This window comes from Mirounga leonina, unplaced genomic scaffold, assembly GCF_011800145.1.
Source record: "Mirounga leonina isolate KUSES-001 unplaced genomic scaffold, KU_Mleo_1.0 Mir_418, whole genome shotgun sequence".
NCBI lineage: Eukaryota > Metazoa > Chordata > Mammalia > Carnivora > Phocidae > Mirounga > Mirounga leonina.
In genome coordinates, this window is record NW_023270739.1 from 729820 (window position 1) to 964647 (window position 234828).

General features: G+C 45.5%; 1 protein-coding gene and 2 long non-coding RNA genes across 3 annotated transcripts; all 3 read right to left on the bottom strand.

The window, feature by feature from the left end:
- Positions 1–28688: 28688 nt before the first annotated feature.
- ATXN10 (ataxin 10) lies at positions 28689–187912 on the bottom strand. Its single transcript, XM_034987309.1, has 12 exons — positions 187770–187912; positions 167227–167418; positions 162413–162495; positions 150531–150627; positions 147706–147864; positions 134802–134882; positions 127854–128019; positions 119172–119280; positions 117117–117286; positions 56568–56631; positions 30536–30723; positions 28689–30094 (listed from the first exon to the last, which is right to left on the bottom strand). Exons 1-12 carry the CDS (start codon positions 187883–187885, stop codon positions 30092–30094), a joined length of 1428 nt encoding a protein of 475 aa, XP_034843200.1. The 5' UTR covers positions 187886–187912; the 3' UTR covers positions 28689–30091.
- On the bottom strand, positions 32519–41687 carry LOC117998570. The gene is made up of 2 exons (XR_004676020.1): positions 35442–41687; positions 32519–35096 (listed from the first exon to the last, which is right to left on the bottom strand). It is a non-coding gene; the product is annotated as an uncharacterized LOC117998570 (long non-coding RNA).
- LOC117998569 lies at positions 42424–56560 on the bottom strand. Its single transcript, XR_004676019.1, has 3 exons — positions 54890–56560; positions 49976–50146; positions 42424–42685 (listed from the first exon to the last, which is right to left on the bottom strand). It is a non-coding gene; the product is annotated as an uncharacterized LOC117998569 (long non-coding RNA).
- Positions 187913–234828: the final 46916 nt, after the last annotated feature.

Genomic DNA, 234828 nt, shown 5'->3' on the forward strand with positions numbered 1-234828 from the left:
AGAGGCTGGCTCTCTTTAGGGTCTTGGAGTCCAATGCCCGCCTCCATTTGACAGGTGGGGGCTTGAGGGCGAGGAAGGGAGGGGACTTGTCCATGGCTAAAACCCAGATCGAGCAATGCCCTGCCCTTGTGCTGCCTGCCTCTCTGTTGTGGTCGAGCCCAAGCATTTAGATTCCGGTATTTTTGTAGAAAACACCCATGTGCACACGTGTCCCGCTTTTCTCCACTGACAGGTGGGTGAGCACCTTGGCCACGGGCACAGAGCCCCAAGACTGCAGGTCCAGTGTAAAGGAGGAGCATCCATGTCATGGAGCAGAAGCTCAAGGGGTCCCAGGGCGCATCTGTTCATGGGGTCTGTGGGCACGCAGGTTGGCAGAAGCGCAGGTCCTGAGACGCTTAACATGCTCTAGCCTCTCTCCCTGGACCTTGGTGCTCCGTGTGCGTCCGTGGGGTGGGGGTGTGGGGTCCTATTGTGCTGCCCTTGCCAGTCACAGGCAGACCCTCCTGAGGTCTAACCGAGGCCAATTTGCAGGAGGAGGAGAGTAAAAGTTCAGAGCCTCTGGATTTCTGATGATCCCCAGGACGGCTATTCAGATTCTGGGTCAGCTCTCTGTTCCCCAGTACCTTTGTGGTGAGGCTGTGGGCCGGAAGGAGCCTCACTTCTAGAACATTCCTCTTGCCCTTTTCCAAAAGCAGCTTTATTGAGGTATAATTCTCAATTAACGACATGTTTAAAGGGTGCCATTTGATAAGTTCTGACATATGTATGCATCTGTGTAACGACCACCAGAAAATCAAGATAATGAACGAGTCCATTATCCCCCAAAGTGCCCCTTTGCAATCAATCCCTCCCTCCTGCCCCTCCTTGCCCTACCTTTTCCCAGACATCCACTGGTCTGCTTTCTGCCACAATAAATTAGTTTGTATTTCCCAGAATTTTAGATGAATGGACTCATACAGTTTGTTCTCTGCCTGGGTGCTCACCCTCAGTAGAATGGTTCTGAGATTCACCAATGTCGTAGGGCATATCAATAGCCCATTCCTCTTTATTGCTCAGTGTATAGATCCTGCAGCTTGTTTTTTTTTTTTAATTCTCTTGCTGATAGACATATTGAGGTTGTGTCCAATTTGGGGCTACAAATAAAGCTGCTATGAATATTTTTTTACAAAGCTCTGTATGGACATATGTTTTCAGTGTATGTTTAACTTTTTAAGAAATTGCCAAAGTGTTTTCTGAAAGTGCTTGTGACATTTTATAGACATTCCGCCAGCAGTGGGTGGGTTCTTCCACATCCTTGACAATACTTGGTATTGGCAGCTTTTCTCACTTTAGTCATTCAAATGGATGTAGAGATTATCTTGCTGGGATTGTACTGTGCATTTCCCTAATGAAGAAAGATATTGAGCATCTTTCCATGTGCTTATTTGCTCTGCATGTATCTTCTTTGGCAAATGTTGTTCAAATCTTTTGTGCATTAAAAAAAAGTGGGTTGTTTGTTCTCTTATGTTGGATTTTGAGAATTTTTTGTATATTCTGGATACAAGTCCCTTATCAAATATATACTTTGAAATTATTTTCCCCAGTCTGTGGCTTGTCTTCTTATTCTCTTGACAATATCTTTCAAAGAGAAAAAGGCTTTAATTTTTTTTTTTTTTTAAGATTTTATTTTGTTATTTATCAGAGAGGGGGGGGAACACAAGCAAGGGGAGTGGCAGGTAGAGGGAGTAGCAGGTTCCCCACTGAGCAAGGAGTCCGATGCGAGACTCGATCCCAGGACCCTGGGATCATGACCTGAGCTAAAGGCAGACACTTAACTGACTGAGACACCCAGGAATCCCAGCTTTAATTTTTATAAAGTCCAATTATCAATCTATCCCTTTATGAATCACGCTTTGGGTGTCATATCTAAGAAATTGGTGTCTAACCCAAGATCGAAAAGTTCTAAAGTTTTTATGGTTTTAGGCTTTCCATTTAGGTCTATGGTCCAATTCTAAGTTAATTTTTGTATATGGGGCCAGATAGGGGTTGAAGTTTGCTCTTCAGGTTTTTTGGTTTTGTTTTTGCATACAAATATTCAAATGTTCTAACACCATTTGTTAAAAGGACTATCATATGATCATTTCTCCCCTAAATTGACTTTGCTCTTTGTCAAAAGTAAGTTGCCTGTCTATGCGTGGGTCTCGATCTTGTTCCATTGATCCATTTATCTTCATACCAATACTACACTCTCTTGATTATAGTAGCTTTATAATAAGTCTTAAAATGATATCATGTGCATTTCCACTTTTATTGTTTTTAAAAGTTGTTCTGGTTTTTCTAGGTTCTATACATTTCCATGTGAGTGCAAGAGTCCGTTTGTCAGTCTGTACAAGAAGCATGCTATAGTCTGAGTGGCATGGCATTAAATCTATATATCGATTTTGGGGGAAAGCGACATTTTCACAATATTGAGTCCGTCTAACCATGAACACAGTCCACTTCTCCATTTATGAAGATCTGTAATTTCTTTTGGCAATATCTTGTTATTTTCAGGGTAATATGTCTTTCATGTCTTTTGTTAGATTTACCCTTAAGTATTCCATACTTTTTTGATATGATTATAAGATGAATTTTTAATAAAAATTTTATTTATTTCACAGAGAGAGCACAAGCAGGGGGAGCAGCAGAGGGAGAGGGAGAAGCAAGCTCCCCACTGAGTAGGGAGCCCGATGTAGGGCTCAATCCCAGGACCCTGGGATCCTGACCTAAGACGAAGGCAGACGCTTAACTGATTGAGCCACCCAGGCGCCCCTATAAAATGAATTTTAAAGTCTTAATTTCTAAAGATTTTATTTATTTATTTGACAGAGAGAGAGATAGCGAGAGCAGGAACACAAGCAGGAGGAGTGGGAGAGGGAGAAGCAGGCTTCCAGCGGAGCAGGGAGCCCCATGTGGGGCTCGATCCCAGGACCCTGGGATCATGACCTGAGCCAAAGGCAGACGCTTAACGACTGAGCCACCCAGGCGCCCCAAAGTCTTAATTTCTGATTATGTGTTGCTAGTATATAGAAATACAAATGATTTATGGATACTAATCTTATTCCTGCAAACTTGTTAAACTCTTTAGTAGATTCATTGTATTTTCCACATAGAAGATCATGTCACCTCTGAATACAGATAGCTTTGCTTCTTCCTTTCCAATCTAGGTATCTTTTATTTATTTTTCCTGCCTGATTTCCCTGGCAAGAACTTCCAGTTCAGTGCTGAATAAAAGTGACAAGAGCAGACATCCTGTCTTATTCCTGATCTTAGGGGAAGAAAATTCAGTCTTCCATCATTAATATGCTGTTAGTTGTAGGTGTTTTGTAGATGCCTTTTCTCAAATGTAGAAAGTTCCCTTCAATTTCCAGTTTACTGAGTTTTTAATCAGGAATGGATGTAGATTTTGTCCAATGATTTTTCTGCATCTATTGAGGTGATCATATGTTTTTTTCAAGTTTGTTAATATGGTGAATTACATTGATTAATTTTCTAATATTAAACCAATCTTACAATCCTTAGATAAAAGCTCACTTGGTCATGCTGTGTTGTCCTTCTTATATAATGTTAATTGGGAAATACAACCCTTTTTTAATATTCTGAGAGTTTGTGTAGAATTCCCCAAATATTTCATAGAATTCACTAGTGAATGCATCAGGACCTGCAGTTTTCTTTGTGTAATGTCATTTTATTTAATAGATATAGGGATAGTCAGGCTATCTATTTTTTTTTTTTTTTGAGTGAGCTTTGGAAATTTGTGTCTTTTAAGAATTTGACCGTTTTAACTAAGTTGTCAAATTTATAGGCATAACATCGTTCATAATATTCTCCTATTATCCTCTTACTATCTGTAGAGTCTGTAGTGATGCCACTTTTCTCTTTTCTAATTTTAGTGATTAATATCTTCCCCCCTTTTTTTTTTCCTGATTAGTCTGCTTGGAATTTTATCAGTTTTATTGATCTTCCTGAAGAGACAGCCTTTGGTTTCATTTTTCCCTGTATTATTTTTCTCTTTTCTATTTCATTGATTTTCACTTTGCTCTTCATTATTTCCTTTCTTTCGCTTGCTTTGGGTTGAATTTGCTCTTTTTCTATTTTCTTAAGGTGGAACTCAGGTCACTGATTTGAGATCTTTCTTCTTTTCTAATATAGGCATTTAAGGTGAAGCTAATCTCTGCTTTAGCATCATCTCGCAAATTCTGATATGTTGTGTTTTCATTTTTATTCAGTTTAAAACACTTTCTAATTATACTTTTGATTTCTTCTTTGGCTCATGGAGTATAATATAATTTGTTTAGTTTCCAAATATTTGAGGATTGCCCAAATATCTTTATATTACTGATTTCAATTATGGTAAGAGAACATAATTTGTCTAACTTGAATCCCTTTAAGTTTCATGAGCCGGAATATGATATATCTTGTTAAATGTTCCATGTGCATTTCAGAAGACTGTTTATTCTGCTGTTGTTGATTACATCATTCTATAAATTAGGTCAAGTTGGCTAATAATTTGGCTCAAATCCTCTATAACCTTGCTGATTTTCTGTCTCTTCTTCTATCAGTAATTGAGAGAGGAATATTGAAATCTCTCTCCATAATTGTGATTTAGTTCCCCTTTCAATTTATCAGCTTTTGCTTCATGTATTCTGAAACTCTAAATATTTAAGATTGTTGTGTCCCCTTGGGGCACATGGGTGGCTCAATCGGTTAAGTGTCTAATTTCGGCTCAGGTCATGATCTTAGGGTCCTGGGATAGGGTCCTGCGTCAGGCTCCCCCACTCAGTAGGAAGTCTGCTTGTCTCTCTCCCTCTGCTCCTCCCCCTACTCATGCTCTGTCTCTCTCTCAAATAAATAAATAAAATATTTTTTGAAAGATTTTATTATTGAAAGAGAGAGTGAGTGAGAGAGAGAGAGAGCACAAGCAGGGGAAGGGAGAGGGAGAAGCAAACTCCTCACTGCGTAGGGAGCCCCAACGTGGGGCTCCATCCCAGTACCCTGAGATCATGACTTGAGCCGAAGGCAGACGTTTAACTGACTGAGCCACACAGGCGCCCCTAAATAAATAAAATCTTTAAAAAAATTGTTAGGTCCTCTTGATTGACACTTTTATAATTATAAACTGACTTTATCTATCTCTGGTAATATTCTTTCCTCTGAAATTTACTTTGATGGTATAGCTACTCCAGCATTCTTTGGACTACGATTATAGTGGTAACTCTTTTTCTATGCTTTTACTTTTAACTTATTTGTGTTTTTATATTTAAGGTGCATTTCTTGTATGCAATATTATAATTGGATCTTGATTTTTTTAAAAGTTTATTTACTTAAGTAATCTCTACACCCAGTGCGGGGCTTGAACTCATGACCCTGAGATCAAGAATCACATGTTCTTCTGACTGAGCCAATCATGTGCCCCACACTTTATTTTATTCAATCTCGTAATCTCTGACCTTTAGTTAGGGTGTTTAGACAATTTACTGTTTCATATGATTATTGATATATTAGGTCTCTTTATTTGCTTGTTTTTTTGGGGGGGGGGGTCCCATCTATTCTTTGTTCTTTTTTCTCTTTTACTGACTTATTTTGGATTGAGTATTTTTTATTATTCCATTTTATCTCCTTAGTTATGTCTCTTTGTTGTATTATTTTAGTGATTGCTTTACGGTTTATAATTATAATCTTGAACTTATCAGAGTCTACGTTCAAGTGATATTATGCCACTTCACCTAGTATAGTATAAGAACCTTATAATAGTATTTCTATTTTCCCCCCATCTTGACCTTTATACTACTGCCATACATTTCACTTATTTTATAAATATATGTGAACAGTGAGTCATCTCTTTAAACATTGAGGTGGAATTCACGTGGCAAAATTAACAATTTTAAGGTGAATAATCCAGTGGCAGTTAGTACATTCACAATGTTGTATAATCACCACCTTTACTGATGTTCCAAAACATTTCCATCCCTCCAAAATAAAACCCCACTCTCATTAAGAAGTTACACCCCAATCCCCCTGGACCCTTGACAACCACTCATCTGCATTCTGTTTCCATGGATTTAACTATTCTGGATGTTTTGTGTAAATGGAATTGTTTAATAGGTGATATTTGTGTCTAGTTTCTTTCACTTAGCATAATGTTGTCAAGATTCATCCACATTGTAGCATATATCAGTGCTTTATTCCTTTTTATGATTGAATAACATTCTTTTTTTTTTTTTTAAAGATTTTATTTATTTATTTGAGACAGAATGAGAGAGAGAGCTCATGAGAGGGGGGAGGGTCAGAGGGAGAAGCAGGCTCCCCGCTGAGCAGGGAGCCCGATGCGGGACTCGATCCCGGGACTCCAGGATCATGACCTGAGCCGAAGGCAGTCGCCTAACCGACTGAGCCACCCAGGAGCCCCGATTGAATAACATTCTATTGTATGGATAAACCACAATTTGTTTATCCACTCATCCATTGATGGACATTTGGGTTGTTTCCACCCTTTGGCTACTGTGAATATTGTTGCTATGAGCACGGGTGTGCAAGGATTTAAGTATTTGTTTTCAATTCTTTGGGAGAATTGCTGGTTTCTATGGTCATTATATGTTTAACTTTTTGAGGAACAGCCAAACTGTTTTCCACAGCAGCTGAACCATTTTTATATTTTCTCTAATGACTAATGATGTTGAGCATCTCTTCATGTGCTTGTTGGCCATTTGTATCTTCTTTGGAGAAGTGTCTATTCAAGTCCTTCGCCCACTTTAAAATTGGGTTGTTTGTTTTTGGTGTCGAGTTGTAAGAGTCTTTTATATCTTCTGGATACTACACGCTTATTAGATATTTGACTTATAAATATTTTCTCCCACTCTGTAGGTTGCCTCTTCACTGTCTTAGGAATGTCTGTTGATGCACAGAAGTTTTTAATTTTGATGAAGTTCAATTTATTTATTTGTTCATCATGGTTTTGGTGTCATATCTAAGAATCCATTGTCAAATCCAAGGCCGTGAAGATTAACTCAGATGTTATCTTTTAAGAGTTTTATAGTAGCTTTGATATTTAGGTTGTTGTTGATCCACTTCAAGTTAATTTTTGTATACGGTGTGAGGTAGGGGTCCAACTTCATTCTTTTGCTTGTGGATATGCAGTTATCTCAGCACTTATTAAAGAGAGTATTCTTTCTCCCATTGAATGGTCTTGGCAACCTTGCTGAAAGTCAATTGGCCATATACTGCAGGTTTATTTCTGGATTCTCAAATTTATTCCACTGGTCTATAGGTCTATCCTCACGCCAGTACCATACTGTTTCGATTACTTTGACTTTATAGAATGTTACGAAAGTGAGAAATATGAGTCCTCTAACTTTGTTCTTCCTTTTCAAGATTGTCTTAGCTATTTGGGACCTCTTGTAATTTCATATGAAATTCTGTGAAAAAGGCCGTTGGAATTTGGATAGGGATTGTACTGAATCTGTAGATTACTATGAATAGTATTTCCATCTTAACAACATTAAGACTTCCAATCCATTAATATGGAATATTGTTCCATTTATTTAGTTCTTCTTTTCAGTTGTCTTTTGAAGAGATTTAAATTTTAGGAAAATGTTATATATTTACCCATGTAGGTATCATTTACAATGTTCTTAATACCTTTGTGTAGATCCAACTGGTATTATTCTTCTTCTGCATGAAGGACTGTAACATTTCTTTTTTCTTTTTTTTAAGATTTTATTTATTTGTCAGAGAGAGAGAGAGAGCAGCAAGCAGAGGGAGAAGCAGTCTCCCCCCTGAGCAAGGAGCCTGATGCAGGGAGCCCAGTGCGGGGCTTGATCCCAGAACCCTGGGATCATGACCTGAGCCAAAGACAGATGCTTAACCAACTGTGCCACCCAGGCATCCCTGGACTGTAACATTTCTTGTAGTGCAGGTGTGCTGCTGATGAATTTTTTTCCTGCTTTTGTGTGTTTGAAAATGTCATTATTCACTTTTCCTTTTCAAAGATATTTCACTGTGCATATATTTGCTGGAATTATATTTTAAAAGATATTCTTCTTTTAAAGATAGTTATAGATGACAGTTTTTCTTCCAGTACTTTAAATGTGGTTGCTTTACTTGCATTATTTCTGACAAGAAATCTGTCATTCTTATTTTCTTCCTTTATGTAATGTCTTTTTCCAGGGCTACTTTTTTTTTTTTTTTAAGATTTTATTTAGTTTTTAGAGAGCGAGCAAGAGAGAAACAGCATGAGAAGGGAGAGGGTCAGAGGGAGAAGCAGGCTCCCCGCTGAGCTGGGAGTCTGATGTGGGACTCGATCCCAGGACCCTGGGATCATGACCTGAGCCGAAGGCAGACGCTTAACCATCTGAGCCACCCAGGCACCCTCCATGGCTACTTTTAAGATGTCCTCTTTCTCACTGTTTTTGAGCAGGTCAGTTATGATGTGCCTTCATGTAATTTTATTCATGCTTCTTGTGCTTGGAGTTTGTTGAGCTCTTGGATCTGTGGGTTTGTAGCTTTTCATCATTTTGGAAAAATCTGATCATTTTTTCTTCAAATATTCTTTCTGTTCCCTGTCTCCTCGCCTTCAGGGACTCCAATTACACATATATTAGGCTGATAGAATTTGGTCCACAGCTCACTGATGTTCTTTTCTTGGGGGGAAGGATTCTTTTTCCTCTGTGTGTTTCATTGTGGATAGTTTCTATCACTGTGTCTTCAAGTTCACTAACCTTCTATTTTGTAATGCTAATTTTTTGTTATTCTGTCCATTATGTTTTTCATCTTGTGTGGTGTAGTTTTCAATGAAGTTTGATTTGGCTCTTCTTTATCCTCCATATCTTTACTTTATCACTTGAACTTGTAGAATACAATCAGGATATCTTGCTCTGCTATTTCTTTTGGTTGTTTCTGGCAGGATTAACACGAGCTGTTATTCATCTTGCTCAGAAGCAGAAAGACTCCCTCTTTTTAATACGAGTATTGGTAACCTCCTCCTCGCTGGGTGTGTGAACCTATACAAAGGTGGACAAAATAAAATGCCAGCCCTCTTCTGACCACAAGTCCTCCCCACGGCCTCCCAAGGGATAACACAGCTGGTGGGAGGTGTGCGTGGTGTAGTTTCAGCAGAAATAGAGATTGAAATGTGACTGGACCCAGGTTGTTAGGTACCTGGGCTGGTCAGGGCAGCGTGCATTACCTGGACAGAGGCAAACCAGCCAGAAACAGCCTCCTGGTAAGCATGCTCAGGGGCTTTGTTCATGCAGACAGAAGAGCCTGGTGTTCATCGTCTTAGTGATGCCAACACAGAGAGGACCTAGGACCCCTTGTTTACAATTCAGGTTGGGGTTCAGAGGGCAATTTCCCCTCAATTGGACAAACAGACTGATGACCCAGCAAGAAAGGTCTGAGATATGAAAGGCCAGGATGAAGGGTGAGAACCAATCTACCCAGGTGGGGGCAAAATAAAATAACAGCTGGCTGAGGTGCTTGTTACAATTCAGGCTGCATCAAAGTGAGCTCCGAATCATGGTAACAATGACTGCACTCATCACCACCCTGGTTCTGGAGAGCCATGATGGTTGGGGCATCGCCTGTTGGTTATCTTCTTTGGCTCACTCAGTGACTGGTGGAGCCAACTGTATTCATGCCCATTTGGGGTTGGGGATCTTTGAGGCCAGCGTGTGTCCAGGGAGGTAGCACTCTCCCTTGCCATGTCCAAGCATGGCATTGTGGGGCGACCCTGCCCTCGGAAGAGGGAGCAAAAGGTGACATAAACCACGACCTGTCTTTGAGCAGGGTCCCGGCCTGTGAAATAAGCTGCTAAACAAGACGGTCTTTCCAGGAAGGCCTGGGCACTGACTTTCTGGGGTCCAGTCTGTGCCAGGGCTGTAATCAATCATTAGCAACCAGTGTTAGTGACAACAAGTGTGTGTGGATGTTCATTATGCCTCTGTGTGTGTGTGTGTGTGTGTGTGTGTGTGTGTGGTAGGGAGGACTCCCAGAGGTCTGAGTCCAAGTCTGAGACGGGGGATACTGAATCTCCCTAGCCCACAATGGTCACAAGAATGGGGCAGCCAGGATTAAGCTGGGAGTTAATCTGGCTTTGATGCTGACCCACTGAGCATCCAGGGCACTAGGGTCACGACCACCCACTCTGGCCCTGGGTGAATCACCAAGTATGAATCCAGCCCACTTAACCTGACTCAAAGCCCCTTAGAGGCTGAAGGGAGAGGGCCAGCGCTGCCCTGGAACTGGGGAGAACTTGCCCCTGCACCTTCCTGTTGAGACTCCTCATTCTGAGCAAGGAGCAAAGGGCCGTCCTTGTGCTATTCGCTTGGTGGGTGTTTACTGGGCACCCATCATGGGCCAGTGCTGTTTGGGGGCATGGGGGATGCAGCGTTGAGCAGAGAAGTCAAAATCCCTGCCCTCGAGAACCAAACAAAACATGAAATAGACACTGGCCTGGCTGGAGACAAGTAAGAAGCAGGGAAGGGAGGACAGGGCAGGGCTGCTGAGAAAGGAGGCGGGAGGCTGCAGGCGCAGTGTCACCGAGGAAGTGATATTTTGGCAAAGACCAGAAGGAGGTGAGGGACTGAGCTGGCAGAGATCTGATGGGAAAGTGTTTAGGCAAAGGGAATGTCATGTGCAAAGGCCCTGGGGCAGGACACAGTCTCGCTTAAGGAGCATCTAGGAGTCTGTGGGGCGAGAGCTGCAGGAAGAGAAGCCCGAGTAGGCGACCCCATCATCTCCGGTAATGCTGGGCAGCATTGTGAGCATGATGAGCCTTTGGAGGGTTTTCGGCAGGGAAATAACCTGAGGAGGCAATTGTAACAACCTCAAAGGGTTCATGGTGGCTTAGACGAGGAGATGGTGGGAGGTTTGGGACATACATGGAGGGTAAAACCACAGGATGTGCTGATGAAAGTGGGGTTAGGTGTCAAGAGTATTCCTGGTGTTAAAGCTTCGACACTGGGTAGATCTCCAAGGATGGGTGTAGACCTGGAGAAACCCCACCAACTATACCCGGGAGCACGCCAGCACGTGAGAATCAGCCAGGGGCAGAGGTGAGGGAAGAGCAAGGGCAGGTCGCAGGGAGCCACGCCTGGGGAGGTGTGAGCACCGCCCCCCAGACTGAGGGACCTCGGTGGCCTTTGGTGCAGTGGAAGGGTGAGGAGCATCTGAGAGGCTCACGGGAGAAGAGGGACAACTGGAGACAGCTAGACGACTCTTTCGAGGGGCTTTGCTTTCGAAAAGAGCAGAGAAATAAATGAGTTTCTGCTGCAGGTTGGGTGGGGTCACCAGCGGGGTTCTTACGACGGGAGAAATCCCAGGGCGCGGGCCGCTCAGCGCAGGGGGCTCGGCGCAGGCCCGGCAGGGGTGGACGGCTGCTTGCTGTTGCTGTTGCTTCCGGAGCTGGGAGGACAGCCCCGCGCGGGCCCCAGGGGCCGAGGAGCCAAGGGCATCCGGGGGCCCGGGTGTCGCCTGCATCGCCCAGCTGCGTGGCCAGTGCCTCCTCCAGGCCAGCTGCAGCCACGGAAGGGGCACGAGGCTGGGTTTCGCCAGACGGGAATTCCACGTGGGCCGGGGGCCGGGGGTGCGCGGGGAGCATGAACGACGACCGCTGAGTCAGGTAGGGACAGAGGGCAGGGAGGCGGGGCGGCCGCGGAAGGTTCCGGGTGGGCTGGAGGCTGCGGGGGCGAGATGGCAGGCGCTGGGCTTCCGGGCATTGGCGCGCTGTGCCCTCGGGAGGGAAAGGCTGAGCGAGCGTCACTGCAGCCACCTCTGCCTCAGTGTCCTTGTCTGCAGCGATGGAAACAATAGCAGCACCAGCCTCGCAGAACCGCGGGGCTCAAAGTCCTCTTTAAGGACTGGGGGCGCCTTAGCTCTCGCTGCCCTCCCCGTCGCAGCTGCGCCACGGCTGCCCTCCCCGTCTCTGGGGCCCGGCTCTGAGGGCGGGAAGAGCTCGAGTGCCCGGGAGCCAGGGCCTGCCGCGCGGAGGGGGGAGGGCAGGCCGGGGTGGGGGTGGCGGAGGGTGCGCGGAGGGCCGGGCGGGTGCGGCAGGCCGCGGCCTCCTCCTTCCTGCGAGGCCATCCCCCAGAGGGCAGTGCAGGATCACCTCTCGGCCACACGCAGTCTCCCCACAGCTGGGAAGCCGGCCCTTTCTGGAATCCTCGCAAACGGGCCAACCTGCGGGATTGGATTTTCCTCTGAATGCTCCTCTGTTTTTCCCCTCTGAACCGAAGGCGGTGGGGGGCCCGGCGCTGCTCTCAGCCGCTCCGTGCCCGCTGTCTCTCCGGGCCTTCCCACCGGCCCCATGCGGTGGTTACTGTGACCTCCATTCTATACAGAAGGAAGCCAAAGACCCGAGAGGTCAAGGCACTTGGCCAAGGCCACACAGCCGGGAAGAGAGGGGCTGAGGTTCAGCTGGAGGAGGACCCAGTGTCCGCTCTGATCCCTTTGCTCAGCTGCAGGGCACACGGGCTGTCCGATGTTGCGGAAAGGGTCCCCACCCTCCCACCCACCGGTTGGTTTCCTTCCCGACCACCCCGTCTGGCGCCTTGTAACTTCGTGGTACTGGTCTCTAGAGCGGCCCCCCTGCGCCTGTCCGTCCGCTCCAGCAGAGCAGGGACCTGGTCTGTCTGTCCGCTCCAGGATCGGGCACTACCGCGCACTCAGTGAGCGCCGCTGACAGGGGTCGGGATTCAGACCCAGGACTGGCGGACTGTCCGTGTTTCCAGGAGGAAAGGCAGGAAGTGGGGAGAGAAGCCCCGTTCTGGGCACATGCAGACCGGCTGTCTCGCCTCCCTGCAGCCACAGGAGGGGTGGGCCGCCCCGCGAGCTGTGTTCTCCCACCTTCTCCAGCCAAACCTTGTGTCCCCAGCGCTCAGTGCTTGACGAATGGTGGGAGGGCTCTGGTGGTTGGGGACTGCACGCGTCCCCGGCCCTGCCTCCCCGATTCCCCAGGACTGGCCCCTGCCCTGAGCGGTGGCTCAGGCCCTCCACCACCCAACTCCCCGCCGGGCACCACCTGCCGCGGGGAGGCCCGGGGAGGGCAGGCAGAGGTAGGGACTTCTCTGCAGACGCAGAAGGAAAGAGAGGGAGAGAGAAGGGGAGGAGCGGGAGGGAGGCAGCGGGAAGGACGGAGAGGGGCAGCAGATACAGGCCAGGAGGAGCAGGGGCCTTCAGGAGTCGGCTCCCCGGCGGATGTATGATTTACAGCCGATATTAATTGCTGGGAACAGATTGCAGCTGGAAGCCTCTAGGTGCCACCTCAGGGCCTCAAAGAAAACCCTATCTGTTAGGACTCTGGGAACAAAGACTCCACGTAAACATCTCCCGAGGTGTGGAATCTCCGGGTGACTCAAGGACCTCACATCTACACACCGGAGTTGTGAAACCTGAATGCCTGAGCGGGCTAGTTAGCCGTCTCCTGAGCTGATGACAGTGGGAGGCGGACTTACACGCCTGAGTCATCCTTAGCAGCACCCAGGAAACTACCCAGGTCACCCCAATTACAGCATTATCGATCGCTGCCATCGCTCGGGAACCCAACCCAGTGAAACTGGAGAGAACATCAGCCGGGCCGGGCCGAGCCAGGAGGAATCCAGCCCTGGGCGCAGTCGGCCTCCCTGGCGGCAGCCTCCGTGGTCATGCCAAGCCACAGCCCTGTGTGGTCCAAGCGTGCTGAGGTACCGGCCCTCTTTCACAGACGTGGGGACCAAGGCCCACCGGGCCAGGGCCACTCCTGCAGCTCAAAGCCAGGGCAGAGAGCCCAGACCGAGAAAGGCTGCGGGGGCGAGACAGTGGGCCCGGGGGGCCAAGGGCAGGCAGGGCTGGGGGCGAGGCGAAGGAGAGAGTGTGGAGCAGCCCCTGGAGTGGTTTCCGCCCACGGAGCCTCCACTGTGCGTGGGCACGTACGTGCCAACCACCGCACCTGCTTTATCTCGACCTCGACCCAGTAGGTGCCCCTGGCCCCGTTTTCCAGAAGCTGAGGCTCAAAGAGCGCGTCGCCTGCCCAGGGCCACTCAGCTAATAAGCGGCTGCACTGGGTTAAACCCAGCCCCACCTGACTCCAAGTCCACACTCTTTCCACGGGGACCTCCTGCCTCCCTCTGTCACCCTCGTGTGCAGGTGGACAGACAGGTGAAGGACCCTGCCTCGTCTTCATGGAGCTGGGGCAGCCCCATGCGTGGGCACCTGGGCACACGCACGCGGCCACGTCCACCAGCAAAGACGTGCTCCACAGTGCGTCACTGTGGGGCCTTCGCGCCGCCCCCTGCCTGGCCCGGCCTCGGCAGAGCGGGGAGGCCAGCTACTGCCGGCCCACCCACGAGCTGGTAGCTCACCATGCTCTTAATCAGTAAGATATGTTTCTGGAATAAAAACCACATCAGCACTTTTATTTTCAAGTTCAGACAAGGTTTTTTGTTTTTTTTTTCTTCCCAATTTTCCCTTCACATGGGTGAGGCTAATCCTCTTGCCTTGACTGACAGGTCTTTAGACTCAGCCGTACATGGAAAGAAGCAAAGAATCAATGACAACAGCAGAGGGGAGACTTTTCTTCGCCGAGCTTTTCAGATTTCAGAAAGTCCACAGCCCGTAATTACCGATGCAAAATATTGAAAAAGTGATACCAGATCGGTGGCTGGGCCGTCCTGGCAAACACGGGGAGTGTGACAGGATGGCTCTTGCCCCCGCTTTATCATACAGATTCTTCCCTTTCTTCGCGGGGATCTGCCATGGGAGGTGGGATGGCCCACAGGTAGACACTCCGGCTGGGGGAGGGGGGAAGCTCTGAGGGAAGGGGACTGGGAAGAGGAGAATAGGGGCGAGGGCCCAGGTAGGAACCAGAGCTCCTAGAAAAACCACTTAAATCCAGGAAAATGAAGAACAGGCGAAAGCCTCCCTGTCAGGAGTGGGGAGGCTTCTCCCTAGCTACAGAGTAAATAGTAGAACTTTCCATGCCCCTTCTTAGTGTTTTCCAGAGCATAGTCAGACCCAGCCTCTGCTCCCGGAATTGAACCGACCTTGATTTAATAAAAGGGATGTGGAGGTGGGGAGCAAATTCAATGCAGTAACTTTGTCAGGTGTGTGTTTGGGAAGGTCTCCAAGAAGTAACATTTAAGCCGAGCCCCAAAGGCCAAGTCAGAATTGGCCCAGTGAGGAAGGGGTGAGAGATGGTTGCAGGGAGAGCTAAGAGCAAGGCTTTTCCCAGGTGAGACTCCATGCGGGTCCTTCTGGCATCCTCAATGGGGTCATTCTTCACTGTGGGGCCTGGTCCAGGCACTGCTGGACATCTGACACCCCGGCTCCTGCCCACTAAATGTCAGTGATGGAGACAGAGTTGGGGATTGTGACAAGTCACACTTCCACACATTCCTAAATGCCCCCTAGTGGGGGCAGGGGGTACTGCCGCCAGAGAAGGACAGGTAGAATCAGGTGTGCGGCCACTCCAGCGTGGGGGGTTGGGGCGCAGAGTGGAGAAGGACTGGGGCTGGAGATGAGGCTGTCAGGGGCGGGTGGCCCCTGGGTCCAGTTGCCTTGAATGTCATACTGGGGAGTCAGCCCTGAAGAAGTTCGGGGAGCGGAAGGACATGACAGATTTTGCTGTACAAAGGTCACTGGCTGCCAGGTGAGGTATGCTTTTGAAGGCTTTAAGATTTGAAGGTAGAGGCCTGGGATTTTCTTTGTGGAAAGATTAATCACAAATTAAATTTCCTTAATAGATATAGGGCTATTTGAATTTTCTATTTCTTTTTGTGTCCATTTTGAAAATTTGTGTCTTTCACAGAAATAATTCAAGTATTTTTTTATTTTTTTGGCATAAGGTTATCATATTCCCCTCATTTTGCTTTAGTGTCTGTAGGATTTGTAGTGATGTCCCATCCTTCATTCCTGATAATTTGTGGGGTTTTTTTCTCTTGAGGAGTCTCACTGGGGACTCAGCAACATTGTTGATCTTTTCAAAGAACCAGCTTTTGATTTGATTGATTTTCCCTACTATTCGCCGATTTTCTATTTCATTGGCTCCCGCTTTTATCAGTACTGTTTACGTCCTTCTAGTTAGTGGTTCATGTGCTCTTCTTTTTCTAGCTTGTGGTGGAAACTTAGAGCATTGATTTTAAATTGCTCTTCTAACAAAGCATTGAAGCCCTACATTTCCCTTAAACATTGCTTTATATGCATTTCAAGAATTTTCATATATTGTGTTTTCCTTATCATTCAGATAAAGCTTTTAAATTTTATAATTTCCTTTTTGACCCACAGGTTGTTTAGAAGTGTGCTTCTTAACTTCCAAATATTCAGATATTTTCCAGATACCTTTTTGTTATAGATTTTAATTTAATTCTCTGATGGCCAGTGCTTAATTCCGTATATAAGAGCATGCATGTTCTGTATGATTTCAACATTAAAATGCTGCATTTGGATAGCATTCTGTGAGTGAAAATGAAAGGAAATGCAGAACAAAAAGTAAGAATAAAATTTCCAAGCATTTTTAAAAACAAGCACATTCATTTTAAGATGGATTATGGTGGGGGCCACATTTTTTGATATTTCAATTCTACTGAAATCATTGAAAGGACTGATATATTTTAAAGTAGCTCTACTACTTATGGCAAATTATATTATATCCAACTATAAAGACCTAAGATGAAAAACTTAGGTATCAACTTGAAATGTTAGTGTAATTTTTTTTTTCAAAGTTCTTTTTGGGAGATGTGAACAAAAAGTTTGAAGACAACTGGGCTAAATAGTGAATAAAAAGGAACCTGGAATTGGAGCTTTTCTTTTTCTTTTTTTTTTTTTTAAGATTTTATTTATTTATTTGAGAGAGAGAGAATGAGAGACAGCACGAGAGGGAAGAGGGTCAGAGGGAGAAGCAGACTCCCTGCCGAGCAGGGAGCCCGATGCGGGACTCGATCCCGGGACTCCAGGATCATGACCTGAGCCGAAGGCAGTCGCTTAACCAACTGAGCCACCCAGGCGCCCCTTTTCTTTTTCTTTAAAATGGGTGAGACTTGAACCCACTAGAAAGGGTGCAGGAGCGAGGAGGCACCTGCGCACGGGGGCGGGGCCAGTCTGGAAATGTAGGTCAGTATCAGCAGAGCACAGGTGTGTGAAAGGCACATGCGCTGCGGTGGCCATTTCAAGACTGCGGTGCCCTGCTGTTTCCTAAAAGTGTCAGGTTCACCTCCCTGCCCCTGTGCCTATTCTGAGTCAGTCCTACTCACGAAACAATCTAGGGCACGGCTGCATAACCCAGGGAATACTGGAAGGTGCAGATTAAGGTGGATCCAAGTCCTTGGAAGACTTCCTGGAGGAGGAGAGAGTTATGGTGGAGCTTGAAGGAATGAGAAGGATTTAGGAGAACAGGGAGAGGAAGGATTGGCACCGATCCTGTGGAAGGAGGCAGGGCGGGGCTGGAGCCAATCCAGAGCCCAGCCCTGGCTCTGCCTTCTGCTGCCAGAGCACCATTCTCTTTGGGTTCTACTCCCCCACCCCCTACAGGGGCCCTAGCAGAACAGCTGCCATTGCTGAGCATCATCGAAGAGCCCCTTCCCGAAACCAGAGAGCTAATCCTCACCTTAATCCTTGCTTGATGGAGAAGAGGTAGACCCTGGTGCTCAGAGATGCCCAGTAGCATGCCAAGCTCACGAAGTTGGGAATGCGACCTGAGTTTGCAACTTTCCACTCTGCCAGTCTGACTCTTGCCTGGCCTCTCTTTTTGCCTCGTCCAACACATCTGCGGCCTCCAGAGTGAGAATCTACCGCTGGGGGCCCCCACCGCCTCAGGCCACGGCCCGAACTCCTTAGGTAGGCAGGTGCCCCCTCAGCAGGGCAGGTTCCCCGACGCGGCTGTTGTCTCTCGGCCCCAGGCTGATGCACACATTGGCTCCTGCGCGGAATGCCCTCCGGCCGTCCCACCCATGTGAACTGCCGCTGGGAAGCCTGATAACCCTCCAGCTCCCAGTGCAGTGGCTTCTTTGCTTACATGTCTTCTTCCCCACATGACACTGGGAGCTGAGGGCAACGGCGAGAGCATTGTATTGAGTCCGCCTTCAGCAAGTACTGAGCACTGTGTGCCCGCATTCGTTTGCGAGGGCTGCCGCAGACTGGTTTAACAACAGAAATCCATCCTCTCGCGGTGCCGGAGGCCAGAAGACAGAAATCGAGGTGCCGGCGGTTGGTTTCCTCTGAGGCCTCTCGCCTTGGCTTGCAAGTGACCACCCTCTTGCTGATTTTCGTGTGAGTGTCCCTCTGTGTGTCTCTCTGTGGCCAAATTTTCTCTTATAGAGACACCAGATTGGATTAGGGGTCACCCTAACAGCCTCATTTTAATCACTTCTTTAAAGACCCCCATCTCCAAATACAGTCACATTCTAAGGTCCTGGGGTTAGCACTTCAATACATGAATATGGCCAGGCGAACATGATTCAGCCTCTAACAGCCTGGGTACACAAGGGACATGAGACAGACACAGTCCCTGCTCTCACTGGCTCGCTAGCATGAGGCCAAAGAAGCTACCAGCTGACAGTCCCCTTCCCTGATGACCTGGCCGCAGCTGCTCCTCTCGTCACCCTCCTCCCGAGTCAGTGCTCTGTCCCCACATGGCCCTTGCATGCCCTCGGACCCCCAGGACCCTAGGTGTGATGGTTCATTTTATGTGTCAACTTGGCTGGGCCGAGGGGACCCCAACATTTGTTCAAACGTGATGCTGGGTGTGGCTGGGGGGTGACTCTGGATGAGACTGACATTTGCATCAGTGGTTCTGAGTGAAGCAGATGGCTCTCCCCAACTGAGTGGCCCCATCCTTTCAGCTAAAGGCCTGAATAGAGCAAAACGGCTGACCTCCCCTGAGAAGCGGGGGGCGGGGGGGGGTCTCCCTCCTGCCTGACTGCCTGGAGCTGGGACATCTGTTTTCTTCCTGCTTTTGGACTCGGACTGGAACGACACCATCAGCTCTCCTGGGTTCCCCCCTTGCTGACTGTGGACCTTGGGACTCGTCAGCTTCCAAAATCACACATGCCAATGCCTGAGAATAAACCTCTTTCTGTATGTGCATATACATGCTGTAGCGTCTGTTCCTCGGGAGAACCCTACTGCAAAGGTCCTGTGCAGTCCTTACCTTTTACAGAGAGGGAAACTGAGGCTCACAGGGACCTACAAACAGGCCTTCCTCTGGAGATGGCGGCTCCTTCGCTCCTTTTTTGAGCTGCAGGGGCATTCACCCGCTGCTTCCCTCTAGTCCCCAGGAGGGTGAGCTGCTGTATGGACCGACCAGCTCACGTGCACACTTGACCCAAGGCCTTCCAAAGCTCCCTTTCCTGCCTGCGGGACTACCGCAGGGAGACTCTGTGATCCCAGCTGCCTAGGATCCTGGTCTGAAATACAGAAAGGCAGCCTAGGCCTCCCCTACGAATGATGTGCTCCTGTGACCTCTCCCAGGCAGGGAGTGGGACATCACAGGGTCTTTGAGAAGGTGCTCTGGGCTTCACACCCCCGTCTCCCCTCTCGGGCTCTATTCCCTGGCTTCTCTTTCATTCCCTACTTGACGGGGCTCCTGCCTGTAGCCTTCACCTCCTGTTCCCGATACACTCAGCTCCAGAATCTGGTGACGGGTCGGCTGCATCGAGCCTGACCCCTGGCACTTTCTCGGCAAAATACTGCATGTGTTGTCGGGTCTTCTCACCCTTTGGACACTCAAGCCACAAAACACCTGCCCAAACAGTCCTGGGCCTGCACGAGGCGGGGGCTGGTAACACTAGAGGGTGAGACTAAGTCCCTGCCCTCCCGGTAACCACGCAAGGCTCGATGACCACTGCTCTGTGGTGGCAGATCCTGCTGTCCCCACGACCCGCTCTCCCTCCTTCCTGTGGTCAGGGACCACTTGCACTCTGAGTGGGCCACATGGCCACCCAACTAGAGACTACACGGTCCAGTCTCACTGAGGAATACGTGTGGCCATGGGGCTAAATTCTTGCCCACAGAACGTAAGAGACGCATGCCAAGTACAGACCACTTCCTTCAAAGGAAACTCTGTCCTTCTTCCCAAAGGCAGGAAAATAGGCCCAATAGGCCACCCAACATCAACTGCGCACAAGGGTGACACCGTAGGAGATGACAGAACGACAGGACAGGGAGGAACCAGGCTCCTGCTGACCCTGAGAGCTCCCAGTACCCAGCCCCGCTTGCCTGTCTACCTGTCCTAACAGCCCGGAGGCTAGGACGCCAAGAGAACTAAGCTTCATTCTTGGTGGGCCACTACATTTAAGGGTCTTTTGAGATAGCAGCTCAACCTGCACCCAGGTGAGAATCTTTGTTAGGTGTGACAGAGGAAACACATAGAGAGAGAGACACAAAATCTAAGTGCACAGCTCAAGGCATTTTCACAAATTGAACACACCCACATAACCACCTCCTCCCTCCTCCCAAAAGAGAACCACTGTCCTTCCTCCTATAGTTTAACCTGTTTGCCAACGTCATGGAAATAAGTCATATGGTCGTCATTTGCGTGTAGCTGCTCCCTGGCGAGTGTGGCCGAGGCTCACTGCCGTGTGACCCTATGCTCTGAATGTACCATGACTTTAGTCCTTGCGCCTGGTGGCTCGGGTCCTTCCCAGGTCCTGGCTCTCACAAATTCGATGCTGCTCTGGACATTGACATCTCATCTGTCTTTGGGTTCACCTATACTCATACTTGTGTTATGTGTGAACCTTGCAGTGGAAATGCTGGGTCACGCAATATGCTAATCTTCCAAGTTTAGCAGAAAATGCCAAATTGTTTCCCAAAGTGGTTATAGGGTTGTGCCAATTTCCACTTCTACCAGCAGTGTTTGAGAGTTCTGTCTGCTCCACATCCTCACCAACAAACACATGGTATTGTTAGCCTTTTTATTTTTAGCTATTCTGGTGGGTAGTGGTGGTATTTCACTGTGGTTTTAATTTGCATTTCCTTGATTACTAATGAGGTTGAGTACCTTTGTGAGTTTGGTGAAATGGGTATCTTCTGTGTGCAGCGCCTATTGAAGTCTTGGGCCCATTTTTGACAACGTTTTGAGATGTAGTTCTTAATCTATTTGGGATATGAACCGTTTGTCGATTATATGCTTCAAGTATCCTCTCCCATTGCCTTTTCACCAATTGTGACTTAATTTTTAATGAAGTCCATTTTAACAGCTTGCACAACGTAGTCAGGAAATCGGACCCTATCTGTTGTGAGACTCGGTTTCCTAGAAGTTTTAGCATTTTGTTTTTCCTATTCAGACTTGCAATCCATCTGGGAATTGATATAGTTATATGGTACAAGGTAAGGGTCAAGTTTCCTTAACCCCCTACAGATACTCAGTGGTCCGTGCACAATTTTTCACCCTGTCCCCATGCTCAGCAATACCACTTAAGAAACAAATATATCAAGTGTCCATAGATGAGAATCTGTTTTTGGACTCTATTCTGCTGCTCTATTTATCTATTATGTGCCAATACAATCTTGTTGTAACTAATCTTGGTTTTCCTAGTTTTGATAACCATTCTTCTTTCAGAGTGTCTTGGCTATTCTTGGCTTTTTGCATTTCCTTGTAGCCTTTAGGATTTATTTAAAAATTTTATTTTCTACATCTTTGTTCCTGGTGTGTAGAAATTCAATGAACCTTTGTATACTAACCTTGTATTCAGTAACCTTGCTATACTCATGAATCATTCTAACATTTTAGGCAATAGTAACCCAAATTAGTGGGATACTAGATTTATTATTTGGATTTATTAATATCATGATTGGTTGTTGAATTTTTACTGTAACTTACTTTTTCTGCATGAATTGATCGTGATTTTCATGTTTATACAGTGATGTTTATTGACATTTAAAAAAAATGTTACACCAATCTTGCATCCCTAAAATACACAGTTTGTTAATATGATTAGGCTCTCTGGATCCATGTTCATGCATGAGATTGGACTTCACTTTTCCTCTCTTCTAATAAACTTTTCAGGTGTTGATATCAGGGTTATGCTGCCCTCACAAAGTGAATTCTGAGGTGTTCCCTCTTTTTCCTGGGAGAGCCTTGTCTGATTGGCAGTTTTTCTTCCTAAAATGTTGGTAGAATTTATTGCTAAAGCTCTCTAAGCCTGGAGTTTTCTCTGTAGAAGTTTTAAGATTAAATATTTAAAATATTATAAGACATTTTTCACTGTTTTGCTTCTTTAAAAAAGGAATTTGTTCATGTCATCTATAAGCTCAAATTTATTAGCATAAAATATTCACAATATCCTTCTATGGACTTTTAATTTCCGTAAGATCTGTTCTGATAATAATCTCCTGGGTGCTCTTTTTTCTTCATTGACACAATTTTATCAATTCAGTGCATTTTTTTTAAAGATTTTATTTATTTATTTGAGAGAGAGAATGAGAGACAGAGAGCATGAGAGGGAGGAAGGTCAGAGGGAGAAGCAGACTCCCTGCCGAGCAGGGAGCCTGATGCAGGACTCGATCCCGGGACTCCGGGATCATGACCTGAGCCGAAGGCAGTCGCTTAACCAACTGAGCCACCCAGGCGCCTCCAGTGCATTTTTTTTTTAAGAACCATTTTTTGGCTTTATCTTTCCTGTTTATTTTTTTAATTTTTAAAATTATTGTGGTTGTTTCCTGTTTAATTATGTTCTGCTCTTATATTTCTCATCTTTTCCCCCTTTAATTGTGTGTTTAAGTTATGCTCATACTACTTAAGGATGTTTAGGTGATTGATTTTCTGCCTTCTTTTCTCACATGTGCATTTAAGGTAATAAATCTCCAACTAAGAGTAGCTTTAGCTGCAGTCTACAAACTTTGTAGGTACTATTTTTTTAAAAGGTTTATTTATTTTAAAAGACAGAGCACGCACGTGCATGAGCAGGGGAGGGGAGGAGAGGGAGAATCTCAAGCAGATTCCAGGTTGAGCACAGAGCCCGACACCATGGCACGATCCCACAACCCCAAGATCAGGACCTGAGCTGAAGCCAAGAGTTGGACGCTCAACTGACTGAGCAGCTCTTATATGTTAGTATTTTCATTAATGTTCACTTAATACTTTCTAATTTTCATTTCTTGGTTTTGACCCTTAGGTATTTGAGAAATATATTGTTTAGTTTCTCAAACTGTGGGAATTTTCTATTATTTGATATGCAGCTTAACTGTTCTAGGGTCAGAGCATACTATGTTATGACTTTAATCCTTTGAAATGTTGGTATGTCTTATGGCACAGCAAAATGACGATTTTGGTAAGTGGTTCCACATATACTTTAAAAGATGTGTGGACTCTGCAGTTGTTGGGTGTGATGTTTTGTGGATATCAAATAGGGTCCACTCTACTAAGTGCATTGAATGAAACTTAGTATTCTTATGGATTCTTTTTGTCTGCTTATTTTATCATTCACTAAGAGAGGACAGACCCCCGCACACTGACCATATGACTCCAACCCCTTCTGCAGACTGGGGCAAGAACATCCGCAAGGGGTCGTCACTAGACACTGGCTGAGAGCAGGTGACGGCCACCGCAAAGGGAGGGGGGAGGAGGGAGAGGCAGGGAGGGGAAGAGAGACGGATGCAGTCACCACTTAGTTGACCAAAGGAAGGAAGCACCGGTCTAAGCAAAGTGGTGTTCATGTTAACTTTCTCTTGCTACTGCCTTCTTAGTGATACTTCAAGCCTAAGGTTTAATATTGACTTTTAAGTGTTATTACCAAAAAGTAAAACACCCGTTATCTTTCTTCTTAAACTGTAAATATGGACATTAGACCTTGGTCACTGTATCCCGTATGTCTCTTACCCCATCTTCTGTATTTTCCATCATTTTGTCTCTTAGTTGTTCATTCTGGCTATTTTCAACTGGTCGGTCCTCCATTTACAATTTCTCTCTTTTGTGGCTAAAATCAACTACTGATTCCTCAATTTTGGTTGTATTTTCTCTGGTTCATGAATTTTCATGATTCCCTTTCATACTCTGTCCTGTCTTCTGCTGACATGTTCGATACCCATCTTCAATCTTCTCTTTTTTCTCTTTAAACATACTGAACAAGGTTGTTTTAAATTTGATAACTCTGTTATCTTGAGCCCTTCTGTGTTCATTTCTATTAGTTATGGTTTCTCTTAATTTTCATATCATGTTGTCTCGTCACCTCATGTTTTTTTTGATTGAGTGCCAGAGAACATATATGGAAAATTATACCAATAATTTGAGACCTAAGGTGGTATCTTTTTCCAGAGAGAATTTTTGCTGGCAGGTACCCGGGACAGCAGTAATCCAGGATGTCTGAAGGCACAGCACACCAGGTTACTGAAACTCAATTTCTGGGGCTGAAATATTTGAAACTGAGTGTCGTCCCGGGTTATTTCTGGTTCATGAATCACTCTTCTGATATAGCCCTTTGGGGGTCCCAACCTAAAGAAACAGAGGTCTACCAGGCAATATTTCCCATCACCTTGGCTCCTCAAGGCTGTGAGAAACACCACTCAGTCACTTAGCCTCTTTGCTTCTCTCTCTGAAATGAAAAATACCTCGAGGAAAGAGCAGCCCAAACACCAGGCTCATCTCCGAGCCCTTGTCTACTCCTGGGTCCTGGCCCTTAATTTCTGTGTCTCGTTAACTCCCTGGTACCTTCAAAGAGTAGTTTACAAATATTTTGGCCTGCTTTTTAGTTATCTTCAGGGAGGTTGGTCAGAACCATCATGGATTTAGAAGTGCTCTCCCTTTTCTAACATAAATCATTCTCCAAGAAAATATCCTTTAGCTCCCCAACCATATCTTCCTTCCTTGACCTCCCATAGTATGCATCCTAAGATGCAAATGAAGCTCTATGCACCAAGACGTTCACGACGATATTTATAATGATGAAAAACAATACAAAATGCCTAATAACAAGAGAATGGTTAAGCCTCCTATGGAATATCTTGATGATGCAGCCACTGAAACTCTTCTTAGGAGGGGCTTTTAGCATATGGAAATATCTTAAGCTATAATGTTAAGTGCAGGCTTATATGCAGGCTTAAAATGTGGGCTACGTGTTGTAGTTGGCCCTCTTCTCTATATACAGCCCTGCATTAGACAATCTCATTTAACTCCATTGCTTCAAATTATCATCTACTGAGCTCCAAACATGTATTTCCAGCACTGACTGGTCTTCTGAGCTCCAGTCTCGCATACGTAATTGCTTTTCAAAGTCATCTCCATTGGGAGGTCTCAAAAGCATCTCAAACTCTAATTTGCCCCAAAGAGAATCTCGATTCTCTCTGCCCCTTCGCATCAAACTTTTCCACTTTGGGGAGCATATAATCATCTACCCAGTTGCTCAACAAAATTTTAGGAGTTATTCTTGTTTACTTCATCTAGCCCATCCTCAACAATCCATCAGCAAGACCTATGAATTCCAACACATAAATCAAATGTAAACCTGTCTCTCCACAGCCACTGACTCACACGTGTCTAAATCACCATCTTCAGTAGCTCCATAAATTATGTCTCTGCTTCTGTTCTTTTTCCGCTGCAATTCATTTTCTACACAGCAGCAAGAGTGGTCACTGAAAAACGTGAAGTGGATCTTCTCATTCCTATGCTGGATGCCACTTAGTACCTTCCCAACACATTTCAAGTAAGACTCAAGTTCCCTTGGCCTCGAGGACCTTGCATGATTGGACTCCTGTTTACCCCTCTGACCAAGTCTCCCTCATGCCACCTCTACCCGGTCACCAGGCATTGGCCTCACTGGCCTGGCCACCATGTGAAGCTTGCCATCCTGGGGCTTTTGTGCTTGGTGCTGTCTCACGGTGAGTGCTCCGCCCCAGCTCTCCGCACAGGTCAGATGCGATCATCTCAGAAAGGGCACCCAGCTTACCATCTGTATCATCACCTTTTCTTCACGGCATTCACTGCAGTATGTGATGCCCTTGTTCTGATCTGTTTACTTGTTAATTTTCTGTCATTCTCATCAGAACTGAAGCTTCACAAGAGCACAGACCGTGTCTGCCTTCTTTACTGCTGGACCCCCAGTGCTGGCCTGGTACACTGCTTGAGGAGATGTAGGCCCTGAGCAGTTAAGCAATTTATGTGGAGTTGAGATTTAAACTCGGGTTTTTCTAACTGCAAAGCTCACGTTCTTCCCATGGAGCTCCCCTTGCTCTACATCCTGAGCCACAGTCCAGGCATTTCTGCTAGATTTACTTTCCATGCTTCTGGGAAAGAAGCCATATTTTCCTCCTCACTCATTCCCTTCTAATTAACTACAGCAATTAATCATTACGCATTACCTGCTGTGTGGCCCTGGGCAGTAACCCCTGCAACTCAACTTCATCCACAAAATGGGATTAACCCTAGAACACACCGTATCATTGCTCTGAAGATTAAATGATGGATATTCTCGAAGTGCTGAGAACACTGGCACACAGAAGGCATCCCACAAGGATCTGCCGACCACATACACTACATCTGGTGAGCACCTCCTGCGTGTCCAACACTGTGGAGACGGGGGCAGCAGGAGGCAAGGTGCAGTTTCCATGTGTTTCTATCAGAAATACTCACGGTGAAGGTGCAAAGGGCCCGAAGATGCACGTCAAGCAAGAAGAGTGCTGGGAGGATTGAATGCTCACCACGTAAAAGATACTGTCAGCGTGTTCGTTAATTTTTACCCTCAGACACTCCTGTGGGTCGGTGGTACCATGAGTGCCATTTTACTGGTTGAGCAAATGGAGACGCAGAGCTTACGGAGTCTGCCCAGTTACACGGGCAAGAGACAGGGACCCATAACCCACACGCACTCACTTGTTTGTGCCTTTTGAGCACCGTGCTTTACACGGCGGCAGCAAAAATTACACCCGTGCAAAAAATACCACGGAAGTTCTCACTGAACTCATGCAAAACGAGCAGGACACACTGTGCATAAATGAACGTATTTGATGTTGTTTAAACAAGAAGAAACATTTAATGTGCTGTTTCTAATTTAAGGTTTTAATTGGAGCAACAATAAACAATGATCAAAACCTTCAAAAAGTCATTTCCACTGACATAACTGGCTGTGATGAGGAAAGTCTGATGAATGAGTTAATACTAACACCACTACATTTACAGAAAAAAACTTACCTTTAAAATTCATGTAGGTTATAAATGGTAAATTAAATTCATATTGTAAAATATCATCTAAACATGATTTGATGTAAAAAAGAAACCAAATAAGTATATAAAAATTTGTATGGAAAAGAAAAATAGATATTATATCATACAAACGCAAGGGGAAAAATGTGAATTTTGAAAACAAGGTTTTTAATTGATTTTCATATACAGGCCACTGGGCCTAGAATTATCAGGACCGTGGACAGCGCCCAAAGTGCCCTTTCTCCCCGCCACCACCTTCCAAAGGACTGGGTTTGTTTCAGACTTTGAGTGGTAGGGTTCTTCCTCAACTTCTCTGCATTTTACAATTCTGTCTCAATTTTATTGACTCTCATGTAAAAACTGGTTCCTATGTGCAGAACTTACTGATGATGGAACATGTACTTTAAAGTCTTCCTCCTGCAGAGACTGGCATTTCTATTACAATGTCTTTGTTTATTCATTCAAGGATGGAAATGAAGGGATAGTGATGACATTTAAATAACATTTCAATTCCAGGTGTTGGTAAAAGAACAGGATATTGATGCCTTCAGTAGGTAATGGGCATGAGATATATTAATGGGCACAAGATATATATATATATCTTGTGCCCATTTGACTTAAAATGTACTAATTGTAGCCCAAATGACCACAATCACTTCTCTGTATTTCATTTTGCAAAATGGGCATTTTTAGTAGTTTCCAAGCTCTGTGGCTAGATTCAGAAGTTACTGAACAAAAACGTATCTTAATATTAGCTTCTAAAAAAACCTCACAAACAACCCTACGAGGTGCATTCATGTGGACATATACATATATAAAAAATACGGACAAATTATAATAGCATATTACTAAAATCGTGCAAGTAGTTTTGAAACATTAACATGCATTGTTAACGCATTAAACAAAATCACTCTGCAAACACTTGGACTCAGTATCAAGCAGAAAAGCCTTCCCCCACTTTCTTTGATAACGGAACAGGCTAAAAAATCGAACAGCTTTGTTAGTTTGCTCTTGGAAGATAATATGGTCACAAAACTTGCTGCGACCATTCTGTCCCTTTACAAATGCTGTAAGGCTAGCCTGCCTGCCTTTCTTCTTCTTCTAAATGCCTGATTGAGATGGTGATTTAATCCTCTGCAGCAAGCATGTAGAACGAGGCTCTCAGAATGGCCAAGTGGTGGAGGGAGGACAGGGAAGCTGTTGGTTGTGCTGGAGGATTAGCCATCCAGGGCGTCCAAGCAGCCACAATGCAGCTGTCAGCCTGTTTTCACTATGCAAGCCCCACATTTCCTAGTTAGAAAACACACAGCCATTACCCCGTTCTGTGTTCCCACACAAGGCTCCCTTTTGTTTATTTGTGTTTGTTATTATATGGCTTATACCGACATGTTTGTTTGATTCCACTGGTGTGCATACATCCATTGAGAGAAGAAGAAAAAGAAGTGTCTATTGCAAACTTGTTAAAAGGAAAAAGGGACTCCCACTGTTTTTTTTTCCTTTGGCGGGCCCTCTATTTAGAGGACAGGATGTTAACTCCTTGTGTCCCAGGAAAGAACGACTTCTTTGTGCATTTTAAATTTTGCAAAGGCTTCTTTACTGATGGAATGTCATAAATGAGAGAGAAAAAAAATGTTATTCACAGATTACCACAATTCTAGAAGCTGAGTTTCTTCGGAGATACAGAGTACATTAGCAAGGGGGACAACTTTCATTTCATTCTGAATATGCTTAAGCTGTTTTTACAAAAGCAATTTAAGTATGGCTACCAAAAAAACTTAAAAGCACTTTACTCTGGAACAATCAGTATTTCTGTAACACTTCTGGCTGAATCTTTGTTGTTTTTATTTTGGAAGATGCAACAAGAACTGTGCAAAATCTCTAGATAGCTTTTAATAACTGGCTGTTCAGGAATGTTCATACATGACCTCCCTTCTAGAGCTTTTTTGGTTACATCAATGATCTGAAATTTCAGTGCTCGTTTTAATGCTCCAGCTCTAATATATGTATATATATATAGGGAGAGAGAGAGAGAGAGAGAGAGAGAGAGAGAGAGAGAAAGATGGAAATAGAAAGATACAGGTCAAATTTGCTCTCGCTCCCCAAAGCTACTTTTGCAATTCCAGAAAGTGGAGCCGTGGCCAGAACTGGGGTGGCGTGCTTTGGGAGACCGTGCCTTTGAAAGTGAACAAGACACGGACGCTCTTTAATCCTGTGGTCCTGTGCACAGAGCCCCCTTCACAGAGGTACGAAAAGTGGGTCAGAGGCAGGCATCCCCCTGGGAGCACAATGGTCCGGGAGGTCTCTTCCCGGGTGATTTGGAAAGAGAAGAGTTAATGGCCTGCAAGCTCTCCCCGCTCCGCTCACTCCCTGCGACGTTCCAAAGGGCGGGCTCAGTGACAGCACAGCCCAGTCCCTAAAATGAAGATGGAGCTTCTCTATTCTTCAGCATCTCTCGAATTAATTAGCTGGAAATGAGTCTTGTCAATGTTTTGGAAAGGCAGAAAGGGTGAAAAGAGATTGCTAGAATTAATCACAGTGAGAAACTACTTCAACTGCCTGGCAGAGTGCAGAAAACCCAACAAGCAGAGAAGAAAAGGAATCAGGCTGATTTGCCATCTGAAGGAACAAATGGAATCCAATCAAATGCTCCAGTCTTTGCCAAATAAGGGATGCACCCTCGAGGAGAAGAATTTATTATCTGTTGCCACAGTAAGTACAATATATTACTTAAATGCACACTGTATCCATGGGGACAAAGGCAAACCAGACAGTTTCTAAAGCAAAGAAACAACAGAATACTCATGTACTTTCACTTTTGAGCTTATCCACATTAAACTCTATTATCTAAAGGATTCATGTGTTCCTGAATTTGCACTTAATAAATCTTCAAACACTTGCAATTTCACATACTGCAGAAGACGAAAATCCAGGAAACAGATTCCAAAAATTCAGATATTTCGATGGAGAGTTCATTCACTAAGGAAAAAGAAACAAAATGGCAGATGTAACAGATCTATTTATAAGAGTCATCCAAGGGGGGGAAAAACACAAGAGAATTTTGGTCAAGAGCTGAGAGAGAAACCTGAAACACTCACTATTATTATATAGGGAGCTTCCTGCTCTTTTCATAGTAGCCAACATTAGCCATCTCTCCACTAGAAAATCTAGAAACTTCAGACCATGTAAAAATTCTGATACGACTTTTATATTTCTCCCCTAAAATGAGTTTGAACTTTTAAGACAATGGCAGCATAAAGCCTGAACAAAAAACCCAAAATTATTGGCAATTAAATTTCGGGCTTTCTTGGCCATTTTAGAAGGCAAAGTGCGCCCAGCCATGTTCTCAGGAAGGAACCCTGTCACAGGCCGAGGGAACGGGGAGGCTGGACCCAGAGGGGCTTGCTCTGGCACACTCACCAGCGGAGGTGGGTCACTAGTAGGTTTCAGAATCAGCTTGTCACCCCTCTTCTCAACTTCAAAGCCCATCTTTTTAAGTAGGGATGCGTCCGCCAGTCCCTGTTCCTCCATCTTCGCAATCAGATCTTGGTTCTGACTATTGTCTTCGGTAAGGTTGCGGATGGCGTACACCACCCACTGGGTCAGAACTGGAGGCCGAGTGAAGGAATCTGCCAACGTACTTCCCCGTTTCGGGAGTTCACATGAGCGTTATTGGAAAGGGAGGGCAGGAACACAGCATCAGCGAACAAGTTCTCACAGAGCATGTTCTATATGAATATGCATCCAAAGAGGGAAGTAACGAGAAAGCTGCAGCACATGCATTGTACATGTATGTCCCACATGTGTGTACGTGTGTGATGTCCAGCACATGGAGGTACTTAATCAAGATTTGATGAACGAATGAGCAGGGAAACATCTGAACTCTATGATCGCACGCACACGCGCGTGCACACACACACACACACACTTAGATAACCATGTTATTGAGCCACCAGAGAAAGAATAAGAGCACAACAGCGTTAGTCACAAAGATGCCCAAGTTAGAAGCAGACAAGAGACTCATCTTGTTTAAAGCCAGCTCAGTTATAAATAAGAACTGTCTCCTAGGAGTCATCATGGAATTTCCCTCATTCGGCCGCATTTTAAAGATGGAGCTAGAAAGCCTTTGAAGGATTTGCTGTCCTTAGTTTGCATACTTGTGCTCTCAAGAAAGCATCTCGTCCTCTGGCCTTGCTGTGCCCCCACCCCCATTCTGCATGTTCAGCATAGCATCCTTCACAGCAGACAGAAGACAGAATCGCTGTATTATTTACTGAGGTCTTTTATTCAGTGACCAAGAACTGTGTAAATCTCAGGAAAGCATTAAACTGCTGCTCTATGTTGTTCTAGAAAAGACCGTAGAGAAACTGCCAGGGGTACCAACCCATGGATCCAGGGACGTATAGGCAATGCCCAGAACAGTGGGCCCGGCACCTTCTGTTAGTCCGGAGGGAATAACGAAACACCTAGGGGGGAGTAAATGCTTTCTCCAATAAAGCAAGGCCTCCCTGCCCACAATCGGATGGAATTTGGCAAGAAAAACAAGCTCTTTCCCCCCAACTGCAGGGTGTTTCTGGTGCAGGCATTTCTGATGTCAGAATGGGGGCATCTGTGTCCCCAGAACGTAACAGCCTCTTCAGCCTGAAGGGTCAACGCTTCTGACCCTGTCCTAGCTCCCAGCACAGCGGGGAGGCCAGCGCTGAGACCTTTCTAGCTCCCTCAGCTGGACGCAGGAGGCCACAGAGAAAGGCTGCAATATGCATAAAGCCTGTGGCTCTTTCTTGTAGAGTCTGAGAAAGAATGTGAATCACACTGCTTCCCTAGTTCAGTAACCTCAGAGCAAGGTAGTAAAAAATGAGCCTGTCCACTGAAGTCAGCCAAGTGAGATGCAGTAAACATGGCCGTTTTACGTTCAGGACAGATCTTCTGGGGTTTTAAAAGGTTACTCCATCCCAGTCCCTCCGACACACCCACGCTGGTTCACAATCCTGACAAGGCCTTCGAGCTCCTCATGGCCCCTGATCACAGACGGTCCACGCTGGCCCTGCCTTTCCCGGCCTCTCCCGGCCCCTGCCGGCTGGGGCCATGGGCCCCAAGAAGAGGATGAGCAGATGTTTGCTGAGTGAATGACCCACTGGTCTCTGGAGGTTTACCATCAAAACCACTTGTGAGTATAAATGACCAACCTGTTCCAGATGGCACAGAATAGGAACGGTTGATGCCCAGCTGATGCTGATTCTATAATTTGGTGGGAGAATGTCCTTCTGCCATTTACCCGTCATCCTTCGATGATAAAGCCCAGTACCTTTATAAGGGCTGTATTTTCTTTCTGGAGATAGAATCCCTACAAATGCTCAAATGCACAAAGCCTAATTGTGACTTTCTCCCCCTTTTCCACAATCACCGAAGCCCCACTCTACGCCAGTATAGAGAATAAAAGTGAGGATCCTAGATGACAAACACTTCTAACGTGTTAGTGAATTTCTGAACCGTGAATCGTATGCTGCAAGTGATTTCTCATCCAGAATGACATCACTCTACAAATGCATTTCCTCGCTCTGTACGAAAAGGGGGAGGCGGTGTCTGGACATCTGACTGAAGGAGCAAACAACTGAAGGGTAAATGTAGGCAAGAAAAGACAGAAGACTGAAGAATTTTAGCTCACGTGTAGAATTCCTGAATGCTAACGACAGGAGCAAAGCACTTCTTTCCAAAGCTTCCTGGTAATTCACTGAAATGTGACTGAAAGCAGGAAACCCGAAACTCCCCTCTATGGCCCATGAGAGCTCCTGGAAACGGGAGGGGGGGTGGGGGGGGCCCAGTAATGGAGGAATCCGGCGTCAGCTTGGTGCTGCCAGACGAAAGGCAGGGTGTCTCTGGAGAGTGAGCCACCTTCCAGAGCTGCACTGATCAAACTGTTACAGGGCAAACAAGACCCCTGCCAAGGGCCGCTGCGTACCTCTCCTGCCAGGCGCCCTTCGCATCTGGGCTCCAGCCACGTCGCCACGCCGGGCCCTGCCTCCGGACGGTGTGGGTCAGGTGCGCCCAGCGCGGGTCTGCCGCGTGCTCTCTAGCAGCCCTCGGCCCAGCCTGCTGCGCCGTACTCACCTGTCTGTGAGCCTCGTGAGGGCGGGAGCCGCCCCGAGTCCATCTGTGCACCCCCAGCAGCCAGTCTGGCCCCTGACACCAAGCGGGCTGTGGACGCTACAGGAGCGCTGACTGTGTCTGTGTGTCCGCCCGAACACCCCGCGAACGGCGCCGGGCGAGGTCCGCTGGACGTCTCACCCTGGCAGCGCTATGTCCCACTCAGCCCGTGGGTGGGGCCGTGGTGACACCGCAGTGAGCCGCACGAGCTCTGCTTTTCCTGCTTGTTCTCGGGGTGGTTTCCTGACTCAGGGCTTGGCAGGGTGGAGGGATGAGATGAAAGGAAACCCGTATAAATGCAAGCCAGGCAAGAAAGCTGCGTGCACCGTGTCCACAAAGGGCCCATGTCAACAGACCCCAGGAGAATTCCCACCGTGTGGGCAGATGAGAGGGCAGACCTCAATCACGCTCATCGTGCCGAGGCAATGGGCGCATTTTGTGAAAATCCTGCCACGGGAGCTCTGCGGCACTTCACCCTCAACGCACTTGGAAACTAAACCCCGACACGCCGCCCAGTTTACATCCAGGGAGAGAGGAGCACAGGGGAGAACGGGAGCGGTGAAGGTTCCCGACAGGTGGCCAGCACCACGCCAGGAACAAAACGCAACAGCTGTGGACTTCTCGAGGGACGGATGCCCGGCACAGCCACCAAATGGACAACCTAACAGAAGACGCAGTAAAGCCCAAAGCAGAAAAGGCATTTTTGTCTTTTTCCAAAACTGGCGTTCACAGGGCCGGAGGGAGTGTGCGGAGGGAGTGGAGGGGTTGGGAGAAGCACGGCCACACACTGGAGCCAGCCCTGTGCACACCCTGAAGATGAGAAATAACTGGACGGCAAGCCCCCCACCCTCTTCCCTTAAATGCATGTTTCACATTCTTATATAAGGGAAATGGTAGTACTTCCTCTTTAAAAGAGGAGGATTTCGTGGAGTCGGAACACGGCGTTCCGCCACACACTTTTTCTGGGCAAATACAAAAGGCGTGCTCTGCGTCTCCACCTCCAGTGAGCTCCCACACTCAGGGCTGTGTTGTCTGGCTATAAATTAAGTGCCACACAGACAAGCTCGACTTTGTCCCCATTTCCAGTGAGAACATTTTTGCATTACCGACTAGGGTCTCTGGCTTAATAATAATTAAAAAACCAAATTCAGTGGTGTTTCTTTCATAAAACTTGGTTTGAAAAGAGAAACACTGAAACACAGCCCTTACAAACGGGGTCTCACGCACGAGCCTGGCTCATGAATATGCATGGCTGTCCTTGTTAGCGGCTGTGAAAGCCCAGAGCCCCGGGCAGCCCCGCGCCAGCCCCGAGTGTCACTAGGGAGATTAAAGCGAGTCCCAGTTAATATTCACATTGCCCTCTTGTTCCCTCTCTAAAGAGACAGACGGAAAGAAAGAGTGGGGGAGAACATTAAACATCTTCTAAAGTCTAATCCTACCAACACGTGAAGTGCTTTATTGTGTGCTTAGCTTTGGAGAGACGGCTTCTGAAGTTTCCATAGCTACCATACACACAAGGCGTGAGCCTGTGGGCTACAAACTACCTTGAAAGAGCCCTGTCATCAGCACTCTGGAGCGGGGACGCCACAGGGCCGGCCGGCTCCTCGGCAGAGCACGCTGGTGTCTGGAAACAGGCAAAGAGGACAGTGGAGACGAACAGCTCAGTACTGCTGTGCCTGGGAAGGTGAAGGCCGCTCCAGGGCCCGCAGCCTCGGCCCTCGCTTCAGAACGACGCAGGCCCAGCACCGAACCCGGTGGCCTGGCACAAGTGAGACGAGGCGGCGTTCGCGGGGCACAAAAACGGGGGCCGGCAGACGACACGATCTAGAAAAAATACCTCACAGCGAGGATGTTACTCGTTAGCACATTTATGTGTCAAATTCACTTTATAGATCATTTGAGAGAGAGAGCGAGAGAGAGCACAAGCCGGGGAGGGGGGAGGGGCAGAGGGAGAGGGAGAAGCAGGCTCCCCACTGAGCAGGGAGCCCAACGTGGGGCTCGATCCCAGGACCCCAAGATCATGACCTTAGCCGAAGGCAGTTAACCGACTGAGCCACCCAGGCTTCCCCCCAAATTCACTTTCAGGTCAGGTGAGTGCAAACACTAAAGCTGGAACTGTCCGATGAGGAAGACTCCTCTAAGAAAGGCAACACCTGTCGGCTACCGGACCCGTGGCACTTACAAAGTCCTGCGCTGTACGGGAACACAGGGCCCGGTGGGGACAGGGACTCTGTTCGGGTCACCGCTGTAGCTCTCTAGCTGGAAGACTGCTGAGAACGGGGGTCGGCAAATCAGGGCCTGTGTTTTTTGTGGACACAAGTTTAGTTTTTGTATCTTTAAATGCTTGGGGAAAAAAAAAAATCAAAAGACTACTACTACCGTGTGACACGTGAAAATTATTTGAAACTCAAACTTCAGTACCCATAATACATGAAGTTTTGCTGGCACGCGGCCATGCCCGTTCATTTATGTACCAACTACAGCTGCTTTCTTGCTCTGACAGCTGAGCTGGGGGCAGAGACAGTATGGCTGGCAAAGCCAAAAACACAAAATTTAAGCCTTTACAGAAAAGGCTGGTCAACCTCCGGCCTAGAACATGGAAAGCATTAGTCAGTATTTGTTGAATTTTATAAACGAGCTTTTAAAAGTCCTGGCATTGAAAAACTTGTATTATTTAAAACAATTTACATATATTAAAAGGTTTCGCTGGTATGTGTGTATACATACTACGTTTGCCATATGTATGCATAATGCTTTAAGTCTACACATGTACGATGTATACATGTGTATCTAATATAATCTATACTCTGGATATAACCAGTAGACGTACTATATTTCAGTATCTACATTTAATTTTTGCTTCCAGGATATATTCTTTAAAATTATTTGTAGGCAACAAATCCATTTACGGCAAGGGATTTACGTACTTCCTAACAAAGTAGACTATTAAACAGGGCAGAGAGTATGAAGAAACCTTTTACGAGGCTGGTCTGAGAAGAGGATGCTCAGCGAGGCCAGCCTACTTTAGCAGGCCTTTACAAAAACCAGTGATAATCTTTGCTAAAGATGAGGATGGTTTTAAATAACTTCCATATCTAAACTAGTATCTTCACAGAATTGGTACAACTGCAGAGTTTTTCAGAGTGCAAGAAAGGAGTTTAGTTTAAAATGGTTCGGGAAATGCTTCACATTGCTAAAAACCAAAATACTTCTACATGTGCCAAGTCTGTCAGCCAAAGAACAAGCATGGGACGCGGCACCGAACGGGTGACTTCTCCTCCTGCTGCAATGACCTACTTCTGCCTTCGTCCCAGCCACTCAAGTCCGAGAAACTGCCCCCGTGGCAGGGGTGGCGTGTTCGGGGTGGGGGCGGCATTCCTGGAGTCCTGACTGACCTCAGCCCTGCCCTCCAAGTATGTGCTTTCTGAGGGAAACCATGGCACTTCCCAAACTGCTGCCCAGGGACCCCCGGGCTCCCCTGAGCCTTGTGCTGGAGGAGGAGGAGTTGTGCAAACCCGGGAGGACTTCCAAGTGGAGGTGGTAAAAGAGAAAGAGCTCAGACAGCCCAGGGGCGTTGGGAGAGTAGGAAGGTGCTGAGCTACGGACGCAGGAGGGATGGCAGCTTAGCTGCAACACTGGGCAGAGGAGGCGGTTGGGCAGGAGAGGTCCTTGTGGAGGGACAGACCTGGAAAACACCACCGCCATTCTTCCCCAAAGCAGCCCTCGCTTCTTCTGCACGGGCTGCCTCCACCTCCAAATGCCGACATACTTCACCTCACTTCCACCTTCGTCTACCATAATTACCTTCCGCTCTTCACTCTCATTATGTCATTCAGCTAACTACATACTCTTCTCTGTTGGAAAATTAAAGCAGGAGTCTTTCTTGTGCGGCTTCTATCTGGGGTCTCCCTACTGGAAACCAGAGTGTGCCCAATAATCACCACAAACCACCCATCTGGCTCCCTCTTCCTTCTCCAAATTGTTGGTCTATCTGGTTTCTAATTTCCCCCCACACTTTTGTATTTTAATACGAGGGAACATCTGTGGGTCAAGTGTCTCAGCGTCGTGCCGATACGTGCTGCCCTGGGCTCTGCGGTGTGTCAGGTCTTAACAGCATTTACACATGGATGGATGCGTCCTCTCTTATTTGCCACTTACTGGCTAATTATGAGTCCTGAGAGTGGTAAAAACAACAAGGCTAACAGAAGAGGGTGGGGGAATCTACAAATCGCCAGCTCTGTAGATTACAGGTCCCCAGCTGAAGAACACAACATAGTACTTGGGGTTAGCAGCTCGTCTTCTCAGAGGGAAAAGTCATCCCAGAAACACCGTCTCTGAGAGCAAGAGTGCCTGCTGGCCTCCACATCCCTAGGGAACTGGGACATCAAAGCAAGTGCCACAAGGCCCAGGAGAACGAACTGTGTCCACGCAAGTGTCAACCAAAGACGTTTTCTCTCCCAGCCTCACCCAACTCGGCACTCTCCTAGTGCTTCTGAAACAAAGGGCACATTCTCTGCGCTTGGTACGCACAATTTACTTTCCATAAGTGGAGCTTTTCCGGGGGAGATCCGACGGTGACCCCCTCACAGGCTTCCTCCCAGCCCGGAACGCGTCTCCACCCCACACGGCCCCGCGTCCTCAGCAGTAGCCACACGTGTGTGCTTACTCCGGGCCCCTGACAAATCCCAGATGTCTAAAGCCCAAGCACCCAAGATGAGCCAAGTAGATGTCGCTGTCACCGTGACCAGCCAGCCTGTCCGTCTGGCGGGGGAGTGACGGGAAGATGATACCCTGCCCTCCGTCACCACACGCACTCCCCACTCCAAAAGCTTCTGTGGCCGAGCGAGGGCCGCGCGGCAGGTATCTCACATCCACGGGGTTTTGGTGGTCGAGGATCCTCCGGCCCTGAAACTAATTTCGTACATTACGTATTTTGAACTCGTCTCCCTAGCCACTTGAAAGCATAGTGTGGTATGAAGAGTCAGAGTCTGGTGTCCATGTCACACACAGGTTTTGGGATCAGAAACAACCAATACCACTTCTAACTTAAACCACACGAGAGGCTTCTGGGGCCATGAAGTGGTTCCATTTGTATTCGGGGCAGCCCTCCAATGTCGCTTCTGAGACGCCAGCGTGCCGTGTGCTCGGCCGGGCCAGAACACGGCTGGCATGTCCCAGACGCTCAACAATTCCTCCAGTGCCCCTCGTGTCCCTCCCCTCCGTGACCCTCCCTCTCGGTGCCCCTTCTCAGGCTGCTGTCACCGGGTAAATCTGAGTCCTTCTACAGAACATGCGCACCTGTGGGCTGGGACTGCTGTCCTCGTCACTGGACCTCCTGGCACACAGAGGAGACACTGTTTAGCTATTTGCTGGACGAAGGCCCCTTGGTGCCTGCCTTCTCTTTACCTGGAAGTTCTTCTGCAGCATCTGGACCGTACGTGAGACGTTACTGAGTAAGTGCATGCAGATGCCCAGCACTATTCACAAAGTCAGCCTTGGGGCTGCAGGGGCGAGCTGGCCCCGGCCGGCGCTGAGCTGGCTGGGCCTCACCGCGGAGACCACGGCAGGAGAGGGCGTGCTGCCCCTGGGGATCGCGGGGCCCTGAGGACCGACATGGTGTGAGCAGAAGCCAGAGGGAGCGCAGCAGAGACAGCCTGGGAGCTCAAGGCCCCGTCTACCAGGCAAGAGGATGGTTGTCAAGCACGCTGGGCTCTCTGGGATAAAGGACTCGTCGGCTCACAAGCTGCCTCAAACGAACTTCTCTTCAGGGACATTATTGTTGCCTTCAATGTACGCAAGGCTTTGCCAGGATCTCATCCCAGAGTCTCTCACAGAAAGAGCGTCAGTTTATCTGCATACAACAGTCTAGAGGTGATAGTAAGAGAGTGGCGGCAGCCTTCCCACGCCCAGAACATGTCAGGGACCATTCCAGGCACTCAGAGAAAGCACTCGATCCTCTACAAACACGCTATGCAATAGGTGCGTACTATCACCCCCATTTTACTGATGAGAACACAAGATACAGGAGGCTCGGGCCTGTCCGCGGTCACACAACCGAAGTGGCCAAGTCAGGGTGGGGTGTGGGCTCCAGCACCCTCCCTCGGAACAACAATGCCACACAGCTCCCAAGCACTCGTCAGTGAGCACACAGGCGAGGAGAGACCTCTGCGGGAGGGGTGGCCGGTTCTGCCTCTGGCTCAGTCTGAATGCAAGCTTCGAAGCTTTGCCTATGCCGCCAGTTAAAGGAATGCTAGGTTTTATGACACTTGAAATAAGGTCCCCGTCTCTTCAAAGAAATCCCAAAGGATAAAATAAGCTTGGAGATACTAGTGAGAATGACCACCTCTGCAAAGTAACTTGGGAAGTAGCTAATGAACAGTTCAAAATGAAATTAATCTTTGGAGTAGAAAAAATAAGTAGTCTCATCTAAATGACCAAGACCAGCGTTGGCCTAGCACTAACGATGTCCTACGTTACTACAGCATATCTGAGGGTCAGAGATACTTCTAAGCCACCACGGCTACATTAAAAACAGTGTGGGGATTCTGGCAGACTTTAGACGAGACAGAGCAGGTACCAAAGAGTCAAGGAGGTTTCTCCTGCTGCGTACGCTAGGCGCCGAGCATCTGTCGTCACTGTCCTTGACCCAGATGTCACCTGGGGATGGTCTGCTCCATGGGTCACCCGTGGCCGTCCTGGCTCGCCTCTCCATCTCTCCCCCTGCTCCTCGCCAAGTCCCAGAAAGTCAGCCATCAAGGGTGGGTGGGCCTGCAGACGCTGGGTCGTCCTGCATCAAAGCAAGCAGGGAAGGGGGTGGCGGTTCCCATTCGTGCTGTCGGCTTCCGTTTCTACCACAGTAACAGGTGAGCTAAGAGCAGAGTGCAGACCTGAACGCTCGATGATCTTGTTACAGGAGGAACTCTGCGTACAACCTCCAGGAGACATTTATAATGTGCAAATATATTCCACAGTGACTGGAAATAACTATCCCTCCAGATGACTTAAAGGCCACAGCTGGTTGTGGTGGGGACACTAAGTTCTAAAGCTCCTCCCGGACACTTGTCTTAAAGCTTCCAGAGTACCAGCTTCCTCACTCTGGGGGGAAAATCTCATCTCATTATAGACACCTCTGATATTCCAACACGTTCTTCCTCCTCTCTATGCTTCTTGAACATGACCCTGGTACAAGAACAGAGTGTAGACACCAATCAAGACTTAAGCTGCTGGTCACACACCCGACTGTCCCAAGAACTGAACCACAATCTAGTCACTCACACAGCTAAAGTGAAGACACTGCGCTCGGTGCTGGGGACATCACAGCTCCCAGGACGGTTGCGTCCCTGCCCTTGCGGCACCTATGTTCCAGAGACCGACTCACCAGACAAGGGTGGTGGGAGGACGCCTCTCTGAGGAGGCACCCCCAAGCTGAGACCCACAGGATGAAAAGAAACCGGTCACCTAGTCACCTAGTGAGCCGGGGCAGACAGCTGTGGGCTGCGTATAAGCCACGGAAGCACCAAGAAACGTCGAGGGGGCACCTCTGTGGCTGGAGCAGGATGTGGGGAGAGTGGAATGAAATGAGGCAGAGGTAGGCAGAATTCTCCTGAATTCTGAGGATTCAGGAGATGGTAAGGACTGTATTTTATTCCAGTAAAATTAGAAGCCATAGCAGGAGTGAAGTAGAAAAATCAAGACACTCTCTTGGGGCAGCTGCATGGACAGCGGTTTGGAGTGAGGCAAGCGTGGGAAGGGGGGGGTCCATGAGGAGCCCACAGTGGCCAGAGGAAGGTCATGGAACAAGACAGACCTGAGTTCAAATTCCAACACTGCCATTTCATAAGATGTGTGATTTGGGGCAGTTTATATAAGCACGCCAGGGTAAAGCTGGTCAGGTCACTGAGGGGACAGCAGGAGGGGACGTCTGCGGTGTGTCTCGCCCCGCACCTGGCACCCACCACCCCTGAGAGACAGCAGGAGCCCCAGGTGGGCTGTGGAAGCCCTGGCTCCTGTCTGGCCTGGGGCTTCATTACCCTCTGCCTCAGCTTCTTCACCCATTCTGTGAGGGGGACAAAGCCATTGCCCCGCATGCCGGAGGACAGCCCAGGACTGAGACAAAGCTCTTGGGTCCTGGAGTCAGAAAGCACAGGTTCTAAATGCCGAGCCTGCTGAGCACCAGCGCAGAGCCGTGGCCAGTTACAAAACCTTTCTACCTCAACTTTCTCTTCTGTAAAATGGGGATCATAACAGTATCTGTCTCAAAGAGTGGTCATGAGATTTAAATAAAATTCGGATGCCTGGCATGGAAGAGGCTAGTTCTGTTAGACTCACAGGCCGGCCACTACTGTACCCCCAGCGGTCAACAAAGCTGGGCCACAGAAAGGGCTAGAGGGGCGCCTGGGTGGCTCAGTCATTAAGCGTCTGCCTTCGGCTCAGGTCATGATCCTAGGGTGCTGGGATCGAGCCCCATATCGGGCTCTCTGCTCTGTGGGAAGCCTGCTTCTCCCTCTCCCTCTCCCCCTGCTTGTGTTCTCTCGCTCGCTGTCTCTGTCAAATAAATTAAAAAAAAAAAAAAAAAAGCTAGATCTCCTGGGTCAGGAAAAACCTCTTGTCTATTCAACTGTCAGCACCACTTAGTTCTCTGGCCGCTGTCCCACCCGCCCCCCAGCACATGTGACTGTTCAATGCATCCCTGAAACCAGTTTCCCCGCCAGCACCCGATGCCACATGGGGGTCTCATTAAACACAGCACCATTCCTGGGTTTCTCCATTCTCCCTTTGTCAATTTTCAGTGCAGGGACAGAGAGTGAAGGTGATCACCATGGAGGGAGGAGGAGCGGAAACAGTCTGTGCATACTCGTCTGTGTGCTCAGGAAGCATCAAGTAAGGGTCCGTGATGGGGACAGCCTGATGCCGCCGTGGCCATGACCTTCGTGGAACATTCATGAAAAGCAGCACGTAATTCCACATGATTATCAGAGCCACAATGTTACGTGACAGCAGAAGATGGAACAATGAAAGGGGGTCTTGCTCGAGCTGGAATCCTGGAAGACTTCTCTCCGGTATTCTCTCCTGTGTATTTCAAACTGGAAGAACCAGTCGGGGTTGGCCAGTGTACACAGGGGAGAAGCCCAAGCGGAGCAGCAGCATGTGCGAGCCTGGGAGAGGAAGGAGCTGGGGACACCAGTGGAGGAGGGAGGTCAGTGCGCCAGGAGGGAGACTAGCAAGGGCTGACAGGTGGGGTCAGGCAGGGAGGCGGAAGGTCTAGGAAGATGCGCCCCCTCCCCACCCCCGCTCCAGCCGGCACTTACTACCAAGCACTCTCTTTGCCAGGGACGTCTGCAAAAGAGGTCAATCGGACGCATTTGCCTTCGGGGAGCTCACAAGCAGGTATAGGCAGCAGGTCCAGTGGGGGCGCGTCACCAGCTCCTGGGGGCAGAGAGGACAAGCTCGGCCAGGGCTCCGTCCCTGAGAAGCCGAGCGCCTGTCCCCACCAGACCGCAGGCCCCACGAGAGCACGGAGGGGCCTCCTCCTTGGCCAGCACTGTATCCCCAGCAGCGAGAACAGTGTCCACCGCATGCCCCAGCAGACAGCAGGAAACGCAGAAGCCACAGATGGAAGCAATGACAAAGACACACACCAGGGACCTGAATCCAGCAACACAGGAAAAGGATCGTGTCTGAAAGGCTGTTTCACATTCTGGCTCTACCTGCTATCAGGATGGTCACGTGCTAGTAATGAAGACGGTATCAGGGAGGGGCCGTGGAAGACCCATCCTCTGAACACAGAACAGAGCCAGGAAAAGAATCATGCCTACGGGACAGTGACTTATGACAAGGTGGCCCCGTGGAGCCAGGGGTAAAAGGAAGGTCTTCTCGTAGTGGGGCAACTGCAGAACCACAGGGGGACAATGAAAAAACTGCACCCTGACTGTACATCCGAGTAAGAACTAGCTTCCGGTAGACGTCAGCTCTGTCAGAAAGGCAAGACTGGAGAGCTGCCAGCGAAAACACAGAAAAAGGCTCTTCCAGACTCAGGGTCTCAGTGAGACACAAAACCCACTAACCGTAGAGGGAAGAAAAAACACCTGAGCACCCCAGAAGTCAGATCAGAGTCAGCTCTGGAAACTGGGCTGGGTAAGAAGGGGCCCAAAGGAGCCCTCCAGGGGATGGGACCAGCCTGAATCTCCATCTGGGTGAGCGCTGCAAGGGTGTGTACATGTGCGGAGACGCCCACACGTTGTACACTCAATATCTCAACGATAAAGATACCGTAAGAAAAATAAAAACAAGAAAATAAAACAAGCCATGAATAGGAGAGGCTCTTTCAATGCACATAAATGAACAAAGAATTCACAGCCTGAATACAGGAACATGAATCAATTTTGGAAAGAGAAAGAAATCGTAAATAGAGACAAAGAAATATCTGACCGCATCTTCGTGACACAGGAAGTCCCGATGGTCGGTAAGTGTCAAAACATGCTTATGACTAACCAGAGGGATTCAAACAGCATCATGGCAGCATGCTGCATTCATCAGAAGGGCAAACATTTTAAAGTCTGTATCACGGGCTGGGGAAGATGTAGGACGGGAGTATAAATTGGTACAGCCGATTCTGAAAAGTTCGGTGTCCTGGAGAAGAGCGTTGAAGATACACAAACTACAAGACAGAAATTCCAGAAATGTTCAAGCACCATTCACTATTAACTGTAATAGCCCCCAAGTGGAAATACCTAAATGTCCACCAACAGCTCAATGAAGTAACTATTACATGTTCTTGGGATGGAACACTCACGATGAACTACTTGCAACGATTTGGAGAACGATTTTGAGTGACAGATGACAAAACAACGCAAGCCATGATTCCATGTAAGCGGATTCAGAAACAGCCAACCACAGCCCCCTGTGCAGGAAGGCATGCATGGGAGCCCACCGGGGAAGCGCGGAGGCTGCTCCAGGCTCTGCAGAGCTGGGCCACGATCCTGTCTGCACCTGGGTGCTGGTTACACGTACGTCTGCTTTACAATCTTTTACAAGCAGCACGTACACACTCTTCCCACTTTTTGGTGGGCACGTTCTGTTTCAAGATAGGAATGGTCTCGAAAACTTAGCATGACAACTGAACTAGGACTGAAGGTGTGCGGGTCTGCCAACTCGCCTGCACTAAGAAATACTGCCCCAACACCCCAAGCTTCCGAATTCTGTGGGTTCTACCACCTCAGTGCACAGATGTTGTGCAGCGCGTGCAGCAGGCTCCCAGGCCACGGCCCAACCAGCTATGCGTCAGCAGCCAGGTGGGAGGAGGCAGCTGGGCACCTTCGCCACCATTTCCTTCTTGAAAACCTATTAGGATTTCCTGGTGCTTCCTAATCTTAACACACAGAAGAAACGCTTGAATAAGAGTGGTGCTAGCTTCTAAAAGTGCTTTAGGAGAGAAAGACAGAAGTCGTTTTGATTCTGACAATCTGATTTCTCTCAGAAAATGTGTTGTCTTTTTCTAGGCTTTTCCTATCCTTACCCAGAAAGCGTAGAGATCTTTATCTGCATCTGACAAAGTCATCATTTTGTGAGCTTCTAGAAGAATGAAAAATTAGGCCATGAACCAAACACGAAGACAAGTATCTCTTGTAAAAGTAAGGCTCGTCGTGGTCATGTGAAAAATGTCAAGTGCAGGGTTGGGTCCTTGTTGTCAAACTGCAATCCACCTCCTATTTTTGCTTTTGCCTGGCTTCCGTCCACCCATGAGGCTTCTTCCCAGCATGGGGCCTGTTTTCAGTTGTACTCAGTTAACCCTGAAGAAAAGGTCTGTCCACTCCTCAAACAGCCTTTCCTGGCAGCTCGCAGAAACCAACGGGCCTTGTTGGGCTGGGAGCAGGCGGATTTCTCGGGGTGGCCAAGGCTCACGACCCACAGCACAACGCCTGCTGCCCCGGGGCCAAAAGCACTTCACCTCTGCCTCAGAGGGGATATGCAGCAGACCAGAGGCCGGTAGAGAGTGGGAAAGGGGATATCTGGAAGTTAGCTTTCTTTTTATGTTTTCCGGATCTGTGCCAGTGTCCAAGTGAAGGGGTGAATGTAGGTCCACAAAACCACGGGACTAAGAAAGCCTGAGCAAAAGGAGGCCTCCCTTTCCCTGTCGCCAGGCCAGCATGCCTCACTCCTGGGAGGCAGTCAACTCCGCGCAGGAAGCAGGCCCTGTATTTCCTACAGGTGGTTTGCAGGAAGACACCAAGAGGCTCGGGATGCAGGGCCCCTGGTGCGGCTCTCTTCCGTCCCACCCGCTGGTACCGCCTGGAAAGTGGCATCTGGACATACATTTCCCGTCAGCCTCCAAGCAGGGGCTCAGCACACAGCTTCCTTCACGGAGTCAACAAGGACTAGCTGCTCACCGAGCTCGTTCCTTCAAACACTCACCCAATAGGCTTTGTTTGGTTTTCATTTTTTTTTTTTTTAATCTGATGGTTCTAGAAAAGTAAGTGGCACAGATAGCACAATACTTCCTGCTAAGACTGAGGCTCTCAAAACAAAAGAGCCAGGGAATTACTACTTAACAGTGCTGGACTGACTGTGGCACACCGATGTTTTGACCAGACCCTTGTCTGTCACTGCTAAATTTGACTGAGGTCATTTTAGGCAAAAATACTGACATTAGTCAGGAATACCTGGAACACGTTTCTCTCTGCCAAGCTTCGGCAACCCAATCTCTCCCCAAGTGTTTTACAAAATACACGGTCTGTGTAGCAATGTTATTTTAAGTCCACCAATTTTAAAAAAATCATTTATTAACATCCTAAACACACTCAAAAGTCATTGCTCTTTTTAATAAAGAAAGGGAATGCAGAAAGAAAAACTGGCAAATAATTAACTTTGTAAGAAAATACATAAAGCTAAATACTACTACTACTTCTTAAGCATAGGTCATGCATCAGGAACTACTAGAGACCCTTTATGTGCCTGTGGTGAGTAGGTTCTCAATTCAGCAGCTCTTCCGAAGGCAGACCCTCATCCTCGGGGACTGCTGCGCCTACCAACTGCCCCTACCAACTGCCCCAGGGCTCTTTGTCACATGAGATCTGCCAGTGACACCTCTTGGTAATGCCATTTGGGGACAGAGGGGAAGTAGATTACAAGGCACCAAAAGAATCTCTTCATGGGGTGCCTCACTGGCTCACTCAGTAGAGCATGAGACTCTTAATCTTGAGTCATAAGTTCAAGTCCCACACTGGGCACAGAGATTACAATCAATCAATCAATGGATCTCTTGGTGACTGGTAAACTTTGCTCTCTGGAATCGGACTGCAGCCCCACAGGAGGCTGCGTTTGAAGGAAAGTGTCGCACATGTGAAGTTTAGGCTGACGTTTCAGACATTTCTTTATGGTCTCGTCTATACGGTAGATGTAAGCATCCTGAAATGCAAAGAATTACTAAAGCTCTACTGTATCCTGTAGAGACACTGGGGACATGTGCAGAATGACCATGGTGCAAAGATACTGTTAGAGAAAGCAATTTTGGAAAACAAGTCTCTGGTCCATCCAGACACTGGAATACTATTCAGCCCTAAAAAAGCAATGAGCTGTCAAACTCTGAGAAGTCATGAAGACTCTTACCGGAGCACTAAGTCAAAGAAGCCAATCTGAAAGGCCTCATACTGTGTAATTCCGACTTTCACAAGACATTCTGAAAGAGCTACAACTATGAAGACAATAAAAAAGATCAGTGTTTGTGGAGAGGGATGAACAGGCAGAGAACAGATGGTTTTGCGGGCAGTGAGAACGCTCTGTATGTTACAACGGTAGACACGCGTCATACACATTTGTCTAGACTCCCAGAATGCACGACCCCAAGAGTGAGTCCTCATGTAAATGGTGGACTGTGGGTGACAGTGATATGTCAGTAGACAGTCACCAACTGTAGCAATGTCCCACCCTGCTGGGGAGCGCTGATGATGAAAGAGGCTGTGCACGTGCAGGGACAGGAACATGGCGGATATCTCTGTACCGCCTTCACAATTTTGTTGCAAACCTAAAACTGCTCTAAGAAAATCTTAAAAAAAAAAAAAACAGGAAAAAAATGATATAAAAAATTATTTCATGTCGTTTCAAAATTAAAAATACCTTCGTAGGCTAGCAAATTCACAACCACCATGGAAGACTAGTAAGGAGGAATTATTGAGGTGAGAATGTCTACTATGTATTCCCAGGGACATTCTTTCCCTAAAGTTACACTCATTGGACAGCACTGTTAAATCAATCAGCCACAAGGTGCAGGATCCCTCAGGGTAAGAATTAATAGTAATAAATATCTGCATAAACTTTTGTTTCTGGTTCCAATGAATTTTATGTGGTGTCACTTAAAACATTAACAGTAACTACTGAGAAGTATAATTAAGAAAACACTGTGTCATCTCAAAGCCAGGTGGCCGATGCGATAGGCCAGGGAGGTGGCTTCCAAGGCCACTGCTTCTCGTGTGGTGGTGGCGGCCCTGCCCGGGTCCTTGCCCAGGGTGAGTGCATGCAAGGGGGAGGGGGCTGCCTGCAGGGAACATGGTCCACACTCGGCACCTCACCACAGGGAAAGACGGACTCCCATTTCCTAACTTCAGTGAGGATAAACCTCAAGTCATCTCGCTCTTAGTGCAAGTCAACGAGGTACAGCAGCCCCTGACGCACCCTGGCCTCAGAGATGGGGGAAGAGCAGAGCAAACCAGGCTTAGCAAGACAAAACCCGAGGACAGGCAGGTGGAACCACCGTGCCGCTCCTTGGCCTGCTCGACGCAGAATCCGTGTGCTGACGATACTCGTCATTTCTAGCCTCTGGTTTTAGAGATGAAAGGAAACTAGAAGCACATAACTAGAAGCTAAGCAGACACGATCTGAGGGAGTTCAATTTGACCTGTTTGAGTCTCATTTTAAAATTGTCTATTTGCCAAGACACCTGAACGAGGAAACGGCCCACTTTTGTGAAAGCCTCATTCATAACCGTGTAGGGACTCCTCCGGTCATCAGCTCCAGGCCCTGGGGAACTGGTTGCTAGGATACCACAGAAGCCACATAAACAGGACTTCTTCCCTCTTTCACTTTGAAGGGTTCCATTTAGATGCATCCGTGTGTGTGGGTGTGTGTGTGTGTGTTAGGGGGCTGTTGGTGGCATGTTACACTCTCAGCAGCCTGGGAGCAGCACCAACACATTGTCCAATCCTGAGCCCCGGGCTCGGCTCACTCCCAGGGCCCCAGGGAGGCCTCTGCTAACCTGCGAGCCTGTATGTGTGCACTTGTTTGCTTTGCTTGGGGAGAAATATTTGGTTTGCACATCTTCAAACACACTAGGTGAGGGGTAAGAGAATCAATCAGGCTTTAAAAAACCAAATTAAATCACTGGGGAAAAAAGTTTACCTTTTTAAACTAAAGCAGCATGAAGAGTTTTTCTAGTGTTTGTCAGCCCAACAACTGAACAAATAATCACTGAATGTTCATCAGCTATTTAATACTGAGGACTCAGAAAAAAGAGAACATAGTTCTTTCCCTCCAGAGGGAGGGAAAGCTTTCCTAGCCGCTCACTGCTCTGAACGTGGGTGCAGTCAGGGTGCAGAAGCAAGACGACACAGATCCCACCCAGGAGAAGTTTTTCTAGAAGGAAAGAATTCACACAATTTTTTTAATCCATTCTACTACTGAGGAGTCTCTGGGACGTTTCCACCTTGGGGCCATTATAAATCATGCCACCATGAACGTTCTTGCACATCTTCTGACAGACACTCGTGCGCACTTCTCTCAGGGATGTGCTGGGAGTGGAAAACCGGCTCACAGGGCAGGTGTGTGGGTCTGGTGTCAGCAGACTCTGCCAGAAAGTCTTCCAAAGGGATTATTCCAATTTCCATCCTCAGCAGCTTGCTCCACATCCTCGCCATCACTCGATACTGTCGGTCCTTTATATGAGCCATTCTGGCAGGTTTCTCATTGTGGGTTAAATTCACATTTCCCTGACGACTGGCAATGTCGACCTCTTTCCACAAGTTTACTGGTCATCTGGATTTCATCTTTCCTGAAATGCCATGAGTCTTCTTTTAAAACCTGAATTACCTTTTATAGAAGCCCTTTACATACTATGGACAGGAGTCCTCTGGGAGATATCCGTAACGCAAATCTCTTTTCCAAGTCTTTCTCTTATAGTACATGGTCCTGGGTTACAATTTTTATGTCTTGTTTAAGAAATCTTTGTCTACCCCAACCTAATAACCACTTTGCTCTCCTACAGATGCCCTCTGGGGACTCCTAAGTTTATCTTTCACACGGAGGTCTGATTCATCTTGAGTTAATGTGTCTGAACAGTGTGAGGTGGGTAGTTGGGTTATTTTTTCCCCATTATGGACACTGAATTAGTCTAACTCCATTTATGGAAAAGACCATCCTTTTCTGGATGAGCTGCAGTGGGCTCTGTTGTGTATGCAGGAACCTGTTTCTGGATTCCCTACTCTGTTCTGTGATAGGACTTTTATTATCATGATTATTTGAGTCCTACCACTGATTCAAGTGCAATCGTACATGAAAATTCACCTTTCTCATAGGAATTAACACCTATAATAGGGTGTTTGTACGAGAACATCTATTTATTGAAAAACTGTATGCTGGGCATTTTACAAACATGATGACCCTGTGGGGGCCGGGCCCATTTTATAAGCAAAGAAGCTAAAACTCACAGAGGGCAAATGAAGTGCTTACAAGGTAGCAAGAGGCAGAACCTAGGTGTGTCAGGCCCCAGGGCCACTGCTCCTTCCACATGCCATGCTTCCTCAACACAGGGTCACTGGGAAAAACACCGTCTGCTTATCATTCCTGTAAACTGCTACATTTCTATACGCAAGTAAAATTTACAAATGAGATGTCTCCATGCTGAAAATAAAAAACATAAAAAAATAAAAAGGAAAAGAGAGAAAGGAGGGGAAGAAAGAAAAGAACAGATTAAAAAAAAATCCTGTTTGGACTCTCATTCTGTGCCTGTCCCCTCCCCCTCCAATAAAAACAAAACAAAACAAAAAAACCCACATCAAGGACAAATGATGAAAACACAGATCAAAAAAGAATGAAAGAAAAACATTTCAAATAAAGCTCAGTGGTTTCTATTTGGAAACAACAACACAAAATCCCACTTGCCACAATGAACGGACAAATAAGAAATTGACTCTGTGGCAGAAGAGCTGGGATTTTCCGACGGCATCTGCCACCGTGTCATTACCGTGGGTGACCCACAAGCGAGCGGGCGAGTGAACAGCTGGACCCCGGCTGGGCTTGTGCCCCCTGGCGCAGCAGCAGTGAGTGGGGGGCAGTCCTTCCCCGCTAAGCACCCTTTCGACATGTTGTCTTTTCCCCGAACCTGGAAATCCCCGCTGGCCTCCAGAATCGACCTCTAAGAAATGGAGCCTCGGTCCTAGGTTCCTAGCCTGTGGGGGTGGGGGTCAGCCCTAGTTTGCTCTGACAGGACAGCCAGCCTGAAGTGCCTAATCCCCAAGGGTGGCCAAGAAAGTGGAGGAGACGTCTCACAGGGTCCCAACCGCAGACTTCCCCTGGGGAACGAGGCCTGTCCCCCACAGGTGTCACACGCCCTCATCCCGACCCCAAGGAGGATGCTTACATAGTACGTGGGCATGACCAGCTGACCCAGAGTGATCGGAGTGTGGGGGGATTTTTATTAACTGACAGTTAACATCAGCATGATTCGTGGTCTAAGCATACTCCAAAAGATACATTGCTTTTTGACACAAAATACTGAAATCAAAGTTCAATTAAAACTTGGCTGGTGTTAATTAGAAGAAGGGGTGAAACCGAACAAATCTGGAATAATATCACTGCTGAACCGAGCTTACTTAATTCACAAAAGAACCACAGAACCCATGGGAGAGATTTCTCTTGGGCTTCAAACCACCCCTACTCCCACCAATAAACCACACACACCCTCCCTGGGCTGCTATCTGTTCACTGTTTTACTCATTTATCTACCCCCCAGGAAGCATTTATTAGATGTTTACTATATGCCAGATGGTGGCATATTATACCGAGGTGAAAAACAAAAATGGTCCCTGCCCTCAGAGAACTTGGCCCAGGGTAACCGAGATGTAAATGCACAAATATTTAACGACAGACTGTGATAAGCTGACAAAGCAGGTTCTAGGAGGGGTGACCTGACCTCCCCGGGCTCCAGGGACACTTGGCTGAGGACGGGACCGAGGGAGCTGGGCAGGCAGCACGAGGAGGACCGGACCAGGGGAGGGTAGTTCAGGTGAGAGGTCAGTGTGGGTGACTGCCTGAGGTGACAATTAGGTTCATCTGAGAAACAAAAAAGGAAAGTGTGTCTAGGGGATGCTGCAGAAGGGAAGGAACAGCTCTGGATAAAAATGGGAGGCAGGCAGGGGCAGGGTCATACGGGGCCTTTCAGGATATGCTGGAGACTCTGGGTTACTCTACGCACAATGGGCAGTCCTGGAGATTCTGTAAATGGGGCATATTTGTGAAAGATGGTGTGGGGGGCAGGGAGAGTCAAGAGAGACAGAGAGGAAGGATCCTGTTCTGGTTTTAAAAGATCGCACTGAATGGATGGGGAATCCTTATCTGCTGAACACCCCAAGGGAAGGAGGGGAATAGGAATTGGGAAGCTACGGCTGACCCAGGCCAGGGTGACGAGAGTATGCACGGGGTGGTGGGAAGGAGATGGATGAAAGTGGATGGACCTGGGACATGTTCCAGAGAGAGAATCAGTAAGATGTGGTGACACCTTAGAGGCAGGAGAATAAAAAGAAACAGCATCACGCATGGCTACCAGATTTCTGACCTGAGCAACTGGATGGATGGAGATATTCCCCCAAGCACTGAGAAAGAGAGGGGATGGTTTTACGGGGATAGTAACAGTTCAGCTTTAGACATGCTAGGTTTGGAGCGTCGGTAAGACATACAAGCAAATGTTAACACAGGGTGTTAGAAACTTGTCTGAGAAGCAGAAGAGAGCTTTGTCTAGAGACTGAATTTGGGAGCCACAGGAAAAGAGATCTTTAAAGCCATGAGATACCCACAATACAAGTCCATGTCACCATCTCCACGGTAACAGACTGGTCCAAGCCACTATCACCTCTTGCCTGGACGACTGCCATAGCCTTCTTACAGGATTCCCTGTCATTCTGTGGGCCCAGAGAGTGTCTGGCACATAAAAGGTATTCAACAAACACGGAATGAACTTAAAGAATAAATGGGTGGGATTCCTTAGGGAGAAGATGCAGAGTGAGGCGAGCACTCCTGAGCTCCACAATGTCCAGGAGTGCTCCGACATTTAAGAGCTGTGCAGAAGAGGAGGCAACAAAGGACTCAGAGAAGAAGGATCCAGAAAGACCCGAAGAAAACCTATAGAAGGTACTATCATGAAAGCCAAGAAAGAAGCAGTTATGTTAAGGAGGAAGTGATTAATTCTTTAGAACTGAGTTTTAACACAACGAGAACAACAAAGTACCACTGATTCTGGCAACACGGTGATGACTGGCGACAGTAAGCAAATGATGAAACTTATGAGCCCCTTCACCTACCTACATGCCCTTTTGAAGACCTACTGGATTTTTTAAAGACACAAACCTTCAACCACAAAAAAAATTTCAGACGCTAAAAGGCAGACAGAAAAGAAGTAACAGGGCCATGGCTTACGGTTGTGTAATTTAGCAAACCCAAGAAAGTTGCCCCTAAACTGGCAATGAGAGAAACATTCTGCCCTGCAGAACCCCCCAAAGCTCAGATGTTGGTGCCCACATGTACCTCTTCAATGGGAGGTAAAAAAGAAGGCCTGTTTGCAAAGTTAAAACGTAGGTGTATCCCTAGATCCCCTTTCTTTACCTCAACAGAAGACTGGAAGATTCATTAATCAATGACAGGATAAAACAGAGATACTCTGGCATGGGAGGATAACAGATACCATGCCAGAAATAATGTAATGAAGTGAAAGTATACACGTTAAAATGTAGAGGTCCTGCAGCTCTCCCAATAAAATGGTGGTATCAGGCATACATTTTCTTTTTTTTTTTTAGATTTTATTTATTTATTTGACAGAGAGAGACACAGCGAGAGAGGAAACACAAGCAGGGGGAGTGGGAGAGGGAGAAGCAGGCTTCCTGCAGAGCAGGGAGCCCAATGCAGGGCTCGATCCCAGGACCCCGGGATCATGACCTAAGCCGAAGGCTCACGACTGAGCCACCCAGGTGCCCCTCAGGCATACATTTTCAAACAAACTCATCTACTTCCTCACCAACAGCCCCACTTTAAAGGAAATTCTAAAGATTTCAGGCAGAAGGAGGATGATCCCAGCTGGACAAACAGAGATACAAGGAGTGAAGGGCAGGGAAAGTAGTAAATATGTGGATAGATCTAAATGAACACTGACATTATGGGGTTTGAAAATGGAATTAAAGTGTGTAACAACAACAGCATGTAAGTTGGGGGCCACTAAATGGTCCTGGGAAGGGGGTAAAGGTTTGAGAAACATCAGACTTTCCTTAGTTAATGATGCATGTTGTAATCTTCCCAGTATTAACAGAACAGAAGAAAGAATAAAGAACATTTAAACTAGAAAAAGATAAAAACTGAATTATACAAAATAATTAATCTAAAAGAAAGAAAGAAAGAGAGAAAAAGAAAATAAAATAGGAAGGACATATAGAGAGGCTTCAATATAAATAGATCAGTAATTGTATTAAATATAAATGGGCCAAACACAACAGCTAAAAGGCAGAGATTGTCAAACTAGATTAAAGAAAAAACCCAACTACATGCTGTTTACAAGAAACAACTCTGATACAGAGAAGTTGAAAATAAAAGGGTTGAAAATGTAATACCACGTAAATACCAACCAAAAGAAGACAGTATTGTTTAGATGTCAATTCTCACCAAATTTATTTTAGTTCAATGCAATTTCAATGAATAATTCAATATGCAAGGATGTATTATTTTGATGAACAGAAAATATAAGAAAGGAAAAAACCTAAGAATGGGTGGGGGAGAGTGAATGGGAGGTCAGGACGAAAAGTCAGGGTAGTTAAGAGAATTCTCTGGCAAACTTGCCTGTGGGTGAGAGCAGAGGAACAGCATGGAAGGCGCCCTGGTGCGGTTTTATTCTGCAATCTGAATCATGTCCCTTTTGCTCTGGCTACTAGGAAGCCAGGTTCTAATTTATGGCTCACATCTAAAGACTGATTCCCTAGGCTCTAGTGCTTCTTCATTTCTTCAAAACCATCATTTTCCCTTTGCTCTGAGATTTTGGTATGTTATCTCGTATCTTATTATGCCTAAAATTTACAGGCCTTTACAATGTGGTAGGCTTTAATAAATAAAACTCCAAAGAATTAATGAATATGCATAATACTAAACTACGTAATATTTTAACTTTTCTTGACAATTTTAAGAATATTCTGGGGTCTTGCAAGTCTTCATTAATTATCACCGTAAAAGCTAGTTATCTATACAGATTATCCATATACATGTTGAATGATTTCTCTTCTACATGAACAGGTTACTGTGGTTTCCCTGGACGTGTTCTATCCCCTCCCTGTGACTCATGAGGAGGCAGGACAGGAACGCGGCTGAGAACCAGGCACACACCAAGCTTACATTCTGGGTCTGATCTTAGGATGAGCCGCTGAGACTCTCCCAGTGTACGTCCTCATCTGCAAGATCGGGGTGACGATGACGACAGTACCTGCTTCGTGAAGCCGGCAGGATTAAATAAGGTGATGTGCAAAAACACACAGGAAGGATTCAGGGAATGTTTCTGGAAAGAAGGAGGGAAGGAACAGATCAAGGCCTGGCAAGGAGGAGGCCAAAGAGCCCGGAAGTGTGAACCACAGGTGGCATGTCTGTTCAGCCACAACATGCTGTGTGCAAGAGACTGTCGCAGCCGAAGATTAGTGACCAAAACCTTCGTTCGCTAGGAGGTCAACTCGGGGTATACGAGACCCTGCGTGAATTTCTTTTTTCATAATAATTCATCTTTTTCATCAGGAAGCGCACCAACTGTAACTGTGCTCGAGCTTTCTTGTACTGCTTTCCTGCGACCGAAAGCTTTACTTTTTTCTTTTTCCTTTCTTTTTCTGGAGCTAAAACAAATTTCAGAGCTCTGTGAGGCGCAGAGCCTGTTGTGCCTGATTATAATGTGATGCAGTGAGCCAACTCCGTTTTACCTCAAAGAAGAGTCTTCTGAGGCTGTTTTGTCTTTTCCTGACTGAGCTTATAAACTGTTGTGCTCTTTAAAATCAGAGTTTCTTCTATTGCTAATCAGACAAATGATGGTATCTTTAGCATAGTAATAGCATGTCTCCATCTACGTACTTCAAATACATGATTTTCATCATCTCCTTTTCTCTTCTTCACAGAAACCACAGTGGGGGTGTTCGTTAAATGCCCCCCTCCCCCATCTTCTCAGTCCTAGGCTGGGCTACTCACTGTCTCTCAGGGTTACACTCTCCATGTCCTTATTCATCCCCCTCCCCAAACATGTGCAACTGACACAAGGGCACGCAGAGGCCAGGGCGAGAGACTGGACTGAGAGACTGGCTCTCACCACGAAGTCCTGAACTTACACAGAATACCTCTCAAACCTAAACAGGCTGAGCTCCTCATCACTGTTCTAGATCTGTTTCCTACAATGTCACTAAGGTGACATGATGGAGTAAGTAGGTTCCCTGTATGCCCTTCATCAAGGGTGGTCACCCAGGCAAAGGCAAGAACCGGAGCCCCCAGCTTCAATAAAGAGGATCACAGGACAGAACCCGTCCAAAATGGGTACTTGGTGCCACTGAAATGTTTCTCCCCATTCCTGGGGCCTCTGAGTGCCCCTCATGTCCCTCTGTCACTAAACCATGGCTAAGATGGTTCTTCCCAAAGGACTGGATACTTAAGACTGTCTAGAGCAGAACAAAAACAAAAAAAAACACAAAAGAACCCCGAAATTCTTCATATTTACCCCAAGGAACACACACAGTTTGGAAAGGTGACATCGGCGCCCTGTCGCACACACGGGGACCGTGGATGAATGCTCTCCCCCCCAGAGTTTTAAAGCACTAGTGAGGAGAAGGCCGGTTTAGAATGCCCCCCACCTTGAACACTCCAGCTCACTACCCCGCACAGACTGCAAGAGTGATATTGCAGCTCCCGAACCTTGAGAAAGTGGCTTAGTTCTGAGGAACGAGCACACAAGAAAGCCAGCGGCCCCACACCCAGTGAACCCCAGGAAAGGGAACTGTGCCGTCCCGACTGCGGACGGACGCTCACGCCTCCCATGCAAGGATACAGGGGTTACTGTCGTCAATGCTGCAGCTGTCCAGGATCAAGGGAATGCCGTCCAGCTCGTTGACCTGCAGAGAAAGGAAAAGGCAAATTTATACGCTGAGAAAAGCTTGGGTCACACTGGAGATATAGAGGATTTGTTTCTCCTTTCTATTTCCTTACTCATTGCTACAACAGAATAGCATTCTGTCGTAGTTCAAGCCTGCCCCATCAACCACAGCAGAGTTCTAAACGTGACCTTCGACAGCGAGGGCAGGCAGACACAGGAGGTTAGACATTAGTGACCGGCCTGCCCCAATGGATTCAGATGATGATGAGACGTCAGTTAACAGGTGACCCTCCTCCTCCCCCTGCTACAGCCCGGTCTCCTGTACCTCCCTCCCATCACCCCAACCTCCGACGACTCAGCCCAACACCCATAGTCACCACCTCAGAGCCTTCCGGGGTGCACGCCGTCCACCTCCTTCTGCTAAGTTACACTCTGCTGTACATACATCATTTCTACTTTACACAGGCTGCGTATTTATTGTATCATTCCTGCTTTTACGACATGTTAGTGTTACTTTAGGTTTTATGTGTTATTTGGTAGGATTTGGTAGGTTATTTTGGGGGACTGAAAATGCTCAAAAATTTTTCCATGTAAATTAAGGGTAATTGTTTCTTTGCCTTCTGCCCTCTCAGCTTATAAGGCTTCAGAGGAACTCTCTGCTTTTGGTTATCGGGGGAAACCTGTATCTAAAACACCTACACCAACCCAGAAATATTTAAAAACAGACATATAAACAAAAAGGGATACATTATTTCTCCTTTCACCCCTCCTCAAAAATGCTGGTGCAACTGGATAGCCATATAAAAAAGGATAAAGTGGATCTCTTCCCAATACTGTTCACCAGGATAAACTCCAAATGGAGCTGAGTTTATTATAGTTTAGTAGTACTAGTCAGTAGATTGTTTTTCTATGTTAAGAGTAGGAAAAGCTTTTCAAACCGATTCGCAATCCTGAAGCAATAGGAGAAAGGTTTTAAAAGTTGGACTACATTTTTTAAAAAGGCAAACAGAAACTGGGAAAATTATTTGTAAGATATCACAGGCAAAAGGTTCATATTTTAAATATAAAGAACTTTTAAAAACTGAGAAAAGGCCAGCAATCCAGTAGAAGACAATGGATCCAATATATGAACAGAAATGGCACCGAAACAAAGAAATGCAGATGGGCCACGGACATCGGAATGTGTTCAACCCTGCAAACGGCTTGCACACTGAGACACCCTTCCCACCCAACAGTGTGGCAAAGGAGCAGGCGACGGGGAGCCAGGCGTCCTCACGCACTGCTGGAGAGCGCAGACGGCCCAGCCCCCGCGGAGGGGCTGCTTGGGGTGAAGCGGACTCACATGGGGTATTACTCTCTGACCCAGTCATCCCAGTCCCAGGACAGCACCTCAAACCGCACAGTCACACGAAGTTATGTTTGCACACGTTATTCACTGCAACACACGATGATGCTCACCCTCTTAAAGCATACAATTCAGTGGATTTTAGTTTATTCACACAGCTGTGCGACCATTACCACTACCTAGTTTTAGGACACATTTATTATCCCCAGAAAGAAACTCCATACCTATCAGTCATTTCTCATTTCTTCCTCGGCCCACGCCTTGGCAACCACTGATCTGTCTATGGATTTGCCTATTCTGGACGTTTCGTATAAATGGGACCTTTCGGTATGTGGCCTCTTCTTTCAGTTAGCGTAACACTTTCAGGTCCATCCACACTCCAGCATGTAACAGCACCTCATTCCTTTTTACGGCTAAATAATGTTCCACCGTCCAGACAGACCACATTTTATTTATCCGTTCATCCACTGACAGACATTTGAGTTGAAACGTTTCAACTTTCTGGCTATTATGACAAAGCCGCTGTGATCATTGTGTATGTGTTTCTGAGTGGATATGCATACTCAGTTCTCTCGGCTGTACATCTGGAGGGGAAATTGCTTGGTCTTGGTGACTCTTTAACATTTTGGGGAACCGCCGGAGCATTTTTCAAAGTGCTGCACCATTTTCTATTCATGCACGAGGGTTCCAATGGCTCCACATCCTTCTCAATACTTGTTTGACCATCCTCGTGGGTGTGAAGTGCTGTGTCATTGTGGTTTTGACCTGCATTTCTCTGATAACTAATCATGTTGCGTACAGCACAATTTACAACCACAAAGACCCCAGAAACGACTCAGATGTTTAGCAACGCAGGCTGGTCGAATAAACTATGGCACAGACACCAAGGTAGGAAGCTGTGAAAGGGAGTGGGGGCGACCTAACGCACTACTCTGCAGGCATCGCCAGGACAGAATGGTCAGTGAAAAAACCCAAGTGCAGCACGGGCTTATCTGTGAACCTTTTGGGTCATGCATCGGGAGAAATACACAAATTTGCTTCTATTTCCCAGAAGACACAATGAAGCGTTAAACAAAAAGCTAGTAACGGTTATCCATAGGGGGTGAGGAGAGAATGAGGCACGAGAAACAGGAACGGAGGCAAGGCCTCTGTTAATGTACCTGCTTATGTAATTCTGACTTTGGAATCCTGAATATGTTTTATATAATTTTCTAAAATTAAATTTATAATGGATGTTAACTAGACTTACAGTGATTATTTCGCAATATGCACAAATATTGAGTCATTATATTGTACACCGAAGGTAATATGTTGTATGTCAATTATGCCTCAAAAAAAAGTTAAATTTACTAAAGTTATAAAAATAGAAAACAGAAGCAGATTAATCTGATGACATGTAAAACAAAGAAAAACTATTTCACAGAACTGAAACAGTATTTGACTTTAGGTCCCTGATGAGAGGGTGGCCGGTTAGCTCAGTTGGTTAGAGCGTGGTGCTGATAGGTCCCTGATGAGATGTATCCTAAGCTCAGAGAGAAATCTTCAAATGGCATTCAGCTTAATTTATTCTGAACTTTCATATATTTAAAGCAAAGGGTAATTAATGTTATTAGGAACTAAGATTTTCAGCATAAAAAAGAAGTATCAAATCCAAAGATAATTTTACACTTAAAAATTAGAAATATTAGCAAGATTTCCTGATCTATTTTTCAATCTCTAAAAAAAACTTCCTAGCTGCTTACTGTAAAGGCCTTAGCGAAGACAAGCAGAGGTGAGCATTCCCAGTACTGGATGAATTACAGATCTTCCTCGACTCACAATGGGGTTATGTCCCAATGAACCCACCGTTACTACACCCAACCTACCGAGCATGGCAGCTTAGCCTGGCTGACCTTAAGCGTGCTTGGAACGCTCACATTATTAGCCTACAGTGAGACAAAATCATCTGCCACAAAGCCGATTATCAAATGATAATAAAGTGTTAAATATCTCATGCAATTTGCTGTCCAGAGTGAGAAACAGAAAGGCTGAAGAGTACAACACGGCTGTCAGCATATCAGCTGCTGCTGACCCTCATGATGGGGTGGCCGATGGGAAGCTGTACCGCGCGTATTGCTAGCCCGAGAAAAGATCCACACTCAAAATTCCAAGTGCAATTTCTATGGAACGAGTTATCCCTTTCACACCATCGTCAGGTTGAAAACTCCTAAGTCGAGCCACCGTCGGTGGGGGACCTGTCCCAGTGGAGGACGGCGGACCTCCCACTGCATGCGACGCACACACCCGCAGCAGGGTCACTGCTGCCGACCATCGTCAGTTTCACAAAGGCAGACAGGAAGAGAATCAATCTAAGAGAAATGAATGTAACAGACATCTAGTACACACGAGGCGATGACAAACACTTTCATCATGTTTCCTTTCCTTCTGGTGAGGCCAGGGTGAGCATTATTGGCTCCATTTTACTGATAAAGGAAGTGGCTCATGAGTCTAAGTACCCTCCCCAGGATCGCTTAACTAACAAGTGCTATTCCAAGGGGCCTGGAGACCACCGGAAGTCTGTGAAAACAGACCGGGAGAGGAAGAAGTCAGAAACTGTGCTAACGGTTTAACAGGGTTATGCTGTTATGTCCCCTGAATCTTATAATAACACCTAGGTTTGAGTCTTCCAGATCTTTTTAAAATTTTTATTTTTCTAGTAATTCATTTGTATTATATTTCATAAACATACTGAGGAATAAAAATATAAATATATAAAAATAAATTTGTAAATATCTTTATAAAGATATTTATAAGAGTATCTTATATTCTTATAAGAAAAGAGGAGCAGTTCTTCAGCACAGGTAGTGTGAGGAGCGCTGGCACCAAAGGTCAGAACCCTAGAGAGGGCTGCACCTGGAAGGGGCCATGTGCTTGAAAAGAGCAGCAGGAAATTTTTGGGCCAAACTGGTAGTGGTTTTATATTCAAAGTGAGATTTTATTCAAAGCTTCCCGACGCAACCCTCACGCCGCACATCTCCTCCAATAACCTGCCACACATCTACCTGCCACGCATCCCCACGGAGCAAGGATCCCGATGTGGGGGACAATGACATCTCCAACGGCTCTGCTCGGGGGTGAAGAGGAGGGATCCAGGCAAGCAGCAAGGGCCTGCTGGATGGCATAGTGATGACAGAATACCACCTGACCCTCCAGCCCTTTGCAAATGTGTGATCTTAAATCCTCCTGGAACATACCGGAATAGCGGGGTGTCTGACTATATAGCACCGGACTCGCAGGGAAGACCTCCCTGCAGAAGGGACATTTAGCTCGGGATGAGCATAAACATGCACTAAGTGGACAAATCAAGGGGGCCGTGGAGGATGTTTTGCAGGGAGAAGAGCGTGTGCAAAAGGGGGGAGATCTGAAGGAACAGGGCTGTTCCAGGAACTGGCCGGGCAGCACGGCGATGAAGGGCGAGCACTGGGGAGCCAGCGTGCTGGGGTCGAAGCCTGGTTCTGCAGCAGCACTGCTGAGCCGAGTGACTTTGGGCAAGTCATTTCACCTTGGCGACTGCGTCTTCTCGCCCATAAAGCGGGAGGGTGGGGCTCGCTTCCGAGGGTGGCTGCGAGAAGGGAACTGACTGCTACGGAGGCCAGCCCACGGCGGTGCTCCATGATGGTGGCAGCTGGTCACACTAACACAGGGAGTTCAGGGGTTTGGAGCAGGAGCGGACCTCCTGCAAGGATGAAGCAGCAGGAGGAGAACTTCCACAGAGCTAAGGTTACAATCCTACTTTGCACCTCATACAAAAAACTGGTTTGTCTACAAACCACTAAGTTTATTTTCAAAAATCTTTTTTTTTTTTTTTTTTTGGTGAGAAAACTATTCAGGATCTAATATCTGATGCAAAAAAATGTCTCATTTTCTGGGGGGGGTGGATAAAGTAGAATTCTCAGGGGTGCTAAATGGGTAAGATTTCCTTTGAAGGAAATGAAATCACACGCTAAAATGTGAAATTCAGGAGGGCAGTAAGGATGAATGAAAGAGCTCTTGAAGATCATGGTTACACTAGGGTGGTGGCTCAATGGGGGGCATGCTTTCTCAGGTAAGTATTTCTCATTCACACTGCTCCATTATGAAATGGTACAAGATAAATTTCTTTTTAAAGATTTTATTTATTTATTTGACAGAGAGAAAGTGCACGAGCAGGGGGAGCGGCAGGCAGAGGGAGAAGCAGACTCCCCACTGAGCAAGGATCCCGATGTGGGACTTGATCCCAGGACCCTGAGATCATGACCTGAGCCGAAGGCAGACGCTTAACCAACTGACCCACCCAGGTGCCCCAATACAAGATAAATTTTTATAGAGATTCATTAAACGTTTATAACATACATGATCTCTAGACAAGGATGACGGTGGCATTACGGCAAACGTACAATTATAAACTGAAGAATGGACTCAGGTTCCATCCCTGGGATAAGAACACGCAGATGCCAGCCCTTCAGGAGGGGTGACTGATAACACAACCGTGTTACGACCAAACTTGAGTTGACTGCAGCGGCTACATGTGCGTAGCTCCCATCTGGGGCAGGGGAGAACAATTAGGAAATTAACAAGTTTTCTTCTGTTCACACTTCATAAAACAAGGAAGCTGTTTGTTTTCTTACCTAACATGTTGGGAATTGATTCTAGACCTATAATAAATGAGTCACAAGCTGTAGTGCATATCAAGGAGCCAAGCTCAGTCAACACTTTCACGAGCTAACACATCTCAACAAGACAGCAAGTCTGGCTTAAACAAACGAACATTTAGCCCCTGGAAATAAAGTGTAAACAGAAAGACGACTAATTGATTTGCTAACTGTTCCCTCCCGCCTTGGCCAATCATCTCGGAGAAGGTACTCTGCCAAGTGTGCAGGCCCGCCTCTACTATCTAGGCTCCTTTGGGAAAATATACTGGATGGACAGAAAACGGAGCCTCAACTGTTCTGGCTGCTCTCACATCAAACGGTAAATGCAAAACTCCAAGAACCCGAAGAAAGCCCAGAGCACAATACCAACGCAGGACCTAATCTCCATTAAATATGTAGTGAATCGAGCCTAACTGACATTTGGTAAAAGTGTGTTCACAACACAGCTCCGCAAAATAAATAAATACACAAACAGAAAGTTCATCAGAGTCCTCATTCTGAAGTCAATCAATGACCAGCGGGGGTGTGGCAACGCTCCAACAAGGTCTCTGTGGGGATGAAGCCATCCTCAGACACGCTGACAGCCACTCAAAGGGCCTGGAGCCCAAAGGTGACACTGGATGAAATGGACCATCCAGTCGGAAATGTGGATGCACCCGCCCATGGGCCAAGACTCAATGATCACCCCAATCACCTGGAGGGACAGTAGATACTTTGGATGCAGACAGATCTACACGAGAATTCCAGCTCATCCTTTCAGCTGTGGAACACTGAGGAGGTTTCTGAACTTCACGAAGTCTAGACTTGGTGAGACAAGGGGGTCACGCCCACCTCACAGGGTCACAGTGAAGATCCGTGAGGATGCATTCAGCACAGCACCCCGTACGTAATCAGGACATAAGAAACGGCAGCATGTGTAACACTGCTTTCACCTGGTTCAGAGGTTCTGAAGGTTTCCTTCACGACCCACACTTGCCAAGGGCCGGACACAGGACTCCTTCACCAAACACAAGGTAGGCTTTAGCAAAGCTCCAAAACATAAAGATGGACAGTTCCATAAGCAGGGAATTTGTAGACATGGTGACTCTAGGTTAGTCCCAGGTTTCTCTTGACTGTCTCACGAGCTGAGTGTGATGCTGGCTGCTAAGCCTCACCCACAGCCCCTCACCAACTGTTGCCTCACACAGTCAATTCTGAGTCCCACAAACACACAGCATCATTCACCTCCATGTTGCACTCATTGTCATGCCGTTTTATACAGCTTCACCCCGGGCTCTTCATGACTGAGCTGCGGCCACTGCCAGACAAACAAGTCATGTTGCTACTACTCAGGACGCTACAGGACATCTGGTAAATTCTGCAGACAACCTTTGTCTAGCACGTAGAGCCGTAGGCTAGTGGTTCACAACCTTGGCTCCACATCGGCATTACTGAGAGGTTTCAAACAGTACTAATCCTGTGGTCCCAACTCCAGAACAAAGAAATCACAATCTCGCAAAGTGAAATCTGGGCATCAGAGTCTTGGACAAAGTCTTCCAGTGATTCCAACGTGCAGCTGAGCTGAGAATTCCTGACCCGTGCCGAGTCCAAGAGCACCCACTGAGCCAGCACGGGGGACCCATCGTAAACCCTGCCAGAAGCCCCTAAAATGGAGCACAGTGCCCTTCGCGGTTTCCCCTCTGGTGCTTTTTTCTTTTTTTCTTAAATTCCCAAACCAAGCTCTGTTGAGCTATGACTAACATATAGCAGACCGTAGCCATCCCTGTGCAACCACAGACAAACAAAGGTCAGGACGTCTGCCTCGCCCAGAAAGCTCCCACGCGGCTCCGCCACCTCCGGGGCTCGCCCCCAGCTCTCATCAGCCACGGAGCAGCCTCGTGCCACTTACTAACCCTCTCTCCTTTGTTGGTTTTTTTAAATGGTTGCTCTAGGGTTTAGAGGATGCATCTTTGACTTGCTGTGTTCTACCTACAAACAGTATTACACTGTTTCACACACGGTGTCAGAGTCTCAAACCGGGCACCCCGCGTGGCACTGGGGGAACTGCTTGCATATGTTTACATACATTATAAACCCCCGAATGCGCTGCTGTTACGATTGACTCAAAGAGCCTCTTAAGTAAATCTAAGAATGAGGATAAAGGTATTTTGTTTTTAGCCACATATTGAACTATTCCAGGGCTTTCAATTCTTTACAGTCAGGTCTCATCCGGCACCACTTTCCTTCGCTCGATACAACTTCCCTCAACACCCCTCAGGGCACAGCTCCACTAATGGCAATTTCTCTTGTCCATCTAGAAATGTCTTTATTCTACTTTCATCTGTGAAGGATATCTTAGCTGGATATAGAATTCCAGACTGGCAGTTTTCGCATTTTAGAGACGTTACTCCACTGACTCCTGTTTTGCATTGCTGCTCAAGAGACGCCTGTTAGCGCTTGTTATCTTTGTTCTTCTTGACGGCCGGCAGGAGTCAGCGTGGTGGCGAATACCAGCCCCGCAGAAAGATGAACCAAAGCCAAAGGGGGTTCTTCACAAACACTAATAAAGTGAAAAAAATTCCAGGAAGATTGATGAAGGAAGGAAAGAGAGACATCGATTTAAAAGAACAGCATGAAAAGAGAGAAACAGCTACAGAAAACATAGATGAAAATGTTATGAGTTTTATGAAAAAAGCTAGAAATCAAGGTATAATGGATATCTCTGAGGAAAGTAGAAAACATCAGCATTGACACAATAAATAAAACTCTTGAATAGAATAATTTAAATATTTAAATTATTTAAAGATACAAAAATGACCAAGACTCACTGACAAAAACATTCAAAGACCCAACGGCTCTCCAAGTGAGTGCCACCAAAGTTTTCAGGACCACATAATCTACTATGTATATAAGTTGTTCCAAAATAACAGGACAAGAGAGAAAGCTTCCCAACTCATTTTAGAAGGCTACTCTGACTTGGTCCAAAGCCAGCATAAGACAGACCAGGATAGGAAATTACAGGCCTATTTTAACTATGAATATATACCCCCTCCCACTCCCACACAAAAAATCCTGCAAATAGTATTAGATGGACTAAATTAAACATGTTACAAAAATTCACCATGATCCCAACGCCGACCAGAAAATCTACAGTGTAATCATCCTCATTAACATACTAAGAATTACCGCAATATCACTGAAGAAGCATCTGGTAATGGTTAGCACCTATTTGTGATTTTTTTTAATTCTCAGAAAACTGGAGAACCTTTCTAACTTGAAAAAGGCTATGTGCCAGAAACCTGTAGTAAGTATCATACATGCTAAGAGAGAATTTAGGTAGATCCCAAGACCAGAAAAAAACACAAGGAGATGGTCTTCTTACTCTGATGTAGAAAAATAAACTCAGTAAAATAGTGTGACTTAAAAAGGTCTTTGTTTGGAGCAACCTGACTCTAGAAATCAGAGAGAAGCCAGAGTGGTGTCAACGGTGCTCAGTCCTACGGTCAGAATGGAAGCAGCAGAAGAACAAAAACAGAAGAAAGCAATCAGGCTGATTCAGGTGAAGAAAGAGTGATTTTTTTTTTTTTTTCCAGGAGTAAAAGCTGAAATCTTAGTAGATCAATTACCCAGATATAAAGTGGAAAATAATTATCTAGAAGGCTGGGATAAAGATCTAAAGGGACGTGAAAACACACCCAGTCCTAACCGCTCTCCGAGATGGGATAGATGTTCTGGTTGTTACTGGAACAGAAACTGGGACTGGGGCCCCACAAAACCCAGGACAGGAGAAAAACCATGGGCTTGGCTCATTGGAATTGTTCACAGAAGCAGGATCCAAGAAATGAGTGAGGAGAGAACCCCTAAGTGTCACAGGCCACCGACTGTCACAGACTCACGGAAGTCTAGGGAAGCAGAAATGAGGCCTTTCTGCATCAACACTCTCCCTCGGACACCACAAACTTTCTGCTGTTTGGCAGCAAAGACTATTAATTGCTGGTTTCTGGGGACACGCTTTTGCTTGGGAAGAACCATGAGCAGACTGGGCACTGGCTTGTCTAACTCTGGCGTGGGGGGGGGGGGGGAAGTGCCATGATAAACCCGTGCCCTGTTAACTTTTCTCAATTTTAAGAAGTGAGGCATGTCAGAGATTTGGTATTAGGGTTTGTGAACCTGCGAGATACCAACCTGGCCTGCAGCAGGTAAAGAAGTCCTGATCCCAGGAAGGCATGGGGAGTCACTCTCCAGGCAGGTTTACACGGAATAAGTTGGACAGGATACATTTTAAACTTCAATCTCTTTGAATTTTAACTCATATGAGCAGAGAATCTGACTTTAATGTCTTGGACTTTAATTTAAAATGGAATGTAATCTTTGGATTTTAATGTCTCCCTGGGAATTTGATAATGAGATAGAATTAATATTCAAATTTAGAGTACCTCTTGTGGGCATTTTATTATTGCACTGAATTTAGTCTCTTAATATGCAATGAATTCTCTGCCTTGAGGTCAAAGTGACTTTGGAGTTAATTTAATTCATGGGTTGGTGTGACCCACTTAAGAATCTTCTGGGAGCAAAATCTCTGCTCTCCACCAGTGGTCCAGGAAAAAGAAAGGAGCATGGCTGGTAGAAGCAGCAAGAGTGGCCTCATAATAAAGGTGGGAGCAGAATGGTCCTGACAATGAAGCTTTCTCCGAAGAAGGGACACACTCTTAGCCCAATACTTAGCAGAACAACAACAAAACCCAGAAAGAATGCTGAGAGGGGTAGACATCTGCTCTCTTTACGTTGTAGAGAGAGCTGTATTAACGTAATATCTGATGGCCTCTCCAGGTCCTTCACCTGCTCCTTCCCAGGGCAGTGACAATCAGACTAGTGAGTCTGATTAGGACTAGTGGTTCTATGAAGTCCACGGCATACATATTTATTTGTTTGTCTGACTCTTTCATTAGGCTCTGGGGTCTTCAGCTAACATGAAGCATGCTTCCTTCATTCCTGCATCCTGTGCCTTGCCCTCAGTAACTAGTTGCTGAAAACATACGTGGATATGAAGGAGGTAAAACAGCTCTGATGACCGACCCCATGCACACACCCACAAGTATATAGGGAGACAAAGTCCTGGTGCTTCTGCAACTTAGCACGGGGGGGTGGGGGGGCGGAGAGTGCGGGACACATCCAGGAGAGTGCACACGCAAGAAATAAGTAAAGAAAAACAGTACAGATCATGATAATTCCTATAAAGGGAATAAAGAGGATGATCAGCTAGAGAGTGACAGGGGAGGCTCTCTTTTAGACAGGGCGGCCAGGTAATACTTTTCTATAAAATGGTGACATTTGAGCTAAGACCCAAGCATGCAAATGGGGCAAGCACTCAACAATCTACAGGGAACCCAAATCACCCAAGGGAAAGGGAGCTGGAAGTACAGACTTACCGGTGGAAAGAACTGGGCACATTTGGGGTACGGACAGGAAATCAGCATGGTTCTGTGCAGGGAGCACGGGCGAAATGCTGGGGCGAGGCAGTTAAGGAAGGAGCCAGAACCCGTGGAACAGCGGTTCTCAGAGCTGAGTCCCTGCAGCAGCAGCCTAAGCATCACCTGGGGACTTGTTCTTCAGAAATGCAGATCCTGAGCCAACCCCAAACCTACTGAATCAGAAACTCTGGGGCTGGGCCCAGCAGAGAGCTGTTGAACGAGCCTTCAGATGATTAGGATGCATGCTGAACTTTAAAAATCGCTGCCACAGAGTAGCGGTTCTCAATCCTTCCTATGAATCCGAATCACTTGGGGAGCTTTTAAAAGTGATGCCTTGATCCCACCACACATCAACTTAATCTGAATCTTGGGGGCGATGGTCCAGGCATTATACAAATGCACATGTGTATATTTTAAAAGCCCCCTAGGTGATTCAGCTTCCTAGAATATAGTCTTGAAGGTCAGGAAAATAATCTGGATCTTTTTTCTTCCCCTAAGTGTAAAAGGAGTGATCGAAGATTTTATACAGGTGAATGAAATAATCCAATGTGGATTTTCAAAAAGAGGACCTCTGGCTGCCATATAAAGATGTGGGTGAGGAAGAGCAAGAAGGGAAGGCCTGTCAGGAAGCATTCACTGCAGCAGGTGAGTGGAAAGGGGACAGGTGCACTGGGGATAAAAGCTGCAGCTGATGGGAGACAGATCTGACAGGAATTGCTTTCTAGAGGGGTGGTTGGGGAAGAGAAAGGAGGACTGGTTTCATTTACTGAGACATGGAAGAGCTCGGAGACATCTGAGTATACACCAGCAGTTACGTCCTCTGTGTCTCCTTTATGGAGAGTGTGAACTGCCGTGTATCCCACTGTGGAGCCCAGGGGACACAACTGGGCTTGAGAGGTACACGGGGTCACCTGCACACAGACAGATGGTCTTTAAAGCCTGGGACTAGGGGCCTCCCAGGGGAGGTGGCTACAGACAGTGAAGGGCTCAGGACCAAGTCCTAAAGCATTCACACATTTAAGGGGTCTCAGAAGAGAGATTTTTGTGCTCCTTCTATAGCCTCGGCATCATCGCCAAATACGGTTTCATCAAAAGGTTTGAGAAATCCAACACTAGATACTACAGGCAAATGAAGGCACTTTCTCATGGATTAATTTGTAAGAAATATGAATTTTTTCCTGGAAGGAGATAATCAGTAACTGAAAATCCACAGGGCTAAGATTTTCTTTAAAAGCCACAGTGACCATCAGATTATTTGTCCACTGATCATTTTTCAGGTAACTTTTCAGAAGCTGATTTCTAAACCAAATTATGTGGGCTGCAAATCGCTTCCCTTGTTAAGATTATAGGAGTAACACATACGCACATACATACCTCACTAAAATGAGTAAAAAATATTTTAATTCCAACCGACTCCTGCTGTACCAGCCCAGTCCTCGAGAAGAACAGAAGCGACCTCGATGGGAAATTCAACTTCAAGACAACTGATTCCCTAAGTCTACTGCATGCCCAAGGTTAAAAAAAAAAAAAAAAAAAAAAAAAAAAGCCAGTCTTGCAAGTGGGGGCTGGAAGGTGGGAGTGAAATAACCAGTGGGCTCCCCAGTCCCTGAGCCCCTCTGTCCCTCTCCGCTTGAGGGCAAACAAAGGGGTCAAGCAGGAGGGCAGAACAAAAAAGGTCAGTTTCAGTGCCAGTGAGGACTAGAATTCATTTCAGCTCGTGATCACCACCACCCTGAAATCTCACCCCAACCCAGGCTGACATTTGAGAATCTGATCCCTCATCTCAAGGGTCAGGCCCCAGGCCTGAGGTAGGGACAGATCCCATCCATGAACATGTTCATGTATCGCCAGGCTTTTTTGTTCAACTCATATATATTATACACATATACATTTAAAAACGAAGATCATCTTCATATAGAAGCTATCCTGTATCTTTCCACGTAATAAAAATTGTTTGAAAATGTGATTTTTAAAATGGTGCATACCATTCCATTACTACCATCTACCATAATTTATTTCACCTTCCCTGTTCAGGACACTTGAATAATTTATCTGTTTTTACCAACAATATAATGAACATCCATATATCAATATTTTTATGACATCACTGATCCTCTCCTTTGGAGAAATTCCGCAAGGAAAAACTACTAGATGAAAAATACAATCATCTTTAAATCTCTTTGATACACATTGCCAAACTGTGCCCCAAAAGGGTCTTTCCACTTCGTATCATCCTTATCCTTTGTATCACTTTATCCTTACTGACAGTGAGCAATTTTTTCCAAAGTTGCTTTTCTTAAAGAGACAAAAATTTTTACTTTCTAGCTTCACTCTTTTTATTATTATCGTTGTTGTTGTTGTTATTAGAAAGGCTGAGCATTTTCCACCTACAGTTTGGGACGGTTTTGTGAAGCGAAGATTTTAGGAGGTAATGGTAAAGTTTTGCAGACCAGCTAAAACCCGCAGAGTGGGTTCTGCAACCTGAGTTGGGAAGAACCTATGAGTCTTGCAACAGGTGAGCAAATAAATGTACACACAAGAAGGACAGTCACCATGAGACAAGCCTTGGCCCAGTGTCCCACAGGGGACCAGGCCACCGCAGAGCCTCAGCGCAAACACCAGCGAAGGGCGGACAGTACCAAGAGCAAAGCCGTGGCAGGAGCCAGGAGTGACTGAGACTTTCAGAGACTGCACCCCAGAGGCGAGCCTGGCCAAGACACTGCAAGGCTGAGCATTTTGGGAAAGAAGAGCACGTGGAAAGGAAGCCAGGGACCGGCTATGGGGCCAGGCCCACGCAGAAAGAAGAGAGAAGACGGTACTCCAACTCCACAGCAAAACCCAATAGGGCGACACAGCAATGTTCTGACAGAGCTCATGGAAAAACAGAGAAGCGTTTCAAGAAAAGCAACACTGAGACTCTTAAAGTACTCCCAAGTACAAAGGACAATGTGATTAATAAAAATATTTTTTACGTTCAACTACCAAATTCCAGAAGATTAACAACTAACTCTTCTTTAGCCAACATGTGCATCTGAAGTTAGTGCGATTTTCTCATGAATTCTTCACCGAGTAGACAAAATCTTTGTTTATAAAGAATGAATGAAACAAGCTGGGTTTAAAGCCGCTTACTGCATTCTGCTTACAAGGCTGAAAGAAACAGTAGTCGTTAAGTGTGAAGGGAATGGATTACACATGGTAGAAACTCAACGAGCATCCCATGAATGAAGGTGAGATCAGTAGGTGCTTCCACTCTGGCCAAGTATGGAACCACCAGAAACCTCAGGGCAGGATGTCGGAGAGGTATTTTCAACTGCTTTGGAATGCAAAACATCTTCAAGTGTTTGGTCTGGGAGAACAGGGTCCAGAGGCTGCCAAGCAGACCCCTTCTAGAGGAAGGTGCCGGCCCTTGGCACAGCACTGTTCCTGACTCAAGGTTCCACTTCTTCAGGCTTCTAAGTAACAAGGGTCGAGCGACGGGAACTCAGCTGAGTCACCTTGGGCTCATCTGAAAACCAGGCAGAAAGCTCGACTGCCAAAGCAGAGGGTTCACTTACCTGGGAGGTGAGAAAAGCGAATGTCTTGCACAATACCTGCCTTCCAGAAAGTGTTCACTAAAATGGCAGATAGTAATATAATCTTCTTTATTTGTCCTTCTACTTAGGGCATTTTTGTTGCGTTCTTTGCAAAGAACTTTAAACTAGCAGAATTATAAGGGAAGAAGCTTAGACACAGGGTTATCTTGCCACCATAGCCATTTCTTGAAAATGGTTTCATCAACAAATCATCAAAAGCTGCCCAGCGAAGTAGCTGGAGAGCTAGATGAAAGACCTCTGTTTTCAAGCAGAAACAGGGGAAAATGAATCAAGATGTGAACTGATCTCGAATGTGCTTGAGTGCACATGACTTAAAGCTCTACTCCACTTAACGGCCTCCTTATAAGGGGCCATAAGATATGACTTGAGAAAGCAGTAAGACCAGAAAGGGGTCAGGAAACCGTGTCAGTGGCAGAGAAAACAAAGCAGCTCGGGAAAGCTGTGCTGGGACATCTGTGTGATCACGCACAGCTATGTTTAGAACAAAAATAACCCATATAGCAAGTTTTTAAAAATATGCATTCCACCGCTGCTTCTTGGGGTGTGATTCCCACCCCTACCACATCATCTACAGTGTCACACTTCAGTGCCTGAACAAACAGAAATCTGTCCGGAACACACTCAGTCTTTAATTGTTAACCCATGGACAGAATCTCAACTGCTCGCTGTAATACGATGAGCTCCCAGCCACTAATAAATACAGACTTGGAAACGATTTATCAACTTGCCCGTGGTGTTAAAGAAAAGAAAAGAAACGAAACGAAACGAAAAGAAAAGAAAAGAAAAGAGAAGAGAAGAGAAGAAAGAAAAGAAAAGAAAAGAAAAGAAAAGAAAAAAGAAAAGACAAGACCTGCTGAGAGCTCACGTCTCTAGCCAGCACCTGGAATCTTGGCACACGTTGGCCCTTGGGAGGAATATCTTGATCTGGGCCCTGTGAGGAGCCCTATGTCCTACGGGCACAGGGAGGAAGGAAGCCAGCAGGGGAGCCTGAGGAAACCAACACGCTGTCCTTCTCTCCCCGGCCGGCCTCCTATGAATCTTGACTGACATGCCGACAGCCTGTTGTGGTCTCTCAAAGAAGCCCCACTGTCCCCTTGCAGGTGCAGATTACAATGAGGAGAATATGTCTATGAATAGAGGTGACATGTTTCAGAAACACATCCCTCGGCACCAGCAAAAAGCTGGTGCTCGTAACAGCTCTGCAAGGTAGGAATCGGTGTTCTCTGATAGATCAAGAAAATGTGATCTGTAGCTTGTTCCCAGTCACGGAGAGGAGTGAGCAGCAAAGCCCGGGTCTGTTAAAACTTCCAAGGTTTTATTTGACTGCACCATACAAACCGCAGGAGGGGATTTCTAGTCCAAGATAACAGTAAATGTGCTGGGAAATCTCAACGTGCAGAGCCGAGAGTACTCGGGATGGAGAAGGGGAGAGGAAGGGCCAGTGAGGCACAGCCGCGGCCCTGGAACGGCCACAAGCATGGGGACAGTGCGTCGCAGGCCCCGCAGACCAGGAAGGGCCTCTGGTGACAAATGCAGCAGCCCCCCAAGCAGGAAAGACCTGGCCGGTGTGCAGTGCCCTCAGGAACCTCACCACCAGCATGGTATGAACATCAGAGCACCATCTTTGGGTCCTTTCCCTAGGCTGATTCTGTTTGCGGACACCCTACAACTATCTACTCATCTGACAAAACTCGAAAATAGACCTGCTCTGTGACAGACCCTACAGTGGTGGCCAGTGGGTGAATCAGGCTCATTTGCTGCTCTGACCACAGTCAGGGTGGGGTGGGGATAAGGGAGCGAGGAAGGCCCCAGAGATGAGAGAACACGTCATTCATTTCCAGAACCGGTGGGAACACAATGCGCCATGGGGACACAGAAGAGGAACCGGGGTGGGGCCAATCAGAGAGGCCTTGAAGGCCAAGCTTGGGAGTTTCACTTTAATCCTCAAGGCAACAGAAAAGACTTCATGTAGAGATTTGTGTTTCAGAACACACATTTTATTTTAAAATTTAATTTCCTACAGTAAAGTATACAGCTTGTAGACATTTTAGCTATGTACACGAACATGCAACTATCACTCAGATCAAGACAAAGAACATTCCAGCACCCAGAGGCTCTCTGTGTCCCCTACTATAACCAGTACTCTACCCTCTTAGATTATTTCTGCCTGTTCTGGAATTTGGGTAAATGGAACCATACAGTTTGCACTCTCTTGGGTGGGTTTTCTTTGCTAAACATATTGCCACCAATCACAGGAGCTTGTCCTTCCTCATTGCTGTGTATTATTCCACTGTACGAACATACCAGGCTGTACTTTTATCCACTCTATCAGCGATGGACATCTGGAGTTTCTCCAGCATGGGGCTCTTACGAGTAAGGCTACTATGAACATTCAGGCACATGATTCCTGGTGGACATAAGCATTCATTTCTAGGGCATATAACCAGGTAATTGCTGGTTTAGGAAAACAAATTATTTAACACCAAGACTATCTTGCTATGCTTTTGTTGAACATGCTGGTTGATGTAACCCAGACTAAGATAAGGCAAGCAGGTCTTACTCATTAAGAATAAAAGACCGAAAACAAGATCTCTTCTTGTTGTAATAGGATAGATGGGCTGATGAAATCATAAACATTTCCAGAGAGGTGGGTCACTTACTATCCACAAGCTAATCAAAGGAAACATGACCCAGTCTCGACCCTCCTGAATCTGTGTAGGCTTTCTGTCAAAATTGGATAATTGTTCCTTTGACCCCATTTTCAGCTCCACCCTCTTCCTTTCTCCTTCTGGGACTCTGATGACAGAATCTTAGACCATATATTAGAACCCTACATGTCCCCGAGGCTCCGACAATTGTTCCCCCATCTATTTTCTTTCTGTTGCTCAGACTGGATAATTTTTATTTTATCCTCAAGTTCACGAATTTTCTCCTCCGTCATCCCCACTGTGCTCTAAGCCCACCCATCGGGTTTTTACATTTTATTTCAGGTTACTGTATTTCTCATTCCTAAAATTTCCATTTGGCTTTTCTTTACATCTCCTGCTTCTTGGCGAAGATGTCCTATTTCCTCCGTTGCTTCAAGTTCCTAACTGCTCACTGAAGCACTTTTATGAATGCGGCTTTAAAATCCTTGTCAGATAATTCCAGCATCTGTGTCATCTAGGTGTGGCATCTCTTGATCGCCTCTGCTCACTCAGGTCGAGATTTGCCTGGCTCTTGACATTACGCGTGATTTTTACTTGTACTGCAAACATTTCAGGTGCAATGTTATGAGACTGTGAATTTTGAGCAGATGTCCCCGTTTTAGTGCTCTCTTCTAACACCATGAGAGCGAGGGGGTGGGGGTGAGGGGCAGCACCTGCTACTACCAGGCGGGGGTCTCTCCTGATAGTGGAGGTGTGGTGGGGCGGCGGGGGCTTGCCTCCTTACCGCTCTATGCCTCTGATTCCCGAACAGGGGGGGAGTCCTGGTGCCCCACATAGCCTCTAGCAACAGCACAGCTGGGCAGGGGAGGGAGGATGCTTGTTACTGCTGAGCAGGGATGGAAGCCCCGGCTCCCCATCCAGTCTTCTCGGACTCCGCCAGCGGGGGGATGGGCACCTCATTCCATCCAGGTGAAGGCAGAAGTCTAGGCTCCCCACCTGCCCTTTGCTGATGAGGGTGGTGTCTGTCTGAAGTAGGGCAGTTATCGTTTGAAGTTTGCCTTGCTAAAGTGCCCCTTTCTTGGTCCTTTGGCAAGAGAGAGCAAGCTTCTCTTGGGGGTTTTTTTGTCTGCTCCCACTGGTGTTTCTGGACTGACCCCTTCTCTAACACCCAGTCTGAGACACCCAAGGAACATACCCTTGGGCTCTTCCTGGAGTCCCGAGGCTCCTAGGCAGCCTACCTTCTTCTCTCCATCTTTCAGAAGATTCCTTTGTTTATGTATGACGTCCAGGGATTCTAGCAGTGCTTATTAGCAGGAGGAACATAAGAGAAGGGCATCTATGCCACCCAGATCCAGGACCGGAGGTCCGATTCCCAGTATAGGCGTCTTCAAGGTGCAAAGGACTTACATTAGGAGATAAAAAAAGAAGTCTGATCGAGGTTTGGATTTGAGAAGATTGGGATGCACATGTGCACACAAAATTAAGCGTGGTTGCAATTCACTAAGGCTCCGCTCCGTCCAGCACTGCTCCTGTTACATGGTCCATCCCGATCCTCCCAAGAAGCCTCTGAGGCAGGACTTCCTGCTGTCCCATTTCCTGAGGGGGAACGAGGCTCACACAGGGTCACTCCCAGTCCACAGCAGGGCTAGGGTTTGGACCTCGAGCTACCTCACTCTAGAACTAGAGCTCCTAACCACCACACTACATAAAGCCTTTCGCCATGAGCCGCACTCTAGAATAGGCAGTAAGGAGGCACTGATTCACCCTCTGCTGTCTTCAAACCATACACTGTGAACACAGCCAATGATCAGCAGCTTAAAATTATACACTCTTCCCTTTTACCTTTATAATTCCTCCTTTTTAAAATGATAACAGCCCAAACTTTGATAGTGCTCTACAATTTATAGAGTTCACAGCTATGATCTCATGAACCCTCTTAACAATCCTATGAGGTGGGTATCTTCTTTTTTTGTTCCATTAAGTTTCTTATTTTAATTCCAGTATAGTTAACATACAGTGTAATAATAGCTTCAGGTAAACAATATAGCGATTCGACAATTCTAAACATTACTCGGCACTCATCGTGGTAAGTCTATTTTTAATTCCCATCACCTATTTCCCCCACCCCCTACCCACCTGCCCTCTGGTAGCCATCAGTTTGTTCTCTATACTTCAGTCTGTTTCTTGGTTTGTCTTTTTTCCTTTGTTCATTTGTTTTGTTTCTTAAATTCCACATATGAGTAAAATCACATGGTAACTTTTTCTAACTATGTCACTTAGCATAATACTCTACAGCTCCCTCCATGTTGTTGCAAATGGCAAGATTTCTTTCTTTTTTATGGCTGAAAAATATTCTGTGGTATATCTATACCACATCTTCTTTATCCATTCATCTATCAGTGGACACTTGGGCTGCTTCCATAATTGTGGATAATGCTGCAATGAACATCGGGGTGCATGTAACCCTTTGAATTAGTATTTTTGTATTCTTTGGGTAAATACCCAGTAGTGTGATTGCTGGATCAGCAGGGTAGCTCTATTTTTAACTTTCTGAGGAATCTCCCCACTGTTTTCCAGAGTGGCTGCACCAGTTTGCATTCCCACCAACAGTGCACAAGGGTTCCCCTTTCTCCACATCCTCGCCAACACCTGTTGTTTCTTGTGCTTTTGATTTTAAGCCATTCTGACAGGTGTGAGGTCATATCTCACTCTGATTTGCATTTCCTTGATGATGAATGATGTGGAGCATCTTTTCATGTGCCTTTTGGCCATCTAAATGCCTTCTTTGGAGAAATATCTGTTCATATCTTCTGCCCATTTTTTAATTAGATTATTTGTTCTTTGGGTGTTGAGTTGTATTAGTTCTTTACATATTTTAGATACTAACCCTTTAACAGGTATGTCATCTGCAATATTTCCCCTCTCCCCCCCATTTCATAGGTTGTCTTTTAGTTTTGTTTGTTGTTTCCTTTGCCGTGCAGGAGCTTTTTATTTTGAAGTAGTCCCAGTAGTTTATTTTTTGCTTTTATTTCCCTTGCCTCAGGAGACATAACTAGAAAAATGTTGCTACGGCTGACGTCAGAGACATTACTACCTTTTCTCTATTCCAGGATTTTTGTGGTTTCAGGTCTCACATTTACGTCTTTAATCCATTTTGAGTTTATTTTTGTGTATGGCGCAAGGAAGTGGTCCAGTTTCATTCTTTTGCATGCTGTTGTCCAGTTTTCCCAACACTATTTGTTGAAGAGACTGACTTTTCCCCGTTGCATATTCTTGCCTCCTTTGTCAAAGATTAATTGACCATGTAATTGTGGGTTTATTTCTAGGTTTTCTATTCTGTTCCACTGATCTATGTATCCATTTTTGTGCCACTACCATACTGTTTTGATTACTACAGCTTTGTGATAAAACTTGGAAGTCTGGATTGTGATGCCTCCAGTTTGCTTTTCTTTTTCAAGATTTCTTTGGCTATTAGGGGTCTTTTGTGGTTCCATTCAAATTTTAGGATTGTTTGTCCTACTTCTGTGAAAAATGCTGTTGATATTTTGATAGGATTGCATTAAATCTGTAGATTGCTTTGGGTAGTATAGACATTTTAATATCTGTTCTTCCAATCCATGAGCACGGGATGTCTTTCCATTTCTTTGTGTCATCTTCAATTTCTTTCATCAGTGTTTTATAATCTTCAGAGTACAGGTCCTTCACCTCTTTGGTTAGGTTTATTCCTAGGTATTTAATTATTTTTGGTGCAATTGCAAATGGGGCTGTTTTCTTAATTTCTCCTTCTGCTGCTTAATTATTAGCATATAGAAATGCAATGGATTTCTGTGTATTGATTTTGTATCCTGTAACCTTACTGAAATCATTTAACAGTTCTAGTAGTTTTGATGGTCTTCAGGGTTTTCTATATATAGTACCATGTCATCTGCAAATAGTGAAAGTTTAATTCTTCCTTACCAATTTGGGTGCCTTTTATTTTTTTTTCTTACCTGACTGCTGTGGCTAGGATTTCTAGCACTCTGTTGAATAAAAGTGGTGAGGGTGGACATCCTTGTCTTGTTCCTGACCTTAGAGGGAAAACTCTCAGTTTTTCTCCATTGAGTAAGATGTTAGCTGTGGGTTTTTCATATATGGCCTTTATTACGTCAAGGTATGTTCCCTCTACACCTACTTTGTTGAGGGTTTTTATCATGAATGGATGTTGTACTTCTGTGTCTACTGAAATGATCATATGGTTTTTATCCTTTCTCCTATTGATGTAATGTGTCATGTTGATTTTATAATTCTTTTTTTTAAAGATTTTATTTATTTATTTATTAGAGAACGAGCAAGAGAGAAACAGCATGAGAGAGGAGAGGGTCAGAGGGAGAAGCAGGCTCCCCGCTGAGCCGGGAGCCTGATGTGGGACTCAATCCCAGGACCCTGGGATCATGACCTGACCGAAGGCAGTTGCTTAACCATCTGAGCCACCCAGGCGCCCTGATTTTATAATTCTTCAGGATTTCATGAATTTGGAATATAATAGATATTAAGTCATAGATAATATTAACCTTATGTTTTTAAGGGTAATGACTCCCGGTAAAATCATTTGAGTATATTTTTCCACTTTACTTCTTTATCAACCAGTGATTTTTTTTTTAGAACATATTACTAATTACTAAATATCCTAAAAATGAAAGTTCCAGAAGAATGACATATTTTCAAATAAAGTAAAAATGTTTTTTTCTTTGTATTTTCAGAAAACATATATGAATTTTATTTAATCTCTGCCAGAAGACAACCATGAACTGTAGATTTAATTTTCACATCTGTAATTATACAACACAATCCTGAATTGACTATTTCACATCATATAAATTTTTAGGTATTAACATTTCCTACAGAGTAATTTGCGAAAGGGAGAGTGCTACAGGAAAAAGGATAGAGCACAACACAGAAAAATGACAGAGCTGCCCAGTGAGAACCTGAAGTCACTGCTAGCGGTCACAGCCATTCGCTGCAACGGCAAGTCTAGTCTTTGAAAGCTCCCAGCCATGCAGGTTTTCCTCGTTCCACCTTAAACAGACAAAACAACACAACACAACACAGCCCTCTTCCTTCTCATCCATCTTTAGTCTTGTGAATTGTATTCTGGAATCTCAGAAAGTGCCTCAGGTAAATACGTAGTGCATCAAACGACACCCCCACCTACACGACACCCCCACCTACACGTGAGGGCTATGAGAGGAATTAGCCTGATTAAGAAGATGAGGAAACTGATAACATCTCAGAAAGAGTAGGGCCCTGTCACTCTAATACCATGCACTCTTTACTTAGAACCATGAAGACCAAAGGTGTCATGTCATTACGTGAAGGAAAAATGGCAGATCTAGCAGAAGAGAAAAAACAATACAAAGACTTCTATTTGGGGGAATCTGGTCAAAGAGAAAATTCACAAATTACGTAATTAGAACTGAGAAGGACCTGGAAAACGTGGTCCAATCTCCTTACTTTAGAAATGAAAAAATTAGCAAAATGAAGTTATCTTCCCCAAGTCATACAATCAGGGGCTTCTAGGTCCTTTGATGCTATGTATTCATTCCACTCACCAATTAACTCTACCTTACTCCCTATACCTGTCCAAGTACTAACATGTAAAATACTCAGGTCCTAGGACCTTGTGCACTAACACCAACTTAGAGTATCAGTATTTAATGTATATAGAGAAACTAGTATCAATCTTATATCTTCAAATATTAATCTTCTGTCTTAAAACATAATCACCACTTCAACGAATATTAGCCTTTCGGCTCATCCTTACATTCCTCAGTACTCTTTCTCCCTACTCTTAACTGGATTCGAAGAACCTCAGAAGTCCAAGGAATCTGATGTCTAATGGGAATTTTAAAATATGGAATGAGCATAAAATGCTAGAGTTAGCTCCAAGTTCCACAGGTGAATACGGAAGGGGTTGGTGGTATCAGATTTTCTACTTTTCCTGCTCTCATCTTCTGCAACTGAGCAGCCCGCTGTACCAAGAGCAATCTATGAATTCACACTGCTCTGAGCTGGAACTACAGAGTGACACTATTTTACTTACACACGGTTTCCTATGAGCCATTCCCTCTCTTGATGAAGCTAATTGCCCCTTATTACTTCTAGTTATTCATTCTTTCAGTAAAAACCTCATGGACAGTAAACACGGAATTATAAGGGTTGCAACCTTGAACTGAGTTTCTATTTTGTTTTACACATTAACAACCCTATACTCAGCATAATAATAATAGCTAACATCATAGGGCACGTATTCTATTTATGATCGCCTATGCCCAGGAATGTTCTAAATGCGCTTTTACAAATATTAATTTATTAGGCCCTCCCTGTGCACTATGCACTATTATTATTCTCACCAAACACATTTCACTGGAATGTAAGCTCCCACGAGAGCAGGTATGGTGTTTTTTCTTCACTGCTGCACTTCCTCAGCCTACAACAGTCCTCGGCACATGGCAAGCACATAACACTCACTGAATGAATAAATAAATGACATTTGTAACACTCATTGAATGAATAAATAAATGACATTCGTAGAGGAAGAATTAAGGTACAAAGAGGTCACAGAACATGATCGAGGTCACACAGTTACTGAGTGGCACAGCTGAGACTCAAACCACTGTTTTTTGATTGCATTATATCAGGAAGCAGCAAACTTTTTCTGTAAAGAGCCAGAAAATAAATAGTTTAGGCTCTGCAAACCATTCGGGATTCTGTCACACCGACCTGACCATGTTGGTATAACGTGTTAACAGCCACAGACAATACTAAAGGAATGGCCATGGCTGTGTCTCAATAAAACTTTATTTATAAGAAGAGGCCAAAAGGCTATAGTTTGCCAACCTCTGCATTAAATCCTCACAACAATCAAGCAAGTAGGTGAATGGGAGCCAGAGAGTCAGCTATTAAAGGGCTTTGTCCCAGGCCACACCGTGGACCTGAAAGTTCATACCCTTTCCATTAAACCTCACAGTCTCTATGAAAGGGAGACCTGCGATCTACCATGCACTCAAAATTGGCTTTTGCACTTTTATGCTACAAACCAGAGCCCCAACTCTCTCTTCCGTTTTGAAATGAGAACCCTGACCTCAGCAGGCTGCCGGAGCGTAAGTGCACAGGCAGGTGTGGAGGGGCGTGGGCAAGGGCACAGATATAGTTAATCCAAAATCTGTTTTCACAAGAAAATCTGACCTTACATTAAGCACTGTGATTTGGAAACAATGCAAAGACTCCATCTGGAAGACAGGTAGGGCACAGGATTGGCCATTTCTGTTCTCATAAGGAAAACAGCCTAACCAAAACTAAACAGTAACCTGGTTAAACGTGAGGCTGAACATAGCTGAATGCATTAATCATCAGACAGGATAATAAAGGAAAACATGCAAGCTCTCTCCCAACTGTTTACCACTTGTATTTTTCTTGGAACAGAAATGCATTTTATATATTATATGAACCTGTAAAAAACACGTACCTGTAAAATATTTGAACACATACTCTGTATGAAGAGTACTAAAACATGAAATATTCCATCATCATAAAAGAATTTTGAGTTCACAAAGGTTTAAACACTCACCCGACTCCAGCTATGGTAACAACTACATAACGAAACTTCATGCTAACATAACTGCACTTTATGCTAACTGGATAATCTTGGTAATTATAGACTATTCAGTATGTAGCAAGTATGACATACTTCTCCTTCGTGCTGGCCACTGTCAGGAACTATGGTATCACTTAGGAGAAACACCGTAAAATTTAAATAGAAAAATCCTAATAAATTATTTTCAAAATTAAAAGTAGCTTTTTGATTAAGATTAGTGCTCATATATTTATAAAATCATTCAAGCCCAGTGCTATCCAGTCTCCGACTGACATAAATATTACTTGGCTCAGGAAGTTCAACTCAATACATTCATTTACTGAGAAATCATGTGCAAACTGATATGTGAAAATAAAAAGCTGAGAAAGGCATAGTCCTCCCATCAAGAAATTTTACAAACTCACGTTTATCTAAGGCTCACTGGCACAAACATGAATTTAATTAGAATATAAATGCTTTAAAAACAGTGGCGGCAGCAGTTGGTATTTTGGGGTGACGTCATCTACCAAGAATCACTGGACAGACTTTACGTAAATGCAACCCTGAGAGATGTAACGCAGGCATTCTTTTTCTCTGTGTTTCGAGAAAGCCGGGTTTCAGCTGTTCTTGCCCCAAGTCACACAGCTAGCGAGCACCTGCTGCCTTCAAGTCCAAAGGCTCCCTCCGCCCCACACCTGAATTCCCTCAAATTCCCAGGGTTCTAGCTCTGAGGTCCAAGAATAGGTCTCAGGGAGTCTGTGGCCCCTGCCAAGTGTACAAAAAGTATACGGCTCTGGTGTGTAAACTTTTCTGAAAGGGACAGCTCTTAAAAGAGAAAAAAAATGAAGGAAGGTCCAGTGAAAGATACAGATCACGTATCCTACCTGGCAAGTACAGTCTCTGTCTTGCAGAGCCCTTTCAACAACCTACTGCTCCCATCTGCTGATACACTTCTGAACAGAGAGCGACTTACCTTTCCTCTCTGACCGTGAGAACGAAGTGCTCCGACAGAACCCAGCCCCACAGACGCAACTCGCCCACCAGAATGACAGGACCCGTCTGCTCTCTTTCACCTCGAGAAAACACCATACCCACGCACGAGTTACAAGGCCCAAGACAAACACCACCGCAAAATGTTCGGCTCACTGGAGACCATTTTTGCTCTTCTAGAAATAGGAAGATTCATTCTACAACTCTCTGGGAGTTTATCTGGAGGGGCCGCCGCCGTGCACCACAGCTATTTCTTCCCACACCCCCTGTGACTCGAGAGAGTGTTTTCAGCAAAGACGATGCTTTTGCAAACCTTCAGTGATGTGCACATCACACTGCCTCGTAAAGCGCGAAGTGTGGTAAAAAGATGAGTTACTACTAACAAACTGGGGGGCGGTTTAAGGTTGATGGACGCGCAGCCCATGGTGGAGCCCCTGTGTTGCGGTGTTTTCCTGCTCAGGCCCAGGGTTACAGAGGGTATCACCGTCCTGATCTTAAGGACATGAAAGGATGTGAAAACCAGAGTTCAGAGATCATGTGATGTGCTCAAGGGCGATGACGCACAGCCGTGGGCTTTGGAGGGCCGACCTCGAGCTCAAGCTGAGGGACGGACGGACGGACGGGTGGGCGGGCGGGCACAGGCTGGGATGGAGCTAGTGGGCTGAGGAGGGGCCACATGGCAGCTCCCCTTCCTCTCCTGAGCTCCAGGTTTCCATTCAACAACGAAGGGGGGCTCGTCTCACTTTAGGCTGCTGTGAGGGCCTGAATGCTTCCACGGTTTGTGTCATAGTGTGAGACAGCATGAAGCCCTGCTTCACGACCTAAAGCTGGGCAGGAAAGGTGTCGGTGCACAGGCTAAAACGGCCCAAAGCCTCACTCTAGCCACATTTTCCAATATTCATTGTACTGTAATAAAATCGAAACACTACCAAGTAATTACTTCTGAATCTCATTCATCAGGCAAATAAGCCAGTGTTTGAACAGAATAAAGATGGCTTCACGTGGACTAAACGTGAGCTTGCAGCAAGTCGTGCGCCCCTTCTACAAGCCCTCGCAGTGCTTGTGCTCTCCCAACTTCAGTCTCAAGTTCCTATAAAATCTGAATGAAGCTGCCTAATGGACGGAGTGCTTAAGCTAACAGTCCTCACGCTGAGCCCCGTCTCCGAGCCAGGGAGCTACTGGTCTTGCTGCCAATTCAACACAAAGAGGCATCTTGATGTGTGTGTCACAGACGCCCACACTCGTTTGTGGGCGCACATCGATCTTCTTTCCCCCGCCCGCTCCGCCCCTCCTTTTCGAAGGATGGTTAAGGACTGAGGGGCAGTGTTTCTCAGAGATGATCCCAGGGCGGAATACAACCGCTAGAAACGGTGGGGTCCTGATCTGCATGGTCAGTAAGTGCCTCTGGTGATCAGACACTAGTGTTTTAGGATTATGGGGTGGGTGGGGGGGGGGAGGGTGGAGGGGAAGAAAAAAAAGCAGGAAACTACTTTAATGTTTCCCACCCCCGAGCCCCCATGTCCACTTTGTAAAAAACCATTTAAAATTCGTTTTTCCTCTTCAAGAACCTGATGCTGATGATTTCCTGGAACTGGACCCTCTGCTGTCCAGCACTGGTCAGGGCCTGGGAGGCAGTGGGTGTCAGGAGGGCACTTGGAATCTCACAGTACGCGTCTCTTTGAACAAAGCAGTGTTCTCTCCCTCCAGGGCAGCTCTGGTTTTCACAGGGAAGGGGTTGGAGACCCTGAGAGTTCGCCCACTGAGCTGCCTGCTCTCACGCTCTCCCTAGACTGTCTTAACTGTAAAACTGGAAGAGAGACAGGGTCCGCTGGGGACAGGCACAGCATCTGCTCACTCTCTCCACTAGGCAAATGGTATGCGGCCAAAGACCCCCCTGGGGAAACTGTCAAGAGAAGGTGGTGGCGTACCGTGTAGCAGCTGCAGGCCCACGCCAGGCAGCAGAGACTGTCACAGAGGCTCCCTGTGAACGCAGGCACGGGCGGGCGCACGCACTGGGATGGGGGGAGCTGGAGCACATGGGAACAGAATGCCCCTTTCTGTCCAAAAGCCCAGAAGATGCTTGGTTGCCATGGTTTCACATTTCTTTACAATTCAGTTCTACTAGCCATTCTCTGTACCCAGAAAGGACTGGAATAAGTGAGAACTCTCCACAGTTAATTCCAGAATAGGAAATCTTGACATACAAATAGGCCTGAGCATAAATATAACTACTTTTCTCTTGTTCTTCCAACAGTTGGGTTTTTTGTTTTTTTAAACATCATGCCATTTTCTTTCTTTCTTTTTACTTTTGCTTGTGATTATTTTTTAGTTTTCTCTTCAATTTTAATAATTCTCCATTCAGTAAAAAGTGATTTCTGTTCCCACTCAGCACCGTCGGAGGGAAGAGACAGACACTGCGGCGTAATCAGCAAAGGCCTGGCAGTGCAAGATGACAAGAAACGGCAATCAAAGGCACATGGATTGAAAAGGAGGAAACAAGCTCATCCTCATTTGCAGAGGATATGATTGTTTATGTACAAAATGCCAGGGAATCTATGTTTTAAAACCCGTAGAGTCAGTGAGCTTAGCAAGGCCACAGGATTCAAGGCCAACACATAAAAATCAATTGTATTTCATGTATAAGCAATGAACAACCAGAAACTGAATCTTTTTTTTTAAAATACCATTTATAATAGCTCCTCAAAAAGGGAAATATTTAGATATAAATCTAACAAGGCATATACAGGATCTGAATGCTGGAAATGACAAACCACTGATGAAAGAAATCGAAGGAGATCTACACAAATAGGAAAACGTTCCTTGCTCATAGGTTGGAAGACTCAGTGCAATAATATCAATTCTCCCCCAAACCAAGCAGTAGATTTAACTCGATTCCAATCACAATCACAGCAGGGTTCTGTACAGTTATAGACAAGCTATGCTCTAAAACTTACATGGACAGGCAAACAAGGCAGAAGAGCTAAAACGAAGTTGAGAGAATCCCACTACCCAATTTTAAGACTTTATACAAATCTGTAGTACTCAAGCCAGTGTGGTACTGGTGAAGAGACATGAAGACCAGTGGTACAGAATAAAGTGTCCAGAGACAGGCCCACACAAATAAGAGCCATCTGATTTCTGACAAAGGTGCAAAAGCAATTCAACGGACAAAGGATAGTCTTTCTGACAAATGGTGCTGAAATAATCAGTCATCTGTATGCAAAAAAAGGCAACTTGACCTAAACTTCACATCTGACACAAAGACTAACTCAAATGGAACACAGATCTAAACATAAAACATAAAGCCATAAAGCTCTTAGGAGAAAACATATGAGAAAGCCTTTGTAATCCTGGATGAGGCAGAGTTCTTAGAAGGGCACTAAAGGCATGACCCATAATAGAAAAAACAGACACACGAAACTTCATCAAAATTATAAAGCTTTTGCTCTGTCAAAAACATAGTCACGGAACTGAGAAGACAAACTACAGACTGAGAGAAAATACTGTGGCTCACATATCCAACAAAGAAACTGTACCCAGAATATATAAAGAACTCTCGAAACTCAACAATAAAATAACTCAGTTTAAAAATGGGCGAAGGGCTGCACAGACACTTCACCAAAGAAAATACAGAGACAGCAAATAAAGCCCACGAAAAAATGCCCACCATCGTTAGCCATTAGGGAAACACAAAAAGAACAAGATCCCACTACACACCTATTAGAAAGGTTAAAATAGGGGCACCTGGGTGGCTCAGTTGGTTAACTGTCTGCCTTTGGCTCAGGTCACAATCTCAGGGTCCTAGGATCGAACCCTGCGTGCTCAGCGGGGAGCCTGTTTCTCCCTCTCCCTCTTCCCCTGCCCCCTGCCCGTGCTCGTTCTCGTAAATAAATAAATAAAATCTTAAAAAAAAAAAAAAGAATAGTTAAAATAAAAACTAGTGACGATGCCAAGTGCTAACAAGGGTGCGGAACAACTGGAATTCCACTATATTGCTGGTGGAAATGCAAAAGGGTATAGCAGCTACTCTGGAAAATGGTTTGGTGGCTTCTTGTAAAACTAAACAGAGATGATCATAGGATCCAGCAGGCTCACTCCTGGGTAGTGGCCCTAGAGAAATAAAAACTTAAGCCTAAATCCAAATGCTCACAGCAGCTTTACTTGTGATGGCTAAAAGTTGGAAACCACCCAAATGTTCAATGGGTGAACAGACGAGGGAATGGAGGTGCACCCACATGATGTCATACTACTTGGCAGTACCAAGGAATTCACTTCTGATCACTTGGATGACACTCCAAGACACTATGATGAGTGAGAGAAGTCAGTCCCAAAATGTTATATACATCCTATGATTCCCTTTATATGAAACCTTCAAAGAGATAAAACTAGTGGCAGAGCCTGGGTGGCTCAGTTGGTTGGGCGTCTGCCTTCGGCTCAGGTCATGATTCCAGCTCAGCGGGGAGTCTGTTTCTCCCGCTATCCCTCCCCTCTGCTCCTGATCTCTCTCTCTCTCTCTCAAATAAATAAATAAAATCTTCAAAAAACAAAAACAAACAAACAAAAAACTAGTAGCAGAAAAGAGAACCCTGGTTGCGGGGGTTATGGTTGGGGAAGGACGTGACACGGGGATTTCTGGGATGATGGACCTGTTCTGTATCCTGATTGTGGCGGTGGTGATTACATGAATCTACATACATATGCAAGAAATTCAAAAAGCTGTATATTCCCCCAAGAAGTCAATTTTACTGTATGATGATTAAAAACAGAAGAAAGAAGCTCAAAAGATACTGAGCCCTAAGAGATGGAGGAGGCTTCCTCCATCTTTCCTCCAGACTTTCCTCAGTCTGCTGGTTCCCAGGAGGTGTGCCGCATACTCTGAGGTGGTCAGACTGGAGAAGTCTATCTGCAGGAAGAAGTCACCACCAGGTCTTCTGGAATCTTCTCTGAGTGAGTGCTCTCCCTCCAGCAGAGCCTCTGTGCTCTCCTGCTAAGGGCCCTCATGTCAATTACGCAGAAAAGGCTGACCATCCAGCATACCTATGTGCTTTAGAAACTTCTTTAATTCTGGTGTGAAAAAAGAGAGGGAAAAAGAAAGACACCCCAAGGAAGACTCTGGAAAAGACAGAGATGTCTGTGGTGCATCTGCCTGGGATGCCCTTGTTGGGAGAGCTGCCAGAGTTGGCTGGAATGGCCGACGGAGCCCTTCGGGGATCCAGAATCCCAGCAGAATCCCATTCCTGATGGGATGCAGCAAGAGTGCCCTGGGGAGAACAGGGCTTAAGAGACTGTGATCCCCCAAAGGTGGTCAGACTCTGCGCCAACAATTGAATGGGAAGACGCAGCCCTGGGAAGCCCAAACAGCTGACCTAGCGCTTTCCCAGGCTGGCTGGAAGCTCTTCTGTATGGGAAGGTTGCTGTCTTCTTTTTCCAAGTGAACAGTTTCTGAAAGGCCACACAGGGAGCAGTGAGGGAAGCCGGGGTCATTCCCAGGCCATGTGATCAAAGCAGACAGCTCACTGGCTAATGAGTCAAGGCAAGGGCTAGAAAGTGTGAGGCTGCTGGATCCTGGCCCTCAGCTCTCCTCATGTCAAGGAGCCCTCTCTGATCCTGGGCTGGACCTGGCAGCAGTGAGCGCTGATGCACCCACATCTCCCACAACGGGCCATGCTTCATCAGGTGCCTCTCTCCCACGCTCAGATACCTGCTCTGTGGTGAACCCTCTACCTGGTCCATTCAAGGGCACTTCACAGGCACGTCCGGCTACCCTCCAGCTCATTCACACAGCCCTCAGCAATGGTGATTATATATATATTTTTGAGCTTGCCCCACAGTCAGAAATACGTTTTACATGCAACTTAATACACACACACAAGCTCAAACTCTTACAGAACATACAGGTGTGGGGACATCCAGTCACTCGTGTATTCACCACATACCGTCCCCTCTCTTTCTCATGTCATCTGTCCCACCTGGCCCCAGTAGTTATCACAACATGTGTCGTTCTTGCTAAATAACTCGTGTGAAAAATGAAGCATTTTCTATTCCATCTTATCCTATCTCATTTAAAAAAATTCTGCTTAAAATGGAATTCAAACAGATCTACGTTTCCATCCTACTTTGCTGTAACTGGTTTGGGCAAATTCCTCCTGTGACTTTGGTTCCTCATTTGGACGGGGTAACATGTCCTGTAGGCACAGACCAGCATAAAGCTCAGGGCCCAGCACACAGCAAGCTCTCAGGAAGCTGTAGCATTATTAGACCACAAACACTAAACTCCGCCTCGGGGGCTCTTAGCCTTACCATCTGGGACACAGCCTGCTCCAAGAAACTGCATCTGGTATCCTTATTAGAAATCTATTTATAGAGTGGCAAAACACTTGTGGCAAAGTTTACTTTTTATTCAGCCAACATACCTAAACCTGTGTTCCATCAGAAAATTGTATTTTTTAAACTTCCTGACACTCTTACAAGTTTCTACTCAGATCAGGCTCCCTTACTGTGCACAGAGTCATCATTCAGCAAACATTTTATGAGTACCTAGCAGGCACTGTACCAGGCCACTCAGGGAGACAAAATATGGGCGACATAGCTCCTGGCCAGCAGGTACTCCAAACTAGCTCCGTGGGCCTGTGGATGGGCCTTGGTCCACTTTCCTTGACCAAGTCTATTCAAGACTTCGGCTTTGGCTTCGGCCAAACTGGGACTCACTCTTTTCTTCCTCTGTACCTATGCCCAGTCCAGGCGATCTCTTCCTTCCCCCACTGGGGTGTTTGTGGCCTTCTGTCCTAATCATGCGGCAAGACTGTGACCATTTCATCCTTAATTCCCCTACCAACCTATTAGCACAGTGCCCTGCACCAACCCGAGAGTGTGGAAATATTTGTTGTCTATGAATCTAACAATTAAAACATATATTTGGGAGGGGGCATCCATCTGCACGACACATGCGACTCTCTTGATCAAGTTTTCAGATTCCACGGTGAATCCCTTTACCCACCAAGAGCTTTCAATTTAAGGTCAACAAAGAATAACTTTAACATTTCTTTTTCTTTTTTTTTTTTTTTAAAGATTTTATTTATTTATTTGAGAGAGAGAGAATGAGAGAGACAGAGAGAGCACATGAGAGGTGGGAGGGCCAGAGGGAGAAGCAGACTCCCTGCTGAGCAGGGAGCCCGATGCGGGACTCGATCCCGGGACTCCAGGATCATGACCTGAGCCGAAGGCAGTCGCTTAACCAACTGAGCCACCCAGGCGCCCCTAACTTTAACATTTCTTAACCGTTTTTTGAAATAGAAATTTCCAAACACACCACACACTAGAGAGAGAAGTATAATAAATACCCCTATACCCAACACCCAGCTTCCAAAATTACCAACACATTAGCAATCCTCTTTCAACTACCCTCTTCCCACGCGTTAATTCTATTTAAAGTAAGCCTCACACATCAAACCATTTCACTGGCTAATACTTCAGTATATCTAACAGATACCACCTTAACATACGGCATGACTTTGCTTTGTAAGATTAACTATGATTCCAGGGGCGCCTGGGTGGCTCCGTTGGTTGGGTGTCTACCTTCGGCTCAGGTCATGATCCCAGGGTCCTGGGATCGAGTCCCGCATCAGGCTCCCTGCTCAGTGAGGAGCCTGCTTCTCCCTCCACCTGCCAATCCCCTTGCTTGTATTCACTTGCTCTCTCTTACTCTCGCTTGCTCTGACAAATAAATAAAATCTTTTTAAAAAAAAGATTAACTATGATTCCTCACTATTCTCTTAACAGCTAGTCCACGTTCAACTATCCACGGACACCTCCAAAGTGTCCTTCTGCAACAGTGTGTTCAAAGCTGCCCTCAAGCAGAGTCCACACACCACCATCGGTCAACAGGCTTCCTATGTGTCTTTCAAATTCTCCCCTCTGTTTTCAGGTTGCCCCTGACTGAAGCCACCAGCTGTTTATCTTGTAAATTTCTTCTGCATTCAGATGTTGTGTTTACCTTGCTTCTCTACCACCTACATTTTCTCTAAGCTGGCAGTTAGATCAAGAGGTTTGATTTGATCCCAAATATTTCAGCAAGGAAGTCCACAGGGCCCGCTGTACCTCCTGCTGCATAACATCAGAAAGTGTGACGTCTGGTCCCCCCAACGCCCATCAGTGATTTCTATCAGTGGGTCCTGGTGCTGGGGCCCGACGTAGCCATTATATAGTTCCACCCCAATGGTTTACCCTAATGGCTCTCAGCAGGTGCTGATGATGGATACCTAAATCCTATCGTTCTTTAAGGACTGCACAAGTAAAACAGTGATTTTCTTGTAACACGGTTCCTTCTTCACTTGTTAGCTGGAATTCTTCTATGAAGAAGTGTCTCTCATCAATTCTTTGATTGCCCTGAAGTACAGTTCAAACTTCCAGAATAATGAATTGGCGTCTTAGTCATCTTCAAAAGTGATGGATGAGAATTCTTCCATCTTTAGCATTACACCTTACATCGTGCATTATGAGCATATCGCTTTTTATGTATTTGGTATGTTTCAATCCACTACTCGATTTTCCTTTTCATCCTCTGGCCAGCGGACAACCCTTCAAGTAGGTGTTTGTGTTCCTGTGTCACCGCCCCAGGAAGTCTGACCCCTTCCAAGGGACATCTTCCCAGTTGTCTGCCCCACCTAGAGCCTGCCATTCCTCCAAGACGCCTTGGTTCCTTTTAGAGAAAGGGGATTCAGAAAACACAAAGTGGATGCTACAGGGACTCATTGTTTTTAGTCTTTTTCAGTGAAGAAAGCTAGGAAATATACATTTTCTGGAAGGAAAATTACCAACCATGAATGGATACTGCTTGTCCCGACTCAAACTTCAAACCAAGGGGTTCTAAATGTCTTTGCTTCTATATTTGTATCTGTTTTATACTGCAAATCTTGCTTCCTAACAGCACAAACACGACTGCTTGTTTTCTTTATCCTACATGCAAAGTATGTGACATGCACATAAGTATATAAACGTGTGTGTCTAAGTACGTATTTCAGAGTAACGGTACCAACACTGCTCCTGACAACAGAATGCGCTCTACCATCTCTCTGCGGCGCTTCTGCCCCCAGGATATATCCCACTAGTGTGATATGGTTCAAATGCTTTAAAGTCACTTCAAATAACTCTTTTGGTGTCAGAGTTAGATTCCTTCTTCCCCTCCCACCCCCCCCTTCTCACTTTCGTTTGAAGGAATGCCTTTGTATTTGTTAACATTTGTTAAATTAAGTAAAACACACAGGAAGTTGAAAGAAATACTGTAAAACAGGGACATGCAGAGAATTCTCATTTCCATCTCTCTCTCTATACTACCCCATCCTCTTAAAGTTTTAAAAAAGTTAATCTTTATTTTCTCCCGGTTTCTCTCTGAACACATACGGGAAGGAAAGTGTGCGCGAGTGTGTGCGTATAGAGAGGCACTCAGTTTCTCCCGTGTTCACGGAAGACAGCAGAGTCTGACGGTCTTTGGCGACTGCTGTTCTCATACAACAACAGATCGCTCCACAGAACACAGCGAGGGGGGCTTCATTTATTTTTGTAGTGCGTTGTATCTCACTGTATGGATACAAGACTCCTTAATGAGGGACATCTGGGTTGTTTCCAACTTCTTAGAATTATAAATAACGTACAGTTAATGGTCCTGAGCTCGTCTCTGGGACAGACACTAGCCTAGCCCCAGGGACTGCGGCTGAGGCCACGGGTGAGACCCAGCATCTCAGCGTGTGGTTTCACGTGAACTTGTCTCTTCATGGGCAGGGTAGAGCACTACTGTTTCATGGATTTGAGGGCCCTCCGCGTTTATGTTCATGTAAATTTTCCATTCACATCTTCTATCCATTTTTCTATAGGGCCACTGGTCTTTCTCTTCCTCATTTTAAGAAACGATGTCTTACAGATGTCAGCTCTCTGTGATTAAGTCGCAAATATTTCCCATTTTGTTATTTATTGTTTCACTCCACCTATTTCCTTTGTGCCTTCTAGAGGGTTTTGCTTTCTTCCTGTTTTAAAGACACTTAAATTTACCAAGATTTTCTCTACTGCTTTCAGACCGAGCGATATGAGAAAGTCTTCCCAGCTCTTAGGGTACGAAGGAATTCAGTCATGTTTTCTTCTAACACTTGCAGGTTCAGGTGTTTTAACGTGTAGATTTCTGGCATTTGGCACTCTGCCAAACCAGTGCGTGGTCTACAGGATGGATCCAATTTTATCAAAAAGATACTGGATATCCAGTTCTCCTTAACACCATTTATAAAACCGTCCTTCTCTTCCTCCAGTGACCTGAGACATCATCTTTATCATACATGCAATTCCCCAAAACACCTGTATCTATTTCTGGATTTTTCTATTCTGTCCCATTAGCCTGTTTCTTCATGAGGTAAGACTGTACTGTTTTAGTTGTGGAAGCTTTACGTTTTAACATCTGGTAGAATTATCTGTCGTTCTTCTTTTTCAGGGACTTTCCTGGCTATTATCGTTCATTTATTCATCTATACAAACCTTATAATCAACTTACCCAGCTCTGGGAAAAAACCCAAGAGTACTACTGAGATCATATTAAATTTAGAAGTTAACATCAGGAGAAATGCCACCTGCATGAAATTAAGTCTTCCTGCCCCAAGCACATGGTGTCAACAAGGGCCGTTTTCAGGCAGGACACTTCCCTTCTAGTCCCGCCTTGATGAGAAGATGCAATATTTTGAACAGCAAGATTAAGGAATTTGCTAGGAAATAATTTATGTTGGAGGAGTGATTTATGACACAAGGGTTTTAAAACATCTGCACTGAAGATATGCGTAACCCAAGAGGGGCGAACTTGGCAGTGCTGGGGAGCACGTGGGGGTAGGGGACAGAAGAGCAGCCTCAGACCATGAACCCCGGTAGCAGCCTCTAGAGCAACTTCGTGCAATTTTAGAAACTGGGTTTACAGGAGTTAAAATGTGCTCGAAACCCTCGAAGATAAACTCCCGCACAGCTGAACTACTCTCTCTCTGTAACTACTGACAAAGTGTGGCTTTCCTGGAACACCTGGGGGCTCAGTTGGTTAAGCGTCTGCCTTCGGCTCAGGTCATGATCCTGGGGGTCCTGGGATCGAGTCCCTCATCAGGCTCCCTGCTCAGTGGGGAGCCTGCTTCTCCCTCTGCCTCTCCTCCCCCTGCTTGTGCTCGCTCGCTCTGACAAATAAATAAATAAAATCTTAAAAAAAAAAAAAAAAGTGGCTTTTCTGAAGGCCTGCTGTGCTCCTCCAGCTCTCTGGTTCCCTCCCGTTGGCTCCTAGACCCGTCTCACTCCTCTACATATTCCTCTGCCGGTCGGCTGCAACCTGCTGCTTTTTATCATTCCTGCACTAAAGGCAAATATTTCTTTCACTGCTGCAGCGTTCCAGGACCGACCCAGGGATGGGAGGTGATCTCCTCTGAACCACCCCCTCCCCCGCCCCCCAGTCTTTCTACTCTTTGCTTCCCTATCAGCATGACTCTTCAAAATTCCTGAGAGGGTTTTTATCAATTACAAAATAGAAAATTTATCATATGATCATTTACACTGTAAAAAACAGGATTACTGGAAACAATGGCCGTTGAGAATTAACTGACTGAAATTGAACAGCAGAAACTAAGGATGTGAGGTTCTTCGCAATCAAAGCCCGATAAAGTTTAATACGGACAAGCATTTCTACAGTTGCTGATACACCAGAAGAAGGGGCTGACATTTTAGTTGTTGGACTTTAAGACAGAATGTGTGAGCAGCAGAAGTATCTGTGAGTTTCACTAACTACCTGGCTTACTACATACATGTGTGGTTCTGGAATTTTCTTGTTTGTTCCATCCAGGGAGTCGCATTTTCACACAGTTTTGGATAAACTCCTCGGTTACTTAAGAGCCTATTTAGTGCCTCTTCACTAAAGCATACAAGGATTTGATACCAAAAAAGAGAAAACCCTATCTTAGCTTGAATCTGGCCACAAAAGCCGAGGGGGGAAAAGTCAACAGAACCGCCACTGGTGGAAGACAAAGGATAACAAACAGTGAGTCAGACTGAAGTCTGGACAGACAGGCACAACAAACCGGGGTAGCCAGATGCAGAGCTGAGGCCTCCTGGGAGTTCAAGCCCGAAGGTGAAGGACGCACAGAGGAGGGGAGAGCGGCTGTGAGCCCTGCTGATGGGAGAAGCCCTTCCGCCAACTCCCAGCACACACCCTGACCTTGTGCTGATGGGCGCCGAGGGGATGATCGGGAATCTAGCAGCATCGGCCAAAGGTGCTGGCGGGGACAGGGTGGGGGTGCCGACTCAGCCCCCCCTCACGCAGGAGGGGAAAGGGAAAGATGACTCACCGCAGACAACTTGGATCTAGAAACACAGCAAGCTTCTGAAGTTAGGGTCACATACTTCAGTCCCGCACAAGGGGAGAGAGCTCTGAGTCAACTGAGGTCTGGAGGACAAGGTTCCAAGTGCCCGGGATGAAAGATAGGTGGAAAGGCTGCTGGAAAGGCCCAGGGAAGCCGGGTCGGCCCCATTCTGGAGCAGAACTCATTACACAGTTATTACCGTTGTCCCCAGTGACACGGAGCGGCCTGAGAAAAGCAGCAAAGGGAGCCTGGAAAACACTGCAGGAGGACAAAGTGGTGAACGACCCAACACAGTGGCCATCTCACACCCTGCGAGGCTCTTTGCAAATACTTCCCCATTTGATCAGTCTGCACGGACAGCCTACTTACAATTGGTGCTGTTCCAGGCACTGGAACAGCCAAGAGACATCTGGTCCCTGCCCACCCTGCCCGCCCTCCCCACGCCTCCATCCTGGGACCCAGGGTCCCTGCCCGCCCTCCCTGCACTTACAATCTAGGAATGGGAGTGGGGGTAGGAAGCAGACAAATACAAAACATATCCTGTAAACACACAGAATGACAGATGGCAGGAAACGTGCCAGAGGAAAGGCGAGTGCCAAAGGAATACGAGAAGGGAGGGAATGTAGCGGGGGGGAGGGGGGTTACAATTTTAAGGGAGGAGGGGTAGGAAGGCCTCTGATAAGATGAGCAAAAACCCGAAGGAAATGAGGGAGTGAGAATCCGGCAGAGAGAAAAGTACACAAGGCTGCTGTGGGTGGGAGCGAAGGGCAAGAGGACTGCCGGTGTGTCAGAGAGAAGTGGGCAAGAGGGATAAAGTCCAAATTCCTCGGCTGGATACTCAAAGGCCTTCCATAATCTTGACCAAACCTTTACTCACCGCCTTATCTCTTAGGAGCCCTCCAAAAGAAAATCTCCTTTCCAGCCAGTTACCTCTTGTTCTCCTGGGAACACATCAGGCCCATCCCCCCACCCTATGCTAGGGACCTCTCAGGCTTGCACTCCTCCCAACCGTCCTGCCCTCCCCGCCCCCCTCCCCATACTCTGCCCAGGGGCAAGCTTCCCCCGCTGAGTGTTAGTTACCAGGGCAGGGAGGGCAGGAAGGGATGGCCACAGGCAGGGTCATTTTCTACGCTTCCTTCTAAACTAGGATCAGAAGGATAGTTATAGTCACAACCTCTACTCCAGGAAACAGTCCCTTGCTGTTCTTTGTGCAGGAGTGGCCGTGGCCTCCACAAGTGCTTCTGAAATTTACTGCCCCTTCCAACCACCTGGGCATCCCGTTCAAGCGTGGGTTCTGATTCAGTGGGTGTGAAGTGGAGATTCTGCATTTCAGACAAGGCCCCAGGGGATGCCTCTGTCTTTGGTCCAGGGTCCACACTCTGAGGAGTCAGGGACCCACAACCAGGATGGAAACTGACCCAAGAAAGGCCATGCCATTATTCTCACTTAGGATCTGGAACCAAGACACACAGGGACTAGATGTGTCAGCCGGAGGCTCCAGACCAGTGAGGTAAGGATGCATGAAGAGCCAGGCCAAATGTGGAGTTGGGTGGCCTTGGAGGGAGAATGGAGTTAGCTTTGGCTTCTAATGGCTCCAGAGTTCCCTGAGGTCCTGGAGGCCCTTCAGTCCCTGCTCTAGGATTCCACGTCCTCACTGTGTCCTTAATATACACCCTCTGGCTCAGCTTTCCCCGAGTCAGCTTGAGAGCAACTAGAAGGAAGAGCCTTGACCAGACCAAGTCAGGGGGGACAGTGGGTTATCCAGGAAGGCCCAACAAGTTCAAGGGCACACATCTGATTACAGTTGAGCCAATCTGGGTGAGAATACTATTTTATTAAAGAACACAGTGTAGAGATACACGCAAAGATGTCACCGTGTGTGTGTGTGTGTGTGTGCGTGTGATCAGCAATATTAAGTGAAGAAGATATACTCAGAAGGATCCTGCATCTGACTGAAATAATCTACTTTACCTGTCACAGAGAGAAATAAGAAACAGTCACCCCTTCCGGCTGGCAGGGGGAAAGCATCCACAAATGTGTGAGTACCTATCTGGGCCAAGTCCTTGGTCAGGCAACACACAGAGAAAAGGCAGCTGAGGTAACTGCCCTCCAGAAAGAAATACAGCCAGTCGAGGGAGACCCACAGGGGGAAAGAGTTACAAGAGCGGTTTCAGAAATGCCATGACCGAAGCCAGCAGGGACAGAGGGAATTAATTTACTTTGCCCCCGTTATAACTTCAAGCCTCTCGCTATTTCTGTAACTGTTATGAGTATATTATCATTTTGCATGATTAATTTTTGTTGTTCAGCTCATGTAAACCATAAAGTGAAGTAAAAACATAGGTTTAAATAAGAAATGCTTTAAAAATCAGAAAAACCTGGGAGTCAGAAGGCACAGACTTACCTAGTCCATTCACCAGCTAAAAATCAGGACCGCACCTACAACATCCCAGACAGATGTAGTTTTAAAAAAAAACAAACAAATTATACTTCGATCCACTTAAGTACAAACAGTTGCAACCTCATTGCTCATAACCCAGCCTCTTCTGTTTTAGCCAACATTTGAAAAATATCTCCACGACGACCTGATTTTTTTTCAACTTTAATTAGAGACCATTTAGACAAGCAACCAACTTCTGCCATTCCCTGGGGTGTAAGCTTAAAACAGATTTCTGTGTAATTACTAATAATGACTAGGCAAAAGCAGGGAAGAAGTATATGATAAAAAAATAAAGAGCAAAGGCTTGTACAAAATGTCCTATTCACTGGATTTGGAAGTTTCAAAAAAGGAAAGACAGATATTTTCTAGCACAAAACATTTAATTTTCTCTTTTTAAAAGGAGTTTATACCTATTATGCTACAATTATATCGATTATTGTTTTTGCTCCTCATCTTCCTATAAAGGTTAGAGGGAAGTAAAAAAGGAGGAAACGTGGCATTAAACAAGAGCTCAGAGAAGCTGAACGGGAAAAGAGTAATCATATTTGAGAACATTCATTTGTCCACCCCTGGACAGGTTCGGAGCCCTCCCGCTGGGCAAGGCGCCTGCCGATGCTCAGGAGAGTGATGAGCGGCAAGGATGCACTTTACAGCCTCACGGCCATATTCTACACGGTATCTTCACCTCAGCTCAAACTCCCGAGGTGGTCCTTGCAACTGGAAGGCTGCCACGAGAAGCTCACGTCTCCCCACGGCTGGCCCACTGAGAGCCACGTCCCCTGCAGCCTTGCCTCTCCCGTCTGCTTCCTCTCCAGTCTTCCATTCGTTTCCCGTCTTATCTCCACGCCCCACTGTGGCCTCCCTCCACTCCAGATGCCCGTGGCCAACTTCCAACTGCCTCCCCTCCCCCGCGTGGGAGGAGAGGGGGGCAGAGGGGGGCTCCTCTCTAATCCCTTCCATACTGACGTTCTTACCAGCTGGGATAGGCTAGGTTATGCTGCAGTGACAAACAGCCCCCCGAAACCCAAGCAGCCTAAAATAACAAAGTTTATTTCTTGCTCATGTCGCTTAAGAGCTGTGTGGTCTTGGGCACATTACTTAACTTCTCTGGCCCTCAGTGTCCTCAAGTGCGAAATGGGAAAAATAACATCAAGAAGAGTAAAGGAGCGAAGTACTTAGAACTGTGCCCAGCACTTAGTAAGCACTCTGTACGTAAGTGGTAACTCCTGTTATTCCCGGGAAGCTCTGCCGATACCCCAAGTCTTGATGAGGAGCGTTACTGCTGACTACCCGCTTCTATAGGGTAACTCTCCATTTAACCGTCTGTGTCCCACACTGGACCATAAGCTACTCGAGATGAAGAATTGCATCGGACTCGGCTTTTGGACCCCAGAGCTTAACAGAGGCTGACACAAGGCAGATACGCCGTCAACGCTTGCCGAGCTAAAGGAACAAATGTGGAGTAATAATCCCTGATGCTTGAAAAACCCCGCCCGTGCTGGGTATACACACAGAGGTCGATGTTAAGGAAGACCCACTCTCAGAGGCACCTGGCCTGCATGAAATCTGGCTAAAAGCACGTGCTGAGGGTCAGGAGCGTCATCCATAGATGGCAAAAACGTACTACTCGGGGGCCCTGAACCGGGCCACGGCGTCTGCCAGGACCGCCAGGACGTGGGCCACTGCTCCCAGGGGAGTCTAAGCAAAGGAATGTGGATGGATTAGCACAAGTCTGTCTCCACCATAGGAAAAGAATGCAATCCAAGATTCCGCCCTGTTCCTCATTCCTTACTTAGGGCCATTACTCCTCTGCACAATGCTGTCCTGCCACATGAAGCCAGCCTCGACACGGTAGAACCTTCGGAGGTGATGAAAATGTTCTGTACATCTTGACTGGGGTGACAGTTACACAAGTGTATACATTTGTCGACACTCATTAAACCATTCATGAAATAGCTGTGCATTTTGTTGTCTGTAAATTAGAGAGAGAAGCCAGCTACTACGAACTGCTCTACCCACCCTCCTGGTTTCCTTAGCTCCCGTGAAGGAGAGGAGAGAGGGAGGGAGGGAGGGAGGAATTTATGAACGGTTAGGAGAACCTGGCCCCTGCTGACAACATTATTAAACACTACTTATCCTGAAAGTTTGCGTCGCATCAACGCCCTCGGGAAGCCTTTCTTCCTTCCTTCAAGCTTCGGAGCCCCATGAAGAATGGGGGATTCTCTGCCCTGCCCTGCTCTGTGCCCCACCACACAGCACCGCCTTCTCACCTCTATCATAAAAGCACAACTCTTCCTTTCTAGCATCTTCCTCTAGGTGCTGAGTTACTCACGGGCTGGGACCGCCGCTCTCACATCCCTCTCCCCAGCACTCAGCATCATGCTTGGCATACAGTATGCTCTTCCTCAGTATTTGTTTCTCAGGTGATGTGTTTTTAAAAGTTCCCTCCAAAGATATGAAATATACTGCCTTTAGATAAGAATGTTACTTCTAAGCAAGAATAATGTCTAAATTACATTAAATCTTGGTAACTCTGTAAAGATTTAATCCCCTCGTTTCTGGATATGCACGAATCCTACTGTCATGATTTATAAGTCCATAAAAGCCATATATTTACCGGGCAGAATAGACGGTAAGCCTGGAATGCATAACACAGCACTAGAATTCTTGCTATAAAGATTACCGATGCCTCAGGCTTTTAAAAAAACGAGATGTCACATGAAGCTGTACATCAGGAGCTTGCCTAAGTATAAAACATTACATACTGCTCTGTCAATTTCACTTTAAATTACCGCTCCTGGCACTCTCCCGCTGGTGTATAGGCATGCATGCACGCGCAAGCACACAGGCCAGTTTGTGTGTTAAATTAACACCTGGCAACCTAAAACAACATCTCCAGATCACTGTCAGCACATGAAACACGGCGCTAACGAAGAATTCTCAGAGCTGTGACCTGGCACACAGCAGAAGCAATCTGGAAATCAGGTGTGATCGTCCACAGGGCAGTTCAGTTCTTCAAAACCAATCATTTGAATCTACAGTTTTGACCCAGAAACAGTGACGTCCAAGACTAAAGTGGGTAGATCTCAAGCCACAAATACGTCATTTCATTTGCTGAGCTTTCACACGGATCCAAAACGGCTGGAAGGTCTGTGGTGCCCCGTGGAGACACTGACGGTCCGCGCCCGCCCGCTCCTGCACACGGGGCCTCAGGGAACTCTCGTGACGACACTCCCGGGGAGGTCACAGACCTACTTTGCGGCGGAGGGCGGTGAGCAGGGTGGACAATTCGGAGCCAAAGGTCAGGCAGGAACCCGGGAAGTGCAGGGTGACCGGCGCTGACCCGGATTGTGGCGGCAGTGTCGGGGCCCCCAACCACTGCACGGGGCCTTCCTGATGGCACTGTTCCAGTGACAAAGGGCCACGTCACTCCCTGCCGTACAAACACTGAAGTATTAACTTTAGTTTGAATGTGTGCATCTCCCCACAAAACTGAACTTTGTGTTTTCTCTTTTACAAATTTAAGATCAATAAACAGTGTACACAGGAAAGTCTAAGAGATGCCAATTTAATCATTATAGCCCAAGTGACTAAGGCTGCTTGGAGAAAAGTGCATCAGGGCTTAATTTTCTAATAAAGCCGAGCTGCACTGGTTATAAAAACTACACAAAAAGGAGAGTAGCACTTAAAAGAGAATAAAATACCAATTAATTTGAGAATTTTAATCATAATTTTGATTAACACCTAAAATTCCAAAACAATGGTACTTATGAGGTTAGTATACTCAAAACTCCCTGAATCCTACACACACGTGGAAAAAAAGGTTTTTACCCTCTCCATATTTCCTGATGCTGTACTAAGGTTTCTTCTAAAACTGCTAAAAATGATTTCTCAAGATTAGAAACAAATCTGTCTTACAGAGAATACAGAAAGGACCGGTTTCTTTCTCCCTTCAAAGTGCTGAATGAAACGTCCACTCCTCCCCCTTTGGACCACACTCCTCAGGGACCCCAGGGCCGATGACCCTCCGGGTGGGGCCCCAGCCTGGGCCAGGGTGCACTTCAGAAGCCGGGGCATTCCTGGGCCAGGATCCTGGGCCTCTCCGAGGGCTCCCGCTGGGGCCTGGGGCCCGAACCCGAGGAACCAGAGGGTGCGCCTCCCCGTGGCCACATTTTACCGAGCAGCTGGTACTGCACCTCTCTGCACTGAAAGACAGGGATATGTTTTTGTTGTGTTGTGTTGTGTTTATGGTTGGGGGAGGGAGGAGGATGTAGCCAAAAGTTGCCAGGGCTGAAATTCCAGCAGGCAGGAGACACGCCCTCCCCTCCTGCTCCCAGAGGCCTGCCAGTCGGATTTTTCCTGTCAACACCCCCGCCACCCACCTCCCTGCTCAGACTTCCCCAGCCCTCCTCCTCCACGCCCCCAGCCCCTAGGCTGTCCGTTCTGGAGCTGCAGGTGCAGACCCAAAGTCACTCCTTGCCACGGAAAGGAGGAGGGCGTGATTTGCTTCAGAAACATCTGAAACTGTATCTCTCATCTCAGTTATGTTCCTCACGCCGGCGCCCTCCTCCTCCATGTTCACGCACCGACCCCATGGGATTCAGCAGACGAAAAAGTTAACTCCACCGGCCCTCGTGCCCCCAACTCTGCCACAGAAAAGGGCTTCCTCTTCAAGTTTCCCGTTGGATTTTTCCAGTGGGTAAATTTAACACTGTCACTAAGTCATACCCAGAAATTAGTCTCACGCTAAAGCAATTATTCAAATATCCAAGAGTAACATGAGCTAAGAGCAGCTTGGGGAAGGATTTGTAACATAAGATGTACAATAATACAAATAATACAAATAGTTCAACCTGAAAAGGACAATCACCTCCCCACCACCTACACGGAAGCTTCAGATTGGCCCCTCGGCTTGGAAGGGAGCAAGGTCTCCCCTGCCTAAGGGCCTCCTCAGAAAACGTCACACAGAAACTGCAAAGACCCTTTAAAAAGTTCACCATGGCTATTTAGCGACTTTCTTTTAATGCTAATACTTGATTTTTCTTTAAATGATTAAACAACACATATTCTCTTTGCTTATGTATACGTGTCTATGTGTGTGTGTATCATATATTAGCGGATAAAATTTTCTTTAATAAAGACATCTTTTTGGAAATGTCAGTCTTTCAAAACTTAAAAATTGTCTGGATAAGCAAAGAGAACCTATTTAAACTTAATTTACAAAAAACTTACTCCTCCACCTGAAAGATTGATACTGGGTATTCTGTAGGCATTCACTGAAATCAGAGAAAACGGGAAGAATCCTGTTTTAGGCTCACAATGTCCCCAACGGACAGCTATCAGAGAGACCCGGCCAACACCGAGTCTAGGCCAAACGTGGAGAGGAGAGCAGGTGGCTGGGAGGCGGCGTGGCCTGGTCTGGAGCGTCGGTCTGGAGCCAGGTTGCCTGGATTCTTAACACGGTCCCGTCGCTGACTGGCTGTGCGTGACCCTGAACAAGGTACTCAAGCCCGATGGGCCTCTGTTCACAAATTTATAAGGCAGGAGTAATAATACGGCCTACCCTAGGAAATGTCATGAGGCTAGATACGCTCCGAGATGGAAGGGCTGAGAGGGTGGTCTCCACACAACAGGCACAACACACCGCGTGTTTCTAAGACTGTGATGGTTGCTATTACTCATTTTAGAAGTAATTTACTTTTCCAGGCTCTTGAATAAGGCTTAAAATCCTCTTTTCCCAATTGAAGTAAGTGGCCGAGGTAACCGATGCCTTTTCTCCAAAAGAAAATGCAGGTGTCCAAGTTACTACTATTAGGGTCATGAAGAGTATAAGCAAAGAACAGACCACAGTGACCGACCACAGAAGTGAAGCGTGGGCTCTCCTAACCACCTTAGTGAGTTTGCACTCAGGAAAAGAGGGTAACACACCACACAAATATGTACAAGACCGATAAGGCTTTCAAGTGTTTCCCCTCCGGGGCGCCTGGGTGGCTCAGTCGGTTAAGGGTCGGACTCTTGATCTCGGGATTGTGAGTTCAAGCCCCACAGTGTGTGTGGAGCCTACTTAAAAAAAAAAAAAAGTGTTTCCCCTCCAAGGTGCATGTACACTTTATCGTAAATCTGAACTAAAAGACACAAAAGGTTCGGCATGACGGAACCACACAGGGAAGATGGAGGATCACAGAGATCCAGGGCCCTTCTTCACTCAGGGGAAGGGAGCTCTGCACAGATGTTTTCTGCACAATGCAGGCTCGAGACTTCCTGAAGCCAACCTAGAAGGCTATCCACTCTGAGGGTGAAACTGACCAGCAAGGGACCACATAGGGTTCTCCTTCCTGGGGCCCCACACCCAGCACTCCTGAGCTCAAGAATGCTGCCTGGCAAGAGAGCCAGCCAGTCCTTGTGCAGAAGGAAGGCAGAGACCAGCTCACAGGTAGAAAAGGACCCTAGCCTTCTCCCTCTCTTGGCTCCCATTTCTGGGTGCTGCCTGCCCAAGATCGTGTCTCAGAGAGGCCGAGGCCCTGCTCCAAGAGCTTCAGAAAGAGCATCAACGGAGAGGGACTAGCGGGCTGTGAGCCAGGCCCTCCCTCCATGCTGACCGTAGAGAGGCAGAACGACACAGTGCAACACGGGCTGTGGAGTTGGATGGATTGAAATGAAAGAGATCTGTAGAATGCCCCACTCCAGGACACACAGGAGACGCGCATAAAAGGCAGTTATCAATGTTACCACCATCAATAATAATTCAATCCTCATAATGAGTAAGGCAGGTAATATCTCATTTTATAGATGAAGAAACAGACTCTGAGAAGTGACATGTACAAGACTGCCTTGCTAGGAAGTCAAAAAACAAATTTCAACTTTCTTTTCCCCCAAATCAAAATGTTCTCATGCTGAAGGGAAGAGTATGCAGATACTGGAAGCAGACAATCAGGGGAAGGCTCACACAGTAAACCCTAGAGCCCACCTGCTCCCAGGGACCCAGAAGTTCTCTACTTGGCTGACAGGACTCATCTCTGTGCCTAACCCTCCAGGACTTGGGGGTCCTGGGCATCATCCCATCACTGGACAGACTTTGCATCCCCCGAGATGCCAGAAATGAAAAGCCAGAGAGGTAGACAGAAGTGAAGGTGTCCAGCAGCCAACCAGGACGAAGTCCCTAGAGGCTGGGTTTTCAGAACCATGGTGGGGTTGCAGACAAGTGGCCTTCAGCCTACAAAGCGCAGTGACAAGGAATGCAAACCCCCAGTGTAGAATGAGGTCCCCCACCAGAGGCTACCACTTCGTGAAAACTCTGTCCACTAGTTTAATGAGGCTTGTGGTCTGTCCAGAGATGGGGGGGGGGGAGGGCGGGCCACTACAACATGTAGGTGCTGGGTCCACACTCACACTGCTAGTATGCTACCAGAACCCTGAGTCAAGAAATAACATTAATACGGAAACTGGTAAAAGGTAGGATGTGTGGGCCCTCTAGGGCCGTAGGAGATGGAAGCAAAGGCAAACTGTTCTGTGAGAACAAGTCTACAACCCAGGGACCAGGAAAACCCCTGGGAGTAAACCACAGGGAGGGAGGGAGAGTGAAGGAGAGAGGGAGAGACGAGACGGAGAGATAGAGAGAGGGAGGAAAGAAGGGAGGGAGGGAGAGAGACAGAGGGAGGGAGAGAGGGGAGAGGAACTGGGGTGGGGGGTGACAAATGAGAAAACATACCTCAAGGGCTAGAAATAATACAACAGTCTGAAAGAGAACAGAAGTATGGCAAAAGACAAAATACACAGAAAGAATGCAAGGAAGGAACATGTGGCTATGAAAGAGAACCAAGATCATCCTCAGAGATGAAAGATACTTAATGAATTTACTAGGACAGTGGAGTTCAGAGCCCATCGGCCAGGCACACAAAGCCCCATCGCCTGCCCTGCCCCCTCTGCACCCCGCCTCCCACCCTCAGGTCCAGTCAAGGCCAGCATGCAGCAGGGGGATCCTCACACCCGCTCATAAGGCCAACCTTTCCCTCCACCCGCCGCCCTGCTCCTTGAGGCTCTTCTGGAAGCTCCAAGGTGAGCCATTTCCACCAAGCATTTACAACACTTCTACTACCACTCTGAATTACACACACCACTCTGTTGGAACGATCCGTTTTTACACCTGTCTCCCCCTTTACACTGTGCATTCCCTGGGAGGAAGCACGAGGCCAAATCCGTTTCTGCATTCCCCATGTCTAGAGTCCTGGCTGATACACAGCATATGGCAGATACATATTTGCTGAGCTGAACTAAAAGCTCTTGCCACCACGCCAAATAGCATATTCCTTCATACTTGGACTCCAAATTATTCCTGACTTTACTCTTCAGTGCAACAAAGCAGCAGATCTAAATTCAAACCAAAATCCACAGCTTGAGACTAAATATCATTCTTGGTCCATCTGAATGTAATGGGTATGAAGTTAAATTCTATCAGAACAAGATAAGCAATAGGCTTTTAAGAGGCTAGGGGAGGCAGTCCGACTGTGCATTCAAGCCCTGATGGAAACAAGCCCATTATGGGGACATGGCTTGGATCCTTTTAGTTTTCAGTTGCTGCCGGGGGGAAAAAAAGAAAGGAAAAAAAAAAAAACGAAATATGCTAAAGATCAAAACTGTTTCAGATGTGTGACAGACAGCGCCACTTTAGTCTTTTAAAAAATGAGAGAACTCCCCACTATTTGAAATAAGAGCACTTTTCTCATTGAACCAAAGAAACAGAGCCTGGGGAGATATAAAGAAATTTCACAACGTCAAGGAGCACTCAGAGTTCCCTAGGTTGGGATACGTAATAGAAAGCACAGACACTCGGCAGAGGCTCATGTACCTCATGAACCGCACCACCTGACGACACAGGGTAAATTCAAATTCCCATTCCCTTGATGAGGGGAAAAAATGTGCAGCACATTGGAAGAATATTTTCTTCTTTATATTTTCTTCTCTCCCTCCCTCTCTCTCACACACCACCTACTGACTCCAACCAGGCTATTAATTATTTGTTAGCAATATTATCCAGATCTTATGCCAACGTTTTACTTATTAAAATCTTTCAATTAAAAATGTAACTGAAACTGTAACTGTTAAAACCCCGGGACCTTGGCCAAGGAGGGGCTGCGATGTTGTCCCACCAGGCACGCAGAAGAAAGAAAAACGTCAGTTACTAATGAACTACGGAGATTCTTGTCTTATCAGGACCTCTGGCCATGCGCCCCTTTCCTTTTTTAACAGCGCTTTCTTGCTATTATTAAAGTAATTCACATTCACTGTCAAGACTACAAAAAGTATACAGGAAACAGAAACCCGTCATTAATTTACCACCCAGAGAGAGGAGCTGCCAATGTAGTACATTCGTTCAGGGTCACTCTGTCGCATGCGTGTGCATTTGTGCACCTTAAATCCACGTACGACGTAGACGCACATGAAAGTAGGGCTTGTTACATACAGTCCCGTGTTGTCCCGTTCCTTTAGTCCTGCTGACCACGTCATCCTGAGTGCTATCAAGAGAACAGATGCTCTCTGAAAACATGATTTTTATTGGATGCGTATCATATTACTATAATTTACTTAAGCATTTCCACTTGATGGAAAAGTAGGTTGTTCCTATTATAATATAATAATACTGAAATAAGCGTAAGTATAAATAGAGCTGACCGTGACTAAAAGCTTAGCATGTGTCTCAAGTGGATCATCTAATTTACCCCTCACAACCCCCCCTTTGCCCTGAGTCCTATGAGGACTCCATTTTTGGTTGAGTAAACTGAGTCACAGAGAGGATACATAATTAGTTCGAGGTCAGCCTCCTACTGTCTGGCAGAACCCAGGTACAAGCTGGTTCAAGGCTGAGTTCCACACTTAGGAATAGTCAAATCTGTGATAATCTTCATTACCAATCTTCATTACCTCTACTCCATAAAATATCCTTGGTTATTCTGAAAAACCAACGAACTGCTATTCCAGATTCTCACGATTCTAGCTGTAGCATTTTATTCCTTCGTCGACACAACTTGATTCTGGGGGGAGCTCAGTTTCTTTCACAGTTAACCAATTACTCCCGGTTCACTGATAAAACAAGCTCTGCCTCCTCTCTGGTTGGTGGGCTCCCCTTGTCACAGGCCAACTTCTCACTTCTCAGGGGTCTGCTTCCAAAAGCACATGTTCTCTTCCACTAATATATACACTCCATATACTGTTGACTATTTTAGCTGTAAAGTAGATCTTAATATTGCTAAGATAATTCCCCAATTAGTTTCATGTTTTTTTGTCAAAATCTTGGGTTTTTTCCCTTCAGTGGGATTTTACTGGTCTAGCAATAAACAGATAAATGAGTTTAAAGACAACAGCTTTATAATATCCCACTTTTCCATCAAGGAACCAGATACTTCTCTCAGTTTATGTGGCTGGTTTTCCTTCACCTAAAGTCTCAGATATTTCTTGTTATGGATACTGTGAAATAATTGTTTTTACTGTTAAACACAAATCCGTTTAAAATCCCTGTTGTCTAGAAACTGATCACAGGGCACAGTAAAGAAAACGGAGTGGCAGTTGAGAAAACTGGATTCCAGGCTTTCATAAAGTGCTGAGTCACCACGGACAAAATACTTGCCCAATATCTTCCCTTTTGGTATGGAGGCTATGGGTAAACGGTGCTTCTCAGAATACGCACATCCCAGAAACGCAGTTCTCTACACTAACCTCCAGGGAGCACTTCAGAGGTCAAAGACCGTTCACAAGAACCACGGAACGTGAGCACTGTCCCGAAGGACTCTGCCACTAGCGCCCCCCTGCGCTGCTCGACAAAAGGTGCCGACTCTAAGGATTCACACAGAGCCGGCCAAAGATCCCAAATGACAGACCTCAAGAAATCAAGAGATGTCCCCCTCTGCGGAGTGCAGAAACACTGGCATCCCAGTCTTGAGAGTCTGGTCCTGGACTGGGAATTCTGGTTGCTATCACCCCAAGCAAGGAACTTAGCTCCTCCGGGCTTTGATTAGCCAGTAAAACGGGGTACACGTCCATGACGCCGCACACCAGGGGTTACACCGGGTGCGTGATGCCTTCAAAGAGCTCACAGCCCGGTGAGGAACTGAGAGGTGGCGGTGGCATCGTCCGCAGGGGCCCAGGGCCTAGTTTGTGCGCAAGAGTCTAATAACAGAGAACAGCAGATCATTACCTTTTATTTACATATTTACTGTGGTTCTTCCTTTTAAATAATTTACCTCTTTTCTGCAAAAGAACAAGCTGATCACTCTATGATGAGACACAAAAAGGGGTTTTGGGTCTTTAAAAAGAAAAAATTTACAGCTGCACCAAGCTAAGCCATGATATGTGTCCTCTAGATAGGAATGTTAATTTCACCTACTGTAACAGGAACTGTAGGTTCAGGAAACTAATGGTGACAGCTTGATTTATGAATTTTGACATATTTCTTGAACTGGGATTACATTACAAAGAAGAGGAATTCTAAGCAAGCCAGATCTTGCCTATACATTCAATCTTCAAATCAATAAACTGGGATTCTGTGCAACTTGTTTCTAACCGAGGAAAACACAGAGGCTCACCGAGACAGGCCACAGGCCCGTCATTTGAAAGTTCCTTAACACGCTCTCAGAAGTGAGCTAGAACGGATTCGGGGATCCACACAGAAAACACTTGGGCTCTTTACAAGACAGTAACAAAAGACAAATTCAATGCAGAGAGCATGCGTGGTCAAACTGACAAGGAAAAAAAGGATTCTGGTCCCGAAGAAAGTTCTCATGTTTGCTTCACTTTACTTCCTCCAAAAAGTCCCGTCTATTAAGAAAGGTGATGAACACAGAGTACAGAACGTGAGGATTACTTTGTAATTTGTAAATACCCGCGAAATGCTTTCTACAAACTTCGACTTCAATACATGTGCTGGGAGACACTGGCGTGAACCAGAACGGAGGTTGAGAGGCCGCACACACGCCATCAGACACGTCACATACGTGATCACACTTCCTCCTGCCAGCCCCACCAGCAGGTGTCAGTCTCCATTTTATACACGAAGGAGCTGAGACTCGGAGAGGTGAAATCATCTGCCCACGCTCACACAGCTGAGCCGGTAAAACCACAAGGCAGACCTGGGGTATCTAACCACGAGGCCCCGTCTGGGTTCCCTGTACTACTCGAAGCTTCCTGTATGCGCATCACCCATATTTGTGGAGCTGAATGTGACAAACAGCACAAAGACCGAGGAGCCACTGATGGGCGAGCCCACTGCCGGGATGTTTTCAGCAGCCTCCCTGGAATTCCCCAAGTAGTCAGGCATTGAGGTACAGTATGTTAGATTCCTGTAAAAGGGGAAAAATATGTCCCTGGCAGAGTGTGCAGATTACGCCATTATCAACCAGGAAGAGCAGACTCATGAAAGACTAATCATCAAGGGAGAAGCGAGGAACCCCTGGTAGGTGGGGGGGGGGGGGGAGGGGGGGGGGGGGGGGGGGGGGGGGGGAACGGATGGGGTGGGGGGGTGGGGAGGACTACGAACTGGGCTGGCTAAGGTAAAGTGAGTGACGCCCAAATCAAACTGAGCATGATTTGCCAGGGGTCACTTTATACATGTGTATTACACTGGAGCTGTTAACAACACACATATCCGGAAACGTGCTGGAACCCAAAGTCAGTACTATATTTACAAGTCAAGGATAAAGCCAGGCTTTAAGAGTAGCAGGTACAGGCTAGAGAGGAGAGTGTGGGCCTTCTGCGGTGATCTGAGAAGGTTCTGCAGAGAAGGCACCTTCTGACCTTGAGTACCAAAGGCCAAGCTAAGGTCACCCGGGTAAAGGACACGGGCAGGCTGGCAAGTGCACACAGCACTAGCTAGCACGGGCCAAGCGTGCAGACGCTGGTCTTGCATGAGAACAGAGAGCCTAGGGCCCGCTTTACAGCAGCGCAAAGGAAATCCCACCCTGGCCACGCATTCATTTCTCTGCACAACCATCAATTACCCGGGGAGCTGACGACTCAGCCAGTACATGGGCGCAGGAGAAACAAGTACAAACCCTCACGCAGAGCAACCACCTGAATAAAATGATGAGGAAACAGCAATCGATCATTGAAGCTTCATGATTTTATGGGCAGATACGCTACTTGAGAACACGTCAAATAGAATCATTAAAAAAAAGGGTTTAATAGTTAGCCCGCTCTTGACCCCTCACATCTAGATGTGAAAACCTGAGGGCATCCAGCCCCCTCCCCAAAAAAGGAGCTAAAAAATGATCATGTTATGAATACTTAACAATTGTAAATTTAGTTGAAACTTTATTTACGGTTAATGAAAAAAATATACTCAGATCTACAAAACCTATTTGGGATTAAAAACATACCGTCTAACTCCTTGCAAGTTTTACACTAGGTAGACGTTCTTATGGTCTAAAATATAGATATGGGTAAGTCAAATAAAAATGAGACAAATTACAGTAAGTTAGAGTATATTCAAATATATTGTAACATAAAAAAGACTTTCAAAAATAATTACAGAACCCAAAATTTAGAGGAACATTGCTTCTCATTTGGGAAGTTATTTTCTTTCTACTACATGTCTCTGTCTGCAAATATAGTAAGGAAATTTTATTATTTTTTTTTTAAGATTTTATTTATTTATTTGACAGAGAGACACAGCAAGAAAGGGAACACAAGCAGGGGGAGTGGGAGTGGGAGAGGGAGAAGCAGGCTTCCCGCTGAGTGCGGCTCAATCCCAGTACCCTGAGATCACGACCTGAGCCGAAGGCAGACGCTTAACGACTGAGCCACCCAGGCGCCCCAGTAAGGAAATTTTATAGTAAAATATACACTCCTTGAAGACAAGAATCATGTCTTACTTGCTTTATATTTCCAGAACCTAAAACTGTGCTCAGTATGTAATGGACACTGGACAAATGTTTTAAAAATAAATTCTCAAGCAAGAAAAATTTACCGAATGCCTACTACGTGGGAGGCACAATTTAGATGTCGGGGATAATGGGCAAAACATTTTAATGAAAAATATATCAGAGATTTTTCATGTATATAAATGAAACCTACCTTCATAATAGGTAATTCTGAGCTGGAATTCAGAATTGGCCAGTTTCTGGTCTTCTCATGCTCCACTTTTCTGTACACTATAGACTTATTTTTAAAATGAAGTCACGGCTGTAATGAAGGCTTGCTATGTGCATATGTTTGAACACATGGGAGCAAACGTATGTGTGAATGCTGGGAATCTTTTCTATCAGGGAGGAGAAGGAAAAGAAGAAACTGAGCAGCATTTCCACAAAACTTTTGGCAGAATGGACTGAATAATCCAAACTGTGGATGGCCCAACTTATTAGTCAATAGAATTTCTTGGGGGGCGGGGGGATGAAAGGTAGACAAACGAGTTCATTTGCCTATCCACTTTGAAAAAAAAATGCAATCAGCTTTTATGGAAAAAAACAGCAACCATTTTTTTGGTTTTCGTCTCATCAAGAATTCACTTAAAGCATTTCTGACAATAGCGAAGGAAAGAAGAACAGGGAAGAAAAAAAGCACACCATGCATTCCTTACGCTAACAAAGAGGAAGCCAAAGAATGCTTTCTTCGTATTTACAGCATTAATACCCATATGCTTCTTACAATAGAAACCAAAACAGAATCTCCATTTCAGGTCCACAAGGGTTTAAAAGTAAACTAATCAGTACAGAGTAGCAAGGAAATACTATGTTTTGTCGAGCACAAAAAACAAGGTAAGAATAGAAGTCACCAAGTGTTTGGGAACAGCTCCCTACTACGACCTGGGAAAGGGAAGTCCAGTGACTCCTTTACAATCCAGGAAACACTACGACTCATCACGTGCGCACACTTAAGAGTTCAAGATCCACGGGAGGACTGGGGAAATAATTTCCCGAGGCAGATTTTTCATTTGAGGCCAGACACATCTGACTCCCTTAAATACAGCCCAAAGACACAAACGCAAAAGGGGGTTATCACCCTTCCTATCACGATGGTGCAGTCCGGGCCCCGTCCCTGCTTAGAGGGGGCTGCTGCTGGTGCAGCCTGCCCAGAGGACCACACCTGCTCCTCTCTGACAGGCCTACTATGGTGACTCTGTCTCCCCCAGGCAGGCAGCTCAGTGGTTCCCACTGAATAAATGCTAATGGAACTAAATCACAGTCTCTCTGAGCGCTGGTCTCCTCATTTAGAAAATGATGATGGGGGCGCCTGGGTGGCTCAGTCGTTGAGCGTCTGCCTTCGGCTCAGGTCATGGTCCCAGGGTCCTGGGATCGAGCCCCGCGTCGGGCTCCCTGCTCGGCGGGAAGCCTGCTTCTCCCTCACCCTCTCCCTCTGCTTGTGTTCCTTCTCTCTCTCTCTGTCAAATAAATAAAAATAAATAAAAAAGAAAAAAAGAAAATGATGATGGCTTTTCAGCCTTTTCCACAGAGGTGTCCTAAGGCTCCAACAAACTAACGCGGATGAGAAGACCTTTGTAACAGGGAAAGGGCCACCCAACTGTAGGGGCGCCACCCAGTAGGTGGGCACCACGTTCGATGCAATGACTGAAGGGACACAGGCAAGCACAGAGACCCAGCTGGGCTGAAATGGCTTCTGATCAAACCTCAGAGCAACTGGTAGTGCACAAAGATCTAGGACAATCATTGGTCAATCATCTTGGGATCCTAGTTCAAAGAAGCAAGGATAGTCCCTAGGTGCTCCTAGAGTTAAAGCTTCACAGGAAGAGATACCGGTCTGTCTTCTCCATCAACAGACCCCCAGAGCTGGGAACATGCACATCTGATGAATGGATGAGTCAGAGACAGAGATGTGAGTATCCAGGAGTGCCAGGCTCGAACCCAGAGCGGGCAGAAGGGGCCTGGCTAGCCTCGCAGAAATGGATACACAAGCCTCTAGCATCTTCGATGGGAAGTCCATCAGGAAGTCTATTGACTTCCTCTTCCTCCAAAGCCCTGGAAAGCTCCTAAATGAGGCACTGTGGTCCAGGGAAGAGAGCACAGGCCCAGGAGCTCAGTCAGACAAATCTAAATTCTACTCTGGACAACGCAACTCAACCACCTGACAGCCTCTCCTAAATGTGGTCAGCAGAACCTGCTTCCCAGGACTGATACAAAGATCCAAGTTGAGAATACACGTTAAGTCACTATGCACAACCCTGTGACATAGTAAACATGAAACAGGTTATCAGACCCTCCTTCCAGGTGAAGGAGGAACTAAATCCCGTTAGAGGATACAAAATCCCCCTAACTCAAATCTTTAGTCTCAGAGCAGAGAAAGCCAAATTTCCCTTTGGGCCCAAATTTGGGTAGAAGTGGGATAGTCATCTGGACAACACAATGAGAATTAACAGCCTGGTGAAAAAGACCTGCTACATTATCATCCATTTCTCTAAAATCGTAACTAAAGTCATCTTTAGAGCACGTGACCTCTATTCTTTGAGGCAACAATGGGCAAGGGCAAGGTCTGTCACACCCAGCTAGAATCAGGATTTGGCGACAAGAATCCAGAAACATGCAGAGTAAGACTGTGACGTTGTGGCCGATTCTTCGGAAGGAGAAACAGATCCCAGAAGTCATGCTTTCAGGGAAGGCATTTTGTTGGCATAGGTAAGAAAGCAGGAGAAACAGAGGCATTCTTATACTCAAAGAATGAACTTCTTCATACCTTCGAGAATGTTTGCTCAGAAATCAGCAGTGCTATTAGCAATTGCACACGTGAAGAAACACAGCCCGACTTCCTGTGAGCCCCAGTGACCTCTCCACAGCAGCACCTGGGCACGCTCCATATTTACTTATGGTGCAATCTGATCCTGACTTCGGTGAGTTATTTCATAAGCCTTTTAAGGGTTACTACATTTTGTTCCTATAAGAGGCCAATCCAAATTAGCAACAAAAGAATAGTTAAACACAAGAAAAACCACCTCTTTTGTGCTCCTCAAGAAAGGCAGTCTTGGTCATTAAAAAGGCAAAGTGTGTTTTATTCTCTATCCACTTTCTCTTACAAAAATCGGTCCAGTAATTTTCCAGGGTGGGGAGGGGATTAGTAGTCTTCCACTCACACCTGTTTGAAAATGAGGAGGAGTCGAAATGGTATACACATGAGAGCAAGTTATCTGGCATTTGGTTCTGGGCCATGTCCTGTAGAAAGTATGCTAACTATCAAATGCTACACAACATACTATTCCTCCAAAACTTAGCCATCTAAAGATGACCATTTTATTTTCGATCTTTTCTCTGCTCTTCCGACTGGATGATTCCTACTGTCCTATCTCCAAGCTCACTGACTCTTTACTCTGTCATCTCTTAAGTTGTCAAGCTCATTCAGTAAAATTTTTAAATTTTATCTTGGATACTATATTTTTCAATTCTAGATGTTCCATTTGGTTCTCTTTTTGGTGTCTATTTCTCTGCTGACTATCTTTTCATTCATTAGAAGCATATTTTCCTTTACATCCTTGGGCATAGTTAGAGTTGCTTTCAAATCATTGTCTGCTAAACCCAACATCTGTGTCATTGTAGTCTCTGCTGATTATCTTTTTTCTCTTGGAGAATGGGTCATATTTTCTTGTGCTTAAAGTAAGCCTGAATTCTATCCTGGACATTGAGAATACTATGCTATGGAAACTCGGGATTCTATTATATTCTTCTAAAGAATGTTGATATTTTTATTTTAGCAGGCAATTATCTTGGTTGGAGTTACACTGTCCAATCTGGTGTGGCAGCTCAAAACTCAGTACAATTCTTTTATCCGTAGCTTAGCTGCTTGGATCCTGCCCTACATGTGTGATTCAGGCATCGCATGGATTCAGACAGCTGATACACAGAATTTGGGGCTTGCTTTCTCCTCCCCAGGAGTCCCTCCTTCATTTTCCAATGGCTGTGCTTCCTCCAAACTGTCCATTTAATCTTTAAGATGAAAGGAGTGCAGATTTTCTTTTAGAGTTTTAAGTGTCCTACAGAGCACACGCTGCGCCACTCCCTTCTTCCAAGGGGCAATTCAATTCCAAAATTGCATGTTTGTGTCAAATTTGATTATTTTCACATGGCTGTCTTTTGTCCAGAGTTTGTAATTATTATTTGCAGGAGGTTCAGTCCTACAGCAGCTTACAGGACCATTAACAGAAGCAGAACCCACACCACTTATTTTTTTCCCCAATTTTGGATTATTCCTCATAATCTTGTGGGTCACAAATTCAGAAAGGGCTCTGTCAGGCAGGCTGTCCCTCATTCACGTGGCATCAGCTGTGCAACTAGGAAACCGAGCTTGGAACTAAGGAAGCGCACAACTACCTAGAAAACTTCCAAGATGGTCTCCTGCCCACATGTCTGCTGCCTTGGTATTCCCTGACGCATCTCTCTCTCTCTCTCTCTTCATTACATCTCACCCTCCAGGGCTTCTCTCCATGCAGACTGAGCAAATCACGGCATAGTGATCTCAGGGGATCTGCACATCTGACATGGTTAACCAGCTTTGACGAGGCTAAAAATGGAATCTGCCAGATCAGTCAAGGGTTCTATCAGAAATGATACAAGATCACTCCCACTACATGTGATTATTCAAAGCAGTCACAGAGATTTTTCGTCATCCAGACTGAAAATGGAGAAACAAATGCTAATCCTTGATGGGAGAATGGCAAAGTCATATTGCAGGCGTGTTTCTGCAGCCATCTTGGAAAAATAGAATCTGCCACATATGTATCTGATATCTGATGAAGCAAAACAAATGCCACCCAAAGAAAAACTCTAGGAAAATATAGGCAGGCTAGTTCAATGTTAAGCATGTGGTCCAATTCTGCCATCTTTTTTATCACCTTCTCATGTTATCAATATAGTGACCTCTAAGCTATTCAGCACAAAAGAGGTTTCCAATGGCAGTCTACTGAGTTTCTAAAGATTTAATACTTAAATACTGTATCAATTTCAAAACAGAAGAAATGCTTATGATGCTATCATCCATAAATGTAGGTCAAGATTAAAGTTCTCTTTGTTTTTTATTAAGATAATGGTCCATAATAACTATTTATTAAATGTCTATCATGTGTTTGAAAACTTCTAGGCACTTCAAATACCTGTTTTTGTTGATTGTTCTCTACATGATGTAAGATATGCACTGGCTTAGACAAGCATTGACAATTTATGAGAAAGGAGACTGGCTCAAACACATTAAGGACAAATACAATGCAAAATTACAAAAATACAAATCCTGATAAAAACAAATGTGACCTAGGACCCGTATCTGTGGGAATATGCGCACACACGTATTATTTCATGCTACCTTCTAAGCACTCAAACTATCATTCCAAGAACTGTATATATTCTAAATTCTAAATACCATATTCTAAATGAAGCCATATATATATGAAACATGCCGAGAAACAATCTTACCTTGTCTTGGTTGTCTTTATTCTTGTAACACAGATTTCCGATCAGACGAATGAGATGAGACTTAAAGCCCTCAGCCATATTTGAGATGTCGCCCTCTGCTCTTATGCAGCCACCGCTACTGAAGATGTTTGTGGTGTCATTGCCAGCTACATGAATCAGTCGTAAAAGGTCTACAACGAAAACAGTAAGTTTTATTTACCCTAAGAAAATTTTTGGCATTTTGTACTGACTTTCCATATACAAATCTAACTTACTTTAATGGACTAAAATAAAATAAAGGTAAAGTACCTTTAATGATTAGAAAACTCTTCTTTTGCTTGAAATTTTTTCACAACGCTGGTTTTGGGGAGATAAGCCATAATGATTATCCCAACCTGGACTTTCTATTTATCCACAAAGAAAAGTTAGCTAAAAATTTTCTGCCATCTTTCTTTTTTTTTTTTTTAAGATTTATTTATTTATTTGAGAGGGAGAGTATGTGTATGCGCATGCATGTGTGTGAACGAGGGGAGGGGCAGAGGGGAAGCAGACTTCCCACTGAGCCACAGAGCCTGACACAGGAGCTCGATCCCCTAGCCGGGAGATCATGACCTGAGCCAAAACCAAGAGCCGGACACCTAACCAACTGAGCCACTCAGGCACCTTCTGCAATCTTTCTTATAAAGAAGTTTCCAATCCCAAATTCTTTATGAAGGAACTCATGTGACAACTACAGTCAGCTACATCTAAAATACAATCAATACTTATTCTGTAATGAGCCATATGACAAAAACCAAGAAGTAGGTTGATTTTTTTTTCTCACTGTCCAGGTAATCGGAAGGCAACATGTACTCTCCATAAATCTAGTCTGGCTATATTCAAAAGAGGAAAAATTATTATGCTCTATGAAATGCATCTAGACAGCATATGAAAATAGATCATCTTCCAGAAGCTGTACTTAAGTGTTTCCACGTTATCCCATTTAACACCCTTAACAAACCTATTAAAGGCAAGTATCGGGGCACCTGGGTGGCTCAGTGGTTAAGCGTCTGCCTTCAGCTCAGGTCATGATCCCAGAGTCCTGGGATCAAGTCCTACATTGGGCTCCTTGTTCAGCGGGGAGTCTGCTTCTCCCTCTGCCTGCCACTCCCCCTGCTTGCATGCTCTCTCACAAATAAATAAATAAAATCTTAAAAAAAAAAAAAGCAAGTATCACTTTCTCAATTTTATAATGAAGAAATCAAGCTCAGAGAAGTCAGTAATTTGGCAGAGCTGGGAAGACAACCCATGTCTGCCCTGGATCCAAACATACACGTTTTTCTAAAAAGATTCTGTTTCCTAGGTTTGTGGTTATTTTAATTACCACTAAAAGCACTGCACTCAAAATAAAACACTCACATGAGATTCTAAACATCTTCTATAGCTCATTGCTGACTCATCTACCCACCTCGATACAAATTCATCTTTCTTAGCATATGCATCTCCACAGTAAGTATAATCCTTTTTTAAAGGAAAAAAATAGCAAACAGTGAATAACAACACCCTAAGTATGGCTAACCACAAGGAACAGGTTCTACTTGAATTATTTTGCAAATAACTTTTTAGCAAGGATGGTATTCCAACCGATGGTTAAGAATCAAAGACATAATCACTATGTGTAAGGCACTATTCTTCGTGCCCTATAAAAGTAATAGGGAAAAATATACTTAACAAATTTGGAAAACGAATATAAAAATCCCCATCATCATTGCTGAAACCGCCCCCATCATCACAAACCTCCCACCACGTGGCCACAACGCTACTAAGGACACATCCATGAGGTACACTCTGCTTAACAGACAGTAGTACCCTCATCTACTGGTCAGGCAGCCGGAGTGAAACAGCAGGTCAGTGGCAGAAGCCAGAGCTGGTACAAAAACACAGTGATTCTTCCCAAGAAAAAAAGGTATTAAAAAAAAATCTCAAAAATAGAGCAATACAACGAAAATTAAGGATCTGTGTTTGGACTTACACTTCAGCGTGACAAGCCAAAGATTCCTTAATTACAAAGAACAGCATGTGGGATAATTCACTCACCAATCACTCTTTCCAGCAAGCCAGGAAAAACCTGCAGATAGCTGAGCAGATCAGTATTAGCGGTCATTTCACACAAGACATCAAGAAGCCGAACTGTGGCCAACGCCTCCTAAAAAAAGAAAACATGACTTTTAAGTCAAGCTAAATAATTTGCAACTGTTATAAATAATGGTAAGAGAATGGACTACTACGAAAAATATTAAAGAGTTGGTGCTGGTAAAGTCAGCATCTAAAGAGAGAAAACAAAACGACCAAGAACGAAACAGATACTAAAACTGTATGTGAACAATCATTTTCACTAACAGCAACATCTGCCATCAAGAACGCGAGATTATGTGTCATTATGTGTCTTCTTGGAGCGAAGAGTCAGAAAAGTTCTTATTCAAGCAAAAATACCTTCCAACAGTGGAATAAATGTTCAAAATTACTAGCTACGTACATAACATTTATGCAAATACTTTCTTTTTAAAGCATTCCCAGCAAGCAAGTTCTACTTTAAAGATACAACTATCCCATAAAATACATAAATTTCTTGTCCACAGGAATCCTGTAAAATACTGTGGCTGAAAGAACTCTGGCTGCAAGAACATGCATTATTTCTCAGTAAATATAAACCTTTATGCAGTATCTTGCAAGGCTGGAAAAGATAACATTATTTGGAAAGGTTAGTTCACATAACTACTCAAGAATTGATTATCACATGGACCAAATGAACAAAAAACCACCAGCTACCAACTATATGGTATTAGGTAATCTGAATAAAATGGTAAAATCCAATTTTGTACAGATTCTGGCCCTCATTTTTAAAGTGCACATTATTTGGCAAAATGCGGTAGATGCTATAAATCTAGGTCATAAAGAGAACATTCTTCAAAAGAAAAATAAACTACTTCTTTTTGCTAATTCTAAACATGTACTTACTAAACATGTTCTTCAGTTAGGAGATTTAAAGGTAATATTCTAATCTACCATTCTGAAATCTCAAAAGAAACCACAAGAAACAACATTTACTTTTTAAAAAATTTTTATTATTCATTCATTTATTTATTTGTTTGTTTATTTATTTAGAAGGAGAGAGAGAGAGAATCCCAAGCAAACTCTGCACTGAGTGCAGAGCCCGACACAGGGCTTGATCCCATGACCCAGAAGTCATGACTTGAGCCGAAATCAAGAGTTGGATGCTCAACTGACTGCACCACTCAGGTGCCCCACAACACACATTTTTAATGCCTTGAATCTTTAATTTTACTCTAGCTTTCACTTGCTTGTTTTAACAAGTTAGGGGAGATATCTAGATGAGAAGGTTGAAATCAGAGCCAAATTCAAAAGACTCTTGAGCAAACCCGTGGGCGTCGTGCGTCAGCACCCTCTTCTGTGAATGGGCAGTTGCCCAGATTGTCATCTGCAGATGCCATTCCCCCTTCAAGAAGTGGCTGACTGGTTGTAGATCGGGGGCAGAACACGTGACACATGATCCTGAACACAGAAAACAAGCTGTGAGAGACGATCAGGATCATGTCGGAAGGAATCAGAAGCAACCTGAGAAGGCTCTCACTGGCCAGCAATGGCACATTAGAAAACTAGGGAGAGGCGCACCTAGGTGGCTCAGATGGCTAAGCGTCTGCCTTCTGCTCAGGTCATACCCCCCATATCAGGCTCCTGGCTCAGCAAGGAGCCTGCTTCTCCCTCTCCCTCTGCCTCTCTCCCTGCTCATGCTCTCTCTCTCTGTATCTCTGTACCTCAAATGAATAAATAAAATCTTAAAAAAAAAAAAAAAGAAAAGAAAACTAGGGAGAATTACAGCTAAAATGGGTTGAAAATAATTCAAGTATCTGGGGGCGCCTGGGTGGCTAGGTTGGTTAAGTGTCCAACTCTTGGTTTTGGTTCAGGTCATGATCTCAGGGTCCTGGGATCGAGCCCCTCGTCAGGCTCCATGGTCAGCAGAGAGTCTGCTTCCTTTCTCACTCTCACTCTCTCGCTCTTGCTCCTTCTCTAAATAAATAAATCTTTAAAAAATAGAAGAGAGAAAGAAATCAGGTGGTTTTAAAACTATGACATCACAATAGTGATGAAATCAAAACGGAACAACTCACTGCAGATGCCACAAAACCAATTCATTACTTTGAATATTGGTAATCAAAATGTGCCTTGTATAACCTAACAGTTGACTAGGAGACGTTTCTAAACGATAAGAGTCAAAATACCACCATTTCAGAACCCCCAAAGAATGAACGGACCCAGGTAACAATCATTTACAATGGCTAACATCACAAAAGAGACAACCAGACATTATGTGCCTCTTGATGAAAGAAAGCATGTATCATCAACAATAAAACATTACTGGGAAAAAAAGACATAAAAACCTAACCCAAATCTGAATAGCTCTCTGGAATTAATTATCAGTCACAGGAATGCAAGGAAAAGAGCAATGTGTGAAACACCACCATGAAGATAATATCAAAATCCAAACTGCAGAAAACTCTACAGGTAAAACGACCCAGTTTCTTCAGTAAAGAACTAGCAAAAAGGAAAAGGCGGAAAAAAAGAAGAGAAGAAGGGCAAGAAAGGGGAACATATACATTAATGGATATTTGAGATACAACAACAGATTGCAATGTATGGCCTTTGTTTGTATCCTGATCTGAAGAAATAAACTTGAACAAAATTATTAGATAATGGGGCAAAAATCTGAGTATTGTTTACTTGATATTATAATTATACTGCTAATTTTTTCGGTGTGCTAACTGTAGTTGACTTGGGTGTGACTCATCTTTTAAAGATACGTATAAGATAATGATGCACTGATGAGACATGCTGGAATTTTGCTTCAATCCAGGGCTGCTGCCGCTAGATCAAGTTGGGATCATGGATGAAACAAGAGCGGTAATGAACAGAGAGCTGCTGACGTGGGTGATGGGGTTCAGGACGCTTTTTTCGCTTAGTCTGTTTGAAATTTTCCATGATAAGAAGATAAGAATAAAAATAGAAGGTTGGAAGAGATCATGTAGATGTTTCTTTCCAGCTCCTAAATTCTATGATGTCAAATGAACTAAACCCAAAAGAACATTAATCTAGCTCCACCTAACACATTCCCAATTTTAATCATTAGAATCCTTTTATTAATAATGTGTTTCTAAGGAACATCTGGAAACCAATAATGAAAAAAAAAAGCCAGGAAAATGATTCTCTTAAAAACTAAGAGGAATATTTGAGATGCCCTTCTAGTATTTGTAAGTATTATACAACTACAGTCATTAAATCAGGCACTGGGGAAAACAGACACAGGCACATCAAAGGAATGAGCCTCTGCAGTGGGCAGAAGAGGGGGGAAAAAAGATTAGTCTCCTGTCTAGATCATCTGTCTGGGTTAACTTTACCCTTTAGTGTCTTTGAACTATTTTACAATATTCTAAGTTGTAGAAAACTGATAATAGTGCAAATGACTCTTGTCCACAGAAACGTAGATTACTTGGGTCTGGCTGGAATGCAATTAATTACTGCCTTGTGCACAGACCACTGTTTGCATCTATGGGTCAGATCACTCCAGCATTCCTTCATCGTGTATAAACACGTGGCTCTCTGAATTCTTTGATAGCTGTTAGTATCTCACTGGTTCTCTCTGTAAAACGTCAGAAACACAGAAATGGATCCAAAAATATACAAGAATGTAATATATGACAAAGGTAGCATTAAAAATAGTGGAAAGGAGGAGATCATTCACCAAATAGTATTGACACAACAATTAACAGCTAACATTTAGGGAGCACTATGTACCGATCAGTGTAGTAAATGCTTACGTCAAAATACTATTCATCTTCCAGGCAGAGAAACTGGGGGACAGAGAATAAGTAACTTTTCCAAGAGCACACACCAGTAATAGAGGAAATCAGGATTCAAACCCAAGTGGTCCTTTACCAAAGATTATAGAATCTTGGATCATCAAAAGACATAATCTGGATCTATACTTCCCTCCTTGCTCAAAAAACAAATTCAGTTAAAAATGTGGACCAAATACTGAAAGAACTAGAACATACAGGTGCGTATTTCCACAATCTAAGTGGAGATGATTTTACTAAATACGTAAGAAACTTCAGAAACCATAAGGATAAAACTGGTAAGCCTAACTAGATTAAAAACAAAAATACAAACTTCTAAAAGGCTGAGAATACCATAATAAATTCAAACAAAAAATTAACTATGGGGGGGGAGAAGTTTCCTGTATATATGACAAAAACATTAATCTTCTGAAAATGCTCATTAATAAATGTATTTTAAAAGGTAACCTAATATGAAAAACAAATGAACATGCTGGACACTGAAAACAGTTACAGAGAAATGGGCATTAAATCAGATTAGTGAAAGGCTGCAGACCCATATACTACCATGTTCTTTTGGTATGGCATTTAGAAGTATTTCTAAACATTTTAAATAAACAGACTCTCTGACTCAGTGATTCAACGTCCAGGAATTTACAATTCCAGATTTGCCTGTCCAAAATTGCAAAGATATCCAAGCTACAGCATTATCTGTAAAGGTTTGAGGAAAACCCTGGAAGCTACTAAAGTGTATGTCGACAGAGAACAAATGAGGAAATTCCGTCTCCTCCGTCTAGTGGAATTCTGCTCCACTGTGAGGAAGAAGGAGATGAAGGCACATAATGTGTTAAATGGAAAGATGTACAAGACACTTCAGGCTAGGCGAAAAAAGAAGTTGAAGAATAAAAAAGGTAGTACTGTAAAAAAAAAAAAAAAGAAAGAAGAAGAAGAAGAAACGAACAAAAAACAGGTGTATACTTACAAAAATCTCTGAGAAGAGAAGAAAAAAGTATATGATGATATGTCCATAGAAAACAGACAGGGGCTGGGCGGGAATGAGGACTTCTGTTTCACTGACTTCAGTGTGAATTTTTTTTTTTATTTAATAAGCAAATATTATTTGCACAGTACAAATATTTAATCCCTTACCAGTCTGTGGAATGAAAGATTACCCTTTCTTATTCCACAAATATTTATTAAATACCTACTATATTAACAGATATTATAACGTAAGTTGGGGAACACAAGGAATAAAACAATGAAAAACCCACCACCTGAGGATAATTCTCGTAATAGATGAATACGAAACTAAAAACAAAATACGAAACTAAAAAGAATTTATTTAACTTCCAGAGGAAAGGCCAGGCTCCCTACAAGCAACAAGACTAAGGTTCGAGATAAAGCTGAACTGAACCCTAAGTCCTACAGGATAAATTGCACATTAGCACCGAAGAAAACGTTCTCAGAAACTGGAGACAAGTACACAAAAAATACCAAAGACAGAAACACATACGTGAATGTGAAATCCTCAGACTGTTTCTATTAAGGAAGACATGAAAAAAAATCCTCAGGATTTTAAAACCCAACAATTATACAAATACACAATAGATGACCCCAAGATGACAATTTTCACTCCAATATTTTGGCCACAGCATTATGAGACCCTTATTGGATATCTTGTCCTAAGAATATCACAACTGGGTAAACGCAGAGGTTTTGCTGGTCTGCTGGCTCTGGGGAGATGGAAAAGGAGGCAGGAGCAGAGAGCCCTGATCTGTGGCCTTTGCTGATTTCCACGGTAGAAATACTTCCACCATGGCAATTTCAAGCTACAGAAAGTTCAACAGTCAGCTCATGGATATCTGAATATTTAACAACTGACTCTCAGAAGTCCATATAGCCTGGCTTCAGTATACCACTGGGTATATGGGTATATGGTATATTAAATATTGGGGTTAGAGGTCTTCTTAAAAACTACTGTAGCTTTTTAAAAAATGTCTAACTTAAAGGAGAACACATATATACTAATATGCACAAGTCATGACTTTTATAGATCAACTTTTTTTTAAGATTTTTTTATTCATTTGAGAGAGAGAGTGAGAGAGCGAGCAAGAGTGAGAGCACGAGCAGGGGGGAAGCTCAGATGGAGAGAGAGAAGCAGACTCTAGACCAAGCAGGGAGCCCGACACAGGGTTCGATCCCAGGACCCCGGGACCACGACCCGAGCCCAAGGCAGACACCTAACCAACTGAGCCACCCAGGCGCCCGATCAATTTTTTTAAAAAGTGAACGATGAATCATGGAACAATACATCAAAAACTAATGATGCAATGAGTGGTGACTAGCATAACATAATAAAATAAAATAAAATAAAACAGTGAACTATCTCTGGGCTTTTCAAAAGAAAACGCTCCACAAATTTCTATTTATTAATATATAGTAATTATTCCCCTTTTAGAGAAAAAAGAAAAATATAAATTTTCCTCAATATAAAAAGTTCCATCGGGTAATTTCCTTTTACAGTACTGAGGTCATCCATACCAAAAATGCCAGTGCCTTGAAAAAGCTTAAAGCTGTGGTTTAACAAGTACTAAGTTTTACCTCCTTTCCTGTCTCCCAGAGAATTAACTTTTACGTTTTTGGGGCACAGCTCACTGCTCCTCCTGCTGGAAACAGAGGCAGATCTATCTCCAGAAAGGAAAGGCATCAGTGAGTCGAGACCTGGCCTCTCCTATCACAGAAACGAGGAATAAGATACCAGCTCTGTCAGCGAGACCCAACGTGGTCTGTAGGACACAGCACAGAACATCCACAGCAAAGTAACCTGGAAAAAAGGTACAGTCACAGAGAAGGAAATCTACTGTCGTGGTAGAAGAGTCATAACCATGGCCTGCATTTACAGAGGAAGTTAACATGTTTGTGGCATCACACACACAGGATCCAGGGAAATGTGAAAGGATCCAGATAGAGTGGATGGAGCCCTTTCCCAGCTATTCACACCTCTCTGCCCACGGGAGTCGCTCTGCACCCATCACTCCCATCGGCACGGAAATGTTCATATCAGTGTTTTTGCGGTACAGCTGACATGCAATAAAATACATCCATCTGGAGCGTACCGTACAGAGTTTTGTCAAGGTACACAGCTATGTACCACACTTCTCTTACCCAAAACGTACCCTCATATCCTTCACAATCAAATCCACCCCTTCACTCCAGCCCCAGGTGACATCTGATCTGCTTTGTTTGTATCAGTAAGTTTCACCTTCTACAGAATTTCAGAGATGGAATCATTAAGATACATTCTCTAGTCTGGCTACTTTCAGGAGGGATGTTTGGGATTCATCTCCTCTGTTGTATCACAAACCCATTCCTTTCTACTGCTGAGTAGTATTCCAGAGAAAGAACCATTCTAACTTTAAGACAGAAGGGAAGGAAGATGGGACAGACAAAAATAAAGAGATTTCTCAAGTGTGAAGGATGTATCAATGCTTCCATCCCCTTAGTAAAGACTGGAATAATCCAGGGCGGCCTTGAGGAAAGTAAAACAAAAAAAATTACTTGAAGAAGCTAGCCAGGATGGTGTATGATCGGGAATGTTTTATAACGACAGAAGAAACAAATGTTCTGGAAGGCAATTTAGAAATATAAGCTTTAAAAAACTGGATTTACCCCAGGGCTCCTGGGTGGCTCAGTTAGTTAAGTGTCCGACTCTTGATTTTGGCTCAGGTCATGACCTCAGGATCCTGAGATCAAGCCCAGCATCAGGCTCCATGCTCAGGGGGGAGTCTGCTTGAGATTCTGTCTCTTCCTCTCCATCAGCTCCTCCCCCATCTCAAGTGTGTGCATTCTGTCTCCCAAATAAATAAATAAATCTTAAAAAAGAAAAAAACCCCACAAAACTGGATGTACCCTTAACACCCAGCAATTCCGCTCCTGGGTTAACAGTAGGGAAAGGTACAAAGATAGAATTTCAAAGACATATACTACAGCACTAACTACAGGAAACAGAAATAAGAACAACCAGAACGTCCAACTTACAGCTGGACAAATAGATTATGGCAAACTCTTCACTTCTAATGCTACACTGACTTTTTAAAAGACACTGACAATGTACTGTTTATTCATTCTGCAAATACTAAGCGCCTACTGTGTGCACAGTACTATGAACATAACAGTCAAAACTTCTACCCTCATAAAACTTACATTCAGGAGAAAAAAAAAGAGAAACTTACAAACAGCACAGCATGATCTCATTTTTAATATATATATGTTTGTGTGTGTGTGTGCATGGATGCACGCATATATTTGATGTTATCTGCCTAAAAAATATGTTAACTAGAATTTGTTTTCAAGTCATTAACTCTGAATGGTAGGAATGAGGGCACTGTTTTTCCTTGTTGTATTCTCTTAACTGTCCTCGTCCATGGGTGGCTTAGAAACAACAGACACTGGTGTCTCATAGTTGTGGACGCTGGAAGTCCATGATCAGGATGGCTGGGTTCTGATGAAGGCCCTCTTCCAGGCTGCAGATGGCCGACCTCTCGTTGTGTCCTCACACGACAGACGGGGCAAGGGATTCTTGCAGGGTCTCTTTGTAAGAGCACTAAATTCCAACACTGGGGGCTCTACCCTCAAGACCTACTCACCTCCCACAGGCCCAGCCTCCTAGGACCATCACCTTGGCCATCAGGTTTGCAACATATGGATTTGGAGGGGAGGAGACACAAACATTCAGTCCGTCGCAGTCCATTCATTACTTATGCAGAATTTTTTCAAGTTTTAAAAAAGAATTCTCAGAGAGGGCCTAGCTGGCTTAGAAAATCTCCCTGCTCTCTCCCATCCAAGATTCTGAAATGTGTCCTCTTACCTCATCGTCCGCATGCTGCTCAGAGGTCAATTTTAGCACCATCTTGCACTGATCCACAAAAGTGCTTGCAATCAGCTCGGCATGGCTCAAAAACACAGGGATGTCATCCTTGGTCAGTGGCTCATCCCCCACTAATTTCGCAATTACGAGGTCTAGCAGTGTAACTCTGTAAAACGTACAAGGGAGTTTTACATGAATAGGTAATACTGAAATCGTACAATGCTAAAAATATTGAGAGAGAGCATTTTAAGAGAGTATTTTTATTTTTAAGTTTCTTACTCTGTTTATAATGTCTAGCTAGGGAAATATTTTGTGTGACTAGAATGACTTTTCATCGACTACCTATTTTTTAAAATCTTGACTTCTTTGATGTGACCTGACTACAGAAACCAGCACCTTTTCTATATGCATTCCGGTAAGCCCTTGATTCAACATTTCAGAAATGCTATCGGATTAGGTTTTCTGACACATGAACAACGACAACAGCGAGGTTCGTGGGCTAGTAACGTTTACTCACAGCCCACTACTGGGCTAACGAACTTTCTACGCGCACGATCTCGGAGAGACAGCTACTGTCACTGGCCTGGGCTACGCTCAGCAAATACGGCTCAGTGAGGCTGACTCACCTGCCCGTAATCAGACGTGCCATGTCGGGACCCACGCACAGGACTCCACCTCTCACTGCTGGGCCACGGGCCTCAGCTCCTCACTCTACTGTCCTTCTTGTAAAGGCTGGCTTTGATTGTTTCGTTATTTCAGTTCATAAAAACATAAGTCTGAAGACCAAACCCAGGCCATTTTACATCAACACTTAAATGATCCCATAAGTATTTCTATTTAACAAACTCTTTCCTTCTCCGACAAAAAAAAAATGAATCCTATACATGGTAGTCTATCCAGCATAAACCAAGCAGGATGTTTCCCAAAATCACACTGTGACTTGGGATTAAATGCGTAATTCTCATTTAAATATCTCCAAACCAGAAAGGACATGGATGCTAAGCAAGTGGGGAAAATACACTTACAATAGGCACGGAGCATTTCTTACCAAACAAACAAAGAACTTGTTTACTGCTGCAAGTTTCAAGTACGAAATAAAACTATACCAAACTCTTCCTGTAGTTTTGCAAAATGGTGAAAAAGACCATCAGTCTGGAAAAATCACACACAGACCTCACTGGTTTCCAAAATTCCTAAAAGCCTCCAGTTTCTTAGAGCAATCATTAATCCAAAATAAAACAAATAATCGTCTCAATTGAGCACAAAAGAACAAATAGTTCAGCATTAGGATGTTTTTGTTTTCCTTCATTCACTCAGAAACTTTAAAAATGAATGGGGTCCTCTCAGGCCATAAAGCCAGGCAGGACAACTTTCCGGGAACGCTAGGGAGGAGGCCACCTAAGGAACCCAAATGTCTGCTTTAAAAATACTCCTTTTAAATTGGAATAGTGTGGCAATGATTGCTAGGTATGAGAAGTCATGAGCTCTGGTTTTAGGGAATTCAGCACCTTGTGGACTATTACTCAACAGGGCGAAGAGAAAGAAGAGATCGTGAAGGAGTTGCGTGAGGTCCAAGACAGAAAAGGTAGGCCCAGCATGGTACCCAAGCTTGTCCAACAGCAGTGGGAAGGCCCTGGAGTCCCAGGGGACACTCTGAGGGAGACCTGGAAGCTGGAGCTGATAGATATGGTCAGCACAGACGCGGCCTTCCTTACAAGCTCACCGGAGGCCATCCACCCCTCGGATTTCTCCCTGCTCAGGAGCCTCACCTCTCCACTCTACTGTGTGATTGTAACACGGGACAGCTAAGCAGAGAAGTAGTGTCATCTTAAGGAAAAAATAAAAAATGAATGTTCAAAATCTAAAAATACAAATCAAGTTTAACTATCACCTGAGAATAAATTAGACTTCATTAAATGATCCTACTTCTATTGTATTCTCTGTCCATTATTAGGGAGTGGGTCCAACAATTTGGGGCCATCCCAACCCGAGTCCCCATCAAACTCTCCAACTCCCTCTACTTAGAGCCACCATCAAAAACCATCCTTCTGGTCAAATACAGGAATCACGTGTGGGACACACCACACCAGTACGAAACTGTTTTCAAATTCATTTATTTTAATGGCGCATTACATTTGCCGCCTCCATTTGCAAGCCAGAAACCATATGTGTGTTGAAAGTTGAAACGTCCTGCAGAATCCGGGAAAATGGGACATGATGTGGAATGTCTTACTTCTTGCAGCTGTGTGGGAACCACACTAAATCCTTCCTTGAAAAGGTAACAGAATACAAGTGCTATTCAGTCATGTATTTATTCACTCAGAAGTGAAGGATGAAAAAGCAAGAGACCTAGTTGAAGAGGTCAGGGACTAGCTGTCTACAGTCACACATCGGTGTGAAAGTCCTGCGTCCTTAAACCCCGGAATCCTCACTCGGGTCTGCCTTAGGCTACCAGACACACCCCTCAATTCAGATTCGAGCTTCTAGGATTTTCTCCCTCAACCACCGGCTGTCATTCACAATCTTTCTGATCCACTTCTGATTAAATAGTTACACAGTCTCTCCTCAAAATGAGGATTCCTGTTTCATAAAAAAAAAAAAAAAAAAAGCAATATATATACATTTGAAGAATTTTAAGGGAAAATTCTATAGCAAAATTTTTATTTGAAAGTTATGCTTAAATTAATGCAGGCTACAATTTTAATAGCCTCGCCTGTGCTGTCCTGAAATGGGAAGTTTGTTTATGAGAGGACTGGAGTGAGGGGCAAAGGAGGATGGGGGACACGTGGGTGAGCAAGTTTTATGAGCAGGGCATGAAATAATACTCTCTAATCCTAGAAATAAAATGTAATTCAAATTTCAGGACTGAGAGCTCCAACGAACCATGAATTCACATTTGGACTCTCCACATATACGATCTGTTGAATGATGTGCCCACAAAAGCCAAACCTTTCATTAACCTGAACAAGCTAACCGAGACACAGGCACAAAGCTGTGGCTGAATTAATCTCACTAGTCCTTTAATAAGTCACAGAGGTAAGAAATTCTTGTGTTGTGGGGAAGAAGATCACTGATTTTGGCATCCGACAGACTGAGTTCAAACATTCCCCCAGCTACCTCTGTAACCCGGGGCAAACACCCGAACCTACAACACCGCAGATCCCAGTGGGGCAGACGGCAAGAATAACACCCATTTCCCAGGGTCTCTGGAGGATGAAATGAAACGGCTGTAAGATGCCACCTGGAGGAAGAGACAAGGTGGCAGAGCGGTGGTGATGGGGGCTGGGCGGGGGGGGGGGGGGGGGGGGCGGGGGGGGGGGGCGGGGGGGGGGATACCAGCAGCAGAAGCCCAGAGGCAGAACTAGCAACTCATTCACTTTGTGATAATCCCGCACCAGGCACTGCCTCCTCATAGATTTCAATCAGTTACGGCAATTTCATGGGGCGGCTACTGTTCTTATCCTCGTTCTACAGATGGACCAGGGTTCCACAAGAACAGGTAACTTAACCAAAGCCATGAGCCACAGAACTACCTCTGCTGTTCACTACTCTGCTGTACAGATTATAAGCCTGAGAACCACCCAAGCGTTTTCCAAGAGCAGCTAGGTTTAATCTAATAACACTGCAATTCATCGGGGAGGAGGACCAGAAAATCGTATAAACGCAGACTCTCATTTCTGCTGAGTCAACCATGTGAACTGATTCTGACTCCATATCCTAAACTTCTCACTGAGTAGTCTGGAGTCAATGAGTGGTGACATTCCAAGCACTTTCCCTCCGGAGCCACCCACACTGTCCCTGTGATGCCCCTGGGACCCCCACAGGCACTTGGTGAACACACTACCTGTTTTACTGACTGACCCTCAAATGTGTAAACCTGGCAGCCCTTAACCCAACTGGACATTCTAACTGCGCAGGTGGGGCCACAGCCTGGGCATTCCTCAGGCGATTCTGATGTGTGTTCCCAAAAGCCCCTCGGTGTCTCCACAGGGGTCTCTCGTGAAGTTCCTCACCTGAACCACAGAACACAGAGAATGTTCTCAGTTCTCACAAACAAGGCATGCAGCACCACTCCAGGTGCACAGAAAAGAAGTTAATTCATTACATATCCCTGTTGAGAAAAACTCTAATCTTTTCACTCCTATTAATCTGCAAACTCACAACTGTGAACACAGAATTACCCATAACTGCCTGAAAAGGAGTCAACAGGGAACCCAAGAGCTCTACTTGACCGCAGACTCAGTGCTCCTGCCAAGACCCCCTTCCCCTCCTCCCTGCGCCCCCCCCCCCCCCACACCAGCACACACACCCATTAACACTGAACTCGTCAGGCCCCTCAGCCAATCGTTTGAGTCAGTCACCACAAAAAGCTCACACAGGCTCTGACAAGGGCCTAAAAGCATGAGTGTAAGGTGACCCCTGAACACCACAGGGTCAGTCAAAAATCCATGTTATCACTTTTGACTCCCCAAAAACTTAACTACTAATAGCCAACTGTTGACTGGAAGCCTTATGGTAACGTCAGTTGATTAACACGTATTTTGTATGTTGTATGTATTATATACTGTGTTTTTACAATAAAGTAAGCTAGAGGGAAGAAAATGTCATTAAGAAAATCATAAGAAAGAAGGCTGCCTAGGTGGCTCAGTCAGTTAAATGTCTGTTGGCTTCACCTCAGGTCATGATCTCAGGGATGTGAGATCGAGCCCTACGTTGGGCTCTGTGCTCAGTGCGGAGTCTACTTGAGATTCTCTCTCCCTCTCCCTCTGCCCCACCCCTGCTCATGCACACCGGCGCTCTCTCTAAAATAAAATAAAATGAGGGCGCCTGGGTGGCTCAGTTGGTTAAGCGACTGCCTTCGGCTCAGGTCACGATCCTGGAGTCCCTGGATCGAGTCCCGCATCGGGCTCCCTGCTCGGCAGGGAGTCTGCTTCTCTCTCTGACCCTCCCCCCTCTCATGTGCTCTCTGTCTCTCTCGTTCTCCCTGTCTCAAATAAATAAATAAAATCTTTAAAAAAATAAAATAAATAAATAAAATCTTTTAAAAAAGAAAGTCAGAAGGAAGAGAAAATGTATTTACAGGACTGTACTTATTTAAAAAATCTGCATATAAGTGGACCTGCGCAGTTCACACCCACGTTGCTCAAGGGTCGGCTGTACATTCACCAGAAGGAGAGGCAGTGAGTGGCCAGGACACTGCAGGCAGAGAAAAGGACATCCGCAAAAGCAGGAGATTACAGGGAAGGCCTTGAGAACCGACAGAAGTTCTGTGTCGCCATGATGTGGTAACTGAGAGCAGGGGAAAGGGGCTGGAGATGAAGCTGCCTGGTAAAGGCCTCACACGCCACACCCCTCAGGACACACGAGGTGGCGCTCACAGCAAGGTGCTGCCCGAGACGCAGGCAGCAGAAGGGGACTTGAGGGCTCTGAGGTTCCCACCTCGGCAGATGGCATTCCAGGAGTCAGTGCACTAACTGGACAGACCTTTTCACGAGTAAGAAAATTCATTCACTTCCTCGTGTTTTCATCTAAACGACTTTTTCTGGCACCCTGACGTGCGAAGCACGATCTGGGAACATGGCCACCCCGGAAGAAAAAGATGGAGCCTGTGCCCTCGCAGGGCCGACAGCCCAACGGCAGGGTCACACGAGCAGCATGCAGGTGTGCAATACACTACAATGCATGACAAATGACGCGAAGAAACAAAAGCACTTCTCCTCGGGAAGAAAAGTCAAGAGGGGCCGTGGCACGTGAACAGACGCTGCACGAAGGGGAGCAGCGGCTACAATGTCTTTGTAAGTAAAAATGGAAAATGTTTAGTCTGGCTTCTTCATTTGGTTACATGACAGAGCACTTTAAAAACAGATCCTTCGACAGAATATGGAAAATGTAAAACTGAATATTAAAAATACAACTCAACTGTGTATCATTCTCCTTGCGTGCGGGTATTCCTTACTGCAAAGCCGCTTCCCAAGTGATAGCACTGCTCTTCATGTCACTAATTTTAGGTAAAACACTACAAATAATTCTTTTTCTGCAACAGAAGTATGCATATGGGGGGGGCCACTGGATTTATAAACATGGCATTTAAACTGACTTTAAAAGCTCAAACTTTCCTTTTTGTTGAAGCTATTAAAGAAGAAATCCCACTTAATGAGACTACAAAGGAGTGTAAAAGCTTAATTATTTGGAAGCCACAGAGATAGTAAGAATTTCAAAACCACAGCAATTATAAAAATTGTGACTACAATCAAAAGATTAACATTTTTTAAAGTTTTTGATCATTAGATCCGTGATTTCAAAGTAAGTTTTATTTTTCCTAAGGCAACATTCCCAATAAGGCTAGGGAACACATGAGCTATGGGAGTCATCCAGAGCGCTGCGAATCATGCCATTCCATCCTCTAATCTTACAGGCCGAGAAACTGAATCCGAACACAGTAAAAGGCCCGGCTACGGTCACAGACAGAATTACCATCACGAGGAGGCAGGGAGCCATGGTCTCCGTGCTCGGCAGGCACTGCTCTTCCCACTACAATAGCAGGGAGATCACAGACGGGTACCCAGTCTTCGTCTGAAATACCTACGGGAAAACTACACGTTGAGTGGGGCATGTCCCAAATCATTACACCAGTGATGTGAACACAGAAGCACGTTTCAAATACGCAACTGCAATCAAAGGACAGGCATAACATTTTGTTCTTAACGTTTCTGAGTTTGCCTTTACTGAATAATGGCGCCAACCTGGATCGTGCAGCCCCACGTAAATCATTGCCTGCTGTGGCTAAGCTGTAATGTTAACCAACCAATTTAAAACCATTACTGACACAGAAACATGTATTTAGAGATTTTGTGCCAACTAAGAAACCACACAGTTTCTCAGTCATGTGTACAGGATACTCTGTATGGAATGCTAAATACTCAAAACCACACTGGTTTTTGGGGTTACCTTTCTTGATTGCTCATTTTGGCATACATCGCTTTCACCAATTCCGGGCTCTTCAGAAAGTGGTCTGTAATAATCAAGAACCTAAGAAAAAAAGGAGGAGAAAGTGTGGTTACTAGAAACATAGTAAAATGGACATGGCCTTATCTACTTTATGGGCATTGTACACATAAAAGTACTTCTTTTTATTGAACTTTTGATGTGCTGTAATCTTAAAATGTTCTAAGAGGTTCACATACTATTTTTCCATTAGCGGCTAAAAGAAAATAAAAACCCTCAAAATAGGTTTCTCCAATTTTACTTCAGAAATATTTATTGAAATGATTCAAATGTATTCAGCTATAGGTCTTATCTAAGTTCCATTTTAACTATAAAATGAAATTTAGCTACAAGTTCAGGTATAAACAGAAACCATATTAAACTGTTCTACTCAGAAGGTTAAGTGCTAAAATTAACTAGAGAAATGGACATGTCACACGTTTTATTTAAACGTATGCCAACAACCTGGTAATGCATACTGGCTTGATTACCTTGTCTGTAAGAGCTCTCAAGTTACCAAGAAAACATCCTCATTGTCAAGCAATGCACTCATCTAAACTCAAAGATCAACTTATGGAAACCCTGAGGCAAAGATTATAAGCGTATTTCTTTAAAGTACCACTGTGACAACTAAAAAGATTGAACAGTATTATTAATTAATTCTGAATCATATTGGCCAGAGGGCATCTGCAGGCTTAAGAACTAAAGAATATACTGTTTATAACCAACGTTATAGCATAAGAGTGACTGTAAAGCATTAAATATATTTATGAACACAGTTTATTTAACCACTTAACAAAAAATATAATGAAAGTATGTGTTTCAGTATGTAACCAAATGAACCATATTAACTACCACAACACACTCCACTCATATAAAAACAAAATCTAAACATGTGTTCTATTTCTTCCACAGCCCTCAAAATAACTGATCAGCACTTTTTTTTTTTAAGATTTTATTTATTTATCTGACAGAGAGACACAGCGAGAGAGGGAACACAAGCAGGGGGAGTGGGAGAGGGAGAAGCAGGCTTCCCGCCGAGCAGGGAGCCCGATGTGGGGCCCGATCCCAGGACCCTGGGATCATGATCCGAGCCGAAAGGCAGATGCCCAACGAATGAGCCACCCAGGCGCCCCTGATCAGCATTTTGATATAAGATATTTCTAGTAATAATGGATATACAGAAAATTCTCAAACAGTTCTCATACCAGTTTGGGTAGGTCATTAAACTGCAACAACAGAAATTCATGCATTTTAAGCCAGGTACACAAAAGTGATCCTAAAGCTCATTCATGATTTAGCTTTCTGGAGCTCAAAACATTTTCCCAGAAGAACGTTCATTCAAAAATGCAATGTTCCAGGGCACCTGGGTGGCTCAGTTGGTTGAGCATCAGACTCTTTCCGCTCAGGTCATGATCTCAGGGTGGTGAGATGGAGCCCTGCATCAGGCTCCGCACTGGGCGTGGAGCCTGCTTAAGATTCTCTCTCTCTCTCTGCCCCTCCCTCCCTGTGCTCGCTTGATCACTCAAAAAACAGACAAATAATAATGATAAATAAAAAGTATTTTTTTAAAAAAACCCACAATGTTCCAAAACTGTGCTAGGAGCTAGATCACAATCCATATTCCAAAATGCTAACAGTGGAGAAAAGCCCACACATAGAGAATTAGACAAAAATGTCTCAGGGGCAACACACATAAACTTTGTAGAGTAGAGAAATAACAAAGTTGATCTAACCAGAGGGCAAAGGCAGGACGCTCAGGACGCCGAAGGAGGTATTCTGTGAGTCCCTCATTGAAGGGGGACATGGAAAAACAGGATATCAGCGCACTCAGGGAACTATACCCAGGCAAACACGAGGAGGGTTTGAAGAAGGATTCAGGACCAAAAACTTCCATCCTGGAATGCAACTGGCCCCCAGCTGTGGGCCCTCCCGTCCCTCAGCCAAGGTCCCATGACGACTATGCCCTCCTTCATGACACCAGCCAGTGTGCTCTTTCTTTCTTTTTGATCAATCTTTGTTGATCTTCTTAAAGAACCAATCTAGCCTTGGTTAATTTTTTCTATTGATTTCTGTTTCCTGGGTCACTGTTTTCAGCCCTGGTCTCGTATTAATTGCTTCTGTTTACTCAGGTTATTCTGTGCTCTCGTCTACCTTCAGAAAGTAGAACCTTCATGGAGGTCACTGCTTTTAGACCTTTTCTTCTTTTCTGGTAGAAACATTTAAAGCTATACATTTCCCTCCAAGCACTGCTTTAGCTTTATCCCACAAATTCTGTATTTTCATTATCCTTCAGTTCAAAAGACTGTCTAATTTGACCTATGATTTCTTCTTTGACAAACTGATTCTTTAGATGAGCTAATTTCCAAAAACTTGGAATTTTTCTCAATATCGTCTGATTACGGTTCTCTAATGTAAGGTCACTGTAGTCAGAGACCACACACTCTGTATATTCTCAATCCTTTTTGTATATTTACTGAGACTTTTTATAGCCCAGATTATGGTCGATCTTGGTGAACATTACACATGCAGCTGAAAAGAAAGTGGATTCTGCAAGTGCAGAGATAATGCTCCTACAACATCACTCAGTAAAGATGGTTCTGAGATCATCTACCTCTACACTGACATTCAATGGCTGAAGAGTGTGAAAACCTCCCAACTATCACTTCCAATTCCAGGCATAATGGACTAACAACTTACCCTCCTACCTCAAACAACTATGAAAGCAGGCAAAATATATGAAACAACAGTTTTCAGACAATAAACAACAGGCCCAAGTCAATCAGGTCGTGGAAATAAAAGGCACTTTGGCAAATTTCCTCTTAAACAAACAAAATATTCTAACGCGTGTGTGATAAATGTGACTTGATCAGTATGTTTATAAAATCCTTAAGGCCTAATAGCAGATGGAGACACACTCAGAAGGAAGCAAGAGGTGGAACCTGAGTTGAAAAGGTTTCCAGGTACATGGGGCGGTAAGGGTGAAAGCGATGGGGAAGGGCAGAGGAGAGACATGTCACAGCCACTCTGGTGCTCGGCCGATGTGACCATCAACAGCATCTAGAGCAGAAAGGAAAGTGGATCCATACTTTGACCTTTATACCAAGAAAAAGCACAAGCAGATCAAACACCTAAACCTCAAAACTGAAATGATACAATACTGGACGAAAACCTTAGTAGAACAAAGATCTTTATAGCTATTCCCAAAAATCTACAGGACATAAAAAAGACTGACAATTTCATCTGCGAAAACATCAAAAATTTTTATATACAAAAAAAAAGCCACATGCAAAGTCAAAAGACAAAGAAGTGAGAAAGAATATTTGCATTTTATTTCACACAAAGGACTACTGGCCCTAATTTAGAAAATATTCCTACATATAGATAGGGATAAGACTGACATCCAAATGGAAAAATGGGTAAAGAAAACAAGAATGTACATAAAAATAAAAATAAAAATCCAACAGTCTGAGAGCACATTCTGTTAGCAATAACGGAGGAAACCAGGTCCTCTGCAGTGGCCAAGAAGACTATATATTGATACAAAAGCTACGAAGGACTACTCAGCAGTATTTGTTAGAATATAAAAAAGCATGTTCCCTTTGACCTTGTGATTGCACTTACGAGTTATCGGACAGTCATACCTGCCCACGTGCAATATAACATACGTATGAACAAGGCTATTCCCTGCCACGTTCCGTAGTTATGGAACATGGGGAACCTAAATGTTCACCAGTAAGGAACTGATTAAATAAATCACAGTATATTCACACAGCGGAAGATAAAGAGAAAGTTCTTTATATACTTATATGGAAAGATCTCAAAAATAAACCATTTGGTTAAAAAAGCAAGAGGCTCAGGGGCGTGTGGGTGACTCAGTCAGCTGAGCCTCCAACTCTTGGTTTTGGCTCAGGTCATAGTCTCAGGGTCCTGGGATTGAACCCCACATCAGGCTCCATGCTCGTCATGGAGTCTGCTTGAGATTCTCTTTCCTTCTCCCTCTACCCCTCCCCCTGCTCACACACTCACTCTAAATAAATAAATAAAATCTTTTAAATACATACATATATATATATATATATATATATACCTACATATATAAATTTTTTAAAAAAACAAGAGGCTCAACAGTGTGTTGAGAAGCAAGTAAGCAGCTCACCTGCGTAGGGGACAGGGATGGAGGAACTAGGGGGATGGCTGGGAGGGAAACTAAGCTTTCTGATACTTGAACCATATGAATGTATTATCTATCAAAGAATTAAATATGTAATTTAAGCATATCCTGGAAAATTCCTCTCAAGTTTATTTCTGCTTCATAGACATCCTGCTAAGGAGTGAAAGTATGGCCGTCTCCGGGTGGGACATCATCTGGTGGCCCTGGCAGCTCAGTGGAGAACTCAGATATGTTTCATCTTACCAGAAGCTATTTCTGGGCAGACATATTTAAATTACTACTAACAAAATAGCAAATACTGTATCCTGTTTACTGTGAGCCCAGCACCATCTAAGGAATAGCTTAGTACATAAAACATGGTGTGTGTTTTTCTTCAAAGCATTCATCTGGCACATTATACATTTATTGGGGAGGGGGGTGCTCATGATCTGTCTCTCACCAAAACGTAATGTCCGAATTTTCGATCTCCAGTGCCATGAACAGCACCTGGAACACTTCAAACACTCAATCAGTGATCAGGGACTTAATTAGTTTATGGTCAAAGTGAGCATTTTAAGTTTTCTGGGTTTCCTACAAGCCTGCGCAGAGTAGGGGTGGTTTCTACCTTAGGAGTTCTCCAAGATAAAAGGGCATCGGATCCTCAGGAAAAGGGCAATTTTTCCTTGCACGGAGCCCAAAGCCCCTCCTCCTGTGCCACAGGGGACAACCGTCTCCACAGCATCCTCGTGGCAGACCCAAAATAAGTCAGAACAAAGCTGCTTCGGCACCGCTCCTCAGTGCGAGCCAGGCCCCGAACCAGGGAGATACACATGGGAACTCAGATCAGGAGATCAACCCAGGAAAAACTTTGATGTGTGCCTACAGAAGCACGGACTGCTCATTTTTCAGAGTTTCTGAGTTACTCAGGTAAGTACTGGGTGGCAATGATACAAAGCTCAGATGTCACTGGGTTACAGTCAAATGCAAAAAAGAAGTCACCAGAGCTGAATACGGGCTCATTCGCCTTAACCAAAAATAATTAAAAACGCAAAGCCATCGGAGCCAAGGGCAAGAATGACATATTCCCGTGTGCTACGAGGAAGTGCCACCATTCAAGGCTCAGAGTGACAGCACTCAGACGACACTGTCAGCCAACACTCCTCGTGCCAAACCAACCATTCCAGCGGCTTCGGTGCGCCTTTAAACACATGGGACGTGAAGCTCAGAAGCCTGGGAACGTCTAATCTAAATCAGTCCCTTCATTCGAGAAATAAGGACATACAGAAAGAGAGGCCCACAGAGGTTGAGTGTCCTGGGGAAGGTGCCCCCATTACCTAAAAGTCAAGATGAGTGCTCCACCTCTGACTTCCATGGTTCCACGGTTCCTCTCAAAATGCTCTTTACAGAGCTTGCCCTTTGCTCAAGCAGCCCTTCTGGAAAGAAGTTTTAGGGGAACTTAGGGTCTGGTTCTTCATGTCACCTTCCATTCAAAATGATCAAGGATAAAATTCTTCCACTCTTTTTTTTTCTTTAAAAGATTTTATCTTTAAGTAACCTCCATACCCAACGTGGGGCTCAAACCTACGACCCCGAGATCAAGAGTTGCACACTCCACCGACTGAGCCAGCCAGCCGCCCCTTCCATTCTTTTTTTTCATTCAACAAAGAAGAAACGTCCACTAGTGAGTAAAGATAAGTGCATTTTTACTTTAACTATTTGGAAGACAAGAATAACTGTTACTCACATTCAATTTACACAAAGGCAGAAGAAAGCGTTCTGTGTGGACGTCCATATGAACAACTAGAATTCTTTGCTATACCACCTTAAAGGGTAACATTTAGTGGAGAATACCGATGGCAAATACACACACAAAGCAATGAGCACGAGATGCCAACCGGAGGGAGATTTTTTTTCTTGCACCTGGAAAGTGGTAACTACACGGCCGTCAATTATGTGTAAGTTTGTGTTAGCTGCTGAGATTGTTTTTCTAAATATAATATATTCTCCATCCCAGCATGTTGCCTACAGATACAAGTAAAATTCTCAACTTTCAGTCAGAATTCACTCGATTTACTTTCTTACCAAACATCTGCTCAAGGGAAACCAAAGACGAAGACAAGAGACTCAATCACGTTCAATGTTTTCTAAGTTACAGACTTTAAATCTGTGATTAAATTCTTTTGCAGAACAACTATGTCTGTAAATTCAGAAATTCTGTGGTAGTCCTGTGTGAGGGAGGTGGGGTGCCACTAATCTGAAACCTAAAATGCCACAAGGACATCTAGAGACTGTAAGACTCAAATAACACTCCCAATTCTATGGAAAATAGGACAAATGGTCTTGGGGGAAGGTCACAAATATACTCTAACAAAGGCAGAAGCTGGAGTAGAAGGGGCATCAGAGAAACATTTCTTTTACAGAAAGAAAAAACTAGAAATGTGATCCGTTTGCTAGGTCCTGAATTAAACATACACGCGCACCCACGCGTGCGTATACACTGAATTCTCTCCCTCCGTGTGCATGAAGGTCACAGGCTTGCTTCATCTACTACTTTCTGTTTCTGGTGCCAAAACAGACTCATGCAGGCAGTCAGAGGCAAAACTCCCGAGTCCAATCTTGAAATTCGTCATTTCAATGTGATTACAGAAAAGTGCACATTCACGAATCAAGTTGTTGATGCCAAAGCACTGACTACATTTTTACATCATTTTCCATACTGGCTACAACCCAAAATGCATGAAGGTCTGTCTTCCCATCTCCTTCTTTCTCTCAGTCTTCCTCATTTATCACTGGTGTTAAAGCATGTGAACAGTTACAGACAGGTTAATTATCATCTGCAATGCAGTGTGTCTATGCCATGTAGAAGGTGCTAAAAGCCATCTCTAAGCTTCAAGGAGCATATGTTAAAAAAAATACAAAGATCAGTATGTCGTTGGTAAACGTAGGTATTCCTGAAGTCAAGGTTTTAGGGAAATCTTTTTCAAATGAGAGCCATTTATTATTTCCATTTCCATATAAGCATACAATGTCAAAGCTACACTTACGAATAAAATAGATTTCAGTGACTGTGAAAACCTAGAAAATTCTTTTACACTTCACTAATTAAATGAAGAATCTGATTTAAACACACTCCAGAAAATGAGTGCCGCTCTCCTATTCTGATTTCTGGGAAATCCAACCCACAGCTGCTTCCTACGCAATCTGGACAAAGCTCACAGAGCTGTTACAGAAAGTAACAGTTTCCTGTTACAGGTAAATAACCTCTTCAGGGGGTCAAACGTGAGTAACGTAAGGCAGAAAATTCTACTAGAAAACAAATGAGTTATAATCTCTGAAAAAGATATCACAGGAGCCAGGATCTCCCAGGCACCTTTACTGGGGCTGTGGGATTGAGATGAATTCAAACACCCAAACCCAACCCTTGGATTCATCCCGGGTTATCTAAGAGCACGAAAACATCTTTCACACCTACAAACAAAAGGAGCAAACATTTTTAGAAGGACATTATCCTAATAACTCAAGTGCACCCACACTTTCCTGTGTCTCTGGTGTACCTAAACAAAAAAACCCGGTTATTGAAACCTTACATTTGTCCCGTTCCAAGAAAAGACACCAAACCCATGAATTCAAACACCATCCAGTTTTGTACTCTCTGTCAGCTATCCCATAATGTTGGCAGGTGGGAGGGCCAAGAGTGTGTGCTCTCTAATTTTCAGGGGTGGGTTCATATTTAACGTTTGTAAACAGTAACAATTTTTTTGGAAGCCTCTGGATGCTGGTTTAACTCATGTTACTGCGCCTCACTGCACTATGCTTCGCAGAGAAAGCATTCTTTACAAATTGAAGGTCTGTGGCAAGCCTGTGTCTTCAAGTCTGTTGGCACCAGTTTTCCAACATTGTTCACCTCGTGTCTCTGGTCACATTCTGGTAATTCTCACAATATTTCAAACTTTTTTATTATTATATTTGTTATGATGATCTGTGATCAATGATTATCATTCACTGAAAGCTCAGCTGATGGGTTAGCATCTTGTAGCAATAAAGTATTTTTTTTAAAGATTTTATTTATTTGACAGAGAGAGACACAGCGAGAGAGGGAACACAAGATGGGGGTTGGGAGAGGGAGAAGCAGGCTCTGTTCTCTGCTGAGCAGGAAGCCCGATGTGGGGCTCGATCCCAGGACCCTGGGATCATGACCTGAGCCGAAGGCAGACAGTTACCAACTGAGCCACCCAGGCGCCCCAGCAATAAAGTATTTTTAAATTAAGGTACGTACACTGTTTTTGTAAGAGAAAATGCTAAATTACTAAATTACACTATAGTGTGAATGTAGCTTTTACGTGCGCTGGGAAACCAAAAATTTCATTTGCCTCTCTTTACTCCAGTGTTTGCTTTACTGCAGTGGTCTGGAACTGAGCCTTGCAATATCTCTGAAGTATGCCTGTATTTCAGGATCCCATTTTTGTTTAGCAAATGCAGAGTCCCTCTCACACAAATCGAAGCATCACTGTTGCGTGACAGAAGACATCAGCTACTACCACTAACTCCCATCGTTTTTCCCGCCTACCTCCACTGCTGACCTCTGAGAACTCTAACTTGAGCTCTTATGAAGTGGATTTCATCTTTTGCCCTTTACTCCACTGCTGCCAGAAAATTGCCTGTGATCTAAGATAAGATACTTAAATGAAACAGAATTCGGCTACAGAAAATTTTTCTAAGTAAGCAGGCGCTAATGAGTCATCCATCGTGTTTATGAAACATCAGCATCTGGAGGGAGGTAATCTAAGTCAAGCACGATATCATACTATTTTCATGCACCAACTTGTGTTTGCGTGCACACGGTAATTCAAATACAAATAAATGTTCGGAAAAATAAACAACTTAAAAACTAGGTATAATTTCAACAGAACAATCAAGTTTATGCTGAAAGAGACCCAAACTGAGAAAGCTGATCCCTCGCCCCTGAAGTGCAGGTGGGGTTACTACTGGTTCCTGCTCAGCCAGAAGCCTGCTTCTCCCTCTCCCAACCCCCTCAAGGCCCCCTGCGCGGACACGACCTGTGCCCCGAGCACACTGACAGCTCCGTGAAAACATGCATAAAATAGATCCTCAGGAAAACTGGGGAACAAAACGAAGAACAACTGCATCTTTGGTGATTTTTACAATGATGAAAGGGCCAATTCCTCAAGATGTAACAATTACAAACATCAAAGTGTACCTGACCACAGAGCCTGAAAATAAGAAATGCAAAACACAACAGATCCGACTAGAGAAACAGAAAACGGTCCACTTCCAGTAATGAGCGGAACAGGTGGACGGAAGACCACAAGAAACAGAAGGCCCAACGGGCGTCTACACAGCACCAAAACCTGAATCCGCAATACTCTCAACGCACATGGAACAGTCTCCATGACAGACCAGGCGCTTGGCCATAAAACATGCCTCAATATATTTAAAAATTAAAAACAGAATTTTATAAAATGTGTTCTCTGACCACAATGGAACAAAACTAAAACTCAATAGCAAAAGGAAATTCAGGAAATACACAAATACGGGAAATTGAACAAGCTCCTAAATTACCAACAGGTCAAAGAAAAAGTCATAAGAGAAATTAGATATAACTTGAGATGGATTAAGATAAAAATATATGAGATACAGCTCTTACCAAGAAATTTATAGATGTAAATACCTACATTAAAAAAACCCTTTCATCAATAACCAAAACTTATAGTTTCTTAAAGAAACTAGAAAAAGAGCAAACTAAACACAAATTGATAAGGAAGGATAAATAAGGATCACAGCAGAAATAAATGAAATAGAGAATAGAAAAGGAACAGGGAAAGAAAAAAAAAAATCAATGAAACCAAAAGCTGGTTCTCTGAGATCAAAACTCTGACAAATCTTAAGCTGCAGCAACCAAAATACAGACTAAAATTACTAAAATCAGGAACAAAGAGGAAACATTCCTACCAACCTCATGTAAATAAAAAGGAATCTAAGGGAGTACTACGAATAGCTATGTGCCAACATATCAGGCTGCCTGGGCCAAGTGGACAAATTCCAGGAAAGACACAAACTAGTGAAACTGACCCAAGAAGAAGTAAACTACCTAAACAGTCCTATAACAAGCAGAGATTGGATGAGTCATCAAAAAACTTCCCACAATGATAAAAAAGCCCAAGACCAGATGGCTTCACTGGTGAGTTCTACCAAATATTTAAAGAAAAATTAACACCAGTCCTTTGCAAACTTTTCCCCAAAATAACAAAAAACAGAAACATAAGAGAACACCTCTCAACTCATTCTGTGAGACGAGTGTTAACCTGATACCAAAACCAGGCAAAGGCATCACAAGAAAAAGAAAACTAAAGCCCAATATGCCTTATCAACACAGAAACATAAGTCCCTAACAAAACATGAGCAAGTCAAATCCACAACGTGCAAAGATCATATACCATAAGCAGGTGGGATTTACCCCAGGATGACAAGCTGGTTTAAAATAAAACAAAATTAGGGGCACGTGGATGGCTCAGTCGGTTAAGCGTCTGACTCTTGATTTCAGCTCAGGTCATGATCTCAAGGTTGTGAGATTAAGCCCCCCACAGGGTTCCATACTGAGCTTGGAGTCTGCTTGAGATTCTGTCCCCCTCTCCCTCTCCCTCTGCCCCTCCCCCACCATGCACGCACTCCATCTCAGAAAAAAATAAAAAAATAAAAAATAAAATTAATCACCATAATATACTATAGTAATAGGATAAGGAGCAAAAACCTCAACAGATGCAGACAAAGCACTTGATAAAATCTAACAGCTTTCATGATAAAAAACATTCAACAAACTACGAGTAAGTACAGGAAAATTACTCATCCTGAAGAAGGGTCACTACGGAGAACCAAACTTCACGCTCAGTGGTGAAAGACTGACAGCCTTCCACCTGATATCAGGAGTGAGACGCAGAGGTCTGCTCTTCACGTCTACTCAGCATTGTACTAGTCAGAGCAACTGCATAAGAAAAAGAAAGAAAGGCGACCTGATTGGACAGAAAAAAGTTAAACTATCTATTTGCAGAAGACATGATCCTGTATAAACAAAGTCCTTAAAAAAAAAAAAAAATCGCAAAAAACCATCAGAACTAATAATGAGTTCAGCTCAGGTTGCAGGATATAAAATCAACATACAAAAATCAACCATATTTCTATAGACTTGCCATTTACAATCCATGAATGAAATTAAGAAAACAATTCCCCTTAAATAGCATCAAAAATAAAGTACTTAGAATTAACTGAACTAAACCTATGTAAGACTTGTACACGAACATGCTACAGAACTTCATTAAAGAAGTGAGTAAGGCCTAAATAAATGGAAAGATACCCCTACACATGGACTGGAAAACTTAATCTAGTTAAAATGGCAATATTCCTCAAATTCAACTACGGATCCACGTACTGTCTTCCAAAACTCTAGCTGCTCCTCTGAACAAACTGAAAAGCTGATCCTAAAATTAATATATAACACAAGGGACCCACAAGAGCCCAAAAAACTCCTGAAAAAGAAGACAAAGTTGGAAGACTTAGTTTCTGATTTAAGACTTACACAAAGCTACAGTCATCGAGATAGTGAGGTACTGGCGTAAAAGAGAAAACAGAATGCAAACAACAAAACTAAAAGACACAAAAAGTCAAAACCCTGAACAGAGGAGCCTCAGGGAACTGTAGGGCAACAAGAAAAGACGAAGGTCTGTGTCATCAGAGTACAGGCACTGCTCTGAGGGCCCTGTGGCCTCCCACACATGCACACAGGCCATGCGGACAAAAGCACAACAGACTGTGATCCTCCCAGAATCCAAGAATGGGAGGCCCGAGGTTTCTGAGGCGTCTCCTTCCTGCCCCGTGGGAGGCTGCCAGGGACACTCAGATGAGATGTCCTTCTGATGAGATACAGAGCTGTCTGCCCACCCCCTCAGAATGTAAAACCGCTTCAAGCAATGGGGCATCTCCCTACGGTCATCCCAGTCTTCCAGCCCCTTGTCAGCATGTGGGACGAGGATCAAGGCTTCTCCTTTTCCCCGTCCACTGAAGTAACAAACTGTCTAAATCTAACAGTGACTTGTTGTGTCTTTACCGATTACAGTCAGCCTCAGCCTTGGCCTTCTATGGCCTGACACGGAGGCCCTGAAGGAGAGGCTGAAAAAGTATTCAAACAAACAATGGCTGGAAACTCCCCAAATTTGGCAACATAAACCTTCAGATTCAAGAAGTCTAGAGAACCCAGAGAGGATATACCCAAAGAGATCCACGCCAAGACATCATAATTAAACTTCTGAAAAGACAAAGAAAAATCTTAAAAATAAGCAGAGAGAAATGAAGCATTATGTACGGAGGTGGGAGACAGACATAACAATCTGAAAGACAGTGAATACCTCAACTGAGCAGAAGCCCATGAGACACATATCAAGGTCTAATCCTTAATGAACTACCTGGTACAACCACAGCAGTCTGATCTGAATGCCCCAGAGGGCTGCGTGTTCTCAGGCTGTGTCCCAGTCCTTGCCACCACACAAAAATTCTAACACCTCACTTTCCTTTTCCCAAGCCTCCAGGTGCTGTGGAGAAACTTTTCTTGTATCGTTCAATTATTAGAATTCAAATTCTTACTCTGCAAGGAAAGTGATCTGTTAGAATGTTCTTAAGCAATCAAATTTCTAACAAGATACTTACGGCCATTCTGATTCAGGCTGCTTCTGGTGAGCTTCAATGACGTCGATAGCAATGTTCAGGTTTTCTTCCAGTTCTTTCATTCTTTCAGAATTCAGGGATGTGAACAAAATCATTGACGAGTAGGCAACAATTTTTTTGTCTGGATGATTTAAGCAAGACCTTCCAAATAAAGAAAGGAGAGTGTGAGCCCCATTCAGCAATACGATAAAATATGATTATGATTCATATATAAGAATCATCCCATGAACAAATTCAGTGCCTACTGATGTTTTTAAGGATTTAATGAAGTACAACACTTTGAAACAAGTATACTATTTACTGTAAAAATAGCAATATAAAATGAGTCACAACACAAAGCATCCAATACTAAAGATGCAGCTGACTTAAGACTCAAAAGCAAATGCCATCTGATTAAAGAAAAAGATAAAATGATTACATTTATAAAACATTAAAATGTTAACTCCTGTTAGGAAAAAAAAAACAAAACAAAGGCAAAACATGCTACATCATTAACGACAGGCATTCCTTCACTAGTTATGAGGGACAGAATGTTTAGAGGAAAGATGGTATCCTGGCAAGAAAGAGAGAGAATGGGGAGGCAAGAGCCCCAGTGGGAGTCCTGCTTCACCACCCATCAGCTGTGTGATCTCAGGAAGGTCACTGATTTATCAACTGTCAACAATATTATGGGTCGTGCACTATGGCAGGACTTGTTTTTTCAGTTAAACGTCATAATACTCTTCTGGAGGAAATATTATCCTTATATTACAGAAAAAGACTGTGTTGACTTTACTTGCCTGAGGGCACAAAGCCAGTGCCTCCCAAAGCTGGAATTCAAATTTGGTTATATTTGTCTCACAGATACATGCAGAGTGAAGTCAAATAACCTCTTGCAAGTGTGTTTTCTGATATAAAAATGGAATACAACGACCTCCTTGGCCTATCTCATGGGGCTTCAGTGAGGATCGGATTTGACACCATCAGTAAAACCACCATGTAAACTGTCATGACTTCTCTGACCACCCTGCTGAAGGGCCTCTCCTCTGTGTTTCTGTGATGTCTGGATTGACCCTCACTATGTCCGTTCTCACGCTACAGTGTGCTCACCTATTCCTTTATTTCCCCCACTGAAGATGGGCTTTGGGGAAGTAATAAACATATCTAAATTACCCATATTCCACTTACCTAGCTCAGAACCTCACAGATATTAGGTATTCAAAGTGTTTTAAAGGAATGAATTCTCAAGAATAAGTAATTTCTATTCCTGTAGCTTGAATTCCACAATTCTTTCCTCCCACCTAAGCTTAATTATCATTAATCATAAAGATTTTATGCCTCTAACTCTTAATTATTTGCAGGAATTTGAGAGCCAGTTGTAGACTCAGTGAACCGTTATCTGTTTATATCGAGTTCATCTGATCTGAACATCACCCTTTATGCACAGCCCAGAACACCCTACCACCAGGGAAGGCAGCAGAGACTTTCAGCAGCTGCTATCTGAGCAGGTGCAGCCTTTGGATCCAGAGAGCAGCTATGCCATTTACCAGCAACCTCAGTTCCCCAGCCTGTCCCACAGGGGATAGCACCACCTGCCCTGCAGGGCTGCTGACCAGGACAGGGATAACGCACAGAGAACGCCCAGCCCAGGGCACAGGAACGACAACTCCTACTCTACTGCTTACACTGTTGCCACAACCAAAGACACCCCACTCGTTGGCAACAGAGCCTGGATGAGAAGCCAGGCCTCCCACTCTCAGACAGTGACTCTCCTATTACCTATCCTTCCTCTGCTACCTGCTCACCTTTTATCTCCATGCTCAACTTCTTACGAACCAACAACGCTGATCAAAACAAAATAGTAAATCACCAGGAAAAGCACCATGAACCAATCTGGACAGATTGGTTATCCACATCTTACAGCTCTCCAGATCTACCAAAACATACAGCCTTGTGCCAGGCATATGAGAAGTGCTCAACAGGGACGCCTGGGTGACATAGTCAGTTAAGCACCTGACTCTTGATTTCAGCTGAGGTCATGATCTCAGGGTCATGAGGTCAAGCTCCATGTTGAGCTCCAAGCTGGGCATGAAGCCTGCTTGAGATTCTCTCTCTCCCTCCCCTCTTACCCTCCACCCCATTTTTTCTCCCTCTCTCCTAACCCCTCCCCCCTAATAAAATAAAGAAGTGTTCAGTAAATAAATAAATGACTAGTTCACTGCCCATACTTCAGCGGTTTATGGCTTTTTTATTATAAATTTGTTTTCTTATCGGGGCGCCTGGGTGGCTCAGTCGTTAAGCGTCTGCCTTCAGCTCAGGTCATGATCCCAGGGTCTTGGGATCGAGCCCCACATCGGGCTCCCTGCTCCGCGGGAAGCCTGCTTCTCCCTCTCCCATTCCACCTGCTTGTATTCCCTCTCTCTCTGTCAAATAAATAAATAAAATCTTAAAAAAAAAAAAAATTTGTTTTCTTATCAATTATAGTAAACTTAGTATTTCTTAATCAAAACTTTTATTTTCTTAAAATACAACTGACATACAATAAAGGGCGTAAAACTTAAGTGTACAGCCCAATAAATTATTAGATATGGATACACCTCCATAACTACCAGCCAGATCAAGACACAGAACATTCCTAGAACCCCAGGAGATTCCTTCATGACCTCTCCCAGCTCGTACTGAACCCACCACCACCCACCAACAATCACCTGGAATTATCCTGAATTCTACCATCAAATGTCAGTTTTTCCTGTTTTTGAACTTGATGTAAATGGAATGATATAACCAGTCTTTTTAGAAGTCAGAAACCCTTTTATCAATATACTCACAAAAAGAGTTCTGGGAAAGCATGCACCCAAACAATAGACTGGGAATCTTCATTCCGCGAGGCAATGTTGCCTAGAAACTGCAGGCCACAGCGAAAAGCTGAGGATTTATAAAAAGTAAAAAAGATATAATTTAAAAATTTTTTGACATACTGAATGAACATATCTTAATAAAAAAAACATTCGACATTATTAAACAGGAAGTTTCTGTTAGCTTCTTTACTTATGTAAGTCTCTCACTGCAATGAAACTTCGGACACGACATTAATATTAAAATGCCTTACTAAAACAATGTACTAGAGACAAAATTAATTAACTTCTTTAAAAGACCGTAAATGGACACATAAATATACCTCTAATTTACATTAAATATCCCTGGATTATGTATTCCAATCAAAAGAGCTACTCTTAGACTGGATTTTATAAAATCTAACTTACTACTATTGAAAACAAACATCTAAAGCATGAAACTATAGAAATATTGAAAGTTAAAGAATAGCAAAAAGATATATTAGGCAAATACCAGCCTATAAAGGAAGTCATACACCACTTAAAATGAGATGTAATAAACATTAAGGCAAAAAGCATTATTGGAGATTATTATTAAGTCATTTCAGGGGTGCCTGGCCAGCTCAGTCAGTGGATCATGCGACTCTTGATCTCAAGGTTGTGAGTTCAAGCTCCACGTTGGGTGTGGAGATTACTAAAAAAAATAAACTTTAAAAAAAAAAAAAAGGCCATTTCAGAATGACTTAATTAATCAGAAAGATATTAACAATTTTAAATTACAATCACCTAATAATATGGCCTCATACACACACACATACACACACACAAAAGAAAAACTGACAAAGCACGGAAGAGAAAAATCCACAATTAAATTTGGCAGTAAGTTATACATCTTTCTGGGTAACTTAATAAATAAGCAGACAAAAAATTAGTATATTTAAAAGATTTTAATAGCATTTAATAACAACCTAGTTGACAGATTTAGACTATTTCACCAAATAAAACTGCAGAATATTGGACAAAACCCAGAATGCTGACAACACCCAGTGCTGGCACGGATATGGAGCAACAGGAACGCTCATCCACAGCTGGTGGGGACGCAGAAGGGCACAGCCGCTGTGGAGGAGAGTTCAGTCCAGTGGTTTCTTACAAAACTAAACATACTCTTAATGTATAATCCAATAATCACAATCCTTGGTATTTACCCAAAGTAACTGAAAACTTATGTCCACACAAAATCCTGCATGTTAATGTTTACAACTAAGACGTCCTTCCGTAGGTGAATAAACACACTGTGGTCACAGCAGACAATGAAATATTATTCAGCACTAAAAAGAAATGAGTTATCAAACTATGAACAGACATGGAAGAAACTTACACGCACATTACCAAGTGAAAGAAGTCAATGAAAAGGCCACATGCTGTATGATTCCAACTATGACGTTCTGGAGAATGCAAAACTATGGAGACGTTAGAAAGATCCATGGTTGCCTGGGGTGAGGGCAGGGACAGTGAACAGGCAGAGCACAGAGGACTTGAAAGCAGTGAAACTACTCTGTGTGACACTATGATGGTAAATACATGTCACTGCACATAGTTTTGTCCAAACCCATAAAATGTAAAACACCAAGAATGAACTATAATGTAAACTATGGGCTTTGGGTAATAACAATGTAACAAATGTGTAACAGGTGGTTAGGGGTACTGATCCCCACACAGTCAAAAATCCACGTGACTCCCGACTCTCCCAAAACTTAACTACAAATAATCTACTGTTGATCAGAAAATTTACGGATAATCTAAGTAGTTAACACATATTTTGTATACTACATATGTTATATACTGTATTCTTACAATAAAGCAAGCTAGAGAGAAGAAAATCCTAAGAAGGAGAAAACAAATTTACAGTCCTGCTCTTTAACAAATCTGCATATACGTGGAGCTGAGCAGTTCAAACCTATTGTTCAGGGTCAGCTGTCCCTTCGGTGCCAGATGTCGACGGCGGGGGGAAGCTGTGCAGGGGTGGGGGCAGCACAAGAAGTCTCCACACCTTCTCATTTTTGCTGTGAACCTAAAACTGCTCTGAAAAATAGTCTATTTAAAGGAAAGAGAGTAACAGCACAATAGAACGGTTTGGTGACCAGAAAAACAGACCTACATGCAAGTCCTACCTTAATGTGAGCCTGAGTGAGCTATCTGACCTTTGTGAGATCCAAGTTCTTCACCATAACGTGACAGTACCTGTTTTGTAGAGCTGTCGTAAGGATGACATGGGAACCCACTAACACTGCTGAGCGCTCAGCAGGGAACACAGAAAAGGCTCAGACGGCCACCCCTCTTCACTAGCACATAATATGGCCTTGACAAATGCTGGTTTAAAAAGTCCAGTTTCCAAATGTTACATGAAAACTCGTGTTTGTTCCTGTTGTCAGAGACTCTAAATAGACACCCTGAGTGCTTACTGTATAAATCCTTATTGAGAATCCTACTATTGAGACAGGTACTTTCACCCTCATTAGAGAGCTCAGGAGACCAAGACCCAGAGAGGTTATAAGGAACCTGACCGAAGTCACACAGTCATAAAATATCATAATTCTGGATTTATTTCTGTGATTGTATCAACCCAATGTGGTAATCTCATGCTTAGCAGAATACCCACTGGGTTATACATGAAGTTGATTAGTAAAAAAGGAAAAATTTTTTTCAACTGCAGAATATGCAGTCTTTCCAAGGACGTAAGGCATATCATAAAACAATACTTCACCATATAATGGAGCAAAAGACAACTCTCAACACGTTTTTATTTATTTATTTATTTTTTAAGATTTCATTTATTTGTCAGAGAGAGAGAGCACAAGCGGGGGAGTGGTAGGTAGAGGGAGAAGCAGGCTTCCCACTGAGCAAGGAGCCCGATGCGGAACTTGATCCCAGCACGCTGGGATCATGACCTGAGCTGAAGGCAGATGCTTAACCGACTGAGCCACCCAGGAGTCCCTCAACACATTTTTAAAAACTGATATACAGATAATGCTCACTTACTACATTACAATTATGTTTATATACAATTACTTGGAGGAAATAAGTCCCAAAAATGATTAGAAAATCCCCACATGTTTAAAATTAGAAGACAGATCCTAAATAACCTATGGGGACAGAAAAGAAATCACAATGGAAATACAATATTTCAAACCAAATGTCAACAAAGATACCAGAAACCAAAGCTTCTAGATGCAGCTAACACTGTACACAGAGGAATATTCATAGCTTTAAAACACATACTTTGGGAAAGAAGAATAAAGAAAATAAATGAGCTATAAGCATTTGCTTCAAGAAATTACAAAAAGAATAATAAAACAACCCAAAACAGTGAAGGAAGAAAAAAAGATTAAGAGCAAGAAGTTAATAAAATTGAAAGCAGTCATAAAAAGAGAATACTGAGATCCGAAATGTGACTCCTCAAAAAGCTCAGTACTGACTGACCTTTGGGAAAACTGATCAAAAAGGAGAAAAGGCACAAAAAACAAAGACATTAAATTTTCAGAAATGACAAAGAGGACATGGCCATGGATCTTGCAGACATCAAAAAAGAAAGTCAGAAAATAGTGCAAATACCTTTAGGCCACACTGTTTAAAAATTTAAATTAAATGAACAAAACCCCAGAATACAGCTCCCAAAAACCGCCTCTGTAAAACATTCAGGGAGCACCTGCAGTCGTACCCATTAAGGTCATCGAACCAGCAGTCAAAAATTTTCCCACAAAAAAAAAAAAAAAAAAGGATCCTAGACCCAGGCAGCTTTATTGCCCAATCACATTCAAGGAAGAAATCATTCCATTTTACACAACTCTTCCAAAGAACAGAAGAGAGAGTAGACCCTAACCGACTTGGTGAGGCTCGCATAACTGTGATACCTGAGTCAGAACAAGCACAGCAGGAAAAAGGACGCGAACAGAATGTAAAAAATACTAAAAATGTATTTCACACTGAATCCAGTCACATGCAGCATGATGAAGCCGAGCTACACCTGCGCTGCAAAGCTGCTTTAATGTTAGAGTCAGAATCTGTACCTGATCACGTTAACCTACGAAGGGCACAGCTGTATGATCACCTCCAGTACAGCAGGGAATGTATGTGATGAACTTCAACACCCACTCACAGTTCCAAACAACAAACAAAACAAAACAAAACTCCCAGCCACCAAAGACTACAAGAGGGCTCCTTTAACCTAAAAATGGGTATCTAACAAAAAATCTACAGCACACATTATAATGAATAGCCAACTGGAGAAAGAGTTCCTTCTGAAAGGGAAGGAGACAGAAATATCTGCTATCACCATTTCCAGTCAACTTTCTACTGAAAATCCAGGCCAGTAAGACAAAGGATGGCCAAACACTGGAAGACACTAAACTTTTTTTCTCGAAGACGCTGTTGAAAATCACTAGGTAAGAGGATTTGTCTTCACAAAACAGTAAGTAATTGTAGGTTAACAGTATGGTACTAGGGCAGGAATAGATAAATAGACCAACAGAAGAAGAGCACCCGTCCCCTGCAGTGAAGTTTCCCCGGGGATGAGCTCCTGCAGAGCGTGACCAACTGGATGTGTCCAGCAGCCAAAAACTTCCTGAGGATGCTTCAAAGCAACCTCCCCGTGAACAACATCCCCTGTACCCCAGACGGTGGATTTCCAGCAAGTTCCACCACCACCGCCTCTCAGCAACTTCTCCACGCGAGAAGTGAGCCATGACCAGGCCATCTCCAAGGAGAGCTGGATCTCAGCTCTGGGGAGGGGGAGTCTCTCCCTTGGACACCCATCTCAGCCCTAGGTGTACTGGCTGCCCAACATATCTGCAAATCCTATATTCTCTGGCATTGTCTGTACTTCTTAGTAGTCAATCCCCGGTGATTTCAAGCCCTTGCTAGAGTTAGTGATTCTTTCCGTTAAATTTTCCCTGTTCAAGTTATGGCGTGCTTCCCATCTCCTGGACGTGCCCTCGCTGGCAGAGAGGACGGAGAGAAGGAAGAGGAGGAGGGAGGAGCAGGGAAGAGAGGGAGGAAGGGGAAGGGGCCCCACTGGGAGCAAGAGGGCACCAAGCATGGACCTTAGAACACGATGAGGGCTAAATCAGCCCGGACCAAGTCAGGCGGACAAGACTACTTATTTCAACGAAGAAAAAGTGAGTATAAAGAATTAAACCACAAAGGCAACACTGAGGTAACACGGAGATTACGGCTACAGGAAATGGCTACACCCTTGGAACTGAAGGCATGGAGGGAAGCAGGTAAGGTTCTGAGAAGCCGGAGCCGGCAGGGGCTCTGCAGGGCTGGAACCCAGGCCTCAGGGTTAAGGGGATGCCCAGCTACTGTGCGGGCCTCGGAAGCATGGAGGACACCTCCGAGAGTGGGACTCGGGAAGGGCCCCGGGCAGCTGGTAACGGTACTCCCGGGGTGAGCACAAGGAGGCTGGAAGGGGGCAGCAGCTGCGGCTTTCCAAGGGAGACACGAATGGGGGGCAAGTCCCACCCTCCCTCCTCCTGCCTGCCAGCCTCCCACCGCATCCTTTATTAGCTGACCCTAACAGAAAGCAAAGGACAGGTGTGTTTGTGGCCTCCCAGCCCTGGCAACGCCAATATGAAAACAGAGACAGGGGGTGAGAGCTTGAGTTGAATAATGACTGCCTAAGAACCAGAACAATATCTAGCATTAAGCAATCACTAATGTGATATGCACGTGTGATTTACGTGGATTCTTATTTTATCTTCACAATAAGGCAGACCGCATTATCTACATTTCACAGATGAAGAAATGGAGGCACAGAGTGATTCAATAAATCAGCCAAGGTCGACAGCTAGTGAGGGGCCCAGCCAAAACCCGGAGTGGGCTGTATGCCTTCAACACCAGCTCTTAACCAGGGCAGGTGCGCTCAAAGAAGCCAGCTAACATTCGTATGGTTCCCATGGGTAGAGCGATGCTAATTGGTGAAATACTTAAAATACTTCTGTGCTTTGTGGTAACCAGACACGACCATGAATCCCTGCAGGCCCACCCCTGTCCCAGCCCCTTCCTCAGGACACACCCCATACCTAAAAGGCCACTGCCTGACTGAGCCTCAGCCTCCCAGGGCCATGCCCCAACTATGCCTGGCATGCATGCTGAGGTGTCCACACCCACACCCTACTGTTTGCTCACTGATTTTGAAGTGGTTCACATCAGGGCCAGGGCAGCCCATGCAGGCGGAATGGCATGTGATGAGATCCCGAGTGGAAGGAGACCAAGACACTTCTGGGGAACCAAATACCCACATGAGTACAGCATGAGGCAAAGAGGCAGGAGTAATAAAAGTACCTAACACTTGCTGAGAATTTACTAGGTCCTAGACACTGTGTTCTAACCATGTTACCTCATCTAATCCCCACGACAACCTTAGGAGCTAGGCATTAATATGCCAGCCCTTTGACACAAAGCTCTAGGGATCACCTCACTTGCCTTTGGGCAAAAGCAGCAGGGCTGGCAAAAACCAGAGGTGGCTCTTCCCCGCCCCCCCCCCAGGAATCCAGGCCAATCAAGGAAGGTAAAAAGTTACAGGAGAAGGAGTTGAAATGAAAGATTCTGCTCCATGAAAGGATCCCCATGGGGCAGCAACCACGAGACAATTTTAAGAGCAAGGCACTTCTGAAGTCTTTAAACTTGCTAGACCTCTGCTTTGCTGGAAGAGGGGTGGGCCTCCTGGTGCAGCCCCAGAGCTCCGGCCCTCCATCCTCAAGACTCTCCTGGGACTGGGCCTTCCCTTCCAGGCCTATCGCCTGAGCCCCGTGAACCCCTGGCCGAGCACAGAACGGGCTGCGCTCCTGATACCTCAGAGGCAGAGGAGCTGCAAAGATTAAGAAGGAAGAGATACGCGATGTGCCTGTGCCCATCACCTGCTCACAGTAACTCGGCAATCGCAGGCTCAGAGAGTTCTGGAATCGTGGCCAAATATGGAAACACTGAGATAAGAATACAAAGAAATACTAAGAAATACAAAGACAAGAAAATGATGAACCAAGAACTTCAAAACTGAATTACCTTCACAATCTAAAAGAAGATATAAAACTGCAGGCACACACTCATTCCCAGGCAAAATACTGACAAGGGACTAAAACAGCCAAGTGTTTGTCCAAAGCAGCCTGCGTATACGTGATGACTGTTTTTCTTTCCCCTTTTCTGAGTTTTTAAAAATTACTCTATAATGAAATCATAGAAATTGTTTATAATGAAAACTTATATCCCCATTTTTAATCTTGTCACAATTTAAAATGACAATTTATATTTTTACCGAATAGTTTAGAATATTAACACACAAACCCTTGTAGAATTTAATTTAACACACACACACACACACACACACAAGCCAACAATGTAAGTTGTAAGCCAACTGACCTAACAATCATTTGGGCAACTAAAAATTAGCACTCTGAATCAGAACACAATTCCAGGAAGGAAAAGGTTTAAAGATGTCCCAGCAGCAAGAAAAGAAAACTCCAAACAAGTACTAATGACAGTTTACTTTTACCAAACAGCTTATCAAGTGATCTGTGTAAATACTGCAAATGTTACAAAGCCCCTCAAAAGTCTCAACATTATTTTTACAGATTAAAAACAAATAAAGGCCAAAAACACCACCAATAATTCAATTAAAATAACTCATGCCTGTGTTTACATAAAATTTGATGAGCATAATATATTTGTCACACCACTGCAATTATTCTCTGAAAATAATACTCTAAATATTATTTTGACAATGTAATTACAGTGTTTACCTCAAGATTGGTAACAAAACGCTAGCACAGATACGCTGCTAAAAATCCACCAAGAATAAGGTTCTCACAGAGAAATAGCCACAACACAGTAGGGGCACTTTATTAAGAACCAGAATACTTTTCGAAGGCTTGTATTAGGCTTGAACTAACATACTATAAAATTTTAAGTTTCACTGTAGAATCCAAATTTCACTGTGGAATTCCAAACAAATTCAGGAACACTGTGGACCGCCCTTTTCAAGAAAAAAGCAAAAAACACTATTTAACTCCCATTTGCCTCCTTGCCTCAGTAATATCCATCCAACTCTGCCTACAAATTCACATCATCTACGTAAAGCTGACACAGTGGAAAGTAAAGACCTAGAACAGGGGAGAGATGGCCCATGTCATGGACTGGAAGACTCTGTATCATGAAGATGGCAAGTCTCCCCAAGTGGATCTACAGACTCCACCTAATTGCTAGTATGCACAATATAGAAATAACTCTTTTTTTTTTTTTAAGATTTTATTTATTTATTCATAAGAGACAGAGAGAGATGCAGAGGGAGAAGCAGGCTTCCCGCTGAGCAGGGAGCCCGATGCGGTTAGGCAGACGCTTAACCATCTGAGCCACCCAGGCGCCCCTATAGAAATAACTCTTAAAACTCAACAACGGGGGCGCCTGGGTGGCCCAGTCAGTGAAGCATCTGCTTCCAGCTCAGGTCATGATCTCAGCATCCTGGGATGGAGCCCAGAGTCCAGCTCAGCAGGGAGTCTGCTTCCCCTCTTCCTTTGCCCCTCCCCCTGCTTGCACACACTCATTCTAAAATAAATAAATAATTCTTTAAAAAAAAAAAAAAAAACAACTCAACCACAAAAAGGCAAACAGCCCAATTAAAAACTGGGCAGAGAACTTGACGAGACATTTCCCCAAAGAAGATTTACAAATGGCCAAAACAAGCACATAAGAATATGTTCAGTATCATTAATCATGAGGAAAACACAAATCAAAACCACAATGAGACACCACTCCGCAACCATCAGGATGACTATAACCCCCAAAAAGGAAAATAAACACCGGCGAGGATGTGGAGAAACTGGAATACTGTATGCTGTTGGCAAAAATGTAAAACAGTTCACAGGTGCTGAGAAAAGTCTGGCAGTTCCTTAACAATTTAAATAGGAAATTGACCTGGCAATTCTACTGCTAGGTATATACCCAAAAGAACAGAAAACCGGGACTCCAATAAATGCGTATACAGGCATGTTCAGAGCAGTGCTGTTCTAAATGGCCAAACGGTGGCACCACAGCCAAATGGCGGAAACAACCCAAGTGGCCGCCAATGAATGAACGGATACACAAAATGTGCACACAACAGAGTATTATTCAGTCATCTAAACAAACGAAGTATTGATACCTGCTACAATATACGTACACTCTGAAACACATTCTGCTTCCTGAAAGAAGCCAGGCGAACAGGTCCCATAATTCTCGGATGCCACTTACATGAGAAATCCAGAATTGGTAAATCCATAAAGACAGAAAACAGAACCCTCAGTGGGTAGAGGCTTTCCTCTCGGAACCATGGAAGTATTTGCAATTAGATGTGGTGGTTGCACAACATTGTGAACACTCTCAAGGCCACTTGGTTGTTCACTTTAAAGCAGTTACTTGTACACTGCATGAATGTCATGTAAGAAATACGTTCCTTAATTAAATTCAACTGCAGCTGCCAAAACTGTGAAACACTCTGACACACCAACACAACACAACACAGGCGTATGAAGATGTGCCCTCTGGCTGGTGAAAAGCCAGGCCACCAGCCACACAACCAATTTCTCCATCAGTGACAAACCAGGTCATAAAAAGTGTCAGAAATTGGCTCCTTTAGGTTTTCTGTTAGATCACGGATTGCTTCAGTGAAGAGAACATCGATCCCGTGAAACAGTGTTTTATCACATAAACACCACATTCTAAGTCTTTTGTGGCTGATCCCGGATGGAGCAGAGCAGCCCAGGGGGTCCAGGGAAGGCAGGAGGGCACATAACGTGCTGACAGAAGGACGGGAAGCAGAGGGAGGGGGTAATTTCAGGAGACACGGCGCTCAGTGGGTGTGTGGGGATGGGGTTCACCGCGCCAAGGAAGGGCTGGCTCGCTCTGATGGCTCTTTAATCACAGCATCCGTGCGGTGCTTCCTCTCGGGTGTCTTATTTAGGAATACATCATCACCAGGGAAACCCTCTTCTGCCCACCACGGCGTTTCGGCACTGCCAGTAACACACTATCCACCACATCAGTATTTTCCAGTAATTATAAAATGCAGTACGTTCTGAACTCTTTCTGAATTGCCATACCACACACAGACTTCAAAAATAGGCTGCTTTTCCATGTGACAGAGGGAAATCTGGATTTTACTGCTGATTTTTCATCCCCCAATTTGAGCATGGAGGCTTCTGCTGTATCATAAAATGGAGCTACAAGAAGATCTTTAAATATGTAACATCTTAAAAACACTTTCCCACTAAACCCTACACCCTATCAGTTTCTTGACAATACCTGAGAAATTACCACTGTCCAAAAAAACATAGAGCAAACACTTTGTGCGCAGAGTCGAAGATGATATAATTAATTCAAGAGATAATTACAATTTCCCAAAGGAAGAACTCTAAATCAAGTAGAAAGATGCACAAATTTTAACAAAGGAGTTTTACATGAGAACACAAAGGAATCACAGAATAGTAGGAGAACTAAACCAAGCAAGCAGCACCTCTGACAGCTAATGTAGCCACCGTACTCTGTGCCTCTGTTTCTCCACCTGTGAAGAGGCTGCCACCTCGAGTTCCCTACCTGCCTGCCAACAGCAGCAAGTGTATCAACGTGAGAGAAGCAGGCCTCACTGTTTAGTCAGTGAAGGCACTGAGAGCTAACGGAAATCAATCTGTAAATCAGATCAGATTTTACAAACAGCTGCAGATTTCTCCTTTAGAGGAAGCATTTGTTAGATTATTATTAAGAAGAATTCTTCCAACCGACAATCTAGTACATCTTCTTATAAGATGGACATTTACATTAAGATTTTCTTACTTAAAAAATAAACAAACAAATAAATAAAAAGATTTCATTATTAAATGACTTGGGTTTGCCCATAAGTGTTTCAAGTCCTTGGATAAAGAGGTCGTATGTTAAAGTGCTGTTTACTGTTATGATATTACGATGATAACCCCTGTCCAAAGGACAAGTATGGATGCTAATAGTTTAGGAACCAAAAACATTCACCAAAAAGTCTAGAAAAGCTTCCTGGTCTTCAAATTAAGAGGCCTGGTTTTTCTCTTAATCCCTTATCAACAGCTATGAACAATCAGAGCTTCCTTCCCTCTCGGTCACACCATATACTTGACTTACGTAACATATTTAGTGCGGACTCCCCTCGCTGCATTGTAAACACGCGGAGGCAAAGATTCTTCTGTCTGCTCTCCTCACTGTTGGGATCACACCCAGCACCGAGAACAGGCATGCCACATCCACACGAGTAATACAGAGACGCTGTATTATTTTCCAAGGGCTGCCCTAACAAAGCACTACAGACTGGTCGGCTTAAACAACGGGAATTTATTTTCTCAGACTTGGAGGGTAGAAGTCCAAGATCAAGGTGTGGGCAGGGTTGGTTCCTTCTGAGCCCTGCTCCTGGGCTTGCAGATGGTGGTCCTCTTGCCGTGTCCTTGCCTGGTCGTCCCTCTGTGTCTGTCTGTGTCCTGACCTCCTTTTCTTACAAGGACACCAGCCATAATGGATTAGGGCCCACCCGTAGGACTCCATTTTACCTTACTGATCTCTTTAATGGCCCAGTCTCCATATCCAGTCACATTCTGAAGTGGTAGGAGTTGGGGCTCCACCATATGGATTTGGGGGAGAGTTGAGGGGCGTAACTCAGCCCACAACAGAGCAAGGAAAGGAAGTTGTGGCAACCTTCTCTTATGCTAATTCGCTAACATCACTAAATAAGTTTCTCCGTATCACGAAATACAAAACATTTGCTTTAACTCAAAGCTGTGGTTTTTAAATCCTTTTCAAAGGTACAAATAACCCATGAATCACAGTACCTGTCAACAGGGATTCCTGTTCAACCCGCAGTTCACGAAAAAGAAGAATCAGATCAACAGCAACGCCAATTGTATCCAAGTTCCTATAAAAGATTTTTTTAAAAAGACAAAGTCAGACCCATTAATTTTCTTGAGCCTGCATTTCAAATGATGATCCGGGGAACGGAGCTGCGACTACTGGCTCACGGCATCTGTGGTAAACAGAATCGTGACCCCTCGAGCTGTCCGCAACATTATCTCAAAACCTGCGAATGTGTTACCTCCCAAGGCAAAGCGGACCTCAGGGTTGTGAGTAGATTCAGGATCTTGAGATGGAAAGATCACCCTGGATTAGCCAGTGGGCCCAATGGGATCACAAGGGTCCTTAAAAGAGGAATACAAGGGGCGCCTAGGTGGCTCAGTTGGTTAAGCGACTGCCTTCGGCTCAGGTCATGATCCCGGAGTCCCGGGATCGAGTCCCGCACTGGGCTCCCTGCTCGGCAGGGAGTCTGCTTCTCCCTCTGACCCTCCCCCTCTCATGCTTTCTCTCTCTCTCATTCTCGCTCTCAAATAAATAAATAAAATCTTAAAAAAAAAAAAAAAAGAGGAATACAAGAGGGTGTCAGAGTCGGGGAAGGGGCCGTGAGCCCAGGAATGCAGGAGGCTTCTAGAAGCTTCTAGAAAAGGCCAGGAAATGGATTTTCCCCGACAGCCTCCACAGGGAACTCAGCCAGTGACCCATTCTAGCCTTCTGAATTCCTGAACCAAAAGATAACAACTCTGTGTTGGTTTAAAGCCACGGAGCATTTGGTAATTCGTCACAGCAGCAGGAGGAAAGTAATCCAGATTTGGGGTAGCAGGAGTAGCGATGCTGCTGTAGATAAACATCCAAATATGTGGGAGCGGCTCGGGAAGCTGGCGGTGGGCAGGGGCTGGAAGAACAGTGAGCAGCATCGGAAACGCTCAGACGCCTTCACGGGCTGCTGGTGGGCACGTGGACGCCAAAGGCAAGGCCAGTGAGGGCTCAGAAGGAAGTGAGGAACCTATCCCTGGAAACTGGGGAAAGGGGACCTTTTACCCACAGGGGCAGAAGCTCAGCAAAATGATGAACTTGGATATTGAGCTGAGCACATTTCCAAGCCCCATGCTGAAGGTGTGACCTGACTGCTTCCTGTTGCATCTAATAAAAGGCCAAGGGGAGAGATAAAGGAGATGAAGAGAGAATCGGGTCTTGCTTTGGGAAATTCTCAGTCTAGCCAGATGGCAAAAGATGCTAAAACCGGGACAGTCACTGGCAAGAAGGAGTGCTCTGCAGAGAAAGCCAAGGGGCTAGGTGGACAACCTTTTGCTCATGCCTAGGAACGATCAAAAGGTCAGAGTGTTCAGTCCCAGGGCGGGAGGGGGCTCTTTGAACAGATGACGGTGGGACTCATTCCCCTCTGTCACTTCGGCAGAACCGAGGAATAGAGATGGGGTTATCTAGAAAAGCTCTGTGCAGGACCCTCTTGTCTAATCGTGGGAATCCCCATGACATACATGTGAGAGCCACACCATTGTTGAAAATGTTTTACCAGGAGAAACTCTGCCAACTTGGACAAAATGCACAGAGAAAGGATGAAATTAAAAAAAAAAAAAGTGTCAGACTCCCAAAATTCTATAGGCAGGAAGTAGACTGATGGAACGACTCAGGTGCAAACACATCCTCCCTTTGGGAAAAAGGAAGGGTGACTCTGAGGGCAGGGCCAAGGGCACAGCCTCAAGCTCCAGACGATTATTCCCAGACCTTGAAACCTAGCTGAAATGGCTTTGCTCGAGATCAGTGATTCCTCTTTTCCTTCTATTTTCTCCTCTTTCAAAGGATAATGTCCAAAATGGTTATCCTAGGCCTGCCCCCAAACTGCATTTGGAGAGCAGGTAACTGGTCCGGTTTCACAGGTACACCGATAAAGTGGAATTCTACCCCAGGATGCACACATCCAGAGTCTGACCCGTAAGTAATTCAGATGACTGGATAATGAGATTTGGGACTTTCAGCTGATGAGACTTAGATGAGATTCTGGACTCGAGTTGATGCCGTCAGGGTAAAAAATGTGGGGCCTCGGGAAGGGACGAATGCATTCCGCACACAGAATCTTTAGGGGCCACGGGGTGGACTGTGGTGGGGAGAACAATGGCATCAGCTAGGCAGAAATGTAGCTCGGGCAACCCGTTCGCATCTGAAGTGGGGCCGTCTTATGGGACCGAGTCCTTTAAGTTATGGGATCTGATGCCACTGACCCCAGGCAGGTGGTGTCAGAATGGAACTGAATTGCTGGACACCCAGCTGCTGCTGAAGAATCAAAACTGGTCAGAAAATATCAGAAGAGACTTTAGATATGATTAAATTAATGGTTTTGCAATGGGGAGATTATTCTAGATTATCTGGGTGGGCATCATGTAATCCTAAGAGTCCTTAGCAGGGGGATGCATGATGGTGGGAGTCACAGAGTCACTGAAGACACTCTGGTGTTGCTTTGAAGATGGGAGCCGTGAACAAGGGATACAAGCAGTCTCTAGAAGGTAGAAAACCCAGGGAATGGATTCTCTGCTAGAGAGAGAGAATCTCTACTACCAGCCCTACTGGTTCTCTCACTTGAGGTCAATGAGGCTGATTCTGGACCTCTGACTCAGAACGGTAAGATAACAAACTTGTTGTCTGAGCAAGCCACTATGTTTGCGGCGATCTGTTACAGCACAACAGAAACAGCTCCCTACCTTCGCTTCTCCACACGAATCAGAATTAAGCCAAGACATTCACTCCTTAAAGAACAAGAGGGTCGATTAACGTAAGAATAAAAAAAAAAAAAAAAGAACAAGAGGGTCAGGGGTGGTGTGGACACAGGTAGGCCCTCTCGGCCTTCCCCAAGGCCAGACGGTCAGAGGGAGCAACAAAGGAGCTGCTCCTTTGTTCTTTACTTGTAAGACTGGTAGGAAGAGTGGCTCAGTGCCTGCCCCCCAGAAGATGGCCCTGCCAGAAGACAGCTGATATTTCATCTGCCACAGTATTTTTCTTGCAATGTTTGAATTTTTATAGTTTGCATATCACTTGTACACTCAGAAAAAGAAAATAAAGATTAATTGCTAAGAAAGTTGTATTATCATACACTTTTATTGCACTAGCGTTCCCGGGGGGCAGAAACACAGTTACTGAGCAGACAGTGGGCACAGCACAGGAAGCAATTTGCATAAGTAATCTCATTTAAAATGCCCAACAGCCCTGGGTGGGAGATACTGCTTGCCCTGACTTCCAGAGGGGAAGACCGGTCCTCAGGAAGGTCGAGGCCCCAGTTCAGGGTCCCGTGGCCGTTCAAAGGATGGAGCAGTCACCCACAACAGGGTCAGCAGGTGTCTCAGGGCAGTTATGACAACTGATTCTGAGCTGAGCTTGGGAGTCACAGAGAGCATTCCCTGGCTCTACCATTCACGGAATGGGGGACTGTCACACAAGTTCCTTAGCCTGAGTCACAGTTTCTTCTTTTGTGAAAGTGGAAAAACAGTAGCATGCTATTTCTTGGGTTTGTTCTAGAAATAAAACAAGACACTGCTGTTAAGCCCTGGGGACAAAGCCTGGTGTGGAGGGCAGGCCCACCGAACGCTCGCTTCCTTCTCGGCGAGGCTGGCAAGGCACAAGGATGCGTTTGCCAGCCCGCAGTCAAGAGTTTCTGTTCTAAGGCTCTCCTTTCCCTCCCCCATCACACCGGAGGGGATTCCCTGCCAGGAAAGGGACAAAACAAACTAGCCTCCGCCCCTGGCTTCGTTTCTAGCACATAACTAGTTATGTTCTAAAATGCTAACTATTATTAGCAACATTATTAATGTTTCTCTGCATTTACCTGCAAATGGACAGCAAGGTCTGCTTAGTATTGAAATTAAACAACCCTGGCATTTATCCCCACTCTCCTTTGATCTTAAAAATCTCATTCATCACATCAAAGCCTCAGGTATAAGACCGTCTAGGCAGCAAAGGGGGTCCCTCGAGTGGCTTCTGGACCAGCCCAGCTTCACCCACCACAGCAGTGACAGAGAGGCCTGGAGGCTCTGTCTACATTCAAGTCCAGGAAAGAAAGGGGAGCGTGCTCTTTGTGGCTTCTGACTTCATCTCAAGTAAAAATTTGTAATAAAAAGAAGATTCCATTAAATCAAAGAGGAAAGGTGCTCAGTTCTGGGAGGAGAGAGTAACAAGCAAAAGAACAAAAACGGCACCTAATAATTCTCTCGTTTATATTCTTACCTCCTTTCAGAAACATGCCCCTTATAAAATCGGTAGAAGGAGAGCTTGCAACTCTGCATGATCTAAAGAAAATTTTAAAATAGGTCATCTTAGAAACCTACAAGACACACTCCTTGTTGAAAGTAAACACAAGGCTAACTAATTAAAACACTAAAACTAATTAAAACATTTACAACTAAGAAAAGTGAGGTCCAGAACTGTATATGCCTTTAGAAAGGCAGAATCTAGGATCAGGTAATTAAAATTAAGTTAAAATCACCATGCTATATGTCTATAACCAAATACCTCAAAACATATTAGAAAGAGAAGAAACCGAAATAACCTTTAATGTTAAAAACACTCTATTATACGTCCTATCATTTATATGCTCGCCTGCAAGTGTCCAGTGGCAAGACTGCAGAGCACTGGTCCCCTGGAGATGTAATCTTAGCCTTGTGGTTACCACTGGGTAATAATACCGTGATGCCAAAACTATTTCTCACCGATAAACCTATACGGCAGACCAGCATACACATACGCAAGGAAATACAATCAAAGGTATGTATGTCACCTCAAAGAACACTACCTGATGGAATTCTGGTTCACGGAACACTCGATACAAGCATTTCGAAGACACCTGAAGCATTCCGTTATTAGCTGCAGGCTGGAGGCCAGGTGCTCCACCTGGGATGGATCTCTGCAGGCCAGCTCAACAGCATGGGAAGATTTCTTCAAGATGTCCAGGACTCTTTGGAAGATAGTCCTGGGTGCGGTTTCTCTGGAAAAAAAAAAAAGGATAAAATTGTTACCAACCAGAGGGAAAAAATCTAATTTCCCAATGTCCTATTCAGAATACTGCTTATCCTAATTTCTGTGGGGAGGTGGGGTAGACCTGTCTGTTCTCACTCCTTAACTTACAACACAAAATCGAAGAGCTACATACCCGGAGTGCTCAGCCAGGCACCGTTCTTACCAACCTTTTCATGTATTATTTAAAGACAAGTGAAATCGAGGGGAATTTAAGTAACTTGCCCATATCACTGGGCTAATAACGGGCAGAGGCCCATTTCCAATAGAAGCAGTCCGAGTTGGTATTCCCACCCCCTATGACAACCCAAATGCCAGTCTCAGGGGAGGGTCTATGCTTATGGATCTGTCCTTAATCAAAACAGATTATGTAAAATCTCTGTTCTAGAAAGAGAATATGACCGTGTCTGCTGCCGCCCAACAGGTACTAAAGTACAATTACGAGAAACACTATTCATGAAGCTGTCTGGGAGGCCAACCCGCCGTCTATTCTCTAGATACTGAGAATCCAGCAACACATGCACGGAGCTTTTATATATGTTCCGCTGCACAGATGAGAAGGAGAGAGAGAGAGAGAGAGAAGGAAGAAGGGAAGGAGGGAAGGGAGGGGAGGAGAGGGAGGAAGGAGGGAGATAAACAGGGAGAAACACACGGAGAGAAACAGAGATAGTGATGAGGGGGAGAGGGCGAGCAAGCAGTGAGCAAGTGAGCGAGGGCACCCTTCCACCTAGAGTGCATGCCCAGGGGAGAAAAATGAACCTGTGACCTGTCCCTCTGGGCATCTCAGTTCCCACATGCCTCTCATCCCAGAAGCACGGTCTGCACCGACTATCATTACAGAGCTATGAAGATAAGAATTTTTTGTGCAACATGGCTCCGAAATGCAAGCCAACTTCCTCATTCCACGAATCTCCTGAAGAAACAGCCATCTGTTTTAGGTCAGAAGAAAAAACTGCTGCGCTGGACAAGTGGAGAGATTCTCGAAGATTCACACCGACCATATGAGTGGTCGCGGCCCAGTCGTGGAATCCCAGCACCCCCGTCCTCTTCCTCACACTGCGCCAGGTTACCAGGGAGCTGCTAGTTCCTACAGAACCCTGACACTGAGCCACCGAAGTCACTGGGCCCGCTCAGGCGCTGGCGGGGCCCCTCCATGCATCTGTCCCTGCGCGGGGCCCAGTGACGCGCCCCTCCTCGAGCTTCAGGACCCCGAGTCCTTGTACCACAACTGGCATGTTTTCAGCTCACGGACAGAGGACGTATATCACATTATTTCATCAGTGACTGAGTGACCAAATAAAACTGTGGAAGCCCAAGGGTACAGTACTTACCCCGTCTCAGCGACTGTAAGAAACAATTACACACATAAGCCCTTTTCAGTGACGATTTGCCATAAAGAAAATTCACGCACACTCTCGAGGCATCTTTAAGGAGTACTAAATATGGCGCAGATGTTAACATGCTAAGAAAATACCCAAGAGTTTAAAACATGTCGATGGATACCAAGCATGATCCGGATTTCTACAACAAAGAATGAATCTCATCATCGGCCCCCAAATGCACAAAGTTTTGATGGCATCTGTTATTTAATGTTATGGTCAAATAAAAGGAGAGTGCGACCCCTTGAATAATCTGCAATAATGCCTCTTTCTCCTACTGAGAGAGCATCATCTCACTTGTGATGAGGAAGCCGACATGACCTCTGCCCGCCGGGCCTCTGCAAGCTACCCTCATGTGGGCACCACCTTGCTACCGTGAACGGTCTTCCCAGAAGCCGCTCTTTAAAACCTTAACATCTGTTGTACTCAGTACTGGTATCGAACACATCAAAAGCTTTGGACTCCAACTGTGGTAGATGATAAAGCAAGATGCGAAAAAAAGCACTGTTCTTGGGTAAACTGGAGAACTGAGAGTCCAAGCACGGAACAATTAGTAAGTTCGCGAACTATCCTATGAATAATTCCCAATGTTGCATGATAATCTGTCACATACGCACCAGGCCTTTCTCCTTTGTTACACTTTTAATCAAAAGAAAAATGTTTAACTGAGCTAAGGCCAATCATCATCTTCCTAAAGTCAAAATAACTATTAATAGCTGCCAGAGAATCATCATGGTAGCCCTTATTCAGCACACGGCAACTCACGTTTGCGGTGTGAAGAGAAAACAATTCGGGACGGTGATCACTGTCATTTGCTCTCCCCAGGCTGCACACCCATAGACTCCTGAAAACACCAGACACTTGCAAACCTCTTTGCTTAAACGTACACCCTCCCCCAGAATGCACCTTCCACACAACCCCCACCCAACTCTCTGCCTGCAAAATCCTGCATCTCTTTATTGAGGCCTTTTGAACACTCCCAGCCCTGGAGAAACTCCCCCGCTACTCCAGGCAGACCAGCTCCCACCTCAATGTCCCACTGAACTCCACCCAGAAGACTGGACTAATACCCACATTAGATTATACTCACTTCTCCAGCCCAGATCCCCCACTGGCCCATAAATCACGGGAAAACAGAGCCTATCCTATTTTTTTCTGTATCTCTAGGGCCCAGATCTGGCATTCACTAATTGTATTTATTCAAGTTGAAAACAGTGATGAGACATTCCGCACGCTCGGTGGCATCTGCCTGCCTCACAGGTGCATACTGAGCATGCACCCTGAGCCAGGCACCAGCCGAGGTGAGCAGGGGACTTAGTGCACGGGGTGGCAGCAACCGGAGATGGAGAACAATCGAGGTATCCGTTCTCCTCTTCCATTCCCGTTAGGGAATCCATATATCCTGGCCTGCATATCTCCTTTATCCTCGAAAAAAGGTCATGTTTTCAGTAAAATGTAGGTATCTTATGACTGAGACTTAACAAACATCTAATTTCTCCTTCTCCACAGGTGACACAACAGATGAGCTTAAAGAGGGAATGTAACCCGACTGACCATATTTTAAATTTCCCGATAGCAAAGACTATTTGTTGGATGTCTGGCTCCCCTAGAAAGAGTAGAAGGAAAAAACCCTTTCCTTGAGAGTGATATAATAAATGGTTATAGACTTGACTCACCATCTTTGTGTACAATACATGAACAACTTTCATCAGATGCAGACAGAAAGAGCTTTCACTCGCTACCAGTAAGAACTAGGAAAGCAGGGCGCCTGGGTGGCTCAGTTGGTTAAGTGACTGCCTTCGGCTCAGGTCATGATCCTGGAGTCCCGGGATCGAGTCCCGCATCGGGCTCCCTGCTCGGCGGGGAGTCTGCTTCTCCCTCTGGCCCTCCCCCGTCTCATGCTCTCTCTATCTCATTCTCTCTCTCAAATAAAGAAATAAAATATTAAGAAAAAAAAAAAGAACTAGGAAAGCATCTAACAGTCTTGTATATACTTCTGTATTCCTCGACAGCCTTGAAAGAAAGCTATTTGGTATAACAGATCCAAATAGCCCTAATGTACTCTGTCTTCAAGTTCTAAGTTCACAGTCAAGACAATGCGGCTAAATATGTGAAATGATTAACGACAGTGGAACAGTAAAGATCAATCGTTCCATATTACAAATGTTACTATTAATGATCATAATTGCTGTCACTTCTGCTCTAACCAAACTAACACAAAATATTCAGACTTTAAAAAGCTTAGCTACTGTATTCACAGAAGGCAGAAAGTACTTAGGAGGACAATTAAAATTCAACTGTTAGACATTCCTATTAGATAGGAATGCATACCCCGAAGACAACGTACAGATGAAATGTTACATTACAAAAAAAAAGCCTTTGAATTCTACAAAAGATAGAATTTCATTTCCTTCAAGTTTGAACAGATCTGTAGGTTTAATCTTGGCAAGTCCCGTCTGAGTAAAATTAAAGAAAACTCCCCATGACCGTATGTCAGAGATTAGATAGGCCCGCGGTCCCCTGTGCACACACATTTTCCAGTCAGTCATTCGTCAGGCTGGGCCTCCTACTGAAAAGGAAACCAAAGGCTCATCACTGCCCTGCCCTGCTGAGACTTCCCTGCTTGAGAAAAGATGGATTCTATACCTTGCACCCAAGTTCCAAGATTAAAATAAGAATCACTGGTGGTTTTGTTGATATTTTGTATCTTAATCTTGGTTTTCAAAAAATTACAGAGTGTGTATAAATGAACAAAGACAAATCATTTGGCTGTGTTTTCGACAGCACTAGAATATATTGTTCAGCACAGGAAAATATATTTGAAATTTGATGAACCAGAAATGAGGTTTCAACTGAATATTTTGTGCATTTTTCTTAAAAGATCAAATTTGTAGACTAAACATAATAATAAACCCTTGCAGCAGGAAAAAAAAAAAATCACTGGTTGTTATTTAAAACCACAATCTCCCCCCCACCCCTCCCCGCACCCTGCTTACTGATCTAACCAGCTGGACTGAACAAAATAAAACAGAAAATAAAAACATTTGCTTCTCCTGCCAGAAACCGCCTGTGGCAGAATTCTGAGATTCATCTTTGTAGACCTCAAGCTCTCTTCCTTCCCTCTTCTGTTCCATCTGGAACTCTCAAGCTGTCCCTGACAGCGCAGTCCAACCGTTTATCTAGAAAAGGCCAGGGCGTCAAGCACTTGGGACTGGAGGGCCCGCCCACGTGTGTCCCGGCTTCGACAGACAGGGCTGCCACAGACAACACCTGAGCGGACGAACATGGCTGAGTGCTCATAAAGCTCCACTGAGGGGCACTGACAAAGTTCATGCAGTTTTCATGTGCCACAAAGTGTATTTTTCCCAACCATTTAAAAATGTAAAACCTACTCACAGGGCATTGAAGACAAAAAAGAAAAAGACACAGACATTCATAAAAGGTGGGCCCAACGTGGCCCCCAGACCAGTCTAGCACCCCTGCTTTAAAGAGTCCACACACATCAGTCCTCTCCCCACTCCCCCCAAAAATGACATGCTTCCCCCTTTCCCACTGTCCTCACTACAGTCAAAACTCACCTCTCGTCAGAATTGAGTCGCAAATGCACGATGCCGAGTGAAAGAAGCCAAGAAAAGGTGAAACTGGCACACAGGTGGAAAGTTAAACCACTGGCTGGAGTGTCCAGGAACAGCACTGCAGTCAAAGCAACCTGACGAGTGACAGCAGGGCCACGGGATCTGTGGGGGGCTGGGCCACTCTGTGGGGCCGCAGCAACCACTAGCCATATGGGGAAAATGGAACTGGGCCCTCACCTATATAACCAGACAGAGAAAGGAACTCCAGATGCATCTAGGATTACATGCTACAGCCAACATTACAAAGCTCTGGAAGAAAATGTATGGAGAATGTCTTCATATTCTCAGGCAGAGAAAGATTTTGTACATAAGGCCTCATTAAGAACCTTATTAAAACCTTATTCAGAAAAGTGGTCTTTGAGCACAGAACCAGAGACGGTAAGGAAACGCCGGGCCCCTTCCTGGGAGACATGGATGGAAGGCAAAGGCGTATCTGGTGCATCACAGGGAAGACGGAGGGCTCGCGGAGAGGCAGCCCGACGAGGGAATGGAAAGGTAACCTGAGTCGGAGGCAAGATGGAACCACACCGCACGAGCTGGAAGGACTTCGGCTTGTATCCTGACAGGAAGCCACGGAGGGCTCTAGAGCCCTTGATTCTGAGGGACCCCTCTGGCTGCTCTGTGATGAACAGGCCACAGGGGAGGAAGAGAAGGCACCAGAAGACCAGTTAGGACCCTGTTCTAGGAAAAGAATGGCAGCAGCAGAGTAAGCAGAGATCAGACTCTGGATATATTCTCAAGATAGAGCCGACGAGATCTGATGAGAAAATTGTCACGAGGGCCATCTGAGAAAGGGGATTCAGGGAGGACTCCAGAACTGTGGCCTGAGCAACATCACAAAAGATGTCTGTGCAGCTCCTCACTGAAAGTGAGAAGGCTGCCTGGAGGTATCCAGGGGGTGGGGGGCTCCGCAGGCTGGGACTGGTGAGGCTGGAGGTGCTTTCCAGAAACAATGAACCATGCGGGAGGCAAGGGAATCCACAAGTCTGGAGTTCAGAAGGAAAGCTCAGCCTGGGCAAAATGTTACAGCTACCAGCAGACGGAGAGTATTGAAGCACGAGACTGAACGAGGTCACTCGGGAGTGAAGTAAGCACAGGGAGGAGAGAGAAGAGGTCTGAGGACCGAGCCCTGGGAGCCAGGAAGGAGCAGTCAACAAGGGAGGCGATTCAGAAGAGGGTGGTGGCATGCAAGGCGGTCGAAGAAAGTGTTTCAAGGAGAAAGATGTGAGCAACTCCATCAAACACAGCTGGTAGGTCCAGGGAGCGAAGAACTGAAGAAGAACACCGCTGGTTAGCAACATAGAATGGGGTTCAAATGAGAAACTGAGGTAGGTAAATATAAATCACTCTTTGGAGAAGTTCCATTATAAAAGGGAGAAGAAAAATGGGATCACAGCTCAAGAAAATAGTTTTCTCACAATGGGAAAAATTACAGATGTATAATCAGATGAAAATAATCCAACAGAAAGGGTAAAACTGATGATTTAAGAAGGGGGGGAGAATTACTGGAGCAATGCATGCAAAAGGGAGTGAAGTAGAGTGTGCAGGTCCGAGGGTGGTGGCATTCAGAGCAGGGTCGTTCATCCACAGCGCCAGAAGGGAAGGCAGGTGATGGGCACGGATACAGGTGGCTGGGGAGAGAGGGTGATGGGGAGTCCTGGAAATTACCTTCTGGTTGCTTCCTTCTTCTCAGTAAAATAGGAAGCCAGGAGTGAGGATGAGGGAGAGACAACGGAAAGTTAAGGAAAGCGAAAGGTGTGACCTGGTTGACCAGGACAGCAGGAGACCGAATGGACTAGGGAGAGACAGGAGGACTGCCAGGCAGCACTAAGGCAAGCTCGTGACCAATCTACACACAGACCCATCAGCACGGTTCCGTAAGGATCGTCAGCTTCCTGCAAGACCGGTGAGCATGGCTGTAAGCTTTTCTCCAGCCCTGCGCAGTCACCTGGGTGCAGGCAGAGGACACAGCCAGCTCTAACCAGAGCTGCAGTCGTCCCAGGGAAGCCTGAGGCAGAGACAAGGGAACCAAGGGTGGATACACAAGCCAATGCTTTTATTACCGACCCGTCAGTCTAACGTGGGTCAAGAAGGAAAATGTGAACCTGAGGAACAGAAGGGACAGGAAATAGAAGTGGTAGGATCGGGGCGCCTGGCTGGCTCGGTCGGTAGAGCACGGGACTCTTAATCTCAGAGTTGTGAGTTCGAGCCCCACGTTGGGTGTGGAGCCTACTTAAAATTTCAACAGAAACAGAAAAAGTAGTAGGATCAACAGACTGTAGGCCCTGGTCGTACTGAAGACCCTTGGGGGAGGTGACCTAGAAAAGATCAAACAGGGGGCCAGAGACTGTGGCAGGAAGGCAGCTCTAGTTAGTGATAAGGCCTGGGTGGTGCTGGCAGTCTGTGGTTAGGCAGGGTGGTGGTCAAGCTCATTGGCAGAAAGACAAGAAACAAAAAGGCTAGAGTAACAGAATGGTGATCTATGTGAATACCGAAATAACCAAGATTTAAGATCAGATAAGCAGCGCAGAGTTAACAGTGGCCTAGGGTTCACTCTTCAAGGAACGAGGTGAAGTGACCCAGGGAATTCTTCTAGCGGCCAAAGTGGTCACACATGGGGTACACAATGATGGCGTGAGATGGAAAGCTGGAAGGCTTCCAGAGGAGAAGATCTGAAAGCAGCCAGGACCATCAAGGAGAATGCCTAGCACGCCTTCAAGCCCACGGTACGCTGGAGAGAGAAAACAGCCTCCCACTTGGAAGACCTTCTGGAAAGGCATCCCTCAGAGGCAAGCGTATTTCACTTCGATCAAGAAGATCAATGTTCAGAGAAGAAAATGAGGATGCATAGAATTTTGTGGAGGGCAAACACGAAGGGCTTTCAGAGCTGAGGAGTCAGAAAAGGGTTCATACAAAGCCTTAAGGGAATCGGGGAGTAACATAAAACCTCGTTCACCATATAAATGAGAAAATCAGCTTGTGAATTTCCACCAATACGCCTGTCGAGATTTTATTTTCAGGGGCACTGAAACCACAAGTCACTCTGGGGAGAGTGGATGTCTTTGCGCTGAGGTTTTCCATCATGTAATGGTATATCTTACCATTTGTCCTCTTTAACGTCCTTCGATAAAGCTGTAAATACTCTCAAGGACGATGACAACCACGAACACTTAAATCGTGCTTATTGCATGCCAGGCACTTCCCTGTGCCCGACACACGCCAACGGCTCGGGGGCTGCGATAAGAGCCTCACTGGCTCACACACGGGCTCCTGAACTCGGACATGACTTATCCAGGCCTGTGGCGGGCAGAGGTTGACTCAGTGCAGGCGGGCCCGGGGTTCCTGGGCCTCTGTGTGAGTTTCCTTGCCCAAAGTCCAGGGACCACTACAAAAGACTGGAAGAATGAGGAGCTGAGAAATTCTGCTCTGAGGGCATTGGTGGTCACAGCCCCAGCCTTATTTACTTTGACTTGCTGGCTCCAACGTCTTCCTGTCTGTTTTGTCCATTTAAGATAATTGAATGTGAGGGTGGCTCACCCTGACCACATCTGTGTTTTGAAGTTGAGTCAGAACACCTTACCAAATCGTTCCATGTGGTCCTCCAGCTCATGGCCTAGGTAAAAATAAAGGAAACTGTCATCCTACTCTGCAAAGTGCTTTTTACAGCGTCACTTAATTGATGTTCTCTCTCAACAAAGCTGATCTGAATCATGGTTGAGTCAAGATGCCATATGGTGACCTTAGCGAAGCTGACGACTCGTGTGGGTTTTTTTGGGTTTTTCGTTTTGTTTCATTTTTTTGTTTTTGTTTTTGGTGCAGCCAAAGATTCTTGCTGGCCAGAGGCTCAGTAATGTTTGGGGAAAACCTATGTGAGTATGTGTATACACAGACGGATAGGTTATTTTTGGGTTCTATATATGATGACCTCTAACGTGCTCATTCTATTCCCCTTGTGAAAGTTTGTCAACGTAGTTATACAAGCAATTAGGAATACCAAGGCATTTTTTTACCTTTGAAATCATAGTCCTCTGTCATATTTGGCATTTTTTCTATACCTTCCTTGCTAAAGTCTTTTGTCTACACTCTCTTTTTATACCTAATGACTCAAGAAAATTAAATATTCAAGAAATAATAAAAACCCCATCAAGTGCTCATTCTGTGCTAGCGCTTCAAGCAGGTCCTGAGAATACAGAGGTAAATAAGTAGATGCCTGCCCTCAGGCTGCTTTCATTCCAGTGGGGCTGGCAGGTGACTGATTACAACATTCCGGGAAGCTCTTTCAAAGAGGGAAGCACAGAGTGCCACAGGGAAAACAGGGCAGGAGGCAGGCTTTCAGTAGGAGGTGAAATGGTAATTAAATCTTGAAGGGAAAATTAGGTGTGTGTATGTGCAAAGGAAGGAAGGCATAAGACATTCATACTTACAAACTCAGTATCCTAGCATCTGAGCTCTTGCTATGTTAAGTGCTGACTATAGCTCTTAACACTGGATCAGCTACCATTGCAGTTCTAAACACTGGCACGTGTGAAGTGATGAAATAAAAGTAAACCAAACTAAAAGCTTTGAAGTAACCAGAATAATCATTACTGACTGGCTCTCGGACAGCGCTCAGAAGGGGTGCTCTCATCACAGCCACTGGGTTCTCATTGCGCTATGCAGTTTGACATGTACTGATCACCCAAAACGGACCAGGAACTGCGCCAGAGATGCCTGTCACACCTGACACATCTCCCCTCCATTCCAAACAACGTAATCACGGTTCTTTTTAAAATATATAAATACACAGCCCGGCTTTAAAACAAGACACATATGTCCATACTCAAAAACTGAATGTAAACGCTCAGCTACAATCAGGTCTAAAACCAAGGAGTGGAGCATGCTCAGGACAGGCAGAAGCCCCCTACACCGTGTGGTGATCAGGGCCAACACGCGACAGTCAGCGCTAGGATGGGCCTCCCCTGCATTTGGAGAAAGAAGAGTGCGGTAGGAATTCAAAAACTCCAAGGCCATCCAAATATCCATCAGTAAGTAAAAGGGTAAATTATAATGTATTCCTGTGCTGGTATACTTAACAACTGCCGCAATTAACGCTCTAGCTCTCCATGCGTGAAAACTGGCGGCATTCAAAAACGTAATGTAAATATGACATGCAAACTGTAGCGCATACAGCATATAGGGTGTCACTTACGAAGTCATGGGACTGGACAGTGAAACAGAGCCCTCCCACCACAATCCCCCCCTCCTGGTGACCATGCCCTGATGTGTGATCCCTCTCGTGACCATGACAATATGCAGCAGAAAGGGTAGGTCATTTCCAAGATTATAAAGACGCTCCAGCGTCCATCTTGAGCACACTCTCTTGGATCGATGGCGTCAGCAGCCCTAGAGAAGGGTCCACGTGGCAAGGACTGAAGCCTCTGCCCAAAGCCTGGCGAGAGCCTGGGATCGGGGCTCCAGCCAGTCAGGCCTTCAGAGGCTGGATGACCGGGTGGACAGCCTGACTGCGACCTCAGGAGACACACTAAGCCAGGTCCACCCAGCCAAGCAATTCCTGACCCTCACAAACCGTGTGAAATAATAAATGTGTGTGGTTTTAAGCTGCTACCTTGTAATTTGTTCTCATCTGGAGGACATTAAGAGGATCAGTACCATTTTGGACTTTGAGAGAACAAGACAAAACCTTAACTGTGCAAGTGAACTGCATGGGTACTTGTTAGATCATCTGTTCTATCATCTTCCATAAAGGCATGGACATTATTACGTATTTGTGGTTTTGATTCGTCAAAAGTTTAAACCAACAAAACACTAGGAAGAAAACTAATGAAAAGCTTCAATTTCCTTTTCCAAAGAGTACACAAGTATGGTTGTTTTAAATGTCAGTTCCTGAAGCAGTCACTCCATGCAAACTCATCTAAATTCCTCTGCCTAAGTCACAACACTGTTACTTTCAAGTATTTGCTTTTTTTACTGGAAGTTCTTATAGCTTCTTAAAATTATTTAATATTGCTAAAATACTTTTCTACCAAGGAATTACAATTGTGGCATGAAATTACTGCCCACATCTTGGATCTGAAAAACCATTTTTCTTCCATTGAGTTTCTTGTTCTTAGACCTATTTCTTATCCCAAAGTTTCAGAGGCAGTTCCAAAAGCCTATTAAAACAAGAATCTGACCATGGAAATGAGATGAAATTAAAGACTTTACAAGCACGACTTTAAAATACACAAAATTCTCAAGAGTTACCACACATTTCTTTTCACTTCGCACCCGGACCAGAGCCTGCAATGTCCGTGCCTGCTGGGCACCGGCTTCATTACCAGGCACCATTCTGGACTCTCCACACACAGCACACTCTTGATACCTACATCAATCAACCCTACAAGGCAGGCATTATAATACCCATTTTCTTTTGGGGACTGGTGAGAAGGGTCATAACTTACAGGCAGAAAACTGAGATACAATTTTACATACAGTGAAATACACAAATCACGGTAGTTTAATGAGTTGTGACAAATGCATGCCCCCAGGCAACCAATACCCCCACCTACATAAAGCACATTTCCTTTGCTCCAGAAATTCCCTCATGTTCCTTTCCAGTCAATCCCCAACCTCTTTTGACAACCACTGTTCAGATCTCTATCACCACTGATTAGCCTTGCCAATTGTAGAACTTCATAAACACAAAATTACATACTACATATGTGTCTGGCTTCTTTCACTCAGCATGTCCCTGAGATCCCTCCATACTGTTTGCTGGTGGTTCATTCATTTAAATTACCAACTAGTTTTAGCCATTCCCCACTGGTGGACAACAGAAATGTTCCTAGTGTTTGGCTATTATCAATAGAGCTACTACAAGAATTTTTTTTATGTCTTTTGTGGACATATGTTCTTGTTTCTCTTAGGTGAATACCTAGAGTCATAGGCAGGTATATAATAAACTTCACAAAGAACTCCCAAAATGTTTCCCAAGGCAGGTGTACCATTTACACTCCCACCAGCAATTTATGAGACTTCCAGTTGCTCCACATCCTCACCAAAATGTGGTTCTGTTAGTCATTTTAATTTTAGCCGTTCCAATGGGTATGCAAAGGTATCTCATTATGGTTTGGTTTATAAAAGCTTTATTGAGGGGCGCCTGGGGGCACAATCGGTTAAGCATCTGACACTTGATTTCAGCTCAGGTCATGATCTCAAGGTTATGGGATCGAGCCCCACGTCAGGCTCCACTCCGGACTTTCTGCCCCTCCCCCCTCTCAAAAATTAATTTTAAATTTTTAAAAATAAAAGCTTGAGATACAATTTACATAGTATGTAATTCACCCATTTCAAAGGTATAATTTGATGGATTTTTGTATATTGCATTAATTTTTTTATTGTGGTAAAATACAGTAGCCCCCGTGCCCTTATCCACAACTTCACCTTCCACAGTTTCAGTTACCCTGCAGTCAACCACAGTCCAGAAGCAGATGCCCGCTTTCTGATGTACCATCAGGTCAATGGCAGCCTAACGCTACACCCCAACGCCTACATCATTCACACCAGCAGGTAGGTGCTTTATCATCTCGTCATCACAGGAAGGGTGAATACAGCACAGAAAGATATTCTGAGGGAGACCACATTCACAAAAACTTTTATTACAGTATGCTATTATTGTTCTATTTTACTGTTTGTTGCTGTTAATCTCTTACTGTGCCTAATTTATAAATTAAATGTTATCATAGACAGTATGGATAGGAAAAAACATAGTATATATGTGATTCAGTACTATCTACAATTTCAGGTACCCACTGAGGGCCTTGGAACATGTCCCCCAAGAATAAGGTGGGGGCGGAAACTACTGTGTATCTAACATAAATTTTGCCATTTTGACCATTTTTAAGTGTAAAATTCAGTGGTTCGAATTACATTCACATTGTTGTGCAACCACCACCACCATCTAATGCCAAAACTTTTTGAATACCCCAAATAGAAACTCTATAGCCATTAAGCATTAACTCCTCCCCACCCCCAACCACTGGTAACCTCTAATGTGCTATCTCCAATTTGCCTAATTCTAGGTACTTTATAAAAGTGGGATCATGTATTTGTCCTTTTATGTCTAGCTTCCTCTACTGAGCATGTTTTCAAGGTTCATCCATATCGTATAGCACGGATCAACACTTCATTCCTTTTTATTGCTCAATAATATTTCAATGTGTGGATAGACCACATTTTGTGTATCCACTCATCTGCTGGTGGACACTTGGGTTGTTTCCATCTTTTGGCCACTGAGTTATGCACACCAAACGCGGGCACACAAGTATGTGCTGGAGCCTCCGCTCTCAGTTGTGTCTGTGATACATGCCTATGAGTGGGACTGCTGAGTCACATTAGCCTTTTGAGGAGCTACCAAGCCCCTTTCCATAGTAGCTACACCATTTACCTTTCCCACTAAGAATGTCCAAGCGTTCCAATTTCTCCACATCCTCACCAACACTTACTTTCCTTTTTTTGCTGTTACAGCTATCCTAAAGAATGTAAAGTGGTATCTCATTTTAATTTTCATTTCCTTAATGACTAATAACACTGAGCACTTTATGTTTGTTGGACACTTATGTACTGTATCTTCTTTTGTGAAGCATAGAATTTTTTCACCCAATTTTTTAATTAGGTCCGTCTTTTTACTATTGCGTTGTAGGAGCACTTTGTATATTCTAAAACATGTCCTTTGTCAGATATATGAATTGCAAATATTTTCTCAGTTTATGGCTTGCCTTTTCATTTTCTTAATGGTATCTAGAGATGAATGTAAGTTTTTAATTCTGACAAAGTCTAATTTGATAAAGTCAATTTTTTCTTGCATGGTGTTATCTGTGTGCTGGATAAGAAATGTTTACCTACACTCCAGGTCACAAAGATATTCTCCCATGTTTTCTTCCCAACACTTTATAGTTTTAGCTTTTATGTTGAGGTATTTTTTGTGGATGGTGCAGTATGTGGGCCAAAGGTCATTTTATTCCAATTAGATATCAAGTTGTTCCACCATCATTATTTTTAAGATTTTATTTATTTATTTGAGAGAGAGAATGAGAGAGAGAGAGAGCACATGAGAGGGGGGAGGGTCAGAGGGAGAAGCAGACTCCCTGCCGAGCAGGGAGCCCGATGTGGGACTCGATCCCGGGACTCCAGGATCATGACCTGAGCTGAAGGCAGTCGCTCAACCAACTGAGCCACCCAGGCGCCCGTTCCACCATCATTATTAAAAGAAATAGTTTTTAGACTGATTCTGGTTTTGAGTTTGCAGATATTCGTCAAAGGGAAGATATCTAGAAATGGCCTCAATTTTTCCTACACAACATTCAGTGTTCAATAAAAGAGACAGGACCAAATTACTGAATACAAGAAAAACTGACAAGAGAAAGTTATCAGGCACATTTTTTTTGGTTGCTTTTAAGTAGGCCCCACACAGAGTGTGGAGACCAACATGGGGCTTGAACTAGCAATGAGATCAAGATCTGACCTGAAACCAAGATGCTTAACCGACTGAGCAACCCAGGCGCCCCCTCAGGCACATTCTTTCAAATAACTATAATTTGAAACTATAATTAATCAACTATAATTAATATGTTCAAGAAGTAATCTTTTTTCTGCAATATGATAACTTAAAAATACAGTATCTGAAACTAAGAACACAGCAGATAACAGTAGACTAAACACAGCAGAAGAGAGGATCAGAAAACTAGAAAGCAGATTAGTAGCAAATTTTCAAACAGAAACTCTGAGAAGGGACAATAGAGAAAGGAGCCTGTGATACATATAAAATATAGTGATGGGGCCCCAGGGTGGCTCAGTCAGTTAAGCATCCAACTCTTGGTTTCAGCTCAGGTCATGACCTCAGGTTGTGAGATCGAGCCCCGAGACAGGCTCTGTGCTCAGCGGGGAGTCTACTTGAAGATTCTCTCCCTCTGTCCCTCTCCGCGTGCACACATGCTCTCTCTCGCTCTCACGAATAAATAAATCTTTAATATATATATATATATATATATATATATATATATATAGTGAAAGGTTTAACATGGGTAAGTGGAGTCCTAGAAGGAAAGGCAAGAATGGGGAAGAAGCAACATTTGAAGAAATACCAGCTGATGTACTGATGAAAAAATTCAAATTCAAGAAGCATTATCCAACAGAATAATTCAAACAAAAGCCAAACATCTCTACCCTCCTGGGCCTCCTATTCTGGAAGGAGGCAGAGAATCAGTAAAAAATCACTACAAAATAATACGAAGTATGTTACAATATAATAAGTGCTCTCTTTAAAACAAAGGAAACAGTTTATATGGCAAAGGGGTTCAGAAGGATGGAGGGAAAACAGCTGTACTATTCGATGGGATGTACAAAACCTGGAACAAAGTAAAAAGAAAAACAATTTTATTTTTCTTGTAAGATTTTATTTATTTGAGAGAGACAGATGGAGATAGAGAGAGAGAGCACAAGCAGGGAGGAGAGGGAGAAGCAGGCTCCCCACCGGGCAGGGAGCCCGACGCGGGACTTGATCCCAGGACCCCGGGACCACGACCCGAGCCAAGGCAGATGCCCAACCGACTGAGCCACCCAGGCACCCCCAGAAAAACAATTTTAACTTAACACAGATTAAGGAGGAAAAATAAGCCATCCTGACAAAAGCTAAAAAATATGTATGTATACATACATACATACATATATATGCCTATACATACACATATATTTTAAATGAGGTTGGAAGAAAAGACCAAGCATGCACAATGAGTAATAAGCTATACACATATACCAGCAATTCCACAAAAATTTGTCAAGCACCTCTAATTATCAGACTCCATGCTAGATGCTGCGGATACAGTGAATGTGATATGCTCACTTCATTCAAGAAGCTTATCAAATGGGGGCACCGAGGTGGCTCAGTCGGTTAAAATCTGTCTTCAGCTCAGGTCACGATCTAAGCGTCCCGGGATCGAGTCCCACATCAGGCTCCCTGCTCAGCGGGGAGTCTGCTTCTCCCTCTGCCTCTCCTCCCTGCTTGTGCTCTCTCTCTCAAATAAGTAAATAAAATCTTAAAAAAAAAACAAACACAATTTTATCAAATGGAAGAACAAAGAGGTATCAGTTTCAGAATTTAGAGAAAGTAGTATCAAAATGTTACATTAGTTCAGGAATGCTCAGAACCAGAACATAATCTTCTCCACAGAAAAAAAGAGTAAGCAGCGCTACCCATAGAACTTTCTACAAGGATGAAAACATTCCACATCTGCAGTGACCAGAAGGGCAGCCACTAACCACATGTGGTTACCGAGTACTTGAAATGTGGCTAGTCCAAGTAAGGAACACAATTATTCATTTTACTTATTTCTAATTAATTTAAACTAATTTTAAATTTAAATTTAAATTAATTTAATTTAAAATCCAATACAGCTAATGGCTACTTAATGGACAGTGGAGGTATAGAGTAAGACAACAAATTTCATTCAACTCTACATGTTAACCTGGGGATCTGGCTACATCACAGAGAGAGATGATGTAGAGGTACACCATGAAGGTAACTAAAGGGTTGGAAAACCTCCAGCAAAAACCCCAAAATAGAATTTTTAATGTACTTATATCTTATTTTGTTTCAAAAAGAATTTAATGACTTGCAAAGACTCACAGCACAGCAAGAAAAATCACTTGTTAAATGTTAAAAATGCAGGTATGTACATTAAACAAAAGGTATAAAACAAATGTAATAAGAAACAGAATTACCTTCCACAGAGAATAGTTGAGTATTATCTTTTTCTTTAAAAGATTTATTTATTTCAGAGAGAGAGTGGACATGAGCACCAGCAGGAGGGGCAGAGGGAGAGGAAGAATCTCAAGCAGACTCCTCACTGAGCACAGAGTCCAACACAGGGCTCAATCTCACGACAATGAGATCATGACCTGAGCTGAAACCAAGAGTCAGAGGCTTAACCAACGGCACCACCCAGTATCTTAATACTGGGATTTTATGACTCTAAGCAATTTTTTATGGATTTTTGTGATTAAGATACTATTCAAGAAGTGGGTTATGGAATCCAGAGCATGAAGAATTTAGATCGGTATATTAACGATCTATTGCAGTATAACAAATTACCCCAAAACATAGCTGTTTAAAATGATAACACTTAGGGTCTCGCACAGGCCTGAGGGTCAGGAATCTGGGAGTGGCTGCGTGGGGTGGTTCTGGCTTAGGGTCTCATGAGGTTGCACAGAGGGCTGAAAGTTTCCCCTGGACTAAGATCATCTACTTCCAAGATGGTTCATCACATTCCTCACCACACAGATCTCTCTGCACAGATACTTGAGTGTCCTCATGACATGGCAGCTGACTTTGTCAGTGATTCAAGAGAGAGGAAAGAGGGAGCGGCACTGCCGTTTATGACCTTGTCTCAGAAGTCACACACACACACACACACACACACATATATATATATTACATGAGGATGAGGAATTAACCTCCTCCTCTTGAAGGATGGAGTATCAAAGAATTTGTGGAACATCAAAAACCATTATAATGGGATAAGAGTATCTGTTCACTTTGGGGTGCTAGAAATTGTAATGAGAGCCTGGGATCCCTTCCCCTGGAAACCCAAAAATTAGAATAAATTATAACTTCTGAAACAGCTTCAACTGCTTTCTAAAAAGCAAGAGATTAAACACAATTGGGTTCTCGGTCACTTACAACCCAACCACTTTTTAACTACTGGTATTAAATAAATGGCATGAAACACCATGCTCTACATATAATGTCACAGATCCTCAAGATAACTCTGCGAAGTGAGCAGTTTCATCCCCATTTTCAAGACGAGAAGTAAGTCCAGAGAGATAAGCCACAAGTCCTGTCCAGGTCTACGTGGTTCCCAAGTTTTTGTTCTTCTACAGCAGGATGCTTCTCTTACTCCAGCTACCACAGAAGCTAGTGTTTGTAACGTCAAACATATGGGAGGTACCACAAAATATATTACTTCAGCCACGATTTTCATCTTTTGTTCCATCAATTACTTTGCTCAGTCTGTTTTTGTTTTGTCTGGTGTTTTCTACATGCCGCTCATTTTGCTTCACTTTGCGTCCCATCCAGCACCTGGTACCTTGGCCCATCCTCCCTCTGGGTCCACCTGCACTGGAGAAGCAACTAGTAACTTGCTCTAAGAAGTACAGAGAGGCAGTGACAGAACCAGAACCAACAGCCTGTCCTTACAAACCCTCATGGAGGGCTCTCTGCACCACCACACAATCCTGCCTCTCCATCCCAAGACCTGCACAGCAGTTCACCTCTCCCTGGTCTCCAAACTCTGCATGGAACAAGGACACTGACCCAGAAAAGCTCAATCCAAATGTGGAAAGCTTCATTTGCTCACTCTCCCCCAACAATCCAATTGGACCCTGATGTCTGTCCATTCAACCTTGTAAATATTTTTCAGTATTTATCCTATCCATCCCCATTAACAATGTCCTAGTTCAGGCAATTTTCTCTTTCACTTGGGCTTCCACATCAGCTTCTTAAGTCTCCTGCCTCTAGCCTCACCCTCCCTAATTTATCCCCAATATGGCAGAGAGTTCTTTCTAATGCCCAGAACTTATCTTGCCACCCCCTAAAAAGAATCTTCAATGGCTCTCCTTCCACTCCCCTCACGACAGTTCAAGAAGGACCTTGTAAACTGGCTCAGGGTCTTGGATTTTATCCCAAAGGTTATAAAGAGGGATCTGATGTTTGAACGAGACCTCTGTACCAGACACCTTACCTATGTTATTTCATTTAATCCTCTCGGGAGCCCTACAAAATCTGCATATGATCCCTTTGCATACACTGTTCTAATTAGCCCTCTCATCTGTAAGCCATGCAGCCAAAATAATCTAAGGCCTTTCCTTGCCCACCATCTATCCAACAGATCCACAAATTCCCTCTGTGCCACCACCTTCTTGTCTAGACCATTATAATTTGTTTTCACAGCGATTCCCCTACCCCGCTTGAAAAAAGGGATCAATCATGCCACATTCACCTTTATACCCTCAGCCCCTAGCAAAGAACCTGTTTCAGAGTAGGTGCTCAGTAAATGGCTGACGGCTAATAATCAACTGAAAGGGAGGTCTACCAGGGTATAGATGTGCTGAAGCATTGCCTCAATCAACAAATCTCCCAGGAGTATCTTATCAATTAATTATCTCCCCAAAAGTCCACATAGTACCCTGGGCTTTTACCACGCCTTCAAAAGCTCAATGCTTCTACTGTGATCTAAGGGAGAAGTGTTCAGACCAAGCTGTCCCATTAAAGATTAGAGGGCCTCTGGGGACTGATCATCTGGACCAACCCGCGTCTAGCTGTCCCTGCTTCCTGTGCTCTTTGTGTACACCCCCACCGATAAAATTATCTGCCAGCTCCCCCCAGAACAGGACTTCCCAGTAAAGGACTTCATTTTTCAACTTCATCACGTAGCACAAGCCTGGCACATGGGGGATGGTCAACACATGTATTAAAGGATGAGAATACCAGCTAACATTTATTTAGTACTCTGTACTAAGGATCTGATATGCATCATCTCATTTAACCCTTACAGCAATCCTCGCAGGGAAATGCTGTGCGACGTTATTCCCACGTAAACAGAGGAGGACACTGAGGCCCAGAGAAGACTAAAACACAATAAAACAAGCACCGACTGAGAGCGTCATATACTTTGTATTTCCACATGCTTTATTTATTTCATTCATCCCTCTGTACAACCCCGCAATTAAGTTATAGGTTATAGTCCCATTTTAGACCAAAAAACACACCAAAAAACAAAAAACAAAAAAACCTAAGGCTTGGAGACATCGCCCAACACCACACAGCTTGTAAGGCCAGCCCCAAGCAGGTCCGCCGGAGGCCGGGGCCCCCTTGCACTTGCCTGTCTTGCCGCCGCCCCCCGCCCCCGGGCCAGGGAGCTCCCACTCCCCAACCTGCGCCGCCCCCAGCCCCGAAAGGCTGTCCCCACCGCGCAGCGACGGCGATCCACGCGCCCGTCCCCGCCGGGACGCCGCTCCGCGACTGCGGGCCACGCCAGTGCTCCGGGCCGGGGCCCACGGCGCGCGATCGGCCAGCAGCCGGGCGGCAGGTGGCACCGGGCTCGTCTGGGACGGTCCCCCTCCTGCGCCCGGCTCCGCACCTGTGCCGGCGGGAGGGGGAGGGGGCGGGGGCCAGCCCCCCGCGGCCCCCCGGGCCCCCCGCGGAGGCCTCCGCCGCCCGCCGCCCGGGACGAGGGGCGCCCGCTCCCCGCTCGCCCGCGCCGCCCGGCCGTTACCGGTTCCGCTGCTCTTTGAAGAGCGCCGTCAGCGCGCGCAGGGCCTCCAGGTCCTGGACGGGCGCGGGCACCATGACGCCGGACAGCCGGGCGGGCGGCGGCCTGGGCGCCGCCATCTTGCCGCTCGCCGCGCCGGGCGAAGACGACGAGCAGGAGGAGGAGGAGGAGCGGGGGAGCGCAGGCGCGGGGGAGCGCGCCCCGCGGCCGCCGGACAAGGCCGCCGCCGCCGCCTACGCGCCGCTGCAGCTCAGACCCGGAGGGAGAGCGCGAGGCCAGGCTTCCAGCCTCCCCTCGGGCGGCAACAGGGACGACGCGGGGGGGGAGGGGCGCGAGCGGAAGTCCCGCCTGAGGGGCGGGGGTGCGAGCGGAAGTTCGGGGGAGGGAGGGGGCGGGGCGACGGGAGGGCGTGGGGTCTGAGAGGAGGAGGAGCCGCGGCCCCAGGCTCGCCCTGAGGGGGAGATGCGGGTGGGGGAGGAAGAGCCTGGCCGGTGGGGGGACAGGGACAGGTGCGCCCTGAGGAGGAGATGCGGGCGTGGGGGGCCCGGGCCAGAGGGGTACAGGGACAGGTGCGCCCTGAGGAGGAGATGCGGGCGTGGGGGGCCCGGGCAAGAGGGGTACAGGGACAGGTGCACTCTGAGGGAGGGGTGGGGGGTGTCAGAGAGTCGTCGGAGGCTCGTTTAAGGATGAGGTTGAAGACCTCGCCCTGCTGTTGAATTGGGTTGATTGGTACCCCTACCTGGACCCAACTGGGAAGTGGAGCAGTCTGTCAGCACAGTGCAAGTCTCAGACCCTGAGAGCTCAGCTCCCAGTACTTCGTGATCGGTTCCTGGTGATACCAGATCATTTACCAGGCACCTCAGGTAGGGTGACAATACGTTGTCATCCAGGGCTTAAAATAGAATTAGAAGTCAAGTAGCTGCATTCTGCAGCAGTAGGGCAAGAATTGTTTTTTTCTAAGGGAAATGAATATATTTTTTCAAGAATCAGACAAGGTTCTGTGGCTGGTTGTTGGTAATTCGTGTATTTTCTTTCCACTGCCCTTTATCGCGTTATGTATGCTTTCAATATTGTCACCAAGCCCTGTGCTAGGTGGAGGGACCCCAACCTTGAAGGAACTCAAGACAAAAGAGGCAAATGATAACTGCTATGACAGAGAACTGTACAAATTGCTATGGGACATTTCGATTTGAAGAGTAGGAGTGTGTTTATCATGTGGCACTTTTGATGTTCTTTGCTAAGGAAAGTTTAGAGACACAGTAAACACCACCAGAGTATGCAAGAGAAATATATCACGGACGGGCAAGCTACATGATAAGGTAATTCAACATCACCGGTTCAGCTGCCTGCATGTTCATCTCAGAAACATTCCTGTGTGCCAATTATGTACCAGGCATTAGATCACCTAGAAGTGCAAAAGACAATTCAAAATGTTTAACAATCTTGAGACTAGCAGGGCAAAATCACTCAGTATTTCCTTGAGGAGCGGGGACTGGTCAAATGTATTGTCATGCATCAAGATCTTGCCCCTTGGTTTTCTATCCTCAGTTGTAACTACTCTGATGCTTCAGAAAACATTCCCCATAATATTCAAATTTATTGCCTGAAATGTTGCAATATCCTGATTGGTTTCTTGGCTTCTCTTGCCTCCCTATATTCTAGATCTTTTTAAAAGTGTAAGTCCAGGGGCGCCTGGGTGGCTCAGTCGGTTAAGTGGCTGCCGTCGGCTCAGGTCATGATCCCAGGCTCCTGGGATCGAGCCCCGCTTCGGGCTCCCTGCTCAGCAGAGAGCCTGCTTCTCCCTTTCCCTCTACCTGCCATTCTGCCTACTTGTGCTATCTCTGTCAAATAAATAAATTTTAAAAAAAGTGTAAGTCCACATTTCACTTTGCTCAAAACCCTCTAAAGGATTTCCATTTTACTCAAAGTAAAAGCCAAAATTCTTCCAATGGAGAAGTCCCTAAATAGTCTGTGTCCCTCCTCCTGCTTACCCCTGATCATTTCTGTCTCTTCCTCCCAGGCTGGTCTCCTTGTAGTCCTCCACCAGGGGAAGTACGCTCCTCCCTGAGGACTTCGCACATGCTATTCCTTTTGCGTGGAACTTTCCACACTCTCCCAGCTGGTACTTGCTTCCTTGAACTATCTGCTGAAGTGATCTCTTAATGAGCTTCCCTGGTTGATTTTTAAAATTGTAAACATACCACCCGAATTCCTGATTCTAAGGAACTGTTCTCCATAGCACTTAACACTTTCTATATCATAGTTTACTTATCTATTTTGTTTACTGCTATAATGTATTCCCGCACCTAGGGGAGGACCTGCCACATGGTAATTTCCCAACAAATATTAGTTGAATTCATGAACAAATAATTTTTTTAAAGATATTTTCAGAAAGGAGAAAGAAAATAACATGCCTCCAGGAAAAAAAAAGGACACCAATCCAAAACGTACAGGAAAGAGGAAGGATGGAAGAGAGGAAGAAAAAAATTATAAGAAGATTAAAAGAGAGAGGTGCATTACAGACTAGTAGTATGGGCAAGTATGGGAAACAAAAGGAGATTAAATTGTTCAAACAGTGGATGTTATTGACTGCCCAGAATCGACTAGGGGATATCAACCTTGACTGAATTGACAGAATTAAGTTAATATTTCACTTGTGTGAAATGGCATTTTTTCCTTTCCTTTTTTTTTTTTTTGAGCTTCAGTCCAAGTATGCTTTTTTCCCTTTCTCTTTTTTCATTAATTGTTTTTATTTTAATTCCAATACAGTTAACATACAGTATAATATTAGTTTCAGGTGTACAATATAGTGATTCAACAATTCTATACATTATTCAGTGCTCATTATGATAAATGTACTCTTTAATGTCCATCACCTATTTCCCTAGCTCCATCCATGTTGCTGCAAATGGCAAGATTTCATTCTTTTTATCGCTAAACAATATTCCATTCTATATCTATACCTTATCTCTTTTATCTGTTTATCTGTCAGTGGACACTTGGGCTGTTTCCATAATTTGGCTATTGTAGGTAATGCTGCAATAAACATTGGGGTGCATGTGTCCCTCTGAATTAGTGTTTTTGTATTTGGGGGGTAAATACCCAGTAGTGCAATTGCTGGATCGTAGGGTAGTTCTATTTTTAGTTTTTTGAGGAACCTCCATACCCAGTATGGAGTATGTGGCTCCACAGTGGCTGCCCCAGTTTGCATTCCCACCAACAGTGCACAAGGGTTCCTTTTTCTCCACATCCTCGCCAACACTTCTTGTTTCTTGTGTTTTTTATTTTAGCCACTGTGACAGGTGTGAGGTGATAGCTCATTATAGTTTTGATTTGCATTTCCCTGATGATGACTGATGTGGAGCATCTTTTCATGTGTCTGTTGGCCATCTGTGTGTCTTCTCTGGAGAAATGTTTGTTCATATCTTCTGCCCATTTTTAAACTGGATCACTTGTTTTGGGGGTGTTGAGTTGTATAAGTTCTTTATATATTTTGGATACTAACCCTTTATTGGATATGTCATCTGCAAATATCTGCTCCCATTCAGCAGGTTGCCTTTTTGTTCTGTTGATGGTTTCCTTCACTGTGCAAAAGCTTTTTATTTTGAAGTAGTCCCAATAGTTTATTTTTGCTTTTCTTTCCCTTGCCTCAGGAGACATATCTAGAAAAATGTTGAAATGGCCAATGTCAGAGACATTACTGCCTGTGCTCTCTTCTAGGATTTTTTTTTTTTTTATGGTTTCAGGTCTCACATTTAAGTCTTTAATCCATTTTGAGTTTATTTTTGTGCATGGTGTGAGAAAGCAGTCCAGTTCCATTCTGTTGCATGTAGCTGTCCACCACCAGATGTTGGAGAGACAGTCTTTTTCCCATTGCATGTTCTTGACTCCTTTGTCGAAGATTGACCATATAATTACAGGTTTGTCTCTGGGTTTTCTATCCTGTTCCATTGATCTGTGTGTCTGTTTTTGTGCCAGTACCATACTGTTTTGATTACTACAGCTTTGTAATATAACTTGAAGTCTGGAATTGTGATGCCTCCAGGTTTGTTTTGCTTTTTCAAGGTGGCTGTGGCTATTCGGGGTCTTTTGTGGTTCCATACAAATTTTAGGATTGTTTATTGTGGTTCTGTGGAAAATGCTGTTGGTGTTTTGATAAAGATTGCATGAAATCTAAATGGCATTTTTAAATGTTACATCAATGTTGTTTGCCTTAATGTGTCAACTGTATTGATGTACATGAATTAAACTTCAAATGAAGTTTGTGATATAAACATGTGCCTTGAACCCGGTGCAGAACGGGATCAGTAATCAAGAAGTAAAAATAAATAATTTTTAAAAAGAAGGAGGGGGGAAGAAAAGCAAGGGAGAAAGTAGGTGAGGTGCAAGACAAAAAGATTTGGACCAAAGTGCGTATGTTTATTGCAAGGAAAAGAGAGAGGAAGTAAATGAATAGTGGTAAAGGGTAGAAGGGATGAGTGACAAAGGGATAGAAATACTCTTGCCTGTGCTGCCACTCTGTCTGCAGCTTTCTCCTTGCCATCTCTGCCTGTGATCCTCACTGGAAAGCTTATGCCATTGCCATCGACTGCGCGAAAATACCATGTGTCCGTTCAGGAAAAGCTCCAGTCAGTCTGTACCCCTCTTTTGGCACTGAGTAGTCAGCTTGGTGCTATCGATGTGTTTGTGTCCCGTCTTTGGCATCTGAGGTCCCTCAAGGCAGGGCTTTGTCTTCCTCATTCCTTCCAGGACCCAGCTCAGTGCCTTGTGCTTAGAAACAATGCTATAAATATTTTTTTACACTGAAAAGTCTGGAGATTGAAGGGAAAAAAAATAACAGAATAGCATCATTGTTGAGAGCAGGGATCAGCAAACTACAGTCTGCGAGCCAGATCTTTCCCACTGTTTTTGTAAATTTTATTGGAAACTGTCACATTCATTTACATATTGTCTATGGCTTCTGTGATGCTACAGTGGCAGGGTTGAGTAGTTGTGACAGAAACTGTACGTCCTACAAAACCTAAAATGATAACCGTTTGGTACTTTATGAAAAAGGTTTGCCAATCTCTGGGAAAGACCATGAGCTCTAGAACCAGACAAACCTGCATGGTATCACTCCTGCTTTCATCGATTAGCACCTGACCTTGGACAAGTAACCATCTCTTTAAGCCTATTTCTTTTTTTCATCTGTCAAAATGGAATAGTAATAATACCTACTAAATTGGGTGGTTGGGAGGATTCGATGAGACACTCTAGGTCAATCCAGTGTTATATATTTAGGTTAGCTCAGTAAATGTTGACATTGAACTATGTATGGAATAAAATTGAGTAAACAGGAGGGATAAAGTGGGCAAGGAGGGAGAAAGATGTTTGGTAGTTGGGCTAGTTAGGAACACAGGGAGTAGGCAGGAAATTGTAGGTAGGCTCAAGGTATGATTGAGAGTAAGTGATTGACAATAGGCTACTGGAGTTTGAGGCAATAATTCTGATGTTATTAGTAATAGTTGCATTGTAGGGACGAATGGTTTTTATACAGTTTGAAAAGTTAGTAACCTAACTTTAGAAACAGGAAAATGGAACACATTCTCAAGAGGAAAAAAAAAATAAGTAAATCCATCCATATGATGAGCTAGATGTTAGAATGGACAAAAAGATTTCAAGGCAAATATTCTAACTAAACTCAATGAGTTAAAACAAAACATGACTTCAATGGATAAAAACCTCAAGAGAGAAAGAATAAATCTCAGCAGAGAGAAACAATAAAAAGGGCCAAATGGAAATTGTAGACCTGAAAAAAACATGACAGAAGAAAGAATAAGTGAAACTGAATCAAGAGACAAATAGATGATAGAGAGATAGAGAGACGTATAGAGAACATGTCCATGAATAGAAACAGAAAGAGAAAACATTGAAAAAAGCAATGAACAGAATCTCAAGAACCTGTTAGAAATGTCAGATGTTCAAATACTAGTCTAATTCTAATACCAGAAGGATAAGAGAGAACACAACACACACAAAAAAGCATTTGAAAAATAATGGCCAAAATTCTCCAAATTTGATGAAAGATAGAAATTTGCAGATATAAATGTTAAACTAACACCAAGCAAAATAGACACATGGAAGCCTGTGCCGAGACACATCACACCATTGAAAGCCAAAGAAAAAGAGCAAACATTGATAGCATCGAGAAAGAAAGGACATTCATACAGAAAAACAATTATCTGAATAGTGGCTGACTTATCAGAAACCACTGAGGCTAGGAGACAGTGGAACAGCATCTTTGAACTGCTGAAGGAAAAATCTATAAATCAGGAATTCTATATATAGAAAAAACATCATTCAAGAATGAAAAGAAAATACAGGCATTTTATTTTTTTATTTTTTTTTATTTTTTTTAAAGATTTTATTTATTTATTTGAGACAGAGAGAATGAGAAAGAGAGAGCACATGAGAGGGGGGAGGTCAGAGGCAGAAGCAGGCTCCCTGCCGAGCAGGGAGCCCGATGCGGGACTCGATCCAGGGACTCCAGGATCATGACCTGAGCTGAAGGCAGTCGCTTAACCAACTGAGCCACCCAGGCACCCCAGGCATTTTAATATAAAGTATAAATAAGGGGATTCCTCACCAACAGAGTTGCACCATGAGGAACATTTAAGAAATTTCTCTGGGCTGAGGAAAATGATGTCAGATAGAAACTCAAATCCTCAGAAAAACTGAAGAGTATTAGAAATGATAAATATCTGGGTAAAATCAAATGACCATTTTTTTCTATCTTCCTTTTCCCTTCTAATTGTTTTATAAACCATATAATGGGTCATAGCAAAAATTACAACATCTTCTTGTGAGGTTTAAAACATAAGTAGATGTATTAAATATAACAACAGAAGAGGTGGACAAGATATTGACCCATAAGTTCATTGTATATTGTATTCCTTAGGGCAACCACCAAAAAAATAAAAAATAAAAGAAATTATAACTAAGATATCAACAGGAAAATTGAAACAAAATCCTGATAAATATTCTAAAGAAAAATTAAAAGGAACAACAAAGAAGAAAAAATACAGAGGAGACCAACAAAACAAAAATAAAATGATAGACCCAACCCAATCATATCAATAATTACAGTAGACAGTAATGGAAGAAACACTCTAATTAAAGGTTAGACATCATCAGAATGGTTTTTTAAGCCAACTATATAAAGACACAGGTTGAAGGTTAATGGATGGGAAATAAACCATGTGAATGATAAACACAAGAAAGTCAGTGGGGCTATATTAACGTTGGATAACATAGATTTCAAAACAATGTTTTACCAGGGAAAAAGAGGGACACTTCGTGGGGTGCCTGGGTGGCTCAGTTGGTCAAGCGTCTGACTCTTGATTTCAGCTCAGGTCATGATCTCAGGATTGTGAGATCGAGCCCTATGTACGGCTCTCTGCTGAGCATGGAGACTGCTTCAGATTCTCTCCCTCTCCCTTTGCCCCTCCCCACCCTGCTCACAGGCACACATGTACTCTCTCTCTCTCTCAAAAAAAAAAAAAAGGGACACTTCGTAATGGTGAAAGAGCAAATTCATCATGAAGACATTATCATCATAAGTGTGTATTTGCCCAATAAGTTTTCAAATACATAAAGCAAAAATCAACAGATTCAAAGGAAAACAGACAATTCCACAATAATTAGGAATTTTAACACTCTTATCTTTACAATGGCGAGAACAACTAGACAAAAATAAGGAATGATGTAGATTTCTGAACAGTTCTCTCAACCTCTTTTAATATTTGTATGACCTAACACCCAACAATGATAGAATGCACATTGTTTTCAAGTGCACAGGGGTAGACCATATTCTGAGCCATAAGTCTTAATAAACTTATAAAGATTGAAATCCTACAGAATATGTTCTCTGACTACAGTAAATTTATGTTAGAAATCAGTAATAATAAAATAACATAGAACATTGTCAAATATTTGCAAACTTAAAAACAAACGTCTAAATTATTGGATCAAAAAATATATCACAGAAGGGATTAGAAAATGTTTTGGACTCAGTGACAATGAAAATGTCATATCAAAATTTGTAGGATTACAAAGAAATGAGAAAAAAATTCCCTGCTCATGGATTGGAAGAACATTGTTAAAATGTCTATACTACCCAAAGCAATCTACACATTTAATGCAACCCCTATCAAAATACCACCAGCATTTTTCACAGAGCTAGAACAAACAATCCCAAAACATAATAATATCAATCCTACACAAACTCAGAATATAAAAGAGGTAACACTTCCCAATTTATTCTGTAGGGCTAGTATTAACCTGATTCCAAAACCAAGAAAAGACTTCACAAGAAAAAAGAAATACAGGCTAATATCCCTTATAACCACAGACACAAAATATTAGCAAATCAAACCATATATAAAAATGATAATACATTATGTGTTATTTTATGTATGTATCATAAATGATGATGATATATCAGTAGCAAGTGGGGCATATTCTGAGAATGTAAAAATTGGTTTAACATCCAAAACTCAATATGATTCACCATATTAATAGAATAAAAGAGGAAAGATCATTTCAGAAGATGCAAGGAAAAACATCTGATAAAATTCAATATGCTTTCTTGGCAAAAAAACTTCCAGGAAGCTAAAAATAGAAGGAAACTTTTAAAACCTGATTAAGGATATCTACAAACAACAACAACAAAAACAAACAAACTTACACCGAACATCATATTCAATAATGAAAGACTTAGTTAGAACAGGAATAAGGACAGGAATAAGGCAAGGGTATCTGCTCTTACTGTGTCTATGTTACTGAAAGTCCTAGCCAAGCCTAGAAAAATAAATGAAAGACATACAAATTAGGAAAGAAATGAAAATGTCTTTTATTGCGGACTATTTAATCATGTATATAGGAAGCCCTACTTAACATATAAAAACATGACTAGAATTAATCAGTGAATGTAGCAAGGTTGCAAGATAGAAGGTTAATATATGAAAGTCAGTTGTATTTCTACCTACTAGCAATGAATAATTACACATTCAATTCAATGAACAACTTCACTTCAAGATTACTTAGGAATAAATTTAATGAAAGCTGTACAAAACCTGTACAATGAAAACTACAAAATATCACAAGGAGATTGAAAAAGACCTAAATAAATGAAAAGATATACCATGTTCATAGTCTGGAAGACTTAATATTGTTAATATGTCTGTCCTCTCAAATTGATCTATAGATCCAATGCAATTCCAATTAAAATTTTAACACACATTGACAAGCTAGTTTACAAACTTATATGAAAAGACAAAAGACAAAGAATATCCAAGACAATTTTGAAAAATAAGAACAAAGTTGATGGACTTAAACTATTTGATTTTAAGATTTATTATAAAGCTATAAGGATCAAGACAATGTGCATTTGGCACATAATCAATGTAATAGAATAGAGTCCAGAAACAAACCCACACTCATATGGCCCATTAGGTTTTGGCAAAGGCACCAAAGTAATTCAAAGGGGAAATCAACGAGAAACCACTGTGCAACCATTAAAAAGACTGAAGTTTTAAAAGACAGAAAGACAGATAATAGGAGTGCCTGGCGGACAGAGTCGAAAGAACATGCAACTCTTGATCTCAGGGTTGTGAGTTCAAGCCCCATGTTGGGTGTAGAGATTACTTAAAAAAGAAAAAAAGACAGATAATAGTGTCCTTGATGATGCAGAGCAACTAGAACTCTTATACATTGCTGGTGGGAGGACAAAATGGTATGGCTCTTTGCAAAACATTTGGGTGATATCTTTAAAGATTTTTTTTTTAATTTGAGACAGAGAGAACGAGAGAGAGAGAGCACATGAGAGGGGGGAGGGTCAGAGGGAGAAGCAGGTTCCTTGCTGAGCAGGGAGCCCGATGTGGGACTCGATCCAGGGACTCCAGGATCATGACCTGAGCCGAAGGCAGTCGCTTAACCAACTGAGCCACCGAGGCGCCCCTTGGGTGACATCTTTAAAAGTTAAACATACACTTACAACATGTCTCAGCATTTCCATGTACACAGAGATTATGTATATGTCTTTCCATATAAAGACATAGCATAGTAACATTATTCATTACAGCCCCAAACTGGAAGCAACCCAAGTGTCCATCCACTGGTGAATAGAGAAATTGTGGTCTATCCACCCAATGGTATACCACTCAGCAATAAAAAGGAACCAAAACATTAGCACACATAATAATGTGGGCAATCTCAAACATATCATGCTAAATGAGAGACCTCAAACACAAATGGATGGGGGGTGAGGGGGCAAGAGGAAATGTTTTAGGGAAGGCAACCGTTTCCTATCATGATCGTGGTGATGGGCACCAATTGTATACAATTACCAAAGTTGTTTAAACTACACACTAAAAAGGTGAATTTGATTGAATACAATAATAGCAAGTGAAAAAACTTCACAAGAAAAGTGTGGATATCCATAAAGGATAACTAATGGCAGACTTGCCCTCTTGCTATAAACAACGAGAAACTGGACAAAATATATGGGGGGAAAACTCACATTTTTTTTTTAAGATTTATTTATTTGTTACAGAGAGAGCACATTAGCTGGTGGGGGTGGGAGGTCAAGGCAGAGGGAAAGGGAGAGAAAGAATCTCAAGCAGACTCCCTGAGGAGCTCAGAGCCTGACTCGGGCTTGATCCCACAGCCCTGAGATGATGACCTGAGCTGAAATTGAGTCACACACTTAACTGACTGAGTCATCCAGGTGCCCCAAAACCCCACATTTTTAAGACAGTGAATAATAGGCCACATAGCACTGAGATCCCCGAGAGAACAAAAATGGGTGATTGTTTGGCCTCTCTGCCTGGACTAACTTTCCACATCATAGTGCAGAAAGCAGGGGCCCAGGGTAGCAAGACAATGTCACCGAGCTAAGGAGACAGAGATGGCAGATTGCAAACTGAAGTGGCTGGAATTTGCGGAGGTGGGAACTCTGCAGAGAACAAACTCCAGAAACCAGATAGGAATCTGCTTGAATCTCTGACCAACCATGAAGCTGTGCATGTACAAGGTGAGAGTCCACGAAGCAAGACAAGGAACAGCTATCAAAGAGCTGTGACCTTGACCATCCCCAGAGCTCACACAGGGTGAGGAGATGTTTGAGCTCAGGCCAGCCAGATGGGAGAGATACGTGCCACAGATGAAAACATTAGGGTAAGCGAAAGAAGTCAGACCAAAAAAAAGGCTGCATATCGTGTGATTACATTTATATGAGATTTCTAAAAAAGGAGAAAACTATAGAGACAGAAAGTAGATCTGTATTTGTCCAGGGTTGGTGGGGAGGGGTGGGGATAGACTGCAAATGGACACTAGGGAAATTTGGGGGAATAAAATGGATGTATTCTGAAACAGGAATATTGTGATGATTACACAACTGGGTAAGTCTACCAAACTCACAAAACTGTTAAAGGGAAAAAGCTCCTGGCACGCTACCAGGCCCCGGCCGATACGCAGCACCTGCCCATAACAGCGAGTGTCTGTGTGGCCAGGAGTGCCCATCAGGACCTGAATTCTATCCGACACTCCAAGGGAGCAACTGCAGTTCCCCATAAGATGGAAGTAGTGTGTCTGGGCTCAAGGATTAGCAAGACCAGAGGGCAAAGGTAGCACCTTTGGGGCGGGGGAGGGGGCCGGGGGGGAGGAACTGCACTAAGGCTCATGGCCCTTACCACTCGCTGGTGCTCTGGTGCCTGTCCCTAAGCTCTCACCACCTCTAGCTACAGGGATGGGAGGCCCTTATGATCGGATGGAGAAGGAATATAACCAGCTTGGTTCACAGGTGGGGTTGCTTGATGTAATTAATATTCATTTCTGGTGGGCGCTGTCATGAATCATCACAAACTTAGTGACTTGAAACAACACAAACTTAGTATCTTACGGGTCTGGAGCTGGGAATTCTGAAATGGGTCTCCCTGGGCTAACATTGAGGTGTTGATGGGGACAGGCCTGCATTCCTTCTGGAGACTCGGTGGCGGGGAGGGATCTGTTTCCTTGCCTTTTCCAGGGTTAGAGGCCACCCATGTTCCGTAGCATGTGGCCCCTTCCTCTTGCAGAGCCAGCAGCACAGGGCTGGAGGGTTGAGGCCTTCGGACACTGACCTCCTTCTGGTTCTCTGCAACCTTCATCCCATCTCCCTTTCTGTTGCTCACACGGACTCTCACTTACAAGAATCCTTGGGAGGCCACTGGGCCCACTCAGGTAATTCAGGATCATCCTCCATCTCAAGACCAACTGGTCAGCAACCCTAATGTCATCTGCAAACTGAGTTGCCTCTTTGCCAATTAACATATGCAATTCAACATATTCACGAGTTCCAGGGATTAGGACAGGGCAGTCTTTGGAGGGCCACCCACTGCTTTTGGTATGTGGGTGCAAGCCAAAAGTGGGATGTGGCTATAAGGCATCCCCGTCCAGGGGTGGCCTTGAAAGCGGTGAGTCGACATCTGAAGGGACAGAGCTTTGGGCCGTGAGCCTGGTATGCATTTCATGTGGAAAGAGAAATGGCCCAAAGTTAGACTATACAGAGACTGATGAGCCATATTCTCATGAGCTGATGAGCCGTAGAGGCAGGGATGGAGGCCAGGCGCGGGCCCAGCAGCATGGGGCAGGGGTGGGGTAGGGGTGGGGGGGACTGTACTAAGGCTGATCCACCTACTGCCTCCACCAGTGTCCAATCTTCTCCCTCCCCGGTCCTGCTTCTTTGACTCCCCAAAGGCGTTGATTCCCGAAAGCACTTCCTAATAAACCGCACCCAGATCTCTGTCTCCCACGCCCAAGGGAACCAACCTGGGTCAAGATGGTCAACAACTATTTGTTGGATGGAACTGAACTCACCTGCTTCCATTGTAATCGGTGTCCTCCTCCTATCCTCTGTGGATGAATGCAGCTGTGGCGTCAGCCCAAGGCTAAGGATCCAAGTCTCCAAGGATGCTTTTCTTTCCTAGAAGATTGACTGACCCCAGAAATATCCCCACTACCTTCCCACCTTGGGGCCTCAGTAACTCAGCCCACAAGGCTCATCATCTACACAGGAGACACCTGCTCCCAGCGTGGGTGACACCATCTTGCCGATGAGGGTATCCAGAGCACAGGGCAGGCACCACCATTGAACAGGACGAGTAGGTAGTGAGTAGGGACAGGAGGCCATTAGCGCACCTTCCCTTCAGGGGTCTCCGCTGACCACCCTATCCAAGCATTCCCAGCCACGAGCTCCACGTCTTCCTTTGCTGGCCCTTAACGCAGTCGATACTTATTTAATGTGTCATTGACTTACTTACGTATTGTCTGTCCTTCTAAAGCATAAGCTTCATAAGGGTAGGACCTTATCTATCTTGTTTGTTACTACATCCTTAGCGCCTAGCACAGCACCTGGCCCTGTGGATTAAGAGCACACGTTCGAAGACACGTAACCTCTTTTGACCGCCTGCAGGCTGTGGAACCTCAGGGTCATCGGTGAGCCTCTGGTTCCTCATCTACAAAATGAGCATACAGGGGGCTGTTGCAAGGATAATGGGGTAACCCAGGAACAAAGCACTGAGTGTGGTGCACACGGAGAGACACGCACGTGTGGGTAAGGGCAGCACAGAGCCCTGCATGAACCAGAGGCAGAGCCATCTGCTGGGGGAAGATGTTGGAGGTTTGGAACAGATGCCGAGAAGAGGAGGAGGTAGAGCTGTGGGGAGCGAGCAGCTGACTCTGGGCACCATGGCTCTGTGGGCACCAGACATCCTTGGTGTAGGGTTTCCTCCACTGGAGCGCAGAAGCTGGTGTAGGGCGGAGAAGACAGGTGCCTTGCAAATCCCTGGCTCAAGTTGGGCCGGATGAGCAGGGCGGAAGGACAGAGGGGCGAAGCCGCTGGGGGTACTGGCAAGAGAACGCCCGTGAGGATGTCCTGTGTGGTCTGGAGGTCTGGAGATGGGGAGCCGGGAGGCGCTGGTCCACGTGGGAAAGTCCAGGGAGTGGAGCTTGGGGTGAGGTCAGCGGGGGGTGTGGTGGGACGGAGGCGGGAGAGGACTGGCAGCTTCGGAAGCTGTGGTCAGGGAGTGGGATCCCGGAGTGCAGTTGGAGCCATGGGTGATGACAAGGCCCAGGGTGTGGGCGGCCGGGGGGAGCGGAGGTGAAGGTCACGGGCGAGGAGGAGGCGTGGGGAGGGACCCACAGCACTGGCAGCCCCCTCCTGTCTCCTCCGCTCGCTTACTTCCCTTCCTCTCTGGGGCCCCGCTGCCTGGTTTCTGGGGTTCTGTCCAACCTCCAGATGACTCACAGATGTGCCTCTCTGGCCCTCACCTCTTAGCCTCAGTTCCGGCTGTTCTGTTTTGCCCTCCACCTAACATGGGAGCAAGCTCTCACCGCCTCTGACGACCGAACATTTCTCAAACGGAGCTTATTTTCTTTCTACCAGATCCTTCCCTTCCTTAACCACCCTATCATTGTCTTCCCAATCCCCCAATTTTTATGTCACTCATTTCCTCTTCTTTGCTGGTTTCGCTCCTGCCATCCTCTATTATGGAGCCTCGTGAATTATTCTGTCCGTAACTGTTCTAAGCTAAGCCCCTTCTTTCAATTTTCAGAGCTAAAATCCGACCCAGGAATTGGCAGCACAGACCTGAAAAGTGAGGGTTGAGAAATGGGCTGAATCCATGGTGGGAGGGAGAAACACGGTGGGGGGGGGGGTGGATATGGGGAAGAAGTCCTCGATGGGGTAGAAATAGCAGACAGCTGTGTAGTCGGGCAGATGTGGGTCCTCAGCCTGGCTCAGCCAGCTCATGGGGGGCTGCACACAAGTCCCTTCACTCGGCCTTGCAGATATTGTAAATATTAGTTGAAGTTAGCTGTTAGCACGCCTGACACGTAGTAGGTACCTGCTGGGAGAACTGGCCCAGCTCTAGCCTTACCCGCAGTGCACCGCTGGGCGTGCTGAGCTCTGGGCCAGAGTTGGGCCCAGCTGCAACCCCGACGAGCCGAGCACCCGGCTTCTGAGGCTCCGTGATCTCCTCTTCAAATGGGGTTACTCATATCTGCTTTGTCCCCGGCACAAGGCTATTGGGAGAATCAAATATGGTGATGCACATGAAGGGACTTTGCAAATGAGGACATTTGAGTCTCAAGTGAGCTAGCCAATGATCATCCTGACTTACTAATAGGTACCTACTGCCAACAGGTACTCCTTCAGTCTGGGTCCAAGGAGAACCCTCTCCCTTAAATGCTATTTTGTTCGTATCATTCAGAACCTTCTTAGTGGAGGCTTGTCAGTGTAGATGGTGGTTGAGGCAGGAGTTCCGGAGTAAAGCTGCTCATGCCCTAACCCCTGTCTCTAGAGCCACCAGCCATGTGCCCTGGACATGCAACCTTGACGTGACCCGGTTTCCACAGCTGAAGGGTGGGGATGGACAGTGGTGATAGGACCATCTCGTTGGGGAACTGTGAGCACTTAGCGAGGGCGGGCCTGGGGGCTCTCAGAACAGAGTCCAGCACACACAGCGAGTGCTCAAAATAGCTACTATCTTTATAATCAGACATTTCACGAGTTCACCCCACTACCCGAAGATTGTCCACACGTTCCTCCAAATGCATGGAGATCTCTGTCATCCGCTCTCTTGAGATGGTCACACAACTAGATGTCCCAGGTTGAGTGCCCCACAGCTGGACCCCCGTCCACAGTGACCCTTCCCCTTCCTCAGTGCTTCCCAACTTTGTTTTCTGTTATTTTTATGCTACATACAACCCCACCACCACAGGCAAAACCGCCCAGAAAAAAATGTTACAAGTAAATGATGGTTTGGTCGTTTGTCACCTCGGCCTCTGCGAGAGGAGACCTTTGTGCGAGACGTGGGACAGGAAGTGAGGCCCGGGTGGGAGAGGGCTTGGAGTGGCTCTCAGAACCTGCAGGAGGCCCCAGCGACCCCTCTGTCGCCTAAAGGCTCTGTTTGCTCTGTGCAGACGTCTCTCGTTTCTGCCTCCAAGCCGTAGCACATACCTTTCCTTGTACCTGGGGTGCTCGCCAGGTACAAGGAAAAGGGGGTGTCCCCCTTTACAATGCAGGTGCACCCTGGCACCCCCACTGAAGCCCCCAAGCCAGCCCCTTGCCAGACCAAATGATCCCCTCTGTGGACACGCACTCCCAGCGGTCCTCGCTTTTACAACTCGAATTGTTACTGGCTTTGAACGTGTTTCCTGTCTCTGGTGTCTGTGCTTACGATGTTTCTTTCCTTTTTTTCTTTCCCTCGGTGACATCCACCCCGAACACTGTACATCCTACCGCACGCTTTGTTATGTGGCGTGGGGCATAGAACGGTGGGAGATTTTCAGGGTTTGCAGTAGAGAAGGTGAGACAGATGGAGGAGGCAGGCGTTCCTAGGCAACTGTGAGAAAGAAGATGTTCGGGGGCGGGGGGGACACGCAACATGCCTGGGGGCGCAGGGCCGGCCACAGTCACTCCCCGAAAGGGCACCCCAGGCCCCAGGAGGCTCAGCAGGCCAGGCTGGCCTCTTGCTCTCAGGCACTTTAAACAGGGGAGCTGCCCTACGAAAGAGGGGGGGTTCATCCTGGAAGCAGGGGCAGGGAGCCGAAAAGCAAAAAAATCTGTCGTGGGGAATTTTGGAATGTTTGTGCCAGAGGCAGAGAGGAGGAAAGCGCTACGTCTGAAAAAAGCCGCCTCTGTCTGGGGCAGCGGCGAAACCCGTCATTCGAGACCACCGAGTGCCACCTAGTGGACACCTGGGGAAGTGCTCCCTGCCGGGGGAGGGGGAGGGGAGGTGCAGGCTCAGGCAGGTGGCTTCTTAGAGCTCAGGATGCTGAGAGCAAGGGTTAGGATTAGGGTTAGGGCTAACTCTGGGCCAGGTGCTTACCTCCCTGAGCTCACCTTACTCCGTGCTTGGAGGACTCTGGATTCCAGTCCTGGCTCAGACACCAGCTGGGAGACTCTAGATCAGAAACTCTGTCCGTTGGGAAGCAGGGGAGGGTCCTTCCTTCGCCTCCCATGTTCTGGGATTCCCATTCGCTGCCAGCCCCTGCCCTGGCTGTCCTGCCCGCCCTCCCTGTGGAACTGGGGTGAGTGTGGAGGAAAGGCAGACCCCAGGGCATGAGGTCCACCTTTAAGCTTTCTATTTTGCCGCCAGCAGAAGACTAGCTCCGATCATGGATGCCAGGCTATCGGCACGGAGCTTTGCTGGTGTTAAGTGCTCCAACAAAGATCTGTTGGAGGAAAGAGCACTGCATCTTGAGTCGGGACTCTAGCCTAGTCTAAACATAAGCACCTTGGGGATGAGAGCTGAGCAGTTCTTCTAGAAGGTTCTCCCTGATCCTTAGATAAAATTGGGCTCTCTACAATTCTACCCCATTTGTCTTTGTTTGGCCATCTGAAGCAATTCAGAATAACTTTTTTTTTAATTCCATACCTGCAAAGAGTTTTCACCTTCCCTGTGAATATTGTCATTTGGGGCTAAATGTGCCCAACTTCCTTCATTCTTTAGACCAGTGATTCTCAACCCAACGATTTTGCCCCTCAGGGAACATTTGTCTGGAGACCATTTGGTTGTCACACCTGGAAGAGCGAGGCTGCTAGTGACATCTAGTGGGCAGAGACCAAGATGCCGCTCACCTCCTGCAGGGCCCAGAGGGCCCCACCCCCCAGCACACACACAAAGACTGATCCAGCCCCAAACGCATCAGTGCTGAGCTTACAGAACCTCACCTGGGAGTTCCGGGACGTCTCAGCATCCCAGTCCCTCAGGCGGACATTTTCCATTTGTCGTGGATATTTCTGCCATCCTATGTAGTACATAGTACAGAACCCCAGGCCAGCTCTGACCAGCCTAGGCATCTTGGGGGTCTACCTGCTGGACATCTCTCAGTGGAGCCAAAAGACTACATCAGACTTCTTAGCAATCCTTTGCTCATACAGTCGGTACATTTTTGAACAAAGCACTTATCAACTCAACCATGCACACAATTAAATTCAAGACACATACTACCTAGAATAGCTGGTATTATATTTTCACACACACAGAGAGATTGGGTAAAATGAACATTCCTATCAGATGGATTCAGTTTTAAATGATTACTATTCTATAACTATGTTTTTCTTAACCATTCCCCTCCACAAAGAAATGGCGAAGCCCGGCTGGAGCTCTCTGGAACAGACAGAACAAAGAGAAAAAAAAGAGGCTTGTCAAGTAAAATATGAAAGTCGTGCTCCAAGCTCCCCTAATTACATCTTGGAAGGGAAGCTTTGTCCTATTGACATTCAGGATCATTTTTCATAAGCTCAGGTTACCCCCTTGAAGATTTTTAGGAAGTTTCATGATATGGAGACATTGTTCAAAAATTGGCTGCTTGACTTCTGCTAAGCAATGAGATTCAGAGATCAAATCGATTCCTGCCCACTTAGCTTCCAGCAGCGCCGGTTATCTTGGGGAAAATGAGTTGGCAACTTTAACTTGGACTTTTAAGAAGGCAGATGGTTCACCCTGCTCTCTTGTGTGTGGTTTTTTACAAAGGATCTCTGAGGAATCTTGGCTGAAGGTGTGAATCAACTCTTCTATCTGACATATTCTGTGTTCATAAACACCAGAGTATTTAGGGGACAACAGATACGGTTTTCATCTTCATAAACTAGAAGCGGAGGAAATAAAATCGCTTTCACCAGGCCCTTAGGTCTTTCCTTTAGAATATAAAAATTCTAAAGTAAATTGTGGGTTCGTTCCTCTTGCCCTGCCCTGAATTTTAAGTGTTTGACTGCTTAAACTATCATTAAAACTTAATGAAATTAAACTTGCTTGGCTCTGTTGAATCTTGATTTATGCACATCTGTTTATCTGCTCATGGAGACTCTGGAGGAGGGTGTTTTTATATGGGGTCAAGATATTAAGACCTCCTGTTTCTGCGCTAGGCCTTCATTCCTGGGAACAGGAGTGTCTAGCAAATAGGAATATATTATAAATCACATTTTTAGTGAGAATGACAAAGCTTAGTAACCCTCGCCTTAGGGAACCTGTCCAATTTGTCAGTTAAAATTTAGCCTTCTGATATAAAACGAGCCCATTCATGTTGTGTGAGGGCTGATTCCCCGCGGAAAGAATCTGTTTGGGAGCTGTCAACAATGCAGAGTGCTAGTAACGTAGGGCAGAGTACGTGGACCTCTGCAGAAAGCTTTGCAGCGTTTCCTCAGTTTACCACAGGGCCCCTCCATCACTCATCCCCCGCCCGGTCTCACAGCGGCAGGCGGACGAGCCTCTGAAAACACAGGGTTCACACCCAGGGAAATTTCTGGGTTGCAAAATGAGGACACAGATTGGAATCTGTTACTTTCGTGAACCGGACAGTGGAAATGTCAAGTGCAAAAACAATGACCAAAGTGAAAAGCAGTCCATTGAAAGGAGAGGGTGAAGACAGACACACTTCCGTCCACGTAGACTAGACAAGCCCTTCTGGGATGGGAAGAGGAGTGGGGGTTGATCCTGAACCCTATCATTTGGTGGTTCAGAGAGTGTGCCGTGGACAGGTCCACCCAGGGTCTGTAGGCAGCCATGCAAGGGAACTTTGTGCTTAATAACAACACCATTTTGGGGAGCAAAGAGGATGTGGTCTCTAGGCCCACAGCTCCAAATACTTTGTTCCCTCAGTGCCCCAGACGTGTGGTCTCCACACCCAAACCCGGGGCGAGCAGCTCTCACCAGCCCAGTCACCACCAGGGACGGCACCAGCCCTGCACGCAGGCCACCTGTCGCAAGCTCTGACACCCACAGGGTGGCTGAAATCACATTTCCTGCGACCCCCGCCCCAGGCCTTCTGAGTCAGGACCCCCGTGTCTCAGTGATTGGCCGCTCCCTCAATCAGGAACCACAGAGCAAGCCTCGGTGGCTTTGTCCAGTCGGACATCCAACATGGGCGTCCTCGCATGGTGGGGCTCCCCTGCGACCTCGGTGAATAGCTAGAACACAGGTTGGAATCTACGGAAATGTCCAATCTGAAATAGCCCCTCTGCTCAGGTCCCTTCCGGCCCCTGACACGTCCCCGCAGAGCCTCAGGGACCTGCCCTCTGCCCCCTCAGTCTCCTCCACCTCTGACTGCTAAGTGCCCTTCCGACGTTGGCCTGTTTCAGCCCCAGGCCGGCGGCACCACTGTGTGGACGGGGCCCGGAGGCTCGAGCCCCAGTGTCACCCCTCAGGTCTCACCCCAGCTGTCGACGGAATGTGAGAATTCCACTAGGGCCGGACTGGCCTGCGGCTTGGCAGGGGAAGACAGCAGGACCGTCCATGAGCTGAGCTAGCAGGAGCGAGAAGAGCACAGGGCATCGGAGGCCCCTGATTCTGGGCCCGCCGAGCTTCCTCCTGGTTGTAGTGCTTTGGGTGTTTTGGTTAACGGCCCCGAGACTCAAGTGCTCTATCTGCAGAGCGAGGAAAGGGAGCATCTCTCTGCCTCTTCTCAGGGGTGAAAATGCTCTCACCATGCCCAGGCCTCCAGCCCTCAGGTGGTCCTGAGCCTCTCTCCTCCTCCTCCCCGCCCCCCCAATCTGAGCACAGGGAGAGTGTAGACAATATTCTATATGGGGAGAGGATAGACGGTATTCTAGTTTTGTTCCTAAGGTCTTGGCAGACGTGAAGGCCTGGGTGCCCCCCAAGCTGAGTGTGGCTACCTCAAATCGCCACAGATACAAGGCACCCAGCTGCCCCCACGGGCCACCTGCAGTCCCCCATGCCGGAACCCCCCAGGCTGCAAGCCCTATCCCTTCAAAGGGGCAGCTCCATGCACGGGTCTCAAAGCAGAAGCCAGCATGGCCAGGAGGGAAATTCAGGCACCACTTTCAACAAGCATCTCCATAGCCCCCTTCCTCTGGACACAGGGACTCTTCCCCAAGCCCGCCCTGCCCCCACCCCAGCCGCCAGGACCGGCCCTGATGATGCTGGGCTGCCAGCTTGGGACAGGCCGCTCCCTGGCCTGACCAGGGACCAGAGGGTCCAAAAGTCTGTATTATTGACTGTCCCCATTGACCCTGAGGAGAGAAAAATCCACAGGTCTTCCCAGGCCCTGCCCCGGCCCCTGGCTTTAAGGAGGCTTAGGATGGTTGTACCCTCAGAGACCCTAGGACCTGACAGTGAAGTTTCCCCCTCGCTTGCCTACAGAGATCTCCAAGGACCAAGAGTATTTTTTGTTAAAGATTTTATTTATTTATTTGAGAGAGAGAGTGAGATAGAGAGAGACTGAGAGGGGGAAGGGTCAGAGGGAGAAGCAGACTCCCCACCGAGCAGGGAGCCCGATGCGGGACTCGATCCCGGGACTCCAGGATCACGACCTGAGCCGAAGGCAGTCGCCCAACCAACTGAGCCACCCAGGTGCCCCAAGGACCAAGAGTATTGATGGGGAGGAAGAGGTAGGGAAAAGAGAGACTCCCTCTCTCCCTCCTGCTGCCCCCCCCGTGCCCCTCTGTCCAAGGACACCCACCACCCTGCACTCCCCCACCTCCAAGGCTTCACTCCCTCAGCATCTCTTCTTTCTTCAAGACCCGCCTCAAAAGCCACCTCCTCCAGGAAGCTCTCCCTGGTCCCACCCTTTAAGCATGGACTACCCGAGCCTCTCTGCTCCCACCCGGTGTTCCAGGCACCTCTCGCTCGCACATGACCTTGGCCTTGGCTTTCCTGTCTTCCTTCACACAGCATGTCCCTGCGAGGCCTGTGTTTATTTAACCTAGAGACGTTTCTGACGCTCCTCCTCTGGCTGGCATTTCACGAAATTGCTCTCACCTTGGCGGTGCAAGCTGGGCCTCCGGAGCAGAGGACCTGGGCTGTGAGACTTCTCTCCAAACCTGCTGGGTGATGGGAGACAAGCGCTTTCTCCCCTGGGGCCTAAAGAGAAGGGTGGCTGGGACGAGGCCTGTTGCCAACCAGGCTGCAGTCCTGCAGTCCTCTGCTTCCCTGGCCTCTCTAACATCCTCGATGTGCACCAGTCCACCCGGGGGGCGGGGAGGGGGGTGCTCTCAACGGCCCTGCCAGGCAGGTTCTAGGACTGACCCTGGCTGCTGGAGGAGGAAGCAGAGGCACAGCGAGGTTAAGCCACGGGCTCGGGTCACACAGCCTGTGAAGGTGGTCTGGATCTACGACCAGAGGCAAGACCCAGCTGGGACAGTTCACCTCTCGCTAGCTAACCTTGGCGGTGACCCCCAGGCCTGGTGGGCGCAGGAGGAGGAAACGCTGACTCACTAGGTCGCCTGGGATAATGGGAAGCTGAGACACTCCCTTCAGGCGCGACCACAGTCTCGGGCCCGGGCCAGGCCCACGTCCCTCCCAGGTTTGCATCAACGTGGAGACCTTTCCCACCTCTGCACCCCACAGCACCCTGCATTTGGTGACTCACGCCTCCTAGCCCTGTCCGTGTGCCATGAAATCTGGACATCGTCCTGGGTCCAATAGTGAGGCTTTACCTCTACTCCGATCTGTTTGTCAAACGGAAAGGTTGCTTTGTGTTTAAGTCAAACTATCCTTAATGCATTTTCCATTCTCTACAGAAACCGCAGCCGCTAATTTAACAAACACACACACACACAAACCACGAAGCGCACGTCTCTTGCCTGGTTGACCGTTTTCTTTGATCCATTAAAATCTGAGAGCCGGTGGTCCTCCTTCGTCTCTAGAGTGAGGCAGAGAGGGAATAATTATCCATAAAGTGGCCATCCGAGTGTTTGCTTTGTGATGAAAGAAAACTTTTGAGAACTTGGAATAAAGAAGGAATATGTAAGCCTCTCCAGATCCCATCAATAATAATATAATGAATTAATGATTTACTCAAGTTTTATATGTCTATTTGCTTTGCTATTCAGAAGCATACAGCGTTTCCTTAGTAACCTTGACATCGGACCAAACTTCATTTCTCTGGGAACTGAAGGGCACCTCTCAAGGAAAGGCTCACTGCTTCTCCGGCTTTTTTCAGTGTTTGCAAAAGAGAAAATGATGAATGGGTATTTTCTGAAGGAGGCATTTCTCGTCTTTCCTTTCCTTCCCATTATCACTGAGATCTGACATTTGAAACACCTACCGTATCAACATCTAATTCTACCGCCTCCCTCGCAAACGATGCCTTTGGTCTTAACCAAATAGCATCCCTTTCGCCGATGGGTGTCATTCATTTATAGGTGTGTAGGCGTGCGCACAAACACACACACGCATGTATACGCCATCAACGTCTTACTGACAAACACAAATGTTGATTTGTTTTCTTAGTCGACTTAAAAAACGTCAGCACTCTCCGTGCCTTGCACAGAACCGTGCCGTAGACTGCGTAAGTGCTTACACAGGGTAGGTCGAGGAGGGTGGAAGTTTCTGGATGTGCCAACTAAAAGCCCATTTATCCACAATAGCTCAAGTGGCAGCAAGTCAAATTTCCTTGGCGCGAACGCTTGCAGAGGAATCTGGTCAGACAGACGAGGGTAGGTGGCTAAGAATAGAATGAATATAGATTGAGACGCATGCCCAGCTGGGTAACATTTTCTCTGATCTGTCACTGCGGCTGAGAATCTTCTTGTGGGGAGGATTTTGTCATTTTCCTTTTGGGGGACAGGTTACAAAAGAAAGGGAAAAGAGTGGGGGAAGGGCGATCTGCTTGCTGAGGAAAAACTAAAATGGGGGAGCCTGTGTTTTCTAGCAAGCAGGAGCCCAGGCGCTGAGAACTGTTGCCCCATTTCAATGAACGCCTTTCAATGTTATAGGCTTTTCCTTCTCTGCGGTCTCTGCCCTATCTCAGGTCCAAGAAGCACCCGTCGCAGTCCCATGAGGCTTTGCGCTAAGAGTGGCTCAAGGCAGGAGCCCTCTGTTTGCACCCAAAGAAAGCATCCTGGGGGGCAAGACGCAGCCCTAGGCCTTGGAAAGCTCCTGGCCTGACCAGCTAGATACCCGGACAGATATTAAATGGGGTGCTGTGGTAGACAGGGAAGCACACAGGAGTGAGGGCTCACTTGGCCTGAACGGCTTTGGAAAGGTGTTACCTGGACACAGAAGTTGAAGAAGGCCTTCGCAGGTGTACAAGTCAGGGGACTTTATGGCAAATATTGGAGTCCCAAGCTATCACGTCCTTTCCCGGGCCAGCAAAATACCCCCACAAGCAAACAACTCAGCGGGGTTAACTGCTCTGCTCCATCACCCCCATGGGATCCTTGCCTGGTAATTGTAAAAGCCGGTGAGGATTTCGCTTCTCAAATACACATCAGTCAGCTAGTCCTGAGGATGTGGAATATTAACTTGGGGTGAGTGGCCCCAGCTCTCACTGCGCGGGCCAGCGAGGTTGGATGACTCAGCGGGGATGGAGAGCTAACTGGAATGGCCCAATTTTGCTGATCCCAGGTGTCCCATTTGTCTGAAACTCACCGGGGATCTGAAGTTTAAGGCGGAAAATGTTAGAACGTCCTGAGTGGAATCGAGTTGGCCCGGAGCTCAAACCATGAGAAATCATCAAAAATTTCCCCTGGTTTTGTTTTGTTCTGTTTTTTTGTCCATTTGTTTGTTTGTTTTTACCAAACTTGGGCCTCCCTTTGTCTACAGTCTGACCCAGGTTTTGAGGGAGAGAGCCCAGCTTGCTTGAAGGCTTGTAAGGGAACCCAAGACCAACCTGTCCTGCCTCCCACCCACTCAAGTTTTCCAGTAAAAATGTGACCAACACTCTTTATAAACTGTTCCCATGACAGGGCAGCCGACCCGCAGCCAGGTGCCTGGCAGATGAACAGGGAATCAGAGCTGGCTAGCGGCAGGGAGGGGCTGGAATTGCACTGTCCACCCTTACCAAATGTCACCTCCCTCTCCCCACCTGACCTACAGCCACCAAGCTGAGAAGCGAGGCATTGGAAGGCTCTAGAAACTCCCTGAGCCACGTCTCCGCGCCATCTCAGAAATGAAAAGAAATGGGCTGGCTTCACTTGATTGTGTTCTGAAGGGCTTACAAAGAAGAGTCAAAATCAGCTGCTTAAAATCACTCTGAGAATGGAATATTCCTTGTCTTACTGCTGTTCATCTGGTTGGATTAAAGTCAGGCAAAGAGGGATCTGAAACATTTCTGTACATATCGTGAGGCACACGCGAGGGGGCCCCTGGTCCTCTTCAGCGGGCGGAGGCTGCCTACAGCTTGTTTGCCTTGTCATCAAACAGGCGCCTTTTTGGGGCCCCCGCCACAGGGCTTTCCTGGGAGCATGGTGGGGTTCTGGCTTGCAGATCTCTGCCCAGCCCCCACCACCCAGCGGGAGAGCCAATCATTTACCTCGGCTTTTCCCTGGGACCCCTCTCTCTCTTTTTTCTAAAGACCTAGTCAGGTGAACTTCAACTGGACATTTTAAAAAAGAAAGATCCACTGTAATCAAAGCAGGTGGTGTTAGAATACAGTGTCTTGATTAACCCCCATCTGAGAACATACGTTTTTCAAAGTAGCAAGAGGCTCTAGAGTGTCAGGGTGAGGGGCAGAGAGCCCGGCCCTGCCCGGTCTACCCGCCAGCAAATGCTGGTGCTGACGCCACGGACCGCTCCCTGCCTCAGTCCCCCTCAGCCATCTGTGTTGGAGAGTTCTGGCCTTCTGCCTGGCTCTCCCGTCCTTGTGCCCGTGGTCCATGTGTCGGGCCGGGCTGGTCTTACCGTCAGCACTTCTGGGAGTCAGAGTCACCGCTCCCAGGAAGCAGCGATGAGCTAGCTGGCTCCTTCTCAGGTCTGAGGCATCTATCAGCCCAGGCCCTCCCTGAGTCTTCATTTCCATGACTAATATTTTCCAGGGTCGACCCTGAACTACACACTAAGGTCGCTTCTCAAGACAAAACAATAGCAGCACACTCCGGCTTGGGTGGCTGGAAGTTAGGTCACCATCCGGGGCTATCTGTGGGTTGGGAAGACAAACACTGGTGTGCCCGCCCACCCACCCCTGCCCCCATGAAGGGATTACAGCCTGCAAACCTGAACACAATGTCTTTCTGTATCCATCGCCTGCTCCGGGGGACAAAGAATCACTTTCAAGATGGGGTCAGCCAAAGGAAAATTAGACAACTTGCCCCTTGACCCACGGGGCAAAGGGCAGGTCGGGCGCTTCTCCGGTGGGGGGTGGGCAGTAAGCGGCCAAGGCAGGACTCGGTTTCGTCTGCTGGGTGGAGGACGCCAGGCCAGGGACGCACAGGCCCCTACAGGCAGCGCCCGCAAGGCCTGACTCCTGCATCTCCCTCTGCTTGGAAGGCCCTTCTCCCCACACCTCTGTCCTCCTCTTCCTCTTTAGGACAGTAGTCTGAAGTCAGAGTCACAGTCTCCCACTCTCTAGCAGTATACAGATTCCTTTATTTCTTGCTCTGCTGATCTCCACAGACAGGATCTCTCTCTTGTTCTGGAACATCCCTTTTCAGCATATTCTGTTCTTGTTTTATAAATGTAGTATCTCCACCCATCTCACTAAGGGTCTTCATCAGCAGTTTCTGGGATTCCTGTTGTTTTATCTCTTGCCTTTTCCCTTAATTCTCTGTCACTCAGGGATTCTCCTCTGTTTGCTTTGGTCCTAATGCTCTGGAGCTGACCAGGCCCTACACCGGGGGAAGGCCCGAGTGGTGGGTTTCAGATGGGAGCCACCAGCGGACAGTGGCTCCCAGTTGTCAGAATATGGAAAGCTGGTCTTTAGGGAAGAATTCTGGGGGGAGAGTGGGGGACAGAGGCCGGACCACCTGGGGTTCTCAGTGAGTGTAGGGTTGACTGTTCTAAAAACTGGCTTTGAATTTATCTTGGGGAGACCCATGCTCCAATCTGCTTCTACCAGGTACAGCTTGGGCAAGTCTCTAAAGCTTTTGATGCCCCTATGTTCTGGTTTGAAGGAGATAATTCTGGTTACTTTTCATAGACCCTGCTCCCTCCGGTCTGTGTAACAACCACCTTACCCAGGCCCTGCAGCTGTGATGTGCACTGCTCATCTGATCACCGCCAAGTTAAGGGGTGTTCTGCCAGGTCTGCAGGACCAAGGGCCCGGGGCATCCAGGCCCGTGTGCCGCTCATGGACAATGCCATGTTCTTCCTTCCTCCATCCTTTGTCTGCTGCACAAATCCCCCCAGTGCTTCCTCAAGGACAGACCATGTGTGGTTCCTCCTAATTGCAATTTACCTCATTTGCATGTGGCTTTTTCATTATAATTCCCTGAACCCAAGCAGCCATGTGGCTAGGGCAACTGAGAGCACACTTTCCAGCCTGCTCACTGCTGTCTGGGGGACCCCTGGCACAGCGTGGTCCAGCTCCAGCTGTGCTCTCAGCCCCCCTGCCTTCCCCCCACCCCGCCCCGAGAAGGCACGGTCTGCAGAAGCCTCCTGCCTGTTTTGTCTGTCTCTCCACAGGGGCTCCATGACCTTTATGCATGCCCAGACTCATGCGTCCCCTCCCCAGCCTGGAGCCTGCATCCCTCCCCCACACAGCGAGCCCCGTTCCCATCGGTGCCAGCTGGGCTCGCCTCTGGGGGTCTCGTGATGGCCAATGTCATGATGTGCGTGAAGCACAGAGCACATGGAATCCTGGGGACCCGTGATGACAGTTACCTGTTGTCACGCTCCAGTGGGTCTCCGTGCCACACCGGGAACTCAACCCACGTGTGTTGTCTCACCGAGCTCTGTGCGCCCCCCTTCCTGCATGGGCCCCCCAGCCCCTCCATCTGCTCTCGCTCCAGCTACCAGCCACCTGCATCTGTGCCCAGGCGGCAAATGCTTCCTCCCCTTAAAACAGCGTTTAAATTAGAACTCAGGTGAATCCAATTGAACTACAGCTTAATTACAGCCCTGGGTTCCCAGCACGCTCTACGAGGGAACCAGTGAATGAATGAACGAGTGAGCCTCCACCCTGTTCCCACCCCTACAATCTACTTCAGAGATGTGAATTTGGGGGCCACTTCACAGTTTAATTGGGATAATCGGTGACGAAGGGCGAGGGCCAGATGCAGTGAACCAGCCCATACAGAAGCTCGAGCCTCTTTGAGCCACGACTTCCACACTTTTCCCTACAGCTATTAAGTGGCCCAAAAGGCCGAACTTGCCCCGCAGGGCCCCCGCCCCCCGGAGGAGGAATAACTGTGCTGTGAGATTCACGGAAGGAGGACGAGGTGGGCGGGGGAGTCATCTATGAGGGAGTAATGTGAGGTCAGGTGCCTAAACTAGCTAACTCTTACCCAGCTAGACTAGTTAGCGGTGGCCCGCCTCACCACGGCATGTGGCCGGCCCCAGGATCGTCCTCATTTCTGACAGAGGAGCGAGGGGAGGGGCGGCCGGGGGGAGGAAAGCCCGACAATAACTCTCCACATGACAGACTGAGTATAAAAGGTCGCATTTCTAGAAGCTGAGCTCATTAACACTCTTAGGGGGGCTGGGGGCAGGGGAGGGCGTGTTAAGCGACAAAGAAAGGAGAAAAAAGAGAAATTCTGCATTTTAATTCCAGCTCAGCATCTGACCAGCTTTGTGACCTTGGCCAAGTCATTCACGTGCCCTCCGATGTCATTTTCTCACCCCTTGCCCAGAATTCTAGCAGGTTCTCGGTAGAAATTGTGGCCGAGGCCCGCATCCATTGTTCAGGTGGGGAGAGCGTGTGACAAATTACAGGGGCCGTGACTGCTCGTGAGGACGGCCAGCTCGCAGGGAGGACTCGGCGCGGGACTAGGTACTGCTCACGGAGCAACCACAGCGCGGGGCGTGCGTGAGTGCTCCCACGTCCGCCACCAGGAAATAGAGAGCTGAGAGGACGTGTCCAGACCCAACAGATGTCAGGTAAGAGGCTGCAAGTCTCTGCGTTTTGCCAGAGGTTGCTTGCTGGGAGCCGTTTTCAAACGCCGTCCCGTGTATCTCCCTGAAGAGATGCGATGCTTTCTGCTGGATAGGCCTCTAACGGCTAGAGTAACATCACCGAAAAGAGAGAGAGAGAAGAAAGGGTTCTTTTTAAGGGTGCAGGGCGTGCTGGAGGGGGCCCCAGAAAGGCTCTTGCTGCAACAGTCAGGGCCGCCACAAGTCACACTATTTTTATTTGTTTTTTTTTTTTCACTAAGTGTATTCCTCCTGCCAGAAAGTATGATCGCTGAGCTCGAAGCAGCCACAGATCTGTCTTGCCGAAGTGAGTGAGTCTACCTTTAAGTCTGTCCAGAGCGGTTCCCAGTGATTTCCAGGTTGGCTCCATCGAGAGGACAGACGCAGAGAGCCATCCCCACCGGGGCCCCGCCCCAGTCACTCGGATCGGAAGCATCCTGGGTTTCTAGAAACCTTTTACAGAAGTGAACATGCCTTACCGCGGCGTTTCCATTGATTTGTTGTGTCCCGTTTCGTTAGAGGTTTGGGGGTTTGTTTTGCTTCACACAGTCCCCGAAAAGGAATCCGGGGCGAGACCTACCCAGCAGATAAGCGTCGCCGCAGAGGCCGCTCCCTTGCCACGAAATGTGTGTGGCCCAGGCCCTTGCAGATAAGCCAGCCGTGCCAGGGGAGCTCGGGCTGGAAACACACAGCGCAGACCTGGCCTCGCCCCCGTCCCGCCAGCGAGCCCCAGGGCTCTGCAGGAAGGGCGCAGACTTTGCAAATGTTACATCTCAATATCATCAGTGATTGCTTTCAATGGCATCAGAGACTGTTTGCTGTTTTGTTTCTTTCGCCCCTGTTCTCCCCTCCGCTCTAGATCCAGAGGCGTGGGCTGTGCTCAGAACAGTAACCGTGCCGATGCTTCTTGAAAAAGAAACCCACTTCACATTTGGCACATGAGCTCCTCAACCCTGGTATTCTCCAGGCTTCTTTCCCTGGCGTCCATGCCCGCCTCCCTCGACTGACTTTCAAGAGGGGTGGGCGTGCCACACAAGAGCTATTTCTCGCACACATGTTCCATCCTGGAGCCTGGCAGGCTTTGCCAAAGATGACTCAGGTAAACATGTTATCAAGCCGAGCTGCCAGGAGCCCTGCGATGATCCGGCCAGTACGATCACGCCAGGCAGCCACCTCTACGCACCTGCGCAGCTCCCAGAAATTCCCTGGCTTGTCTGCACTAGAATCGGGAGGTGGGAGAGAAGAAGAGCAGCTGTTGGTTTACCCCCCCAACCCCCCACACCCACAGCCCGGGAGGAGGACGAGGAGAGTGTGAACGGAGCACAGAGGGAGAGGAGGAGAGCCGGTGAGCATGAGGAAAGACTCAGGGTGCCAAGTTCTTGGCCGGGGGCTGGGAGGACAGCCAGGAACAAAATAGATGTGCCCACGCCTTTGAGGAGCTCGTGGTCTAAAAGAGGCAACACAGATACATTACAAGATGACATAAATAACAAGAAGACTCATTATGCCATCGCAGTGTATGGCAAGTTCTAGAAAGAAAAAAAGAAGGAAATGAGAGGAGATGATGAAAGACTATAAAGGGGAACTGACTTGAATTGGGAGAGGGGTCAAAATGGACAGTTTGAAAAGGAATGTTTGAAAGGGAGTCCTGGGAGAGTGGAGCGAGCCAGGTGACGAGGGCCAGGACAAGCATGCTGACTGAGGGAACAGCGCAAAGGACTCCAATGTGGGAAGGAGTTTGGGCCGTCTGAGGAATGGAAAAGAGGCTGGTGGACCCAGAGTACCAAGAACATATATACCAACATTGGAATGACGCACGTGGAAGGTGGCAAGGGTGACCTGCAGATCTGTGAAGCATTTGCATTTTTGTAATCCAGGAGACAATAGAATAACATCTTTAAATTGTTGAAAGGGAAAAAAAACACCCTGCCAATCTTTTTGTAGAAGATATTTTTTTCAGAAATGAAGGCTAAAGCAAAAATGTCTTCAAAAGCTAAGAGAATTAGTTACCAGGAAGTCAATACACAAGAAATCCCATGAAGTCCTTCATGCTGAAGGAAAGTGACCCCAGATGGAAGCACCAAACTGCAGAAAGGAATGAAGAATAGGGTAAATATAGGGTAATATTAACTATCTAGAGAAATAATAAGTGACCAAATGCTAAAATGCATGGTATCTATGGCACCAGGAAAGGGATAAATGAAATCATGGAATATGTACCAAAATAGACCATATGCTGGGCCCTAGAGCAAGTCTCAACAGATTTCAAAGGGCTGAAATCACACATTTCATTCTCTGTGCATTCTCTGACCACAGTGCAATTAAACAAGAAATTAATAACAGAAAGATAATTGTTGAATCCCCAAGTGTTTGGAAATTAAGCAACACACTTCTGAATAACTCACAGGCCAGAGGAAACATCACAATGGAAGTTAGCAAATACTTTGAACTGAATGATAATGAAAATAAACGTATTGAAACTTGTGAGAAGCCACTGAGGAAGTGCCCAAGTGAGAGTTTTTAGTTTTAAATGCATGAGCTAGAAAATAAGGGGGTTGAAAGTAGGTGATCTAAGCCTCTGTCTCAGGAAAGTAGAAAAACCCAGTAAATTAAATCTAAAGAAAATGGAAGGACAATAGTAATCAAGAGTTGACATCAGTGAACTAGAGAGGAGAAGTACAACAGAAACAACAACAAAACCAAACTAGGTGTTTGAAAAGATTAACAAAATTGATAATCCCGTCAAGACTGATCACGGAAAAAACCCAGAAAACATAGCCCCAGATTTTTTTCACATCGATACTGGAAATAAAAGAAGGCCATCAGTACAGAGCCTAATACATTTTAAATGGGATAACAGGATATTATGAACAACTTTATGCCAATAAAAAGGACACCCTCAAAGAAATGGGCACATTCTCTAAAAACCACAATTTAGCAAAACTAATACAAGAAGAAATGGATAATCCTAAGCATCCTATACTTATAGTTTAAAATAACCAAATCTGAAATGAAAAACCTTCTCACAAAGGAAACTCCAGACTCAGATGGTTCCACTAGTCATTTTCCAAACACTTAAGGAAAAAAATAATACCAGTCTTACACAAAGTCTTACAGAGAAAAAGAAAAAAGAACACCTCCCAACTCATTTTATAAGGCTGGCAAAACCCTGGTATTAAAAATTGACAAGGACATTACAATAAAAGAAATTTACAGGCTTATATCTCTCAGGAATGTAGATGAAAACCCTACATAAAACATTAGTAAATCAAATCTAGAGATACATTAAAAGGATAATACTTCTTGACCAAATAGTTTATTCTAGAAATGCAAGATCGGTTTAACACTTGAAAATCAATCAGTGTAATTTCTAACAGTAACAGAATAAAGGATAAAAAAGTATGATCATGCCCATTGATGCAGGAAAACATCTGATATATGTATTCATGATATAAACTGTCCATCAGTTAATAATAAAAAGAAATTTCCTTGTTCTGATAAACAGCATTTTAAAAAAACTCTATGGTTGGGGCACCTGGGTGGCTCAGTCGTTAAGCGTCTGCCTTCGGCTCAGGTCATGGTCCCAGGGTCCTGTGATTGAGCCCCGCATCGGGCTTCCTGCTCGGCGGGAAGCCTGCTTCTCCCTCTCCCACTCCCCCTGCTGGTGTTCCCTCTCTCGCTGTGTCTCTCTCTGTCAAATAAATAAATAAAATCTTTAAAAAAAATAAATAAATAAAATTAAAAAAAATAAAAAACTCTATGGTTAATGTAAATGAAACTACTAAGCACTTTCCTCTTGCCCACTATCACCGTTTCTGTTCAACATGGTACTGGAAGTCCTAGCCAGTCCAAAAAGGCAAGAAAAAGAAAGAGATATAAAAATTAGGAAAGAAGAAAGGAAAACTGTTTTTATTTTCAGAAGGCATAATTACGTACTAGAAAATCCAAAAGAATCTGTAAACTACTAGAATCAATAAATGAATTTAGCCGCATCACTGGATAAAATGTCAATATATGAAATTTAGCTTATTTCTACATACTAGCCAATGACTAGACAATTAAATTAAAAACAACTTACAGTAGCATAAAAATATAGAATGCTTAGGAATGAATCTTTTGAAAGATGTGCAAAATTCACACTGAAAACTACAAAACATTTCTAAGGAGAGATTAAGGAAGGACCTAAATGATTGGTGAGATATACCACATTCATGGATTGAGAAGTACAATATTGTTATGATGTCCAGTCTCCCAAAGTGATCTACAGATTCAATGTAATTTCAATCAAAATCCCAGCCGTGTTTTTGTAGTGGATATTGATAAACTGATTTATATGGAATTGCAAAAAACCTAGAATAATTGGGGCAATGTTGAGGAGGAAGAACAAAGTTGGAAGATTTACCCTAGTAGATATCAAGATCTACTAAAAAGTAACCAAAATTAAGTGCTAGTAATTAAACAGTGGAATACTGCTGTTAGAATAGACATAGACCCATGGCATGGGATCAGATTCAGAGTTTAGAAACAGACTCACACATTTATGTCCACTTACTTTACAATAAAGGTACTTAAGCAAGAGAATGGAGGACAGGTTGTTCTTATCAATAAATGATGGTGATTTGGATATGCATGCGGAAAAGAGCAGATCCTGACCCCTACCTTGTAGCATAAACATGAATTCAAGATAAACTATATTCCTAATGAGAAGGGTAAAACAATAAAGCTCCCAGAAGAAAACGTAGGAGAATATCATCATGGCTTTCAGATAAGCACAGATCTCTTAAATGACATAAAAGCCATTAATCATAAAACAGCTGATTGATAAATGGGGCCTCATCGAAATTAACAATTTCAAATTAACCAATTAGCAATTAACAAATTCATTAAGAGAAAGCAGTAAGTGAGTGAGAACACAAGCTGTAGGCTGGGAGATATATTCAGAGAAGGATTCACAACCAGGATATATAAGGAAACTTTACGAATCAATAAGAAAAAGACCAGCAACTTGATCAAAACTGGACAGAAGACTTGAGGAGCTCTCTCACTCAGGATTTTCAAATGACCAGAAAGCATAATTGAAGGGGCTCAGCCTCATTAGCCATCACAAAAAAAATTTCAAGTTAAAACCACAATGAGATATGACTTGGTTAAGAAAGTACTTGAAGTCATACGGCCAACCGGAACGGCTAAAATGAAAGTGTCAGCAATTCTAGTGTTGGCGAGGCTATGGAATGAGTGAGCCTCCCATGCGATACTGTAAATTGTATACCCATCAGAAATGGGAGCCTGCGTCCGCTAAAAGACACAGACGAGGAAGTACATGGCAACTCTGTGATAAATAAATCGTAGTTCATTCACACAGTGGAATACTACACAGTGATCAAGAAGAATGTCTGAGACATAATATTGAACCAAAAAAGCCAGATACAGAAGAGTACATTCTACATAATTCCATTTATATCAAGTCCAAGGCTAAGCAGAATTGTGGCAGGAGTTAGGACAGTGTTCACCGCTGGGTGCTGGGCCATGGGAGCTTTCTGGATCCTGGAAATGTTCTATATTTGGGGGGGGGTGTGATTACATGGGTGTATACACATATAAACATTTTTTTCTTTTTAAAGATTTTGTTTATTTATTTATTCATTTGAGAGGGTGAGCGAGAGAGAGCGAGCAGGCGGAGGGTCAGAGGGAGAGGGAGAAGCAGACTCCCCACTGAGCGGGGGGCCTGATGCGGGGCTCAGGCTTGATCCCAGGACTCTGGGATCATGATTTGAGCTGAAGGCAGACGCTTAACCAACTGAGCCACCCAGGGTCCCCCATTCTTTTCTTTTTTTAAGACAGAGAGAGAGTGAGAGCGTGTGGGCACATGTGAGCAGGGGGTGGATGGGGGAAGGGCAGAGGGAGAGAATCCCAAGCAGGCTCCACGCTTAGCGTGGAGCCCAATGTGGGGCTCAATCTCACAACCCTGAGATCATGACCTGAGCCAAAATCAAGAGTCAGATGCTCAATCGACTAAGCCACCCAAGCGCCCCAAATATAAACATTCTTTAAGTTGTGTGCTTAAGATTTATACAATTCACTGTATTTACATTAAACCTCACTTCAAAACAACAAACTAAGACCCAAGTGTAGAAATCACCTTTTTACGAAATTATTGTAGTTGAACCAAAACTTCTATGTGCCTGATCAAGTATTTTATTAGCAATGTTGCACATATTCTTGTGGGGGAACAGCTCCGTTCTGGCTCCTGCCTGTACCCACACATGGGTCACATGGGCAAAGCCTGAAACACAGCTGGTCCAAGTCCTGGTCTTGTGGTCCTCCTGGACCATAGGAGCACCGGAGGCTTAGGGGGAGCTGCCACCACACCCTTTGTCACTCTCTTCCCTGTCCACCAAGGAGGCTGTCATGAGACAGTGAAGCAATGCGATATCCTGTTTCTCACCCCGTCCTGAGTTCTGATGAGGTCTGAGACTTCCTGCCTTGACCCCCCAGGGTACAACTGCACGATATGAAACCACTTTGGGCAGTCCAGAGTCAGCTCCCTGTTGCTGGCACCAGCGGTTACTCTCCCTTTCGCTGTCTACATAAGTAACAAACCGTGTAAATCCAATAAGGCTCATTGTTCTTTACTGTTGGTTCCATCAGGCCTTGGCCTCGCCTTGCCTTGTGATTGCCAATTCTTACATATGGAAAGTGGATCGTTCGTATTCTAGGGGCTATAAAGGGAGCTGGTATTTACTGCAAGCTAACTGTGCGGCGAACGCCGCACTAGGCTTTACGCCTGTAACTGAATTTCCTCGTTACAGATTTGCCTTCAGCTCTTTTGGACCACGATCACGCTCTCTGTTTATCTAATACTTTGTTGGCATCGCGATCATTTCTGCCTGTTTTGTGGGTTTGCATCCCGCAGAGACTAGGTGGGCAGAACATCCAAGTCAAGCCCTTAGGAATTAGCCCTGCTGATCTGCAAGACACCAGCCAGAGTAGTTCTGAGAAGGGGACGGTGATCATTGTCCCTTAGAGGCTGCCCTCCACAGATGGAGGGCAGTCCGGAGACAGGCTGAGCATGCAGGAGGGTGTCTGGAGTGACCTAAACCGACAGGACTGTATTTTTCACCGTATGCTGATGGGGAAGGGTGGGGGCAGGGGGCTGTGTGTCAGGAGCTTTCACTAGTGGAATCGGGGTCCCCGAATGAATCGCAGAGAGGTTTAACCACGTGCCCACACCACAGAGCTCACGGCGGTGGAGCCAGGACTCAAACCCAGGCCATCTGCTTCCATGGCGGGGGTTGAGAGACTAGCTCTGCGGGGCTCCTGTCCTGTGCCGGCCACCGGGCTCTGCCCTGCCGCTCAGCTGAATGCGGGGCTGCTTCGGGGACAGGGCTCACCTCTCTCATCTCACTGAGCGGGACTGTGTTAGCTGCGCCCCGTGGTGGTGGTGAGTCAGCGTTTGTGCTACTTTGATTCTCCTTGGAGAGCCCTAGAACACAATCAACTTTGGTAGGAGGGCACGGGCGTCCAAAGGAGGAGGCTACTCCATTAGCCCTCCACCAAGAAAAAAACAGCAGAGACTGGCGTAGGGCATTTTCTAGAAGACAAACATTTCAGTGTTCATTTTCGGGTGATTTCTTTCTTTTTTTTTAATTGTGATAACATCTACATACTATAAAATTTACCACTCTAACCATTTTTAAGTCTGCGGCTCAAGGGTGTTAAGGACATTCACACTGTACAACCATCACCACCATCCACCTCCAGAACGTTTTCCTCTTTCCAAACTGAAACTGCTCCCATTAAGCACTTCCTCATTCCCTGGCACCCGCCACTCTACTTCCTGTCTCTATGAACTTGACTTCTCAGGTACTTCGGGTGAGTGAAATCACACAGTACTGTCCTCTTGTGGCTGGCTCGTTTCACTGAGCAAAATGTCTTCAAGCTTCATCCACGTTGTAGCAGATGTCAGGATCTCCTTCCTTTTTAGGCTGAACAATATTCCACTGTGTGGATGGACCATATTTTGTTTATCCATTCAGCCACCGAAGGACATTTAGGCTGCTTCTATCTTTTTGGCTCTTGTGTCAGGTGATTTCTATTGTCATATTCTCTTCACCTTTTACAAAATAATAATTTATGCCTCATTAAAAAACAAAAGATATGAGGGGTGCCCAGGTGGCTCAGTCAGTTAAGCATCTGACTCTTGGTTTCGGCTCAGGTCATGATCTCAGGGTCCTGGGATTGAGCCCCCCATTGGGCTCAGTGCTGATTGGGGAGTCTGCCTGAGATTCTCTCTCTCCCTCTGCCCCTTCCCCTGCTCGTGCTCACGAGCTCTCTCTCTCTCAAATAAATAAATCTTCAAGAAATTAGCAAAAAAGGATATGAGATGACTTCCTCCAAAAAACATGCTTTATTTAGAACAGTATAGAGTAAGATAATGGAGATCAGAAACAAGGCAGGAGGTAAAATTAAATTTTAAATGTCAGATAGGGTATTACTCAATTGGACATTAAATTTAGACTTGAGCTTCCTAGTGGCCAAAGTGAAAGGGAATATATTGAGTCTCAGGATTCTGAAAGCATATGGTGCTTTTATTAGTAAAGTCAGTGGAGTTAAATTATGACCGATTCATTGGAGGTTTCTTTGAGAATTTATTTCTCTAAATATTTGTGAAATTGAAATGAGTTCTGTCTTAAATATCCTGGAGCATAGAGGAAAAACTGACAAAAGAGATGAAAACAAAATTTAGTCCAGTAAGTTGCAAGAGACAAGTAAAGAAACTGGCTTCTTCGGATGAGAACATTGACACAAAGAAAAGTCTGAGGAGGATCTTGACATGAGCTGGAGAAAAGTGCTAGGCATTGGGTGTGGCCCTACAGGGAGAAAGGAGGAAAGGACCCCTTTCCAGGCATTCAGCACCAGAGCCGCGCCTTCTGGAAGGTTTTGTGCCCATGCACAGAGGATCCTGTCCTGCATCCATGCCTTTTGGCTTGGTTATTGTTGTGCTGTTGTTTTTATCCTAGGGATTTGCATACTAAAATTCAACTGATTTTTATCCAACGGAACTGAACGTAGTTGGTAAGGAGGAAAGACTGGCTACACAGAGTCCATCAGAGCTTAGGCGGAAGGCCGTCTCTCCTGTGAGTCTGTCTGCGGTGGAAAGAGCCTAGCAGGGCCCCAGAGGAGGAATTGCTAGGCTGGGGAAGTCCCTGAACTTCTGAGGCTCAGGTAGGTCCCCTGCCAGGTGGTATTACTGGTAAGGACCTCCCAGTGCTGCCTGGAAGTGTTTCTCTAAAGAAACCCATCCTGGTCCAGTCGGAAGTGTCTTTTCTCTTCCAATCTCTGTTAGAAACAGACTTTGTGAGCAGCAGGTGGCTTCCATCCCAGAGCTCCGCAAGCCCGCCTCCTGCGGCCGGAGTCCTGCCTCCCCTAACCACCCCACCCCCGCCAACGACCACCCGAGGGAGCCCGGGGCGCAAACCCGCCACGCCGGGCCTCACCTCCAGCTGCTTCTGTCTTCCTGTCGCATAATAAACAGAAAACTTGGCAGGAAAGCCACAGACCGACCCCATAAACTATCTCACGTTACCCCAGGTTAGTGTTCTCCACCAAAATTTTGTGGGACAAAAAGCAAAAAAAAGTCATTTTTCCCTCCCATGGACCAGAAGAAGTCTGGAACGTGGACAGTGGCCCCTAGATCCCAGTTGGGTTAATTGTGCTGGGAATGGATTTCTTCCTGTTCACCTACAACACTAATGTTCTCAACACAGACCAGAGGCGGTTCTCTCTTGACGTCAGTGACGTTAACACATGGCCCAGGGATGCCGGGCGCTTTCTGGGCTATGATTTTTGGTTTGGGAGGGCGACGTGCTCAGGTTTCCAGGGTGACACTGCTGGGGGGGCTCTGGCAGTTCCTGACAGTAAAGGCTCATCGAGGGAGACAATGCAGAAGTCATTTCTTCGTACAAACGCAAACTCTTCGCGCTGGGGCAGGCAGGCTCTGCTCTCCGCGGCAAGAATTAAGCACCTGCAGCATGCACCGCAGTGTACTAGTCAGAGAGTAAAGGATGTCCAGGGGAGTTTCTTCTGGGATCTATCTGCCTTTGCCCACGAGGAATGCAGAGTAGGATTTCACCTCTTAGGAATGACGCCGATCACTGGCTTCTCGACAGACAGACTGGAATAATTCACCCGTAAAGCTGCAGGATCTGGGGCAGGGTGGCCAGGGCGTGGGACTCAGGGCTGAGAGGGAGGGTTTCATGCAATAATACAATGTCAGGGTCATAGTTGTGACCATTATAGTTAGCTCTGGTACTTGCTTAGATTTCCCGTTTAGGACCTTGGCCCTTGGCCACTACTCTGAGAGGTCTGTTAGCAGGCTGTTAGATGGCCACATTTGCTCTGTGACATTTCAATAGCTTCTGGGTCCCACCATCCAGGTAATCCCCTCTTTCTCGGTCCTATTCAATGCCCAGAGCTCTGCATGCCTGTCTCCTGCCTCCATCACCTCCCACCCCTGCTTGTCCTTCTTCGTAATAGTCTTGCCCAAAGCCAGGGCTCCTGGGCAGACTCTAGGTTCCTGTAGGGGTGTGGGGGGAGAGAGAGGTGCTGGAGGGGGGCTTCAGGCTTCCCTACAGCATGGGCTTCTGTGATGTACTCTAAGGTTATCCCGGGCTCATAGGCAAGTGATTAAGGTGACCATACACAGACACCATGTACTTTGTCCCGAATTCCTGGCAAAGGGAGGGAGGTGGACGTCTGCAGGGTAACGGCACAAGGGAATTATTCCACCACCCCCTCTGCAACAGCCCCGGGCCATGCCCCCCAATCCTAGAGCTCCAGCACTGGCGGCTGCATCGGCCCAGTTGGTGGAACGGCAAAGTGGGGAGAGGCCCTTAGAAATGTGTGCCTCCAGATGCAGCACCAGAGGCCAGGAATCGTGGTGATGGTGGTGGAGATGGGGTTCATTCAAAGAACCAAGTCTGGTTTGGGGACCGGTTCCCTGCCTCCAGCAGCCAAAACATTTAATCCAGCGGTACCAGGGCCCCTCTGAGGACATACCTGCTCCAGATGACAGCTCTCTGAGCGATGGCCTGGCTCCCTGGAGGCCGGGGAGGGGGGACCAGAGGGTAGGGCTGCATCCGTTCCCCAGCATGGTGACTGTGGCCAGGACTCAGGGAACCAGCCCAGGCACAGGTGCGTCAGACCCTGAGCTAAGTGCACCTTTGGGGGGGGGGGCGGCGGCGAGGGTACAGGGTGGGGGGGGGAAGGAAGTAGAAGCTGGCTTTCTAGAAGTATCTCAGGAAACCCAAAGGGAGAATGGCCAAAGCCCCAAGGGAAGCTTTTAACTCTTTTCAGCTCCCCTGCAACTACCCTGGCAGGGCCTTGGTTCCAAGGAACAGTCTCAGACTTGACCCAACAGAACGAACAGGCAGTGGCAAGGACCACCAGGCTCCCGGGTCCAGCCGTCCTGGGATCGGTGCGTGTGCAGAAGACCCCGCTCGCCGGCGGGCAGCTCCTTCACACCGGAGACCTGGCGCAGAGGCGAGCCTGGCGACTCTCCAGGGGAGTGGGTGTTGGGCTCCCCGCTCCTAATAACCACCTTCTCTGGGTGAGTTACCTGCGCACAATTAATTATGCAATTATCTAGGCTGGGTTGAGAAGAGCAACCATCAAGTTGTCAAGATAGGTCATGGGATAAGAGTGTTTCCACTCTGCAGAGTGGAAAACATTCCTTTCTAATTTCTAAACCCCATACGGCTGGCCACAGTTAAAGCAACACCTAGTGCTTTGGGGTTATAGCCCCGCTTAGGCATGTATGTATCATTTTTAAAACCTAAACCGTAGTTACGGAGGTATCTAGCGCTTTTTATCGCTGTGACTACTTCTCCCCCTGAAAGTTGGCAGTATTAACACAATATGGCAAATATAGAATTTGAAGGGGAGAAGGCGGTTCTTGGTGCAGACCGGAGGCTGGAGGCTGGAGGCTGGGGGCGAGGCAGGCGGAGGAAGCTGACGCGGCTCCTGGTCTTTGCCAACCCCGACCTGCCGACACCAGGCTACACTTCGGAGAGGACACTCGGCAGAGGGCACAGAGGATCCTGGGGGTGAGACCAAGGCCTCTGGCCTGGTTCGGGGCAGATGTGAGGTTGGGTCTTGCCCCCGTGGGTGTTGGGCCTTTTCAATGAACGGCCTCTTTTCTGGTGAGACTGAAGTTATGGTATGGGGGAAAAGAGGAGGTTGAGAAGGGTGGATTTAGGTTGGATCACAGAAAGAAGTCCCGCCATGAGACCCTAGACTATCTCGATTCTTGAGAGACCAGGAAGCGCCCCCCGAGACCGGCCCTTCTTTAACTCCCACCGCCAGCCGCGCCCACTGGCCACGGAGCTGTCACGGGTCATCAGATGGCTTGATGGGCCTGTGTGTCCGCGGCGTGTCATGGCGTGGTTGCTGTACCAAACACAGCAGATGGAGGCTTTCCCTTTCATTCATTCCTTGCAGTTCTGAGGCTGCAATGCAAGATCAAGGTGCCAAGAAACTTGGTTCCCGGGGAGTCTCTCTTCTGGCTTGTAAACAGCTACCTTCTCATTGTGTCCATATGATGTCCATATGAGATCTCTGGGGTCTTTTCTTCTGACCCTATTAGTTCCGGGCCCCTCCCTGATTACACTGAATCACTCCCATAAAGGCCCCATCTTCAAAGAGTCACACCGGAAAGTAGGGTTTTAACATACGAATTTGGAGGGGGGACCAATTTAGTCCACAGTACGGTGGTTTTAAATTTCCCATCCAATAAACATGTGCCAAGAGCCTATTCTGTGCCTGACACTGTGACAGGGGAAACCCAGAACAAGGATGAGTCCCTGCCCTCCAGGCGCTGGCTCTCTGGCAGGGGACGGGCACTCGAATGGGCATTTAAAGTACAGTTCAGCAAGCAGGTCCCACTGGACGATTCCAAATGCACAGAGGAGGGAAGAACGGATCACACCTGGGAGATTAAGGGAGGCATCTCAGAGTAATTGGCATTTCATTTTTAGAGTTAAAAAAAAAAAATGAGGGCCGCCTGGCTGACTCAGTCGGTAGAGCGTGCAACTCTTGATCTCGGGGTCATGAGTTCGAGCCCCATGCTGGGTAGAGGGAGTGCTTAAAAAAACTTTCAAAAATTAAGGTAAAGGGCGCCTGGGTGGCTCAGTTGGTTAAGCGACTGCCTTCGGCTCAGGTCATGATCCTGGAGTCCCTGGATCGAGTCCCGCATCGGGCTCCCTGCTCGGCGAGGAGCCTGCTTCTCCCTCTAACCCTCCCCCCTCTCATGTACTCTCTCTCTCATTCTCGCTCTCTCAAATAAATAAATAAATCTTTAAAAAAAAAAATTAAGGTAAAATACACATAACATGGCAGTTATCATTTTCGTCATTCCTAAGTGTGCAATTCAGTGATACCAAAGACATTCACAATGTTGTTGTCCCTACACCTTCTCTACCTCAATGTTTTTCATCCTCCCCAACAAGAACTCTGTGCCCCTCGAACACTGGCTCCCTAAAACATGCCCTTGGCCCCTGGAAACCTCGGCTCTACCTTCTGTTTCTATGTAGTTTTCCTCTTCTAGGTACCTACCTCTTAGAAGTAGAACCATATAATAGTTGTCCTTCTGTGTCTGGCTTATTTCCTTCTTTTTTATGGATGAATCATATTCCATTGTATGGGTAGACCATGCTTGTTTGTGCAGGCATCTGTTGACGGACTCTTGGGCTGTCTCCATCTTTTGGTTGTTGTGAACAATGCTGCTCTGAACATGTATGTACAAATACCTGTTCTAGTCCTTGCTTTCAGTCCTTCTGGATGTGCACCTACAACAGTTGGCATTCCTTACTCGGTCTTGTAGGGTCAGGAGAAGTTCACCAGGCAGAGAAGGTGGAAAGGGTGTTATTCGAGGTGGAGGGATCTGTGTGTGCGAGTAAGTTCCATGTGTCTGGACCCTGCCTAGAGTGGGTGGGGGGAGTGGTGGGGAGTAAGTGGAGGGCCAGTGTGAAGGGTCCTGTAGCCATACCAGGAGGTTGGTGTGGGAGCCCCTGAAGGATCCGAGACCAGGGGGAGCTCCATCCGATCTGGGTTTTGGAAGAATAGCCTGGCAGCTGTGGGATGACTCAGGTGGAATGAGTCACCAGTGGGTGGGGGCGAAGTGAGGCGAATGAATGAACGAATGAACTAAAGAGAGTAGATGAAGGAATGGGACCAGGTGGGGCTGGGATCCAGGGTTCTCTGCTCTAAAGGAGCAAGTTACCAGGGAGCAGCAGGACCTGGAGATCTGAGAGTGTCTAGGATGGCTCAGGGACTGGCACCAGGTGGAAGAGACCTGTGTTTATTTCACGGGGCACCAAATACACCATGTGCAAGACTGCTCAGAGGGCGATAGCACTGGACTCTGAGTCCCTGCAGAAAGTCAACAGGAACAAGCCAGGGTGACATTAACCTGCAGGGAGACCAAGTCCAGGAGGTTTTAATGATTCGAAGGAATCGCTTCACTTTGACTCGCACTGCTGACCCTTTCCCGTACATAGTTTTATGCGTGATCAAAGTACCGTGGCCTACAACGACCCCGAGTCATGCAGGAGATGCCACAGACACGAATACACCAGCTGTGTTAAAAATGGACCCCTCGTCACCACGCGCCAAAACCTTCTAATGCCCCCTAATGTTGAATAATTAAATCGTGGCACCTTGAACTTGTGGTGGCCACGGGGAATCACCGCTGAATTCTCCAAATGGAAGGCAGCTGCACTTTGTCTGCCGCTTGCTATCACTCAGGATGCTTGTTTTCACTGAAGCAGTGGCGTTGAGGTGGATGATTCCCTGTGCTCTGTGCCCCCCCCACCCCCCCGGCAGCAATTCCCAGGGAAACAGGTGCCTCGATGGAGCTGCTCTCCTCAGGACTGAGACCAAAGGGACGTGCAAGGCGCATGCACCCACACTCAGGTGTGCCTCGTTTTTGCAAAACATGAGGAAATAACAGTATTAATTCTTTATCTATGATGTCCAAGAAGTATGTAAGCCAAAAGATGTACTATGGAGCAGGAATTTTAAAAATATACATGCACATGTATGTACACACACACACACACCCCACGATATCATTTTCCCATGGCTGCGGCAACAAATTACTGCAAACCGAGGAGTAGCTGACACAGCAGATACGTATGTTCCCCCACAGCCAGGAATCGACGTGTCGGCAGCGTTAACTCCTTCCGGAGGCTCTGAGGGAGGATTCTTCCCGGGACTCTCCCAGCTTCTGGAGGTTGCTGGCAATCTTTGGCTTGTGGGTGCGTCACTGACCTCTGTGTCCCTTTCCACATGGCCATACCCTATGGGTCTGCATGTTGAGTCTCTCTCTCTTTTCTTCTATCATCACACCTGTCATTGGATTTAAGACCCACCATAAATCCGGGATGGGCTCACCCAGAGATCCCCCACTTGATGGGCTCACCCAAAGACCCTGTTTCCAAGTAAGGTCGCACTCATAGGTGCTTGGGATCAGGACTTAAACCTATCTTTTGGAGGGAGACTATTTAACTGCCTACACATAGATGATTAGTACCTTCTAACTTTGAACTTTATTTCATTTACCGAACAGAGGCTGAGGGGATGTCGTTCTAGCCCCCTCGCCTCACCTCAGTCCCCCTGCCCTACTCCAACAAGACTTGGGAGCAGGTGCACAGGGGGTCCTGCTCACACCCTTCCCCTTCCCTTGCCTCCCCAGCCTCTAGTTCCTGGCTCTGATCACTTGGCCTCTCAGTGGCCAGAGCCCTGCCCGGAAGCAGGTGACCATGCCTGGGACTCCAGGTCAGACAGTCCCGGAATTATGCAGGATACACGCTTCAAACACGTGTTTATGAAGGGAAGTCTGTGCCCTGGATGGTGGGGATCCAGGAGAAGCCTCAACTCTGGGAGACACGTTTGGGCTGAGGTTTGGAGAATAAAGTGGAGACTAAAGCAAGTCCATCTGTTGTAAGCCATGAACACAAGGTGGAGGCTGGTTTTGTAGAACAGTCCCAAGGTGAATCCTTTGGTAAATGAAAAGTTCCTTTTGTTAAGGAAATAATTGCCTTGTCTTTTGCTCCCCATCCCCCCATCCCAGGGATCAGGTGTTTTTTATCTTTGTATCCTCACCACCTTCCCCCTCCCCCGCCCCCGCCCCTGCTCCACCCAGCAGGGTCCTTCTACCTATCTTGCTAAGTGCTTATTGAATTGAATTAGAAATACCATAAGCCACTTATTAGAAATAATTAAGGAATCATCGTTACTATGGTTTGGTGTAACAGGTATGGTGGTCATGTTTTTAAAAGCCCTCATCAATAGAAATGTATATGAAAAAAGTGTTTAAAGTATTTAAACATGAAATAACTTGATGTCTGGGATTTGCCTTAAAATATTCCTGCACTCTGCTCTCAAGATGGTGGAGAATAAGTCCTCATCCCTGAATAAGTCCCCGGCTGTGCATAATGTCTTCCTCCCAAAGAGGACAGAATGGACACAGGGACAGAGTGACTTCAAGTGGAGAAGCTTGACAGACGCACCTCACCTAGGTGATGACACTGGCAATGATCAGCCCTGTGGATGGCAGGTGCCCCGATAGGAGGGGCTGGGAAGGGCACTTCCCTTCTGTGGTCATCCCAAACCCATAACCCAGTTTAACCATGAGAAAACCATCAGACAAATCCCAGTTGAGTGGCATCCTACAAATATCTGCCCAGTACTCCTCAAAACTGCCAAGGTCATCAAAAACAGGGAAAGTCTGAGAAACTGTCCCAGCCCAGAGGAGCTAAGGAGACATGACAACCGAATGTAACATGGGATCCTGGATGGGGTCCTGGGACAACAAGAGGATATTTGGTACAAACCAAGGGAGCCAGAATAAAGTACATGTTTTAGTTAACAAAGACATACCGATATGGGTTCATTAATTATAACAAGTGTACCAGACTAATACAAAATCTTAACAACGGAGAAACTGGGGGCCAAGTGTATGTGAACTCTGTCCTATCTTGACAACTCTTCTGTGAATCTAAAACAGTTCTAAAAAATAAAGTTTATTGAAAAAAATGTTCCTATAACATAAAGGAGCCAGGGGGAGGGGAGAGATGAAAGAAGACTGGCAAAAAGTTGGGAATTATTGAAGCTGGGTGATGGGTATGAGAGGTTTCGTAGACTCTTTGCTGTACTTTAATGCATTTTTGAAAGTTCTACGATAGCAAGTTTTGAGAAAGTAAAGTCACGGATCCAGTATGTTGGGGACAGCAGCATTGTGGATTTGTGCTAATGTATCAAGAGCACAGGACAGGTGGTGACACTGTGAATTGACACCATGAATTCTGTAGTGACGGGGGTGGAGGATCATCCCAGGGATGCGACAGGTGTCTTCTTGGGAGAAGATAGCCCTGAGCTGGCCTGGCAGAGGGGCTGAGGATGAAGTGTGTGCGCACACATGCGTGTATGTGTGTGTGTGTGAGCGTGCATGTGTGTGCATGCGTGCGTGCATTTGGGGGGACAGTTACAGAGGTGTTCCTGACACATAACAGGTGTTGTACAAAATGTAATGTGATTATTCGGGGTCACGGTGACTGTCCCCACACTCCCTAAGGGCCATATTATACAAGCTCTGCTGCACTCTACTTCTCCCTTGAGACTTCGCAAGTCACTCAAGAGTCACCCTCCGTCTCATACCACTTCCAGGAGGATGGTGAGCAGCCCCTAGGAGCCCATCTCTTTGGCATGAATGATGCTGGGAAGTGTGACAGGAGATGAGGAATTGTTGCCAACACCCAGACCCAGACGTCATCCGGGCAAGCAGAGTGCAGCCAGGGACGGGGGCACCATATGCGAACTGGCCCGGGGGACAGTCCAGCTGTGGTCCAGGAAGTGACCCGAGGACAAGTGGACATGATCTCTAGCTGCTGGTGTCCCCAATGGAAGGAGCAAGGAGTCTGCGGTGGCAGCCAGCTCACACGAAGCCACTTTAGGTGACTCTCTCATAAACTCCTCTGGAGTCTTGCTGTGTCCACGGCTTGTCCACACGAGACTAACTGAATAAAGAATGCCTTCTTCAACTCTATTTGTAATGATAGCGCTATTTCCTGGGGACCTGATGTGTGGTGGTCCTTGTGCTGTTTATGTAATCAGATCATTTTGTCCTTACTGCCACTCCCATGAAATACAGGGAATTACTTTCATTCTGTAGCAGA

Bases quoted from the DNA above. Each gene is read 5' to 3' on its own strand.
- ATXN10 (XM_034987309.1), bottom strand. From the start codon at position 187,885: ATGGCGGCGCCCAGGCCGCCGCCCGCCCGGCTGTCCGGCGTCATGGTG. The intron at 119,281-127,853 runs GTAAGAGGACAC...TTCTTTTTTTAG, and splicing joins AGCAGCATGCGGACGATGAG to GAGGCGTTGGCCACAGTTCG. The intron at 56,632-117,116 runs GTAAGATTGTTT...CTTTCTCTGCAG, and splicing joins ATAAAGACAACCAAGACAAG to GTCAACGAGCTGGACGGCAT.